This window comes from Pyrgilauda ruficollis, unplaced genomic scaffold, assembly GCF_017590135.1.
Source record: "Pyrgilauda ruficollis isolate IOZ18807 unplaced genomic scaffold, ASM1759013v1 scaffold11, whole genome shotgun sequence".
In the NCBI taxonomy this organism is placed as follows: domain Eukaryota; kingdom Metazoa; phylum Chordata; class Aves; order Passeriformes; family Passeridae; genus Pyrgilauda; species Pyrgilauda ruficollis.
This window is the reverse complement of record NW_024509210.1, coordinates 242,436-525,666: the sequence shown is the minus strand read 5'-3', so window position 1 is coordinate 525,666 and position 283,231 is coordinate 242,436. Positions and strand designations below refer to the sequence as shown.

Genomic DNA, 283,231 nt, shown 5'->3' with positions numbered 1-283,231 from the left:
AGGGTGCTGTGCCCAAATCCTGGCTCTCACTGGCATTCCCTGCCCAACCTGCAGCACACATGGGCAGCCAGGGGCAGGAGAGGCATTGAGAGGATGCAAAAACAAACCACAGATCCTTCTGGCAAACATTTGTGGCCAGTAGCTGATGAGCTGGATGGGAGAAGCTGCCATACCAGGAATTTGTGGCTTCTCTTTGGGCAGTGCTCTCACCCGCTGGCGCCAGGAAGAGAGGGAAGCTGATGGGATTGATCTTTCCAGAGCACAGGAAAGCAAAGAGATCACTGCCCTTGCTCTCATGCTCCTCCACCACCTCCCATCCCTGTATTTATGGGTGTCAAACCTTGCCCATGTTCCTGTATCCAGGAGGAGAATGAGCACCAAGCTGTGTCCTGAGGAAAAGCAGGATGGGGAAGCTGATGGGATTGATCTTTCCAGAGCACAGGAGAGCAGAAGGATCACTGCCCTTGTTCTCGTGCTCCTCCACCACCTCATATCCTTGTATTTATGACTGTCAAACCTTCTCCATGTTCCTGTATCCAGATGGATCTCAGCAACATCAGTGCCCACCCTCCTGGCAGAGATCCTGCTGTGCCCAGCTCTTTCTCCACCTTGAACCTTCCTTTTCCAGCCTTTTCTGGAGCAGACCCCTCTTCCCACTCTCAACCTCCTGGCACCTGCACTGGCCTGTCCTGGTTTCCCCCTCCACACCCAAACCTGGCTCTGCCTGTCCCCTAAAGACACCCTCAGTGCTCAGCTGAGGCCACAGAGGATGAGATCCACGAGTTCTGTGGGACTGGGGCAGCACAATGCCAGATTCCAGCTTTTACAGCCTCCCAGTTTGCTGTGCTCACCTCTCTGATGGGCACCAAGCAAAGAGGAGCCAGAGGGAGCTGGGAGGGAGAAGCAACAGCGCACCAGTGCCCAGGGCAGGGAATCACTGAGGTGGTGGGGACAAGACTGGGACAAGATTGTCCCTGGAAGTCACCCAAGGATCCAGCCCAGGAACACAAAGCTCACAGGCCAAGTGATGGCAGAGGAGCCCCAGCAGCCCTGGCTGCTCTCCCCAGACAGCAGAGGCTGAGGGATGGCTGTAGGTGGATCTTACCTGAGGTTTGGGGGGGAACACAGAGAAAATCTGGGATTCTGGCCATCAGCACCATGCCCTGACCCCGAGCCACGTCCCATCCCACCCAGCCAAGGCAGCACAAGCTCCACAGCCTGGACTGAGCCAATGCACAGCAGTTCTGTCCCAAACCCACCCTGGCCCCCCTCCTCCAGAGCCAGCAGCCCCCATTCCCAGGCTCCCTTCCCGAGGCAGCAGCAGGCCCTGCCCGAGCACAGATGGGACCGTGAGGAGCCAGAGCCATGCAGAAAGTCAGACACCACAAGGCAGGATTGAGCAGATTCCATTTAATGTCATGTGCATATATATCCATACATTTACTTATGTCAATGGTTCGGATGTGCGTGATGCCAGGTCTTGAAAAATCTACTCCTCGGGTTACGTCTGGGAGCGCCAACTCTCTCAAAAATCAGCTCAAAAACCAGCTGGGCTGGGCTTGGACTGTTGAAAAACCGACTTTTAGCCCCAAAAAGCCGTGAATTGAAGGCAGAGCTGGCAGAGCTGAGCCCTGAATTCCCACCCAGCTCTGCAAATGCTGTTGCAAAGGGCTTGGCCACGGAACCCCTCCCTCCTTCCCTCCCTCCCAGGGGGACAGAACTGATAAGGAATGAGCTGCCCCTGGTCAGCATCCCCAGGCAGAGCAGCAGAAGCAGCACCCCACCAGCTCTCCAGGGTTTTGGCCAAGGCTGAGGAACAGGGCAGAGAGGCAGAGATAAAACATCCCCAACAAAAAAAAAAAAAAGGAAATGAGGAAAAAAAAGTCATTTTCACCACCACGGACGCGCAGAAATTGGCTTCTCTTCTCTTTTTTTTTCTGGTGTCCAGGGGCCAGCACTGGCAGCTCCTGGGGGAAGGGATGCCCACCCTGCCCTGTGCTGCATCCCAGCAGTTGCAGGGTAGATTTTTCAAGGCCTGGAGATGGCTCCCAGGAAGGCTCCTCCCGCCCGCTCGGCATCGATTGCATAGCATTTATTTCACATAAGGCACTGTTTTGCCCAACAGCAATTCCACATCAATGCAGTTTCCATACAGGATGGCCTACAGTGCAATAACATCAACTTAAAGGCAAGGTTTGGAAGAATAAACCCAGCTTTAAATTGCAACTGAATATTAAGAAGATAAGGGAAACTACATTTTTCAAAAGCCTTTTTTATTTTCCTTCACCATTGTTGTTTTACAATACAAATATCACCTTGTGAATACACAAAAAACCTACAGAAGATAACTCTGCTTCACGTAAAATACAGAATGGATATATATATATATATATTTATATATATATTTTTCTCTTCTTCATTCTTCTTTTTATTTTTATAAAAACTATTTTTGTTCTGCACATTGGCAAGTTTAGGATAGGAGACTTCCCCAAACATACAGTATGTATGGTAGGAGTGGAAACTTAGAATTACATGCAGTTTCTGCACAAATATTTTAAAGAAATAGATTATCTTTGTTGTTTTTCAACAACACTCTGACAAGGGCATGGAGAAACCATTCATAGTTCACTCAGTGATCGTTTGTAAAATTCTTAAAAAACAGGAATTCATGGCTGTTTTGCTTTTTAAAACCCAGCTACCAAGTAGACAATAAAGTGATACTTTTTTAGCTTGACCTGCCCACAATGTGTGAGCAAGGTCGGACCCTTTTTTTTTTTGGTGGGGTGGGAGGTTTTTCCCTACACGTGGCAATTTCAACATTATAAGCAAATTTCCAGTTTAATTTAGCTATAAATGCAAAAAATTAGTAATTATACAGTATATATAATTCTGCTTTCATGGAATACTTTATTTTAAATAAAAACATTTAAGACTGCCTACTGACCATACAATCAAGACAAGAAAGGCACTAGAAACATAGACAAATCTCTCTCTCTCCCAAGAAGCATTTTCTTTAAATTTTTTTAACTCTCTACTCTCTGACATGTAAAAATCTTTTTAAATTTAATTTTTTTTTCATACACATTTTGAAAAATAAAGTTAGGAAATACTTAGAAAATCACTTTACATTTTTTCTCTCTTTTTTTTTTTTTGTTTTTTTTTCTTTTTTTTTTTTTTTTATTTTTGCACTTTTTTGACACAGTCACTGCAGAATCTACAAAATCAGGATTTACCAAACCTTTCTGTGTCTATCATCTTATTCGTAGCGCGGTGCAACAGGTAGAAAGATTTCTTGATTTCACCCAAGGCAGATATTTAGAAACCTTCATATAGTCATTTGCTAGAAAATGGCTTACAGCCCAATCTTTGGGGCAAGAGATATGAAAAGTATGTTTTCCCAAGAAAATAATATGCTTTGTTCCCAGACGTGACTGGAAAGACCAGAACTTATGATATAAAAGCTTTTCATCTATGTTGTCGCATCATATACAAAGGAACATGGTGATGGGCAAATGCAAATCCCAACTCTATCAACAAGAAATGTATAACAGTGCATGATCAGTTAAATTCTCTTTATTGTTGTCCAACGCAGATCCTTTGGAGAGAAAAAAAGATCACAGTGCTTACCAGGTAACTGAACAGGTCAGGTCCAGGGAGCTGCTAAAGAAAGGGTTAGGGAGCGGTGGATTTTTGTTTATGGCATCTTCTCTTGGAGTTGTGAGCACTTGGGACAGGTCCTTTCGGGGCTCTGGTGACACTGTTACGTGTCACTCACCAGGCGGCTGTACTTGACCTGCCGGCCCCGCGCCAGCGCCGGACACCGCAGGGGCCAGTGGTAGGAGCGAGGTACAATTCCTTGGACATTCTTCTCAAAGTACTGGAAGGGCTTGTACCACCAGACCCTTGCAAGGAGGTTCGTTTGGGAAGCTTCTTTTAGCACCTGCAGGGGGAGGAGGACAAAAAGAGGATTGCTGAAGGGCAGGTCCTTTATTCGCACCACTTCACTCGCCGCCGTTCCTCCGTGCTCTCCTGCTGCTCCCAAAATCTCACCTCCCCGACAGATCCCAACCTCCCTGCACACACCAAACCTGCTCAGCCCTGCCTACAGGACCCCAGTTGTTTGATGGGCCCACAGGAAAGGAATGAGTGGCCCAAGGATGGGTGTCTGCTCTCCTTTGGGGATGAAAACGCCATCCCAAAGCAGGATGTTCTGTAGGGATGTCCCAGGTGGCTCTGTAAGTGCCTCTGGAATTCCATGGGGATCAGGAATCACTTTGGGGCCTGGCTGTGTGCCTGTGGAGCTATGGGAATACATCACACAGGACTCCATTTTCTTCATGGAGGAAAAATCCCATTCTTTATTCACACAACTCCTTTTTATACAGTTTTACAGACCTCCTGTGTGACTCCAATTGGTCAGTAGCTCTCTCACTTTAGTAACAAGTTGTTATTCTGTGTTGATTGGTCACTCAAACTCTCAGTGTGTATGTGCAGGAAAAGTTGTTTGTGAGAGATAGTTTCCATTTTTCTATCTGACTGTGTAAAAACAGTTTATACAGGTGCTGGTTGTTTTTCACCCAGTGATAGATTGTTATGCTAACAAACTGCTCACCCCAGGATTGCTTTCACGTGGGAACTTGCAAAGGGCTAGCCTGACTTAGAAGAAATGACAGGCCAGCCAGAGCAGGCTTGATTTTATAAGGCTTTTCTTTATAATTTCTCTACCTTACTGCAACATGGAGCCATGAGCAGGGCACGTCCCAACCCATCTGTAGATCAGAACCCTGCCCTGCCCTCCACACGCTCCCAGACTGCTCCCACCTAGCTTTTGCTTCTCTCAGCCACGAGCAAGCCCCAGCCCACGGACACACAGAGCAGGCAGGCCCCAAGGGAATTATCCAACTCCCCCCCTGCTGCCCATTATCCATGCCAGAGCCAGGGATCCCTGTATCCACCCCCCAAAGGCAACACACGAGCACAGGGCTTGTACACTGAGCTTCATCTCCATGTCAAGCTCAGGTGTCAAATAAATCCACTGTTGCTTTTAATTTTAAGGCCAGGCACAAGCCCCAGCATGAGGAAGGAGAGAGCAGCACACCAATGTGTGCACAGGGAAGGAGCCAGGGACTGGCATTTCCCAACATCCTGGCAGCTCAGGGCAGCAGTGCTGAGCCACCTCCCCAGGCACATCAGGTGGCAGAACAGGAACATTTCCACACCAAAGCTCTGCTGAAGCAATTCCTCAGTAGGACTGGGGGCACTCCTGACTCCAGCACTTGCAGCTTGGAAGTACCACTGCTCTGAGAGCCCAGGAGCAGAGTGAAAGCGTGGAATCCTCTGGATTGTGTGTGGAATCCTCAGCTCTCGTGTGACAAGAGCTGCAGAGCATGGGCACAGAACACAGTGCCTCCCAAGCTGACTGAGCATCAAAGGGCACCTAATCTGCAGTCAGGCACTTGGCTAGAAGTGCACCACAAGGCCTGGCTGTGGTGTGTTGCTTCAGGCAGCACCAGAGCAGTGGAATAAGGAGGTGTGACCATGACCTTTAGGGCCCCTTCCAGCCCATGATGATTCTGTGATAGGATCTAAAAAACTGCACTGTCACAATATATATTCCTCTTCTACCATTGTAAGAGATCTTTATTACACATAATTAACAGCATGTGCCACAGATAAGCAAAAGATCTTTGACCATGAGCACAGAAAATATTTGGGCACCAATATGCTGCTACGGACCTAAAAATGTCTCTTAACTCCCTTGTCCACTATCCGTGGCAAAAAACTTGTGCATTTCCTCTCAGAGAATCATGGAACATGCAGAGCTGGAAGGGACCCACAGGGATCATGGATCCAGCCTCTGTTCCTGCCCAGACACCCCAACAATCCCACCCTGGGCATCCCTGGCAGCGCTGTCCAAGCTCTCCTAGCCTCTGTTCCTGCCCAGACACCCCACCAATCCCACCCTGGGCATCCCTGGAGCAGTGTCCAAGCTCTCCTGCAGCTCTGGCAGCCTCAGGGCTGTGCCCATTCCCTGGGGAGCCTGGGCAGTGCCCAGCACCCTCTGGGGGAAGAGCCTTTCCTGATCTCCAGCCTGACCCTGCCCTGGCACAGCAGAGGTTTCACTTTCCTCAGCAGTGTCAGCTCCTCCCTGATGTTCCAGTTCACCAGCCAGGAGAACTCTCCATGCCCTGGAAACACTATCAAAAACCAGTTTCTTTTTAGCTGAGGCCTCCTCCTGTACCTCCAGAGACCTGTGGCACAAGCCACAGAACACAGGAAAACCCCAGCTGGCCTCAACAACCAAACTAAACAAAACCAAGGCAAAATAATCTAAATGGTTTGTTGTTCTGTCACAAACGTGACCACCTGGCCCAAATTCAGAAGACTTCAAAAAACTGAGGTTACCCCAGGGTGGGAGAGTCCTGCCTGCCTTTGGGAAGCCCTTCCCATATTTTTGTGGTCAAGAACCCAAAGAATGATGCCTCTTTCTCCTCTGCAAACCCAACAGCTGGGAGGAAGAGAGGGACTCTCCACAGGACATGGGTGAGCCTGGATATTCTCACCCCACCAGGCTAGAGCAGGAGCATCCAGGGAGTGGGAGGAACTCACTTGCTGGTTGGCCATTGTGTGGTACCACCAGAATAGCCTTGTAGTGATGTAGTAAGCCACCACCACGTCCACAGTGTAGTGGTCATGAGCAAGGAGGATGCAGAACATCCCCACCATGCTGAGCGCCCAGCAGAGCCAGTGGTACCACCAGAGTCGCCGTGGGGAATCTGCAAAGAAGCACAAGCAGGGGTTACTCTCCCAAGTGGAAGCTTATCAGCACTATTGCTGTGATTAGCAGAGGTCATGGACTGCAATCCTGGCTGACACAGAGATGCCTGTGCTGAGATTAAGAGCAGGAATGCTGAGATCACAAAATAAGTATCACTCTCTTAAGGTGTAACTTAAAATTGTACTCAGGGGTAATTGAGAAAGATATAATATACCCTGGCCAGTCAAATCAACCTGCTTGTGTTTAGATTGGATTTTGGGAAGGAATTGTTCCCTGGGAGGGTGGGGAGGCACTGGTTCAGATTCCCAGAGCAGCTGTGGCTGCCCCTGGATCCCTGGCAGTGCCCAAGGCCAGGCTGGACAGGGCTTGGAGCAGCCTGGGGCAGTGGAAGGTGTCCCTGCCATGACAGGGGGTGGGATGAGATGGCTTTTAGGTCCCTCCCAACCCAAACCCTTACAATCCCTCTGGTGAAGAATTTTCCCCTAATACCCAGCGTGAGGCCGTTTCCTCTCACCATGGAACACGCAGATATTTTAACTGGAACTGTGCTCATGAGCACAACAGAAAGCCCTCAGTCAGGAAGGAAGCACCCAGCAGGAGGGCAGCAGGGCACTCACACTCTTTGATGAACAGGTAGGTGAGGGTTAGGATGACGGTGTGGCCGCTGTACAGGTAGTCCCCACACATGTTGTGGGAGCCCGTGATGGACAAGCCTCCGCCAGCAATCAACTTCATTATCCTTCGCAGGTGGGATTCCCAGTCTCCAAAGAGCTGGTGGGACAGCAAAACACAAAAGCACAGTAAAATATCACAGCTCAAGCAATGGTTTTAAGCAGCAATTTGGCCTTTCAGTTCTCTATTGTATTTGCAGGGATCCCCATGGCAGGGAGGAATGATGAATCTGACTCCATGTTCTCAGAAGGCCAATTTGTTACTTTATAATACTATATTATATTAAAGAATACTATACTAACTATACTAAAGAATACAAAAAGGATGCCTACTAAATGCTCAAAAGCTATTAATGAAAACTCATGACTCTTTCCAGAGTCTTGACACAGCTTGGCCCCAATTGGCCAGAGAGTCAAAACCATTCACAGCAGAACCCAATGAAACAATCACCTGTGGGTAAACAACCTCCAACCACATTCCACATGTGAGCACAACACAGGAGAAGCATTGAGATAAGAATTGTTTTCCTTTTTCTCTGAGGCTTCTCAGCTTCCCAGGAGAAAAATCCTGGGCGAAGGGATTTTTCAGAGAATGTGAATGCCACATTCTCCTCCCCTTCTGCTTTGATCCACAAGATCAATCAGCAGATAAATAAATCCTCAGCCTTTCCCAAAAGCTGACAGCACATTTCCAGCAGGAAAAAGACTGGAAATGAGACACGAGTGTTTTGATGCTTTGCACCTCTTGTAGCTGGTGCTCAGGTGAGATTTTCCTTCTGTTCAGAGGCAGCACACTCTAAAATAAATGAGGTTTAATTTAGTTCATGTTGTTGGTAACAGCACAGGCCCTACTGGTGATCCTCCAACAGAAACCAGGAGGAACTGCCCAGACTGAACAGCCAGCTGCCAAAGTCAGGATCTGATGGACACAAGAGCATCTCACTCCAAACCCCAAGGCCTTGGAAAAGTCTGTTAGATTATTTCTTCCTGCTTCCCACTCCAACAGAAACATGTGTGCTGTCTGTCAGAGCACGGGGCCAGACTTGTGCTTTGAATCCACAGCAGCACAAACAGGGATCTCCCTCCACAGCCAGATTTGCTCTGACCCACCCCCAGCCACTGGCTCACAGAGCATTCCTGGAAAAGCTTCTGTTTGCCCAAGGAAAGCCAAATCCCAGCAAACCAATTCCTTCCCAGAGGACACTCTGCTCCCTCTCCCGAGTGACCAAGGGCAGCTGGCACTGCCCAAGACTTTTGCTGCTCTCAGCTCTTAGCCAAGGCCAAATATTAAACAAATCCACAAAAAAAAGTATGCCATGGGACAACCAGGATGTGCGGAGAACCTCTGGCACCCATCAGGAAGCAGGGACTAATGGATCAATATACACCTGTGCTGCATCCTCACCTCATTTTATGGTGTTTGAAAATCCATGGAAACCACTACACTGTCAGAAGGAAACACAGACTCCCCCCAGGCTGGCCATTAAGTTTTTATTTTAAATCTTGGCCTTGCTTTAAGAAGTGGAAATTAATAATTTCTGACAGAGTGGAGCATGTTCTTTGCAGGAATTAAACACTTCCTGCTAACAGTTGCTCACAAACACTAAACTGCTCCCCAAAGCCCACTTTTCACAATCACACAGAACTCAATAAGGTGTTGAGAGGTTATTCTTTTCCCACCAGTACATTTAGGGCTTTCAAGAAAACTCCTTAATCTTATCAGGGCCCTCAGCTTGTCTCTACTTGAGTAATGAGAAGGATTTGCCAACACCATAAATTCCCCAAATTCCCCAAACAGGCAGATTTATTCACTTCAGCCCATAAATACCTGTGTTCTCTCTTTTTTAATTTCCTAGCAGCAGGCTGTTCAAGCACAGTGCTGAATCCTCTCCCACTCACTTCTCTTTCCAAAATCCCTCCAAAAACCACAAATGTTCTGCCTTGGCTGGACTTCCCTGAGGAACCAAAGCTTTGTTTGGATGTGCCAATCCTCACCAAAACAACGACAGCACATGGTTCAAGTCCAATCAGGATTTTACTACCTGTACCTCAGCATGTGGATCAAGTCCAATCAGGATTTTACTGCCTGGACCTCAGTGATTTTACAACCTGCCAGCTGATTTATGGCTGTGCTTCTGCCCTTTCTCCTGCTTCAACTGCGTCACTGCACAACCAGCCCCAGGAATTGCAGAAAGGACCAGGATTCCAGCAATGCTGGAGTGACCAGGGGTGGATGCAACACCAGCAGCTCTGTCCCATCTCCACCCTGAGCACGTGAATTACCCTTCCAGGCTGACCACAAGGGTCAACACCTCTGCCCCAGTAGCCTGGTTTCAGCCACGGCTTTCACAAGCCTAATTTATCTCTGGGAGTCAGGGCTGGACTGGGGAGGAGGTGAGAAGTCCTTGTGCTAACAGAATTGCAAAAATATGTGCAGCAGACAGCCTTAGGAAAGTCCCTCTGGGCCATTTTCAACCACGAATCATATTTGGATTTGACACACTGAGGTGTGTATTTATTTAGAAATCAGTGACTCACACATGGCAAAGGTTGCACGTTGCTTCAACAGCTTCAGTGGGGACAGGAACACGCTGATCATGCAAATTAGTTGAAAATGCCACAGAATTTGGGTAGCTCAGTGCTTTGAAAAGGGTGGGAATCCCTGCACTGCCCCAAGCACCTCCACTGAGAGGGCAGCCAGTGACATGCAGAAGGGAGTCCCTGTCACACCAAACCAGCGCTCTCAAATTAAAATTATAGAGTGGTTTGGGCTGGTTTGGGCTTGAAGTTCATCCCATCCCACCCCTGCCATGGGCAGGGACACCTTCCTCTACCCCAGGCTGCTCAAGCCCCAATGTCCAGCCTGGCCTTGGGCACTGCCAGGGATCCAGGGGCAGCCACAGCTGCTCTGGGCACCCTGTGCCAGGGCCTGCCCACCCTGCCAGGGAACAATTCCTAATTCCCAATATCCCATCCATCCCTGCACTCTGGCAGTCTGAACCCATTCCCTGTGTCCTGTCACTCCAGTTCCTGTTGCAGGGTCCCTCTCCAGCTCCCCTGTGTCCCTTCAGGCCCTGGAAGGAGCTGTGAGGTCTCCACACACCCTTCCCTTCTCCAGGCTGAGCATTCCCAGCTCTCCCAGCCTGGATCCACAGGGAAGATGCTCCAGACCCCTCAGCAGCTCCATGGCCTCCTCTGGACCTGCTCCAACAGTTCCATGCTCTCCTTATGCTGGGGGCACCAGAACTGTGCACAGAATTCTGAGGGGGCTCTCACCAGAGCAGGGCACAGGGGCAGAATCCCCTCCCTTAGTAACATTTACTGAGAAAGCAGTTTTGGGAAGAGGAGGATGAGGGGGAAACAGGCAGATAAGGAGGGATTTACCTTTGGAGAACACTTGAAATGCATTCCAGGTACTGGGAGTGTAGTCACGTACATGGTAATACACCGGTACAGGTATAGTGTGCCAACAATACAGAAAAATCTTCTGCTAATTATAGACCTGGCAGGGAGAAAAAAACAGGCACAAATAAGGAGGTGCTCAAGGCAAACAAAATCCACAAAGGTAAATAAAACAAAGCAGCAGCTGGTTTCTCCTGACGCTTTGGAAACTCGTGACACTATCGGCTTACACCTGGGAATGCTGAACCACTCCACAAATATTCCCACGCCTTCCAGGCCAGGAATACAGGAGCAACACAACTCACACTGCCTTTGAAGGTGAATATGGAAAATCTAAGGATTAGGAGGCCAAAGCCTGTGCAGATTGGGTGCTGAAGACATTAAAGGGGATTTCATGCCCCACACCCCTCCATTGGCTGCGGCCAGTCACTGATTTCCCATTCAAGGCAGGGGATAAAGTTACAGGATTTTCATTGTGAGATGAAAAGGACTTAGTTTATTTCAGCTGACACACAAGTTAGTGATTACAAAGGGTCTCCTATATAACCCAGAGGAGCGAGAGAACACATCTTTCCTGTGCAGCATTATAAAGGAAGCAGTTCACATCAGCAAGGAAAGCTCCCCAATAAAAATGCAGAGCTGCCCTGGCTGCAGGACAGGGTGTTTGCAGGGAAGCCACTCAGCAGCCACAGCTGCAGAGACACTGATTAGTGAGGGCTGATGCTCACAGAGAGGGCAGATGCAGATCTGGGGTATTGTGAGGTGCTTCTGCAAAACCAGCACGAGCACCCGGGGTACAGGGTGGGCTCAGGAGGGACAGCCAGCCCCAGAACTGCCCCCCTGGGGTAACACCTGAAAACACCTCCAAGAAAAACAAACCTCTCCTGGCACATCCACCAGAACAGGAGCAACCTCTGGAAAGATCCTTAGGAGAGATCACCGCCAGGGTTACAGAAACTGGGTGTGAATCCAATTACAGCAATCACCCTTTGTGTGCTACAGACCCTGTGGGTTTGGTTCATTTTAAATCACTGCTCTTTGCACTTATGGCCATTTCAAGCTGCAGGTTCTGGCATTCCCAGAATCCAAGAACAGTCTGGATTGGAAGAAACCTTCAAGATCATCTCATTCCACCCCCTGCCGTGGGCTGAACTTCTTTTTAAAATTAAAACTACCACTTGATTTTGCTGGATTTGGCATATTTTAACTTGGGAAAATCTGAGAAAGCTCTGCACTGTAATATAAAGTAAAAATAAATGCAAAAAGCCTCGTATTTCCCTTTCCCCCAGGAGGATTTGTGTGAGTGTGAGACTCAGAACCAGCCAGTAAGTACAACCTCCACACTTATTCCCGGCCCAGAGAACTCCATCCCAGCTCTGCAGACCTCAGCAGGGAGCACGCTGCTCCTTCAGCCCCATGAGCCAAACACATGGCCAATCTTGGCACTGTGCTTCTCCCACAGCATCTGGGAATGCTTCCCAGGGAAGTTCATCTCCCTCAGCAGCCTCCTTGAGCTCCAGAGTGGCCAGCCAGACCTGCTCCTGTCTTCTGGAGAGATACCAGCCCAATCCCATGCCATGGACTGCATTAGAATCATGGAATCACACAATGTTTGCCTTGGAAAGGACCTTAAAGCCCTTCCACCCCTGCCATGGGCAGGGACACCTTCCACTATCCCAGGTTGCTCCAAGCCCTGTCCAACCTGGCCCTGGATACCTCCAGGGATGAGGAAGCAGAAGTGAGGAAGGCCCATGTGGCCCAATGCCCTCCCTTTATTCCTGAATTAGGTTTCAGAGGGAGGTGATAACCCCACCACAAAAGGGATTCAGCTTTTCTGTAGCACTGAGTCACCACCCCTACGGTGTGCCCCATCCAAAACCACAAGAACAAGATCCTCCACATGAAGCCACCTCGCTGGGCTCCTGTTCCTGCCAGCACCTCTCCTGCTCTTCCCTTTCTCCTGCTCTTCTCTTTCTGCTGCTCAGCCACAGCTTGGGCCTCTGGGACCTTGATCCCTCCGCTCAGGGATAGAAAAGAGGGATTTTGGTCCTTGAAACATTCCATGATCAGTGCATAGACTGACCAAGCTCTGGGACTCCCTGGCATCTTCCCCTAACACCAGAAAAGGCCTTTCCAAAGGGGACTTCCATGGCAGGGGGTTGGAATGGGATGACCTTTAGGGTCCCTTCCAGCCCCTAACATTGTGTGATTCTGTAACATAAATAAAAACAAACACCCCAAAGCAAATGGGGACACGGTAGGGGGAAACCTTCACATCTACCAGTGACACCAATACACGTATGTTACCCTCAACCCACATCTCACTGCTTCAAAATCTCCAAGGATTCTGCTGTTCCTCAACTACAGGCTCTGCTCAGCTCCACCACAGGGTGTTTGATCCCTGCTATGGCCCTATTAACCCCACATCTCCTTCCTGAGGGCAACCCCACACCACCCTCCTCTAGCTGTTTCCCTTGGGTTTAAAATCATGGAATATGCTGAGCTGGAAGGGACCCACAAGAATCACTAATCCAGCTCCTGTCCCTGCACAGATACCTCAATAATCCCACCATGTGCACCCTGGGAGCATTGCACAAACTCTCCTGGAGCTCTGGCAGCCTCGGGGCTGTGCCCATTCCCTGGGAAGCCTGGGCAGTGCCCAGCACCCTCTGGGGGAAGAACCTTTCCCTAAAATCCAACATAAACCCTCCTGGCCCAGCTCCAGCCATTCCCTTGGGTCCAGGTTCACAAGAACATGAGTTGTGCTCCCTCAGAACAGTGAGTTCAGAACATCACTTCATCAATCCAGCTCCTGTCCCTGCACAGATACCTCAATAATCCCACCATGTGCACCCTGGGAGCATTGCACAAACTCTCCTGGAGCTCTGGCAGCCTCGGGGCTGTGCCCATTCCCTGGGAAGCCTGGGCAGTGCCCAGCACCCTCTGGGGGAAGAACCTTTCCCTAAAATCCAACCTAAACCCTCCTGGCCCAGCTCCAGCCATTCCCTTGGGTCCAGGTTCACAAGAACATGAATTGTGCTCCCTCAGAACAAACAGTGAGTTCAGAACATCACTTCATCCAATCCACAGCTTTTCACCCATGAAAAAGGTTTGAGTTAACCACGCAGGCAAACAAGAGCAGGGGCATTGCCCAGTTTCTCAGGGAACATGTGGAGCTCTGCCTTCTGCACAAGCAGCTCACACTGCGTGCTACCTCACCTTTCAAAACTGAGATAAGAAGATCACAAGAAGCATCATTTTGTTTGGGTGCAAACCAGCATCTGCCCTCCAAAAGCTGTCAGAAGCACACAAGTTTTGAAAAGGTTTTACTTACTTGTATTTTAAGAGCAGCCACTGAACAAACCACAGTCCTACAAGGATCATGCCGTTGATTTCACAAATAGAAAAAGCCCATTGCACCCGATCAAAGCGATCAAAAAATGCATCTGGGAGGGGAGGCTGCACCTCCTTGGGAGGCACTCGTTCATGAACCACCGAGATAGTCACCGTGGTGAAGACGAAACAAAAAAGTGCATAAATAAAAGCCAGGAAAGTCTTGCCCCACTCCATGGGATACTGCGAGCGCTCCGGCTCCGGCATGGGGATCTTGATCATCTCCTTCTTGAACCCGTTGGGGACCCCATTGAGCTTGAGCGCGGCGCCAAAGCCGTTCTGGCGCGCGGCGTCGCCGGCGCGCACGTGCCCGTTGGCGTGGCCGTTCTTGTGAGCCTCCATGTGGTGAGCCATCTTCAGCCCCTCGATCATGTTCAACAGCCGCTGCCCGCTGTCGGAAGACACCCGGCACAGAGGGGATTTCTTGAAATCCTCCTCCGTCAGGTTGATGAGGTCCCGCCCGGTGAAGTTCTTCAGGGGCTCACAGTACTCCGGCACGGCATTGTCCGTCAGCCAGCTGGTCACCTCCTCGGGTGACCACAGCACCACTTCTTTCATCTCGCCAGGGACGGTGGCACATGGGTTTTAAAAAAGTGGGCAGCAGTCACTGAGGCTCCAGCGTGGTGGGAAGCTCCTCCTTGGCTTCATCTTGTCCCTGGAATGGGTTTGGCCAGAGCGAGAGCCCGTCCCTGCCCAGCCGACACCAGCGTGCGGCCAGCATAGGAAACGCTCTACTTCATCTTCGTGCTGGCATTCTTCTTCCTGGGGAGGGGGACAAAAACACAGAACCAGGCATTAGCACGGCAATTAGCCTGCAGGTCATGGCCAAAGCCAAAATTCCTGCACCAAACCAGCTGTGCTTGGGATGGACAACAGACTCCGGAGGGAAAAGAGCAGCAGATTTGAGCTCCAGCCTTGTACACACAGCACTGTCCTTCCCAAGCTCGCTGTTGGTTTCTTAAAAGATTTAACACCACTTTGCAGCTGTAGGAAGCTTCCCTCCTGCTCTGTATTTGTTACATTTTCCATTTCAATGCTCTAGGCCATGAGCAGCACCCAAACTCCTCTTACAATCATCATACTCATGGATTTAAGGAGCTACAGAGCAAATGTTTGATGTTATTTGCAGTAGAAACCTCTTCTACCCCTTACAGACTGATACCTTAATGGAATGTGTAGCACCAGTGATTGAATACAAAACCTGTTTTTCTTTCTGCAAGGCAAAAATCATAAAGTCACAGAATCCCAGACTGGTTTGGGTTGGAAAGGACCTTAAAGCTCATCCCATTCCACCCCCTGCCATGGGCAGGGACACCTTCCACTAGACCAGCTTCCAAGCCCCATCCAACCCACCCTACAACTCCTCCAGGTGCCACATACAGTTATCAACACTAAAAAATTATGTAGGTAATCAAGGATCTACTCTCTGGGCCAAAAGAGCAGCAGGAAAATCAATAATCAAGCAGATTAGCCTGAAAATAAACTGAAGCATTTAGGTTTGCAAGTATATAGCAGCTGTGTGAGGTAAAGCAGTGTATACTGCTCCAATTCAAAGAAATGTTGTCTACCCGAGAAAGAAAAAAAGGAACCAGAAGGAATGGTTAATTAAAAAAAAAAAAAAAAAAAAAAAAAAAAAAAGAGGAACTAGGTAAGAAACTTCTATACTCAATGAATTGCAGAAATAGCTTAGAAAAGCTGATTGCTTCAAGTACAAAAGTTACAAGCACACACAAGTTACTTGCTTGGAATCTCCTCCTGAATTTTTGAGACATGTACAGCAAACAACGTAGTGATGGCAGGGACCACCACCAGCAAATTCTCATGTCTGAGATGTTTATTGAACCAAAAACCAAAACTGCTCCTTCCCAGAGCAAGGAGAGGAAAGCAGTGGAAGCCCCACCATCCCACAGACCACGTGCTCTGCTGCAGCTCATAAACATGAAGTGAGAAGGTAACAGCACAGGGAAAAAAAAACCACTTCATACTTTCAGAAGTCAAACCAAGCCTTTATCAGCTGTAAGAATATTTTTAGCCTCTTACTAGGTTCCCAAGTGTTTGTATTTCATCAAAGGGAGCAAAGTTGTGACTGAGGAAAACCAAAATAATTTACCCTACTGGCATGATTTGAGCTGAAGTGGCTCAGAACAGATACAGAGCTTTACTCCTATGCAAACACCACCACAATGCACATCAATTCATTTTCTGACCTGTTACCTCTAAGCTCAGCAAGAAACAAAAGGTGCAGTTTTTAACTTGTTTTTCCATGGAAGGAACTGTGATGGTACAGAAAAGAAAAAGCCTTGGATGGAAGGACTGGCAGTACTTTGGAAAGGCCACCTCTCACCTCCTGGACACACCAGGAATGTGCACACATTTAAATCCATGGAGGAAGCAGGGGTGAATATGACTCTTCCACTTTGTGCATATCTGTGTTGTTTTAAAGCAGAAGTGAGGATACAGCTCTATTTGCTTCCTTTTCTTTCAATACTGAGGAAGGCTTTAAAGCCACAGATTGCTTCATTATTCAAGTTGTGTTTAGCAAATCAGTATTTAGTTACAGAGCTCTGAACATGGAAAAAGGATGGCCTGAATTATGCATGGTAACCCACATTAGAAGCTCCTACAAGGCCAGGACTGAGCAGCAGCTCAGCTCCACCTGCTCATCTCCATGTGCTCATTTCAAATCCCAGCTCTGGCAGCACAAATTCCCAACAGACAATCCTAATAGACTTCTTGTTGTTTCCCAGGATGGTGCCTCACAACGACAAAGCCAAAGTTATTTATTTTTAATGCTGTTCCCCCTGCCTGCAGCAGCCATCCCGCCTGGCTTTGGGGCTCTCTGAGCAGTCTGTGGGCACACAAGGTGGGCCAGTATCAACTAAACCTTTTGAGTTTTCAACACTGGAGTGCCTAAATCCCAGTTTCCCCAATCCCTGAACTGACAGAAAAGCTTCCTGTCCGTCCTGACAACATTTTTAATTAAGGATTTGGAATCCCAAAGACACAGCTCAGGAGCCTGTAGCCAACCTCCAAACTACATCTCCACTGCCAGGGAAGGTCTAGATTGGATACTGGGAAAAACTTATCCATGGAAAAGGTTGTCCAGCCCTGGAATAGGCTGCCCAGGGCAGGGGCAGAGTCACCATCCCTGCCTGGAGTGATTTAAAACGTTTGTAGATGTGGCACTCGGGGACATGTGTTAGTGGTGGCCTTGGGAGTGCTGGGGGAATGGTTGGACTTGATGAGCTTAGAGGGCTTTTCCAACCTAAACCATTCACTGATTACATTCCAGCAAAGCTTCCAGCAGGTTCTACGATGAGTTCCAGATGGAAAAAAATCTGTTGCCAGCTGCAAATAGCACTTGGATACTGGTACAAGAGTCCCAACATGCTGGTGTGACCCCAGGATACCTGGCCTGGCAGCCTGACAAAAACCAACAAAAGTGTGTCCTGCAGGAAAACTGCAGGTTTGGGCAATATTGCTGGAAACTACCATCAGTTCCAAAATGTGCTCTCACACCACCAGTGTACATCTCTATCAAGCACCTTTTGTAAAAGTAGAGTAAATGATACAGGAGGAAAGGTAATCCTCTGCCAAGGACACAGGCCATGGAGATGAGTTGTTTTCACTGAGAGTTAAAATGAGGAAAACCAACTAAAATTTTTAACACCACTTCTTATTCAAGCCTGTTTTCACAGCCTGTCTAATGGGGGAGGAATAGGCAAAAAGCTTCTTTACTCACACCTTCCAGCTTGTCACATTAAAAATTCCTCATTCCCTATGGTGCATCCATGAAGGCTTGATGGGGTGTGGTTTGCAGAAACTATGGGGGACCACAAAAGGTCTGCTCTCCACACAAGCTGAAGACAGAAGGTGGGGACCAGGTCAGCTGCAGCCAGGCCACATGCCCACGAGGATGAGGCACATACAAATCGCCCCAGCTCTGACACAGGTTCTTTAGCCTGGCTGGCTAAAAATTCCCTCCATCTGCAGCAGAGCTGCCTCATTAAGGAGCCTGAACCTGACAAGGAATTATAAATAACAATGTGATTATCATAACAATACCAACTGCACCGTAATAATGATGCTGTGGAAAACCAGTACCTCAAAATACCCACACAAGAGTGAGCAGGATGAAACAACCTCATCAAGGGCTCAGGTGGAACCTCCTTGTGTTTACAGGACCTTTATTCCCCGTTGCCAGCAAACACTGAAGTGCTAACTCAAAACGTGGGGAGTAATTGCCACCACCACTTCCATCTACACCTTGGCCATGGCCACATCAGAGGGTTAAACAAGAATTTGGGGTGCACTGTAACAACCCTGCCTATCAAGACCTGTTCTTCTCAGATCAGCTGGGCATAAAGAGCAAACGTGGGAGCATCAACCTTTTTGGTTAAAGAGCAAGAAAATCAGCCATGAAATCATCAGCTGATTAGAATCTTAGAATCATGGAATGATCTGGCTTGGGAGGGACCTTAGAGCCCATCCAGTGTCTAACAGCTCCACATTTTTCCCATGCTGAGGACAAGGCCCAGGTCTGGGTCTCCTTGCAAGCAGAAATGGTTAATTCTCACAATTAACACTGATGAGACAAAACCACATCCACTTAAACCAGTAAAAAACCACCTCCCTTATCCGTTTGCTCATCTTGAAACTCCTCCTGAAGTACTTTGAAACCCAACCAAAGCAAAGAAAAGCTAAGCCTTCCGAAACCAAACTGTGCCCTGCTCGTGTTTGTGCTTTTACTCTCTAAGCTTTGCTGCCAGGGCAACAGTCACTATAGAAATCAGTCAAATAATAAGCTAATTCAGCAACTCGTCACCAGGAGCCAGGAAATCCTTTCAGAGGCAGTGGGGTACTCCACTTGCAACCCTCAGCATCCTTCCAGACAGCCCAGAAAAGTTGAGAGGATTTGACCCTCAGTGAAAAAATGAGGGTCTAAATGAGAGAGGCTCATAAGCACAGCTGGAAGGTACAATAATGGTGGTTTGGCCCTTGGAAACCAAACTCTGAGGTTCACTGGTAATGTGTGCACACAAACAAGCAGAAAAACCCAGCTGCTGTAAGGACTGAAGACTGAATACTTTATTACCCAGCCCACCAGTGAATTCCCCATGAATGATGAGCAGGAGTCACACAGACACCGAGTACCCCGAATAAAAGCTTGTCCTGTGTTTTTAGAGCACAAAACAAACTGCCTGAGTCACAGCTACAGTCACCTCCTCTCCAGGCATTTCATCATGGCCAACAATAACACTCTGACACCTCAATAACTGGACATCCTGTACTTGACAAGCACCTCTGAACACAATTTGCAAGGGAAGGGAGATGCCTGCCACAAATTATGTGCTGGATAGCCCTAACAAGCTCTCAAGGAGTGTTTCCCTCCCTCCAGGACAGGCTTGCCTCCAAACCTGCATCACCCCTTCTGCACCACTAACAAGCAAGAAACTGCTGGCAGTGTAAAACAGGCCAGTAAAGCTGGGTTTGTGCAGGAAATGCAAATATATGCAAATATAAAACAGCTGTAAGTATAACACTGAGGCACAGGTGGGCTCACAAGTTGCACAGAGAGGTTTCCAAGGTCAGCCTCAGATGGAAAACATTGGCCTGTGGACAGGAAGTCAGAGCAAGTAGAGCTACTACTATGAAAAGAGAGGCTGGAATGAAAATGCAAAGCAACGCCCACATCCCCTGAACAGCCACTTACACAGCTTCAGAGGGAGAAAAAGCCCTGCCTGAATACTACATCAATCCCTGAGCAGCCTGCTTTTTTCTAATTTACTTGATAGCAAGAAGAAAAAGAAACCCTCACCATAATTTTTCTATCCTAATTAGATTTAAAAAAACCACCCAGAAATGAAAATCCACTCATGGGTGTAACAGCTCGGAACACAAGCCCAGAGTTGAGCGTGGAGGATTTAAAACCCAAAGTACTTGCAGCACATTTGGATGACCAAACAGGTCCCACCTCCAGGTGGGAACACCACCAGGGAGTATTTCCCTCCATGAGACTCCACCAGAGCTTGGAGCAGCCTGGTCTTAGTGGAAGGTGTCTCTGTCCATGACAGAAACTGAAACTGGTCTTTAAGACCCCTTCCAACCCAAACAATTCCCTAATTCTGTGATTTATAGCCCTACACCTCAGCTTTCTTCCTCTCCCATCTTCCTGGTGCTTGGCAGTAGTAATGAAAACCAGCAAACACTCAGGAGGAGGCCTCACCTGACCAGCAGTCCCACCCCAGGAGCAGCTGCTAAGCAGGGCTTTTACTTTCCCAAGAGAGAAATCTTGCTTCCAGTGATCCTGGAATGGAAAGGATGGAGCAGGGAGGAGGGCAGGGGAGGTTTAAGTTGCAATTATTTCAGGCTGAGAAGTTGCCCCAAGTCAGGGAGGCAGAGGCAGAGCCAAGCACCAGGCCCAGAACCCTTCTGCCCATTCCAGGGGTAACCCAAGCACCCATCCCATTTTGTACTCCATTCCACAATCCTAATGTCTCAATCCTAAAAAAATGCAACGTCTGCAATGGAAGCGGGACCAATATTGGCTTAGTTTTGAACAGCTGCAATAGGAAATCCACGCTCCCCATCCAAAATGCAAAGGGGAGTGTGAAAATATTAACAGAACATCACAAATCTTTAAACATTAGTTTACACTGGATATTAGGAAAAAATTCTCCCCTGTGAGGATGGGCAGGCCCTGGCACAGGGTGCCCAGAGAAGCTGTGGCTGCCCCTGGATCCCTGGAAGTGTCCAAAGCCAGGATGGAAGGGGAGCACCTGTACAAGGTTATTGTAATTTTCAGGGTGCCCCGATGAAGGAAGGAAATGATGAATCAATGAGATAAGAATTGTTTTCCTTTTTCTCTGAGGCTTCTCAGCTTCCCAGGAGAAAAACTTGGGTGAAGGGACTTTTCAGAAAATGTGAATGCCACACAAGGTCCCTGCCCATGGCAGGAAGTGGAACAAGATGAGCTTTTAAGATCCTTCCAACCCAAACCAGTCTGTGATTTTATGAATAACCTGCTCAGACACCAGGATCTTCAATGTTTCAGCAGCTTCCTACAGCAGAACCCACCCAGCCAGCATCCCCCAAACCAACCCACGCCTCTCGGGCACCACACCACGCTCAAACCTCGCCCATGTGGGATGTGGACAGGAGCAGCCCTGAGCGGCTGTGGGCTCTGTGCTCAGCAGAGCAGGCTCTGGCTGCTGTCCCCAGCAGAGCTGAGCACTCATCCCTGGGATGCCTGGGGATCTGGGTCAGGCAGAGCTAGGGCAGGGCTGGAAATAGAGCCCCGCGTCCTCGTGTGACCCCGCAGACAATCCGGCACTGAGAGCGCTCAGCGATGCTCCTGAGACTACCCAGCCTCCCCAGACTGACACACAAACTACAAACACCTTCAAAGGAACACAGATGAAACACTGAAAAGGCAGAAAGAGTGGTTTTTTTTTCCCTACAAGGCAGGGCAAAAGGATGCAAGCAGGAAAATGAGGAGAGACTAAACATTTGTGACATGCTCCATGTTTTAATTCAATTAGTGCAGGTGTTTTGAGGTTTTTGTGAGGGTTTTTTACCTCTAGTGACTACCTAAAAGCCATTTATTATTAGAAAGTCAGATTTGTTGGAAACCTCTGGGAATCTAAGTGGCAGCATGAATTTAAAAATTAAAAAATCATGGGAACAGAAAGGGAAGTTGTGCCCAAGGAAACTGAGAGCAGTCTTATGACTGATAGTAACGTGGCTCTGAAATGCAGACTCCAGCATAATTTGCCAAACCAGCCATGCAGATTAGGAAAAGAAACCTGGCAGAAATCACAGAGAAAACAGATACTCTCTGAAGACTTAAATCAGTTACTTGACATATTTTTTTAATATTAGGGTTTGTTACTGGCCAGGTATGAGACAGTAGCCAGACCACAACAGTTGCTCCCTCCCAACTGCCCTTGCCAGGGTTGTAACTAAAGCAAAAGAAAACTAAATTTACACACTACGATTCCCAGCCTAGAATAATATTTCCATATTTCATTAGCAATATAAATATTTTATTTCAAACATCCTACTTTTGAAGTCCCAACACATCAGACCCACATCAAAGCCTCCAAGCCTCCAGAGTTGAAATGTGAATATCTTCATGCACAATGCTGTTCTCTGCACTTCAGCTGTTACTTTTCATAAACCCACCCAAAAAGACACACCACCAACATGATTCATTTTCAATGTCATTCCTCTTGGAAAACAAAACAATCCCTAGCTTTGTCTTTATTAATTTAGTTTCATGTAACACAAGTGCTCCTTGGTCTGAAAGACAAAACACCACATGTATTCAAGATTACTCCTGGTATAAACAGTCTGAATTTTTGAACAGAGAGTCCTCCTCTTTCCAGCAATACCTGCTCAGAGTTGCACCAAAAATCAAGTAAGTCTCTTCAAGACATGCATGTGCAGGAAGGAGAGGAAGGCTCTTATTGCATAGTTGGTCTAGAAAAATCATAAACACAGGAATGGGAAGGAAAACGAAAAAATCCCAAACCATCTTGACTGCCAACAAATTATGGGTGTACAGCCTGCATGGTGGGGATGTGTCTGACTAGAGCCAGATCTCCTGGCATTGCAGATGAACTGTCCTGGCATCTTCCTTTTTGTGGAAAGCAGGAAAAACCCTCTCAGATTTTTGCCAAATCCCAGAACCTTTCTTTACTCTCCATCACAGGAAGCCAAATCCTTCTGTTTGCAGCACAGATTTCCACTTGGACTTGATAGCAAACCCAGTGTGGCTGGGGACACACATCCTCCCCTTCCCAGCCCAGCCATCCAGCACCTCCTTCTTCAACAGCCACAGGGAGGGTGCCAAACAACTCAGAGCAGCTCTGGTCCCTGCTCCAAGGGTCTCTGGCTTTTGCCTTTTATAGGTAATCTCATCACTGCTGCTCAGTGTTTTGGGCAATGAATGTGACACTTTGATCATTCAACAAGCTCCAAATTTCATAATCTGGGCTCCAGAAACCCAAGCTATTCCTTGCCCAGTGCCTTGCCCACAACTTTATCTGTGTGTCAGACTATTCCTACTCATTCCATCCACTGCTCCTACTCAGCTGCTCCCAATCCATGTCATATGTGACACTGCTCCCATCGATGATCTGTGACACCAGCAAATCCTGCTCAAATCTTGCTGGGCACTGAACAAGTGGGCACTGAACCCAAAGAACAGGAATACACAAACATCCTCCCTGAAACATGAAGCACTCCTTACAATTTTAACTGACAGATGATTGAAGATCACAAAACAACACTGAAAACACGCTTCCTTCCACACTGACAGCAATGGTGACAGTACCACCAGGCACACGTCAAACAACTGCCCAGATCACAAGCAGAGTCACTTGAGGTCTTAACAGTGTGTTCAAAGGCTGCAAAATATGTTTTACATATTCCCCTCAGCTCAAAAGTTATGATCAATTAGGTTCACAAAGAAGGAGAAATAAAGGAAGATTAAAAACTCAGATCTCACCATCTAACTGTTCTGGAAATTATGAATATTTCAACAACCACCTGAAAGCCTCAGAAGTAAATGCCTCCTGCAGACACATCCAATTGCTTCTAAATTCCTTTTCTAGTGGCACAGTTGAGGCACAGCTGGTGACGTGCCTGTGTCATGCTGTCCTAACACCTTTACAGAGATGTCCATCAGCCACCTGGCTATGGACAATCCCAGGCAACATCTCTGGAGCTGTGGCTCTCAGAGATCCTTTCTTCTGCAGGCAGTCTCTCCACTACCTGGCACACTGAACAGGAAAGACTGGATGGCTGGGTAACAGACCCACAGGCTGAACTGGTAGGATTTGAACACATCAATTAAATCAGTTCCAAAGGTAACCCGTAATTCCAGCCAAACAAGGGAATCTCAGCCAGAGGTACCGGGTAAGTGCGAGCAGCTTGTGTTCCTGCCATGGAAATTAAGCTGTGTTTAAAAATAGAATCTCAGGATGGTTTGGGTTGGAAGGGACCTTAAAGCCCATCCAGTGCCACCCCTGCCATGGGCAGGGACACCTTCCACTGTCCCAGGCTGCTCCAAGCCCCAAAGTCCAGCCTGGCCTTGGGCACTGCCAGGGATCCAGGGCTCTGGGCACCCTGTGCCAGGGCCTGCCCACCCTGCCAGGGAACAATTTTTTCCTGATATCCAATCTAACCCTGCTCTCTGTCAGTTCGAAATTGAACAGTATTTCACCTTCCAAAGTCCCCCACCTGGGGAACGCTGTCATCCACCACTCACCCACAACCCATAAAACTGTTGCAAACAACCCAAAACTGAGTGCAAAGCTCAACCAGCACTCTGTCCACCCTTCACTGCCAAAAACAACTAAAAACACTTCCATCAGATGCCTCCTGAATGGGTGGGCATGTGATCCCTCTCCTCCTGCCACAGAAGGGATGAAGGGGTGTCCAGCTGCCAGCACAGCCTTGAGCAAACTTTCCTTACCAGTCTAAACATTTTCTTTTAACTAAAAGAAGGCAAGCCAAAACTTACAGTACAGACTGGAAGATGCCCTCCTGCAGATGTGTTTCCTCTTGTTATAAATAACAAATACAGTTATTGGCTTTCTCATTTATGTATTAACTTTTGTTTTGCAAATTACTATTGATCACAAGAATCCTGATGTAGAACAATTTGTAATTACTGCTTTTGATATAGTATAATCTGTCCGTTTATGCATGCACCATATAGCTTTTATAAGTAGCTGTGCCATATATACTATCTTAGACTGTAGCATAATGCTGAAATTATTTTTTTCATGTAACTAACTCAGAAAATGGTGTAAAATAATTAGGTGATTTCCCATATTCGGGGACTATCTTATCTGAAAGGCAAGATAATAGAAACAGAAACCAGAGCACCCAAAAAAGAGAAGAATTTATTGACCCTCGTTATCAGGGACTGAAAATACAACAGGATGAAACCACAAGAAAAAATAAACTATATTGGTTTCATCTACAAGATGGCATGAAGACAAGTCAAAGGTTAAAACTCCAAAGAATGTTTGAATATGTTTAAACCCTTATCAATATACATGTACCCCCTATAATGTAACAGTATACAGAGAACATGGTTTAAGTTGACTGTGTGCAAACAGCCAAGCATCCCAGCACTTGGATTTATCTCTTTTATCCCTTAATAGACTTTAATAAACATTTTCAATAGTGAGCTGTGTTTCTCACACTCTCACGAGGGTGTGCATGAGTGCAGCTCCCTGCAGGGCACCCGCCACACGCTGCTCCCAGCAAACACAGCAAACACAGCCCATTGCTTAGATAATCTCAGTTGGTTCAGGCACTCAAAAGCCACATCCACCCTTGGAAAAACAATTAATAAAAGTCAGCGTTCCGTCCTGGGAAGCGGACATGGGAATTAACCATTTAAGTAATGAAGGGATGCCTGTGGCTTCAGGAGGATCATTGCAAAACCAAGCCTGGCTTTCACAGCTGCTCTTACACAAACAGTTAAATGCAACAAGGACCAGCCCTGCATCTTACAGCAGCCAGAACTGCAGGAACCCATTGGCTCTGCTCTTCTTCCAGAAAGAGGAGCCCAAACAAATCAACCTCCATCCCTTCTGTGGCAAAGTATCGCATGACCAAGCAGCTCCAGAGGCATCTGGCTTAAGGATCTTTAATTATTTGTTGTTGTTAAGTGTGAACAGATGAGAGGGAGGGAGAGAAGCAAAGATTTCAATCTGCAGTCACGTGCATGTGTGCAAGCAGGTGGGTGAAGCTCAGATTAGCAAGATATTAAGGAGAGCAAGGCAAGGATGCCAAGGAGGTGCTGCCTGAAAACAGCCCCACTGTGACCTATCTCCTCTCCCAGATGGATCAGGAGACCCATGGCCACGGAGCCAGGGCTCTGTGACTGCTGGGGAAGGATGGGAGATTGCAAGAATATTGGAAAATGCTGCTGAGGCTGAAGAGAAAAGGGGAATGGCCAAGTAAATAATGAAGCAGCAGTCTGAATTTTTGAACAGAGCCCCCTCTTTCCAGCAATACCTGCTCAGAATTGCACCAAAAATCAAATAATTCTCTTCAAGACATGCATGTGCAGGAAGGAGAGGAAGGCTCTTATTGCATAGCTGGTCTAGAAGAATCAGGAGATGCAGGAGAGTGTGCTGCTCCTTTCCACCTCCCTGCAGCACAGCCATACAAGAGCTTGGTGGGAATGAGCCCTTCCCATAGGAAAATACTCAGGAGACACATTCCCTCGGGATGCCCAGCAGGATCCACTATCCCTGCTGCCTGTGAGTAAGCAAACAAAAAGGGGAATGACAATTCTGCTGCTGTTTCTGATGAGCAGGGGCTCCTCTGAGCAGGAGGGGTGAGCTAAGATGTGCTGGTACTGCAGGAATTCATCTGGGGGTTTAGACTGGATGCTGGCAAGGGATTGTTCCCTGTGAGAGTGGGGAGGCACAGGGTGCAGCAAGCTGGGATAGTGAAAGGTGTCCTTGCCCATGGCAGGGCTTGGATGAGAGCATTTCCAAGCAGAACCATGGTGGGATTGTGTGATCTGACAAGGAGCCCTTGGGAGCAGGACATTGGGAAAAGCCCATGGAGGCACCTCGTGACAGGCACACCTCTGTGACTCCCCAGAATTCCCTCCAGGCCTGGGAAATGCATATGGGCCTCCTGAATATCTCAGGAGTACAAAACAAATAAGGGCAACCTTGCCACAGCTGCTGTTTTACCCAGCCAGCCCACAACCAGACTTGCTCTACAGGACTGTCCTCAAACTGTGCTCTGACATGCAACTTTTAGTTTCATCTCCCAGACCTTCTAAACCTCATAAAATATGACATTTCAGTAAGAGGTTATTAAAAAGGAAAAAAAAATCTTCCTGCAAGCCACACAAGAGCTGTTGAAATTACTACAGGTGTGGAAAACACAAGCGGTATTCTGGAAACAAGATCAAGTACTATGAGTGTTCACACCAAAACATGCTAAACAGTCACAGAAGTTGAAGTTTGGAGGTTGTTCAGGTCTTTTTGGGTTTTTTTGTGTGCTTTTTGGAGGTAAGGCTGGGGCTACTAGATATAGCACAGGATATAAATACACACGAGATTCTCTTTTAAAAGTAAATATATCATTATCTGTCTTTGGGCATTGCAAAAGCTTTTCACTGGGTCTGAAAATAAGCTAAATCCACAAATATTTCATGGGGGTGAGGGGATAGAAGTACAGTGGCAGAGATCCTGCTGAAATATGCAGCTCACCCTGTGTGGCACCACAACAGCACTGACAACAAGGGTCTAATTCTAGGTTTGATTTCACATCAGCAGTGAAACAATGTGGGGTCTGGAACTCATCTGATCCTGAGACAAACTTGTGCTGGTCTCAATCAGTCTGAAATGTAAGACATGTCACAAATAGCACCATGTAAATTCAGATTTAATGGGGACACAGTTGAGCTCAGCCCAGAAAAGCCAGCAGCTCCTGGACTGCACAAGGAGACCACGTTCCTGGCTGGTTTTGGGATTTCTTGCCCTCCCCAAACACAATCTGCAGGAGACAGGTTGCCAGCAGCAAGGCTGCAGGCTCTCCTTCCTTTCTGGAGGAGCAAGGAGGAAGGATGAATATTCAGAAAGCTCTTGAGAAGCAGTGGAACAGCCCCTGGGGAGCAGAGCAGACACAGCGCCAGCCCAAAATTCAGGAAACCTGGAGCTCCTTAGCCCACTAAAAGCCACTTTTTGCCAAGTAACCAATTTCCTTACACTCTCCATTAAATAAAACATGAAGGGCAGGCAGAGACATAAAATATGAATGCACCCACGTCCGAAAGCAACAGGCCCTCTTATTGTAGACGCTGCATAAATCATTGAGGACAAGGGGACTTGTGTCCCCTAAGGGAGGGTACAGAATTTGGGGTCAGTCAGCAGGCAAGGGAGTTTAATATTTAGAAATGTTGCATCTATGCTCGCCTTTGTGCCTAAAAATAGCAGAACCCACTTTAGTTCATGTATTATTTAGTCAGGCCAGATGGGTGAAAGGCAGAATCAAGCCTCAAGACAAACATCAGATAATTTTGGTGTGGGCCTCTAGCAAACACAGCACTTGGAATGGGATGGCACAGCACAGAACCCCAGAATGGTGTGGAACTGATAGAACCCATCCTGCCATGGGCAGGGACACCTTCCACTGTCCCAGGATGCTGCAAATGTCCTACCTTGGGCACTTGCAGGGATCCAGGGGCAGCCACAGCTGCTCTGGGCACCCGGTGCCAGGGCCTGCCCACCCACAGGGAGTCTCTTTGGGAATTGAGCCAGAATGACCAAAATAGTCTTTTCTGTCTGATTTCCCTGCCTGGGGCCATGGCAGTAGTTATGAACAACTCACTGCTGCATCTGTTTTCCAGAGCTTTGCCACACAAACACAACATCTTTACAATTTCTAGTGTTAGCAGTTACAAGTGTTGCTCTGGCAAATTTCTCTAGGGAGGAGTAATAGCTACTTTATGGAAAATTTGCCCCCAATCACTGCCATCTCCTTTTTCTTGAGATTTTTTATTTCAGGCAGTTGACTGACAAATAACACTGCTGCTTACAACGCACAACACCTTGCCTTTTTTGTGTTTGCACAATTTGATTGAAAAGACACAGCAGCTTTCAGACAGCTGGTGGCAGACAACAACCTCCAAGTTCAGTCATGACAACACTGTAGGTAGCTGAAAACTACTTTCCACTGTGAAAATGTGACTCAAAGTATTTTTGGGCTACCTTTTTACTACTCTGTATTTACAAAGTGGACTTGAGGTGATCTTGCAGGCAGATGGGTGAGCTCAGGATGAAGACTGTTCTCAACTAAGTGAATTCTCTAGGACAGGACGTGCAAAGCTCCAAGCCAGTGGTGCTCAGGTCTTTCAGGGACTTCACTCTGCTCTTTCCTACCTTACAGGAGTACAAAGCTCAACAGGTTCCTCACTGAAGATCCAGAAATTGCCACGTCTGCCCTAACACTCAGCTTGTGAATGCCTCCTCCTCTGATTATTCAGAGGTTCAACAGAACTGAAAGTAATCTTTATGCCCAAAGTTATTTCTGAGTATAAATTCACAGAATCCCAGAACAGTTTGGGTTGGGAGGAACCTTAAAGCCCATGCAGTTCCACCCCCTGCAATGGGCAGGGACACCTCTCCCTATCCCAGGCTGCTCCAACCTGGCCTGGGACACTTCCAGGGATCCAGGGGCAGCCACAGCTTCTCTCTGCAGTTTCTGCTCACCTGTTTTCAAAGGTACTTTTTAGGCAGAACTCCCTCTCTGCTTCAAAACTTAGCATGGCAGAGCATGGAGGCAAACTGTATTATGCAGAAATCTCATAAAATCAGGGAAATCACAAAGAAAAATCAAGAGCATTCATCTCAAACTGAGAGCTAGACAAAAAGTAGCTGGAGTGCTTGCACTCTTTAGTTCTTTTCTTCCTTATTTTTCTTTCCATCTTGGTAAAGTCTGTTCTTCAGTCTCTCCTTTCCTCCATCCTTTGAGGCTCCTCCCAGCCCCACATGTCAGACCCTTTCCAGCCCAGTGGCACAATCCAGATGAAAAATCACCAGGATCAGGAGAAAGGAGAGAGGCTGCTAAAATTGGGGAAATGCCAAACCACTACCAGAAATAGAGGGCAGAGTACTTTAGATAACTTTGTGGTGTCTCCTCATCCTCCTCCCCGCCCAAAAGAAGGAGGATCAGTGTGAAAGGATCCCAAGAAGTGTAAATAAATGATGACCCTGTTCATCAGTGAGCTCAGGCTGCAATGAAACGAAAGCCACAGCAGGCTCTGTAATCACTCACAATAAACCCCTCCAACAGGATCACTCCTGCACTGATGGCTCAATTATGCCCGGGCAGAACGTTACACAACATTAAACATTAACAAAACTCTGAGCCTGGGTCACTTTTCTCCCAGATAAATCCAAGTAACTAACCCAATGCTCTTAGCTTAAGTAACCCAGAATTACCAGATCAATTCTTTTCCCACCTTTCCCTTCACATCTGACAAAAGCCAGGCTACCACACAGAGAGAAAAATGTTTGCAAATAGTCCCTGTGCTAAACAGTTATACTGTTACAATTTAAAATACATGTGGTTTGGGAGAGAGGTGCTGATGTAAATTTAGTAGCTCAGAAATTAAACCAAGGGCAAACTGTCCTGGGCTATGAGGCGTCACTCTCAGCTCCCCAGAAGGACTTCTTCCCTCCCCTAAAATCCTGCTCCCAGCAAACAGTTGCACCACTTCTGTTCCCAGAAGCTGCAAGGATATCCGTGAAGGCAAACACAGCAGAAAGCTGCTTTCATTTCTCATTTGGCTTTTGCAATAATACCACTTTTCGTAACACCACCAGAACTACAGGTCCCCTCACCACCTGAATCATCTGTCCTCTCTCTGTGTGCAACTGAATTAACACGAACTAAAGCTTCTCAAGGTTTGCCCAACAGATCACAGGATCCCGGGTGGCTGAGGCTGAGGGAGCGGAGTGGGCAGCTGGTGTCACCTCCCTGCTCCAGCAGGGCCATCCCAGAGCACAGGGCACAGCATTGTGTGCACACAGCTCTGCCACAGCCCCAGGGAGGAGAGCCCCCAGGCTGTGTGGGCAATGTGCTCAGGGCTGGGCACTGCCCAGGGAAGAAGTTGTGCCTCCTGTGCAGGGCAATGGCTGGGCTCAGGCCCTGCCCGTGGCTCTGGTGCCATGGCTGGGCCCCGGAGCAGAGCCTGGGCCCTGCTCTGCCCCTCCCTGCAGCCAGGGACAGCCAGGCCTGAGGGCCCCTCTCAGCTGGGGCTCCTCTCCAGCCTGAGCAGCCCCAGCTCCCTCAGCCTTCCCTGGGCACCCAGAGGCTCCAGGCCCTTGCTCAGCTCCAGCAGCTCCTGGCCCTGCTGTGCTCAGCACCCAGAGCTGGACACATCACTGCAGAGGTGCCTCCAGGGCTGCCCACAGGGCCACCATCCCTCCCTGCCCTGCTGCCAGTGCTCTGCTGCTGCCCAGGCTGCCATTGGCCTCCTTGGGCCCAGGACACTCTGCTGGCCCAGGACAGCTCGCTGTCCCCAGGACACTCTGCTGGCCCAGGACAGCTCGCTGTCCCCCAGGTCCTTCCCCACAGAGCTGCTGCAGCAGCTCCTCCCCAGCCTGTGCTGTTGGTGGGGTTGCTCTTTGTTCCTTTAACCTCAGTACAACATTCAAACACACTGAGAGAGCTGAACAATGCCAGGATTTAGGTGGGGTGTGACTGGTTTAGAACAGACAAACCAATGTCCCCAGAGCAAAGCAGGTGGCTGAGATGAAAAGGGAAAATTTCAAAACACCAAAGAAGTTAGAAATAATATGGAAAAACCCAGAAAGGTGGGAAGATGAAGAAACTGAAATCAAAGTTACACCAAAACTCGCTTGCTCGTGGTCTTCTAACTAAATTCTTCTCATCCTTGATGCTTAATACCCAACAGTCCCAAAGCATCAGCTTCTCCAATACAAATGAAGTCAAATGTGTTCAGCTGCCTTGTTTAAAAAAAAATAAAGTATTACAGCATCCATACTAATAGTGGTAAAAACCCTGCTTGACTGCTGAAGTGATCTTTTAAATCTACAAGAAAACAGTCTTATATCTATCACTAAGACAAATGAATTTTTACTCCTGGTTATGAAAAGCAGCCCAGTAATTCCTGAGAAACCATGCTGAAGTGTTACAAAACTTTACTGAGCAAAAATACTTGCCTGTCTTCCAGTTTCTTTTTCAGAGGTTGAAGTATAACTTCAATTCTTAAATTCACTTTTTTTAAAGGTAGAACAATTCCAGGTAAAGGTAAACTGATACCAAATTCCACCTTGTATTCACAGCTTCTCAAAAACAATAAATGCTGTTTGTCTTCAAAGTATTTTCCCAGGAAACGTGACAGGTTTCCTGAACTAAGTGTTAGATAAACATTCTTTAGCTATGATAAATAACTGCTGCAGTCTCTTCACCACATCCTTTGCAGGGAATGCTTGGTACAGGATGCATCCTGGGTTTTAGGATCTATCTAGGATATCTGAAATGCCCCTGGATATTTCTTTCTCAGCACTGTACAGGCTGGGTCACTGTGTATCAGTGTGTGGCTGGGAGTGCTACAACAACAGAGCTGAACCAAGGAGAACTCAAACTGTTCTAAAGGCTGATAAAGAGGTTAAAAAAATTAAAGAAAGGAAATAAAAATAAATAAAAAAAAGCAGCAGGAAACAAACTTTTCACAAAGAAAATAATGGTTTTCCTAACTGGATTTTAGGAATTCAGTTGTTTTAGGAAAGGCAACAGAAAATACATCAAAAGGACCAGTGATAACCACAAGGAACAGTGATAAACACTGAAGCCTGGTGACAAAACACTGTACAGTGAACACTTCCTAAATGCAACTTCAAAAGTCCATGGTTTCCAAAGCAGAAGTTATTTCTCCTTGGCTTGTCTGTTGACTCTTTCTCCTGACACTTCACACATTTATTGCAAAATAAAGTCTCTTCTGAGAGTGTCATATTACACATTCACATTCAGTGAAATCACACCCTCAGTATTTTTTTGGTTTTGCCTTTTTTTTTTCCCCAAGTAGAACTCTCCTCATAAAACAGTAGAATAAGTACAATTCAAAGAGCAGAGTAAATCTCCTTAAATCTTTGTCCTTAACTTGGGCAGACTAACCCAGATGAGCTCAAACCCAGCCTTTCCAGTGGGAGCCTTCACCTGAATTCCAGTGCCTGCACACCTGGGACTGTGTCACCTGTGCCAGCAGAGCTCACCAAGCTTTTCTCAGAGGCATCCCCCTCCTTCTCTCCTGTGCCTGGGTGATTCCACGGTGGAAAACCCGCTCTTTTGCTGGTTTTCTGCAGGAAAACCTACACTTTTCCTGGTTTTCTGCAGGCAAGGAGCATGAGCAAGTCCTTCCCCTTTCGGTGGCAGCAGCGAGTTGCGAGAGCAGCCCGGCTGGGTGCTGAAACCATACCTCACATTTCCTAATCCGCCTTTCTATTTTTAACCAGAGTCATTTCCCCCACCTCCTCTGCCATGCAGACAGCTGCAGAAAGCAGCTGGAGACAACAGGGTGCTCCATCAGGGCAGTTTTCCTGGCAAAAAGCCATCCTCAGGCCAGAGGAGAGTGCAAAAAGGGACATTTCCAAGGTGTGCTCCTTCTCCTTGTCCCTTGTGGTCACAACAGCTCTGAGTGCACGCAGAGTGTGGCAACCTGGTTACCCAAAGGACCGTGGCTCACCTGAACTGGCTGAGATCCCATCAGCACCTCTTGCCCCTAAAATCTCAAAGGAGAAAGGCTCCAGCAAGGATCCAGAGCATGGATCTGCTCCTGTACCGGGCTCTCCCAGGACGGGGAGGAGGGACCATGCTGCCCTCTGTAAGGCAGCATCACCACCTGACACAGCATTTGGGAATACTTGCTGGGGTGTCCCCAGCACAGAGACCTCCTTCCACATGCTCACACCTCCTGGGGAAAGGTCTGGAGTAACCTTCTCCTCCAGATTTGGATATCTCCTCCCCCAGGCACTTGGTGTCAAGTGTCAGACACACAGTAACCCCTGAATTCTCTCCTCACATGGGAGAGCAGCTTTAAAAAGCTCAGCTTTAAAAAGCTAATGTGCAGCCAGGCTGTAAAGTTAACCAAGCAAAAAGGGCACTTTCCTGAGCAGCAGGAGCAGTTTGGAGCTTTCCCAGGCAGCTGGAAAGCCAGGCACACAGAGCACAGGCTGTGCAGGGTGCTGAGCCATGCCAAACTTGGGCACACAGCATTTGGGGCATGGGCTGGCACTGAAAGTGAGGTCCAGCTTTCTGAGCTGTGCCCTCCAATTGGACCCATTTTCTCCCTGGAGTTGCCTGAAAATGCCCTGGTAGGATCAAGCAGACCTTTGGCAGAAGACAGCCAAGCTGAGAGTTTGGCACTTAAAACAAACCCGGCTTAGTGGGGGGAAAGGCACAACTCCAACACCGACTCAGGGAGCTTAGAGGAGTTTAGCTGGAAGTTTTGAGTCATGCTTTTGGACATGGGCAGCCAGAACAGCTTAAGCCCTCCCTGAACCCTTTTTCTTTTGTTCAAGCAACGGCTGCAAACATCACAAATGGAGCTACTTCTGCTGTTGTCCATGTGCTACAGATTTTCCATGCTTTAAGTTACTCACACAAAACAGACTCACTGCCAACACGATCGATCAAAATGTAAAGTGAATGCAGACAGGACTGTACAGACTCTAAGTATTAAATGTTTCAGAGAAGCCCATCACTTACATGCCTACAGAAACAAAAGTCAACCAAAACAGAAATCTGGTGTGGAATTAAGCACAGCAAGACCCACAGCAAATCTTCCCAGCTCAAACGGATTTGAATTACAGGGTGCCAGGAAACTAAGCTGCTGAGCAAAACACTCCACCAGCCATAAACCCACGTGAAATTACATTTCATTAATGAATGACAGTGTTTACAAGTAAGTAAATGCTGTGTTTCCCCTCTGCCTTAGCTGGAGCTGCTCTCTTAGGAAAAAGACCGCAGGGTGAGCAGGTCCTCTCCCATCATTATTCCACTGGACTTTGTTAACAGGCACAGAAACCACAGCAGCAGCAAACACCCACGTGTGAAACCAAGATCTGCAAGTAATTTAATTTCTTACTTTCTGGAAAAGGGGAGTTTCAGGGGTAGGAAACCTCTTTAGCATCTTTTACAGGCACCAGGCCCGTGGGTTAATGATTTACCTGACAGTGCCGTTAAGCAGATTAGATAAGAGTGGTTTTGTTATGGTCTGTTTTCCTGCCTTTGTCTGTATAACCAAATCAACTGGCAAATGAAGAAGGCAGGGTATTACCTGACAGAGCAGGAAGAAATTAATGCTCCTCTCAGCTTGCTCACACCATCTTGCCATAAAAACACATTTTTAATACAAACACACATGCCCATCTATACACACACAGCCTAAAAACCAACGCCTGGAGTAGCTCTTGTCTGTGTGTACACTTGTGTGTTCATATACACAAATATATGTATAAAAAACACACACAGATGAGCCACTGCAGGCAGCTTGGTTTAGTTTCTTCCCCATAAGTCAAGTTAAAAAAAAAAAACAGCCTTGACTCATCGCTCTAAATCTATTAGAAAGCTTCCAGATTAAAGCACTGAGTTCCAAAGAGGTTTAGGATGAGCAGAAAAGGCGGCTGTGCCCAAAACGCACAAACAGGATCACATCCCCTGGAAAGACTCCGCAGCGGATCCAGGGTGCAGCTCACAGATAAAGTTCTGCTCCCCCAGTGCCCTCCGAGAGGGTTTCTGTGCTCTCCCAGTGACTCACGGGCTGCCCACACCCAGGGCCACCCTGCTGTACACCCGCAGCTCAGCTCACGCTGCGGGGCAGCGGTGACACCGTGACACACGCGGAGCAGGCACAGGCACAGCTGCTCTACGACATCACAGAAAGTCTATAAAACACCTTCACGCTCCTGCTGCTTCACACAAACACCGCACACAACTGCCCTGGGGATACGCGGCAGCAGTCAAGGGGGAGGCCAGGCATGGCGAGAGCTGCCCGAGGTGCCAAAGGGGACAGCAGATTGTTCCTGGCTTTTAGTTTGTGCGGGCAACGCCGTTACCACGCTGTGTAACTCTGGTTATCTCCCGCAGGCGTGCTGCAAAACAAACGTACAAACCCAGAAACCAGGGGGAGATTCCGTGCCCCAGCAGGAGATGAAGCTGCCTGATGGAAACACAACCTCGAGGCAACCTGGGGGACAAGCCAAAGGCAGGTCACTGCTGTCCCACAGGCTGGCAGCTTGGCTGGTTTCTAGTAAAAAACACCCCAAGATAAACTAAAAACTAAGATTAAAACCAAGCAGCGAACAACAAAGTAACCACAAGCTTAAGCGCCACTTTCAAAAAAGTCGCCCAAGCAAAAAGACAGCCAGCACCCCAGGGCTGTGCTGCAGACCTGACTCTACCCAAGCCCCTCTGTGGTTCCCCAGCAGCACCAAACACCCCTTCACACTCAAACGGGACTGTCCGGAGAGGAAAGGTACTCACTGCTGGAAATGAGGCGGCAGAGAGCAGCAGAAAACGCGGCTTTTCCCCTTCCAGCCGCAGCCAGACGCGCCGCTCCCGGCAGCAGGACGGGGACACGGCGGCGGCGCGGCCACTCCCGGAGCGCGCCCGCGCCTCCTTCGCCAGCCCCGACTTCCTTCGCCTTCAAAGTTGCCTTTCAACTTCCCCCGGGCTGGGCTTCTTCAGTGCTCCTCTCCCAGCTGCTCGCTAGCCCCGCGGGAAGCGCCTGCGGAGGGAAATGGGGAGAGGTGAGCGGAGATCCAGAGGGGATGGAGCGACAGCGCTCCCGCCGCTCCTTCCGCGGGCGCGCCAGTGCGTCAGCACCGGGAGAGGAGGGGACGGAGCGCCCGCCACAGCAGGAACAGCGGCAGCGGGAGGAGGAGGTCGGGAGTGCCAGCACGGCCGCGGGTGGTGCAACAGCTCCCGGCAGTGCTGCTCTACCGGCAAACAGCACCTAAAACATGAGGAAATGGGTACATCACCCAAGTTCAGTCTGGTGATTCCTACTGTACGTGCAGAACGCTTTCATTAAGTGTCACTTTTGAAAGCTGAAAAAGTCACTGCAGGGAGGAAGTATTCCTTTTTCCAGTATATACGAGTACCAGATGTTAAGTCCTACCCTACAAATAAAAAAAAAAAACCCTCCACCAAATAGAAAAGTCGTGTTCCACCACACTAACACGAAGCAAAACAACCAATTCCCCAAGCTTTCCATGAATTTTTTGGCTCTGTCCCACTGCTGCCACCAGCAGCAGAGTCCCTGGCCAGGCAGCATCACCACCCCCCCCAGGGCTGGCATCCAGCCTCTATCCCAAAGGCCACAGCAAGGACTGGAAGCACACAGGACCTCCTGCCCGCGGATCCAGCGGGAAAGGCTGGTGAAAGCATCCCAGGTGAGAAGGAGCAGAGGATGCCTGCTGGCCGCTGCCTCGGGACAGCGGGGAGTTGCTGTAATTCCGTACAAAACCACAACACAGAGCAGGCTGAGTCATGTTGGGAAGACTGATGGGATGAGCAGCGCTGGCAGTGTTTTCCAGCAGAGCACGGACTCTCCCGAGCCTGCTGGCTGCTGGATCCAACAGAGACACTGTCCAGAAGTGAAGTCAGAAGCGTAGGAAGCAGCCTGCTTCCACTCCACAAATGAAATAATGTGGAAACTGAAAAATAGGCACCGGCAGTAACAAATAGCAGCATCAAGTTTTCTGAGCTCCATCCCGAGAGAGGGAGCCTGTTGCCAGGAATACTGAGGAATCTGCAGAGCCACATCGAAGAAGCACAGGGTGGAAAAAGAATTTTCAGAAGCTGAACACAGAAATCCTTCTACACTCATCCTAACATACAGAAAACAAGTATTTTAAAGGAGTAGCTGCTTTGGGGTTTTTTAATAGATCCACGCCCCTGAACATGGCCCAGCAGTGCTTTTTCCTAACACACAGAGGCAGCCAAGTATCCAGTGGAACAATGTGCTCATCATCAGCTCCTCCACAAAGTTTAGACACCTAAAAACGGCCCATGGTCAAGTCCAACTCAGCCCATTTTCTTGAAAATCTGAGGAGACATGGAATGAGGCACCAGTGAGCTCTGGTTTTTTGGGGTTTTTTTTTCAGCAGTCTTTTAGTAACTGGGCTCTGTAGCACTCAACAGATGTTATCTGCCCAACCTGGCCCCCTTTCCAGGAGGGATTCTGGAGTGAAAACAGTAATTGCTCATCACCTAAAGATTCCTTAGACTTAATTCGGTTGGTACCAATCCTGCAAATCCCTCCCAGTGAGAATATATATAAGGAATCTACAGCTTAATTAGCAGCTGCCACAGGCCAAGGACTCCTTGTTATGCTGACGACACTCATGTCTGCTTTGGGCCCTCACACCTCTCAAGACAGCAGAAGTGACCTGCTCCCTCCAGACAATAAATGCGTTCATATTTGACAGAAATGCCCTTGTGTTCCTCCAGCAGATCTTATCTTGGCGATATTTTTCCCCCCATGATCCAGGCCTGCGTGAGTTCAGTGACCTCGAGGCACGTAACAAAGGCAGCCCTGTGTTCCCACGAGTCAGGTGGGGCCAGAAGGGAGAAGAGAAGACAGCTGAACGAGTATTACAGGTAATTAAAAGTCAGCTTTGAGAACACCTTTTCAACCACGGTGCATTTAAATACTGCATGTGTCCAGACAGATACAACATAACACCCTGTAAAGCCCTAAACAAATAAAAAGAAACACAGTGAACTCTTCCACTGCATGTGCAAAGGAGGGTATTTTTTTCTCCTACACAGTCCAGCCAGGACATATTTAGCCTAAGGGCTGAAAGAGAGGACAGCCTGAGCTGATGACATAATTTTCTTTCTATAGGACTGAATATCTGGGACTACTGCCCTCAGTTCAGTGGCTGTTGCTGTTTCACCTCTACCTTCCCCCATCCTGCTTCAACAGGAGGGTGACAATCAGCCAGAAACGCCTGAAGAACAGAGATGGCCACAGAGATGTTGCTTCTTTCCCACCAGAACATGAGCAATGTGACAAAAACCAGATCTGAGGCTGACTGCTGGCACTGAGGAGAAAGGGCTGCTACCCCAGTGCTGCAGTGCTGATGTGTCTTGATCATTCAAGCACCACATGCATTTGGAATGCCCTTCCAAAGGCCTGGGGAAAGGCCTTCCTTGCCTTGACAGCTTAAATCTGCCTGAATATCAAAACCAGTCAGGTTATGTTGAGCTCCCTTTTTCCCTATCCATCAGAAAAGAATTGTGTATCAGCAAGTGAAATCCAGCACTGAGGGTGGCAATGAAAGTCTCGAGCAATTGAGAAGAAACTGCCCAGAATCCCAGGGTCCCTGAGGCTGGAAAATCCCTGCCACACTGTGACTGTGTGATGTGTTCAAAGGGCTTCACATCAGCAATGTAAATTTATACATACACCTCACGTATCCCAAAAAACCTTCAAAGCACTTTGTCTGTCCATTCAAGTAACTTGTCCTGGTCAGTGACACATCAGAAAAAATGTGCTACAGGAGAATTATAAAGCTACTCTGACCTTAAAAGTGTTTGCATTAAAACACTTACAGAAGTAATGTGAAACTTTATTATTACACGTGTAATTAAATAATAATAATTATTTCATCTCTTACAGCATTAAAAGCCATTACAACTTCTTATGTGGAAGGCAGTTAATGGACAGTTGCTTTTGAAACTAAAAATATTGACGTTAATGGGGTTCCGAGAGAAACTAAAAAATAAGAAACAGCTGAGTTTAAAATCTCTGAAGTGCTATCAGAACAACTTCCAGAAGCAGCAGGTAAAGTGCTTAGGTGTGTTTGCTATCACAAAGGGAGATTCCAGAGCGCTGATGTGCTCATCAGTTCCAGCAATGAAGTTTCCCGGGAGGAATGCTGTGTCATGTAACTGTGACTCACAGAGCAACGTCCGCAGGAAACCACTCTTCTCCCTCTCTCCCTATAAAAAGCTCAGCCTTGCCTGTAAGTTGAACTGAGTTCCCTGAGCAGAATTCCTCCAATTTCAGCATCATGTGCTCCAGCACGTATGCAAGAGCTAAGGTGTATTTTAAAGCCTGGCAGCAAACCAGAATCCTCTGGAAAACCAGCGGGAAGCTCCTCCTGCTCCTGGTTCAGCAGGGAGTTCAGAAACACCTCGTGCTGCTGTGTTTGGACACGTGGTTGTCCTTTGCCCTCAAAGCAGTTTGGCAACCAGTCTGGGACGCTCTGCCTGGCTGAGCTGATTCCAGGCACTCCCAGTCCACTCCAACCCTACAATGCCCACCCATGGGACTGCACTCATTGGGACAGCTCTGAGGCATCACACACCTTCCTTGTGCACACACTGTCACTCTAAATGGGATGGCAGGAGCAGCAGTGGCATCCCAACCCCCTGGAGCTCCACCAGGATATGGGAACTCACGGTGAGGTGTCTCCACTCCATGCCTCTCGTGGTTCAAGCAGCTCCTGGAGTTCTCACCTAATCTAAATGGATAAAATCCTCACTCTGCTCATTGTGTCTGTTTCCCAGATGCCCAGCCTTCTGCTCTTTTTGGTTCAAGGCTGTGGTTGACCTTTAGATCCTTGGAGAAACACATGGACCTTCCCAAGGGCGGCTCTGCAGGGCTGAACACCCAGCACCTCTCCAGGGAAAACACTCTGGAATGGCAATTCCATGCAAGTGCAATCACATACCCAGGTCAAAGCAAGAATTTAATACCACTGAAGTCCCTTTTGAGCCTGGAAGAGTGAAGCTTTCCATAAAAGAGAAAAATAGAAACGAGACACCCTTTTCAAACCCCCCACTCAATAATAAGGACATTTTCACAGGCAGGGTATCATTCCCACATGACTGCATCCCACATCCAGCACTTCCAGCTTGGGAAGTGCCACTCCTATTCCCTGATCCACTTATTCTGCCCTCCCAGAAGTCTCATTACCCAGGTGGGTTAAAAACCTCCAGTTAAAAAAGTCACCACCTCAAAATTCTCATTTACTTCTGTCTCTTCCAAACCCAAAATTTCAACCCAGAGGCCTCTGTTACAGAGAGTTTCCTCACCAAATAGTGTAATGGGACACAGAATGGTGTCCCACTGATTTTTCCATCAAAAGAGTTTGCTGTTTTTCCACACCTTGGGAAAAGGCTGCTGGTTTGTATACCGGCAGTTTGGAACTATCAAATTCTCTGGCTTCTTTAAGGCCACAGAGACCATCAAGCAAAATAAACATTTCAAAACAGCAAACCCCAAGCAACCAAAAATAAACCCAGCCACAACCCCAAAACAAAGCAAGAATTAATACAGGATGATGTTTGGTGCTAAAGTTCAACAGCAGGGCTTGTGGGTGTGGAGGGGGCTTTTTCCTGTTAAAGATAAATCAAGCCTGTCTCCACATCCTGAGCGTTTGCTTGCACGCCACACCGAGCACCAAGCAGTGAGAAATCCGCTCCTTGGGGCTCTTCAGCAAGATGTTTGTTATCCCAAACACCTAACCTACACCTGCTGCTCCTGCCAGGAGCATCTCTCTCCCAGCCAGGCAGCAGACCCAGAACTGGGACACTCCACTCCGAGTGTGAAGGTAAAACACCCGTCACCAATTCATCCCAGGCTCCGGTTCCCTTCTCCCTAGGGAGCTGGCAGCCAATATCCAAAGGTTAAACGGCCCTGACATCCCTACCTATCCAATACCTTTTTCATTAATAAGCATGATGTGGATTAATACTCAAATACACCCTTCCTCTGCCCCAAGGGCAAAGGGAACAAGTCATCAGGAGCGATAAGGAGCTGTTTGTGAGGGCTGCAGGGTGTTGTATTCCCAGTATCCTGTGTCAGGGCTCTACACACGGCTGAGCTGTGCAATTCCATCATTCCAGCTCTCATCCTCCTCCTTGTGACTTCCCCAGCCGCAAGTTCACCTGGGTTCTCAGAATGACCTTAATTAAGAGCTGGCAAGAACAGATTATGCTCAGGAAGCCGGAGCCATTAATCTCAAAGGCTTAAAAGGTTTACAGGGGAAGTGTGTTTATATGTCCCCTTATCTCATCCTACAAAAAAGGGAATAGGCAGCAATGCCACCACAAGCAAAGGCTGCTTTTGGTGTCACTTGGATAAAATCTAACTGTACTTTTATCTCCACCAGTGATCAAAATGCAATAAAAATTTGGCCTGCTAGACCTTATTTTTATAACCTTGACCTCCAGTCCAGTTTATTCTTAAAAGATGCTCAAGCATAAGCTCTGTGTAAGCATGAAAAATAACAGCCTGGTCCTTCTACCAGGACCTTTAAAATTCTGCTTTCTGGGATGTATGTCCTAAAAAAATCAGCATTCAATGAAATCTCAACTCACATTTCTTACAGGGACACTTTACTACAAGCACCTGGATTACGTGTCTCTCACTACAACTCCAAACAGAAACTTGGAACAGGGACCTGAAGGAACTTCATCCTACTCCCACCAAAGCCAAGTCTCAGCAGCTTTGACCACAAAAGGCATAAAATCATGGAATGGTTTGGATTGGAAGGGACATTAAGGCTCATCTCATTCCATCCCTGCCATGGCAGGGACACCTGCCACTGTCCCAGGCTGCTCCAAGCCCTGTCCAGCCTGGCCTTGGGCACTGCCAGGGATCCAGGGGCAGCCACAGCTGCTCTGGGCAACCTGCTCATGTCTGCATCATGTGTTGGAATTTGAAATGTAAGGAACTTTTGGTTTGTAAGTTAAAGTTTAGGATTAAATATAGGATTTTATTTGAGATCTTGGGAAAGGCTTTTGAACTTAAGTATTAGAAGTGAAAATGTAGATTTATAGTTTAAAGTAGAAACATGTTAAACTAAATTTTTAAAAAATGTAGAGTTTTAGAATTTGAAATATAAAAAAATAAAGCAGTTGCAAAAGTAAATAAAGATATTATAATATAGAACTGTAGGTTTCTGTGTTATAACATAATTAACTAAAAAAATTTACACTGTAACATAAATCCCTAAGACAAAACATTTAAAAATTAAGTCAAAAACATAAATATCCTTATTAGCAGTGTTTTATTAGTTTTTTAAGGAGTAAACTCCTTAAAAAGTCTTGCAACTAAGTCTTGTGACCTTCTAAACCATACTATAACAATATGAACCAAACACACCCTTCCTACCTATAAAAAAGATAAAAAAAGAAACCACATCATCAAAAACAACTCAAAAGTCTCATTCAAAACTCCTTCAAAAATCCCCATAATCACACACTAATTGAACTAAACTTCTATTCCCAACACAAACATATTATGCTGCAGCATACACAGAGCAGCTAAATCAAGCCATGGCCAAATACCTTTCCCCTGGCATTCATCATGCAAATTTTGGCTGGCATTTACTGTGCTGCCACTTGCATTTCTGTTCTTGACACCAGCCACAACACACAGATTATGTTCCTGTTTTCAAACCCCAGAACACCCAAAACCCCTCTCCGAGAGTACAGACAAGGGAGTTCACTCTGCTTGATACTGACAGCAGAAGGACCTGGAGCTGTTAGGGCAGGTCCAGAGGAGGACTTGGAGATGCTCCAAGGGCTGGAGCCCCTCTGGAGCCAGGCTGGGAGAGCTGGAGGTGCTCACCCAGAGAGGAGAAGGCTCCAGGGAGAGCTCAGAGCCCCTGCCAGGGCCTAAAGGGGCTCCAGGAGAGCTGGAGAGGGACTGGGGACAAGGGATGGAGGGACAGGACACAGGGAATGGCTCCCACTGCCAGAGGGCAGGGATGGATGGGAGATTGGGAATTAGGAATTGTTCCCTGGCAGGGTGGGCAGGCCCTGGCACAGGGTGCCCAGAGCAGCTGTGGCTGCCCCTGGATCCCTGGAAGTGCTCAATGTTGGACACTGGGACTTGGAGCACCTGGGATAGCGGAAGGTGTCCCTGCCATGGCACTGGATTAACTTTAAGGTCTCTTCCAACCCAAACCATTCCATGACTTCATGATTCTGCGATACCCTGCTGCCTCCTAGTTATTCCCAGTGGATTACCCAAGGTTATCACAGAGCTGATTCCACAGGAGTTACATGGGATAGGTGTGTGTCTCAAACTGGGGACACCACCATCCCTGCCACGCTCTCAGTCAAAGAAACCCCTGGTATTTTTTAAGGACCTGTAAGTACTCCCAAAGGCTGACCTCACTTGGGTACTATTGTGCTGCACCCACGATTTCCTAGAGCAAGAATAGCTCCATTTCTCCTCCATCCACACCAAAGAGCCCCAATCCAGAACATCTCCACAGAACTTCCACTGTCTGTTGTGTTTCCTAAAAATCACTGTCAGAGGTTTTACCCCTGCAATTACAGGTCACAAAAATGCAGTTTGGTTAGGAGTTAAAAATATCTAATAGGGAGTAAAACAGTGAAGGTAAATACTTCAACTTTCTAGAGAGGCAGACTCGCTTTCTTGGCTGTTTATTTATGCTGGACTGTTATATTTGCTGAGGAATTGGCACTTTGCAAAAAACAGGGCGCAAACATGCTCAGCTTCATACTGAGCACTTCAAAACCTTCGAGTGTTACTTTCTGTGTCTTCTACAGCTCACAAGCAGCAAGAAGTAGCAAATGCAGCTTCAGATGTCAGAAAACCTGGCCTTAAGAAAAAGTAAATGCTCTTATTTTGCAAATTACCCTACAAACACAATACAGACAATTCAGTTTATACCTTTATAAAACTATCACCTAAATTCCTTATTTTAGATTTAGACCAAGCACAATAATAACAGAAAGGCTTGGGAAGTTTCAGAGGCAGGGCTCTGAAGGGCTTAGAAAGCTACAGACAAGGCAAAATTCAGTTTCACTGTAAGGAAATCACTTCCACAGTGCAATCACAATATTTGGGGAGCAGGGGGGAGAAGGAAAAGCCCCTGTGCATCACCCGATGAGGGGGCACAGCAAGAGAGCTGTGATGCTGTGCATGTAAGCAGCTGATGTAGACAAGTCTTGCTGGATTATTAAAGAGCCATTGTCCTGAGCCTGGAGGCTTTCAACAACTCATTTCACAGCTCCTCTCTAAAAACCACCCCAGAGTTTCACGCCTCCGCCCCCCGGAATGAGAAGTTCACGGGTTTTGGGGGTGGATGTCACAGCATTAGTCAAACAGAAAAAGGCGTTTACCTTGCCAGGCTTCCTGTCCTTCCCAGGTGATCATTTCCTCTGGCTCTCCAGGCCTCCCTTCTCCCCAGCAGGAGAAGAAAGGAATGCTTTCTCCTGCAGCTTTGAACGCTTTCTCCTGCAGCTTTGCTTTCAGTTTGCCTCAGACAGACGGAGAGATTTCTTCCAAAGCAAACACTCCAGCAACGTCACCGCGAATATAAATAGGCAGAGGAGAAGGAGGGAGAAGCACAGCCCTTCTGGAAACACGCAAGTAGGGGAGAATATCAGACAGAAATAAAGCCTTTCTTTTCCTAAAGCTACACTCACAGCCTCGACTCGGACACCACAGCCGGGCTGAACGAGCCAAGAGAAATATTGCATGCATGCAGCCAGCCAGAGAGGGAGGTTCTCACATATCCCGGGTTTTGCCAGGAGCTGTGCTATTTCTGCTGCCACCCTGGAGCTCACACACACGGCTGCAGGTCCAAATAAACACCAGCAAAGCCACCTGCACCCACCCACCGAGGTGGGCACGCCGGAGAGCCTGCAGGGCTCCAGGGGCCATTGCCCCTGCATCCCTGGAAGTGTCCATGGCCAGGTTGGATGGGGCTTGGAACACCCTGGGATAGTGGATGTTATCCATCTCATCTCTCTCCCCTGGCCCTGGGAGTGGATCTCATCCCTACACAGAGGCAAGAACTGGTCAGGGATGTGAAGGTCTGGGCACCTCTGGCTGCACTGACCATGGAGTTCAGAGCCCTCAAAGGAAGGAGCTGAGGGACAAAGCTGCACCACAGCCCTGGACTTGAGAACAGGCTTTGGCATCATCTTCAGGGGTGTGCCTGAGAATCCCAGTGGCTTGGAAAGGGACCCAAAAGAGCTGGTTGATAAAAAGAAAAAGGGACCCAAAGGAGCTGGCTGATCACCTCCTCCAGGCTCAAGGACACATCACCCCAACAAGCAGCTGATCGAGCTGAGCAGGCAGGAGGCCCCCATGGAGGAGGACAGAGCTCCTGATCAGGGCCAAGCGCAAAAAGCAGGTCAGGGACAGATGATCCAGGAGGAATCTGGGAACACTGATCCTGCAGGTGATCCAGGAGGAATCTCAGGGACACTGATCCTTCAAGGGCAGGTGATCCAGGAGGAATCTGGGAACATTGATCCTGCAAGGGCAGGGGATACAGGAGGAATCTGGGAACACTGACCCTGCAGGGACAGGTGATCCAGGAGGAATCTGGGAACACTGATGGGGCAGAGGTGGGGCTAAGAGAGCCAAAACACATCTGGAACTGAATCTGGCAAGGGATGTGAAGGGTGCCAGTGAGGCCAACCTTTGGGAACTGCAGGCCCCCGAGGCCAAAGGGAAAATCCAGACAAGGAAGACTTATCCTTAATGGAAGAGGATCAGGTTAGGGGACAGCAGGCTGGACATATTCATCCCATGGGGCCTGATGGGATGGATGCACAAGTGCTGAGAGAGCTGGCTGCTGTCACTGTGAGGCCACACTTGATGAACTTTGGAAACCATCTCCAGTTACCTGAAGGACAAGAGGGTGATCAGGAGTAGTCAGCATGGACATATGAAGGGGAAAAAATCCTGCTTCACCAGCCTGACCTCCCCCTAGCATGAAACAATCTCAGTGGATGAAGGGAGTGCAGAGGATGCTGTCTGCTTGGCTTTGGCAAGACTTTCAACACTGGCTCTTCTCACACCCTCAGATGAGCTGGCAAAGTATGGAACAGCCAGGAGGGCAGGGAGGTGGGTGGAAAAGTGGCCAAATGGGCAGGCCCAGCAGGGAGAGGTCAGTGCCACAAAGTCCAATTGGAGAACAGACACTTCCCACAGGTTGATATGAGAGCCAAAATCATTTAACCTCTTGTTAAATGACCTGGAGGATGCACAGAGCGTGCCCTCAGCACTTTGCTGGTGACACGATAACTGGGGTGAGTGGCCAGTACACCAGAGGGTCACACTGCCACTTGGATCAACTCTAAAAGGCTGGAGCAAAGCGCAGGGAGCAGCCTCAGGGTGTTCAAACACAGGAAAGGCAGAGTCCTTCCATCACCGGGGGGGGAGTGACCCCAGGAGCCAGCACAGGCTGGGAACAGCTCTGCCAAGCAGGACCTGTGGGTCTGGATTACAACAAGCTCCCAGGAGCCAGCAAAACAGCCTCCCAGCAAAAAAAGCCACCAGCTGCATCACAAGAGTGACCCTTCCCCTCTACTCAGCACAGGTGACACCATTCCTGAAGTGCTGGGCCCAGTTCTGCACTCAACAGTGGGAAAGAGACATGGAGAGAGTCTGGCAAATGGCCCTGGACAAGCAGCTCTGGGTGATCCTGCCTGACAAGGTGACCTTCCAGAGGTCCATGCCAAGCTCAGCTGGGCTGTGATCCTGGGAGCCTTCAGCCAGTCCACTCTCACAGCCTGGATACCATCTGTGATACCCCCAGGAATTCAGAAGCAGCACCTCAGCCCTGTGTAAGGCACAGTGCCACAGCGCTGACAGGTCACACCCCAGCCCAGCAGAACACCTGACATGGGTCCCATCTCACTCCTGAGGTCGAGATTCAGTTCTCAGCCCTTGCTAACTCACCTTGGCCATGGTATGACTCCACTTCTGCTTTCTCAGTGTGACACAGTGGTCAGAGACTGGCAGTGTGAACAGACCAGGCAGGAGGTGTTTCATCACTCACATTTCATAAAGGTCCCTTACAGTCTCCATCTCCCTTGAGTTTTGCTTTCCTTTTGCCTTTTTTTTTTTCTCCCCTCAAACATCACCATTGGGATGAATGCTTAAAAAAAGCCCTCAGCCCCACAAATGTTCTGTTACACCTCTAAAATCCAGAGGAAGATTATCCTCTATTATAGCAAAGCAAGAAGAGTCAGACATGGATATCATTTAGGTTTACAAGCCAAAATCTTCATTAACTTAGCAGGTAACTACTTGTTGCTAGTGTAAAAGAACAGAAATACTGAAGTTTATTATTTGAGGGCCAAGAGATAAATTAAAGCTGTAATTTCTTTAAATCTCCAACATTTCCTGTTCCCACAGCTGGAGGTGGTCTGGTAAAAAGAGGCCAAGTGACAGCCATCAGCAATGGAGGGAAGTACAAAATTGATCTTACCTATCAATATTTCACCCTAAAACAGAGGGACAGGGAAGACCCCATGCAATATCCAGGTTTTTGTCCAAAGCTCCCAATAAAACATGTTTCTCTCTAACTGTCAGTTCACTTGCCTTGCCTGCTTCTCAGTTTAGCACACCTCCTCCTCCTCCTCCTTCTCCTCTCTTTGCAAATACACTGAGGGCTGAGCAGGGACAGGGAGAGCCCAGCTGGGCTCTGCTGTGGTGGCAGCTGGCACAGCTGGGGCCAGGACACTCGAGGTCTCTTCACACAGCAAAAAAAATAAAGGCACCAGTCAGTTTTAAACTGACTCCCTGCAAGCATTGGCTCACAGGGATTTAAGGCCATGCAGGGTTCTGGCTTCTTGCCATGGGTGTTGTCCCTGTGTTAGCCCGGTGTCACCAAACCCAGATGCCTCACATTACAAAGGACTGCTGGGGTCAGCTGGCCCAGTCCCTGCCCCAGGCAGGTGCATTTTCTGGAAGGGTCTATGGCCCTAGGCCACACCATGGTTCCATCCAGGAGCTTGGGAAGGTTTTTGTGGATTGTTCCATTCGTAGCTACCCAGCTGGATTGTACTGTAACATGAAAGGCTGGGCAGGGAAGTGTCTGAGAGCAGCCCTGGAGAAGGAGCTGGGGGTGCTGGGGGTGAGAGCTGGGAGCCAGAACCCCCCCGTGCCCTGGGCTGAGCCCCAGCGTGGGCAGCAGGGGAGGGGGGGATTCTGCCCCTCTGCCCCTGGGCTCAGCTGAGACCCCACCTGCAGAGCTGCCCCAGCCCTGGGGCCAGCACAGGAGGGACCTGGAGCTGCTGGAGAGACCCAGGGGAGGCACCAGGATGGGCAGAGGCATGGAGCAGCTCTGCTGGGAGGGAAGGCTGGGACAGCTGGGGCTGTGAGAAGGGTGTGTGGAGACCTCACAGCTCCTTCCAGGGTCTGAAGGGACACAGGGAAGCTGGAAAGGGACCCTGCAACAGGAACTGGAGGCACAGGACACAGGGAATGGCTTCCCACTGCCAGAGGGCAGGGATGGATGGGATATTGGGAATTAGGAATTGTTCCCTGGCAGGGTGGGCAGGCCCTGGCACAGGGTGCCCAGAGCAGCTGGGGCTGCCCCTGGATCCCTGGCAGTGCCCAAGGCCAGGTTGGACAGGGCTTGGAGCAGCCTGGGACAGTGGAAGGTGTCCCTGCCATGGCAGGGGTGGAATGAGATGAGCTTTAGGGTCCCTTCTAACTCTTCTGGAATTCCATGAGTAGGTGCACCAAGAGGCAACCCCAAAACAACAGACACTCCCTGCAAAGATCTGCACAGGGGCTCAGATTCTCAGCTCACAGTTTTGTCTTTAAAATTCCTGCAGCTGTGAACATAAAGACTAGACCAGCATCTCCAACCATCACAGCAGCTTCTCCTGGGGAGACTGAGAACTTGCCTTACACCTGTGGCACTCAGGGCACAAAGGAAATCCCATTTATACAGGACTTTTCTCTTGGGCAGCATGAGCTACTGTTTCATACTGAATTAACCCCCATAAAGGAGAACCAACTAAACACAGAAAGAACTACTCTGGACTTGCAAGGGAAAAGAGAGGCTGCTAATTACAGCCCAACTCAGCTCCTCACTGCCAGCAAGGCATCACCAGCCCTGTCTCTGTGTTACTCTGCTGGAGGAGAGTGGCTCCTCTACAAGAGTCCCAGCTGGAAGATACCAGGAGGTTGTAGCTGGCATTGAAACCCAGAACAAAGCAAACCAAGGGAGAATCAGGGATGCTGCATGTCCTGCACATTGCTGAGATCCACCCCAAGGATCTTGGCATGCTGCTGGTAGAGAAAGGAACAACTGGCCAAAGTTTCAGGGAACCAGAGAAATAAAAACAGAGGCACACACACATGAAAAGAAATAATTCTATATGGAAATTACACATCAATCCAGAGGCAGCCAGGATTCCATCCTGCCCCAAAGAAGCAGATCTGGAGCCTGGGTATCACCTGAGGCAGCTACATACCCAACAAGTATTTTTGGAGTGGTCCAGCAAGGAACTGAAGCACAGGGAACATCCCTACACCCACACTGAGAGCATGGATGGGGACCAACCATAAAACCAACACAGCACAGCCAGGTTTCCATCCTAGACTCACCCAACAGGAACCCCAGCAGAGCTTAGGATCATTCATCTGGTGACAAGAGGAACAGTGTTCCTTCCCCAAACACACCATGTAACAGGGCAGTGTGACAGAGATGGACACAGCAGCTCTCCCTCCTGCCTAGGAAATGCTGCAGGACTTTGTGTGGTCAATATGTTACAAATTCAGGAAGATTTTGGCACAAAAGACCTCCATTATTCATTAAACACTTGCAATCCCAAGATATTCCCCCTCTAAGTCACTGCACTTGCTTAGTTGCTCTTGCTGTTATGAATGTGACCCTTTGTTTATACAGCAAAAGGCTGGGTTTGGTACACTACTAAATAAAGGAAAATTCAAGCTTCCACATCCATCATGAAGCTCTAAAATAAAACAAAACAGGAAAAAACTCACTTTGTCCACAGCATCCCAAAACAGACCAGGCTTTACAGGGCTTTCAGTGCTAAATGAAAGCTGATCATAGAAAATTCCCTTGCAAATGTTTATTATTCTAATTTTAACCTCTGGACATTTTTAGGGCCAATAAAAAAACAAGATCAAAACCCAAGAGAGCAACTAATCCACACAGGGATTCTCTCCTGCCTGTGCTGGTTCAAAAGTCATTCTGAGATTTGGGGTACATTTTTATTTTTAAACCTCTGTTTAATTTCTGGTACTGGAAGCATTAAATCCCACTACAATGTCAGATCAAAACAAGTCTCTTAGAAAGGAAGGGACAAGGATTCCCATGGGAAACAACACTGTCCAATATAAATACCCCACAGAACCCACTGGGCAGCAGAAACTCCTTTTTAATTTGTCTTTTCAAGGTGAAAGGAACTCAAAGAACACAGAGATACCTTGTGCCAATATACTCTGGGTAAGCACTTCCCCAGGCTCTGTCGGATCCTGCAGAGCACTTTCATCCATCCAAACTCTCCAGAAGTGTTCAAAACATTTCTCTCAAGACTTAATTGCACTTTTATGCATCCAAACCAGATAAACAATCACGGTTCCACAATCATTTTCGTGCCCAGACCCACTCGTTTGGCTTCTACCAGGGGAACAGACCACAAAACCCTTGTGGATTTGGGACCAAGAGTGAGATTTTGGACAAGAGTGAGAGCAGCCAGACACTGTGTCACTTGCAGGGGCTCATCACAGTGGCACAGGGACCACAACTAGCCCAAAATCTCCTGGCACAAGCACAAATGCAGCTCTCCAGGACAGCAGCTCTGTTCTTCTTTATTCTCCTGCCCACAAAGGTGCAACCAGACACCCTGCAGTGTGTTTTGGAGAGTTACTAAGAGGAGAAAAACAAACAACCAAACAACAAAAGCCAAAATTGGGCTGCTGGGGTGAGCAGCTGCCTGCAGGGATAAACTTCACTTGCAGACAGCACCGTGCTGGTGCCAAAAGGCTTTCCCCAGTAATTCTGACCTTTATTCCTTGCCCAGCCTCATCCAAAAAAAGCAGTGAGAAGCACTATTCCTGTGTCTCACAATTCTGGCCCTCCTGGCTGTATTATAGCCTACAGTCTTCTTCCATTTTATCATCAATCCAAGTAACAAATCCATCATTTAGCTCTTTAGCTTCCCTGTCCACCCTACAAGCTCACCACACACTGATGGGACTGCCATAAGGTGAAAAATGCACCTTCCTATAGCTTTGGTGGCCAGTGGCCCCTCAGTTTGATCTGCTGCTTGTTTTGTTCCACCTGCTATGGGACCTGGCATTTCCTTGTCAAATACAAGCTGAATTCCCCTATTCCAAATTTACTCCAGAGTGCACATGAAGGCAAAGTGCCCTCGACCTACAGATGAGAAAAGGCACTGCTCTCTGGGGGTATCATCCCTCCTGCCTATCCAGAGACATCCTCTGGAGACCTCACTTTGTGCTGCCCTAAACCCTTGTCCTCCCTCTGCATCAGAGCTGCAATTTGATTCCTGAGCTCCCAGCTGGGCTTTGTTTCGAGGGTTCTCCCCCTCCTTGTTTATTTTAATCCATAAACCTACACACCCATAGCTCCAAAAATAAGAAGTCACAGCAGAAAAAGGCCTCCAACACAGCGCACATCATCAATACAAAGGCACTTCCAAACATAGAAATTCAAAACCTCAACAGCACCAAGCAAGAGCAATAATGAAACCTTAAAATGAGCCCAGGTCAATCAATAGACAGGACGCCAGTGAAGTGACCTGTGTGACAAGTTACAGCTGTTTGTTGGGGAAAAGAGTGTCACACAACTGCTCTCAACACTTCTGATTCAGCTCCTCCCTTTAGTTCCAGCCCCTAGATGAACTGAGCTAGCCACATATCACAGTTCTCCCCCATCTCCAGCTTTTCTGTCCCCACAACCTCTGTCTCACACCACAGCTCTAGGACTCCTCAGCAGTGTCACAGCAATACTTTGCATATGATAACATGGAGGAAATAGCTTCTTGTTAACCATTCCAAGGGTAAGAATCAGCAGGAAAAGGCCATTGCAGGCAGCTTATGAAACACTGACAAGCGAGCAGGCAATCCTGGAGGTGAAAGGCACCAGCCAGCCAGGCTTTTGTTGGGAAAAAGGAAGAAACCTGGCATCAAGACAGTTCAAAGTTTTTAAATCTTGCATACATGAAGGTAATTATCTCCTTATTAAATATTTCACACTTCTTTACAATGGTTAAAATGGCAAATCTCTGGATTCAGGGTAACCATCCTCTGACATGCACCCAAACTGTAGAATCATGGAATGGTTTGGTTTGGAGGAGACCTTAACCTCCCAACCCCCTGCCACACTCGCAATCAGTAACTAAATAACAGGCCAAGGACTTTTCCTAAGCAAATTATGCTGAAATCATCGCGGGCTGCGCAGAAGACACAGGGAAAAAAATTAAAAGTATGAGTTAATAGAGTCTTGCTGCTTCCTGCTGCACACAGGCTTGTTTTTTTCCTGCAATTACAGAAGAGGGATTTTTTTTTTTTTTTCCAGCACCACTTTCAGCTGCCACAAGCAGGCTATTGTTTGGATTTAGCCAGGCAGCAGCAGTCCCCATGCAAACCCAGGGCAGCAGAATGGACTGCCTGGAACTGAAAGGGAACAGAAGGGAATTCAGTCCTGTGAGGATGAGAAGAGAGATTTGTACTAAATACCTGCTTGGAGCAAAGCCAGAGGAAGCACATCAAAGAAGTCCTGGGATACTTCCCAACATCCAGGTGCCCTCAGGGATGTTGTGCATCAGGTGACAGCTCAGCAGCCTCTTCCCAGCACGCATCTCCCAGCTCGTGCCCCAAATCCAGGCAGCCCCAAACTGCTCAGACTACATCTCTGCCTCCTCCCCCGCACACCAAGGCATCCTCTCCCATTCAAGAAGTGATTCCCCAGCCCTTGGACACACCAGAATGAGTCATCTGGGTGCACTGGTGCCTTCACTCTGAAAACTCCTGCTCGTCCCTGGCAGAGCACTGAAATGCTGTGAGCTCACTTGTAGCTGTGGCAACAGAAATGCAAATCCTGCCACACTGAAAAACTTCACCACCGACTCCTCCACTACACGGGGACTATGTGTGAGCAAAGCCAGTTTTTTCTTCTCCCTCCCTGAGGATAAATTTGGTTTGTGAAAGCTGTGCCCTAAAACAAAAATCCAGTCAGCAGGGCAGAGTTAAACCAGACACACATTGCTTTAGCTGTGCTTCCGTGCACACAGAAAACAGGCACAGAAGAGTTTGGAAACAGGGTACAAAACCAGGTTTGAGGTCGCTCACTGCAAGGGCTCTACTCACTCTCTACACCTGGTGAGGAGCTACTCCATTTGCAGCCTCCAGTTTCAGGCAGAGCGAGTCATACCATGGGCTGGTTTAATACAACAAAGTTACAGAGAGAGAAGAGAAAATGGCTTTCAGTTAATTGTTCCCTGGCAGGGTGGGCAGGGCTGGCACAGGGTGCCCAGAGCAGCTGTGGCTGCCCCTGGATCCCTGGCAGTGCCCAAGGCCAGGCTGGACAGGGCTTGGAGCAGCCTGGGACAGTGGAAGGTGTCCCTGCCCATGGCAGGGGTGGATAAGATGGGCTTTAAGGTCCCTTCCAACCCAAGCCATTTTATGATTCTATAATTAAATGATCCATTTTTCAAAAGAAATCAGAAGTCTAAAAAATATCAACATATCTGGATGCAAAACCACGAGCTTTTCCTGGGGGATAAGTAGGATATTTCTAACAAAAATGCAGGCAGTAACTGCACACAGCAACCAGAGGTTAAAAACAACTGATGGGGGTGGTGAAGATAGAGAGAAAAAAAAAAAAAAAAAAAAAAAAAAGCCTCCCCTAACCAGAGGTCAAAAACAACTGATGGGGGTGGTGAAGAAAGAGGAAAAAAAAAACCAAAAAAAAAAAAAGCAAGCCTCACCTAATAAGTTTTCAGCAGCAAAACTTGTGTGAACTGCAAGACCCGAATTGCAAATTTAGCTTTGATGAGAATTGCACCTCACTCGCAGGATATCTACCTGTGGTTTGCAGAAACTTCTCAGACAAGCGTCAGTATCCCGAATGGCAAACAAAGAGTAAACTCCCACCGATGCTTCCCGCATGTTGAGAAGTTTGGGTGGGGAACTGGGAGATCTCTGGGCTTGGTGGGGGCTGGTGTTGGTTTGGAGCCTTGTGTTTTGTGGTGCTCTTTGTTCCCCTTTCAAATTGGGTTACCGAGTGCAAATGTTTGCAGGAGTGAAAACCCTGCAGCCTCAGCTTCACCTGTGAGTGAGCAGAGCCAGTGTAATCCCACAGGCAGGTTATTCTATCTGGGAGCAGAGCAAAGGAGCTAAAAGCAGAGGAAAAGCAGAGTTACCATGGGATACCGGGATGCGTCACTTCTCTTGGCTCTCCTGGCGCCACGTGACACCTCAGCCACCAGATGGGATAGGGAAAAAAAAATGGAAAAAGGTCCCTAGATTATAGCAAAGTTTAGGTTTTAAAATCTACTGCTTATGGCTACACAAATAGAGGCAACAATATTTATCTACAAACCAAACTATCTGTCTATAAATCTATTGCCACGGAGCAGTAAATACACGCTTTCCCTTCCAGCAGTTGTCACCATCTACACTTTTCAGTTCCCTACAGTAAATTTAGTCCAGGCACATGCAGAAATACCACCCTTGCCATCTCAGAGAGAACTATCAATTGCCTTTCAGAGGAGGCAAAGCAGGTCAGTAGTTTCCACCTCGCTCATAAATACAGAAGCAGCCACTTGACAGCAACAGACACGAGCAGTCAGAGTTCAAGAGAGATCAGAAGAGGGATGAATCACTTGGAATTTACTCTCCATGTTATCATACAGGTCAAGCCCGTGCCTTGGGCTGGAGCCCACTGAACCAAGAGTTTCTTTCCATTTTCTAGGTATGGCTGTAGAGCATGTGTGTGCAGCATGTCAGGGACCCCACACATGCTCACTCACACTTGGGCTTCTCCCCCACTCAAACCACGATCAATTCTCAAACAGCTCCTGCTCCAAGTCTTTCTTTTCTATACAAAATCCTAGAGCAGTCCAGTGTTTGAGGATTTCTCCCCTCCTTTTACAGCAGCCAGTTTCTAGCAGATCAAAACAGCTCTGATTCAAAGGACATTATTCCAACTCCATCCTCCTCCACCTCCCAAAGCCTCCTAACACCCACACGCTGCTGAACGTCAAAATCTCCAGGGAAATTCAGTCCTTGCAGATGGCAGCCAAGCATCCCCCTGGGGGTAATAAAAAGCTCTGTGCAGCGTGAGGAACCCTGGCCCTTCCTGGGTGAAGGTGCATTCCCAGCCTTCCAGCTCTACCCAAACATTTCATCGGGCTGGGAATGGAGTGTGCAGGGAGCTGCTGGGGCCCACCTGCCTCCAGTGCAGCAGGGTAACCTGAGCATCACCCCAGCACCAGCTGGCACGCAGCCACCCCAACCCACCTGCTCCCAGCACGCTCCAGACTGCAGAATTTTGGGAAAGGAACACAGCCCAGTCAGCCAAGACAGCTGCTGCTATCATCTGCTCCTAAACACCAGCTTTTATCACCTGAATCACTTGCTATTCCTGCTTGCCTGTTTCCCATTACCTACCAGAAGTAGGAAATAGTCTGGAAGCCAAGAAATCCCACATTTCGTCTGCTACTCCAGGTTGTAGCCCCTGTGTTACACAGCTACACAACAGCTGGGTGTTATTTCTGACCTGCTTACAAAAGGAAGTTTCAGGTTTCTACAAGAAGTTTAACACAGAGAGTGATACCTTTTACAACAAGGGGAATGCAGGTCGTGCACCTGGGCAGGAACAGCCCTGAGCACCAGCATAGGCTGGGGAGGGCCTGCCGGAGAAAAGCAATGGGAATATGGATTATTTAAACCTACAGGAATAGCACAAAGTTATAACAAATGTATTTTAATTTTTAGCATGAACAGCAGCTGGTTTTAAGGCTGTTTTATTGCACTAGTAGGAGGAGATTTTTAATGCTGTTTTAGTCTAAAAACCGCTGAGTTTGTTCACTTGCCCTGTGGGCTGTCCTGAAAAATAAGAAAGTTATTTGTTCTGTGGGGAAGGACTTGGGGGACACCGAGGAGAGTGTCCTGGGGACACCGAGCTGTCCTGGGCCAGCAGAGTGTCCTGGGGACACCGAGCTGTCCTGGGCCAGCAGAGTGTCCTGGGGACACCGAGCTGTCCTGGGCCAGCAGAGTGTCCTGGGGACACCGAGCTGTCCTGGGCCAGCAGAGTGTCCTGGGGACACCGAGCTGTCCTGGGCCAGCAGAGTGTCCTGGGGACAAGGAGGCCAATGGCAGCCTGGGCAGCAGCAGAGCACTGGCAGCAGGGCAGGGCGGGATGGTGGCCCTGTGGGCAGCCCTGGAGGCACCTCTGCAGTGCTGTGTCCAGCTCTGGGTGCTGAGCACAGCAGGGCCAGGAGCTGCTGGAGCTGAGCAAGGGCCTGGAGCCTCTGGGTGCCCAGGGAAGGCTGAGGGAGCTGGGGCTGCTCAGGCTGGAGAGGAGCCCCAGCTGAGAGGGGCCCTCAGGCCTGGCTGTCCCTGGCTGCAGGGAGGGGCAGAGCAGGGCCCAGGCTCTGCTCCGGGGCCCAGCCATGGCACCAGAGCCACGGGCAGGGCCTGAGCCCAGCCATTGCCCTGCACAGGAGGCACAACTTCTTCCCTGGGCAGTGCCCAGCCCTGAGCACATTGCCCACACAGCCTGGGGGCTCTCCTCCCTGGGGCTGTGGCAGAGCTGTGTGCACACAATGCTGTGCCCTGTGCTCTGGGATGGCCCTGCTGGAGCAGGGAGGTGACACCAGCTGCCCACTCAGCTCCTTCTGCCTCAGCCACTTTGGGATTCCTCCCATCTCTGCTTTAATAACTGTTCCCTGAGCCAGGAGACACTGTCTTTAATAGTTTATAACAGGATGGGTTTTATCCAGCCTCCTTTGAACCTCTCACCTTCCAGTAACATCCTGGCCACCAGGAATACCACAGCAGAACTGTGCACCAAAAGAAAAGCTTTCCCTTTTATAAACTTGTTCCTTCCTTCCCTGTTGTTTTGGTTTTTTGAGTGAGGAAGGCCTGGGTACAGTCATCTTCTTTGGAAGATGCAAAGCTCCCAATCTGCTTAGCATTCCTCTCCTCGCTTCTTCCCCTCACAATCATTTCTGCTCCATGCTAGAGACAATGTTTATTCATCTCCTTTTATACAACAGCTGTTCCATGCCTTCGATCACTTCATCATCCTTTGCTGAACCTTGTTCTTCTTGGAGATGGAGGATTCAGGACATGGAGAATCATGGAGAAAAAGGTGATTTCTAAACTTATTTTTACAGTAGCTTATTCTGTTATCTACTCCTTCCCTAATAATATTTATTCATTTACAACTTTGACTTTGCAGCTATTTGCAGTGAGAAAACCTCCAAATTCAGGAAAAAAGCCTCCCAAGAGAGAACAAAACCCAGAACTAATAACATTTTTGCATTCAGCCAGTGTTGCAGAAAACAAGCATTAGGCTTCAGAGAGAGGAAAGAGCCTGAACAATGCAGTAACCTCTCAATATCTTGAAACAGAGGCTTCCAAAACTTTTCTTAAACCAGAGCAGCAGAGCAAAGAATGAACCACATCCCTGGCTGTGCATGTGCCTTCCTCCCCTCAGCCGATGATGGTTTCTGGTAAGAAAACATCAAATAAATACATATACACAAACCTAGGTCACCTATATTTATTATTTCCTCATGCAGCACCAGCAAAGTGACCCCTAAGGAGGTGCACAGAAAATGACCTGGATTTTTATTAGTAACCAATTGCTGCTCTCCAGCCTCCCTGACCTTGTAGCACACACCTGATTCCTGCTCAGCACACCTGGGTTTCCTCTTTTCATGTGCACAGTCCCCACAGTTCTGTGTCATTAATATTCACAGTACACCCAGGGGCAGAGCTGTAGCCTCAAACTCCTGCTGGGACACAGATTTTTAATTTTTTTCCCCCTGTTTTCGGCATCTCAAACTCACAGGATGACAACACAGGATTGCTTTGAAGTATCCATTTTCACCCCACCTCAAATTACCACAGAGAAGCAGATCCTGGCTGAGTATCAGAATTCTCCAGATAAAACTAAATAATCAGTGCATCAACATGGAAACAATGAGTGGGTTTTTGTAAACAAACAGAGAAGAGCTTCAGATTTAGCATGACTTTTAAAAGGATGGTGGTGCCTCTTGCACAAGCAAGAAGCAAATGGATTCTAAACAAAAACCTGCTGTTTTATTAAGCTCACTTATCTAAGTTTTTAAGACTTGCTTTTTGCAAGGCTGTGGTGTAAAAATAAAGGTGCTCCTTGGGGCAATTTGTCAGGCACTCCTACTGCACAGTTTTGGATGCTGTAACAGAAAGGAAGGATCAGAACAGGGATTTCACTGAAATGACCATCTAGAACCCCTCCTTGAGAAGAAAGAGAATAAACAAGTCCACAAAAAACAGACTCTCTTAGAAATTCTGATGCCTCAGGTTTTAGCTTTTATATTTTTCAGATTCTGTGCTGCTTTAGCGTGCACTTTTGAGTTTCACATTAAGGGATGGCGAGCTCTCTGCACAGAGCAGGGAGACAAAACAATTCCTGCTCCAGCTGGGGACCAAGGACAAATGATCCAAATTTCAGGCCCAAGAGCACAAACAACGTGGGCTGAAGAGAGAAAAACAAGCAGGATGGGACTGCATAGGCTAAAGTTGTAATTGGAGAATCAACTCCAATGTGCAAATGGAGCAGAACTGATCACAGTGACAGACCCCGTGAGCGGGTGTCCATTTTGTGACCATTTTGGTTCACCTTGGGTACAGCCCTGGCTGGGCTCTTGTGCTGCCCAAGGTGCATCCATGGAGGAGATCCTTTTAAAAAAACCCTGCTTTATTCTTTAACTCTGTCCAACCTCTGTGCTAAGTCAGCCTTCTCAAGGTCTCAATTCCACCTGGAATTTCAGCAGGAATTTCTGCATGGAAAGGGTGCTCAGGCCTTGGCAGGGGCTGCCCAGGGAGCTTTGCAGTGCCCATCCCTGGAGGTGTCCCAGGAAGGGCTGGAGGTGGCACTCAGTGCTCTGGGCTGGGGACAAGGTGGTCTCTGGGCACAGCTGGGACTGGATGATCCTAGAGGTCTTTCCAACCCTAATGATTTTATGAGTCTACGAATTTCATGTTTCAAAAGAGCTCTCTCTTGCAAAATTCAAACCATGTATCTGTGGGCTGTGAAACAGCATTCCTCTGCTGGGGGCCACTCTTCAGGCAGTCAGGTTGTTGCATTCTGTGTCCCACTGTTCTTTCACCATGTCACCTCTCTCCATCCCATTTCCCCTCTGTACAGGGGCACCTTCCTGCCCTGCCCATGTCCTCAGGGGTTCTGAGCACAGAACTTGTGTGCTGGCTTTGAGCAATCCTCACAAAGCACCAACACAACCTTGTGCTGAGTATTATTGGAGTGTAAGAAAAATCATTTACAGAAACAGCAGCTACAAGAGAGCTCCTTGCTTTATCTCCTCTGTAAACAGCTTTTAAACTGCCAGCTGCAGCTAGGAGCTGGAGACAGAAGAGACATCCCTGCAGTTGCTGACAGGTAAGTTTATTGGAGCTTCAGCACAAGCATTTAAAGATGAAAGAGCACAACCAGGGTGCTGAAAGACAACTGACAGCTTGAGGAGTACGCACTGGTTTTCAAATTGTTTCTGTGATGTAGGGTAATGCTTGTGATCACAGCATTCACCGGGAATTAGATCATCCATTTAGCAGCAAGTTTGCCTGATCAACTGTCTGGGGACTTCAAACAGATCAGCAAAACTGCAGAGCTGGAGAGACACTGTCTTGGTATTCAGCTGCCTTCCCTGAGAAGCTTCACAGAGACCAAAACACAGGCAGGGAAATCACAACAAAACATTGACAGCAAGTTGAGTGCTGCCCCTGAATTTGGGAAGCAGCACCAGGGCAGGGCACTCCTGCTGGCAGCGAGCACCAGGGCCTGGGGCAGGGACAGCCAAGGAGCTGCCTCAGCTCATCCGGATCAGCCCCAGCACGCACAAAACACCTGGAGCCACCCCGTTAACATATCCTAATAATGACACAGCCTTTGTGCAAAGCCTGTCCCTCACCTTTCTGCCCTTCTGCATGTGCTGCACACAGCTCAGGGAGCTCCACAGGCTGCAGCAGCTTTCCAAGAAACTCATAGCAAAGCTTGGGGAATTCAGTGATGTGTCAGTGCCTGGAGATGGCTGTGAGGATGCTCCAAAATGCAGGGAAGGGCAGGGAGGAACCTGGAGATGGGAGCAAGCTCTGGACAAGAGGATATTTAAACCTGCCTGGATGTAGCAGGGATGCACACATCATCTGAACAGCTGGGACAGTTACACAGGACTCTGGTGACAGAGCAGACATCCTGTGCTGGCACTACAAGTCCCTCAGTATGTTCATATCATATATTTCACCCACCCTTTGCTGTGTATTTATCCATGCACAGCAAAATATGTGAGATGTAACTTTTTGTTTTCTCAAGTAGTACACGGAAATCTGTCAAAACAGCTGCTGACAGCCTTGCAACTGCTCCCTGGGAATGGGGACAGCAGAGGCAGGGCAGCACAGGCCAGGACAAAAACCCTTCCATTTTCATGCATCTTGCAAACACAGATAAAAACATTTAAGGAGTGAACTGAAACAAAGCATCTTGTGCAAGAATCCCAATGACTGTATTATCTGCTAAACAATTAAACTGCAAAAATGTGGAGTCATTTTAAACAAGTGCATCTGTCATTAAGATAATGACCAAATGAGTCAGTGCTTATCCAGTAAGAGATATTTAAAAGAATCACAGAAAGGTTTGGCTTGGAAAGGACCTTAAAGCTCATCTCATTCCCCCCCTGCCATGGCAGGGACACTTTCCACTGTCCCAGGGTGCTCCAAGCCCCAGTGTCCAGCCTGGCCTTGGGCACTGCCAGGGATCCAGGGGCAGCCCCAGCTGCTCTGGGCACCCTGTGCCAGGGCCTGCCCACCCTGCCAGGGAACAATTCCTAATTCCCAATATCCCATCCATCCCTGCCTCTGGCAGTGGGAAGCCATTCCCCCTTGTCACTTCATCCCTTGTACAGAGTCTCTCTCTGTGTTTCCTGTAGCTCCTTCAGGCCCTGCAAGGCCACAATTTGGTCACCCCAGAGCTTCTCCTCTCCAAGTGAACACCCCCAGCTGTCCCAGCCTTCCCTCCCAGCAGAGCTGCTCCATGCCTCTGCCCATCCTGGTGCCTCCCCTGGGCTCTCTCCAGCAGCTCCAGGTCCCTCCTGTGCTGGCCCCAGGGCTGGGGCAACTCTGCAGGTGGGGTCTCAGCTGAGCCCAGGGGCAGAGGGTTTAATTCAACACAGGAGCAGAGCCTGTTCCATCCGTCCAAAAACTGAGGGAAAACAACTGATTAACACCCCAGCGTTCCCAAAAGGCACAAACCCGGGGTGCTGTCTTCAGCCTGTGGCTCCTGGGGGGCAGAGCAAGAGGCACCTTAAATCTCTCAGCGTGGTTTGAATACAGCTCTGCTGATTGCAAAGAAAGCAGAGACCAAAACAAGATTAGAGCTCAGCGAGACAGCGTGCCCCTCGTGAATCCAAATAAACAAGACATTTTGAACTATTTCCAGCATGACTTCAGCACAAAATAACATTTGCACATCAGTGTAATAGCTGATGTTTTAACTGCTTGCTAAGGGAGCAGTCACGCACTGCAGCCCTGAGTTCAGTGGTGGCTGCTCAGCCTTCAAAGGAAGCAAAAAGAGCTGCAAAAGAGCAGTGCTGCACTTGAAAGCCTTTCAGAAAGCACTAAATGTATTTGTGTTCACTTGAACCCAAGGAGAACACGGCCTGCCCTGTCCCCACATGCCTTGGGTGGATGATGGGGCTCTTGAAAGGAGCTGGGATGGCAGCAGCCACCAAATCCCAGCTGAAACCTCGTGGGGTCCAGAGCCAGGGAGCAAAGGGAGCCAAAGCCAAGGGGCACAAGTCCAGAGGATGCAACGCAGGAGGGAAAACCCATTTTCCCTTTGAACCTGTGCAAGGACTGGTGACACACCCTCACAGGAAATCCTATTACTGGGGGCCCTAAGCCATGAATCAATCCTGGAGTCATTCAGAGGCAGCCCCAGGACAAAGGAACAGTCAGATGCTAATTCAGGCCACAAAACTGAAGAGGGAACGTTCCCTCTTTGGATTAAGGATTAATCATCAGCAAGTACAACCTATTTTCATTAACTGCAGCCATTTCCTGCTAACACATCCTTTCCATTTTCCTGGAAACACGGGAGTAACTACATGTCTGAAGGCAAATAAATTAGGAGACAAGAAGGAAATTATCCACAGCACCCAGAACAAGCCACTCTTGAATATTCCCATTGAATAAAGCAGCTAAAAAATCTTCCAAAACCCAACTTGATTGATCCAACAAATTGAACACAAGGTATATAAAATCTCTGCTCCAAAATTCCATTAAACCTTTAGTTTTGCAAGTGCCAAAGATGTCATTGCTTGGAGAGGCTGTGGATGCCCCGTGCCTGGAAGTGTCCAAGGCCAGGTTGGATGGGGCCTGGAGCAACCTGGGATGGTGGAAGCTGTCCCTGTTTGTACCAAAACCACCCAGGCACATCCTGCAGCATCCTCTTAACATCCCCACTTCTCTGGGATAGTTCTGATGAATGCATCTCAAGCTGTGTCAGGGAAAATATAGGCTGGATATTAGGAAGAAGTTTTTCACAGAAATAGTGATAAAATATTGGAATGGCCTGCCTGGGGAGGTGGTGGAGTCACCATCCCTGGATGTGTTCAAAAACAGACTGGATGTGGCACCATGGTTTAGTTAAGGTGTGTAGGGCATGGGTTGGAATGTATGATCTTGAAGATCTCTTCCAATCCAGTGATTCTGTGAAAAGCTGGGAAGAATCATCAAACCATTTAGGTTGGAAAAGACCTCCAAGACCACTGAGTCCAACCTCCTCAGTCAGCAGCAGCTTCAAGCTGAGGCTTGCAGCAAAACAAACCAAAGGTGTCACTTAAAAAAAAAAAAAAAACCAAAAAAAAAACCCAAAAAACAAACCAATGTCACAATCAAAGTGTGGCCTAAAGAGGACACAGAAAAACTCCACATGATTCATAAATTCCCCGCAAGGAGCTTTTACATGCACAGGACAACACCCAGGAAACAGCCAGCACTTCTAACAAAGATTATTTGAACTTCACAGGGTGGTGAGTTTTTGTGGATGATGGATTTTTGAGTTCGTGGGATTTTTTTCTGGTGATGGTGTTTTGTTCATTTTCTGTTTAAACATCTGCTCTAGTCACCTGTTGCCCACTTAAGTGGGAGATCTCACCTCTGAGTGTTCTGCACTGGAATTTGCTGTTAACCATTACAAGCCCTTGCTGCATTTACACAGAGTTCTATTCCTGAGCAAACTAGTTAAGCAGGAATATTTTCAAAAGACTGCACATATGCACATATGCTCTCTTCCCATGGAGCTAAATTTGGTAGGTATGAGCATACCTGGCTGTAACAAGCTGAAACAAAAATCCCTGAGACACAGAAACCGAGTTCCAGGCATAAACCCCTGCTTTCCACTGCTCTAAATAGTCCCTGTTACACTGTGATTACACAGCAAGCAGTGTTTGCTTTGCTCTCTGAGCCCAGGGCTTCTCCTTCATAGCCACTGAAATTCAAGTTTAAAACAGAATTCAGCAAGCAGCTCTGTCAAGCACATTCCATGCCAAGCTGGAGGATGAGTATATTTATATAACAAAAGGCTTCCTGGATTATTTTAAGGCTCAAGTTCTGCAAAGGGAACAATTGATGAAAGGGATGTTTTTCCTTTGTTTAAAAAAATAATACTCATACCAAGAAGGAAAAAAAAAAAAGCCATTGAAGAGACAGCAGTGCCTTGATATTCCACTGTGAGATCCCTGGATCACAGCAGAGTCATGCACATGCTCTCTGACCCTATGAGTACAGAACCTGTGCTGTCACAGAGTGAGATAAATACAGCAAAAACCAGAGGTCACAGACATCAAGGCAGCTTCAAGTGAATATCTGCACATAAATGATGAGCTGTGCCACAGAATTACAGAATTATTTTAGGTTGGAAAATCCCTCCCAGCCCAGGAATCCACCCTGTGCCCAGTGCCCACCTTGTCCCCAGCCCAGAGCACTGAGTGCCACCTCCAGCCCTTCCTGGGACACCTCCAGGGATGGGCACTGCAAAGCTCCCTGGGCAGCCCCTGCCAAGGCCTGAAATTGAATTCCAAAAAGGAATGATAGAACTGGGATTATGAGTGTGTACTTTGGTTAGAAGTATGTAATATCATGTGGTGGGAAACTTAAGAGTTTAAGGTTTTAGGATACAGTAATATATATAAACAAGATGCAGGTTTTGGGGCAGAGGCTGGTCCTTCTTCTTCACCTTCCTTTCCATGGGTTTGGGTGGTTTTGTGTAATTGCATAAAAAAGTCCACTTTGCAGGCCACAAGTCGCTGGTTATTGAGTTAAAATTAAAAATAATTTAGGTGTCATTTCTTAATTGGATAGTTTATCCTTAAAAGGCCTTGTAGAGAGAGAGATGGAGCTCCATTTTTAGTTTGTTAGAGTGAAGTGCTGTGGAACTCACAGTTTGTGAGACTGTAACATAGATAAGAACTAAATCACCCTTTCCATGCAGAAATTCCTGCTGCTGTCCAAGCTGAGCCTCCCCTGGCCCAGCCTGAGGCCCTTTCCCCTTGTCCTGTCCCTGTTCCCTGGCAGCACAGCCCGACCCCCCCTGGCTGTCCCCTCCTGGCAGGGAGTTGTGCAGAGCCACAAGGTCCCCCCTGAGCCTCCTTTTCTCCAGGCTGAGCCCCTTTCCAGCTCCCTCAGCCCCTCCTGGGGCTCCAGCCCCTTCCCCAGCTCCGTTCCCTGCCCTGGCCACGCTCCAGCCCCTCCATGTCCTTCCTGGACTGGGGACCCAGGACTGGGCACAGCCCTGGAGTTCCATCAGCAATGCCAGCCCAGGGGACAGGCCCTGCCCTGGGCAAAGGAACAACCCACCAACACAGAGCCAGCCACACCTGGTTTGAATCCTTTCCCTTCAGCACAGAGCAGAGCAGCCTCCTCTGCACCTCTCGATGTTCAACCCCGATTAAAGCTGCATTAAACTTTAAGTAATAGATGCCTGCATTATTCATGACTGCTCTGTATTGGATGCAGAGCAAACAGAAGCTGAATCAATGCAGTGACAGGAGCTTCGGGTGTCTGCTCGAAGTGTCTCCTGCTCCCAACACTGATGTACTTGAAGAAGGGTGGGGAAAGTAGGAATTTTTCACTACTGCTGTAAACAAGCCTTGGTATTACAGTTCATCCAGAACAGTGACACAGAGGCAGCTTTCAGAGAGCAACAACTGCAAAAATCCTGCTCATCATCATCTGACCTGTGACACGCAAAAATGTAATTTCCCTCTATTTCAGCAGCCTCGGTGTTTAGTCACAGCATTTTTTTCAGGATTTCTGGTGGTATTTGTTACAGATTCTGTAAGAAATACCACCAGAACATCTTACTTATACAGCCTTTGAGATCCAGAGAGAGGCAGTATTGGGACAGCCACAGGAGAGGGGCTAAACCCAAACTTGTCAAAGACAAACGTGCTCAGGGCATTAGCAGGGATGAGGAATAATCACAACTGAAAGGTGCTTCTCTGCTCTGTCTCCCACAACAGCCTCTCACAATCAGCCAGTTAAGGCTCTCTAATATTTCAGAACATTTTCAGGAAAAAGGCAAAAGGTTTCCCAACTAGGAATGGGAGGCATAAGAGACTTGGTTCACTCAAGGTGCTGGACACTGGGGCTGCACACAAACAAATCACAGCTTTTAGAACACTCTTCCTCAGAATCTTTACACCCAAAACTCCACTTTTATTTTCTGATTCTCACTACACCTCCCCTCTACCTCTTCAATCAGTCATGGAGCTTTCCAGCACAGATCAAACCCCACAAAACCATGACAAATCCTATGAGATGCCTTTCAGCAAATCCTCACACAGCTTCAAAGGATTACTGAAAGACAAAAACACAACTACAAGCAGCAATAAAGGGCACAGACCCGGTTTATTCTCTCTGCAGGTCATTTATCTATGCCAAAGCTAGAGCTGGGAACAGAACACAGGTATTCCAGCCCCATTCTGGCTGTCTACACAATATATCACCAGTTTCCACAGCCAAAAGGGCAAAGATTTCCTTACAAGCAGAGTTTTGGGAGCATTTATCCACAATCTACATCTTCAAGTTCTGCTCTCAGTCATCCTTCCCTGGAAGCAGGCAGAAGGAACTGATCTAAGGGATCTTTCAGTTGTCTTTCCCTAAGATTTTACAATTTAATAATACTGGAGTCAGACAGTTTGTGAAATATCCAAAAACAAGAACTTGCCCCAATTCAGATCACAGTAAACAAGGTACAGAATGAACACTTCACTCCAAAACACACATGTTTGAAAATGCAAAATGCAAGATGCACTGACCTACCTGAAACTGCTTTTCTAGCCAGAGCACTCGATGCATCAGGTTAGGAACTCATTTGGAAGAGGAGAGTGGAAGCTCAGACCTGCTGCTGGCAGCTTCTCACGTAGTCATGAGAGTCACTGTTAACAAAACAGCAAACAAATAAAAGATAAGGACATTTAAGAGGTGGAGCTAACAGGAAGCCTTCATTAAAGCATCAGGAGTTGTTTCAGTGTGAAGACGACCTCAAGGTCTAACAAGAGCTTGGATATACAGGGAAGGCCATCCTAACATAAAGTCATGGAATGGTTTGGGTTGGAAGGGACCTCAAAGCCCATCTCATTCCACCCCTGCCATGGCAGGGACACCTTCCACTATCCCAGGGTGCTCCAAACTCCATCCAGCCTGGCCTTGAACACTTCCAGGGATCCAGGAGCAGCTGCACTTTAAAAATAGTATTTCCCACAGGACACAGAAAGAGAGAATATCCTTGTGTGCACACAGGCCTAGATGAGTTTTGGAGGATATCACTGAAGGGGTATTGGGGACAGCCAAAGGTGATACAGAGACTCCATCCTCAGAAGGCATGAAAAGACACTTAATTATTAGAAATCTACAGTTCTTGTAGAAATAATGGTGGACCTAAGACCTGACTGGCCTTTAGGAATCTTCTCTCACACTATTGGTGAACTCCACACTCTGGAGAACCATATCTATAAACAATGGTTACAGAAGGAGAGATAACAATGGTTTGAATTCTTTCCTCTAAGTTTCCCACAGCTTCTACACAGCTTGCCAGGATTTTCCTAGGACAACCATATGAAATTACTACAGGAGGAGACCACCACCCCCAGAACAACGTGGGTTTCCCACTGCCACAAACAGGCTGCGGACCACCCTGCTACACCCTTTTTAAGAGCACCTTTTCTTAACTACAAGAGCAATCCAGGAAACTCATGGGATACACACTGCCATGTGGAACCCCAAGTAAAGAAATTAACCTCAATGTTTCCTCTGAAGGGAGCTGCTGAAGCGACACTGGCTCTGAACTCTGCATCACACAAGGTATGATGAGGGGGAGCAAAGGAGGAAGGCTGGAAGCCTTTTCTGATAGTCTCCAAGATAAGCAGGATCATTTAGGAGAGAGAGGAAGAAGCAAAGAGAAGCAAACCCAAAATGCTCGTGGCCAAAATCCTCAGGTGGAGCATGCAGGGACCAGGTTTCTCCCCATCCCTGTGCCCACCTCTGCCAGCAGCAGCACACAAACTGCCCTGGGAAGCAAACCCACTCTTCACCCCATCCCTCCAGCCTCCAAGGGAGGCAAAATCAGGGTGGGGATTTGGAATAGAACATCCCTGTGCTGCACAGGGCACTTCCAACTCAGCTTTCAGATAAAGGAAAGGCAGAGGTTTCCCTGCTCCATTCACATTAGTTAGTGCAATTCATACATTTCCACTCAAATACAAGTTGGGGAGGAAGGGGGGATAAATAAATCCAATTCTGCTTGTTGCAGCAGCACCAAACCCAAGGAATTGTCTGCCAGGAAACAAGCAGATGGAAGCCTGGTAACTAATTTCTTGAGACTCCTTTTTAGCTACATTTAGGATTGCTTGGAAATTTGCTTTTGAGTTTTCACACTGCCTCACCTTCAATGAGTGCTGTGGGGAGGGGGACACCAGGCACCTCCACCTGCAGGCCAGAAGATTCTCCTGTGCCACAGGCTGGAAGAGGCTCTTTCCAGATGGATAGAGCCATGGAAAAGCCAGGGAAAGCCTTGTCAGCCTCCTGTAGGATCACTAGAGGTGTCACCCATCCCAGAAGATTCTTCCGTGCCACAGGCTGGAAATCAAACAGCTTTTGTCCATCTGGACAGAGCCACGGAAAAACCAGGGAAAGCCTTGCCAGCCTCCTGCCCTGCCTGCTGCAGGATCATGAGAGGTGTCACCCAGCCAGGAAGGCCCTGTTTCCATGAGTAACTGGCCATTATCTCATGAGAGCAGCCCTCCCAAACTTAGCACACTCGCTTATCTGCGGAGTTTGCTGAGCCCCCAAAAGCCAGCCCAGGAGGAAGCCAGCCAGGGACAGCTCCACACCCTGCGTGCCCCTCTTCCAGCCATGATAGCTCTCATGGATCCCAGAGCCCAGCGTGGTGCTCAGACACAAACACGCGTTTTTCATGAGCAAGCTGTGAATCAGCAGCATTTGCTGTGAGAATCCCGAGCTGCTCCCTCGCAGCTGCAGCCTCTCCCTCTGCTCTCCATGGAGCCTGCAAGGACACGTTCCTGCCACATCCGGGATTATTTCTGGGCTGGTGAAAGGACAGGAGGAGCAATCCACAGCGAGAGTTTGGGAACTAGCAGCTCTGCTGGCAGCAGGACTGCGTGGCAAGGTTTGATTAGAGCTCTGTGCTGTCTGTCCTGTGGCACACACAGCACTGCCCAGCTCTAACATTGCTAATACACTTTTCAGAAAACACAAGGTCTGTCTTCCCCAAATCAACAAGCCTGTATGCCAAACTCCTCCCTCCCCTGAGGGACACCCTTCTGCTGGCAGAGCACTGGCTGCTGCTCTGCTGAGGGATGAGCTGCTGGTTCAGGGCCCTGTTTCCCTAAACTCAGTATCCCTGTGGAAATGGTGCAGCTCCTGGAGTTGCTAAGTGATGCTGAGCTGGGAAATATCTGCACATAAACGACAAGCCGTGCCACAGAATCACAGAATTATTTAGGCTGGAAAAGCATCCTGCCCGATGCTATTTACAGAAAAGGTGATCAAGTTCTGGAATGGCCTGCCCAGAGAGATGGTGGAGTCACCATCCCTGGATGTGGCACTCAGTGCCAGGGTTTAGCTGAGGTGTTGGGGCTGGGATGGACTTGATGGTCTTTAAGGTCTCTTCCAACCCAGAGATTCTGTGAATTTCAGCATCTAACCTGACCATGCTCAGCTCTGGCTGTGCCACCCCTTGCTCTGACAGCCACAATGTTTCCTTCATGCAGGATTGTCACATTCGTATTTTCTGAAAAATTCCTTTGCCCAGGATTTCTCTCCTGGGAAGCTGAGAAGCCTCAGAGAAAAGGAAAACAATTCTTATCTCATTTGCTTCTCCTGTGTTTTGCTCCTGTGAAATGTGTTTGGAGATTGTTTACCCACAGGTGATTGTTTCATTGGGTTCTGCTGTGAGTTGTTTTGACTCAATGGCCAATCAATGCCAAGCTGTGTTGGGACTCTGGCCAGAGTCACGAGTTTCATTATTATCTTTTTGGCCTTCTGTCTGTATCCTTTCTGATTCTTTAGTATAGTTTAGTTTAGTATTCTTTAATATAATATAGTATCATGAAATAATAAATTAGCCTTCTAAGAACATGGAGTCAGATCCATCATTCCTCCCTGCCATGGGGGTCCCTGCAAATACAATACAGGAGCACCAGCTGAGAAGAAATTTGGGAGGTTTTGATGCTGTGAAGATCAATGAGTGAAGTTAGCACCAGCCTTGTTCTCCGTGTCACAGCACAGCTCAGAACCACCAGGCAACAGGACCCAAACCTCTGCAGAGCTCTGCTGGCTCATTCCCAGAAGATTCCCCATTTTCCAGCACAGTGTCCCAGCACAGCCTGCTGCAGGCTCACAGTGGTAGCTCCATCTCTGACTGATGCATCTGGAGATGTCACAGCCAGTGGAGAGCTGCAGGATTCCCAGAGAGAGCACGTGATTCCTCTTACTAATATTCAGATGTTTCCCAGGTGAATGCTACCATCCTTATTATCCATGTGGAATTACAAGCAAACCAGGATTTAGGAGAGTTAAGTGGCCACATCTGAGTGCTGAGGGCCACGTTTGCAGACTTTGTAGAACTCCTTGTGCTGTTCATCAGCAAAGCTTTGGAGTTGAGGATTCTCCTGTGTCTTTTCCTTCCCACTTCTCACATCCACACAAGCAGCACCGTGGCAAAAAGAGCAATAGCAGGCTCTTGTCTTATTTTCTTATTCCATTTAACCAGTAGGGATCAGGAATGTCTGTGAGGGCTGGATTACCAGCTGAAGAATGCTGCTTGGAGAAGGCACCCCCATGACTAGAGCAGCATCTTCATTTCACACCCTGGCACAGGATATTTCCATATTTCACTGCCTTTTTTTTTTTTTTTTTTGCACCATTTCAGCAGTACTGAAGTACTCTTTAAAATACTCCGGAGAAATTCAGCCTAAATAGATCACTGACACAAGTTCACCAACCCAGTTGTGGATTGAGGAAATCAAATTAATTGATTTAGAGACAACGTAAGGGATTTTGAGAGGATGTTTAGCTGATGTCTAAGATGTCATTTTAATCCTCCTCACAGTTAATTCTTTGAGTGTAGGGAGCCAGTAAAATTTGTGGTGCAGCCCTTACACAGAAAAACATCTCCACAGGCGTGCTAATCAGGGAACTATTTTGCAAATTGTTCCTAATCTACAGTTGCTTGTCTCTGCTCTCTTCCTGCAGAGACAATAAAATCATCCAGCTAATAGCAATGTGAAAGGGAAGGAATGATCCTCATTTGGTTTAAGTAGACAGATCTGCACTAGGGAACCACTAAATAGTGCAGTGATGAACTCAGGGAGGCAGCCCAGAAACATCCCTTCCATCTTTTGGGCATGGAAAGCTGCCAGGAGACCTGCCAGCACCATGCAAACTCATTCCCAGTGTCCCAAAAAGTGAAAAAAAAATTGGTCCTGCAATCGACAACAACATAATTATGTGAATTAGTAGGATTTGTTGATGGAATTTCTTTTTTCTTAGTTCTTGCAGTATCATGGTGACCTGAATACACCTGACCTCTGCAGCAGGAGACTCTTTCTCTGTTTCCAAAATAATCAGTCCTGTTCCCAGATTCCCTTCCCCACCTTATTGTTGTTCATCCTTCCAAAAAACACCTTCCAAGGCACATTCCTCTCCACAAACCTGGCCCCAGTGCTGCTATGACCCTTCTCACTCCTTAGGGAGCCAAGTGTCCCAAGGAAATCTCAGCTCTGCATGAATGCCTGGACACTGAGAAGTGACTTGGTACACACACTGATATATATTTTCAACTGTCCTTAAAGGGTGAGATGCTCAGATTCACCCAAAAAATACTTTGAAAAGGAAAGATTGGTTAATTCTAAGAAAGCAAGTTACGGCTAGGTCAGAAACATTAATAACATGAAACACAGTGTAACTACTCACTGTTGAAGCCTTGTCAGGGTGTTCACAGCCAGACTCATCAAGATAAAAAATCCAGGGTCTGATCATTTAGACCTGCTAGGGATAAGGAATTCAGGGAATGACCAGAATTATGGACTGCATGACATCAGAGAAGTTTCCTGTTGTCCACCACCGACAGAAACCACTTCATATTGCTTATTATACAGCTTTGTTTTCCCAATCAAACTGGTGTTTGGCATCTCATTAACCATTTTCCAGTGACTGGTACCTCTTCTGGTTTTGCAGGAGGATGGGATGAAAGCTGAGGACTCCATGACAGGCCTGGTTTATATGCTCCTGCTAAAGTGATGGAGACAGAAATGGCTTACCTTCGCCTGTAGATAATGTCAGAATTCCCACTGTACTTAAATCCATGACTTCACAGCCAAAAGCCTCCCTGTCAAGCTATCCACTGATTCAAAAATGAGCCACAGCAGTTTCAACTTAGCTCTTCCCATTTTGCAAGTGCCTTGAAACAACAGCACCTCAGACATATCCCACCTTCTAACAGGTAATAGCTGAGACTCAGCCATTGCAAAGACAGGAATCACAATAATTCCTTCAGAAAGAGAGGTCCTCAAGGATCAGATTTCCAAGATTTCCAATTTTTTGACACCAGAACAATTCCTAGGAGGATGAGACTAAGTGGAACATGACTCCAGCAGAGCAGTGGGGTGATGGCCTGGGAAGGAGGAGAGAGACCAGGCTGGCTGCTGGTGCTTCCCTGCAGGTCCCAAAGGGAGCACGGGCAGAGCAGAGAGCCAGAGTCATTTACAGCCTGCAGAGACCACAGGGAAGGAGCAGGGCAGCAGCCCAGATCTGCTGGCTGTTCTTCCAGCCCCAGCAGGGTTAAGAGCATTAGTGCACACTCAGGGGGACAGGAGCCTGAGCTGGTGACTGCCTGAATGTCTCCTTTGTGAGCCACCCCAGGCACAGAGCTCACTCCAAGGACATGTGGAACACGGCCAATTCCACAATTCCACAAGGATGCTGTGGCTCTCCTGGGCAGGGAGGCCAGGGGATACTTCTCAAGACAGCTAAAAACAACCTGCTCCATGAAGAACCCCGAGAGCTCCACTGAAGTGGGAAAAAACACATTCTGCTCAAGTGGCAAACACCTCACAATGAGCCCAAGCAGCTTTCCCCAAGTTACAGAAGCAATTAAAAGATCTTCTGAGGATAAAAAACGTACTTCTGGCACTTAAATTTATAAAGGAGGCTTCTTTGAGCTCTTAAAATATCATTCCATATGTGGGTCTCATGTAAAGTGAGGATCTGCACGATAATTGTATTGATATCAGCCCAGCAAACTTCCAGGCATGCAGCACATGGGCAGCTGTCCCTTGTTAACCTTTGCAATTCACCTTCCTGCCCAGGAAAGGCTGAAAAATGGGAAAAGGGAAAGTATGGCCCCCATGGCACCTCTGGGAAGGAGCCAGCACACCCAAGACCAGGGATGACTTTTTGCAGATTCCCTTTGGTGCTGCAAACTCAATGAAAAGTCAGGGTTTTGCCTCCACTGTTACAGCCCTCAAAGTCAGTCACCCCAAGCTTTAGGGGTTTTTATTTCCTTTACAGCCTCATGCAACAGAAATACCACAAACAAGCAAAAGCACAGAGAAGAAGCAAAAAAAGCCACAACCCTAACCCTCGAAGTTGCTGAGCCATAGCAGTTAAACCAACATTGAAGAGCAGCTAAACTGCCCCAACCAGACAAGGCTCTGCCTGAGGCTTTGGCTACTTTCAGCTCCAGGAGCTTCCTGAGCATGGATTTAGGAACCTTTTGGGAAATTTCTCATCCTAAGAGCTGCTCAGCTTCCCTCCACTCCCTGCAACTTGATCCCAATGAAACTCTTTGTATCCACAACACTTTCTGGCAAGGAGTCTGACGTGTCCCTAAGAGAGGAATCTATGTGCCACTGCCCACTCCTTGGGATTCCAGTCCCTGCCTCATCCCACCTTTCCCACTCACAGGAGTGCAAAGAAATCCTTTTTTTCTGGCTCCCAGGCCATGCAGCTACGTTTAAATTACTGCCTAACAAGCCTGGAGTGTTTGCTCTCTCACAGACACCAGGTTGGGAAAAACTCTTCCCCTCTGCAAGTAGGAGAGACTTTGGAAGTTCTTTACTGTAAAACAGCAAATACCAGAAATGTGCTGCTCCTCTTTATCCCAGACTTTATCCCAGTAGGTTCCTAAGATGCCACACTATGATTTTCCAGCACTGCTCCTTATTTACCCAGCAATATCCAGTGGAAATTTGGGGGAGAAAAGCTGACTGCAGACTGTTCCGTAAAGAAAAAATAATCTGGTTATGGACACCAGTAATTTTTCATACAAGAAATGGTTTGGAATGTGATATGCCAATCAAAATTAACATTTAAATGTGACATGTTTCCCCACTCCATCCCACTCCTGGCCATCAACTCTGTTAGAGGTCCTTGTTCCCACTGCACTTTTCCCCATGGCTGCATTCCACTCCGGGGGTAAAGGTTGCCTGTAAGCACTTTAAACAGTATGTGAAAAGCTTTGTTTATCCAAAAATATTTTAGCCCTGAGAAGCATTAAAGCAAGACGTAGACTTCAGCATTTGCATAGCAAAGAACTGCAACTCCTACAGATATTGCCAGAAACTTTATTCCTTAAGGCTTTCCAGCTATGAAGGACTATTTTGCTAAAGCAAAACTACAAACAAAAAGTGTCATCCCTTAGTAATGGGCTGCAAAGGGTTGTCACAGCAAGGCTGAGGATGAAGCAAGGCTGTCATTTCTGTCTTGCTCACTTTTTCAGAGCAGATAATTGATCAAACAGTAGGAAAAACCTGAAGGTGCAGCAGGGAAACCCAAAACTTATGGGGTCTTCCCCATTAAGCAGCTGTAGAAAACCACTACCAAAATAAAGGGAATTTCCCTGCAGCCTGGCCCACAATTTCCCTTACAGGAGTGAAATCCAGCCAGCCTGCAGATCACCTGCTGTCCTCCAGCCCTAAAACACTCATACCCACCTTAAAACACAGCTTTGCCCCAAGCACTCAGCAAGGCTGTGGTTTAAAACAAGAGGAATCAAGCACAGTGGTCACCAGAGGCAAAAGCAGCACAGTCAAACAACAATCACAATTCAGCTGATCCCAGTTATCCCAGGGGAACAGGACTGCAGGACAGGAATATTTAGAATGTTATTGCCTAAAAGCAGCTCGTTTTCCAGCTCAAAGCTCTTCTCATTTAAAGGCTGCTGTAGACATGATCCCTGCTCCAGCAGAGGAAATAAAATGTGCTGGACCCTGCTGCCAAGGCCAGGCTACGGAGCCTGGGGAATTCCTTGGGAGAGGGCAGGGGACAGTTATCTCCCACTCCACTGGTTCTGGAGTAGTTATCAATTAGTGCATTTTCCTGGGCTGAATCCTTATCTATCTCTGCAGGCTCACCATCCCAGAGCTCCAGGTCCATGTTTTTCTTGGGATATGGTTTGGTTGTTGTCCCCCTGCCAGGGAATTCCCAACCAGCAGCTGGTTCTGCACCAGTTGCTTACATCCATGAACTGCCTAATTAATCAATGGACTTACCTCTTGCTGCTGCAAAAGTAGAATTAACCAAGTATAAACAGAAAAAAAAATACCCACACACACCTTCACTTACTCCTACTGTCTTCCAAGCTGGAATTTGCCTGGTGTGATTCTTACCCAGACTTTATTTCTTTTTTTTTTCCTTACTCCTGGGAGAAAAGTAGTTACACCAGGCATGCAAAGTGCCAAAATTAGCTGGCTTGCCTAAATGCAACACACCAACCCAGCTGCAGCACTTCCTGAGGTACAGACTACACTATCAGCAAGTGACACAAGATCCTCAATGCTTAGTTTAAGAGAAAAAAGGAGGGGAAAGAACTGTTTTACACCTCTGAGAGCACTGGAGGGGCAGAAAGGCAGGTTTTCAAACACCAAAAGGCTCACTCAGCACCACCATCACCTTTATAAAGGAGATCCCTCTCCCTCTTTGTCCAAAGACACTTTCCAAACCTGTGGGGAGAGGATTCCTAATTCTGAACCACACACAAGTCATCATGCAAGAGGCACCAGAGCTGGGGCCAGCTGCCAGCTCAAACAGAGATTTCAGTCCTTGCTGCCAAAGCACGAAGAGCAACAGGCAAAGCTGGCCTGTGCCCATGAATTCAATGTCAACACTAAAGCAGACAAAGAGGTTGGAATACCAAAGTGACCTTCAGGCCTCACTGTCCACTCCATTTCTTCTCCAGACACCTGTGAAATGACACAACTGTCCCAGTCAGCCCAGGGAAGCCATCAGTGTGGCACAGGCAGAGCAAACCCCACCACAGTGCCCTTTCTGTGGTTTCAGCTGGTGCCAGAGCAGTTTGTGGCCACCTCACCCCAGACCTTCCAAGCCACTGCAGAGCACAGCAGCACAGCAAATAAATCTGTTCCCTTCCCTTTCAGAGATCTGCAAGGGTTATCCTCACCTCAGGGAAACCCTAACAACATCTGTGCCTTCTCCAAATCCTGTTTTTTTCAATTTGGGCTCTGGATTAACAGCTGGCCAGAGAGCAGAGCTCAGTCCCAGTTGGGTGGTGACAGCCTGCACTGCCCAGCCCCAGCTGGAGCTCCCTGAACAGCAGAAAGTCCTTCAGCACAGGGCACACACAGAGCAATAAAACCTGAAATCAGTGATGCTGTCTCATTTCCCATCCTTTGCACAACACAATTTATTTTTAGGTCATAACTCCTGATGCAGGACGGAAAGAAAGGATGGGCACAGGCACAACAGCTGCAAGCAAACTTGGAAACACCAAGAATAAGACATTTCCACTTTGTGTTTTGTTAAAACAGCTACACCTTCACCTCACACTGAGTATTTCTGGAGCCAAGATTTGTACTGGCACATGGATGTCACCTTCTCACGTGGCTTCCCAGCAGGCTCAAGCTGCTTACAGAACCTGTCACCATCCTGAAACCTGTGCCAGGGGAGGGTCAGGTTGGACATCAGGAGGAATTTCTTCCTGGAAAGGGCGGGCAGGGAGGTCACTCAGTGCTCTGGGCTGGGGACAAGGTGGGGATGGGGCACAGCTGGGACTCCATGGGCTGGGAGGTGTTTTCCAACCTAAATGCACCTGGGAACCTTGTGAACTACAGCAAAAGCTGCTCTTTTGTCTCTTGCTTCACAGGGAAAGAACAGGATTGAACAAGCTGGGTCAGGTGTGGGGGAGGAATATTGAGCAGGTGACTCCTGAGTGGTGGCTGAGCAAGGAAATGTCTGCTATGAGAAGCCAGAAGTCAGTGAAACTCCTTTGCAAGTCACCTGAACCAAAGGCAGTAACCAAACCCAGTACACCACATCAGAGCAAGAGTTCCACAGGGAAACCTGGGCAGCAAGTCCTGCACAAAGCTGGAAAGCAGAGCTAAGGAAGAATCAGCAAACTGGCCATCACCAAGCACACCTCCTCCTGAAGCAGCTCTCTTGCTGGAGAGCCCATTCTCACCTCAGCCAGCCAGCAAGGAAGGGATGCACACCTAGAAATGCCTTCACCAGCCTGAAGCTCTGCTGCAGCTCCTTCCTCCCCTCTCTCACAGCGAGGCTTTTTATTTCTTAAACGTATCAAGCACGTCTCACAAACCTCTCATAGCCACTTAAAGCCAGGGGTTAAGTGCAGCTCAAGTGAGGCAGCATTTCTGCTGTTACACTGAAATTGTCTTACATGCTGCTTTTTCTGTTGGTGCCACAGGCATCAGAGGGAAGCAGGAGGGAGCTGGAAGGCAGCAAGTGCAGGTACAGGCACAGGAAACCAACTCCAGGGTGGCTCTGCACAGGTGACTTGGCTGGGGTGCTTTATTCTCCCAAATCCCACAGACAGAGCCTGTTCCCTGGCCGTCCAGAGGCAGGGAATGTGCTCTCCAGGTGCTGGGAGTGCTTTATTCTCCCAAATCCCACAAACAGAGTCTGTTCCCTGGCTGTCCAGAGGCAGGGGACGTGCTCTCCAGGTGCTGGGAGTGCTTTATTCCCTCGTGGAAGGTGAACAGCAAAGCTCCAGCCAGGGCATCGTGCTCAGGGAGGGACCACAGACCTCAAACTCCCAGGGAAGCTTTGCCCTCAGCTGCCCCACACACCAAATTCAGCAGGAACATTTCTCTCCTGACACTGACTCGAGTCTCCTGGGAAAAGAGATTCTTCTGGTCACTGCAAAGAAAGAATAAATGAGCCGCCTGCACACAAGGAATTCAAGCTGGGTTTGCACTCCATTCATTTGCTGCAGGTAAAGTTACAAGATGACACCTGTGACAATCAGCTGTGTGTTTAATTAGTCTAGAAAGCAGCTATCAGAGTAGCAATTGCTCTGTGCTAACCATCCATACATCCCCAGACTGATGCAAAAGACCTCTAAACCTCAGGAAGATTCTAAACAGGCTTAACACCAACATTAACAAGTGGCAGATGACTTGCTGGAGTTGAGAGGTCATCCCTGTGGGAGAACAGCACAATGTGTCCATAAATAAACTAACTCGACAAAACAAGTACAGCTGAGCCCTAAGGAAGCAAAATAAATTAAACAAATTGAAACTTCCAGCTACAGAAGTTATGTCAACTTTCAGAGGTTCCCATGGTTTGCAGCAGAAATTTGTTTCACGTCCTCAATGTTTTTTACCCTGTCTTGGCCTCAAAGCTATCAACTTGGAGAAGGAATTGAACTTGGAAGAGGTATTTTCTGGACAACACACCCCTGCTAGGCTACAGTAATTGATTTTTAATCTTGCTTCTTCCAGATATTGCTGCAACAATCCTCCTGTGCAGGTAAACAAATGGTAAGGGATGGTCATTTCCCAGGATTTGATGGGTATACAGGTAGAAATTCCATATTAAAAAGTATATATTCTTTCAGAGTTAGCTTTGGAGAGAACTCTGTTACCTGAGGCTCTGCTTTCCTCATGGAAAAAGCCCTTTGGGACAGGGAAACCTGGCCATGCACTCTCAGCATGAGATCTGGCACCTGGCAAAGTCCTACTGCCTATTCTTGCAGGGGCATTTGGCTGGAATTCCATGGCTTTTCCTGGAATTCCACAGCTTTCCTGGAATTCCCCCCCACTCCCCAGCACACACACTTTCACTTTGAGCAGAACCAGATTGTGATTTACCTCTGACCCCTTCAGTCCCATCCATTCCCCCTCAGCATCCTCCCATTCCCACCAACCCACCCCAAAGTTTTCACACTTGTTTTTGCAGTGGTTTTGGTATTTCTGCAGGAGCTGCCTTCCCCTTTTTCTCCTGAAAATTTCTGTGGTAAACTTTGACACCCAGTTACCAAACTGTGGCTTTTGAAAGACACACAAGTTCCCTGAAGAAACCAAAATACTGGTTTGGAACAGGGGGCAGGGAATTCCCTGCTGTGGTTTGCTTCTGTTAAAAATATCCAGCTGGGAGTCTGAAGGCTGCACCTGCACAGATGTGAGGGATTAATAATATCTTCCAAACAAGTTTGTGAACAAGGAAAATATAACTGGCTTTTGCAGTACTTCCCTTTTTGAGAGGCCATTTCCTGCAAAGCATCCTTTACTCAAGTTTTCCATCAGCTTTGTAAATGCCAAACAGCCTCTTCCAGCTTCAGCAGTTCATCAGATGATTTATGAAAGGTGCAAAAGCACTACATTGGCAGGAAAGAGAAAAACTGAGCTCCACAAGTGTATCTGCAAATTTGACCTGAACAAAGCAACATATTTTCACTAAAAATTAACAGAAAATCGTTTTTCTGGGTGGAAAATTGAGCTAAATCTTCCATAAAATGGGGAAGTGCTGCTGGGGCTGCAGACAAATCCTGTGCTCAGAAGCAAGGAGTCACTATCAGTAGGAAAGACCTTCCCTGGGATGCACAGATGCCTTGTTCAAAAGGGATAACAGGAACATAACACCAAGAGGAGCACTGCATAAAACCACCAAAGTCATGACAATAAACAAACCCATTTGAAATTGGTTGTTTGTCCCCATTTCTGTGCAACAGCCCAAACCAGGGATTGATTGTCTGCCTTCAGTTCCCAATGTAAGCAAGAAATTTAAGCCCTCCCGTTCTCAGAAATATCAGCAGTACACGATATCCCATTTCTCAGCTAAAGAAACTTTTCTATTGCAGATTTGACGAGCCAGCTGGCCTCATGTCTGGCAAAAATGCAGTTTCTGGATCCACCTCTCCAAAACTGGACACACCTCAGCATCAGGAATCTGTTCCATCCCTCTAAGAGCCATCTGCAATGTATCGGGGCTCTGGCCAAGCAATTAATTCCTCCTAATTGCTGGAATGGGACCATCCCCAGCTGGAACTGCAGCCAGCTCTCCCTCCCTGCCCTGCCCTTGGCGGGATGCTGATCCCTGACTCCAGCTTCAGGCACTCTGCAGGGAAAAGCAGGCCTTGGAAATGGGATCCTGGCTGCACTTCTGGAGGTGAACATGCAGGGGGATGTCCTGCAGGACGAACAGGACCTGGCACAGTGACACCTGGGAGGGAGCAGCACTGGGATGTGTCCAGTTCCATCGTGGCTCACCACAGGCAGCGTGGGGAGAAGCCAGACCTGTCCCCTGGCAGCCTGCAGGATGGATCCTCCCTCCTCCCCCGTGCAGCTCTGCTCAGCGCTTTGGTTCTTAAACGAAGGGGAAGGAAATGGGCAAAGCATCCTCCCAGTCCCCACAGCCCACACTGGGAGGGGTCCAATCCGCACCATCCCACACCTGGAGGGGTGTCCCAGTCCCCACAATCCTAAACTTTGAGCAGTGTCCCAATCCCCCCAACCCACACTTGGAGGGGTGTCCCAATTCCCACAAACCCACACTTGGAGTGGTGTCCTGATTCCCACAAACCCACACTTGGAGGGGTGTCCCAGTCCCCAGCATCCTACATTTTGAGGGGTGTCCCAGTCCCCACAATTCCACACCTGAAGAGGTGTCCCAGTCCCCACAATCCAACACTTACAGGGCGTCCCTGTACCACAGAACCCACACTTGGAGGGGTGTCCCAGTCCCCACAACCCACTTGGAAGGGGTGTCCCTGTCCCCCACAATCCTAAACTTTGAGGGTGTCCCTGTCCCCCACAACCCACACTTGAAGGGGTGTCCCAGTCCCCAGAATCCTAAACTTTGAGGGGTGTTCCAATTCCCACAATCCCACACTTGGAAGGGTGTCCCAGTCTCCAGAATCCTAAACTTTGAGGCATGTCCCTGTCCCCCAGAACCCACACTTGGAGGGGTGTCCCAGTTTCCCTGGAAGAGTGTCCTCATCCCCATAATCCTGCACTTGGAAGGATGTCCCAATCTCCACAATCCTGCATTTTGAGGGGTGTCCCAATGCCCACACTCCTGCACTTGGAAGTTTGCTCAACAAACTGACAGGGGAAAGGATTAAAAACAACCTGGATGACACAATCCAGCTGCAAAAAGGGGAGCTGAAGTCCCAGAGGCAGCAGAAGGTTCTGCCCTCATCAAATACAGCCACAGATCTTCCTACACAGGATTTAAGATGGACTGACACACGTTGCAAAAGCAGTTTAATTAAGGAAAAAATAAAATGTCCTCCATAAACTGTAATACAAAAGAAAAATCAACACGGCCCCTAAATTTCTGATGCTGACCTTACCAAGCCAAGCTTTGTTTTCTTCTTCAGCACATTAAAAATCCAGTTTATGCTTCAATGACTGAATCACCAGTTGTTACAAACTATCTACATCACTTTCATCCCCTCCCTGAAGTTTCTAGGAAATTCATTGCATCTGCACATGACAGCAGAGTCCAAGTTTGAACAATATTCCTGCATTCTGAGCACAGGGAACAGCACACACAAACAGGGGGCTGACCTGGCAAAGGCAGCTGCTGCTGGAATGCCAAATTCCCCTCCCCTCTCCCCAAAAACCCCAAATGCAGCGCAGGGGTCCCAAAGCAAGGCAGGACTCGGGACTCACAAGACAGGACAGGGTCTGTGGAGATGGGAATGGATGGGGAAGGTGGCAGTGGACACAAGGACATGGGAATGGACACCAGGACATGGGAGTGGACACAGTGAGGTGACAGTGGACACAATGAGGTGGCAGGGGACACCAGCAGGTGGGAGTGGACACCAGGACATGGGAGTGGACACCAAGATGTGGAAATGGACACCAGGTTGTGGGAATGGACACCAGGACAGGGGAATGGACACTAGGAGGTGGGAGTGGACACCAGGTTGTGGGAATGGACACGAGGAGGTGACAGTGGACACCAGGACATGGCAGTGGAAACCAGGACATGGGAATGGACACGAGGAGGTGGCAGCAGACACGGAGGAACAGCGAGCAGACCGGTCCAGGAAAGGCACAAGGACTGCTCCCAGAGGTGATTTCCAAGTGTGAGATATTATCTGCATTTCTGAGCCTTGCACAAACCTCCCTCACTCCGGTGCCAAGAGGCAGCAGCGGAGGTGTTAAGTCAAACTTGGGAATATTTGCAAAGTCACGCTGAGAACACTTGTACTAAACGTTGTGTGTGGCTTTGCTGCACATCCATACTTCCATGGAGGAATTATTTAAGTACACAGCTCTGTAAGCACCTAAGAAAGTGTCCAGATAAGGAATAGCTCTGCTCCTTCTCCTTCTCTTCCCACTTGTCTGAGGCACTGCAGGAACGGTGCTGCCCTCACCCTGCCACTGTAAATCATAGCAATAAAAACCCCAATTAAAACCAAAAAGGTACTTTGCTCAAGACAATCGGGCAGGACAATCTGTCTTCTAAGGGCCTGACTTGAACACTTCATTTTTAAAAAGTCCAGCCCAAATAAAATAAGTAGGTTATTAAGCACTCAGCAGTCCCTTCACATAAATGTCCATGGAATAATTCACTGTTTTTATGAAAAAGGGAATGTTTTTAAAGCAGACCAGGAAAGGAAACAAATCCTCAGAACCAGAAGATAATACTGCCTCCAGAGAAGCCACTACAGAAACCATTCCTCTTTTTATTTATTTTAATTCTTCACCCACTTTTAAGGCTATCAAGACAGCAGCATCAGCATGTTCAGCTCTCCAAATTTTTCTCCTGTCACTTTGCAGTGTCTGTGGAAACACATGGACTTTTCCTCCCTTCCAGCTGACGTTTGTGGGGCCTCTTCCATGACCACCAACAACCACAAAGACAAAAGGATGCAAAACTACCATTCTGCACTCAAGCATTGCTCCAGCACCCCCAAATCCAGCAATCCCAGGCAAAGCGACTCCACAACAGCTGAGTACTTCTTCCCCACAGTGAGCAGCACTAACTGAACAGGGAACAGTCTGGTGTGCAAATGTTACACTGCAATACACCCCACAAGCTGCACTGGGCTCTATCCCAGCTCTCCTAATTTAGGACAGTACTGGGAAGCAAGCAAGTGTGAGCATTTCCAGCTGTCTGCACACATCCTGTCACTGCACTGCCTGTTCACCACCAGCAAGTGTCCTCCAGTTATTTCCAAAAGCAAGACCCACTTCAGCTCAGTCTACTGCAGACCCTCCGCTGCCCCTTGTTTTTAAATAAAAATAAAACTCAACAATAGCTCAGTCCCAAACACAAAGTTTGTTGGCACAGCTGACAGTCACTGCAGAAGTTACTCCAGTTTAGGGGTGCAGAAAATGTCATTAATGCTTTGCACGACCCAGACCTGAAAGAAGCCCGTTACTGATATTCCCTGTGCTGTTTCCCTCAGTGCTGTTATCTCCCTCTTGATAAGGCCCCACCTGCCAGGCAAACCACAGAGCCTGTCTCCAAAACCTCGTGGAACACCCTTTAACACTGGAAACTGGGAAGAAAAGGAGGGAAGAAAAGACTGCTCTTTAACAGTCATTAATTAAATCAGCCCAGAAAGCTCACTTGGAACAGATGCACCCCAGCCTTGGGTTTCTCTGGGAATGAAAGGTGAACCTGAAGGCAGAGGTTCAGTGATAGGAATCAGAGGTTACAGCTCTGAGGTGTGCCCTCCTTCCCTGGGTGCCAGGGTGGGAAGCCTCTGCCTGCCACAAGCCACCCTGCCACCACAACCACTCCTCACAGGGGAACACACCAGTGTTCCAGGCTGGGAAACTCAACAGGCTCCTCTCCAGTGAGCACAGAACCATGGAATGGCTCCATCCTGCCTTAGAAAGACCTTCAAGCTCAACTCTGATGAGTTCTGCACATGCAGTGAGCCCAGAGTTTGTAACCTGCGCCTTGCAAAGGTTGGGATCTCAGTGTCCCCACAGCTGCCTGTGTCAGAACACACATCCAAGCCCCTCTGCAAGGTGGCAGGGTGTCTCTGCATCAATACAAGGCTCCCACCCACCCATAATACTCATGGTGAAAAGCGCAGCAAGACAGAGGCAGGCAAAGCTTTATCCACATCACCATTTCTGGGAAGCTCAGAGCAGAAGGGCCAAGAGCTCCCTGGGTTATTATCCCATGGCTGGGTGATTATCCAATCTTCAAATAAACACAAGTCATTAATTTATGAGCATGACATCACATCCTGCAGGCTGAATTGCAACACACACTCACAACAGTGGAACCACGTGAAGAAATATAGCATTCCCTAGGATTTCTAATCTGCTTTCCAAACTTTTACCTTGGAAAGACCTAAATGGATGTCCTGGACATGGAAACAACATCCCCAGGGAGTTAATAAACAGAAGTCAAGTGAAGTCAATCAACATTTTGTAGAGTGGACAATTATTTTAAATATTTGCTCATATCCAGCTACAAATGGGCAGCATTAAAGCACAATTACAGTGCGAGGGTGATTACAAAGTTATGAGGTTAAAGGAGATTGTTTGTATTAAGTACAAGAAGTCTAACAGGAAGAATCATAAAAGGATTTCAGACTGGCAGCCACTCAATAAAGTGACCAAGGAGAGTTCCCTGCAGACAGTTATAAATGATGCTGCTCAATTCACTTGTGCCCTGATGGACCATGAGTTAAGGAGCAGCAGTCAGAAATTAAGATAGCTAAGGAGTAGTTCATTAAGAACATCAACTCAGCTGGCCAGGCACATAGGAGAAGACAGCTAATGGCCTTTAGTGCATCAATCTGGTGCACCTGGATCCAATATCAGCTGGTCTCAGGTTCCTCCCTCTCCTCCCCTGGCACTGAGTCAAGCTGGCAGGGTATCTCCCCACACCAGCTGGGAATCCCTGTCCCCAAAGCAGCCCATCTCCTTCTCTGGACGTTTTCAAACCCCAGTAGGACCCTGAGAAACCTGACATTTCTTTGGGGTTAGGCGGGCTCAGAGGAGGAAGTAATATAGATTTGCCTGTGGTTTGTGATTGTCATGTCCACAAGCATCCTCCCAGCCACTTACACTTCCTGAACCCGTGCCTGAACTCCGGCATTCCCTCTCAAAACCATTATAATTCTTGGATACAAGACACGTGGCTGCATGGGTCTGTGTCTTCTCAGCACAGACACTCATTTTCTTGCAAGCAAAGGAATTCTGAATAAACCATCAGAACTCAAATAATCCCCTTCTGATAAATGTGCTTAGGGCCCTGGTTTTGTTTTTAAAATGGCCTTTGATAACCCATCTATTTATGTTTTGAAAGGGAGAAAAAATGAATTAGGAAATTGCACAGGCACAAAAGCAAAGGCAATATCTGAAAAACAGTTTTGTTAATTTGTGGGTAATTGCTCATTACTGCAAAATAAGGTTTTTGCAGTGTTTCATGGAGAGTAGATAAGAACCCCCAGCCCATTACTGAGTATTGCTTTTGGCAAAGGCCAGCTTCTCCCAGGGTGCAGAGCCTCCATAAAACCACAATTCCATTAAATATGGATCCTGACATCCCAAAAGCACCCGGGGAAAGGGAACAACATGTTCTGTCGAGTCATTCAGCAGGGATCTTCACGTGCTTGCACTCACCCTTCCCCATCCACTCCTGCCTTGTTCACAGCTCTGCTTGGGGCATCACCTCACCCCACTGCCTCTGCTGAGCACCCCAAACTCCAGCACTTTGGAGCACGGGTGTTCCTCTCCCTTCCTCTAAGGCTGGTTTACTTTCTTATTCCACTAAAAATGTATTGCCCGGACACTCAACATCCCACAGGCCACTGGCACCCCCTGCAAGGGACAAAGCTCCCCCACAAGTGCTGGATTTTCCCTCCCAGTTACAGCAAGTGGGGTTTGAGCCCTGGTGCGTCACAGAATCCCAGACTGGATTGGGTTGGAAGGAACCTTAAAACCCAACCCATTCCACCCCCTGCCACGGCAGGGACACCTTCCACTCTCCCAGGCTGCTCCAGGCTCTGGCCTTGGACACTTCCAGGGATGGGGCAGCCACGGTTTTTGTGGCTGCCAGCACTGAAGGAGGACACCCTGGAGTGTTCCCTCTGGGAGCAGCTCACCACTCACATGGCCAAGCAGGTACTCCAGCAGCAATCGCTCTCAAGGCACTTTCAAGGTCTTTTTCATCACCCTAATAGCAGAACCATTTTTAAGCCTTTCAAATAGCTTTAAATTAACTTCCCTGAGAAACTTTTCCAGAGCAATATAACCTGGCTATGCAAAACTCCAGGCAGGGACACACAGAAGACAAAGAGCAGAGCTGAGAGAGGAGGAGACACTCGATTTTGATGGAGCTGTTTCATTACTATGTAGATTCAAAGCCATTCCTGCAGTTACTGAAGCACTACCCCAAGCCCTCCTAGCAAGCAAAAATCCATTTTGTGTACAAATAGGGCTTTTACAGCTTTGGCACAGTGCTTGACTGCAGAGTCAAACTTTTCCAATGCCTGATAAGATTTTACTTGAAAGTGGCAGGAGAGCTCATGCCAGGAGCCCGTATGAAATGCCAGCTCAATGGCAGAAGGTCAAAGCCTGGTATCAGGAGATTTAATGGAAGTGTTTCCAGACAAACTTCTTAAAAGCACTGTGCTATCTAGGGAGGCACAGATTTACACACTTGGAAAGCCAAGGACCAATCTTTATGGGTCTTTTCCAATGCAGGGTTATTTCTTTAACACTTTACCTCACAAAAAGCACAGCAGTAGAGTCTCCTTTTCTGTGCCTATCCAATCCTTGGGTATTAGGCTGAAGTTAAGAATAAACAAGTGTTTAATGCCACAGTTTTTGTTTTACAGGAAAAAAAAAAGAAAAAAACAACCCATAGAAAACATCAACCAAACAAAAAACACCCCAGCCCCTCCCAGAACAAGAAACTCTCAGGTGAAGAAGTTGGTAATGTCCTGAATAAAAACCCCAGAAGACAGACAATTGAGTTTAAAGACCGACAGCCCAAACAATTAACCTTTCTCCAGCACTGCCTGAAACTATGGCTGGAGAAGCAGAAATTTAAATTGCACTGAAAGACTCCATAATCTTTACCATTTTTACAGAAGCATTTAAGGTTAAGTTGCTGTCAACAATGACCCTGAGCAGACGTCAAGCATTAAGACTTTCAACATAGTGGATTTTGCCAGCTGTCACCAGGCTGTGATGTTCAAAGGGACACTAAAACCCCATCAAACCCTGATCTGTCTGCTCAGGGTGTCCCCTTCCATCTACACAAATGCACTGTTGGATTCACTCACTCTTAAGAGCAGATTTGCAAGTGCTCCTCCACTCTCCCATTAAAGCATTTCAATTGTCTGCCTCTGCCATTTTAACAAATTCAAGTATAAGACTTTAAATTCAATTAGAACAAATCTCAGTGCTCCCAACATTAAATTTGCAAGTGACATTTAGTGGCATTCAACACACACGGAGCTAAGCTAATACACTAATGGACCAGCAAGGGAAATTGTAAAACACTCCCAATTGCAATGCTCTTTTTTGTAAAGGAAATTAAAGGAGTAGGCTGCAGTGGACAGGAGGAGATGGCAGCTATGAAAAATCCTTCTTAAGCCAAGGCTGCAAAAGCTCACCTCTCCAGATCCACCTGTTCAGAAAGGGGCACTTTTAAGGCTCTTTCAGTCCTTCAGACAGGATTTACCCTGGTTTTACTTCTGTTTCTTCCTACTTTTTCTGATGAAGGCTTAGACACCACAGCCCCACTGTGTATTGTTCCCCAGACACAGAGAGCGGGGATAAAATTCCCAAGCCTTGTCCCACAAGCTGATAAGGATGTGACAGTGCCCACAGCACCCCAAAAAGCCAGTCCAGCAAAGCCACCTGAGGAATTCTGCCACCACACCTGTGCCTCACCCAGCTTGCTAAGGAAGCTGCAGGTTTTCCTGCACTAGAAAAACACAAAGCTATTGGACTTTAGAAATTCCTTTTTTATTTCCCAACTGGTAATATGCTTTGCTTAGTTCTATTTAAACAGAAAAAGCTACCTTCAAGCGGTTTCAAAATCAGGGAAACAGAAGGCAGACTAGGCTGGGAAGTGAGAGAGAAAAAAAGTCTTGGAGTCATGGCTCTAAGCAGAGGGAGATTTATTCCGTTGTGCATTTAAATCTAAGCAAATTAGCAAATCAGGCAAAACCTAGGGAAGATGCTTTCCCAATCAGGATTTATTAGTGGCTTTCTTTGATTATGGATGTGTAATTGGACAGCAGAGCAGGACTGCAGCAGCACACGAAGGAAACATCAACAGGACATCTGTCCCACTCTAGATTTGCTCCCTGATTTGGATGAGTCAACTGTAGAGCCCAGCAACAGCAGTAACTGCATTTCTTTAAGAAACACGGTACAGTCGCCAAAATTAAGTTTTCTCTTTCTAGCTCTTGATCAAGGACTATCAGAACAAAGCTCATGGGTTACTTTCAAGAATTTGGGTTTTTTTTTCCTCCCCTCAACTACAAGAACACCATGTTTGATAAGACCAGAAACAATACAGACAAATATTTCAGAGATGTTTAAATCCAGAATCCCAGAATGGTTGGGGCTGGAAGGCATCTCAAAGACCCTCTCTTCCCACCCACACTGCCATGACAAGGACACCTTCCACCAAGCCCTACTACACAGTTACACCTGGCAGCTTATTAGGATGGATGTTCTTACAATCCATGAAAAGGCAAAGCAACCTGCACCAAACACTGACTCTGCTAAGCAGATTTTCAAAATAATAAAATACGATTGGGATGAAATCATCTCAAAAAGCTGGTAGGTTTCACACATTCCTCAGTCTTCTGCATTTCCCCCAGTATTTTGGGGAAGGAGGAGAACAGGATTTAATAATTAACTTAATGATGTCACAGCACACACTTTGGGAACTCAAGCTGTATTAAATGCTGGAGATTCCATGCAGAACACCAGCCCTTCCAGACGGCTCCTCCCCTCTTTGTGTGCTGATGCCCTGGGCCCAAAAAGCCTCCAATGACACCAAAAATCCTTTGGAAAGCACTGCCAGTACCTGGGAGCTCAGTTCGTGACCATCAAATCCAAGAAACCTCTAAAAACCTCAGCTTTTTGAGCTCCTTTTAAGCTCACCTCCACTTCAGAGCCGTACAGTTGGGTTTGATGTGCTGCACTTGAATCACGACCGAAATAGCATCAGGTGCTCTGCCCACTTCAGCAAAGAACAGCCTGCACCCACCTGGCTGGGCAGCCTCAGAAATCCTTCCTGCCCTGCAGACCACCCCAGGAAACAGGGACCTCGTGCCACGTCCAGCAAAAGCAGCCTTCAGGCCCGTGTGCAACACTCCTTCACTTTTTGATGATGCTATATGGATTTATTCTGTTACTCAAACAGGCCCTTTCCCCAACAAGGGTCTGGATTATTTCTGAGCAATTTTTTTTTCCTCTCACAGGATGTCCTGCTGCCCCAATTAAAAAGCCTTTAATTCCGCAACCATTCCTTACGGCCAGGCTGAAATTGCTTTTAAATCCGAGTAAGTCCCAGGCCACCCATATTTAGTGCACCAATTAACCAACGTTGAGAGATGCACAGAGGCAGCAACCAGAAGAAGGAAGAACTTTTAAGTCACCATCACCCACAGTGCACAGGTCCAGTTCAAGGGAACTCAAGAATTTATCTAATTAAAAGTAGCACCTATTCAATCTTGATGAGTGTTGAGTGAAACAATGAGATCCATGGAAAACAACAAATCACTGCCTTTTAACCATTAACTCTGAGCAGTCAAATAACATCCATAACACCTCCAAGTCCTGAAAATCATCCACCCACTTGGATTTATTAAATTTGTGTCACATTAAAAGCTAATTAACATGAGAGACGCTGTTCCCAGGTTGGTAGTGTGGAAGGAGAAAGAAGCGTAATAATTTGGAAATCACCATTTGTTGCAGAGATCACAAACACAGTCTAAAGGCATCTGAGCTGAATTTAGTTCTGCTCCACATGCCCAAAAACTCAGAAAAATCGTGGCAATCTCTCTGGATTTAGAGGGGGTTTATTATCCATGTTGTAAAAGCAGCCTTTACCTTTTGTCTGCCACCAACCAGGGCGACTGCCCTCTCTTTCCAAACTCCACACAACTTCACAAAGCTGGAGCAATTTTAACACCCACAAAATACTACACAAAACAAACCAGAATGCAACTCCAATACAGCATCCACTCCCTAAAAAAAACCACAGCCAAGCCCAAACCCACCAAGATCCACGGCACCACCTCCACTGACTTCAGCCAGCTGTTTTACACTGGTTCTGTGCTTTGCACTGCTTCACAGCTGGGCATGGAAGCCAACAAAAAAGCATTTTCGGCCATGTGGACCTGGGAGAAGGGAGTCTGAAGGCATCACTACAAATCCTGCTGTCACACCAGGCTGCACCATCAGCCAAAGTGACACGAGGACGTTCATCGACATCCCGGTGCTGCTCTGCTAGGAGAGGCTGCCTGCATCAGCAAGCTTCAGCAGCACCGTGTCAATATGGCAGAGCTCCCATTTTTTACAAATAATAATCTTTTTCTCCCTCTTCCCATCCTCTCTCCGTGTATTTATGGTGCCTTGAAGGCACCGAGGCACTCTTTAATGAGGTTTTCACACAAGACAGAATAAATTAGAAACCTTGATCAAAACAGGGCCTCCAGCAGGAACACAGTACAAAGACAGCCCCATGCTTTATACACCGTGAAAAATCCAAATACTGCAGCCGGGCAATCAGCAAGCCATTCCACGAGCAAACAGGGAGCACACCCGGCTGCCAGGATGGACAGGTCTCTCCTTTTCACCCCCGTTCGTCCCCAAGAGAGGGACAAAGCCATCACCCCACAAACCTCAGCCCCAGCGAGGCAGCACAGCCCCAATGTCACCACGATGGGATGGGATGGGATGGGATGGGATGGGATGGGATGGGATGGGATGGGATGGGATGGGATGGGATGCTCCCACTCACAGCAGATGCCTCCAGTTTCCCCTGGAGCAGGGAGCATCCTGCCTCTGCATCCCAGCAAGCAGAGGGTCTGGAGCCCCCAGGCTGAGGGGAGCGGGCTCACCCCACACTGCCACCTGAGCTGAACGGACCAGATGTCCCCGCAGAGCCTCTGGGGCAGGGAGGACCAGACCCGCCACTCCAACACCGCGGGGAGGAGGGACAGAGCCGACCAGGCTGAGTGGAACAGAGCCGCTCCTGGCTCCTGGGCTGAGGGGGCTGCAGCCCCTCGAGCTGGGGGTGCAGCGCTGCCCCAGCACCACCCGCAACCGCCCCAGCTCGGGCTCCCGCAGCTCCCCGGGACCGGCCGCAGCCCCACGAGCTCGGGGACCCGCAGCTCCCGGCACCCCGGGGCTGCGGCCCCGAAGCGGGCGTGCAGAGCTCCCCCGGGCAGAGCACCGAGCTGCCGAGGGCTGCCACGGCCGCAGCCCCGAGCTGCGCTCCCAGAGCTGCCCTGGGCTCCCGCGGCCGCAGCCCCGAGCTGCGCTCCCAGCCTCCCCAGGTTGAGCAGACCGCACCTTGCCGGTGCGCCCGGGGGCCGAGGGGCCCAGACCCGCCCGCGCTGCGGGGCCGGAGCTCTGTCACACCCCCGGGCTGAGCAGCCCGAAGCCCCCCCGGAGCCTCCGGTGCTGCGGGGGCCGGAGCTCTCCTCGCATCCCCCGGGGCTGCGGGGGCCGCCGGCGGGACGAGGAGCCGGAGCCCCGCGCGGCACGTCCCTGCTGGAGCGGCGGCGGCCGCGTCCCCGCTGTCACCGCCGGTGTCCCGTCCCGCCGCCACCCCCGGGCCTGCGCTGAGCCGGAGGCCGCTGGTTCGCCGCTCACTCACCGTGCGGAGCCGCGGCTCGCTGCGGGCCGGGTGGGTGCGGCCGGCGGGCGGTCCCCGGGCGGCGCGGCGGCTCCAGCCCGCTCCCCGTGTCCCGTTTCCAGTACCCCGTTCCCGTGTCCCGTGCGGCGGCCGCGGGCGGGGCGGGGGCACCGCGCGCCACGTGACCGCCGTGTCATCCCGGCCGCCATCTTGTGCCCGTCCCTCCCTGCCGGGGGGCGCTGCGCCTGGACATCCCCAACCTCATCCCCATCCCATTGCCATCCCGTTCCCGGAGGGATTCACAGCCCCCCCTGCCCAGCACAGCTTGGGGTGCACAGGACCGGCCCGCTGCTCGCTGTGTTTTGATCCCAGGATCATTGAGGCTGGAAAAGCCCTCCAAGTCCCAGCCGTGCCCAATGCCCACCTTGTCCCCAGCCCAGAGCACTGAGTGCCACCTCCAGCCCTTCCTGGGACACCTCCAGGGATGGGCACTGCAAAGCTCCCTGGGCAGCCCCTGCCAAGGCCTGAGCACCCTTTCCATGCAGAAATTCCTGCTGCTGTCCAAGCTGAGCCTCCCCTGGCCCAGCCTGAGGCCCTTTCCCCTTGTCCTGTCCCTGTTCCCTGGCAGCACAGCCCGACCCCCCCTGGCTGTCCCCTCCTGGCAGGGAGTTGTGCAGAGCCACAAGGTCCCCCCTGAGCCTCCTTTTCTCCAGGCTCAGCCCCTTTCCAGCTCCCTCAGCCCCTCCTGGGGCTCCAGCCCCTTCCCAGCTCCGTTCCCTTCCCTGGCCACGCTCCAGCCCCTCCAGGGCTCTCTGGCCAGGAGCGCCCAGGACTGGACACAGCCCTGGAGGTGTGGTCTCAAAGAAGCCACCCTGAACCCTTCTGAGCATATGTAGTGCCCCCCAAATATTAAGTTCTGCCGTCAGTGTAGCTTGCTCGGATCAGCTGAGGTGTAGCAGGGTGTGAGTTCTCCTAAATCCATCTGGCAGCTTTCCAGTAGCTGAAGGAAACCTACAGGAAAGATGGAGAGGAACCGTTTTAGAAGAGCAGGTAGTGCCAGGAAAAGGGGAATGGCTTCCCACTGCCACAGGGCAGAGTTAGATGGGATATTGGGGAGAATTCCCTTGTGGTTCTGGAGCGGGATGAACACATCTTGTCCCAGCATCCCCAAAAGCAGAGTGCAAAGTTGGAGCAAACTCTGCTATCTGCCTTTATTTCCCTCTACAGGAGCTCTACTGGCCATTGGACTTCAGTTCTGTCAGCTCTGGAGATGTGAGAAGTCAGCTGTTACTAATAAAATCTCAGGATTTTAAAATAAACTCACGGGACAATTTAGCTTAGGAGCAAACCCTGGGTGTCACCATCCCCAGGTAGAAAGAGGCTCAAATTTTGTTCCGTGAGCATTAACACCCATTTCAAACCTTGTGCTTCATGAATTGTGACTTCTAACACAAAACTGGTGTTTTACCCTTGCCAAAAGGTCACAATCCTTTCCTGGTGCCCACAGAGGGGTTCCTGCGTGTGGTTCCCTGCAGGGCTGTTCCCCAGCGTGGGAAGATCTGCAAGGTCTGATTAAAACTTTTCCTGTATTTCAGGCGTTTTTCCAGCCAGGAGATTGTGGAGATAGCAGAGCCACACATCCAGCTCCCCCTGTCCCAGGCATGGGAGGATGACAACACACATGGGAGGGACTGGATGTACCGGTGTGTTTCAGTAACACCGAGCAAGAGACATGTTTTGCTGATCTTGGCACGTAAACAAAATCTGAAAGAAACTCTGTGACTTATCCCAATCAACAAGCGATTGCAGACACTACCCAAGCAAAATTCAGAATTAGGCTTGAATAAATAGTAATTTATGCACTGGGACAGGTGAATAACAATGGCGTCCTAGGCCTCTGTAAAGAGCTGCCAGATCCTGCACTTTCTAAAAATGGAGTTGAGCCATTCTGAGAAAAAAATTCTTTGTGTAATAAAATGCAAATGTAGAGTCAGTTTGGAAGTTATTTAAAGTCTGCTGTGACCTGCAGCTCCTCACAAATTTTCATCAGTGCCAGCGAAGAGTGAACAAGTTTTGTGTGACCTCAGGATCCAGGCAAAGCTTTCACCCTGTGCAAACTGTTTGGTAGTTAGGAGGGGAAACACAGATGGAAGAGAATGGCTTTGGAGAAGGGTTCTGGAGAAATCCAGGAGAGTGGTGCTGGGGACACCAGATGCCAAGAGCTTTGATTCTCACCCCGGAGGATGGATTTATTTGTGAGTAGATCTAATACTGGCAGCTCTGTTCTGGTTTTTGCCAGGTTGATCAGGCTGGCTTGCATGAGGAAGAGGAAACCAGGAAGAGTTTAGGAATAGAGAAGGCTTTTGGGGGTGCTGGTGCATCTCCCTTGGGACAGTGGAGCCTTTGGAGGGCCTGGCAATCCCAATTCCAATTTACCTTTCCATTTGCTCCCCTTGTGCAATGCCATCAAGGCTGGAGGGGTTAAGGGCTTTCCTGCTTTTCAGCAGGGCGCTGTTTCCTTCCTGACTATGGTTTCTTGCCATCCCATCTCACAATGCTCTAATAGGATTAATGTTGTTGACACTTCCCTGTACAATAAATCCCCCCTTTCCGGGGTTGTTCCCCCAGGATGGGAGTTTTCCGGCAGATAATACCAACCTGAAGCCTGTGCAAATTGGTTCCCTGGGAGCCTGACCTCCCTGTTGGGAATGACAAAGGGCCATCCAAGAGGCTTAGGAATAGCTGTCCTGAGCTGCTGCCTGGGCTTAATCCTGCTGAGCCACTGAAAACAGCATTTCCTGCCTGGCTACAAGCAACCCCCAAGTGTGGGGGACATTCCAAGAGTGTGCCAGCACCAAGGGCAGGTTGGATGGGGCTTGGAGCCCTGGAAGGTGTCTCTGCCCATGGATGAGCTCAGCTGCGGGGTTTCTTCTGCTGCAGCTTTGAATAAATTGATTAATCAGAATCAGTGTGAATGGATCAACAGTGAAATGCTAATAGCTCACAATCATTAGGCATTGATCAATAGTCCATAAATCAATGATGTTCCAATGGAAGAGATAGTTTTATTTAGAAAGGTATGTTGATTATTAGCACGCTAACACTTTATTAATGAACTAATATTAAACTAACTTAAGTAAAATTTCAATTACCTTCATCTTACTTCACTCACCATGGGTCCTTCTTTGAGGCCAGCAACGACCTCATCATTTATGCCACCAATTGATGACATCATTTCCCCATTGATGGTGTTTATGACATCATTTCTGTGGGTTGCATCATTCATTTAGTGTCGCCTTTATCCATGACACCATTTACACCAAACAGCACAGTGTCTTTGAGATGTCTTTTTGGGATCATTTTGACCCCATATGACATCATTAACTCAGCGTCTTTACACCAAACCCTGATGTTTGATGGGGTTGTACTGACTGTGATGGTTTTAAAAGCCTTAGAAATAGAAACAGCCAGAGAGGTCGTTGCTCCAAATGTGTAGAGTCCCACAGGGCTTTGTCCCTGTCCCCTGATGGTAGCAAGGGCTGTTCAGAATAAGGCAGCAGAACAAAAAATCAGAATTAAATACATGGTGAATGGAGTCGAGCAAAGAGCTCAGTGAATCCACATGCTGTGGCTTTAAGGAACTGCAGGGCAGGGCTGTTAGCTGCAGTATAAATGGGAAAAGAGACCAAAATCCCTGTGTTCCAAAGGATGCAGGAGATTCCGATTCAGCTACTTTGTTATTCAAGCAGTGATTAATGGCGGGGTGGCGTCATCCTCTCTGATCAGGGATATTAAGCAGTGATGGGTTGCAGACAAACAGCATTATAAATGCAAGATTGTTTCAGATCATTAGGAAAATACGTAAACTCATTTCTTTAATTAATCTGGCTTTAATGGCTGATTGCTTCTGATTAAAATAGCACATGTCTGGGGGAAATGCGTCAAAATTGGAAGTCAAAGGAGAAACTCTTAACGGAGGGAGGGCACAAACATTTCCCCATTTAAAGAGAAGAGAGAAAAACGAAGTGTGGAAGATGGTAAAAGAAGGAAAACAAGACAATTCCAAGGGGAAAGCAAGCCAGCAGCTCTCCAGATGGGACTGGTGGGTTTCCCAGAGTCACAGGCTGTCACTGCCTTGCCAGAGCATCCCTCTGGAGGTGGAGTGTCCTGGCTGGGCTGGGCACTGCTCTCCCCAGGGTCCTGGGGACTGGATGTGCCCCTGGGCTTCAGGACTAGAAGCAGGACAGCCCAGGGCAGCACCATTCCGTGCCTTCGGTGGATCCATACAGAATTTCCTTTAGCGCCACACCAGGCATTTCCCGTGGGATAATGAAAGGGTGACAGAGGCTCCCGAAAAACGGCTCTGGGATAAAAGCTGCAGCTCCCACTGAGCTGGAGATGATGAGTAGCCGTGGGGCTGGCAGCGGGATGGAGCTGACGATTCCAGGTGTCCTGCTGCAGGACAGCTGACTTGATGTCAAGTTGACAAACAGGATGCTGCAGATATCACCACTCCAGGCCCCTTCAGCGAGCGACGCTTCTCCAGCATCCCGGGAAGTTACTCTGCTCCCTCTTTCCCTTGTTGCTAACAGCCTTGGCTTCTCCTCTTAGGGGAAAAAGGCAGTTTCCAGAAAGTGCTGTATTTCCTGAGAATGGTGGCTCCCAGGCTCATCACATCCCTCACCCCGTTTCCTCCCCCGACTCTGGCTCCGGCGGTGCCTCCTCTCCTCTCCTCTCAAGGAGCGAGCGCCTGCTCCCGACCAGGCTTGTCAAAACCCGCCAGGCGTTCCCGGGCTGGCAGCGCTCCTCAGCAGCCGGTCATGGAGCAGGGTGTTTCTGACAGCCCCCGGCAACACCAGCATGTGCTTTGCAGCCCTGCTGCTGAGTCAACAAGGAGGGCACGGTGCCACCCTCTCCGTGTCGGAGGGTCACAGGTGGTACAGGTGACAGGGACAGCAGCAGCTCCACGGGGCCATTATCTCTGTGCTCCTGCTGTGGCAGGAGTTTGGATCTGATTTGCTTTGAAATTCCTACCGAAACAATGCCTCACGTGCTGCAGCCCTTTGGTTTTTCCCACGATGCCAGTGCTGCTCGTCCCAAAAGCTTTCACCCCTCCTTTACATGAACTGTGAATAAATAAACGTGGAAGTGGATGTGGATCGTTGCTGTGCTGCTTGTCTCGGCGTGCCTGTTTCCTTGGAAAACCTGTGCTTATCCCCAAAAGGGTTTTCCAGACACACCAGCAGGGCTCAGCTGAGCCTGGACCGGAGCCGGCACTGCTGCATCCTCCTCCCTGCAGACGGAGCCTGCGTGCTCGGGCAGGTCCGGCAGCCCAAAAGGCATTAATTATGGAGTCATTAAAACTCAGTTACCTCTCCAGGCAGGAGCTGGGAGAGAAAACCTTGCTCTGGGAAATCAGCAGCGCCAAGGTGGGATTTTAGCAGTGCTGTGGCTCTGCAGTGACTCAGGGAAGCCTCCAGGCTTTCAAGAGAGATTACCTTGCGGATGCTCCCTGTATTCATTCTGCCTGCAGGTTTATTCTGCAAGCAACATGCTGAAATCCTGGAAAAACGGGAGGGAATGGCTCTGCCAGCACTCAGGGCTGAGCTTACAGCACGGCAGAGGCTGGGAAGAGGCAGATTTCTTGAGGCAAGGGGCTAACAGTGAACTTGTAAGAATAAGAACTGTTTCCTTGGGACTGGCTGGGGCTTCCCGTGATGCAGCTATGCCCCACCGAGCAGAGCCCATCCCAAATGTCCCCAAGATGTCTGTGAGGAGAAGGAGAGGCCTTTGGATCCCCCTTTGCCTCTTCCTGCTGTGGGAGCTGGAATAAGCTCCCACAGCCTCTCCGTGCTTTCCCTGGCTGCCACCCACCCCTGCCTGGCTGTCCCCAGGCTTGCTTTGCTTTGGAGATGCCTTGGACCCCAAACTGGTCCCAGTGTCCAGCCATGGCCTCCCCAGTGCAGAACAGGAGGAAATGCCCGCCCTTAACCTGATGTCAAGTTGACAAACAGGATGATGCCTCCAGATCATCTTCAAGGCACCTTCTTTGGAGACCCAGGAAAACCTGGCTGTCCCCCTGTGCCAGGCCACTGAGCTCCAGACCGTGTCACCTCCATGGTGCCCAAGGGGCAGGAGCAAAAGGTACCTGGAGGCTCCCAGTGAAGCTCTGTGTGGTTTTCTGCTGAGCCCAGAGATGTTGCAGTCACCAGTGCAGCTCTCCTTCCTGCTCAGTCCCAGGATCCCATCTTGGAGGCTTTTTCATATCACACTCTCTATTTGTTCTTCTCCTCATGTGATTTTGGGAGCTGCCATTGCCAAAAAAAAAGGTTTGGGTATTCTGTGCTCCTCTTGTGCTGGCACCCGGGGAGGGCACGAGTTTCATTCCCAGGCTGGATTTTCTTGGTTTTCCCTGTAGGGGCAGCAGTTGCCTTTGAAGCCAGCCCAAAGGAAGAAAAAGATCTGTATTTTAAAAACGAACTCCTGTTCCCAGCGACTGCAGCTCTGATAACAGGACTAATGCTGGAATGAGTCTCTGCTAAGTGGGTTTAGCAGTTACCATGTTGAACTCAGTGCCTAAAGCTGCCTAATGATTTGTGCCCTGTGTCCCCAAGCCAGCTCCATTCATCAAATTAGCATAAGGTCTATAAATCAAGCTTCTTTTGATGATGATGATGATAACAACAACAATAATAATAATAAAATATCTTTTCATTGTCCTGATTGATTGCAGGCAATAGTCTTGCCCTGGAGTGGAGATCTCCAGAGCTCCCTTTCCAACAGTGCTGCTGTCATGCCTCAGGTGAGGGAAATTAAGGATATGTTACTGGGGAAAGGTGCTTTCCCCAGAGGGTGCTGGGGCACTGACCAGGCTCCCCAGGGAATGGGCACAGCCCCAAGGCTGCCCGAGCTCCAGAAGTGTTTGCACAGCCCTCCCAGGCACAGGGTAAGACTATTTTGGGGTGTCTGTGAGGGTCAGAAGCTGGGCTTGATGATCCCTGGGGGTCACTTCCAACTCTGGGTATTCTATTATTTTGTCCTTAAAACAGAATAAATTTCTGTCTGGATCCTTGTATCCTTTCAAGGAAACATCAGATAAAACAGGTGGATAACCTCTTATCAGCTTGATAAATATACAGACTCAAATAAACCTTGAGGGCATCAGGTTCTCCATGTGAGGATGAGCATCAAACGTTTTCCCAGCTTTGGGGCTTCTACAGTTTTCCCTGCAACAGCCTCTGGATACAATAACCTGGTGCTGCTTTTGGGAAGAAAGGAAACAAGGGGAGAAGCTGATGATAAGGTTCTCATTTTGATGGCAAATGTTGGTAACTTGAAGATTTAAAACCCAAGTCCAAGTGGAGCTAGAGTACAGTATCTGAGTGGGATTGCAAAGCAGTATAAGCCATAGAAAACTCAGAATGGCACAACCTCCTCACTCCTGCTGAGCCTGGACCCCTTCAGCATGGCCAAGAAATTTATAACTGCAAAAAAAAGTCATTTCCACCTCTGCTAAAGACAGAAAAGGCAGCTCAAAGCAACTTGGTGGCTCAGGCATTGCTGGGGCTCAGCCCTCCCTCTCCCGGGCCGCGGGTGCCTTTCGGAGAAGGGGATGGCAGAGGGGCTGCGGGAAGGAGGCGGGAGGTGGAGCGGCTCCCATCACATCCAGCGGGAGTTTTGTGCGGAGCACAATCCCATTAGCGGTGTTATTCACGGGTCACGGCCCGAGGGCTGAGGGTTGAATGTGTTTGTTCTGCAAACTGGGCTAATATTGTGAGGAGCATAAAAGAGGATGTGTAACGTGTGTTTGGCCTCTGTTTGGAGATCACAGCAGAGAATGTTTCCTTGAAATTATATTAGCTGGGATCCAATCTTAGGGTAACTTACAGCCAGGGAAGGCTTCCATGCCATTGGTAACAACCAGCATCTTTTTAATGTTTAATACATCAGAAATCAGAGCAAACAAAGTTTTGCTCTGATTTCTGCTTTTCTCCTCAGTTATCAATCTATAAAATTATTCAATAAATGAGAGTCATGCTGAACACTTAATTGCTTAGCAGTGGGTATTGCAAATAGATTTTACCTTAACTTTAGCTTATCTGGGCTGAAAACTTCTGTTGTTCTGCTCTTTCCCTGGAACTCATCAGATACTTTTGAAGCAAGTTCAGGAGTTGTATTAAAAAATAAATTTTTATCTAAGAATAACTGCAAAAAATACTATATTATGTGTTTATTGATGCCTCCAGAGCTTCCCCATGCTTGTGCTATTAACTTAATCTTTTCTGCTTTGGGAAACCATCAGTGGGAGCCCAGAAGGATCTAATGTGTTCTGTTTGCAGGATCCACTTCTTAGGCTGTAAGTACTTCTAGATGGAAGAAAAGAATACTAATTTGCACTCAGCTGTTCCTGGAATTTTGCTCTTGCATGAGAATGGTAACCATTATTGTATTTATCCACTGAAATCCTATTTGCACTTTCTTCTTCTTCCAGATCATAATGTGATTTTACTTTCATGCCAAAGAATGATTGTTAGCTGGTATTTTGCTGGGTACTTTTTAGATTGATTTTATCTATTATGCTTTGTCTCCCCATATTCTAATGACAGAACCATACAAAATCAAGTTGATTTCAATTGGGTACCTGAAGTTATACAAGAGGAACAGTGGAACAGGGGCCTGAATAATGAAGCTCCAGAACCTAGGGGCATGAACAAGGTGTAAGATTCATATCACCAAACACTGTTGTTTGTGCAAAGTAGATGTCAATAGGTTCACAACATAAATTTGTCAATCTTTTGATTGATAATAATACAATTCTAAATATTAGTTTTGCTCTTGGTTTGGAATGAGACAGCTGGAACAAAATGAAATCTGAAGCCCCTCGAGCCAGCCAAGGCTTGGGCTTTGTCCTGGAGGGTGCTGTGACACCCAGTGACCTGGCAGCCAGCAAAGGGAGAGGCTGCCCTGAGTTTTTTGGATAAAAATGCAGATTGTGGAGATGGCATCGTGAGAGGTCACCCAAAGCTCAGGTTAACACAGCAGCCTCACCCTAAAACAAGCTGTAAGTGGCTGAAACGCCTCTTGTTGGATGGACTGTGCTGGAGTCCAGATTTGGGGCTGGGGATTGTCACAGGGCTGTATCAAATGCCACTGCCAGTGTGGTGGCTTCACTGTCAGACCTCCTGGCCATCATTCCCTTTGTTGCTCTCGCTTTTCTGGTGGCACTGCCATTGTCTGTTGCCTCCATCCTGGCTGGAAGCTATTCTTTCTGCAGCAGCAATTTGACTTCCATGCCCAACCATCACTGGGTGTGATTATCACCGCTGTAGGAGCACCCTTGGTGTAAAGAGGATTTATTAGACATGATTAATAATAATTTATCTGGTGTCACCCAGTACTCTATGTCCCTCAGAGCTCAGCTTTGTGCACCAAAAGGTGTAAATGTCCTTCAATGCCTGTTTAATACACAGCAGAATAACCCAGGGCTGATAATAATAGTCCTGAAGCAAGCACTAAACCAGGGGAAAGCTGGTTCCAGCTGTGGTGTGGTATTTTTGATGCAGGAAGGGAGAATAATTCCTGTTGGGTACGTACATGAATGCAGATGTGATTTGGATGGCACAAACAGGACGTTTAGAAATGGAAAAAATGGAAATCTCATTATCCTGACAGTAATTCAGGACTATTACAGGGAAGCTCAGGAGCTCTAATCAGTAACACTGTATTAGCATGACAGAGTTAATGGTGATAAAGTAAAAGATACTGATTAAAGAACATTTTTCTCCACCTAAGATCTGCCACCTACTGTATCCAAACACATCAGTGGGCCAACATAGGTGGGTTTGCCTCCTGCCTTGATCTGCTTGGCAGCAGCAAAGAAATTCACACATACATATATATATGATGTCTGTTACCTTAGAAAGATTATTCTCTGGCTCCTTCCAAACCCCACTTTATTATCTCCATGCCATGGGGGCTGTTGTGCAGGTGCAGTCCCCATAGGAATGGGCATGGGGAGTCAGATGTGGAGGCCCATATGGAGCACAGAGCTGCTGCAGCAGGGCTCTTCCTGTGCCACAGGGCTTCTAGCAGCTTCTCTGGGTGTTTAACAGCCCATGGTTATCTCCAGCTAAAAATAAGGCCTTGGAAGAATTAGCTGGCTTCCCTGAGCAGGGAGAAGTGCTGACTTTCTGTGTCAGTTCAAAGTTATTCCTGGGAATGAATTAGCCCTTGTTCTGACCACATGTGCTGGAATGGGTTCCCTGACTCTGCAGCTGCCTCAGCAGCCAAATGCCAGTGTGCATCAGGAGTCAGAGCCTCCAGGAGGAGATCTCTGACCCTGACTGTTGGGATGAAGCTTTTGTACTTTTGTAAAGTGTGTTTTCCTTGGGCAAAATACCTGGGGGTTTAAAATCATAATGGTGAGATAGTTTCAATGCAACCAGCATTTCTCCTGGTTAAATAAATTCTGAGGAACAGCCTTGTTCATTAGCAGGAAGATTTATAATGACTGCAAAAGGATATTCAGGCTGCCAGTTTCTTAATAGCTGATCTACACCTACTCCCCCTTGTCCTGTCACTCCACAGTTTGTAGTCAGAGGGTCTGCTTCAACCCTGCAGTTTTTCTCAGGCTGAAATTATAGAGCGGCTGAACCAGAGGCTTTATGAAAGGAACAAGTAGCAACTTCTAAGTGGAAAAGGGAATATTTTACAGTTAGTTAGAGGAGCCAAGTGTCACCTCTTTTTTATTTTAATCTTATTCCAACCCCGTGATTTCCCAAAAATAGACTCACTCACCAAGAACGTCACATTCATCTTGGTTCTGCTAATGATATTTATACTTTTATATTGGATGGGATTAATTTTCCTATCCTGTTAATGCAGCATGTGATCATTAAATACCTTTACTGCACGCATAGACATATATTTTCTGTGTCAGAAAGGAAAGCAACTGGCATTTTAAATTACTGAGTGATAATTGTAGGTGGCTGTTTTCCATAGTGCTTAAGGAATTCCTTTCATTGTGATAAATGAGTATAAGACTCCCTTTTTACACAGAATCAGTTCACAAGTGAATTTATTCGACAGTCACAGATTGTGGGTCTACTGAAGACCATTTTCCACAAAGGTGCCTGTGTTCATGTACTGAACCTGTGTAACAGCACCTTATGGAGGAGAGGCACTGAAACTTCCCAAATGATGGGTTTGGGTACTAACACCTCGTACAACTAATGCTGCAGCTCACATCCTGCCAAATTTCACTGAGGCTTATTTCACATCCACAGCTCAAGAAGTGCAGGGAGTGCCTAAGCAGAAAGAGATCCAATGACAAGCAGAGTAAATTATTATCCTGGCATTTTAAGTAAAATGTTTTACAAAATCGATTTGCAGCCATGCACCAATAATGTATCAACTGCAAAAGTGAATTCCAGCACGGGGAATCTGCCAAAAAGAAGAGATTTTATCCTGACAGGAGTGAAACAAACAGACATTCAATCAGGGTAGATGTCAGGAAAGCCAAGAGAAATAAGAACTCCATTCTGCACTGTTTCCCAAGACATAAAAACAGTGATTAAAAAAGAGACCCTGCTGCTTGTGAAACTCTAAAGCTTGAGTTCATGGCTCCTGAATGGACCTGTGCCTTCAACAAAACCACCACAGCTCCTGCAACCTCCCACAGAAAGCAAGAAGAAAACTGCTGGGGTTTGACCATGTTATCAGGCAGCACCTCCCACATGGAGCTTGTTTCTGTGCACAGAGGTTTGTTTCCTCAGCCACAACAACACAGAAAACTTGAAACCAGAAAAACACTATTTTTCCTGTCAAACATGAATTTGAGTTTACCTGTCAAACATGAATTTGAGTTACCTTCAAAGGAAGGTGTTTGAGTTCTGCTTCACAGGAAGCTTTCCCATCTCTTCCATTCAGTGTTGCACTGGTCCCTCATTCATGGGCTCCTTTCAGGGAGGTTCCTAAACCCTCCTGGTGTCTGTCCTGGGGCTGCTGGCTTATTGGGCATGGTGGTGTTCCACCAAAGGCTGGAGACCCTGGAGGCCTTCTCCAACCATAATGATTGTGTGAGTCCATGGAAGGAGTGCTAGCTCACACCCACCCTGAACCTCTCAGCTGCAGTCCGGGGTCAGGGGCCATCAGTCCCTCCCTGTTGCTACCAGGAAAATTTGGCTTTGGCTGCTCTGTAACCAAAGACCTGCAAACACCAAGGATCCTGAAGAGGGGTAAAACATCCCATTCATTGTCTAATTTTGAGTTTGGGTGGATTCTCCATGAGCACATAAAGAAAATAAGATGTTTTTCATAGCTTTCTGCTTTCAGCACAGGACTCAAAGTCACTCCCAAAGCAGGACATGGCAGCACCATTCCTCTACCCCTGCTGTGTCCAGATCCATGCCCCAAGCACTGTTGCACTGGGCAGCCCTTTTCAAGTCTGTGTAAAGAAGAGTAAATGACTTTACCTTAATTAAGGGTAAAGCCAGCCCACAACTCCCTTTTCCTTTATCCATGCTCACAGTGTTACTGACATGCGCTGATTCAGAGGGGCAAGCAGACAAAAGTTTTTAATTTGTTACTCCAGTCCTCAATGGGGATGTTAAGGATTTTCCAGACAAAAGACTAAGACTCAGCTAGCCCCAGCTGAATGCCTCTTCTGTTCATTTGCCTTTTGTGGTGTAACTGCTAACAGTGCTAAAAGAAAGAGCCTGATGACTGATGTGCTGCTTCATTCCCGTTATTGGAATCTGCTCTGAAACACAGGATCAGCTGAGCCCTGGGCAGAGCTGGGAGCACAACAACGTATTTCCTCTGCAAAGCTCTGTTTGCCACCAGCCTCAGCCTGGCTTTGGGTGGGGCAAAACCTTTTCAAAAGTATAAATGGGTGATATGCTTTGTTTGCAACCCACACAGTCTGGGCAGCATAAAAACTGCACAATATGTAAGAGCCAAAACCAGAATGTGAGTACAGGGAACAGATTTGAGTGTGAGTTACCAAGGGTGCCCTCAATAACTTCACAGACAGCATCAGGCTGGCTGGAGTGTGGCTGTGCTGGAGGGCAGGGAGCTCTGCAGAGGGATCAGGACTTCTATGATTGTATGACAGCTGGTAGGGACTGCCCTTGCTTCCATAACCATGAGGTACCTTTGGCATGGCTGCAGATATTGGGGAGGACTGAACAAGCACCTCTCTTCACTGTAACACTGAAGAGACTGGGAGCTCACTCTCAATATTTGCTTCTCCTCTTCTAAGAGTGTATTGACAAGTACAGTAATTCCCTTGGCTTCCTAATACATAACTTTCTCTCAAGTCTAGAGGAGACGAAAGCTAAACTTCATAAAACAAGGCAGTGAAGATCCTGTAGAGAAGCAAAATGAGCAGCAGTGAGTTGTTTTTTCCTGAGGAAAAAATAAAGTGACAAAAGTTAACTCCTCCAGATCAGAAAAAATTTTGAACCATACTTAAATTGCCTCCAAACTTCTTGAAATAATTCACAATAAACCAGCCTTTTACAGCCATTGGCAGATAGAAGTTAACATGGCCTTAGCTCTTCTAAGGGTAAATGAGGGTGATCAGTATTTTTAAAAAGAAAATAAAAATTCTGAACTGCAATAGAAAACAGAGAAGGTATTGAAAAGCACTATCACAAAGATAATTTACTGCCTTAGAATTAGGAGAAATGTTACCAGACAACATTTTGTTTCCTGAATCTATTAAAAACCTGCCTTGGTCATGAAGAAAATCTGTCTTAGATGACTGTGGTAATTTTAGAAAGCTGCTGACCAGCTGTGACTGTACATCTGCTGAATAATTTGGCAAACTGCCCCTGTTTCCAGTCCTTTGTCCTGCATGATTTAATAAGATGTGGCTTTGAATGCAGCGTGATACAGTTGGATTCATTTCATGCCAACTCCTGACACTGAATTTTTCTGAAGCTCTTTCAGAGCTTTTCCAGCCCTGTTTTCCTGCAGGGATGGATGGCACTGGTCAGGGGAAGTCACACTATTGTTGTTACCATAACATCCCTTTTGTCTTAGGCAAGAGCTGGCTTGTAAAAGAGCACTGCAGGCTGGAACCTCTGGTTGGAAGCAGAGTAGAACAGGGAACAGGATGGAAATATCCCATCTCACCAAGCACATCCTTCCTCTCACTGAGATTGCTGAATTCATCTGAGCTCAGCTGGGTCATTTATTGCTGGGAGACTGCTCCCAAAGTCTCCCTCTCCAGCTGAGAAACTTCCTGATGTCCCATCCATGTTCACTCATGTCTGGTTCGCAGCCACCTGAGCGCCCTCTCAGAAGCTGTGCACCATCAGCAGTGCTTCCCTGCAGCCCTGCCCGTGGGTGGCTGTGGCTGTGGCCACCCACAGTGGGGAGTGTTAATCTCTCCCTGCGTCCTGATAATGTCACTTCTGACCTGCCCCAAACTCCTGTTTGCCGTTATGTGGTTGTGCCACACCGAGGGCTCCCAGCTGCCTGGAGATCTGCTGGTCTGTTCAAGTCTTTCTCTCCCTTTGTCCTTCTGAGCTTTGGAGTTTGCAGCAGAAATCCCTGCTTGCTGCAAGAATTTCTCACTGTTAAACTGCATCCTGTCTCTGACTTGTTCTCTGTACTGGGGCAATGTCAAGCTTTCTGCTGTCAGCAATCTTCCTTACCATGGTATTCTTTGGGCCATCCAAGCCCAAACCCTGTCTGACAGAACCATACTAAAAATAACTGGAATAATTAATCAATTAACTCCTCTTGCTGGTTCATGGAATTCCAGAATCACTGGGGCTGGAAAATCCCTGCCAGCCCAAGGAGTCCCAGCTGTGCCTGATGTCCACCTTGTCCCCAGCCCAGAGCACTGAGTGCCACCTCCAGCCCTTCCTGGGACACCTCCAGGGATGGGCACTGCAAAGCTCCCTGGGCAGCCCCTGCCAAGGCCTGAGCACCCTTTCCATGCAGAAATTCCTGCTGCTGTCCAAGCTGAGCCTCCCCTGGCCCAGCCTGAGGCCCTTTCCCCTTGTCCTGTCCAGTTCTTACATGACTGACTATTCTGAATAGTCCCTTGCCTTTAGCATGCCTGAATCTTTGAGCTTTCTTTGTGCCTGTATTTTGGTGAAAATACAATCAAGAAATTTACCTTTCCATATATAGAGCACAGGTCCACATAGTTTCTGTAGTTTCTGTCCTCCTCTTACTTATGTGGAAAAGGAAACTCTTATTTAAATTTACTTTTACCCTTGGAAAACCCAGTTTGGCTGGGTTTTGAGGCTTTCTGAATTTATCTCTGGGTTTTTGAATTTCCAAGCCATTCCACAGCCTGACTGTTTTGCTGCATGGGGTCATGCTGCTCTAGAACTGGAAGGGCCTGCCATGTTCCAGAAAGGCAACCACATAATTATGGGGTGGCCATGCTAATGATGTTGCCCACACAGGGTGAAGCCACACTGCAAGACCAGAAACTCTGCTTGCAAAGAGGTCAAACCACTCAGGATCCCCAGAGGTTTGTGTGTTTTCTGGAAGAACAGGCTGTGTCACACACATTTAAACGGTGCCGTGCCAGAGGGGAGAGCATGTGGAGCACTCTCTCTCCATCAGGACAGCATGGATAAGATCTGAATTCAGCCCTTTCTGCAGAAAGCAGCAATTATGTGTGTCATTCCTTTTCCAGCTCTCCCATTGCCAACCAAAATGTGGCATCAGCTATGGAAAAACCCATTGTTTCCCTTGTGAGAATAAACTGTCCCTACTCACATGCACAGAAGGCAAAGGACTGCCCAGAAGAGCAGAAAGTGCCTCTGAAGAGCCCACACCTCAAAAGGAGCAGCAGGGACCTGGCAGTGCCTCCACATTAAAGAGGTTTGGCACCCAGGGTACAAAAGTGTGTCTCTGAGTCAAGCATCACTCTGCTGACAATGGCTTTGCACTGGTGAGCTGAGATGTGATGCCAGCTGACGGAAGAATCAAGAGCCTGGGTTTCTGGATGCCTCCATCCCATCCAGCAGCAGAAACAACGCAGCATTGCCTGCCCAGCAAAAGCACCAGCTGCTGCATGTGAGCCAGGGAAGTTCAGGGGGAAGAGGAACACCCTCCTTGTGGGAGGCAAGGTGCACAAGGAACTCCCAGAGGTAAGGTCTGCCATATCACCTCCCAGTGTGAAGGTGTGACCCAAAAGCAGGCTGAGTTGCTCCAAGCCCGCACCCTCCACCTCCTCTGAGCCTCCACCACACCCCTCCTCCTTCCTGCCTCTCTCTAGGCCAGATCAGACTCCCATCAGCTCATGTCTGCCTGGCCCCACTCCTTGTGCCCAGGGCCAGGACAGGGACACCCTCAGGGAGATCTGCTCACCTGGGCTGCTGGGTGTGCTTTGGCTGAGCTGAGCCAGTGCCAGCCTGTTCTGTGTCTGCAGGGATCATCCGCTTGAGAATGATAAAGTTGGGGTGTCTGGAGGATGCAGTGCCTTCAGATCTTGTTGGCTTTGCTTTCTGCCCTCACGTTGGAATTCACTTTTTTAGGGAGAATAACTAAAAGTGAACAAATTGAGGACATTCAGCTCTGGGCCACCTGGGTCAATGCAGACCTTGGATGGGAGGTGACACCCAGGGTGTCCCCACAGCACTCCCATGTGTCTGACTTCCCTGCCACCTCGGCTCTGTGAGACTCAAAGGCTGACAACAACTAACAACAAGAAGTGCTGGTGCTGCCCCTGGGTCAGGGCAACTCCCAGGATCAATCCAGGGGATGAGCAGCTGGAGCAGCCCTGGAGAAGGAGCTGGGGGTGCTGGGGGTGAGAGCTGGGAGCCAGAACCCCCCCGTGCCCTGGGCTGAGCCCCAGCGTGGGCAGCAGGGGAGGGGGGGATTCTGCCCCTCTGCCCCTGGGCTCAGCTGAGACCCCACCTGCAGAGCTGCCCCAGCCCTGGGGCCAGCACAGGAGGGACCTGGAGCTGCTGGAGAGACCCAGGGGAGGCACCAGGATGGGCAGAGGCATGGAGCAGCTCTGCTGGGAGGACTGGGGGTGTTCACTGGAGAGGAGAAGCTCTGGGGTGACCAAATTGTGGCCTTGCAGCACCTGAAGGGGCTACAGGAAACATGGAGAGAGACTCTGTACAAGGGATGGAGTGACAAGGGGGAATGGCTTCCCAGTGCCAGAGGGCAGAGTTAGATGGGATATTGGGAAGGAATTGTTCCCTGGCAGGGTGGGCAGGCCCTGGCACAGGGTGCCCAGAGCAGCTGTGGCTGCCCCTGCATCCCTGGCAGTGCCCAAGGCCAGGCTGGATAGGGCTTGGAGCACCCTGGCATAGTGGAAGGTGTCCCTGCCTGTAGCAGGGGTTTGGAACTGGAAGATCTTTAAGGTCCCTTCCAACCCAAATAATTCTGTGATTCCATGGCAATTTCCTCTCCTAAAATCATGGCCACTCATCAGATAATAAGGAATGGCTGCCAGCCAGCAGGAAGAGATCCTTGCTTAGAGATCTGTTCCTTGACAGTGAAGGAATGAGTTGCATGAGAAAGAAAGCAGAACACAGAATTAGGGGCTGACACCTTTCCTCCCTGGACCATGTAATTAATATCTTTGTGTTTAAAAGCATTACACAGAGAGCTGAAACCATGCCTCACTTGTGCAGGTGAGGCAGTGAGTTCTGTGCTATGGGAATTACCCCAATGCCCAGACTGGCAATGGGAGCATTTTCTTCATTCCTAGAAAGACCAGCTAACGGCATACACTCAGCTGGGGACACAGGAAAATTTGTGTTCTCTCTCCTTTCACTGCTAAAGAAATACACTTCCATTAATGGCAATTACAGGCCAGCAAAGCAGTGAGGAGCAGAAGGGTTTATAAGAAAAAAAGTGTTTTCAAAGAGCTTGGTACATTACCTTTCTCAGTTGCATTTTGAATAGAGCTTGGTTTGGAAATGGATGCACCTCTACAGAAAATCCATAGATGAAGCAGAAACAAGGAAATTATTCAGGACAGGACTATTTGATTGCACTGCAAGAGAACAAAAAAAAAATGCTGCTGTGGAAATGTGAGTCATGAATTAACCACCCTCAGCATCACCAGAACTGAAGTTAGAAAGAAAAAAAAAACCAATAAAGGCAAACAGAAGAGACAACAATCTGATAATGTTGCATTTGGAACAGGAATGTCTGTAAATGGTTTTTGCCTCTAACTTAGATGTAAAGAAGACACAAGGACCAAAAAAAGAACATCACAACACTTGTGGAGGGTGAAAATGGCAATGTGGCTGTTGTGTAAATGCTTTGTCCGGAGTTTTGGGATATGAACTACAGGTGCTGTGACTCCTCATGGAATGATATCTTATTGATAAGATTTTCCCTGTCCTAGTAGAAATATCCTGTGAAACCATTCAAAATACATATCTGAACAATTTCATGGGATACAATAGGCTGTGATGATTTAATGTGACATGAGAGGAGCAGGAAAGGGATCCCATGTTGGGTAACTGCCCTTGACAACTCAGAACACAGAAATCCCTTTGTGCAATGGCAACTGGGATCACAAACCAGTTTTTATTTAATTACCTTTTAACTTCACATTTACAGTCTCTGACAGAAAACTCTTTGAGTTCTCTTTTTCTCCCTCACAGCAGCTCACAGGCACACTATAATATCCAAAAATTAAATTATATGTAATATGCAAAATCCTTTCTCTACTAAAACCAACTACAGATTCCTTACAGTGATTAATTATGCAGAAAATAGAATGGGTCTTTTTCTCAGTATATACAAAATACCCTCAATAGTTTTCAAAGCAACACTGTATGTAGTCTCATGCTGGTTTTGTTAGAAAAGATGATATGCTAGCAGTGATTTGTGGGAGATATGTCTAATATAAACTAAATGAGCCACAGGAAAGGTGCCAAATAGCCCTGCACAGAGTCACTGGGAGACAGCTGAGTCACACAGCCCTGCTCCAACAGAGAGCCCATAACTTTGTCCAGAAGCTTTAAACCACTTACTTACTCCCATATTTTCTTTTCTCTTTCACCATTACAGGCTTTCCCTACCCTGTGTGAGCCTTAGCACACTCTTGCACTAACACTTTCTTTTGGATGTTGAGGACGTGGGAGACAGGTGAAGTACACACTTTCCAACAGAATTTCACTAGTGGACTAAATAGATCATAAAAAATGTATTTATTCATTGAAAATTCTCAGCTGCAGAGGCAATAGCCTAAATATGCAGGCAGGGAGTAAAGTCTGACTCTGAATAATACACAGGTCTCCCCAGGATGTGCTGTGGGCCAAAAGCTCAGATAATTCTGTTTCCTTAGCTACAAGCTGGTATCTATTCAGTAGTGAGGGTTTAGCTGAAAATGGGTATAATCAGCATGGGGATGTTTTGCTTATGCTTTTGCCCAAACTGTTTTATAACCTGATGTGTCACCACTGCGCTGCTCAGGCTTTTCCACGGGATGCTTCTTTTTATTCTTTGCTTTTCTAAGCCCCTCTAAGCTTTTCTGGATAGGTCATTACAATGCCATCATTCCATGCTGCCAGCAGTGCCAGCGGGATGTGACTGAGTGTCTGCAGGGAGGGCTCTGAGCAGGGCCCAGCCATGGCACCAGAGCCACGGGCAGGGCCTGAGCCCAGCCATTGCCCTGCACAGGAGGCACAACTTCTTCCCTGGGCAATGCCCAGCCCTGAGCACATTGCCCACACAGCCTGGGGGCTCTCCTCCCTGGGGCTGTGGCAGAGCTGTGTGCACACAATGCTGTGCCCTGTGCTCTGGGATGGCCCTGCTGGAGCAGGGAGGTGACACCAGCTGCCCACTCAGCTCCTTCTGCCTCAGCCACACTGGCATCCTGTGTTTATAACCAATACTGGTGGCTCTCTGGACACAGCTCCCAGCTGGAAGCATCCCTGGCTGCAAACTCTGTGCTCCCACTTGTTTTTCCACAGCTGCTTATTCCTACCTGCTCTTGCTGGGAACAAAAAAAAAGTGAGTTAAAAGGAGCTGGACTCCTCTGACTCAGGGGTGTTTTTATCACACCATAACTCCCTGACAGGAGGGTGCAGCCCAGGGGGCATCAGGGTCTGGTTGCAGGGAACAGGGACAGGACAAGGGGAAAGGGCCTCAGGCTGGGCCAGGGGAGGCTCAGCTTGGACAGCAGCAGGAATTTCTGCATGGAAAGGCTGCTCAGGCCTTGGCAGGGGCTGCCCAGGGAGCTTTGCAGTGCCCATCCCTGGAGGTGTCCCAGGAAGGGCTGGAGGTGGCACTCAGTGCTCTGGGCTGGGGACAAGGTGGGCATTGGCACAGCTGGGACTCCATGGGAATACTTTTATAACCCTGGAATTCTGTGGTGATCTGTGTGTGTACCCTCCAACTCAAGAGATTCTATGATTCTGTGCAAAACCCACATGCCCCATGCTGCTGACCCCTGCAGCAGCCACCTCCAATCCCCTCACAGCATCACTACCTTACCTTGAGTGCCATCCAGCTGGTTTTTTTAGCAAAAAAAAAAAAAAAAAAAAGAGCAAAAAACACCTGTGAAAGATCCTTCTTGGCTTTGGTTGCTCATGTTGGAGAACAAAGCAAATTCTGAGGGGAGCTGCAGTCCCCAGCAGCATTCCTGGTTTGGGATAAATTCCTGCCATGAAGAAGCAACAAAGAGAAGATTGTACTAACTTTTTAAAAATCTATCTGTGCCAGAGCTTCTCTAATGATGGACATATTCACATCACAGCTGAAGTTTTCTCAGAGCTCTGAGAAACAGAGATCGCTTTAAAATTTACTTCCACATCCTCACTTGCCTCATTCCCAGCACAGCCTAGGCCCAGGGTTTTGACTGATCTTAACATTTAGCTAATTTAAATGCTAATTCAGCTAATGTGAAGAATAAAACAAGGTAGGGATTTGTTAGCAAGTTTCTGCTGTTGCTTTATGTCAACAGATAGACTATCTAAAACAGGATTCCAAGGGACAGCAGCACATTGTGTTACCGGTTGAACAAGGTGCATTTTTGGTAATAGCAAACCTTGGACTTGATAATACATTACACAACGGCAGAGAAGAAAGAGGAACATTTTAAATTTTTCAGAACTAGTACATCTTGGTCACTGACCACCAAGAAGGTTAGGCTGTCCTGAGCCCATCTGCTTCACGGGGTTTGCTCTGATTTTTGCACACAGAGAAAGACAGCGTACCTCCTCTCTGTTTCACTACTGCAGTCGATCCCGTTGTTCTGCCTGTACAGAGGAATTAAACCATTCCCCTCGTGTCTGACTGTATGTCGACTTTTTTGTTTTTACTGAGCTCCGTGAAGTCAGTGAAGCTCCACAGAGGCAAAGCAGATGCAAAAGTAGGTCAGACGGCTCATGGCTCCCCTCAGGGCTGGGTACGCTCCCGCCTGGGTACGAGTGCCCCGGGCTGGGACGGACGAAGCCGAGAGGGGTGGGCTGAAGCTGGGATGAGCGGGTGATGCCATGAGGAACCACGAGGAGCTGTAGCGAACGGCGTGAAGCCGTGAACAGACGGACGAAGTTGCGAGGGGCGGGCGGAGCCGTGAGGGGACGGGCGGAGCGGAGCTGGGGCGGTCCCTGGGGCTGCCGGAGCGCTGAAGAGGCGGCTCCGCTCCGCCTCTTCCTGCGGCAGCCGCGCACTCGCAGCCATGGCGCCTCGCCGGGAAGCCTGTCTGCTGCTGCTCCTCCTCGTCCTGCCGCCGGCGAGCGCGGGGCTGAGCGCCTACTTCGGCACCAAGTCCCGCTACGAGGAGGTGAACCCGCACCTGGTGAGCGACCCGCTGTCGCTGGGTCCCGGGGCGGGCGGGTCGCTGCCCGCCTCCTGCACTCCGCTGCAGCTCCGCGCCGTGCTCCGCCACGGCACCCGCTACCCCACGGCCGGCCAGATCCGCCGGCTGGGCGAGCTGCACGCCCGGCTGCTCCGCCGGGCCGCGGGAGCCGCCGCCTGCCCCGCCGCCGCAGCCCTGGCCGAGTGGCCCATGTGGTACGAGGAGAGCCTGGACGGGCGGCTGGCGCCGCAGGGCCGGCGCGACATGGAGCAGCTGGCCCGGCGCATGGCCGCCCGCTTCCCCGCGCTCTTCGCCGCCCGCCGCCGCCTGGCGCTGGCCAGCAGCTCCAAGCACCGCTGCCTGCAGAGCGGGGCGGCCTTCCGCCGCGGGCTCGGGCCCACCCTCGACTTCGGCGGCGATGGTGAGTGCGCGACACACACCCCCTTCCCTTGGCTTTTCCTGAAGGGCTGAGGGATTCCCAGCTGTCCCAAGGGGATGGGGGACTCCCGTGCCTTCCTGGGGGCGCTCCAGGTGCTGCTCCCTGAGGGGGTGAGGAGACCCATGCCCTGAGTGAATGGTTCCCGCGTCCTCCCTGAGGGACTGGGGCACCCCCTGGCATTCCCATCTCTCCAGAGGGAATGGGGGTGCCTCACACCCTCTTTGCGGAGCTCCATCTTTCTCCTGAGGGAACCCTGTGCTTTCGCTGAGCCCTGGGGGAGCCTCGATCCACCCCTGAGGGAACACCATGACCTCCCTGAGGGTCTGGGGGACTCCTGATGGCTTCCTGGGTGGCTGGAAGAATCCCTCCCTGAGGGATCTCTCAGAGGCATTGGGGATGTACCCTGTTCTCCCTGTGGTTGAGGGGGACCCTGCACCCCTCCATGGGGACACAGCTGTGGTGAGTGGCATGTCCCTTGGAGGGTGTTATGGTGGCCATGTGTTGGTACTTTTGGGGATGGTGATCCCCCTCACGCCCACGTTTGCTTTCAGAGGTGGAGGTTGAAGTTAACGACTCCCTGATGCGGTTCTTTGATCACTGCGCCAAGTTTGTAGTGCTGGTGGAGGAGAATGACACGGCCATGTGCCAGGTGAACGCCTTCAAAGAGGGGCCTGAGATGAAGAAGGTCCTGGAGAAGGTGGCCAGTGCCTTGTGTTTGCCGGTGGAGGAGCTAAATGCAGGTAAGGAATTCCTGTTGCAGGTGGCTTTGGCTCCAAGGCTGGCCAAGAATGACTTCCAAGATGTGTAGTTATGCAGAGTAGGTAATTTGAAGTGGCTGTGACTTGGAGATGCAGTCTCTAATTAAGTGCATGAGACTGTAAGTCTGTGTTGGTGTTGCAGTAAGAGTGATTGTTGGATAGTGGTCAGAAGAAAAAGATGTTTGAAAACATCTTTCCTGTAGCTCAAATCAGCTTTTCCTGGTTTTGGAGGGATTTGAATGTTTTAACTTTGCTTTTGTGAAACCTGTTACAACTCCAGCACATAAGTGACCTGAGGAAAAGCAGCCCTGTGTGTTAACTCACCTGTCCAGAGCAGAAGTGCTGGGTTTGCCTGTGTGGTCAAGTGGTGGGAAAAGCACCCCAAAATAAGTGTTGTTGTTGGGATTGCAGCATCAGACACATGCTGGGGACAAAGTTCAGCCTGGTGCTGCTTGTACACAACTGCTGATGTGGAGGGGGAGATGTCCAAGACCTCACATCTTCCCTTTATTGACTCTTCTGACCTGTGTGGCTGCACTGGCAGCTGACACCTATTTCACATCAGCAGATGGACAGCATTTAATGTGGAATGCTCTTGTTTTCCTCTTATGATGATGTAATGTCAAGGACTTGCAGTCCAACATTTGGATTTTGCACAATAATTCTGTTAAAACTGTGTATTTTTGGTGCTTGGTCTTTGTCCTGCCAAATATTTATTGGATTTCATTGTTTGTATTGCCAAACAGTAATTGCAATTCTTTTTAGAGGTAAACTGAGGAGAGGAAGTTGCTACTTGTGTAGCAGTGGTTTATCTCTTGCTTGTTTGTTGGATTTATTGCAGACCTTGTTCAAGTGGCTTTTCTCACCTGCTCATATGAGCTGGCCATCAAAAACGTGACCTCTCCGTGGTGTTCACTCTTCAGTGAAGAAGATGCCAAGGTATGTGGGGCTTGGAGCAACCTGCTCCAGAGGAAAGTGTCCCTGCCTGTGGCAGGGGGTTTGGAATGAGGTGATCTTAAATGGCCTTCCATCCCAAACCATTCTATAACGTGTTTTTCACATGGTAGAGTCACGTGAGAAATTCACTCTAGGGCACGTCAAATCAGGTCTTCCAGAGGCTCTAAGATTCTGCTTGGTTTTGGGGATTGTCAGCTCTCTAAACCAGGACAGAACCCAGATAAATGAGACAAATGTTTGTTCCTCTTCTTTCAGAATTGTTTGATGTAACTTTTGATGTTCAGTAAGGCTTTTAAGGGAATTTGCACCCCTGGGAAAAGAGGAGACCTTTGCACAGTTAGGTGTTTGGCTGGAGGGTGGGCAGTTAGGAATAAGTGATCTCCTGTCTAAGAGGATCAGGGCCACAATGGGCTTCTGCTGAGACCTGCCCCGTTCAGTCTGGTTATAAATAACTCAGCAGGGAGGTGGGAAATGACTTGGATGCCAGGAATTGTCAGGAAAGGAACAGAGAACGAGGAGAGCACTGTGTGCTCTTGAATAATTCCAAGGCACAGTTCTGTCTGCTTGATGTGTGCACGTCTCTGGAACGTGAAAACAGACGCAAAACAAGCTGGGCTGAAGGTGTGGGATGGGTTCTGTGAGAAGAATGACAGGCCAAAGGCAAAAACAAGTGCTAAAAAAGCAGTGGATAGTGGTTGTCTCGTGATGTGCAGTACCTCAGTGAGGTGTTTACACGCCCTCTGAACAGAGAGAAGCTGTGAGAGGGGCAGAGAAAAGAATGATGCACAAAACTCCATGATATCAGAAGGCTAATTAATTACTTTATGATACTGTATTGTACTATAACTATATTACAGTATATTACACTAATAAGAACTATCACTATCTAGAACTCGTGACTGTCTGTAGCCTGACAGTCCACACAGCTTGGACTTGATAGGCTAATTAACATAAATAATCTCTACTAGAATCCAGTTACTAAATTCCTTCAGATAAACTATCTTCTAACACATTCTACATGAGCACAAACACAGGAGTAGTAAATGGGATAATAATTGTTTCAGCTTCTCTCAGTTCAGAGGGCATGTGAATATCACACCTTAGGGGTTTTTTTGTGATTGTTACCAGTTCCTGAATTTGGTCACTCTTTGGTCTGATCTGTTGTCTGGTTTTATGCTGAAGTGGTTTGAACTGGAGCCCTGATATTTGTGGTTGTTTCTGTGTCACTGCTCCAGGCTGTGAGCTTTTTGCTTTCCCTTGGTGCAGCAATAAAAACCTGTGAGCTCTAACTTTAGGTGCTGGAATACCTGAACGACCTGAAGCAATACTGGAAGAGAGGCTATGGCTATGACATCAACAGTCGCTCCAGCTGCATTTTGTTCCAGGATATCTTCCAGCACTTGGACAAAGCAGTGGAGGAGAGCAAAAGGTAAATCAAGAGGCTGCTCACTTTGGGGGTGAGCTTTTTGTGCGCAGTCCTGAGCTGGATTTCATTGAAAGGAAGTTCAGTACTTAACTTCTGAACACAGCAACCATAGGAGAGCTGGATTTAGGAAAATTTTAATAGTGACAATACAGTTTTTACTGCAGCAGTATTACTTTGAAGAGTATAATTTTTGCTTTCATTGATGCTTTTGTGCTCAGCTAAAGTGTTTCCATCTTTCAACTTGCTGATCCACACAGGCCTTCAGGGGACTGCTGCCTGATAGTGGTGTTTTCTTCCTGCAGTTTGAGAGGAGACAATGAGTTAAAATAATACAGCTTTTATAATATAGCTTTCTTGTTAAAAATGAATAATTTGTTGCTTAAATGTTCATTTACAGTCTGTGCTCATGTTCTTATGTAAACTGAGCAATTAGAAATTCATGGCTAATAATCAGTCACGTGAATTAATACCTTAGCAGATTAGTATGGAAATTTTATAGAAGTACAGGATGTCAAGGAGAGGGCCATAAGATTGTATAATGGAAGGAAAGTTATCAATTTTGTTCCCTTTTAGTGTAATTTCCTCTTTAAACAGTGAGAGCCTTCCAATCCTTGCATTACATACACTAGTTGCAGCTGTGTGTCTCGCCTGTATGTAAAACATACCTGGAAGTTTAATAATCAATTTTTAAAAATCCCAGAGCTGTAGTTGGAAGAAAGAGGTACAGATGGAGCTTTCTGGGATTTACTGGGAGGTGGGAAGAGCAGGTGCTGAGGCAGAGCTCCCAAGCACAGTGGGAACTTTGTCTTTCAGCATTGGCTGTGGAAGCTCATTTGCAGCACCTGGGGCTCTCATGTCTTGCTATCACAGAGGGAAGCGGGCAGTTGAGTGTAAAGGATCTCAGGACCCTAAATCTTGTGGAATTCCAAGCTGGGTGAGCAGTCTTCAGGATGAGCCTCATCCTGAGCAGGAGTAGGAAGCCGAGGTAGCCGAGTGCCGCAGGAATGTGTTACTCCCTTCCACAACGGAAGGTGGCAGTCGCAAAGCACTGGAGACCTGGGAATAAACTGGGTTGGGTAACCCTGGAGAGCATGTGGGAATCTACCAGGGCCGGCTTGTCTCTCTTGGAATCTAGGGAGCAGAGGTGCAGCTCATCCTGTTTCATTTACAGAGAGAGATTTATCTCTTTTTCATCTATGAGAGAGACATCGTGTGGCAGTGTGAGAGTACAATGAAAATGAGAAAACATACAAGTAAAAAGATATATAAAAGTCTTTCTTTTTATGGTGATGGTCAACTTCAAGGCAGCAGGTTAAACATTTTTGCAGCATTTTCAGAAAATGAACTTCTGTGATGATGAAATGTCTTTTAGTGGAATGTTGTTTCAAATCAATGGTGTTTAACAGTGATTTGAAACTGCTTGCTCTCAAAATTTAAAAACAAGAAATGAGTCTAAAAATTTAAGAAAAAGAAATTTACTTCCAGGGCATTATCTTTGCCCCAAAATCTCTTTTCTTTTTGGAAAGCTTAGATTGGCCTATCCAGAAGTAAAAAAGGGAAGCATTTCTGTTCTGGGAAGAAGCTGAGGGATCTGGATTATCTGTGCTGCTCCAGACTTGACAGTGGAGAGCAGTGTTGGCAAGGCTGTGTTTTTGTAGCATACTTTATGCCTTTATGTTCAATAGCTTTGTTCTGTTCTCATTCCCAGTTACAGTGAAATTAAAAAGAGAACCTATTTCTTCCATGACGTGATTGTTGCCCTTGCAATCTTATCACCAAACTTAGTTGCCTTATCAAAGCTTGCTTTTATTTCCTTGGTGGAAAACCCTTCCTTCTAGTTAGTCTGTCCTTAAGAGCATGATGGTGGTGGTAATAAATACCAATTGCTAATCAGTCCCACTTTCAGTTTGCAGTGCAACAGTTTCAGATGTTTTTAGGCTCTTCCCTCATGTGAATTCCAGTACAACTCTGGGGTTAAACTAGCAATAGTTGCTTCTGTGCAGGTCTTGCTGTTAATTACAGAGAGAGATTTATCTCTTTTTCATCTATGAGAGAGACATCGTGTGGCAGTGTGAGGGTACAATGAAAATGAGAAAACATACAAGTAAAAAGATATATAAAAGTCTTTCTTTTTATGGTGATGGTCAACTTCAAGGCAGCAGGTTAAACATTTTTGCAGCATTTTCAGAAAATGAACTTCTGTGATGATGAAATGTGTTTTAGTGGAATGTTGTTTCAAATCAATGGTGTTTAACAGTGATTTGAAACTGCTTGCTCTCAAAATTTAAAAACAAGAAATGAGTCTAAAAATTAAGAAAAAGAAATTTACTTTGCCCCAAAATCTCTTTTCTTTTTGGAAAGCTTAGATTGGCCTATCCAGAAGTAAAAAGGGAAGCATTTCTGTTCTGGGAAGAAGCTGAGGGATCTGGATTATCTGTGCTGCTCCAGACTTGACAGTGGAGAGCAGTGTTGGCAAGGCTGTGTTTTTGTAGCATACTTTATGCCTTTATGTTCAATAGCTTTGTTCTGTTCTCATTCCCAGTTACAGTGAAATTAAAAAGAGAACCTATTTCTTCCATGACGTGATTGTTGCCCTTGCAATCTTATCACCAAACTTAGTTGCCTTATCAAAGCTTGCTTTTATTTCCTTGGTGGAAAACCCTTCCTTCTAGTTAGTCTGTCCTTAAGAGCATGATGGTGGTGGTAATAAATACCAATTGCTAATCAGTCCCACTTTCAGTTTGCAGTGCAACAGTTTCAGATGTTTTTAGGCTCTTCCCTCATGTGAATTCCAGTACAACTCTGGGGTTAAACTAGCAATAGTTGCTTCTGTGCAGGTCTTGCTGTTAAAAGCTGTGAAAGGGAAAGGTTGGGGGCCAGGAATCTCTTTCTTCCATACAAATTTTCTTAGTTACAAAAACATAATGAGGTGTATCTAAAATGAAACTATTTCTGCTTAAGAAGTAGACTTTGGTTAAAAGTTTATCTTGTTCCATATCAAACCCATGTGATTTGCTGTACTGAAATGCCATAGCTGGGTAGTTGTCTCATGTCTTCACATTTATAAAGAATTGTGGTTTTTCCCAAGTCATCCTGCTAGGGATTGAAAATAGCCAGAGAAGCTGGTGAAGAATTACTTTTCACTGCTGGTTTTCCCAGCAGGTTAATGGACAGTATTTTGCCCACAGGAAGTCTGTGTATGTTGATGAGAAATTCAGGTATTTTGGTGCTTAATGTAATATGAAGCTGCTCATCTGATTTTAAAAATCTCTGCAGCTGCACACTTGGGCAGAGGTGGATTTGCAAATCAGTTGTGGCACACTTTAAAGCACTTCAGCTATTCACTAAAACTGTTTTAGATTTTCCTTCTTTTTTCCTTCTGGCTTCAAATAGTTAACATTGCTATTTCCTGCTGGTGAAATAATATGAGGTATTACTTGTGCTGTCCAAATGGGTTACCATAAGGCTCTGGAAATGGGGAGGATGCTTTGTGCAGCCATCTCAGTATTTACAGTGTGTATTGATAATACCAGCCTAGCTGCACATATGCATTGCAAAATATTTGGTGATGGTTTCCTCTGAGAGAGTAAAAGGGGTCAAGGTATCAAAAAAAACCCCAGAAAGTTATTTGAATTTGAATATGGTTCAAGATCAATTGAAGGTGATCTTTGTGAGTTATGGTAAACAGACCAATTTGGCAATTTATTGATAGCTTTTATTGTTGCATGTAATTTGCCTTCCTCTTTGCAGGTCACTTCCCAACACAATTGGTAACCTTTCAGTAGTCATTTACTGCTGTGCCCTAATTGTTCTTTCCAAACCTATGACTCAGTACAAAGGAGTGTAATGGATGATCTAAAACCACTTCACAGTTCAAAACTCTACAAAGGGAAGTGAACAAAAAGCTTCTACATATGCAGCAGCAATGAGATAATTAGATTGAAAATCCCCTTTTGCTCAGGTTCCAAATGTTCAATCAGGTTTTTCATGAAAACCCCTTCACTGCTGCTGGGATGGCTTTCATTAAAAACAGACCGTGTCTCAGTCAGCAGCTCTGTATCATAGTGTGTGGTTGGCTTTGATTGCTCCATCTTTCAAAGGTGGGACTTCTGACATGACTAAAGGGAGTTTCTGGGGAAGCCAGAGGTGTGAAATTCACCACAGATCCTTGTGGCACACTCAGCAGCATCCCTGTGTCTGCACTTCTGATGTGTGTGTGTTTGCTGACTTCTTTCAGGGAGCTGGGCAGCCCGGGGTCTCTTCCCTGGGAGTGTGGCTGTTCATCTGTCTACCCAGAACTAGAGATTTCAAGTTTCTTGGGCCTTTCAGACTCCCCAGCATGTCCTCAATCTCACATTAATTAGTTAATGGATGCTTACTCAGGATTGATCTGAAAAAGTATCTGAGCAGTTTTGATAGAGTCATACCCTTTTATGTACAAATGAAAAACCCAAACTAAACAGTCCCTAGGCAAGAAACAGACAAATGAACTGGTCTGACCAGTGTCCACCTTGGGCAGAAAGAGTTTGCCAAGTGCCAGCATCCTCTTGGTTTGGTTTTGGCTCATGATGGATCAACATTGAGCATTGTTTCGGTGCTGCTGCAGGAATGCATTTCACCTCTGAGGTTTGAAACAATGGGAGAGGTGCCATCAGCCAGGAAAGAGCCTTTGAAAGTGCAGCAGCTCTGCAGTGAAACACAAGGAGGCCTAGCCTAATTAGCTCCAACTGATAAAGTGTTGCAGGACTAGATAAGAGCCTTTTAATCAGGGTTTTTAATGAGTTTTGCATAGTCCTGTCAGCTTGTCAAGTTTGCTTTTGTCATGAGTGAGCTTGTTCCTTGTTGCAACAGAAGAAAAATTTTCCTCCTGTCAGTATTAGTGGTGGTATTTTCTTGTGTTGGTGCTGATTCTGGGAATGATTGGCTGTCTTCTATTTATGGTGGAAGTTTTGACCTATGAGGACTTTACTATTTGACAGATTTTTAAAAAAAAAAAATTTAATTCTTCTTCCCACTGGTGAAAACCCTCTGAGCTTTAACATTGTTAAATATTTCTGCTGCCCTCTGAGTGCTACCGCTGCCTTCCGTGATCTCTGCTACTTCCTGCTATGTTTAGGGTTTGTCCAGCTCTTTTTTTTCCATGAAATAAATCACAGGGGGAAGTGAGAAGAATGAAGAATTCATCCCATAGTTGAAAGCAGATTTTGGAGTCCTTTGACCTGGCTTTTTTATTAAGGAGAAAAGGGACAACATGTAGTCTAAGTTTGCTTGTTAAGCAGATGATAAATCTTACCTTCTGTGCAGTTGTTGGAGGGATTTTTACATGAAGTTTGAAGGTTGGCTGGTTGAGCTCTGCTGCAGGAAATGTTTCATCTTGTCCTACTATTTCCTGGGGTTTGAGTTATTTCTGGCTGAAAATCCACTCAGTGCTTAGGAAATAAACTTTGATTGAAAGTTAGTTCACTTTTTCCATATGGAAAATGAACTATCAATAGTCCTGGGAAGAGTAGGAATGATCTGCTCTGGAGGATGGCTGAGCTGATGCAGAAGATTCAGAATTAAACCCAAATCTGCTGAGATCCAGGAGAGCTAGAATTTACCTGGATGATAAATCCCACATCTGTGCTTTTCCCTGAGGCTTTTTTTCACCCCATGGTGAGACTTAGCTTTTGGGGTTGTGCTGCTGAATTGTTCAGTACTTTCTTCATCTCCATCAGTGGTCAGATTTACTTAAAAGGTAAAAAAACAGGCATAAAACCCCAGTGTGGGCAGTTCAGGAGCTGGCACATCTCTCCAGTGGAACCTGCTTGTGCTCTGCCTACTGAGAGCCCCTTCTGCTCACTTGGAAGTGCCCCATGAAATGAATATGAAACCAATCACTTTCAGACAAGCTCCTAATATTTTTTGGCAGTTTTATGCACAATCCCTTCATCTCCCTTCAAAGGTGGGAGTGAGATTTCCTCAGTGGGCTTTTCCAAGCCATGTACTAGTAAATAAAAGGGAGGGGAAAGGTGGATTGAAATGCCATTAGTAATTGCCAGAGTACAACGTTGAGAACTTTGATGCTTCCAGCAAGACGCTGAGTCATTGATAGATTGTGAGGCAAATAGAGCATGGAAACATCTGGCCTGCCATTTAATATTTTATTAACCTGTGCTACTGTTTATCACTGTTTTGTTGCTTGTTCTGCCTTTATCAGAAATGCAGGGACAGTGGCAACCTTTGCCTGTGAGTATTTTCTGAAGACATAATGTGTCATCGTTCTCCCTACAATTAAAAATGTTGCAGTTTAACCTTGACGGCTGTTTGATTGTCATTGCTGGATGATAAGAAAGCACATCTGAGCTGGAGTCCTGCCCCTGTCCCTGAACAGGGAGTGCTGGAGTCTGGGAAGTCATCAGTACTGCTGAAAGACCAGCCATGCTGGGCTCAAGAGGCTGTGGAGAGCTCAGGGTTGTGTCGCATCAGAAACACTTTTAATCCTCATTACACTAATCCAGTGGGATAGTGCTGAGTGGGAGAGGTTTGTTTTGCCTCCCAAGGCTCTTTGGCCTGTTGGCATGAGGATTTCATGAGGCTAAAGCAAGTGGAAGAAAAACTCAAGCTACACTGAGAGTGAGCACCTTGTTTAGTCCTTCTTTTCCCACTTCTTCCCTTGTTCTTAAAAACTTGTCTGTGCTATAATTTGTTTCCTGCTTTGCAAACATATGCCTTGTTCGTTTTTTTATGATTTATTTTTTACTCTATTTTTTTTTGTGATTTACTTCCATTTCCACCTTCCTGCTTAGCATCACCTGGAAGGTAAAGCTGAACTTTGCTTGAAGCCAGCACTGATTGCTAGAATGTTAATTTTTTTTTGTCTTAGCATTTCTGAAGCCTTTTTGAGTGGTGAGATGTGAAATCCATTCCCTGTGGTGTCAGTGATGCCTGTGTAAGGTTGTTTTGGAGATTCTTGCAGCATATTTGCATTCCCTCTTAGTTAACAAAACAAAGACCACTGTGCAGCTGGGAAGACATGAAAATACAAATAAGGGAAAAATTTAAAAAACAGCTCCAGGAGATAATCAGAATTCCAGGACTGTCTTGTAGAAATAATGCTCCAGAGCTGTACTGCTGAGTACCTTGATGAATCTGATACATCTGAGAAGTGTTAGGATGGCTCTTCAACAGGAAAACATTCCTCTTGGAGCTCTTGGGAGGGATCAGCAAATATAAAATAGGATAATCTGGTAGCTATAGTCATGATTTCTGAACAGGTTTCTTTATCTAAAGAAATCTAGCAGCTGGGGTTAAGGGGAAAGGTCCTTACACAGGGACAAAATTGATAAAATTACAAGAAATGAGGGTAGGGACAGCTGATTGATTTTTTCCTAGCAGAGATAGAGCCGGAAACATCTGACCTGCTTGGAATGTCGAGAAGAGCTGACAAGTTCAATGGCATTGCAAATGTGGCAGTTTTATTCAAGATAACTAAGATGAAGTGTTTCTACTAGGAAGATTGTGAAAGGACCTGGCGAGACTAACTGGGCTGGAAAACTGCAGAGCTGTCAAGTAATCCACCTGGGAAAAAATGATCTTCTTATCACCTGTTGGATAGAATCTGGGAGAGCCTATTGCTCAGGAGCTGTTATGAGGTTGCTGTAGCTGTCTGAGATACCTCACATTTCAGGCATGTGGGGTTTGGAGCAGCCTGGCCTATGGTGGGTGTCCCTGACAAGGACAGGGAGTTGGAATGTGATGATCTTTAGGGTCCCTTCTCATCCAAATCATTCCATGATTCCATGTTGGATTTCAGGAGTTAAGCAGAGAGTTCATAGGTGTAGCATCGATTTCTGTGTAGCTTATGGCTCTTGAGTATTGTGCATTCTGATATTCTGATCTAAAAGGATAGATCTCATGTAGAAAACTGTGGAAGGACTGAGGTAGGATTTCTCAGCTTGGAAAGAACACTTCTGCAAAGCTGTGAGTAGCATGGGTTAAATGGGACATGGCATCTGCACACAGAAAAAGTTAAGAGCAGTCTGTGAAGCTGTGCAACTCCTTGCCACAGGACATTGTGTGTGCTAGAAATGCATGTGGATTGAAGGAGAGATTTGGCAAAGCAGGGATTCATTACCTAGAAGCCACCTCTGGACCCTGGCGACTTCTGAGCTGGAAGTTGCAGGAGATTAAAGAAATTGCCTTCTGTTTCCTTCCATAGACATCTGTGTCTTGCTGCTGTGACAGGAGGGATGTGAATGTGTCCTAAAACTAAAAATACTACCCTGCAGGTGTGTGTGGATGGGAAGAATACATGTGAACTGGTCAAGTGGATGAGAGAGGGAAGAGAAGTGAAAGGGGTTCAAGGATCCAAAAGCTTTATAATTTTAAAGTGAGTGAAGGGCTCATAAATAGCAAGGGGAGAACGAACATGAGCAGGAACACTGATTTGGGAGGAGCTTGAAGAGTGTGGTGAATATCAAGATCTTGGTGCAGTGAAGGCATAGGTGGGAAAGAATACAATGTCCTCCACAGAGAACCTTTGTGGTTTGAAGGCTGCTTCTTTTGAACAGAAAACAGAGACAGGGTTTGGATATATTTTTTAAGGGATGTTTTAGGAGAGAGTCTGAGGAGTAGAGTCAGAAGGGCTCAGGTTCACCAGGAGTGTGGTACAAGGTGTGTGTTAGACACAAACACCATGGCTGCCCTGAGCTGACAGGGCCCATTCTGGCCCAGCACTGAATTCCTGCTGAGCTGATCAAAGTTCCAATCCACAGGCAAGTCTCCCACTTAACCATTTCTCCACTGCTTTGGGTTGGAGCTGAGGAAACGCCTCCTTTTCAGGCCAGTCAAGATGTCTCCTGAAAGCTAAACCTGTATTTACCTGTGCAAGATTGATGTGGGCCACTTGGAAATGCTCCCCAAAAGCCATCATCCTTCTCTGGAGCAAGGGTCAGATTTTCCTCTTGGCTGTGTTTCCTGGCACAGCAAGCCAGCTCTTATCTCCTCTTGGGCTCAGACATGTGTAACCTTTTGTTACATAAACTGTCCTCGGTCATGGTACGAGTCAGTGCCTTGATTTGCTGACCTGTTCCTGAGGGAGCTTCATCTCCTGGACTGCTTGGTGCCATCAGGAATTGGTAATAGCATATTCCTGCTGGTCCTTTGGACTCCTAAACTGGGGAGGGACAGCTATTGCCCTACATCACTGGATCTCTGTCTTCAGACTAAATTTGGTAAATGCTGATGATGATTTGGAGGAGACTCTCATCTAATGAAGGGCTTGAGTGTGTGAGCTGCAGCCCCTTCCCTGGCCACGCTCCAGCCCCTCCAGGGCTCTCTGGCCAGGAGGGCCCAGGACTGGACACAGCCTGGAGGTCCCTCAGCAGGGCCAGCCCAGGGGACAGGCCCTGCCCTGGGCCTGTGGCCGCCCCATGGCTGGCACAGCCCAGGGGCCCTTGGCCTCGTGCCCCCCTGGGCTCCTGTCCAGCCCTGGCACAGCCCCCAGGGCCTTTCCCCACGGGCCCTTTCCAGCCCCTCTGCCCAGCCTGGAGCTGCAGGGCCTGGGCTGACCCCAGGGCAGGACCTGGCTCTTGGCCTTGCTGAACCTCACTGCGTTGGCCTTGATCAAAACTTGGACAGAGTTTAGGAAGCTGCTTTTAAAATGTCTGTACCAGCCTGAAATTCCCAAAGAGTTTTTTCTCAGGGGCAACACAGGCTCAAGGTGTCCTTCAGCCATGGTCCCTGGCTGCTGTGTCATGCGTTGGTGCTTTGTTTTAAAGCACAGCCTCTTGCTCATCCCTTCCACTTCTTTTCTTTTGTAGCTCCAAACCCATTTCTTCACCTTTGATTGTCCAAGTTGGGCACGCAGAGACCCTCCAGCCCCTGCTTGCCCTGATGGGTTACTTCAAAGACGACGAGCCTCTCCTGGCCAACAACTACGCGCGGCAGGCGCAGCGGAAATTCCGCAGCGGCCGCATCGTGCCTTATGCCGCCAACCTGGTGTTCGTGCTCTACCACTGCGACCACGTGAACGCCTCCCAGGAGGAGTACCAGGTGCAGCTGCTGCTCAACGAGAAGCTGCTGCCCTTCCTTCACTCCAACGAGACCACTTCCACCTACACGGACCTCAAGGACTACTACAAGGACCTCCTGGAGAACTGCCACTTCAAAGAGGAGTGCGAATTGCCCCAAGTCAATGTCACTGCTGTCGATGAGCTGTGAGGGAATGAAGTGGAGCAGGTGTTCTTCAGATTGGTCTGGGTTCATTTCCACAGGTGTTGGGAACAAGCACTTTGGATGATTTGCTGCTGCTGTGTTGACTTTCTGACTTTGCAGATTTGGGGGGTTGTCTCAGCTCAGTGCCCTGGTTCTTTGTTGCATAAGCACAACTGCATAAACAACTGCTGTCACAGGGAAGTTGTAACAAATGCGTGATGCAAGACACAACTACCTGTGTGTTTATATGTGCAAATAAGCAGATTTCATTGGTCACTGCTGTTATGAATGGGCTATAGATGGATTTAAGAGCTGGGGCAGCTTCTGTTTTATTGCATCTGAAGGTGGTTGGACTGATTCAATGTTGCTTTCTGCTGCCTGTGTTTCTAGCTGCTGTTTTCCTGTGCCACGCATGAAATATTTCAAACCTTTTTTTGATCCTTTTCTCAAGCTTCTAGAAGGGAGAAGGTACATAGTTCTTCTCCACAGCTGAAGAACTTCTGCCTGGACAGCACCACTTCTATTTTGGGCATTTGAAAGCAGGAGGAGTTCCTGCATGCATCACCTGCTTGAAAAGGGGCAAGGAATTAAAAGTCTTAAGGTCATCATTGACCCACCCTGCATAGCAAGTTAGTCTCCAGGGTAAGTAAATTATCTTTAAAAAGAAGTAGGAAAAAAAAGCAATAAAAGTGAGGGAGTGGAAGGTAGCCACTCTTCCTTTTATGTGCTCTGGGAAATGCAGCAGTTATTGTCTAAATACTCTGGAGTGTCCTTTCACTAACACCATCAATTTCTGGTGTTATTTGGGCCAGGCATTCAGGTTAGGCTGTGTCATGGCTCTCAATCTCTTGGTCCTGGCCAGGTGCTGACAGTTTCCCTAGGAGCTTTGGCTGGAAAGCACCTCTGATGTCTCCAGCCTCCTGCTTGAACTGGAATTGCTGCTAACTCTAAACCCCGTTTTTTGAACTATATAAAGATTGGGCTGACTTGACTGAGGCTTGACTTCTGCTAACTTTAAAGCACCAAACAAGCAGCCAATTATGTAGGCCTTACACATTTGATGTGTCACCTTGCTTTTGAAATGCAGCTGGTTTTAGAGAGGTGAATGGCGTAGAAGGACTGGTGATATTTTAAAGGAAGTGCACTTTAAGTATTTTAGAGCTCTGCAGTGTGACATTAAAAGGAAAACTGAAGATAGCTGATGAGAAATGTCTGAATGAAGTCAGAAAAAGATTCCTTCATCCCCTGCAAGGGAATAGCTGACCAACTTGGCCCAAAGCAAGTGAGGGTGTGCATTTATGATGCTGGTAGCTCTTGAAGTGTGCATTCTCACCATCTAACAAGCATTCAGAGCTCACCCTGTAAAGTGGGGTTTATTTTGCTGTGTTTCCTGGGTAGGAGGTGAAGTGATTACCACAGCATAGCCTGCAGCAGTTGAGGGTATAAGTGTCTATAGTGCACCTGATAAGTCCTTTTTGTAGGGTCACCCTCAGAACTGGGAACTTAACTGCTGCAAAAACAAACAGAAAAAAGCCAAACTTCAAGTTGAGAAGTTGCACTAGTGTAACTAGTGTGGGTTTTTAAAACTGTGTTCCTGAAGACTCATCCTTTGGTCACTCTTTTCTTCTTAATATACCTTCTATAATAGCACTTCATGTTTACATGCTGTAAGTTAAGGAGCAATTGAACACCTGGTTTTTGCTGCTCTGAGTTAAGGGCATTTCCCTACCTGTGGTTGTAGGGCCCTGTTTGATTAGTGCACCACTTGCTGCAGAGACCACTGAAGATACTGATTCAAATATTTCAGCACTTGCCTGTGTCAAATCCACAGCTCTTTCTGAAGTTGGGGAAATGGTTAGGGAGGAGTTCAGTGCTGCAACAACCAGAGGAATATAGGTCAGGATAATTGTCAGCCCCTGCATATGACTACTGCTCAATCACCTTTGCATGTCTCCTTTTTCACATGATCCTACCTGGAGACTAAGTCAACTGATGGAAATGGTTGTGACAGATCCCAGTTAAGCACTTTATTGCAACATTTGAGTCAGGCTATAAAGAAATGAGCCTTTGTTTAAAGGCGGTTAAGTTTGGAAAGAGCAGATATGAGAGTGAGAAAATCCACCTTTGAATAAATATTTTTTTTCTGTGAGTCAGTGATGATTCATGAACAGAAGGGATGAAAGCCTGACTATGTGAGATGAATGGAGGATTCTGTTGTCAGTTCAGCAAGACTGATTTTAAGACATCACATTTGTTAAAAGATACATCCTTCTTCCTTATGGAGGGAGGAATACCTTGCACTTGACTGTTTTTCTGATTGTGGGCCAGGTGAGGTGCAGGAACCAAAAAACTCCTGTTGTGAAGTAGCCTTTGTGCATTAGCAGGTTGATGGTATGTTTAAATTCTGTGGGTGATGCCTCAGAAGCTGTTCCCTATTTCACCTTGGAGCCTGGGTCCCTCATACGCCCTGTAACAGATCTCTCTTCAGGGGCTGTCAGCAATTAACTGGAGAGGAAAATGTGCTGTTTTCGCTCTGATCTTTGTTTAGAGAATGCTCTGACTCACTCCTTCGGCAGAATTAGAAGCTCAGTGTGGAAATTTTACACCATTGTGGCACTATAGAAGTGTTGGGACATGTAAATACTCCAGGCACTTACTCTGGTTCTTAGCGCTGGGGAGGTGACTTCACTCTGCTCCTTTTGTCTGATAAACAAAGACATTTGTTTAGATATTTTAAAGAAACTAAAATGGATCAAAATACTTTCCCAAAGTTGTGCACTAGCTCAGTATGCAGTGTTTGATCAGGCTGCCACATCTCCTGGCAGTGCACATTCCCACATCCTGCAAAAGTCCTGCAAGACAAATAATGCTTTCTCCTCCTTCCTGTGGCTCTGGAGGCCTCATCTCAGACATCTGTCAAGGACTCTCTCTGCAGCCTTTCTGCAACTGGAAGCTTTCACTGATGGGAAATACCAACAGTGTTCTGGTATGCTGGCCTGCAGTGTGTGTGAAGTACATTTTAATTTGTGAAATGGTTAATCTTTCTGGCAAGTGATTTTTTTCTGTCTAGTAAGAGCTGCTGTTGTTCTGGTTAGTGTGGAGCTGTCAAATGCAGATTTGTAATGATCTGGTACTAACTGGATGAATTTGGAGAACTTGAAATGTGGATTTTTAGTGCTGTGAAATAAAACTGCACACTTTCTTTATCTGTTTTCTGAGCAGCAATAATGACATGATCTTTGGAATCATGGTTTTGTTTGTCTTAAAAATATATTTGGGAGGTTGCTGTTACCTGTGTTGGTGTCTCTGATTATTTTAAGTCATCTGATTTCTTGGTGGTTAATAGAAAATGCCTTAATTAGACAAAAACCTAACCTTAATTAGGTTTTTATGCTCACTTTTTGAGGGGACTAAAGATTTACTCTTGTTTCCAGAATCTCTGGATTAAAAAGCAGCAATAATTTCCTGACAAGGTTTTTGCAGATGCAAAAAGGGTGCAGTGGCTGGGATGGCATCATCTTCAATTGAGAGCTGTTTCTGCATTTTCTGTGAAGGATTATTGGTCTGTAAGACAGCTGGGAATGGAAAACAACAGAGGATGTTTTGTTTAAAGCAGGGAAAAGCCCCCCAAACTGCAGTCACAGGCAAAGAGGGAAATGCCTCTCGAATGAAGACACCACATAGAACCCTGGGGGAAGGAACGCAGTCACCACCATCCATCTCCCCTCTCCCTGTTTTCTGGGTCTTTAATACATTAAAGAGTTATTTATTGTCTAACTCTTCAAAGGAAGAGGTAGTATTATCAGGTGCTGCTGAGGCAGGAGTAATGGCTTATCTTTAAAGTGTTACATTCTTGCTTTCCTGGGCTTCAAATTATAGATTTTCTCCTGACCTGACTGGCCTGGAGTGAAGGTCAGGACTGAGGAGGTTGAGGCTAACAGCGTGTGGTGTTCATGGTGGTAGACTCATTCATTTATTTAATTTAACAATTCCTTTGACTTTCAGGGGACCATTGTTTCTCTGACATTCTGCTGAAAGGTTGGAGCACGCCTGTTACTGTGTTCAGTTAACAGAAACAAATCCTTTATCTTTAAGGAAAGGATTATTGTGGAAGAAATAGTATGGAGGGAGCAAGGTGAATTTTGCATTATTTATTTAGGGGTCAGAAAAGCTCTGCAGGCTTGTCCACATTAGTGACCTGTAGCTCTCAAATGCTTCCCTGGCTGTGATAAGAAATCCTGAACCTCTTACAGAAACAGAAGGTGCCCAGGTGATCTGGGAACCACTCCAGAAAGAGGATCCAGGTGGGATCAGGCTCAAGGTCCTTTGGCCTGGTGTCCTCTGGCTTTTGGTGGGACGTGGTGCCTTAAGCGTAGGGACAGAGCAAACATTCCCCATCCACTCCTGATTGTGGCTACAGGGGTTTTGAGCTAAGGACAGTGGATTTGTGTTTAGGTTTATGTATTTCTCTTAAGGAATTTATCTTCTACACAGCTCTCCTGGCTTTCCTAACCCAAAGGCAGGATTCTGCCCCTCTGCCTTGCTCAGATGAAAACCCACTTGCAGAGCTGGCCCAGCACAGGAGGGACCTGGAGCTGTTGGAGAGAGTCCAGAGGAGACACCAGGATGGGCAGAGGCATGGAGCAGCTCTGCTGGGAGGGAAGGCTGGGACAGCTGGGGGTGTTCAGCCTGGGGATGAGAAGCTTTGGGGTGACCTCACTATGGCCTTCCAGTGCCTGAAGGGTCTGCAGAAACTTCGAGAGAGATTTTGGACAAGAGCCTGGAGTGGCAGGATGAGGGGGAATGGCTTCCCACTGCCAGAGGGCAGGGATGGATGGGATATTGGGAATTAGGAATTGTTCCCTGGCAGGGTGGGCAGGCCCTGGCACAGGCTGCCCAGAGCAGCTGTGGCTGCCCCTGGATCCCTGGCAGTGCCCAAGGCCAGGTTGGACATTGGGACTTGGAGCACCTGGGACAGTGGAAGGTGTCCCTGCCATGGCAGGGGTGGAATGGGATGGGCTTTAAGGTCCTTTCCAACACAAACCTTTCTGTCATTCCATGCCTTGCTTTGCAGCGGGATGAGGTGGATGCTGGAGCTTTGGGAAGGTCCAGCTCCTCTGATCTGAGTCTCCTGCTAGACTGGAATTTCAGCCACGTTTCCAAGAGCTGTGATTTGAAAACAGCAAGCTGAGAGCTTCCAGCATTCTCAGTTAGCAGAGTTAGTTACCATATGCAAATGGTGAGGCTTGGCATGTGTTCTGGAGCAGCTCTTGTGATACTGATCTTGTTTCAGTGCTGTTTTCCTCAACACCAGCAATTCATCTCATTCCTTGGAGCGCTTTTATTGGGAGAGGAGTTAAACACTTGACCTCTTTGCATCATACTTGTGCTGCTTGTGACTTTGATTTTCTTTTCCCCACACGGGAGGGGCTCATCTTGCTTCTTTATTCCTTGTGCTGAAGTTATTCTTTTCTCCTCTTTGCTACTTTGATTTTTGGCTTGGTTTTACCCTGTGCCTATAAATATATTTCCTGGGCCACACTTGCACACACTGTTCAAGGTGAGGCTGAGCTGTTGACTTGAAAAGGAGTGAAATGATAATTCTTGTGAACTTTTCTAGGTTTTTATTTCACACTTCCCCCACATAAAATAACATCCCAAAGATGTCCTCTGTGTATGATGTATTGCTCCTTCTTGCTATTAATGCTATTTCCTGCTCTCTGTGGATTTTGGTTGCCTAAAAATACTTCTGAAAATTGGAGCAACTTTCTAATATTTATGAATGTGCAACATCCTGTATTTTTTAATTATGCTTGTTTGAAATGAATCATTGGTTTGTTAGAATAATATACAAAGGATGAGGTAGAGGGAATATTTTCAAACAATCAGATAGTTCTGCCCTAAGCACAGGGAGGTGGCTCTTGATCCTCTGTGATCCCACCTTTGTGCTGGATCAGCCAGGACAGAGTTGGCTTTCTGGGCTACCAGGTCATGTCCAGCCCCTCATTCACCTATCAAACTAAAAAACCCAATCCCCTGAGCTCCAGTTCCTGGTTCATGTGCCAGAAGGGAGATGTGAAGCCCTCAGGGGTTTGGTTTGCAGCCTGTAATGTTATACTCACCCTTTGTCTCCCTGTTGTGTCCTGACAGTCATTGACCTGATCGCTCTGGAGATGCCACTTGCATCTCATCTCAGTCTTGGCTTTGCCAGATCTGATAAGTTGGTCCCTCTCCATCTCTCCTCCTCACCTGACTTATTTCATGTGTGTGCTGGCTTGTTTCACTTCAGTTCTTTTGAACTTAATGACCACCATTGTACTTGGTTTTCCAGATGAGGTCCAACAAACAGCTCGCTGCTGGCAGGGAGATCTCCCTACCTTTTTTTCTCAGGAAGGTTAATCATTAGGCCAGTGAGGTTTTTATATTTATTTGGTTGGTCAGGGGCTCTTTTCTGTGGCCCTGTAGAGGTTTATGCTCTGGTTCCCATCTTCTGCTAGAGAACTTTCTCACCAGATGCCACAGGTCATGTCTTGCACATGGATTTGTGTAGAGCAAATTGCATTTTTTGCAATATAAAGAGTGTTGCTAACTCCATCCTGCATTTCTCTGTTTGCCTGCATGCCTGCTGCTTTTATTATCCAGGACCTGCTTCCCCAGGGCCTCCTGCTCCCGGCCCTCTCAAGCATGAAGCATATGCAAAATCCTGCTGGGTCTTGGCCTTGCAGGAAAGCCTTTGGGGTTCAGATTTTATCTCCCATAACCCAGAATTACCAGGCTGTTCTTCAGCCCTTGTGGGCCTTGGTGTGGCAAAGAACAGCACATCTTTCCTCTGTAGGGAATGCAGCTCTGCCCTGAGCCTACCAGGAGGATGTTTGGGTTTCCAGGGGTTGATTATCCCTGGGGATAATCAGGAGGATTCCCCTTTGCCTTTCTTCTCCTGGGTTTGAAGTCATGTGAGATGGATCCTCCAGTGTTCCCATGGAGCAGATCTCCCCTGTCTCCATCCGCTTCTTTTCCAGGCAGAACTGGGAGCAAATGCCACTCCCAGCATGCCAAGGCCTGACTGCCCTGTGCTCTGTGTCTCTGCTCGGGCAGGAAAGAGCTGGTGACTCAAGGGGCTTCTTGATAGGCTCAGGTTCTTTCTTTTCTTTTCCTTTCCCCCCAGGAGGTGCTGCATGTGTTGATCAGCCCAGTTTTGGGCACAGGGCTGGAGTTGGGTGTCAAAGCCAAATCTGGGGGCGTGCTTGGAGCTTCCAGCTGGATGAGGCAAGACAAGGAGCAGCAGAGGTTCATGTGACCTACTTGTTCATCTCTCACACAGCCTGCAGAGCAGAGATCTGGGAAATGAGAAGTTATTTCCATCCTGCACAGAAATGGAGAGCTTTCAGGAGCTTTGAACTCTGTCATGGTTATTGGGCCACTTTGCCCAGAGAAGCTGTGGCTGCCCCTGGATCCCTGGAGGTGTTCAAGGCCAGGTTGGACAGGGCTTGGAGCAGCCTGGGACAATGAAAGGTGTCCCTGCCCATGGCAGGGTTGGCTTTAAGGTCCCTTCCAAATCAGTGCTTGAATAAAGCACCCAACACCTGTCACAAACAGTAAATATCACCCTGATTTTTTTAAAGCTTATCACCTCTACCTAAGACTGGCTTTTCTATGAGAGTGGTAAAAAGGCTTCTCTGGATTATTCTAAAAATAGCAAAATTGAGATTGAGTTTAGCAAAGCAGAAGAAGTTTCCCTTCACATGGTTTTCCTGTGAGAAACCATGAGAAACCTTTTTTTAGTTGGTGGCAGCACACATCTGTCATGGTTGACAGCTTGTCTGGAAATCTGTGTGACAAATCCCACTAGGGAATGGCACAGGGGGAAAAGTGCTACAATCCAATAGTCTGTTGCAGATCCTAAATCTGCTTCTGCACAAGAGTGAAAACAGGTGAGGACCATGGGTTTTTCCCTGTGCTGCCTGGAAAAGTGCTTGGTGCTGCTGCTCACAAGTGCCTGGAGATGGAGGGAGTGACAGGTAGGAGCTGCTGTCACAGCTGGCTGCTTTGTAAAAGGATTAGGATGAAATTAGACTTCAAAATGTGATAGGAGCTGACTTCTCTACCTGTCTGGGCTTGTTCAGCTCCAACACTGCCTGGCCCTGGAGAGGCTGGGTTTTAAATTGGCCGTTCCTTAACTGATTCTGCTTCAATCACCACTGTCCTGGTGGCAGTTTTAGCCTGCCTAGTATCTCTGTAGATATCTTTGGCCTTTTTTTCTGCCAGCCTGCTTTTGGAAGAAGACGTACATGGTTTCTAATCTGACTTCCTGAGTTCCCAGGTTACTGTAGGAAAAGTGAGTCTGAAAAAAATTTCAGGAGCTGGGATTTTTATTCTGGTATTGTAAAAGGAATGAGGTAGAGATATGGGTCAAAGTCTGTGATAGGGATAAGAAATTGCACAGGGCAAAGGCAACAGGCCTGTAGTAGATAATTACACTCAATAAATAAATACCTTTACTGCAATATGACACACCACAAAAGGATAAGAATCCTTGTTTTGCTTCCAAGCGAAGATACCTGTAAAATCAATATTCCCTTCCTTGTAGAGTGTTGTCCAGGCCCTAGTAGGGATATATATTTTATATCTTGGAGCTGTGGTGTGCAATCAGAGAGCATGAGATCTGTCTGCAAGTGGGAGCTGGGATTGCTCTGGGTTCTGTGGAACTGGCAAGGAAACCTTGAAGGCACTACAGCTTTGTAGACAGGCAAAGGGAAAATAGAAATATGAATACAAAAAAAAAAAAAAAAAGAGAAAAAAGAAATAACTAAAAATAGGTTTCTGAGAAAAATCAAGGACCCCTGTCAGAACTTAGTCTACAGATCTGTTGGGCAGAAGCTGATGCCCAGCCATTGCCCTGCACAGGAGGCACAACTTCTTCCCTGGGCAGTGCCCAGCCCTGAGCACATTGCCCACACAGCCTGGGGGCTCTCCTCCCTGGGGCTGTGGCAGAGCTGTGTGCACACAATGCTGTGCCCTGTGCTCTGGGATGGCCCTGCTGCAGCAGGGAGGTGACACCAGCTCCCACTCAGCTCCTTCTGCTTCAGCCACCTGGGATCCTGTACTGAGCAGTGCTTGGAGAACAGGACACGTTTGTAGCCACCCTAAAAATATAAGTGACAGAAGCAGCTGTGGGATTGATTATTTTGCATTTTTACCGTTTTCCTCATGATTATGGGGATTTGGTCTGTGTGGGATGCCATCCCAAGGCTGGACCAGTTGCACTGGGATCCTTCAGAACTGTCAGTGCAGCCCAGAGGGTGTGTGGGGAAGCAAGATCCTGCTGGGGAGCAGGAGTGCTTGTGTCACTGGGGCATTAAAAACCTGGCCTGGGTTGTTTAAAGGGAGCTCTGCAGCACTATGAGAAGACCCAGGTAGATGCAGAGCTTGTTCCTGCCTTGGGCTCCTCTCTCCCATTGTGAAATCCTGGCAAACTGGTTTGGAACTCAGTTTCTGGCTGTAGCAGTCCCCAACAGCCATGGGTGTTGCCAGTGCTGGAGGCTTCAGTGGCTGATTTCTTGTCACTTCTGGAGCTCTTGTTCTCTCAACCAGCTTTCTGAAAGTTGGGGATGATCCCAGCTGTGTGTTTGAATTATGGAACAAGGAAAGGGAAAACGTTTCCTGTTCTCATTAAGGTCCTGATTGCTGACTCCAGGAGGTAATGCCCTTAGCTGGGATCTCTGGTGCTTCCAGCAATCTGTACTTGGCTTTCATGGCTTATTTCTGATTTGACATTTCACAAGTGAAGCTCTAGGGCTGCAGATCCACCCTTGACTTAAACACAGAATTCAGCCCTCTTTGTGCAAAGGGTGAAAGGTGAGGTGGATAAGCTGGAAGTGCTTGTTGGGGCAGTTCAGTATCTGTGGTATCTCTGCAGGCTGATGCCAGAGGAGTTACATGTGTTCAGGTGGGGAATATTCAGATTTCAAAGGTAGCTAATGCACCAGGGACAGGATGAGCAGAGTTTGTCCCACTCCCAGTGACTGCAGGCTGCTTCGTTAACTGGGTGACAGCTTCCCCTGGCACTTTAAAAAACAAAGCCAGAGAATCTGAGAAGAAATGGTGCTGAAGGCAACAACCGTGTCTCCATCACTTGAAAAACTAAGCAAGGCACTGAACCTTGATCTGCAGGTTCCCTGGTGCTAGGAAAGCAAATTAACAAGAGCAGAGGCAGCAGCAGTGGAGTAGTTTGAGTGCAGGGAGTAGTGGAGTGCTTTTCCACCTAGCAGTCGTCAAATCAGGGAATTCCTGCAAGCATTTCAGAGCATAGTTGTGCACCTTCAGTGACCTTCCCCCTGTGTCTTCCCTGTGGGAGAGCTCTGCCAGGCACAGCCCTCTCCTCCCAGGGCATTGCCCTGAGGCTGCAGCACTTCTGGGGCTGACACCTCAGAGCAGAAGGGATGTGGTCTCTTCATTTCCACCTTGTAGGTGGCAGAAGGTGCTGGTGAAGCTATCCCACTGGTCGTGGCCAGCTTGGGAACCTTGACATGAGTGTTGGTGCTTTGAGGCAATTTCTTGGCTAATGCTGGGACAGGAATTTGGGCTAAGAAGGTGATTTGGAATGGGGAAGATGGATGGAGCAAATGCTTCACAAGCAGCTGCTTGCTGGGCCTATTTGGGGGAGTTATGTATGGATTCTGCTCTCTGTTAGTGTAGCAGCTTGCACAATGGGCTCCTGAGAGAGTTTTCTCCAGGGATTTATTGTTTCTTTGAGATCAGGGTGTCAGGGCAGTACAGACCTTGTAGGAAAATGCTGAATCCCAGTGCACAAGGGCAGGTCACAGGGGCATGACTTTCTTTTGTCCTTCCCAGTAAGGAGAGGGATCCCAGTTTTCTCCTGTAAACAGAGCGAGAATCCCCACAAATAAAAATATTCCCTGTAATCATAAAATCACTGAATGGTTTGAGTTGAAAGAGATCTTAAAGCTCATCCAATTCCACTCTGTGCCATGGGCAGGGACACCTTCCACTGTCCCAGGTGGCTCCAAGCCCCATCCAACCCAGCCTTGGGCACTGCCAGGGATCCAGGGGCAGTTCCTGCCTGCTTTGCTGGGATGCTGCTGCATGAGCAGCCTCATGGCTGCATGAGGCTGAACCTCTTGTTCAATAGCCCAAGAAGTTCTTTGATGAAAATTGTCACTAATTTGTGTGTCTCTTGAGGTAAGCTAGATTATTTTTCTTCCTTCTAATTGTTTCATCAGTTACTTCCTCGAAAAGCCCCACACAAATTAAAATTTGTGACACTATCCAAATATATTTGGTTATTATAACTTAATGTAATAAAAGTTCACGCCATTCTCTCCATTGTGCTTGGGAAAAATAGGTGAAAAATAGATGAAAAACCCTTGGAACTCTTATACACAAAATATTATTTGCTCCAATTCTCAGGAAGGTTATCAGCAGTCAGTTTAATTCCTAGAAGGGAAATAACTTTGATGAAGTTAGAAGTGAAGAATGATGCAACAAATGGAGATAATGTTGACTAATTTTCTGTCTCACTGATAGGTATCTAGGGGAAACATGGAGGTGTTACATGCTCTGGATGCTAATTTTTCAGTTACATTGTAACATTTGTTTTCTGTCTTTCCCCTTCCCTTTCTATAGCTCACTTTTAATGAAAAAAAAATATTTTCCTTCAAAAATGCCCTCTCTAGAACCAGTTGTGTGTCAGGCCAAGGTGGTTTAGAGTGGTCTGTTGTTACAGAAGACCTTCTTTGTGCCTCTTCTTCTTCACAGTCCCCTTGGTGCTGCTCCTTGTTCTTCAGTGAATGTGTTTCCCTGCTCGCCTTGGTCTGTTGGGCACCTTTTCCACCCTTCTGCTTTCCTGAAGGTTCAGAAAGGCAAGGTAATTCACAAAGATGTGAATTTAAGTGTACCAGAATGGACTTTTCCAGTGGATATTGTTTTCAGCCTTCTTTCCCTGTTCTTCCAATCTTGCTGTGTTGTTTCTATGGCAGAAATTTAATCTGCCCTTAATTGAGGAAAACAATATGAGGAAAAGCAAGGAATGAGTGATGCTCAAAAGCAAGCCCGGTACTATTTAGCTGAGTTAATCCCAAATGTAATGCCATGGGTTTAACTGGAATTACACTGGGGATTAGTTCAGCTGATAGCTGATCACACTCTAATAGCTGCCTGGCTTTGGGAATTGGTTGAGCAGGTGCTGCTGCCTCCTTCCAGCCCCATTCCTTCACGTCCATGTTTTCCCACAGTGGACCCTGTTCTTCCTGCAGTGAGACCTCATTTGAGGAACCCCATTTATCTCTTCACTGCTCCCTTGGGGTTTTCCGTTTTCTGTTTTAAGAATTCATCAGAAGAATGAACTTTAGGGAGCATTGCAAAATCCCAGCACCTTTTTCCTTTTCCTTCAAGGGGCTTCATTCAGGACTCAGGGCATCAATGACTTTAAACTCTGCTGGAATGAAGGACAGAGATGAAACAGGAATATTTTATGGACTGCTGGTGATCATGTGCTGAAGAGTTAAAGTAGGCTCAGCATATTGGACCTGGAGGGAGCCTTTGCTCTTGCAGGCACGATGAGAAGTGAGGTATCTCCTCCTAGAGGAGAGGCAGCACAGTTGGCACAGCCATCCTTGTGGCCCTGGGATGGATCCATGGATGGGTATGGAGCAGGAGGCAGTGGTCCAGGAGGACAAGTGCCATGCTGGATGGCACCGTTCACCCTCAGATGCAGAATTACCCACCCACCCACCAGGATCTTCCTTTCTCTGTCCCTGGCTCACGGGCCATCCCAGGGTTGTGCTGTGGTTTCTCTTCACCAGGGCATTGCCTCTCCTTTCCTCTGTTTCAGCAGAGTTCAGGGAGCTGAGCTTTTCCAGCAGTAGAAAACGGAGGATTTGGGGCAAAGCTGTCAGTCACAGGATTCTCTTCCCCTCACCTTCTGCACTTGGTTTGCTGGGAGGCTCCTAGTGTTTCCTTTCATCTTTTTTTTGTATTTTGGCCAAACCCTCAGGGACCAGCCTCCAGCACTGTTTGTTTTAAATATCATTTTTATCATCATCATCCTCCTCGGGAGGTGCTTTTTCCTTCAGTAGCGTTGTGTGGGCTGCTGTTCCTCCTCCCTCTCCTCTCCCTGGCCGTGGCAGCAGAGTCCCAAGCGCTTCATTTCGGGCACTTTTCCCGGGCGGCTCTGTCGGAGCTCACCGTGCGCTCCCTGCCCGCTCCTGCGGGGGGTGAGGGCCGCTCCCCCCGGCCCGGAGCGCCCTGCCCGCTTCCCCCGGGGGCCGGGCCGGAGGAGGCGGCGGCGGGGGCGGGCGCAGGGCGAGAGGGGCCGGCCCAGGGCCGCGCTACGTGTCCCGCAGCCCTTATAGCCGCGGCCCGCCGGGCCCGCCGCAGCAGCACCATGTCGAGCCGCGAGCGCACGGTAGGGACGCGCCGGGGCGCGGGCGGCGGGCGGTCCCCCCGGATCCCTGCGGATCCCTGCCCCTCTCCCGCGCTGGGATCCGCGGCGTTCCGGCAGCGCTCGGGAGTTGGCCAGCCCATCCATCACTCGGGGCGGCGGGGATGGACGGGCGCGCTGAGCATCCTCCGCACCCCGCACCTGTCCCGCTGTGCCCCGCGGGTCCCCTCCAGGCACGGCCGGAGGTCCGGGCGGCGCTTGCCTCTCCCGTGGCTTTTTGGGTGTCCCCTGCCGCGGTCCCAGGCGGGAGAAGGAGTTGGCGAGGCGCTCACCGCCACCGTCAGGCTCTCAGCATCGCTGCGCAGCCAGCGCTTCAGAACGCGCGCGGCAAAGCAAAGGAATCATAAGTTCTGTTAGAAATTAAAATCGCAAATCGCAGCCGCAGCCAGACATCGCGTTCCGCTTGCCAGCTGCCCTCCCCTCCTCCTTGGGTCTGGGATGGGAGCTCTGGGTCCCTCTGGCTGCGCGTAGGTTTTCCAGGTTTTAAATCAGAACCAGAAGAAGTCTTGACGTAAGTTTTTCGGGTTGCTTTCTGCTGGTTGATTTGATGTTTTTCCCTAAGTTTGCCATAAACTTTTCCGATGGATTTGATGCATTTTGGACACAGTGGTAATCTGTCCGGGGAGGAATGCACCCAAACCCACACGGAACAAAGCGCGCCTGTGCAGCGGGGCGTTCTTGGAAACGCAAAAACCTGTGGTTTAGGGATTATTTCAGGCAGGGGAGGTGCGAGCCGTGAGCTGTGTATGGGAGTTCTGTTTATTGCTGTGACAGGAGAGAGGTATTGCTGAACTTCCAGAATAATCCCTCTCCTTTGCCTCCACCCTGGGCTGGAAAAATGACCTTTATAAGCGAGTTTGTGGCTGACCTTTGTGCCGTGGCTGTCAAAGCAGATGCTATCAGCTTGACAGCTGTAGGCGGGTTTTTGTGTGCTTATCTGCCAGGTATCCGATGGAGTGAGAAAAGGCGTGATTTCGCTAATTCCAAGAGGTTTGCGGAGTGATGGTGAAACGGTGATGTCCCATTAGTGATCTTCCCGTCCCTTGCCAGGAAGATGTGGTTGCACAGAGTGTAAAGGAACTTCTCTCTCCAAACTGCAACCTCAGCATCTTCTTGGTTTCAACCGTCTCCAGTTTATATCAAAGGCCAGGATAAGGAATTTCACTTTGTTCAGGATCCTTTGACCTTTTTTTGTGCCCACAGACCATTTGTCGTGACACTTTTTGTAGCTGCAACAGCCAGAGGTGTTCCATTTTAAAATGAAGAAACAGTAGTTTCTCCTGTTGAGATCCCTATTGATACAGCAGTAGGATCATCCTTCTGTTGCCCCTTCTTATTCCCCATTCTTCGTTCTCCCAGTAACACGAATCCTTGTTATTCCTAAAAATCCTTGTTGCTACTAAAACCTCAGTTTTATCACAGTTTCTTTGTCGCACAGGCCAGGTTTTGTGAGGCTGGATGGTGCCAGCTTTATTCTGAGGGGACATCAGATCTGGGTTTTGCAGGTGATGTTGATCAGCTGTCAGTTTTGGAAAAGCACAGCAGTGCTAGCTGTTGTGAGCTGGACCGCTGTGTTAATTGACAGTGCTCCTCATTTTACACATTGAATAACTAGAAGTCCAGGATTTAAATCCTAAATTCAGCCTGAGTGCTCTGTGGAGTTTGAATCTGGATTGAGGATGCTTTAATTGCACACCTATTTATTAATTGTTAATATGGTAAGGTGTAAAGAAGAAAACTTTTTTTTTTTTTGCTTTTGCATGTGTTGTCCTTAAAAATATGAGGACCAGAGTCTTGGTGTGCAGGAATCTCTCTTTGGCTGGCTAATATGGAAACACTTTGTGCTCTCTTCATTTCTGCTCACGACACTGCAAGAGGCATGAAGTCCTCTACGTGCCAGGCAGTGCCCTCCTGTTCCCAGCCCTCACTGACAGAAAGCATTTATTCCTGGCCAGTTTCAGGACTGACTTTTTGGGCAGTTCTGTAATGATGACCTTAGAGCCTCAACGTCCCTCACACAGCCCTCCTGTGTGCCTCAGTGGCAAACCCTGCTCTCAGGAGCAAGCACACGCTGAAGGGAGTGCAGTGAGGGAGGTTCAGCTGTGGGCCTGCCCTTGTTCATTGTGTGGGCTCTTGCACAGCGTGGCTTTCAGGGCTGAGGGCTTCTTTGAGCTCTGTGGAAAGAGCAGCTCCTTCTCCCCACGCACACCTGCGGTGCCGCCGGTATTTCCGCAGCTCGCTCCCCGTGCCCGCCGAGTGAGCGGAGTTTTCCTGACGGCCAGGAGGACACAGATGGTGCACTGTGCTCCAGGGAAGCTTGCCACGGAGCCTAGAGCCACAGCCCTGCCCTGGCAGGGTCACTGCCTGCGTGGCTTTGTGTCCCCAGGGCTGTGTGGAAAGTGCAGCTCAGCGCATCTCATGGGATGGAGGCATTGGGAGCCTTGCCCCCGGCCAGTGAAGTTTCTCTTCGGGTGCCCTTGCAGGTGCTTAGGGAGACTGAGATCCCAGTGCTGAAACTGCCTTTTTCAGAAGTGTTTCAGCTTCGTCACCTGCCTGGTCTGGCAGCAGCATCTCCAGGACTCTGGCTGGTGTGGCATCCCTGGCTCGCAGTGGGATGTGCTTCTGCAGCCCGGCGGGTCACAGAGCTGGAACTTCTGCTAGCTCACTTGTGTTTGTGTAGGGCTTATGTGCAAACGATGTGGGTTTATTTAAATTTATTTAAAGACAAGCAACAAACCCACAAGATCAAATCAACCCTGAGGAAAGAGGTTTAGTTTCTTTGCCTAAAAACTATTCTCGTGTTGAAAAAAACAGAGCTGCAGGGCAGAGTTCAGATGGACTCAGTGATACCCCAGGCAGAGCAGGAACATATGTACATCCCCATCGATTTAATTGCCAAGCAACAAGAAAGAAAAAGCTTATTAAAACACCCAAACCGTGCATTCATCACTCTTACTCTTAACTGTTGCCTTGAACATAAAGAGCAAAACAACTTGCAAGATGTTTATTTTCAAAGCAGTTCTGAGTAGCTCATCGCAGTGACACTGCCTGGGGGACAGGGCAGCAAAGCCCTGATGTCAGGGAGTTAGCGTGGCTTGCTCTGCGCTGAGTCACTCCATAAACTGAGTTTTCTCAAACTCATGTTTTCTCCAGCGAGTCACAAGCTGCTTGTTCTTACAGCATGATTTATTCTGTGGAACACAGTGCCCAGCTCATTGCACCATGACATCCAAAGGTGATTGTTTCCCAGCTGCTCATTGCATGCTTGGGATTTCTTGGTTTATTTTCTATTACTTTGTTTGCTTTATATCTCTTTTCTTCAAAGACCATGGAAAGGTGAGGTGATTAACTTCTGTTGCTTTGTTAATTATAACTTTCCCCCTTTTCTTCCAATTGCTTCACTCTTAGAAAGCTCCCTTTCCAGTCTCTTGCTGTTTCATTCACTCGGGCTGCCAGTGTGCCAGACCAGTGGTTAATAACCACACTCTGCTCCGTAAGAGCAGACAGGTTCAATTTGGGGGATTTCAGGGACGAAAAGCCAGGAAAAGTTGCAGGTTCTTAAAAATTAATACCTTCTCCTTTCCATGCCTGAGCCCTCCAGGGGCTGAGGAATTAAATAACCATCTTGGTGTGGTCTGAGCTCCTCTGCTGGTGGTGGCTGGAGTGGTGCTGCCATCCCACACTACCCAGACACGTGCACTGCAGCTGCAGCTTAGATTTAGGCCACGGAGATTTGGTTTTTCTGGAGGGTTTTCAAGACAAACGCTGGCATATTTGCCTTTTTTTTTTTTTAATTATTATTCTTTTAACTGGGCTGATGTTGATCCTGGAGGGTGCCTTTAGAAATGAAAAGCCCTTGCCTATCTGAAACCAGGTGTTTTAGATAAACTCACAGCTGTACGTGCCCCCAAAAGATAAGTGGCATGTAGGGCCTGTGTGAATGCTTGAACCCGTACTTTGGTCACACTGCTGGTACACTTTGCTTCTCAAAAATCCATTAAGAAAAAGGCTGTGTAATTCAGGTTGCCATTTATGAATTTGCTGTTATCGTGAGCGGGGTGTCACAGCTGAAGGGAGTGAGAAATAGCTCTTTAATGGGTTCACAGCTTAATCATTTCCAAGTGAAAATTTACACAGAGTGTATCATTAACAAAAGGAGGGATGCAAAAAAGCCCTGGCTGTGCGTCATGCCACAGGATGCTGGGAAGGTGGGATTTGCCTGTGGGGCTGGTAGTTCCTTGCTAGCACTGCCTCCTGTCCCTCCCAGAGTGGTCTTTGCTCCTTTGCTCACAGCTTGGCTCAGTTACAGCTCCATGTGTCAAAAGCTTTGTCTGCTGAGTGGGTGCCAAAATGTGTTTGGAGAGCAGAGCTTGAGGAAGGAGTTGTTTTACACAGATTTGATTTGATTTTCTGTTAGCTGCAGCACTTTGTGGGTTGTTGAGATGAGCTTTTTCTGTGCATTGCCAGAAAACAACCATCTGCACCTACATTTCCAAGACTTTCTGACCTGGAGGTCTTCGTGGCTTCTCTGGCAGAACAAAATGTTTTCTTCGATATCAAACTGTATTTTAGCTTCCCATTGTGGTGCAAAATGCGTGCTTGGGTGGGAGGTCATTTTTCAGGCCAGCCCTGCCCTTCTGATGGGAAGATCATTAGGCTGTGTTGCCAGTGAGCGTGGGAAGAGGGGGGAAAAGTCATTTTAGAGGAGGGGTTTTTTACAGGGCTGCTGTGTGGGTCTGAGCTGGGCATCTGCCTCTGGGCATGATGAGCAACCCCAGCCATGGCTGGGGCAGCTCACTGCATCTCTGGAAATGTTCATTGCATCTCTGGAAATGCTCATTGCATCTCTGGAAAGCTGATCTGAGACCCTGGGGATAGATGTGAAGGGTGTGGAGCTCTCAGAGGTGCAGCCTGAAGTCCAGGGGAGCTGCTCCTCAAACAAATGTCATTTTTATGTCTTAAATATTGTGGGAGCTGAAGTCTTCATCTGCTGCTGGTCTTATTCACCACTGCCCTTCTGTGGCTGTAAAACTGGGGGTGATGCCACCCTCTGAGAGATGCTGAGAGTCTGCATGAACTTTTGAGGGACCAATTAACAATAATCTCCAAGGAAAATCTGGATCTGTCCTTGGACCAGCCTTTGAGCAGTGTGGAATGACCAAGGGCTGTGCCTACACCTGTTTTAGGGAGGGGTAGGGGAATGCTGAGCAGCCACTCCTTCAGGAAGAGTCCAACATCCTTGGTGCTGGCTTAGGCCAGGGTCTAGGTAACCCTGTGTGCACTCACACATTAAAAACCCATCTTGCAGCTTGTAGGGCTCAGATACACAGGGAGATGGGGCAGGAAAACTTCATCCTCCTGAAGTCCTCAACTTGCACTTGTCTACTGCAGCTGGTTTTGTAGAGCAGCACATTCAGTGGTACAGCAGTGAAAACTGCCCTGTCTTCATCCAGCAGGAATTCTGAGGGGACTGAGGAGGTGCTGAGTGAGGGGAAAATCTGGCTCTGTCTGTCATTCCCAGTGGCAGCCAGGAAAGAGTTTATGGCTGGGACACCAGTGCATTGCCCCCCTTTCCACCGATTTACAACCTGAGATATCAGAGGCTGTGCCTTTCCTCCTGATAGTCCTTGATGAACTTTCCTTCCATGAATTCATCATAATGTTTTTTTCCAGCCTAGTGAACTTTTGGCCCGCCAGGCAAAGTTCCCCCATTTAACCATGTCCTGTGTGGTGCTTCTGGCTGAGTTCCCCATAGCTCGTTCCTGCCGCTGCTTTTGCACTTTGAAAACCCTAAAAAAGGTGCTGAGGTGGACAGAGGTGTCCTGTGGCCTGCTGGTGACCATTGACCACTGCAAAGTCAGGCACATGGGGCACAAGAGACCGGGTTCAAGGCTGGACATCCAGCCTGAGGCAGGGAGAGGCACCGTGTGGCCACACACCGAGAGCCCACCAGCCTGGTCTGGAGTCCAGCTTTTCCCTTTCTTCAGGCTGCCACCAGGTCCTGCAGAGGAAAAGCCTCACAGAAGAATGAGTTATTTTACAGAATCCCAGGATCCCTGAGGCTGGAGCATTTTAAAACCTGATGAAGCTGCTTGGAACAGATCCTCTGTAGCTCCTGCTGCTTGTGAAACCACTGGAACTTCTCTAAGGACTGAGGATTTTCTTTCCTGAGAGGGAAAAGGGTCATGGTAAAATGGGTTATCTTATCCCCATATCATTGTGACCTGTTCTGAGGTTTAGGGTGCCTGTCCTGCCACGGCAGGAGGTGGGACAAGTACATTTACCATAGAGAACCACAACCCACAAATTAAATTCCTGAATCTCATATTCAGGGGGAAAAAAAATTATTTGCATGTGGATACAATTCCTACCTGGAAATCTTTTGATACTGAAGTTAATGTGTAGTCAGAATCTGTACCTTTGCCCTCTTTTCCTCTTGTTCCTGCTATCTGAGGGACTGATACTCAGTTTCCCATTTCTGTAGCCAGATCTTTTTCTCCAGGAGAAGGTAGAGAAGCAGGACCGTGTGCTCTGGGTGCTTTTCCTGGCAGGCATCAAACCAAGGCAAGTTCTTCTGCAGTGTCAAACCCATTGTTTGCAAAAGGAGCAGGGGCCCAGCTGCTCAGGTGGGTTCAGCTGGGGGAGATAATTTAGCAGAACTGTTCTGAATATTAAACTTTGGGTCACCATGGAGGGGTTTTGTGTTTAAATTGTTCTTTTTGTCAGTGCCTGACAAAATGCTTTGTTTGTTAAATATTTGTTGTCCCTGCAGCTGTCCCTTGAGATTTCAGGAATGAAAACAGGGAGATTGTTTTTGGAACATCTGTCCTGGCCTTACAAGTTCATCCCAAAAATGTGGGAGCACAGGATGAGTCAGTAGCTTTTCTGCATCGAGGAAATGAGAGTAGTGACATCACTTCATTCCAAGATAAGGGAACGCCTGAGCTGGGAGCCCTCAGAGAGGCAGATTTCAGTCCCAACTGCTGATTTGGACTCACAGTGTAGAAATCAGCATCTGATTTGGGAAGTTACTGGAACATGAGCCTGATTTTGTTGATTTTCTTCTCTTTTTTTGCGTGCCAGTGTTGTATAAGACTTGATTGTGACAACCCAAGCTGTGTGAATTTATGCCAAGAGGAAAATATTTGAGCTGCCATCAGCAAATAAGGTCTTGCTAAGAGCTCAGAAATTCTTGTGGCTTAAGAAAACACGGCTTCAGCTTAACAGCAGCTTGAAAATCTTGTGTTAGTGAGGTTTGGCATCTGCAGCTGTCTGTCTCCAGGCTGAAAGGCTGCTTGTTTTGGGGCACTGGGATGGCTCTGCTGCTCTCCTTAAGGTTTTGTTTCCTGGCAGGGCCCCGGGGGCGATGCCAAAGGAACAGGCAGAGAGTGCCAAGGAGAGGCTGAGCTGCTGGGCTTCATTCAGAGCACGGGCTGGAGAGAGGGATCCCAGCCCAGCATCCTGCCTGGAACTGGGAGTGCTGGCAGCCCCTCAGCCTTGGCAGGGCCTGGGTGACATGGCAGTGTCACTGCCCAGCTCAGTCTGGAGAGAAAGCACAGCTCCTGCTCACCTCCAGGTGCTGGGAAAGAGACTCAGCCCGTGGGCAGGGAACAGGGGAACACCAGCACAGGAGCAGGGAGGTGGTGGCACAGAGGGGACAGCAGGAAGGCAGTGGCACAGCAGGGACAGTAGAATGGGAGCAGGAAGGTGGTGGCACAGCGGGGACAGCAGAAAGGCCATGGCACAGCAAGGACAGCAGCACGGGAGCAAGAAGGTGGTGGCAGTGGGGACACCAGTATGGGAGCAGGAAGGTGGTGGCACAGCAGGGACAATAGCATGGGAGCAGGGAGATGGGCAGTACAAAAGGTGCTTGCAAGGTCCCACTTCCCCATCTGGGCCTGCATCCTGAGGGGTTAAACAGGGTGAAAAAAATGTCCAGGGAAACTCGTCCTTGCTGGGGTTTTCCCTCGGGAAAGAATGGGGCTGGGTTTGAAGCATTTTCTGCCTGAGTGCAGTAAATGAATATCTGGGGAAAGTCCATAGGTTTTGGGTTACAAGAGCTAAGCCGGAGTGTAAGAGATGCCAAGGTTTCTCCATTGTTCTTCAATATGATTGTAATCAAATCTCTGCTTCCACAAACAAAACCCCCATTTTTCCTCTCTTCTTCCTTTTCTTTGGAGTATTAGTTTTGCTCTTCTTCAGCAAATGACTTTTACAGGAGGTTTTTTCCCCTGGTTGCTCATGGATACAGTGTCACCCTTTTGACATAGCAGCCCTGGTAAAAAAAAATATTTTCTTAAGGAAAAATTTGAAAAATGTAATTTTTATACATCAAATGCAACTGGTAGGAACAAATATTTAATTTTTTTTTTTTTTTTCAGAATGCTGGCAGGAGTTGAGAGGGGTTTTTTAATGATGGGATAGCTCACTCTCCTGAGGCTTAGGGAAGTATTTGACTTCAAACTCAGAATCACAGAATCTCCTGGTCTGGAAGAGACCCACCAGGATCAAGTCAAATTCCTGGCCCTGCACAGGACACCCCAATAATCCCTCCATGTGCTTGATCCCACTGCTTGTCTGTGAAAGTGAAGTCTTGCTTGATCATTCTATCATTTTAAAAGCCCTTTCTACCATTTGCAAATAGGATCAGCTGAAAACATTTCAAAAGCCTCTATTTTTATTTAGCTCTAGTTCTTCCTTCCCGCAGACGTGTCCAGGCTGCGGTACCGAAATAGGGTGTGTGTGAAACGCTTGACTGGAAAAAAATGAATCATATTCCTGGTGCTGTGAGCTTGCCCTATAAATAAAAAGGCAGCTGGGGGAGTCCTGACCCTGCCCTGGCTGTTGGGTCAGGGTTTCCCCGGGGCCCTGAGCGCTGCCAGCTGGATGCTGGTGCTGAGTGAGCGTGGTGCTGCTCAGCCTCGCCGCCAGCCGTGATTTCGGGAGCGAGTCCCTCTCAGAGCAGGATGCTGCTGCTGCCTGCCGTGAGCTGCAGCTCCTGGACAGCTTCCAGACCCGTGTCTGTGCCAGCTGCAGCAGGCAGGGGTGAATTGAGGGCACCATAAGGACACGGGTTTGGATCTGATGGGCCAGCGTGGCTTTCTGGTGCCTCATGTCCTTCTGCAGCATCACAGAGCTCTGCCTTCTCTGGGTGGCTGAGCAAGGGTGTTGTGTGCACTCAGGGGATCTCTCAAATGTCCTGCTCGGCTCCCATCTGTCCTTCATTTCCACCCCTCAGCTGGAACATGGCACTTGCAGTTGGTTCTTGCCACGCTCCCACTTGTGATGCAGCCATGGAGGTGCTGGTTGAAGAACTGGGGATGTGGAGGCAGGAGGAGGTGCTGCCCTAAGGACCAGAGTTTATACTTGAAATCCTAGTGAGAGATGGTAAAACATCCATGCAATTTGTTGGGACAGCCCTAAACCCAAAAGAGCAACAGAGCTGATGAGGAGCAGCTGAGGGAGCTGGAAAGGGGCTCAGCCTGGAGAAAAGGAGGCTCAGGGGGGACCTTGTGGCTCTGCACAACTCCCTGCCAGGAGGGGGAAGAGCAGGGCTCAGGCTGTGCTCCCAGGGAACAGGGACAGGATGAGAAAAAACAGCCCCAAGTTGTGCCAGGGAGGCTTAGATTGGATATTAGGAAACTTTTTTGGTGGAAATGGGCTGCTCAGGGAAGTGGTGAAATCACCATCCCTGGAAGTGTTCAAAAAACATGTGGATATGGCCCTTGAGGACATGGTTTAGTGGTGAACACAGTGGTGGTGCTGGGCTGATTGTTGCAGTTGATGATCTTAAAGGTCTTTCCCAGCCTTAACACCTCCATGAGTCTATGATTACAAATGTTTCTTGTCTGGTGCATTTTCTATTAAATGTACAGTGGTTCTGCTCCCAACAAGCATCAGTCTGGGAGAGGCCCCACAGACCTCGTGCTTTTAATGTCAGATGAGAAGATGCTCCCTGATAAGATCTCCTTAAGTAGTCACACATAATTTCTGTGGGCAAGCACAGCTACTCCCTTGCAGGGCCAATTACTTCAGGAAGAGCTGAGGTCCCTTTTTGGGATGCTATGAATTGAGCAATGGTGGGTCTCAGAGCAGAGGACACTGATGGTTCCTGATTTCCAGCAAGACTCTCCTCTATCAGAGGCCACATCTTAGGAAAAACCTCGTGCCCCTGGCTGCAACGTGCTTTCACACAACATCTTGTGGAAAGCTTCTTCCCTTTGGAAACTAAGCCTTGATAGACCCTGGACAGGCAGCTCAGTCAAGCCTGATCCTAAAGACAGCCAAGATCTTGGTGTCCCCCTGTTTGCCAACCTCATGGAAGAGCTCAGTAGGAGGAGAGGCCAAAAGCAGAGTTAGGGTTTGGTTTCTTGGTCTGCTGCAGCCTCAGCTCAAGGTTTGGAGTGATGTGTTTGTTTTTTTCTCGTTTCCTGGATGAGGTAAGGCAGGGTGGGCTGAGCACTGAGCTCATCCAGACAGGGCCAACCAGCAGATTTCCAAGGAGTGGGGAGAGCGTGGCAGTGTCATCTTCAGCCATCTGTCTGGCAGGGGATGCACGGCCCTTCTTTGGAGATGCTGCTGGGACATTTATTGCCTTGTTTGGAGTCAAATTATAAGTCAGAAGTTCCTCTCCCAAACCTCTTTTCCTTGACCCAAACTATTCCAAGACATGCTTACCGGTGCCCTAAATTGTCCCTTTATTTAGGGACACCAATTTAGGGCCCACCATCCAGGTGTTGATGTTGTGATGACGATTGGATTATCTATTAAACATGTTTGATTTGCATGACAGGGTTAAAACCCCGAGAATCAAATCAGCAGGACAGACCTGCATCTGATTAGACCCCATCCACTGCTTCTCTCTGCCTCCCAGCCATCTTGCTCTTCCTAGGCAAAATCTCTCCAGGATTTGCTCTCAGGCCATCAGTGATCAGTTTTCCTGGTGCTTTAACTCCTTTCCACCACACTTCAGCTCTGGCTTCCCAAACCATTTCTAGCTGGTGGATGATGAGGTGGGAAGGTGGTCTTTCCCATTCCCATCTAAGCAAGCTCCCAGCCCAGCCATCCAGTTGCTCAGGGTTGGGAAGAGTTTCCTGGGAAGTTTATGAAGAGAGCAGAAAAATCTGAGGGATTTGGTACCATCTGGAGCTCCCAGCAGGTGGGAGAGGTGTGACAGTGTTGCTGAATTGCAAAAATGCCCTCAGTGGTGCTTTCCCAAGCTCCCAAAGGTGCCAGTGTGCAAAATAACAGCTCTGAGATGCTCACACAGCGCAGATTTATGGCACAGCACCCTGTACTTAGAACAATTTCCTTACATCAGCCGTGTAGGAATGTGCCAGATCCTGCATCTTCCCGAGGCACGGACGTTATCATGGCTCATCTCCTGTGGGACACAGCCTGAACTCCTGGGGATGGGAGAAGATGAATCCATGGTGGTGCTGTCTCACCTTTGAGAGCTCAAAATGGTCAAACTTTTGACAACCCCCCACAAAAAAAAAGCCCATAAAAAGAAACAAAACAGAACAAACCACAGAAACCAAGTCTTGAGCTATTTATCTTTTTTTCTGTGAGACACAGGATGTGTAGTGTTCACTCACCTTTTCAGGGGTAGGTCTAGAAAAGTTTTGGGTTTTTTATAGAAGCACAGACTTGTTTGTGTTGGAAGGGACCTTAAAGCCATCCAGTTCCACTCCCTGCCATGGGCAGGGACACCTTCCACTATCCCAGGCTGCTCCAAGTCCTGTCCAAGCTGGCCTTGGACACTTCCAGGGATGCAGGGGCAGCCACAGCTTCTCTAGGCACCACTCCCCAACCTCACAGGGAGGGATTTCTTCTGTATAACTGACCTGAATTTCCCCTCTTTCAGTCTGAACCCATTTCCCTTGTCGTGTCACTCTGATGAACAGTCCCTTTCCAGCTTCCCTGTGGGCACCCTCAGATACTGGGAAGTTCTGTGAGGTCTCCATGCAACCTTCTCTCCTCTGGATATGTATCCAGGATATATTTATATCCTTGTTCCTTCTCTTGCATGCCTCAGTTGGGAACATCATCCTCACAATGAACAATGGATATTTCATGTGGAGCATTCCTTGTGGAGGTGCTGTTGCTGGAGCTGCAGGGCACAGCCAGGCTGTTTCACCTGCAGCTCTGCAGAGACTCTGGGGTCAGCAAGGTTAGGAACCACCAGAATTAGGAAGCACCAAAATTCAGGCGTCTGGCTCAGCACTGTGCAGGGAATGCACATGGACACTTCAGGGGATGTTTCCTCTGCCTCCCATCCCATGTGTGCCCAGCTTGGGCTGCTCCTGCTTCAGCTGCAGTTCTCATGTTACACAGCCAGTAAATTAGCAACTGAAGTCACTCTTGTTTTGCAAGCCTGATTAAAATAATAATTGAGGCTGTCTGTGTTTGAAACTGTCGAGAGGGCAGGGACGGTGTCTCTGCCCAGGCTCTGTGTCCTGCCTGCCCGCAGGGGGATCACTCACCTGGCAGTGCAGCAAAGACAGTCACCTTCTTCCTTCTCCCTGCTGGCACGAAGGCATCACCACCAGAAACACCCTGGGCAGAGGCAGAGAGCCTCCAAAAAATGAGTCTGTGCTGCTGAGACAGAAATCCAACTCACACCAAAGCACCAGAGTTCACCGTGTGAAACCACCACACCGTGCTACCTCAATAATGGATTTGCATTTCTCTCCCATCTGTTTGTCCCAGCAGAGATTTCCTTTTTCCCTGAGAGCAGCAAAGGTAACAGAAGTGCTTTGTTCTGCTCTGTTTTCTCAGGGATCCACCAACGTGGTTTACCAAGCCCACCATGTCAGCAGGAGTAAGAGAGGACAAGTTGTCGGCACCAGGGGAGGATTCCGAGGCTGCACGGTTTGGCTCACAGGTATTTTTGTCAGGGTGTGAAAGCGTGGCCTCACCTCTGAAACTCCATGAGTATGGCTGGCAGGTGGGGATTTGGGATCTGCAGGAAACGTCAGCGTTCCCTGCGAGCCAGGAATTGCAAAACATCCCCACGTGGGAAACACAGACACGCGATGCTGGCGCAGCAAGATGTTCTCCCTGGCAGCTGCTGCCCATAACTAATGTTTTTATGGATTTCCCAGCTGCTCTCAGGCTCCTTTGAACATGTCAGAGGCCCTCTGGGTAGCACTTGTTGTTCCCAAGTGTGTAGCTGAGGAAGCCTTGGCTCCAATCCAGCCAGTCTTTGGCAGTGGAACGTACCCAGCGTTGTCCAAAACGCGGATGTTTTCATTCAGGAGCGGTGGGAAGTTTACTGGGACCTGTAGGTCTGCTGTGTTTGAGGCAGCACGAGGCAGTCACCTTGTCTGGAGAATAAACACTCCCAGCCACAGAGTCACGCTGGAAGCAATCCTTTGCATTTGTTTTATTGCCTTCTTTTCTGTCTTGAAGTATAAACTCATTGTTTGGGGATTAGGGGCTGTCAAAAATTACAATTGCTTTTCTCATTTCTAATATTTAGACAAGTCTGTCTTTTGCCAGTTGTCCAGTTGTTCCTTTGCTTGTTAAATATTGGCATTTTCTTTGGCTGCTGGAGGATGTTGAAGGATGTGCTTGGAAGGATTTGTAAAGCCATTCTAATATGCCTTCCTGTCACCTTAGGTTGTAGCTGCTGGATTAAAGCATGTTTCTGTTCTGTTCTCCTCCTCAATTTTGAAGTGCCCAATCTGCTTTTATATAGTTTCTGAAGCCAAAAGCCCAACCCCAGGCAACTTCCTTCCTTTTCTGAGTGTTACTCAAAAATCTTGTGTCTGAAAGGTTCAAGCTTGCCTGGCTGATGATTATTCTTTGGAATACACTCCTAGAGAAGGAGGTGATGGGGGCCCTTTGCTGCTGGAGTCTGTCCCACTCCACATGGTTGCAGCAAGAGCCTCTCCTTGGGTTCAGAATGGTAGAGCAGCTGGCTCTTGACAGTGGGAGCAGGGGGAGGAAGAGGAAGATGAGGAGAGACCTCGAAGAAGCAGCATCCTTTCAAACCTCCCCTGCTTCCTGGAACCCAGCACGACCCAGCAAGACTCACTGCTGGGTTTGACCCCTCCAGAGGTTGGGCTGTAGATGCTTTTCTCAGGCCATTAATGCCACCCTTTCAATAATAAGGGCTGAAAAGGTGAAGGTTCATCCTTCATCTGTGAAGGACGAATCCAACTTCCTGTAGGAAGGAATGAGGTAGGGAACCTCAGACAGAAGGAGTTTGGCTGCCGGTGTCACTCGTTTTCACTCTCTTGACCTCAAACCTGACCCCTCACTCTTCTGCCTCCCCCAGGCCTTTCTGGAGCTGGCAAGACAACCATTGGCTTTGCTCTGGAAGAGTACCTGGTGGCTCATGGCATCCCCTGCTACTCCCTGGATGGCGACAACGTCCGGCATGGCTTGAACAAGAACCTGGGCTTCTCGGCCCAGGACCGCGAGGAGAACATCCGGCGCATCGCCGAGGTGGCGCGGCTCTTCGCCGACGCGGGGCTCGTCTGCATCACCAGCTTCATCTCCCCCTTCACCAAGGTAAGTGTGTGAAGGTCCCAGGGAATCCTGCTCTCTTCTCTGCTTCACCTCAGATGATGAAGATGGTTTGTGGAGAGGGTTTGCTAAAGGCACCGTCGGTTGCCGCTGACACGCAACCGCGCGCGGTCAGCGTTTGGAGGGCTGTGGCCTCGCTGGATAAATTCAGTGCTGCACATTGATAAAAAGCTAAGAGGAGTTTAAGATCTCCCTGCTGTTAACTCCTCAGAGGCAGAAAAGAGTCACAGAAGCAGAGCCTGTCCTAGACCTCTCACTGGTCTTTTGGAAGAAGATTTGACTGCGATTTTCACTTCCGTAGCTGCTGTTATCAGGCCAATGCAAGCAGTTCCTTTTTTCGTAGAATCAAGGAATCACTGAGGTTGGAAAAGACCTCTGAGATCATCGGATCTGACCGTTTTCACATAAGGCAGATAATTATTCACAATCTAAAGTTCTGCTGTCCTGCCTAACGAAAAGATCTTGAGGTTTCGCATGGGAAAAGCTGAAAACAGATTGAAGTTGTAGATTTTTACAATTTTTTTTTTTTTAAGTGTCTTTAAAGAAAAGGAGGGAAGTGAGATGAAAAACCATTATTAGAATTAGTGTGTGCTGAATAAATCTGTAAGAGAGATTAATTTACATGTGTCAAAATCCAGGGAGGTCTTTTTGCTGCAATTCAGATTTTTCCCGTCTTTCTTCTAACAGGATCGTCTAAACGCACGGAAAATTCACGAGGCAGCTGGACTTCCTTTCTTTGAAATCTTTGTAGACGCTCCTCTAAATATCTGTGAAAGCAGAGATGTGAAGGGCCTGTACAAAAAGGCAAGAGCTGGAGAGATCAAAGGTATGGAGGAATGAGATCTTATTTTGCCTTTTGCTTTCCAAAGCTTTGGATGCCTTGTCCTGGCAGTGCCACAATAGGGGTGGGTGTCTAAAGGCCCTTTGTAGTGCACAAGAGGATCCTGTTCCCCTAATCTTACACCTGTCACAAGTGTCACTTGTACCCAGCATGGTTGAATGCCCTCTGGTTGTTTGTATAGTGTTCTTGTCTCCAAGGCACTGATTATTCTATTAAATAAATTTAATTTGGGGGTTAATTGTCCGTAGGATTCACGGGGATTGACTCAGAGTACGAGAAACCCGAAGCTCCTGAGCTGGTGCTGAAAACAAACATTGCATCGGTGTCTGAGTGCATCCAGCAGGTTGTGGAGCTCCTCCAGGCACAGGTGGGTCACTTTGATGTCACCATCACTGGCAGCTTTGGAACCCTGCTTTGGGACACTGCCTTTTTGGTGTGCCTGTAACAAACAGCATGTTACATGTGCTGCCTGTCTCTGTCTTTCAGAACATCGTGCCCCAAGGCTCAGTCAAGGATGTTCTGGAGCTCTTTGTGCCTGAGGATAAACTCAGCAGTGTCCGGGCTGAGGCAGAGAAGCTGCCAGCACTGGAGATCACCAAGGTACTGTCACACACAGCTTCTGACACTACTTAGCTGCTCCAAGGGTGGAAGCTTCCAGGAGGATTGCCAGAGGGGCCTGTGTTCTTCTGATGGCCCTGACCTTTTCTGGCTGTGGTTTATGGCGAGCTGAGGTGGGACCCTGATCCTCAGCCATTTTCTGCCATGCCTCCCCACTGTGTGCTGCAGGGTGTCAGTCTCCTCTGCTGTGTTCATACAGCCCCACAGTTCAAGCTGCCAGAGGGCAGGGTTTGGTGGGATATTGGGAGTCCCTGGCACAGGGTGCCCAGAGCAGCTGTGGCTGCCCCTGGATCCCTGGCAGTGCCCAAGGCCAGGCTGGACACTGGGGCTTGGAGCAGCCTGGGACGGTGGAAGGTGTCCCTGCCCATGGCAGGGATGGGATTGGATGGGCTTTAAGGTCCCTCCCAACCCAAACCATTCTGGGATTCTAAGCTGTGCTGTGAAAGTGTGTGAGTCTGGCTTAAAAAGCCCCAGCCTACATCCCCCATATCTTTCTCCTGGTTATGAATGTCCTGTATTTGAAGCAAAACAAAACAAAAATGCTGTTTCAGCAGAAGGGAAGGAAAAGCAACCTCTGAGCGTGACATGGTGACAGGAGTGTGACCCCTTTGGGTTTGTTTTGCAGCTGGATCTGCAGTGGGTGCAGGTGCTGAGCGAAGGCTGGGCCACTCCTCTGACGGGATTCATGCGGGAGGCAGAGTACCTGCAAGTGCTGCACTTTGGCACCCTGCTCAACGGTATGGATCCCCTGTGTCCTCCTGTCCTGCCTTGTGGCACACACCAGGGCTCCTGAAGGTGGCCAGGGTCACCCTGCTGTGGCCACAGCCCTGGCTCACAGCCCTGACATCTCTCGTGGTGCTGCTCAAACTTTCCGGGAGTTGTTGTGTGGCTCTTGTCGAGCTTGGTTGTACCAGGGTGAAAACAGAGATGCAAACCTAAGGCTGGGGAAGCAGGGAGGCTGCCAGGCTCAGCTGGAGGTGGGAGGAGAAGGCAGCTGCTTCTTGGAAACCTGGTTTTGCCCCCCACCCCATTTCCCTGCTTCTTCAGCACGTTAGCTTGAAGTAAATCTGATTTATCTATGCATTAGCAGCCTGCCAGAGGTGCTTCATCCCTGGAAGAGGCAAAGAGGGCTCAGGTGATGCCATCCACAGCTGAGACTGGGGCACAGATGTTTCCACCCCGTTTCTCAGCTGTGGATGCTGTTGCTGTGACTTCACCTGCACATGGGGTGCTCACGTTGGGGTTTGTAGACCTGGCAGTGATCTCTGCCTTCAGGGATCTGGGTGAGCAAGTCCCTTTGAGCCTTGCATGCCTTCTAGATGATCCTGTGGTCCCACAGGGCAGGGATTTGCTGCTGTTGCTCAGATTTGGGCACAGTGCAGCAGAGGCAAAGCTCAGCACTGCTCACTTTGCACTGTAGGAGTGTCTGTGTGTGGGGGCCCTGCTCCCAGACGTGCCATAGCCTTTCACCTCCTGCCCAGTGTGCAAACAGCATTCAGAAGCACATGTCCCTGTTATCAGAGCCTCCTCTGTGGTCTTTGAGCTGCCTGTTGTGCCTGGGGAGGTCGCAGAGCGCCCTGGGATGGCCACGTTGCTCCAGAGCCCCGTACTTTGTGCTGGAGGCTCATCCCAGAGCATACCTGGGTTTGGGGTGCCCCCCAAACCTGCCAGCATCCCTGAGCACATCTCCTCTGAGCTCTGTGGGCAGATGCTCAAGGTTTGTAGAGCTCTGTGGGGAGCAGGGACAAAGGCCAGGAGAGAGAGCAGCTTTGCAGGGGGATGAGCTCTCCAGAGTGAGGTCTGCGTAGCAGAGGGCAGCAGCATCTGGAGATCCTGTCTCCATGGAGGTCTCCAAACTCACCACCGGTGTGGTCAGGCCCTCAGGGTGACATCTGAGTGGGAAAGAGAACACCAGCTGTTCCTGGAGAAGCTCTGGGAAGTGGTGGAGGGTTCCATCTCACGGTGCTGAGGCCAGGGGTGGCACTGCCAAGGAGAGGCTTGAGCCTGCTCTTCCCAGAGCCTTGTGCCCTGGGCTGGCTGATGGTTTGGGCAGCTCCCGTGGCTTTTTGGGGACACTTGTTCAAACAGCAAATCCCCCCTGGATGCCCCAGCAGGTGGGTGATGTGCTTTGTGTGCAGGAAGGGGGTGGACCTGCAGCAATGCACCAGCAGCCCGTGACTCTGCCAGAGGGGTGACAGTGACAGCAGAGGTGTTGGATCACACTCACTGTGAGGCTGTGGTAGGACCATGGCCACACCAGCAGGAGCTTTTCAGTGCTTTGAGTCTTGAAATGATTTCTGTGACGTGCCCCTGAGCATTAATTATCTTAATTATGTTTGTGTTCTCCCAGGAAAGAGACGCTTGGTAGCTGGTATGTATGGAACTATGGAGCTGTGCTCAGGCTCTGTACAAATTACCTCAATTGAGATTCTTTTTGGCTATAATTTTTTTTGAGATTTAAAAAAAAAAAGTTGAAATTATTAATTATTATGAAATTCTTACAGCCACGGCCCGTTTATGATCCAGGCAGTTATGACGTGGCCCGACACACCCCGTGTCCTAGGGACCAGTCTGCACAAAGATCCCAGTTGTGTAATTTTGTAATTAGCTGCACTGGAGTGATCTTTTGTCACCTCTCCATCCTGCATTTGGAAATGGAGCCTGAAGATGCTCGCTTTCAGCAGCATTTGTTGGTTTCATAATGCAGCTTTTTTTATTTCCTCTGCTGGCTTCATTGACTGATCATTATTAATATGATTTAAATGTATGAAGTTGATATTGATTGGATCCCATGTGAATGTAATTATGATTATTCATGAAAATTGCTGCCTGGCAGATGAATGATACCCAGTCGTGAATTTAAAGTAAATGCAAATATTTTAATAAAAATTAAAGTAAAAATCCATATCATAGTTAAAATCCTCAAATTAAGACTCTCAAGGGTCCAAACTGATTTCAGTCAGATCAGAATGAATTGAATCAGTGATTTGTTTTTGACTGGAAACCTATCAAAGAGACTGATTCTCCTGTATTAACATTGGAATATTGTTAATATCCAAATATCCAAGGAGAAATGGGAGGACCTCAGTGGAACACTGGGAAAATTGGGAGAGTTGGGTTAAAACCAACATGATTTCAAGCTATTTAGGGACAACACTGAAGTTAGAAACTAAGTGTGCACTTACAGACTCGCACAGAAAACAGATTAAAAATGGGCAGTGCAGAGATGTAAAGGAGGAGGAGTAGCAATATAGAGATAGTCAGGAAAAAACCCCAAATTAAACCCCAAAAAAACCCCAAATTAAAACTGAGTGTGGTGGAAGAGGCAGCCCAGGTGGTGTGCAGGGAATGGGGTGCTCCAGGGAACACCAGCCTAGAGCTATCCCCACAGAGGTGGTTCTCCTGGAGGAGAAGGCATTTTCCAAGCACGTTGAAATTCTTCAGTTATCCAGTGTTGCAATTTGGAAGCACATTTAAATTTGTCTCCTTCACAAGCAGCTAACAAAGAAGAACCAGGGGAAGGGAGAGTGCAGGAACTAAAGAGATGCTCCAGGTGTCTTGGAGACACCTCTGGCCCTTAGATAAAGAGCTTTTATATTCTGCTAACATCACCATTTATTAGCAGTGCAGAGAAAACTGCTGCAATGACTGAATTTCCATGAAAACCTCTGTTTCCTGTGCTCCCTGGGCTGGTTAAAATTCTTGTCCACACAGAAGGGTGTTCACCCCCTTCCCTTCAAGGGCTGTGAGCATCCCCCCGGTGCTGCTGGTGTCCCTGTGTCCTGGCTTAGGGCAGATTTGTGAGCAAACCTCCAAAAGGGCTCCTCTAGAAAGCAAATTCAAGCAGCCCCTCCCCCAGCTGGTTCAGGAAAATATTTCCTTGGAGAAAAGTGGGGGAAAAAACCCGTTTATTTAGCAGTCAAAGCATTGAGCAACACAAAAAATGAACACTATTAAACAAGAGAACCTCTCGCTGTTCTGAAGTGATTGCAAAGTCAGAAAGTCCCCTCTGCGGGCTGTAGCTGGGCTCACTCAGTCCCTTTTCGGTCCCTTATCAGTCCCTTATCAGTCTCTGATCAGTCCCTTTGGTGCTGGAAATGCCGCGGCCCAAGCCCAGCCCCGTGGGCCAGGTGGAGCTGCCGGTGCTCTGCTGGTGTTCAGTCCAGAGCAGGTCCAGACAGTTCCAAGAAAAAGATAAACCACGGTCCAGGGAAATTTTCTGCCTCAGCTAGCTAAAACTAACTAAAAGCGAAGGAGAGCTCTGTCCTGCTGTCTGTCTGTCGGTCTGTCTGCAGACAGCACAGCCCAGGAGAGGATGCGGGGAGCGAGCGCAGCTTGCAGTAACAAACTCCGCGCTCCTTACGTGAACCAGCCCTAAAGGCGCAAAACTCATTCTGGGCTGGGCAGTGATACAGTTCAGCAGCACAAAGCCCCGCCGGGACACCGCGCTGAGCCCCTCTCTGTCTGTGTGTGTGTGTGTGTCTCGGCAGACGGCGTGGTGAACCTGAGCGTGCCCATCGTGCTGCCGCTGTCGGCCGAGGACAAGCAGCGGCTGGAGGGCAGCGCGGCGCTGGCGCTCAGCTTCCAGGGCCGCCGGCTGGCCGTGCTGCGCCGCCCCGAGTTCTTCGCGCACAGGAAGGAGGAGCGCTGCGCCCGCGTCTGGGGCACCGCCTGCCCCCGCCACCCGCACATCCAGGTGCGACTGAGCCCCTGACTCCGGGGAGGAGCGCGGCCGGGGGTGGAGAGTCACAGAGTCACGGATAATGAGGCTGGAAGAGACCCCTAAGATCATCCAGTCCGACCCATGCCCCAGCACCTCAACTGGACTACAGCACCAAGTGCCATGTCCAGTCTTTTTTTAAACACGTCCAGAGATGGTGATTATACTGCCTCCCTGGGAAGAGCATTCCAGTACTTCATTATTCTTTCGGTGAAAAAATTTCTCCTAATATTGTGGTTGTGTTCACGAGTCCCAGGACGAGGGAAGAGATGAATCTGACCCCATATTTCTTAGAAGGCTGATTTATATAAATAATATATAATATCTATATAATACTATATATTTTATTATCTATATTTATATAATATTTATATATTGTATAATAGATATATTATATATATTATATAATATATTAAAGCTATACTAAAAAAATAGAAAAAAGGATTTCATCAAAAGCCTAGGAAAGGAAAGAAGGGAATGATTAATAACTTGTGACAGAGAGTCTGACACAGCTGGACCATGGTTGGTCATTAAGTCAAAACAACTCACATGAGACCAATCAAAGATGCACCTGTTGGTGAACAACCTCCAGACCACACTCCACAGCCATCGGGTAGTTATTGTTTACATTTCTTTTCTGAGGCTTCTCAGGAGAAAAAATCCTGGCAGAGGATTTTTCATAAAAACATCATGGTGACACTAATATCCAACTTATACTTCCCTTGTCACAGCTTAAGACTGTGTCCTCTGGTTCTGTCAGGGCTGCCTGGAGAAGAGCCCAGCCCCAGCTGAGCACAGGCACCTTTCAGAGCTGTGCAGAGTGCTAACGTCACCCCTGAGTCTCCTTTTCTCCAGGCTGAGCACCCCCAGCTCCCTCAGTGCTTCCTCTCAGGGTTTGTGTTCCCAGCCCCTCTCCAGCCCCGTTGCCTCCTCTGGACGCGCTCCAGCGTCTCAACGTCCTTCCCAAACTGAGGGGCCAGAGCTGGACACAGCACTCCAGGTGTGGCCTCACCAGTGCCAGGCACAGGGGCAGAATGAGCTCCCTGCTCCTGCTGGCCACACCATTCCTGATCCAGGCCAGGAGCCCTTGGCCTTCTTGGCCACCAAGTGAACTTTGCCCAGGTTTTGGGTGCCAGCTGTAAGAATCCATGCCTGGCAGGCTGTTTGGATCCAATCCAGCCAGCTATGGACCCCAGCCCACACCATCTTACACAGGATAAAAGGCAAAAAATGAGAGGTGCTCTTCTCCACATGGGGACTAAGTCCTATTTTATTTCCTAGACAGGAGAACACCAGGTCAGCCAGATGACTCCCCAGGTGGAAAAAGAGGGAGTGGTCTTCTTCCAGGGGGATTTTGAGCTGAGAGATAGGGGGTGGAGGAAGGGGGCAACAGCCAATGTGATAAGAGTGAGGAGGGGCAAGGGAAGGGGGAAACCAGGCAGAGACCACCAACACTGAGGCTTAGGGGGCAAAGGGGAATACCATGTGATGACAGAATACAAATCATGTGAACAGTGCAAATTACCAAACACCTACTGCAAATAACTAAATAACCATTTAGTGCAATACAACACAGGTGGATCCGGCCCCTCCCTGCCACGGGAAGCACGGCCTTGGGGGCAAAACCTGGCCAGGGGGTGGAGAAGTGAATTTTGACAAGGTTTTGAGGGTGATGGGTTTCATGTCTGTGCTTCAAGTCCAGCTCTTTCCTGGGAACTAGCCCATCCCGAGCAGGCAGGACTGATTTTTTGGCCACCAGCCCATCCTGAGCAGGCAGGACTGATTTTTTTTGGCCACCAGCCCATCCCAAGCAGGCAGTACTGAATTTTTTGGCCACCAGCCCACCCCAAGGAGGCAGGACTGAATTTTTTGGCTTTTCCCTACAGGCAGCCAGCAGGGTTGGTATATTTTTGCAGCTTCTCTCTTCCCATTTAGTCTGTGGCAGTACAAGGAGCATTGTCCCTCAGAAAGGGAGAGCTCTGCGTTCCACACAGCTTTCTGCTTAAAAGGGCTACAGCTGTGGTAGTTCTTTCTTCTCCCTCAAAATGCCTCGTTTAATTAATCAGCAGCAGGTGTGTGCTTTGCAACAGGCTCATTCCTCCTGTTTATTCCAGGAGGAAAGCAAAGAGGGAGGTGGAGGAAGGTCTTGTGCCTTCCTGTAGACTGCTGGCTGCCAGAAGGGAGGCCAGCACCCAGCTGGGTGGGGACTGGGTGGCTGCTGGTCCACTTGGTGAGGTTTTGCTGCCCATGACATTCATTCACGTGGTCACTGCAATGATGTTTTCCACCTGAGAGAAAGGAAGGTCATCCTGCAATGTGTTTGAGCCTCACACTTTTCAAAGGAGACTGGGAGAAGGAAGAGTGTGCTGTCCCCTTTGCACTGAAGGTGTGTGTAATTCCCAGATGGTGATGGAGAGTGGAGACTGGCTGGTTGGTGGAGACCTGCAGGTCCTGGAGAAGATCAAATGGAATGATGGGCTGGACCAGTACCGCCTGACCCCGCTGGCTCTCAAGAAGAAGTTCAGGGAAATGAACGCTGGTGAGTGCCCTGGGTTACACCAGTGACAGGGCTCCTCCTGCCCCACCAGGCCTTGGTGTGATCCATGACTTGCTCTCAAGCTCACAGCACTTCCAGGTGGCTTCGGGATGCTCCCAAAATGGGTCTGCTTGGGAGGGTGGGCACTAAAGGAGACTCAGGGCACGGGTCTCTTGGTGGCACAGGGTCTCCTTGGTTAGGGCAGTGCTTGTGATGGGCTGTGTCCCCCGTGGGCTGCTCTGGAGGTTGGGAAGTGCTGAGCATCCTGCTCACATCCCCCCTGGCAGGTCAGATCCTCTCTGCACTGACATTCTTGGCCTTCACGCCTGGGGCACAGCTCAGGTGTCTTCTCCCAGCTCTCTGTCTCATACAGTCCCAGAATGGTTTGGGTTGGAGGGACCTTAAAGCTCATCCCATCCCACCCCCTGCCATGGGCAGGGACACCTTCCACGTTCCCAGGTTGCTCCAAGCCCCATTCAACGTGGTCCTAGCAGGATGGCAAGGGTCAGACACCCACCCTCACTTTGGGGAGAGAGCATTGGCCCTCCTGCAGGTACCACTGAGCCTGGGGAGGTGACAGATCACGTAAGACATCAGTGCAGGTGCCCTGTACTGTGCACAAACATTGTAGGAGAGCTGATAGGGCTGAAATCAACCCCAAAGGAAGGGAGTGCAGGGAAAATAACCGTGGCAGGGCGATGTGTGTGTGTGAAACACTCAGGGCCTTGTTCTTGTGGAGACAGGGCACACACAGGTCTGTCATGGCTGACACAGGGCACACACAGGTCTCTCATGACTCCGTGGCAGCTCAGAGTGTGGGAATGGCCCCAGTGACCCCCCGACCTTTCCCTTTCCCTTGCAGACGCCGTCTTCGCCTTCCAGCTGCGCAACCCCGTGCACAACGGGCACGCGCTGCTGATGCAGGACACGCGGCGCCAGCTCCTGGAGAGGGGCTACAAGAACCCCGTGCTGCTGCTGCACCCCCTGGGGGGCTGGACCAAGGATGACGATGTCCCTCTGGAGTGGCGCATGAAGCAGCACGCGGCCGTGCTGGAGGAGCAAGTCCTGGACCCCAAGTCCACCATCGTGGCCATCTTCCCCTCTCCCATGCTCTATGCCGGCCCCACGGAGGTAACACAGCCCTTGGCTGCTCAGCAGGGCAAGGAGGCAGCCTGTCCGTGGGGGTTGTGCTCCCAGCCTGCCTGGAAAACCCAGGAAGGGGGCTGGAGCTGTGTGCTCACTTTGGCTCCCTGTGTGGTTTGCCTGTGCTTGCTGCTGCAACATCTTCGCAGAGAACTCTGCTCCCATCCTCTCCTGGGCTGCGGAGTGCTGGGGAGAAGGGTTACAAACAGGCTTCACCTTTTTCTGGCGGGCAGGGATGTTCATTTGAAACCCCAGGGGTTTCCCTTGTGTCCCTAAATGAGTGGGATGAAAGGCGCAGACGCCGAACCTCCCCTTCCGTGTGCTGGGGGGCACCACCTTGGCACGCCCAAAATTCCAACTACCGCCAGATCAGACCCAGCCCAGTTCCCTCCCCAGGGCCTCCCTCTCCCCCAGCCCTCAGTCCCATGTCCCTCCCTGCAGGTGCAGTGGCACTGCCGAGCGCGGATGGTGGCGGGGGCCAACTTCTACATCGTGGGGCGCGACCCGGCGGGCATGCCGCACCCCGACACCAAGCAGGACCTGTACGAGCCCACGCACGGCGGCAAGGTGCTGGGCATGGCCCCCGGCCTCACCTCCGTGGAGATCATCCCCTTCCGCGTGGCCGCCTACAACAAGGTCAAGAGGGCCATGGATTTCTACGACCCCAGCAGGTAACGCGGCAGCCGCGCCGTGGTTTCTTCGCCGCGTGGTCTTGTGTTTCCTGGGAGTCCCAACGAAGGCGAGTGTCACAGATGTATTTTTTGAAAAATCTTTTTGTTAGGGTTTTTTCTCCTAAGAAGCTGGGAAGCTTCAGCTTCTCCGTGTTTTGTTGCTTTAGAATGTGATTTAGAAAATTATTTACTCAGTATTTAGATTGTTTTTCTTTGATGACCAATGACAGCTACCTGTATCGAGGCTGTGAGTAGTCACAAGATTTTATTATTATTCCTCTCTATTCCTTTTGAGCTTTCTAATGAATCCTTTCCCTCTATTCTTTGTAGTATAGTTTTAGTATAACATTTTAATATAATATAATATCATACTATAATAAATCAACCTTCTGAGACATGGAGTCAAGATTCTCATCTCTTCCCTCGTCCTGAGACCCTCAAACACAACCACAGGTGAGGAAAGGAAGGAATCTGACTTCATGTTCTTAGAAGGGTAATTTATTATTTTACAATCTATATAATATTAAAGACTGCAATACTAAACTATACTAAAGAATAGAGAAAGGATACAGACAGAAGGATAAAAAATGATAATGAAAAACTCGTGACTCTCTCCAGAGCCTTGATACAGCTCGGCTGTGATTGGCCATTAAGTAAAAACAATTCACATAATGTTGGATAAACAATCTCCAAACCACATTCTAAAGCAGCAAAACACAGGAGAAGGAAATGAGATGATATTGTTTTCCTTTTTCTCTGAGGCTTCTCAGCTTCCCAGGAGAGAAATCCTGGCAAAGGGATTTTTCCAGAAAATGTGACGGTGACAACGTGGGGTTTGTGGGCACCTCAGGCTCACAGGTTTTTGGGGGACAGGGAAAAGCCATGTTCCTCCCAAGGAGAGGAATGGGGGCAGAACTTGGGAAAGCCACCCATGTGTTCCTCCAAGAGCTGTTCCCAGGTGTCACATGAAACTAAAGGTGCCACCAGGGAAGAAAAGCAGCACAGGCTGGGGGCTGAGAGGCTGTAGGAAGGCAGCCTCCCACAGCTGGGAAGTGTTATGGACACTGCAGCTCCTCTGGGATGAGGAGCTCTGGGGGGTGACTCGGGCCAGCTGTGCTGATGTCACCTGTCCCTGTTTCACACAGGCACGATGACTTTGACTTCATCTCGGGAACACGCATGAGGAAGCTTGCTCGGGAAGGGGAAAACCCCCCAGATGGCTTCATGGCCCCCAAAGCCTGGAAAGTCCTCACCACCTACTACCAGTCACTGGAAAAAAAGAATTAACTCCTCCTCCTCCTCCTCCTCGTCCCTAGAAATACCTGTATTAAGAGTGAGCAATGATCCATTGATTCCCTGTGACACAGATCACTTGGCATGACCCTGGGATTTTCCTACCTGGGTCAGTGTTTTTCACCAATCAGAAATACTTTGAGCCTGAGATCCTTCTCCCCCTGAAGCTGCTGGGAGTGTCCCCATGGAGCTGGAAGGGATGGGGAGCGGGCCCTTTGTTCCCAGCTGGCAGCAGGACGTGCCACCGGGATCGCCGCGGTGCTGCCAGGGCCACACAGCAGCTGCCAGTGCAGAGGGGACCAGGATAAATCCTGCCTGTGCCCTGCCTGGAGCAGAAATGAAGAAGTGCCTTTCCTCATTGTGCCTTAGACAGTTTTTGCTAATTAGCAGCAGAATCTTTTTAATGCCCCTTTTATAAAAAGGACTTTTTAAGATCAGCTGTGACCACCTCCAGTTCCTTGTGGCTGAGCCAACTCCTCACTGCTTCCTTCCTTCCTCCTGCTTGACCTCTTTAATCAAACAAATCCTGAGCTGAGCATTACTGTTGCTCCAAGTTCAGCTGCCTGTGAGGTTGTGCACTCACAGCCTGGCTGGGGAGCCTCTCCTGGGAGGCACCATAAAGCCCTGAGATCCCTAAGAAAGCTCTGGACAGCAAGGAAAAGTCAGGGATGCTGGCACTGTTCTTTCAGGTGTCCTCCCACGTGGCGGGACGGGATCCCCCTTCCCTCTGCCCACACTCCTGCCACCCCAAAAGCATATCCGAGGTGAAACAGCAAAGACAGCACGAGGTGGGTCTGGAGAAGCAGCTGAGAGGAAGCTGAAGCTCCTGCCCTCATCCACACCTGTGTGGGTGCAGGTGACCTGATTTATTCTGTGTCTGCGGCATGGGGCCGCTGGGGACCCCAGAGGATGGCAGGAAAGCCTTGGCCCCCCAGCGCTGTGGGGTGCTGCTGCTGAGCCGAGAGCCCGGTGCTGCTCCCAGCCCCGGCTGTGGAAAGTTACCGCGGACATTATCGCCTTCCCCACCCTCACCCCGACACGGACTTTGGCAATGCCCCGCCTGAGGCTTTTCCGCTGACTCGCAGGAGCCTCCGAGGTGACAGAGCAGTGCCACAACAGCCACACGACAGCCGGGCTTCCCTGGGCCCTGCCCGGAGCCCAGGGCCAGCCGCGGGGGCTGCCAGGGACGGGGCTGGTCCCGCCTCGCCGCCCCAGCTCTGCCATGGCAGCAGAGAGCATCCGGCACTTGGTCCTTACAGCGAGGCCTCACTCCGGGATTGCAGCACCTGGCCTTGTGTAGCAGCTGCCCCAGGAGCCGTGGGGATGTTCCCAAGGAACAGGAATGAGCTTTCCTCTCTTCTTGTGCTCCAGTTTGAATTCCGGGTGGATCGACGCTCAGCAAAAGCAACCCGCTCCTGCTCGGTGCTGTGAGCTACGACCTGCCCTGCTGTGGCCAGGGCACAGGGTCCAAGCCTTTGTCTATGACTGGAAAACTTCCTTGCAAAAGGGCTTTTTTGGGTGTTTTTAAGTCTTTTAAAAAAGTATTTGGAGGAAATCTGTGTTTTACCCCAAGGCTCCTCTGTGGGAGCTGACAGTGCACCACCCCAGCCTCATCCAGCCAGGCCCTCCGGCAGCTAGCCAAAAGGGATATTCCCATTTAGGGTTTTTAAGGAGTGAAACAGCCCTGTTGCTGTTCATCATCAAATAATCCAGTGTTGAAACCTGCCCCCCCAGTTAGTCCAGGTGGTCACAGCAAAACACAGATGTTGTGTTATCATTTTAAAGCAGTGTAGTGTCCTAATTACCTCTGATTAAAACACGTGGACTGGGGGGGTTTATAGTCTATTTATTAAACACATGAGACTGGAATTTGTACCTCAGCTGATGCATCTCATGATTTAATATATTCTGAACTCAATACTCTATGAAACACTCACTTTTAGTACAAATAAATATTTATATGTGTAAGTAGCTCTCACTTGGTGGTTTTTGGGTGGAACTTTGCTGGAGGCTTGCTCAGCTGTCCCTGGAGATGTGGGAGAGGGATCCGGCTCTTCCCCCCCTTGAGAGGGGCAGGATCAGGTGCTGAGGCTTGGACCAAGCCCCCGGAGCCATGGAATTAAAGCAGCCACGTTCCAAACCACGCTGCTTCCTCAGCCTTTTGAGGAAGCTGCCAGAGGCTTTGTGCTTTGACAAGGACTCCCACTGCAGCAGCAAGAGTGGACAAGCATGGGAGAGCTCCTGGAGAAGTGGGAATTGCACTCCAGCTGCAGAAACTGCCCCCAGGAGCCATCAGAAATGACTCCTTGTGCCTCTTCAGCCAGCCCGCGATGAGTTTTGGGCAGAAGGGAAAGGCAGCTCCAGGCAGCAGTGCCCAGAGCCGGGCTTTTGGAGACACCGGCAGGAGATCAGGTCAGGCAGTGCCCAGGGACTGTCCCCGGCTTTGTCCTGCTGCCGAGCCCTCCCTCGGGGGGACATTAACACCCCCGAGGACACGCTTCACACTCAATTAAAGGCAATTAAGAGCTGCCTCCGCTGGGGTTTTACCAAGCAGGAAACAGCCTGAAAATAAAGTACAAACCAGCCCTCCAGCACTTGGTGCACTGTCAAGCTGAAGAGCCAGCAACCTGTACTACTGCCCTTTTATCCAGATTTTTCCTGGAGAAAATGAAATACGGGTGATATGGGGCAGCCACTGGAGGAGATGAGAAGGGAAGCTCCCAGCCAAAAAGGCAGGAGGTGCAGGAGGAGCTTCCCAGGCTGGCTTTTCCCAGGTGTAACAACCCCTGAGCAGGGTGGGAGCAGGGCCTGAGCTCACGGGCAGCTGAGAACTTCCCGGGCACAGGGGCCATGCCAGCCTGCCCAGGGATTCCAGGAGGGAGCACTAATGGCAGGGTTAAGGTTACTCATGGAATCCCACAATGGTTTGGATGGGAAGGGCCTCAAAGCCCATCCAATCCCATCCCTGCCATGGCAGGGACACCTTCCACTATCCCAGGCTGCTCCAAGCCCCAGTGTCCAACCTGGCCTTGGGCACTGCCAGGGATCCAGGGGCAGCCCCAGCTGCTCTGGGCACCCTGTGCCAGGGCCTGCCCACCCTGCCAGGGAACAATTCCTAATTCCCAATATCCCATCCATCCCTGCCCTCTGGCACTGGGAAGCCATTCTGTGTCCTGTCCCTCCATCCCTTGTCTAAAATCTCTCTCCATGTTTCCTGTAGCCCCTTTAGGCCCTGCACAGCCACAATTTGGTCACCCCAGAGCTTCTCCTCTCCAGCTCTCCCAGCAGAGCTGCTCCATCCCTCTGCTCATCCTGGTGCCTCCTCTGGGCTCATTCCTGGATCCCAGGCTCACCCAGCCCCAGCACTAAAGTGCCCTGTGGGATTGACATCCTGGATCCCAGACTCTTCCCATTTCCATATCCCAGCAGTTCTGCTGTGCCTAAATCCCTGTGTTAGACCACTGTGCATCTCCCATTGCTTTGAATACAGGGAAGAAATCTAAGCAATGATTCAATTACTTTTATCCTACCCCTCCCATTTGGTTTTAAGATTAAATTGGGAAAAACTCAGCCCTGCAGCATCACCCAGCCAGCATTCCAGAGGGCAGGACAGCAGGGAGCAGGCTGAGCTTGAGGGACACTGTCACCAGCCCCTGACACGGTGTCATGGCAGGGCTCCAGCCCTCCTTATTTCACTTTATTTTCCTTTGCAGTGCATTTGGTTTTACATCATTCTGTGCCTCCAATGTCTCCGTCCCCTCACAGGCAGCAGAGCTGTGACACAGTGTCTCACCCCTGGGCTTTGAACATTTAATTCCCTTTACAGATTTGGGGTCAATTAGTGCACAGTTCATAGCATTATATGAAAAAACCTCAAGTTCTTGACTATCTCTGACAATAACTTCACCAAAAAAGAAAAACATTTTTGCCATTCACATTTGTAACCCTTGGCCTTTATCAACAGAACGTTACAAGAATTCACCAGAACTGGTACCAGCAAGGACAGCACGTCGCTAAACCACATCAATAAGCCCAAAACTCATTTCCTCCTCTTTAAATTCACAGATCTGAGCATGGGACAGAGTCAAACATCACACAGTGTCCCCCCTGTGCCTCAGGGCTGTGACACTTCAGGGCATGGTGCCACGGTGGGGCTTGCAGAGCCGAGGGAGAAGCAAGTCCTTGGGACAGTGCACAGGAGCTCAGAGAGCTCAGAGGACGTGGGGCTTTAGGAAAGAGCAAGTGGGATTCTACTCTAACTGCTCGCAGCAAGGGAAAACCAAAAATAAAACCAGCCTTCATTTAAAAAGCCTTCAAAAGCAGAATTCATAAAAAAAATTAAAAGTATTCAAACATTCTTACAGAGTAGTTTACTATCTTGACTAAATGGCACCAGATTTCAAGTGGTCATGTGGAAGAAAAATCAGTAGCATTTCAAATGTTGCTTTGTTCTAGGAGCAGTTTCTATCCTGGCATTTGCTGCTAAAAGGTAGAAGTGAACTGAGTATTGAGGAATCTTTCCCCTACACAGCTTCTGATTTGGTTTGCTTCAGGAAGTAGAAAAGATTTTCCATACTCAAGTTATCTACAGATTATGTCTATATATAAAAAAAAGTGTGGCTATGTACAGGTCCTGCACTCACACACCCATCTGTACACACACAGCCCGTGCCAGGTCCTGCCCCTGGCCCTGGGACCACCCACTCCTGCTGGAAGGCTCCAAGGGATCCCTGGGACAACACGCAGGCACTCGCTCTTGGTCTGGGCTGAATTGTTCCACTCATGATCTGTGCTTCCACTTCCACTTGGAATTGCAATAACTTAAGAGGTTGTTGTATAAAAACGATTCCAGGAACAGAACTCCCTTTGCCACCCCTGCTCCCACCCCCTGACACTGGTTTTGCTAACTGATTACAGAAGTCAAACTAAATCACATCAGGAACTGCAAACACACTGTTTTCTCTTAGTCAAACACGATCTCCATGGCCAGGTTCTGCATGGAGACATCCTTGGATTTCCTCATCTTCTCGATGGCCCTGTGGAGATCCTGCTGCTGCACGGGCCGGATCTCATCTTCATCGTGGCTGGGGAGGAGAGAGAACAGCCAGGTGAGGGGCCAGGGGCTGTGACAGCTGTGCCAACGCTCAGCAGCCATCCCTGCAAACAGCAGCTCTGATGTGGATCCAGCGTCACGCCGGAATCACAGAACCCCTGAGGCTGGAAAATCCCTGCCAGCCCGTGGAGTCCCAGCTGTGCCCAGTGCCCACCTTGTCCCCAGCCCAGCCACATGCAGCCCTTCCTTGGACACCTCCAAAGCTCCCTGGGCAGCCCCTGCCAAGGCCTGAGCAGCCTTTCCATGCAGAAATTCCTGCTGCTGTCCAAGCTGAGCCTCCCCTGGCCCAGCCTGAGGCCCTTTCCCCTTGTCCTGTCCCTGTTCCCTGGCAGCACAGCCCGACCCCCCCGGCTGTCCCCTCCTGGCAGGGAGTTGTGCAGAGCCACAAGGTCCCCCCTGAGCCTCCTTTTCTCCAGGCTGAGCCCCTTTCCAGCTCCCTCAGCCCCTCCTGGGGCTCCAGCCCCTTCCCAGCTCCGTTCCCTTCCCTGGCCACGCTCCAGCCCCTCCATGCACCCAGGATTGCTGCAGACATGGCAAATACCAGAGGGAAGTCCCAGCTGTGTCAGCAGCACTAACCAGTGCAGCAGCAGGATTTGGTGGCTCAGTCACCTCCAGCTTGGGCACCATGGAACAACCAAGGCGCTGAGCTTACTGTGAGAGCCAAAATCAATAACAGCAACTGAGCTCTGGGGGGTGTGTATAGTGGCAATGGGCATGAAAGCAGGACACTGCTGCTGTGTGTGACCCTGCAGGCAAGGCCAGCTCCAGCAGGGAGCACAAGGAACAGCAGTGAGAGTGCAGCAGGCCCCACGTACACGTCCTCCTCGCAGGCGTTGTTGACGTACTCCCGCACGCAGAGCAGCGCCGCGTCCCGGCACATCTCCTTCAGGTCGCTGCCCGAGAAGCCGTCCGTCTCCTTGGCCACCTGCAGCAGGTCCACGTGGCTGTCCACCTGTGGGGAGCTCCAGCTCAGGCCTGGGACACTCCAAAGCCACTGGCTCTGCTCTACAACAGTCATCTCTGAGATCACCTTCATTTGGCATTTTTGGGAGCTAAATGATTCCCTTACTCCTGGAACCTCCACGTGGCTCACACCGTTACAGGGAACTGGTGTGTCAGCTCATCACACTCTGCCATTGGCTCCCAACCCCACCAGAACCCCACAGAAACCACAACCAGCCTGTCCTAACCTTGGCATGTCCTTGGTGATACACCCTTGGTACCCCTGAACATTGGTATATCCTAACTAACCATGCTCCTGCCTGGCAAAAACTGGGTCCCAGGAACAGTGACCCCTTTTCCCAGGAGCCCACAGGAGTTTCCCAGAACTCTGTTGTCTGCACACCTGTTCATGCTTTACACAGTTCCAAATTTGGGGATTTAGAGGCAAAATTTTGTGTCTAACTCAGCGCACTGGGTCAAGCTGAACTCTTGCCAGGCAAAGACCTCAGGTTTATTCCATCTTTTTATGGAATTTCTGATTCCTTTCCCACCACGTGCATCAGTATTTCCTTTTCAAAAAGTTTAAGCCAAGGCAGTCTAATAAAAGGCTGAAATTCTGGGATGACTTCTTTCAAGAGGGAAACTATTCCCTAAAATTATGCTTTAAGTCAGGCAAGGAAAAGGGAGGGCAGGACTCCCCTTGCCATGTGAAGTCTGGGCTTGAGAGATCCAATTCCTCCTCCTGTGGGATAACTGACACAGGCTGGTTTTTTATCTCCCTGAAAAACTAATTTGTGTGGTTCCATGCTGGTGAGCTGCCATTTTTAGGCCTCTTCAAAACATTTAAGTTGGTTTTACTAATAAAAGATATTTATTAGGGTGGAGCTCAGCCTACAGACACTTTGCAACATAACTTAAAGGCAGTTAGTGCTGCTGACTAAATTTGGGAGGAAGCTCTGAGGACAGGCATTGCCTATCCTGCCACAGACACTTCACACCTCATCTTTCCTCTCTCCTCTGAAGGAAATTTGAATTATGGATCAAAAGCAGCACTGTCAAAAAAAGCCATTCCTCCTTGCTTGACCTGAGCTAAGAAAGAGTTAACGAGTCAGCATCTTCTTGATTTCCTTGAAATTTCCTTCCCTGATCTAAACATGATTCACCTTCACCTTTCTTAGAGAGAGAAATCTCTTCTCTTGTAACAGAACAAAGAAATGGAGTCATTCTGCTCACATAGGGTGATTCACCACACAAGCCAAGGCTCCTGCTCACAAAGGAGCCAACTGCAGGGCTTTAATGTAAGGCCACACCTAAACCCACAAGAGATTCCCAAGTTCTCACCAGAAATGCCCTGGCAGATCATCTCAGCCTCACTGCAAGGCAGGCAATTACAAACCACACGTTCTGCAAGGCCAGAGCTGCACTGGTGGCAGTAATGCAGCCATGAGCCACTATCAGGAGGCTACTCACATTTTCATTCTTCAAAATCAGCTTCAGGATCGCCTCTCTTTGCTTCAGAGCCTGGAACAGAAGAGACTGAAGTTACCAGAGGACAAAAATGAACACTTGTGACATCCCAGGGCTTTCAGTCCCTTCAGCTCCCTCGCCCAGGACATGTGACACACACTGAGGAAACCTCTCTGATGGCAAATTCACTTCCACAGGTGATGCTTGGGAAATTCTAAACCAGATAAATCCCACACCGTGTGATGCAAACTGCACCAAAACCCCACAGAAACCCCAGCCATCCCATTGGTATATCCTGTACTAACCATGCTCCTGCCTGGCAAAAACTGGGTCCCAGGAACAGTGACCCCTTTTCCCAGGAGCCCACAGGAGTTTCCCAGAACTCTGTTGTCTGCACACCTGTTCCTGCTTTACACAGCCCCAAACTGGGGGGTTTAGAGGCAAAATTTTGTGTCTAACTCAGTGCTGGAGGTTACTGAAGAATCAGCTGAGGCCTGAGCAGATCCTTCCTAGGGAGGTCAAACACAGGCAACAAAGACTGGCTTTTGTGCCTGCCAAACCTCACTTCCACCATCAAAAAGGGGGAAAATCCCCCCACAGACAATCTGGCAGCTGAACAGTTGTTACTCTGTCCCAAAACCCACTTCTGCCATTTCCCTCTGCTTTGCAGGCAATTTTTGATGAGTAATTTGGGGCCTTTTCATCTCAAACTCCGTTATAGAATCTGCAAGGCTTTCCCTGCTGCTCGTGCCTGTTCCCAATCCACAGCACATCAATTATTCCACCTTCAGTAAGAGTCAGGGCCAGTCTGGGCTGATCACAAAGCAAGAGAGGAGCAGGGAGCAGTAAGTTCATGGCAGGGCTCTAGTGGGGTGAGGAAAATCTGTTCCCTAAGTGACACCTCCTGTGGTAACCCTGATCCTGGGAGAGGGAGCCAATCCCTGTAATATCCCATTATCACATAATTCATCCTTCTAAAGATGGGGCTCCACAGAATGACACCACAAAGTACTCAAATCCACATCCTTGCCCCCTGCTAGCTCAAGGAACAGCTGGAGGTCAGGAAGGTGTGTGGAACAGGTATGGAAGCACTGCAGTTCCCAGGTTATAATTGCTGTTCCCAAAGGGATCCCCTCCCATGGAGTGAAAGTCAGTTCCAACAACACAGGCGTGGGAACACAACTCCTCTCTTGCACAATCAATAAGAAGTGTACTCCTCCAGTTTGGTCTCTGGGTTTCAGCAAAAATGGATAATGATTTCTGTAGCCAGAAGGGAATTCAACCACAACTGAACTCCTGATAACACTGACACAAAAATGTCTGCTCACATCACTATGCATTGAAAGGTGACTGAAATACCTGGAAAAGGATGGCAAGAGCAACCTTTGGAGTAAGAACAACCTTGTGACAGCTGCCTAATTGATAAAGAACTTAATAACTAGGGCATAAATCATAGAATCATGGAATGCTTTGGGTCTTTAAAGACCATCTCATTCCAAGCCCATCACAGGCAGAACAAACCAGGTTTTCCACCTTGTCTGCTGTGGAGAGGCCTGAGCAGAACTCAGTTACAAACCAGCCCTTCCCAGTTTGCAGCATCCAAACAGCTCCATTCCCAGAGGAGAGCAGGGGTGGGAAGCTCATGGTGCTGTTTGTTTCAGATAAAAGACTCAAGAGATCAAAACTCCACCTTAAAAAGCCAAGTTATGGACGTGCTTCAAAAACCCCTACACCCAGCTCAGCAGAAGGCAGCATTTCCTGGAGGAAAAGCCCCAGAGCTGTGGATCTGCTGGTGCTGGGGCAGGGCAGGCAGGACTCACGGGCTGGTTGATGTGGAAGCGGGTGGGCATCCTCCTCATGATGGCAGAGTCCAGGTCCTGGGGCCTGTTGGTGGCTCCCATCACAATCACCTGTGTGACACCAAGAGACACCACTGAAACCAGAGCTGGGAAACATCCACAGGCTGGGAATATCAACACCAGCCAGGGATCTCCCCCACTTTAACAACAGCATCAGCATTTACAGAATTACATAAAGCTTTCCTGGCAATGATCTCAGCAAGGCCTGGTCCCACAAATACCATCTGGGGGGAGATTTCAATGAGTCCAACTTGAAATTTCAAACCCCAGTGAGGAACTTAAAACTTCTGCTTGTGATGTCACTTTTAGTTCCTGGTGGAATTCAAAAGGAGATATTTCGGGAAGGTGCTTAAAAATGGGGTGGTTTTGTGCTGTGCTGGAAAAAGAATCACAGAGGGGTTGGGTTGGAGAAGACCTTCAAGGTCATCTTGTTGTAAACCCTCCATGAGCAGGGACACCTGGGTTCACCTGGTACCCACATGGTGTCTCTTTTCTTTTAAACAGTCAAAAAAGCATTCCAGGACCTACAGGTCAGCAGTGGGTTAAAGGTGTCCAAGGCAAGCCCAACACCAGGACAGTGTTTACCTCCCTGGAGCACTCCAGCTCTTAACTCCAGAACAAATTTACTCCCCATTCAGAGCAGCCTTGTTTTCCCATTTCTTACTCTAAGCTGTGTACATGGTAAACACCCAGCCAGGAGAGTGACAAACGGCAGGGTGATTAATCTGGCCTCCAGGAGAGTGACAAACGGCAGGGTGATTAATCTGGCCTCCAGGGGGTTTCCTGCCTTTGGGCCAGGCCCAGCAGCTCCAGGAAGGAGGGCCAGCAGGGCTGGTGGCCGGGCAGAGTCACCCTGCCACCTAGAGGCACTGGGATTGCTGGCTCGGGGATGATCCACATTTCTCTAGGCAGTATTTTCAGCCAAAGGGAACATTCTTCACCTGCCACACTCCAGATCCATCCTCAGCAGGTTTAGCTCACAGCTGAGTGTTGTCTCCAAGCATTTGGGATTCTGGTTTTTCTTACAAAAGGCAAACGCTGCTGAGCTTGAGAGACCCCAGATTGTCTCACTGCAGGGAATGAATAATTTCACTTGCTCCAAGGAATTGTCAGTGCTTTGGGTAAAAAAGGTAATACACTGTGCTTAGAAAATTATATCAGTTTCCAGTGAAGGGTTTGTACCACTGGCTTTTTACTAACGGGAAGCATTAACCCTCCTCAGTACACATACATCACTGGTTTTTACTCATTTGGGGAAAAAAAATCAGCTGAAAAACATCTTTAGCACATGCTTGGGAGAGGAGGAAAAGCCATTTATGGAAAAATATACATTAAAAAGGCTGAAAATTTTCAGCTTGGAGAATAAACATCCTGTTCAAGGGTTTAAGAAGATTATCCCAGGTGACACCATGGCATGCTGGCTTTCTGCTATATTCAAGTTTTTAGACTCCCAGAATGGTTTGGGATGGGAGGCACCTTAAAGCCCATCCCACCTCATCTGGAAACACCACTTCTTGATTAAAACCAACCTTTAATCTGGCCTCCAGGAGAGTGACAAACGGCAGGGTGATTAATCTGGCCTCCAGGGGGTTTCCTGCCTTTGGGCCAGGCCCAGCAGCTCCAGGAAGGAGGGCCAGCAGGGCTGGTGGCCGGGCAGAGTCACCCTGCCACCTAGAGGCACTGGGATTGCTGGCTCGGGGATGATCCACATTTCTCTAGGCAGTATTTTCAGCCAAAGGGAACATTCTTCACCTGCCACACTCCAGATCCATCCTCAGCAGGTTTAGCTCACAGCTGAGTGTTGTCTCCAAGCATTTGGGATTCTGGTTTTTCTTACAAAAGGCAAACGCTGCTGAGCTTGAGAGACCCCAGATTGTCTCACTGCAGGGAATGAATAATTTCACTTGCTCCAAGGAATTGTCAGTGCTTTGGGTAAAAAAGGTAATACACTGTGCTTAGAAAATTATATCAGTTTCCAGTGAAGGGTTTGTACCACTGGCTTTTTACTAACGGGAAGCATTAACCCTCCTCAGTACACATACATCACTGGTTTTTACTCATTTGGGGAAAAAAAATCAGCTGAAAAACATCTTTAGCACATGCTTGGGAGAGGAGGAAAAGCCATTTATGGAAAAATATACATTAAAAAGGCTGAAAATTTTCAGCTTGGAGAATAAACATCCTGTTCAAGGGTTTAAGAAGATTATCCCAGGTGACACCATGGCATGCTGGCTTTCTGCTATATTCAAGTTTTTAGACTCCCAGAATGGTTTGGGATGGGAGGCACCTTAAAGCCCATCCCACCTCATCTGGAAACACCACTTCTTGATTAAAACCAACCTAAGCACAAAGCCAATCTTCTCAGGAAGAACAATGACCTGCAGATACAACCCCCCTCATTCCTATAAAGCGCTGGGAATCACCGACAGGTGAAGAACCCTTTGGCAATCCCTGTTCCCAGGCAGCTCCACCCCCAATATTCCAGCTGAGGGAACGCCATCCCTCCTCCCAGCACCCTGAGGACTCACCTGGCAGTTGTAGTCAGTGTCCAGCCCATCCCACAGGCTCATGAACTGGGCTTTCATCATGGCTGTGGCCTCGTGGTCGGTGCTGGATCGGTTCCGCAGGAAGGAATCTGTGCCAAAGCAGGGAAGCAGTCACTGCCAATCCAGTTCCCCACAGGAATGCACACCTGGGCTGCTCTCTGATCTCATAAATGCATTTTTAATCACCACTGCCAGCAGACAAGTGCTGCTAAGGGTGAAAGTGGACTCTCCCCCATTTCTAAGCCACCCTTCAAAGGGCACCACACAAGCGTGCACCCGCCACAGGAGATTGCCCCGCATCCTGTACTCCAAATTTTCACCTTCCTGAATTCATGGAAAGCAGGCTCCCTGTTGGTTTCTCTGGGTCTGGAGTGAAGGCACTCCAGACAGTAGTTCATGTCCAGACTCAGGTGTTTGTTATTTCTTACCAGTAAAACAGTCTCACTGCTGTGAGTTCAGCAGCTTTTCATTGGAAGGCACAAAATGGCCACAATCCCTTGGTACAAGTCTTTTAAGGCTAAACAATCCAACTGAGAACTGACACCTGGATTATTTTCCCTTTTAACCCAATAACTGATCCCAAAGAGCCCCAATGAGGACTTTTCTGCCCAGTTACAAAATGCCACCCAAACACAAGAAGAAGGCAGAAGCATGAAGAAGAAACCCAGAACAACACCCTGTGCCCTCCATCCAGCTTCCATCCACAACATACTAAAAATCCCAAAACCTAAATTTCTCACCAAGTGACACACCTACACTGCTCTCTATAATCTATTTCACACTTTTGTGGATTCTAGTCTATCTTGAAGTCTAGGAAACTTTCTCCATGAATGGGGGCCAAAGTCAGAGCTCCCCTGGGGGTCAGGGCACCCCAGAGCAGACAGAGAAATATTCCTGGTGTTCTGGGCTTCCCTCCTATTCTTCAGCCCTATGAAGCCAGCATTCCAGAGATCTCCTAAAACCATATTTTACTTCCCAGTATGTGCCCTGAGAGCAGAAGCACTGAAGTGTATTTGTTGCTGCGTTTCCTCGTGAACCAAAAATAAGCAGGAATCTCTTTTACTTGTGAAATCCTCCACTACTACCAGGAAAAAAACCCCATTGTTTTTCCTAATGTGCCACCATCCCTTCACAATTCTATTTCTCTTCCTGAGCCTTTGCTCTTTTGAAGGAAAAGATGACAGCAGATCCATACATCACTGAGCCTACGGTTCAATGTCACTCTGCTATGGCTACTGATAAAAAAATAATAGATTTTTACCTATTTCATCAATAAAAATGATGGATGGCTGGAGCTTTATGGCCAGGGAGAAGACAGCAGCAGCCAGCTTTTGGGATTCTCCATACCATTTATCTGTCAGCGTGGAGGGCTGGAGGTTGATGAACCTACAGCCGGCTTCCTTGGCAGTAGCTTTGGCAATCAGGGTTTTCCCACATCCAGGGGGGCCATACAGAAGAACTCCTGGAAAATTCACAGTGTTAATGCTTTGCTAGGACAAGCCTGGGGGTGTCCAGGCTCGAGTTTAGTCCAGGTAAGGAACCAAACCAAGGAAACACTACTCCATCAATCAGAGGTTTTAAGGTAATTCCCATTAAATTCCAGCTCAGAAGAGCCAGAGAGAGGAAGGGGGAAGCTGAGAGAAGACATCTGAGAGATGATGACTGGTTTATCTTTAAGGTCCCTTCCAACCCAAACCACTCCATGATTCCATTTCATTCCATTCCCATGTCTATAAAGGTTACACAAAATTAACCCCTATTTCTGTCCTGGCAGCCTCTGTTTGCAGCTCCTTTCAGCCCTGCTAAGCACTGAGGAGTGAGGAAAGGAAAAATCCATCACACAACAGACCCACAGACAGTTTAAACAAATTACCCACAATTAAACATGACATCTTGTATTATTTTTAAACTTGTCACACTGCAAGAATTCACAGGAGTGTTTTTCTAAACAGAGTTATAAAGAAAATAATTTCAAGAGCAACATTCAGTTAAAAGCACCCAAAACACAGGGAATTATTAAGGTTTTTTCTCTGTTTATGTGAGTGATGCCCACAAAACATCATTACTCTGGAGCAGTGACTTCCTATTAACACCCAGCACAAGCCACTCATAAAACTGGGGAGCAGCCTGAGCTGGAAAGTCTGCTTTAAAAAGATAAATAAAAAAAAAATCATTTTTTCCTTCAGCTTATTAGATCATGGCATTCATGTAGTTTTCCAGACAGCTTCAGTTTGTGACTTACACAGAAAGCAGCCTGGAAAAACTAAACCAGCTACTAAAGTGCTGCATTTTCCATTCCCTGTGAGCACCCTTGAGGTGCTCACAGATCCAGGCAGTAATTAAGAGTTCCAGAAATCAATATTCCAGGGAACAAAGCTATAAACTTGGGTATTTTGTCCAAGATTTTAGGTTAAAATTCTGCTTTTTTTTTTTTTCCTCTCTTTTTCTTCAGTAACATACAATAAATATGGCTGATGGGATTTCAGCAGAGTCCAGCTTCTGTTTTACTGTGGAAAATGAATCTGCCACCTGCCTTAACACTCTGTAACCCAACTCCAGAGAGAATCAAGGGATCTCCAGAGGAAAAATGGGATGTCTGGCCTGCAGAATGATGGCAATTTCTAGGAGTGCCAAAGCTGTAGAGCAGAGTTAGAGCTCAACTCTGCCAAAGGACAACACGGGATGTAAAGACAATGAAAATGACAATTTAGGCAATTAAAAATGCAGGATAAATGGATTATAATGGCCTGGAGTGACAGGACCAGGGGAATGGCTTCATGCTGACAGAGAGGAGGTTTGCATGGGATATTGGGAAGGAATTGTTCCCTGGCAGGGTGGGCAGGCCCTGGCACAGGGTGCCCAGAGCAGCTGTGGCTGCCCCTGGATCCCTGGCAGTGCCCAAGGCCAGGCTGGACAGGGCTTGGAGCAGCCTGGGACGGTGGAAGGTGTCCCTGCTATGACACTGGATGGGATTTAAGGTCCCTCCCAGGCCAAATAATTTCATGATTCTGTGATTGGTGCACAAAAATAGACCATCAGAACCAAAATCCAGCTACTGCTTCATTATTAAGATGAAACTTCTTCAACAAAGCAGAGGAAGAGGGAAAATCTGAGGGTTTTCCCTGGCATTGGTCCTGATGTTTGCACTTTGACCTAACAACCCACTTCCTCTTCCCTTTCTGGAAAACTGCACCTTTCATATTTCAAATACCAAGCTACAAATCCATCACATTCCCTTCTTACCTTTCGGGGGCTGCAAGAGCCTGGAATTCTCAAACAAATATTTCTTCTTGATGGGCAAAATGACAGTGTCTTTCAAATCTGTGATGACATCATCTAAGCCTGCAATATCACTCCAGGTGACCTGCAAGGGAAAAACAGTGTTGGGAATGATCAGCATTGATCCTGCCAAGGAAAATCACCCACCAGCTTCAAAGAGTGCCTTCAAAATAAAAGAGAGAAGGGATTAAAACCCTCTGCTCTCTGTGATGCAGTTTCACATCACAGGAATACTTCCTGTGTATTTCCAGAGAGGTGCAAATAATGTAACCCAGGGACAAAGGGGAATTCTGCAGGCCTGGGGAGCAGGGAACTTGCTCACATGCATGCTGAGTGGGTCCACCAGGTGGGCAGCAATGCTCATCTCATACTCAGTCAGCTTGACATTCTTCACTCCTATCTGCTTCATCAGCTTTTCAGCCTGGGGGGAAACCAAACACCAGGAAAATCAAAGGAAAGAAACTGAATGCTTCACTGAAAAATCAGCTTTCTTGAAGAACTGCTGGTTGTGGTTTGAAATGCTTCTCCCTAAGAGGTGAAATCTTGTTTTAAGCAGAAGGTTCTGCTGTTTCCTAATGACTCTGCTGTCACTTGAGTGAAACCAAGTCAGATGTCTGAGTTCCCATCAAACAAATGCTTGGACCCTCACATGCCCAAACCCACAATTCCTCTGTTACGAGCTAAGAAACAACCAAAACAAACCTTAAAACACAGAGTGTGACCCCCCCAAGCTCCCAGAGCACTTGGAGAGATTCATGTATTTTCACATGAATCAAGGAGAGATTAATGTATTTTTAAATTCCCAGTCAATTTCTAATAAGTGGTCAGTGTGTTTTCCCTAATTCACAAGGAAAAGTCATTGTGCCAACACACTTGCACAATTCAGTTTCTTTTCTACTCAAACATGCAGTAAAGCCACCAAGGTTTTGGGGCAGTGCAGCCTCCTGGATAACAGCTGGCACTGAACCCATGGGCAAAGCTGGTTTTCAACTAAAAAGCTCATTACAGAAGGAAAACCACCCAACACAGACTTAGGTTGCTCAAAACCTGTGAAATTCTTGTCAGTCAGAAACCAAACCAAAAAAGCTGCCACATTTCCAAAGAAACTTTTAACTTTTGGTTCTGAAGGGCCCCTAAAGATTTTCCAGAGCACAAATTGTTCCAGTTCAAGGTAAGGAACGAGGTTTTCATTTTTTCTCTCCCCTTTCCAAGGCATTTTGACTGCTGGTGAAGGTCTCTGTCACTAAGTTGCCAGAAATGCAGAGCTTTTAAGTTCTCTTTTAAGTTAAGAATTAAGCTCTCTGCTCAAGGTTTCCAAAAGCAGCGAAGAGATTGATGATTTAGGGCCACTGCTGCTCAGCAAAGTTGTCAGAAGCAGAGAAGGCACCAGGCCCACAGACTTGCTGAAAGTCAGAGCCAACAGCTCTCATTTTCAGCAACAGTTTTGCTCTGATTTTCAGCAACAGATCATACCAATAGTTTTGCCACCACTTCAAGCTAGAAATTGTAGTTTGTTATAAAGCTGCCATTTGTTCTATACTAAAATTTGTTACAAAACCCGAACAGGCCAACAACCTAAACCACGAGACTGACTATAAAACTCCAGCACATTCCTCAACATCCCAAGGAAACAGTGCAGAATGCAATCCTACCTGCTTCTGAGCTTCCACCTTCTGCTTCCTGGTGGGGTCGATGGCGTCCACCATCCACTTGATGGTGAAGTAGGTGACAGCCCCGAAGATGGTGAGGCGGAAGATCAGCCCCACCACCTCGTTGCGGCTCAGGGGCCGCGAGAAGGCCTCGGCGTGCACCATCCTCCTTCCTGCTCTGAGGGGAGAAGGGAAGCACAGGGAGGGGAGGAAAGGAGAGTCAGAGCTGGAAAAAACACCTGCGTGGTGGTGGGATGTTGTGTGATAAAAGGTGGTTGGTAGGGAGTTGGGATGAGTGAATGGAGGGATGGGATACAGGGCATGGCTTCCCACTGGCAGAGGGGAGGGCTGGATGGGATTTGGGGGAGGAATTGTTCCCTGGCAGGGTGGGCAGGCCCTGGCACAGGGGTGGCTGCCCCTGGATCCCTGGCAGTGCCCAAGGCCAGGCTGGTGCAAGCTGGGACAGTGAGAGATGTCCCTGCCATGGCAGGGTTGGCACTGGATGGGCTTCCAGGTCCCTTCCAAACCAAACCACTCTGGGATTCTGTGCTGACAGTGGGCACAAAGTTGACATTCCCACTGAGACTGACATTTCGGGACTGCTGCTGACCCTGAATCCTAGAGCCAGGGAACTCCATGATTTAAGCTGAGAGGTCTTTTCCCCGAGAGGAAGTTGACAGGAAAGGCACCCGGCTGCCACATTAAGGAGCAATCAGTGACTCACATTTGATTAAAAGGAGGTTAGGAGCTGGAGCCTGCACCTGGCAGGATGTATGGGGAGTTATTAATATCCCTGGAAACCTGAAAATGCTGGATGTGGCACACAGCTATCCAGGGAAAAGCCTGACTGCTGCAGGAGCCAAGCCCAGAGAGCACAGCACCCTCAATCCTGGGAACAAAGAGCACAGAGGAAAGAACTTTGCAGAAACACTGGGAAAATTACTCCTAAAATCAGGGCTCCCTTCTTCCTCAGCTGCTGGGGAGGATCTGCTTGAGCCTCCCCAAATCACTCCTTGAGCACTGCCCCATTTTCCTTCTGCAAGGGCAAAACCAGCAGCAATTCCTTTGGCAGCTCCTGCCACTCCCTGGCCACTCTCCAAACCAAGCTGGCAGCCAGGGCAACCCTGCAGCACCCACAGCCAAACTATCCCTGGATCCCCCTCCCAGGGCAGCACCCACAGCCAAATTATCCCTGGATCCCCCTCCCAGGGCAACCCTGCAGCACCCACAGCCAAACTATCCCTGGATCCCCCTTCCAGGGCAGCACCCACAGCCAAATGATCCCTGGATCCCTGCTAAAGGATCTGAGCAAGTACTCCGGAGCTGGAGGATTCTGCATGTGCTCGTCAGTCTGATTTACTAAAATAAAAGGGCTCTGTAGTCCCTGACCAAGGACAAAACCTCCCCAAAAACACCGTGCAGGAACCTCCTTCTTATGCAACCCTGCCCTGAGCGCCAACCGAAAGGGAAAGCTTGACCACGAGAGAAACTGAAGCACAAGCTCGCTGAGCAAAGCCCTAACGTCACACAAACGCTGAAACCCGTAGGGACTCAGCGTTTGTTCCCCTGGGGCGAGCACTCCTCACTGCGGGCCCGCACGGCTCCGCTCTCTCCGTTCAGGCGCAAAAGGGAAACCAAAAGCGGCAGCGGCGCTGGTTTCCGTTCCGCTCCGAGGGCAAACTGAGGCACTGCCGGGAAACCCCGGCCTGCCCGGGCCCGGGGAGCCCCGCAGGGCCCGCTGCAGCGCGGGGATCCCCGCCGGTGGCGGGCAGCCCCGTCACGGCTGCCCCGGGCAGGGCCGGGCCGCGCCGCCCGTGACCTTCCCGCCGCCCGGCAGGTGCGGCGCGGCCGCTCCGCCGCTGTCCCGCCGGGTCACTCACCGTGCGGCGGCTCTCCGGGACACGGGGAGGGACCCGCGGCAGGAGGAGGAGGAGGAAGGCGAGGAGGAGGAAGAGCGGGAGGGAGAAGCGGAGCAAGAGCCGGCGGCAGCACCTCGGGCCCGGCAGCGGCGCGGCGCGTCCGGCGCTTCCTCCGTCCGTGCGGCGCTCGCTGCCCCGCCCAAAGGTTCCGGCCGGCGGCGGCCCGCGCGAAGGTTCCGCCCACCGGATGCGGGGCAGCCCCGGCTGGGAAGGGCCGGGAGCGGCCGGGAGCGGCCGGGAGCAGCGGCACAGGGACGGAGCGGCTCCACCGGCACCCCCCGGGCCACCGCTCCCGGCTACAACAGCGGGAACCCCGCTCGATCCCCACTAACACATACACTTCGTGTTCGTAAGGTATACAACGTGGTAAGAGAAGTACAGAATTACACATATAAAAAACCCCAAAATAATACATATAATATATAAAACATGCATATACACACATATTTTATATAGGTAGAGATGTAATTTATCCATTCATATGGATACATAACCGATATAAATCGTATCTCACGTGTTTCCAACATACACAGAGTGAAAGAAGAATGCCCAGGAAAAAGGTGGAAACGGCAAGATTTCTCTAACAGCCGTAATTAACCCAGAGTTTTGGCAATTTCTCTCCAGCCCAGGTTTTCCAGCGGCAGGACAAGAGGAAATGGCCTCAGGCTGTGCCAGGGGAGGTTCAGGTGGGACATCAGCAGGAATTTCTTCAGGCAGTGCTTCCCTTTCATGCTGCTCCTGCAGGCTCTGATGGTAAAAAGAAGAAGATCATCATCTGCTGGAGGTTTTTGTTTTTCAGCTCATGTGCACCACTGTGCTCATTCATTCCTGGAGGAAAATATTTAGGACCCTTCTGGTTTTCTTCCCACTCCTGGGAAAAAAAGTGACATCTGTTTTGGTGCAATTAAGGAGAAATGCAAACACACACACACACACACACGCACAGGAGGAAAAGCAGCTCGAAACCGACGTTTTGTCACTGCTGTGGCGGCAACCTCTGGAAGAAATCCCATCAAAAACACTTGTAAAAGATGTGGGGAAGTGCAGTTTTTCAGGGTGGTGGCCAGGGTTGGATTGGGCTCCAGTTTATCCAGATATTGAGGGATTGTGCTCAGGGTTGGGACTGATTTCCTTCCCGTGGGTTTTCCATTCGCAGCTCCAGTGCAACGGGCTGTCTGGAGAAGGGATGGACTGGGAGCCATGGCGTTACACTGGGGGGAAAAGTGTGGGTGGCAGCTCTGTCCCCAAAGCCCTTGGCACGTTGGAACACTTCCCAGCTAAAAACAGATCCAGGAGGGGGGAACACAAGTTAAAACTCAGACACAGAACGAGCTGGGATGGCTGGGAGCCTCAATCCAGCTCGTTCCACCCGTGCCACGGGCAGGGACACCTTCCACTCTATCCCACACTGCTCCAGTCTGGCCCTGGACACTTCCATGTTACCAGTTTGGGGTTTGCAGCTGGAGGAAAGAGGGAGTGTGGAAATCGAGGGGGTGACAGGGATCTCTGCGCCCACAAAGTGCTCCTTGAGGCCAGTGTCGGATAAATGGATGCAGACCAGTCCCAAATATATTTAGCCTGAAAAGCAGGAGGAGGTTCTGGGAACAGCTTTGCAGTGGGAATAATGGTGGTGAAACATCTCAGGGTGCAACTTGATATGTGTTTGAAAGGAATTCTAGAGAATTTGCAAAGGCTGGAGGCTGCAGCAGCCTGGGAAATCCCTCCACCTGATGTTCCACTTTACTTTGAACCCTTAAAGGTAATTTCCTGCAAAACATTAAATTCCCAAATTTCTCAGCTCAGAGTGCAAAGAGCCTTCTACAATGGGGTTTATCCCCCAAGGTTTTAAAGAGTCATAAAGTATTTAGAGATTTTTAGACAGGGCTTTCTCCGTGCCAGGATAATTGTGATCAGCGTGGGAAGGAGAACGGACAGAAAGCTCCACGGTATTTCCACGGGCTGCTGGGCCAGCCGGCCTGACCTGCGGGCCTGGCATGTCCCTGTCCCCAGGCTAGGCTACCCCGAGGACAGCAGCAGGAATTTCTGCATGGAAAGGCTGCTCAGGCCTTGGCAGGGGCTGCCCAGGGAGCTTTGCAGTGCCCATCCCTGGAGGTGTCCCAGGAAGGGCTGGAGGTGGCACTCAGTGCTCTGGGCTGGGGACAAGGTGGGCATTGGCACAGCTGGGACTCCATGGGCTGGCAGGGATTTTCCAGCCTCGATGATTCTGCCATTCCGAGGGCAGCAGGTGGCCCAGAGCCCCTTCCCTCGGTGCCCCGGTGGCTGCAGGGGGCGACAGGCGCTCGCTCACCGCGGCCTCTCCGCTGCACGCCAACCCCGGGGGGCGTGAGGGGAGAACGACGAGCCCCCTCACGACGCCGGGCTGACCCCCCCCCGTTGCCTTTCCCCGCGGGGTCGCCCGAGCCCGTCCTTCCCCTTGCCTCGTTCGGGCCCAGCCGGGCTGCGGGAGGCGCAGAGGGGAGCGGGCGGCGCTCCCGGGGCTCCGAGGGGCTGCGGGCCCCTCACGGCCACTTCCGCCCGCGGGGGAGGCGCCGCCGCCAGCGCCCACGTGACCTAACGCAGCACCGCGCCGCCTCGCTTTACCGCCCGTATCCCTCCGCTCGCCGCTTCCCCCCCTCCCCCGCCCCCTCCGTGGGGCGAGGGGGGCCGGCGGGCAGAGGGGTACGGACGGCGCGCGCAGCGCGATCCGTCCCCCCGGTCCTCGCGGTGCGCCGCTTCTCCGCTCCTCCGGTGGCGGGGTGGGAGGGACTACTTTGTGTGTTGGCGGATGCGTCGCGTGGGCGTGGCGGCGCCGCCCGCCGTCCCTCTCGGAAGCCGCGGCCATGATGGGCGCCCCGCGCCGGCGAGCGCTGCGGGCCGGGGGATGAGCGCGGCCGTGCCGCCCTGAGGAGCCGCCGCCGGGAAGAGCCGAGGGAGCGACCGCCCGGCCCCCGGGGCGGGGAGCGGAGCGGGGCCGGGCCGGGGGCGCGCCCCGCGCCGCTGTCACCATTGCCGGGGCCCGGAGCGCCGCAGAGCTGCTCCCCCCGCCGCCGCCGCGCTCGCCCCAAACACGGCGGCGGCGGCGGCACCGCCCGCAGGGGCTCGGCGCGGCTCCCGACGCGCTCGGAGGAGGAGGAGGAGAAGGAGGAGGAGGAGGGAGCAGCAGCCGGTGCCGCCGCCGGGAGCCGGGCCCGCCCGGGGCTGAGCCGCCGGAGCATCAGCGCCCGGGGCCGCCCGGTGGTGCCTCGCGGCCGCCGCCCGGGCCCTGCGCGCTGCCCCGGAGCGGCCCCCGGCTGCCAGACATGACCGCCATCATCAAAGAGATCGTCAGCAGGAACAAAAGGCGATACCAGGAGGATGGCTTCGACCTGGACCTGACCTGTATCCTCCTCCCGCTCCTGCTCCCGCACGTCCCGCGATTGCATCAGACCCGCGCGGCGTTACCTAACGCGCTGCCCCCGGCCGCTCCGCCGCCGGGGCTCGCCCGGGCCGCCGCGCCCTCCCCCGCCGCCGCCTCGGCCGCCTTTTGTCCGGGCCCGGCAGATTAACGGGAGCTCCAGGATTAACGCCAGCGCTCCTTGCCGGCCGGCCCGCGGCCCCCCCCGAGCCGCCGAGGGGCCGTGCCCCCCTTCCCCCCGGCCCCGGAGCCCCTGGCCGCTCCGGAGCAGCCACTTATCTCCGGCTCTGCTGGCTTTTGGGCTCACGCAGCAAATGCGCCCGACCCGCCGTGATTTGCGTGCACAGCGCTTTATAGATATATATTTTTTTTAAATTTAGTAACTCGTGTTGCGATTATAATCGCGGCAGGCCTGTGGCTTTCCTCGGGTTGCTTCAGTGGAAGCCTGTGTCCTCTGCCCTGATTTCCAGCCCTCCGCTAAGGCAGAGCTGTACCTTAGGATGCAGCAAGGCTCTCCATGACAAGAGGTGGCAATCGCTCCTTCCAAATTTAAAACCAAAAAAAACCAAAACAGCCAAAACCCACCATTTTTTTCCCGGTGAACTGCACGAGGATGTGTCACAAACGGGTCTCATCGAGGAGGATTGTATAGAATACTTATTCTGGAATAAGTAATTAGCGTGCAATTACGGCTAATGAGGCAAAACCCGGTGTGTAGTTTTGGTGGCCTTTGGAACAGATGTGTTGGAGCGGCGTCGGGCAGATGTTTAGCTTGGAATGCCCTGCGGGGTTCATGGTGGGTACGGGCTCTGCTGTCGGCAGGGTCTTGCTCCGTGGTGGGGAAAGACTGGTGCTGTGGGAAAGATTTTGGGGCAAGAACTTTGCTTAGAAGTTGGAAAAATGAATACTGACAGTAGTGCTCAGAGCTGGTCTCCCTGTGGAGAGATGTTTCTGTTCTGCAAGGCGATTAGGTGGAAATGTATTGGGTTTTGGAGCAATTACATTGAGGTCTGAGCAAGTGCTCCAAATAAATCCAGTTTTTGAGCAGGATCAAAGCTGATGAAAGCTGTAGCTAGTACAGAGCTCTTGCTTTTGCATTGAGCCTTGGCCTAAAATTTTGGTGGCTTTAAAACAGCCTGAAATGTTCTGGACTTCAGCAAGTGGCTGCTTAGCTTTTAGTTAAAAACCCAAGAGCTCTGGTTCGTTATTCCTGCATTATGTTTGTAGTAAAAATACTTTTAGGCCTGGATTTTTAGGTGTTTGCACTTGGTGATTTTGTTGGCTTTGTGTAAAGAGTTAAGTGGTGGCAAAACCAAAAGGTTTTGCCATCACAGTTGAAGAGTTTGGTGTTTCAGGCATCTTTGCCCAGATGTGCCCTTGGTAGGGAGAGATATTTTGACCAAACACATCTTTTTAACTGGTCATATGCTCCCAGCAAGAAAATTAGTGAGTGCTGAACCTCGACTTTCTTGCTCAAGATTTCCTAATGATGTGTCAAATGATGGTTGCTTATTTTTAATTTTTATTCTTAGAATTTTATGTTAAAAGAGGCTGTTACACTGTGCTTAGGCTGGTGTTTCTAAAAGGAGCAGCTGGCTACAGTTCTGCCATGAAATTTGTGGAAAAGATGGTATGGTTTCTTTAATGATAAAAAAAATCAGAGGAAGAATTGGGTTTTTTTTTTGTAGCTGCACATTTTGAACAGATAATTAATGAATGAAGACTTCTGCCTGTGCAGTGGCTTTGCTTGAAGGCTGATGTTGCTGCAGAAGTGAAAGTTGAATTTTTTTCATCACTTTTTGCAGGCTTCTTTTTGCAGAGCTCCCATGGAATTGTTCCTCACCATTCCTGGTAGCTGGGAATAACCTGTTTATTCCTTACACACATGGCCATGGATATTAAGGGGATACAATTATGTGATATTAAGGGGAAAAAAGAGAAAACCTGAAGCCCAGGTGAGGCATGGTAGGAGGACCAGATGTTAGAGATGCCTGCTTAGTTCAGGGTAGCTGCCTCTGTCCAGCTGAAAGGAAAGGCAGCCAGGAGTTGGGCATTTGGCTGGGCTCTGGGAAATGGAGGTGTGGGTTCCTCCTGCAGCTCCAGAACGCTCAGCAGCTGCTGCTCACCTGGGCTTTGGGAGCTGGAGAGTGAAGGGAACTGCAGTGAGCTGCCTGTGTTCTGTGCTCTGCCCTTTCCCCTGCCCCTCTGTCTTAATGTCCCCTGTGATCAGAGATTTTTGGGCATGGATATTATCCAGAGGCCTTGCAGGAACTCCTGGGTGCCAGAGGCAGGCTGGGCGAGGTGCTGGAGTGCCAAAATCCTTGGTTGGGCTGTGTCAGATCCTTCTAAAAGTGATCTTGATGTATGTGCAGTACAGGACGTTGTGCTTGGAGCCCTCAGTTCCCGAGGAGCTGGTTAAGAATCCTTGTGTGTGTAATGTGGGATTTCAGCAAAGGGAGACAGCATCTTCCCAAAATCAGTGCAGGGTATGAAAATGGGCCTGTGTGTCTTTAAAAACCACACTGCTGCTGCTTGTCATCTAATCAGATGGTCTCTCTGAGCACTCTTTATGCACATCTTGGACAAAAATGTTCTGAACTTACAAGAAGAAAGGGTTTTAAAGGTGGGGACATTAAATCAGCTGTTTAATGCTTCAGATGTTTCTTTCTGCTTTATTTGGGTTTTAATTAATTTCTGCAGTACTGGATACTTTTTGGTGCCCATGGGTACGAAGCAAAGTTTGGATTCATGTCTTTCTTCTCTGATGGTTGCATTTCTTGATGCTGCAAGCACCAGAATGTTTTCTGAGGTACTCTGTGTGTTATTTCTGAAATTGTGCAGCTTGGTGATGCCCCCTTCACTGCAGGGAACAGCAGAGAGAAAACATTTCCATGCAGCAGTGCATGGATTGCCTGTATCTTAAGAGCTCTTGAGTGTGAGTTTAGCAAGTGGGGAAAAAACCATGTAACTGCTTCTTGTGCCAGTCCTAGCTCGGGTTAAACTTTGTCTCGTGTCCCCAGGCCTTCTGACAGGGGTGCAAACGGGCAGCTAGGCTGAGCCTAGGGCTTGACTGAAGCATGTGGAGCTCGTGACCTACATAGTGCTACAAACTGCAGCAACGTTCAGGCAGAGGAGATGTTGGGAGCAGTTTACACGTCTCACACGTCCTTTGTCTCGTGGAATGAAAGGCAGGGAATGCTGAAATTGCTGGAGGAAGCTCCTTAGAATCTCTTACTGCTTTATGCTGTTTGCAGTCCTAAAGCTCTTTGCATTTTTAATGAAATTTTAAATTATGGGACTTGACTCAAAATGGCTCAGCTTCCAGGAAAAAAAAAATAAAAGTGAATTAGTGGCATGAGGTCTATACTGTGTTTAAAAATAGAGCCCGAGCTGGAAATGCCATTTGTTTAAAAGACTTGGTCTCGTTTTAAAATTGAAGTTTGTTAGAGGTTTTGTAACGAGTTTGTCTTGCACACAAGCACAGGGAGGGTTTAGAAGAAACTAGAAGAGACCAACTGGCAATGCATTTTATTGGTGGGAAAGTATTTCTTTGTTCTGAAGTAAACCATGTTCCTTAACAAGTGTTTAGAGCCCAGTAGACTCATTTTGCTTCTGGAGCCTGGGATGATGTTGGGTTTTGGACAAGATTAGTGCCAGTTTTGCTCTGAATTAATCTCAGAAGTCTGTTTGCATAGAGAGCGCTGCAGCAGCCCTGCTGGCTGGGGACTCAGCAGAGTTTCAGTTCCCTGCTTGGTACAGGTTGTGTTTGATCCCAGGAAGATTGCTCTTTCTGCACTTAGCAAGGATGAAAGGGTTTGACCTGTCCAGATGGAGAAAGCGAGGTGGTGGTTGCTGCAAATGTGTTCCTGCATTTTCTCTTCTGGGATTTGACATGGGCTAGGTGGTTCACTGCTCCTCACAACCCAGAACACCCCAAGCCCTGTGCCCCAGTTGTGTGGATAGGGGTGTTGGACAGCTAAAGCCTTCAAACCCCACACTCCAGCAGGTGCTGTGGGGTGCAATCCCCTCCAGAGTCACCGAGCCCCTTCCTGCCCTGCTTTTCCACTGCTTTTGTTCAGAAAGGGACTTAGGAAAAGCCCTCACAAATTACAGCTTGTCCCTTTGCATTTGTTTAAATGTAATGCAGGATTCTTAGGGAAAGGCTTCAGCTTGGATCATCAGAAATTTTCAGTGTGTGTGGACACTGTTTGCACAAGCTAAACTCCAAATTAACAAATACCTGCCTGTGCACACTCTGAAGTAGGCAGAAGGAGCTGAAGTGGTGGCTGTGTGTTCTTCTCAAGGTGGGCAGAGAAATGAGTTGGGCCTGCATATTTCTTATATGGTGACCTCTTAGAAAATGCCCAGCCAAAGTGATTAATGATTGGAGCCTGGTTTTAAGCTCAGTGGAGTGTGTGAAGTCTTCAGAACATCCAGAGCTTTGCTGTTAAATATGAAGAGGGTAATGTTGAATCAAATGCCAGCTTTGCTAGGACCAGCACTGGGTCTGAGTGTTTTTTAAGGGAAAATCCAAGTTTTCTCTTGCTTGCACTATGACTGATGAGGTGTTGGCACTCAAGGAGTTACTTTGTGGGGCTTGCTCGCTGAGGACAGTTCTGTCACTGTTGAGGACTTGTGGAAATCCCACCCCACACTCTTGTGTGGTTGACTGGCCAGCCCCAACACTGGGTCCAGCTGGAGTCTTGGAGGGTGGTGAATTTTGGAAATGCATCTTTCTAGGAATCTGCGCTGCTCAGGAAAGAGCCTTTCTGTCCACAGGATCATTCCATCTGCCTTCCCCTGACCTGGGAGAGGATGGAGCCTTGTGTGTGGAGCTTATGCAACACTGGAGCTGCTGTTGCTGCTGCAGTAGAATACATGCACAGAGATTAGCTGGCTCTAGATAACTGCTAGGCTGGGGCTCGCAGATTTCTCTGGGACAAAATTCCTGTTGCTGCCTACTCAGTGCTGCACTTAAGACACCAAGAAGAGCTTGCTTGTCTTACCAAAGTGTTCTGGAGCACAGTGACTGCTGTAGAGACAGTGAGTATTGATGTCTTAAAACACTGTGTAGAGGAATACAGAATTATCTTCATTTTCTCCCGTAAGAGAGGTGGCTGTACTCTCCATTCTCTTCCTTGTAGGTTGGTTTGGACACCTCTTTGTTGTGGAAGCAATTGATATAATTTATTCAGTAATAATACGCCTGAAATGATGTTGTGTTAAAACCCCCCTGTGCTAAAAAGCATAAAGCCAAAACTAAACTTCAGGGAGTACAAATACCAAGTTGAAATATTATATGTAAAGCTTCTGTCCACCAAGTTTTTGCAGGTTGTGAATCGCTGAATAGTTCCTTAAATGAAATTATATTTATAATGGATTAATGTTGTTGCCATATTAATGCTGCATAAGCTGACAAATTATACCCTGGTACCTTAGCCAGAATCTTCCCCTACAACAGGTTTAAACATGAAAATGGTTGTTGTATAATGATTTAAAGGACAATTGCTGTGTTCTGACAAACTGGAAGAGAAGGGAGGGAATAGGCAGCTGAGCTGTCAAATCCCTTAATTACATTAGAGACCAAAGATACTGTCATTACTCATAACTAACTCCCAGAGCCCAGCTCCTTTCTAGTTTGGAGCAACTCAGAGCTCTGTGTGATTTTTATTCATTTACTGTGCCTGATACAGGGTGGATGTTGGGAGGTTAATTTATTGCATGGCTTTTTCAGGCAGGAAAATAGGATATATAGCCTGGAGTTGTGTATAGTAATTCCTGGATATGCCCTGTGCCTCATCTTAAATCCTAGGGGAAGTGTGGGCTCCTTTGATTTGGCACTTGGGTGAAGATTTTTTGGGATTAAAGCTGTGTGAGTTTGTGCTTTCCTGTGAGTTACTGGAATGGCAATTTGTGGGCTGTAAGAAGGGAATTTATTTGGAAATGTGGCCCTGTAGAGCAGGATGTCTCCTGAAACATGGATTATTTGTGGGTGGTTGACTCTCCTTTGGGTTCTTTTAGTTTTTGGATGTGTCTTAGGCCCAGGTTGATATTTCAGATGTAAACAAATCCTTGTTCCAGTTTCTAATTCAAGCCAGCATCCTCTTTGCTTCTGTCGTCATCTGCCTCGTTTGCTGTCTTGCCTGTGAGGCCCTGGAAAAAAAAAAAAAAAGGCATTTTTGTAGAATGGAAGTAAATAATTGTGCAATTAGGCCCTGTATCATGCTGCATAAATCTAGGTTATCTTAATAACGATTCTTAGGCAATGTAGCTCAAGTGGTGGCTCTGTGATTCAAATGGTAATTGACTGTGCAGCTAAAAAAATTAAACTCAACTGCTCTGTGTTTGGGATGATGACTATTGCAAAAGCTGGCATTGTTCCCTTTAAAGATGAACTCCCAGCTCCACAGCCCCAGCGTGCAGCAGTGCAGAAAAACTGCTTAATATCCAGTTTTTTGTAGTGAAGTGCTTAAGAAATGTCTTTATAAACTTAATTCTGCCTTTGTGGAGCTGTAGTATAATAGCTTTTAATTGCATGATTAATTTTCTTAGAGGCCTCTGCTTAATTCATTGCATTGCCTGGGTATATATTGGGCTACAACTGAAGAGTTGTGTATTTTCTGTTCTTTCATTTCTTGTGTGGGTGAGTTAGAGAAGTAATGTCCTTTTTTTATGCTAACATTTAGAGGAGGGAAACACCAGATCTCATTTGGATAAAATTATCTACTTGGGGCTTATTGTTTGAGTAGTGGCTTATTAGAATGTCCTTGTGTCTTGTTTTGCCACTCACCTTTATTTTCTTTTGACCCACCCCACACACATTAAGGTTTGATAAATCCATACAAAGCCTACTTTTTGTAGTTTCTGTTCTGTGAAGGTTTTTAGTGTGCTGTATTTGTCCTGCAACCCCGGAGCTATTTTAAATTCCCTTGTCTCTGAAAGTTTTTGGATGTTCTTTCAGGCTTGCAAAAAGTTGAGTCTGAGCCATTTTTCACTTCCTGTCAGTAAATATCAAAGTAGTGACTCTTCTGTGCTGGCTTCTCTTTGGTGAATAAAATTCCTGTGTTTTTCTGGGGGTGTTTGAGGTTAGGACATGCTTAAGTACACAGTGGTGGTTCAGGGAGATCCTGCAAAGTGGGGTGGTGCACTGGGAACACACGGTGACATCTCACAGCTCTGCTTGAAAGAGCTCATGCTGCGTTGGGTGGTTAAAACAGGTCAGTTTGGCACTTAAAAACTCAATTTGAGATGTGGTAGTCCAGCTTCTCACAGCATTGGCTCCTCTCGAGGGGATCTGCTCAGTCCCTCCTGTCTTGCCTCATGTGCACAGCTGGATGTGGCACCCGATGCTCTGGTTTGGGTGACAGGGTGGGGGTCAGTCACAGGGTGGATTTGATGATCCCAGAACATTTTCCAACCTCAGTGATCCTGGGATTCTGCACCATCATCCTTGGGCCACCATGTGTTGTTGCAGCTTGTTGGGATGCCAGGCTGGCTATGGAAAGATGGGATGTGGCCTTTCCAAAATGTCAGCAGAAACAAAAGAACTTTCTTCCCTGGACCTCTGCATGTTTCCCTCTGGAAATCTGTTGGGATTGTAGGTCTGGATTTGGGGTTGAGTTAGGGAGTTCAGGCCCAGTCTCTGCCTTCACAGCTGCAGGGTTCTGTCAAACTTTGGATCCAGAACACAGAGTCTGATGCATCATTTGTTAGGCTCCTGTTTGCTCTTAGCTCTTTCTGAATGGGAAGGGCAGCTTTTCTGTGTCCTTTAGTATGGTCAGCTATTTTAGAGGGGTTTCATGGGCTGGGAGGGATTCACAAGGACCATCAGAGTCCAGCTCTGGGCCTTGCACAGGACACCCCAGCAATCCCACCCTGTGCCTAAGAACATTGTCCAGGCATTTCTTGCAGCTCTACACAAGAGCTCTTGTTTCCTTTCCTCGCTGCATGCTTTTGTATCTTTATTTGTGATTCCAGACCACTTTGAAATGGAAGTTTCAGGTGCCTTTTTCTCAGCCTTTGTCACTACAAACTGTTCTCTAGAGCAGCCATCATCTCTCATGCCTTTGTTACCATTTTTGCTATTTATGCTGTGAGGTCTGTGGGTTTTTTTCCCCCAATCTTAACGTGACCCCATTAACTCTTCATCAAAGCCTCCATATGGCTGAGAGTTCCTGGACACATTTCCTACACCCCACAGATGAAGGGAGAGACTCTTGCTCTGGGATGGCTCCCAAATGCAATATAATGAGCAGGTCCAGAAGTGAGTTGTGGATGTAGACAACTTGGCATATCCTCCTGGGGCATCTTGTGATTTATTTCTTTGTGCTGTGAGAATTTGAGTTCCCCTCCAGACCTTTGTCAGCCCCATGACCTCGTGTGGGCAGGTTTGCCTCCTGGATATGAAGGAGTTGCAGTTACTCCTTATCTGGGTTGTTGCATTTAAATTGCAGCTGGAAGCTTAAAAAACCCCTAAAAAATTGGGGGGAAAAGAGTCATTGTTGGAATATAGAGCATCAAGGGGTTAAATGCATTTCTTCTAAATGATAAAATGTTTCAGCCACATCTGAGTTGGTCCCTTTGCTTGTTGTTTAAGGCACAGATGGTAGAGTTGACAAGTGCAGCTGGCTGGCTACAAGGAATCCTCCTTTGCTCTGAAGAACTTTCTTCCTGTTCATTTCCTCTATACTTCCTGATGATCTAGGCTCCTAGAAAAATACTAAACTTATTTAACGTTTCATGCTGGCTAGTGGAAATGCTGCCTGTTAAATAAAGAAGGCACTCATGGGTACAGCTTAAACAGCATGTATGTCAGGAAAGTCTTCTAGATTTGCCTGGGTATATTTTCCTATGTCATTTTCTTTTTTGTTGTTGGGATGCTGTCAAGCAAATGGCACTAATAAGAGCTTGGCCATTTGTCAGGGCTCTTAAATCTGTTTGAGGATGGAGTGTGGACACTTCTTGTAACACTCCCCCTGTAGCTCCAGGCTGTCAAGCTGTTGAACAGTTAGAGCAGTGCTGATTTTTTTTCTCCCTTGCTGTTGCTCTGTGGACTTGTTTAAGCTGGAGTTAAAGAGCTGGAAGTCACCAGGGGAACGTTTCAGCCTAGCTGTGCTGCCAGACCACCTCACACAGCTCCTGCAGCCGGAGTTCTGAAACCTGCAGGCTAATTCAGACAGCAAAGCAACTTTGGGAGCCTTCAAAGCCATGCTGTCCTCTGCTCCTGGGCTTTGCTGTCAAACAGGACGTGGCAGTGACAGCTTGGCCACCCCGTGCTGGTGGCTGGGTCCCCTCGCAGGCAGGAGGGTGAGGGTGACACGGAGCAGAGCTGGCAGCAGATGAGGAGTGGGCTGGTGGGGAGCAGATTAAAGCAGGGCCAAACCTCCCCTAGCCTGAACTGGAAGTGAAAATTAGCATTCCTGGCAGTTGTGAAGCTTTTTTCAGGCTGTAGATTCCTCGATTTAAGGCTGTTCTTTGTTAAATGAAATTCCAATTTGGGAGCCGGGAGCTCAGGGTTGGGAGAAATGGACTGTTGTTGTTTTATTTGCAGGTGTCAGGTTCAGGGTGTGCAGAAAGGTTTTTAGCTCCAGAGCACAACTTGAATAGCTCCATCATTCACAGCTTTGGGAATATTCATCTTCTTGGAAATTTCCTTTCTACAGAAAGATGAAATCTGATGCTTGCTAGATCTTCCTGAAGCCCTTGATTCACAGAATCCCAAAATGGTTTGGGCTGGAAGGAACCTGAAAGCTCATCCAGTTCCACCCCCTGCCATGGGCTGGGCCACCTTCCATGGTGCCAGGTGGCTCCAAGCCCTGTCCATCTTCACCTTGGACATGCCAGGGATCCAGGGGCAGCCACAGCTTCTGTGGGCACCCTGTGCCAGGGTCTGCCCACCCTCTCAGGAAAGAATTTCTTCCCAATATCCAATATAAACCTTCTGTCTGTCAGTGGGAAGCCGTTCCCCCTTTTCCTTTTGTTCCAGGCCCTTGTAAATAATAAATATTTGTAAAATTGCAAAGGGCTGTGAGTTTTAAAGTTGTTTTTCGTTTGTGTTTTGATGTAAAACCTGTCTCAGTGTTGGGTTTAAAAAGCTGTGTGTAAATTCTGAAGCACTGAATGCTCTGGCCTGCCTGTAAAATAGGAGATGAGGTAATTTGCTCTCTGTTTTCCTGTTATAGCCACCTTAAGAGTGGAGTGAGGATCAGGGGTTAAATACTTGGAAATATGGGACTTCATAAAATCACTCAGACATTCTAATGATGTTACAGTTACTAGCTGACAATGTTGATCACTGCAGGAAGAGCTGCAGCTGTTGGTTTTTGCAGCTTCCTTGTGACTCTTTAAGAATTAAGAATTGGTAAATGTTTTGCTATGCTTTTTTGGCCACTTTCCATTATTAGGAAAAAGTCTGAATTTGTGAGCAAAATCAGTTACAGGACCAACATGAGTAATTTACTTTTATATCTCTATGTATGTAAAAAATTGCAAGTGTATACTGCATATTCTTTAATTTGGTCTTGGCATAATGTGAATATATAGACAGCTATTTTTGAAAGTGATTATAACAGCTGATTTGCATAATGATCCAGGATTTTTCTCATAGCAACTGGAAAGACTGTCATCTTCAGCAATGTGGGAATGATTTCAGGCTTTAAGGAGAGTGTTTTGTTCAGTCTGTGAGCAGCATTAGAGCAAAGGCGTTTCTGCAGTGGCACATGGATTATTTGCAATGGTCTGGTTTCAGTATTGACAAATCATCATTGTGGCATTGGGTGATTTAGCAGATAATTGGATGTTGATTTTAAGGTTCCTTGGGCACAGCACGGTGTTGTCTTGGCTCCTTTGGAAGTGGAGTTGTGTAGTTGGTGATAAGACTTGAGTGGAGGACGGTGTTCTAGTGTTCTGCCTTGTGTGTCATGGGGCACCAGAGTACAGAAAAGGAGTAAAGCTGCCAGAGAGTGACCAAAGGAGGGACACAGGGATGGGGAAGGGTCTGCAGGGGCTGCATGAGGAGCAGCTGGGGACACTGGGATTGTTCACTGGAGGAGACTGAGGGCAGAGCTCACCAGGGGCTGCAGCTCCCATCTCTGCTCTCTGGGACAGGGACAGCACCCAGGGAATGGCTGGAGCTGGGCCAGGGCAGGTTTAGGTTGGATTTTAGGGAAAGGTTGTTCCCCCAGAAGTGCTGGGCACTGCCCAGACTCCCCAGGGAATGGGCACAGCCCCGAGGCTGCCAGAGCTGCAGGAAGGTTTAGACACTGCTCCAGGGATGCTCAGGGTGGGGTTGTTGGGGTGTCTGGGCAGGGACAGGAGCTGGCTCAGTGGTCCCTGTGAATCCCTTCCAGCTTAGGATATTTATGGTTCTGTGATCATGGGTCTGTCCATGGTAATTTTTTTTTTTTTTATTATCAGCACTAAAATCCCAGCTTCCATGTTTACAATACTGAGAAAGGAATGAGTACTTTAAAAACTGTTAAAGCCATTTTTTGGGAATGAGTATCTTAGGAAAGAGCTACTTTGGCAAAACGTGGTGGGATTTATTTCATGCTTTTTAAGAAGTCCATTTCAAATCCTTGTGGATCCTTGTGGCTTCCTTCCAACTCAGCATATCCTATGATCCTATGAAATTTTGGTAGTTACACCACTTTGGTTGACTTTGTTTTTACATGTGTTGAACAGACTCAGTAAATGACTGAGGCTTTTTCCATTTTTGTTTTCCTGTCTTAAAAAAAAAAAAAAAGCTTGGAATTGATAATGAGCTTGTTGCACGTTTTAAATGATCAGTTCTCCCAGATTTCTAAAATTAGCAGTATGGTTACCAATTTCATGATGACTCAGAGTTCTTCCTTTGAATGGAAGCCCAGCTTCCCAAGCTCCTGTGTAAGAAATCTCATCTTGGTAGTGAATATCTTAATTTCAGCTTTGGAAATCGATGTTAAATGAAGAGAGGTGTGAAAAGGGGTGTCTGGGAGCTGTTGTGTGTGGCTGGTGAGAGCAGAGCCTGCTGAAGGTGATGCTCAGTGGATGGTTGCTCTTGAACTGGTCCTTGCAGTGATCAGGGGCTGTCCCTGTCCCTGAAGAGGAGTTTCATTCCCCAGCATGGGGATACAAACAGGCTGGGAGGGGTGCAGGAACAATCATGCCCTCCACTTGCTGCAGATCTTGGGGTATCTTTTCACAGGATGAGTGGAAGAAGTTTGCTTTATGACAGCTTCTCCGTTTAAGTGACGAAACTTCAATTTCTGCTCAGAGATTTAATTCATCTGTGCAAACATCAGCACCACTTCCATTCTGTTCTTCCATCTTAGTGCTCCCTAAAGCAAAGGCATTCTTTGGTTGTTTTGAACCACCACAAGAGTTTCAAAGCAGCACATCAAGGCTGCCAGAACCCCAGGAGCACTTGGACAATGCTCTCAGGGATGCACAGGATGGGATTGTTGGGGTGTGTGTGCAGGACCAGGGTTGGGCAGGATCCCTGTGGGTCCCTTCCAGCTCGGGATATTTGATGGTTCTGCATTCTCTTCACCGTGCTGTCAGGAGTGTTTATGTCAGCATGTATTGAAAAGCCCCAAAATTCTCTTCCTCAGCAGTAAGAATGGGTTTGTGATTGCTGCTCGTGCTTCCCTTGGGAGCAGATGCAGCCTGGTGCCTGGAAGGGCGTCGCTGGGGCCGTGTCCTTTGGCACCAGCCCTGTGCAGACACCAGGGTGAGTCAGCAGTGGCTGTGAGCTGCATTCCAGTCTAATGCTTTGAGATAATCACTGAGGTGCTTCAGGACGATTATATTTAGGTGGGGGAGACATTGGCTTGCGTGTTTAAAAAAATTATCAGGTTTTTCTAAAAACAGCCCTTCCTCCCCATGAGGCTCACTGTTGGATATTTCGTTTTGAGCCAAGTTGAGTTGGGTTTTTGTGCTGTCAGGTTGCAAAGACCCAGATCACACAAAATAATTTTAGTGAATCAGCATCACAGGCTCACAGAATAGTTGGGATTGGAAGAGACCTCTGGAGATCATCCAGTCCAGCTCCCTCTCGAGGCAGAGTCACCTGGAGCAGCTGACACACGAGCACTTCCAGGTGGGCTTGGAATGTGTCCAGAGAGTGAGAAACTCAACACCCTCCCTGGGCAGTGCTCTGTTACCCTCCAGGGAAGTTTTCTTCCTCCTGTCAAGGTGGCCTCAGTAAATAGATTCATATTTCCCCCCCTCCACTCTATTTGAAGTATTTTTTCATTGTCCTTGCTGGAATATTGGGGAACACCTTTTGCAATTCCCACTTTTGGTTTAAAATGTAAAAATGATTCTAATGGTCACAGAATCATGGAATGGTTTAAGGGACCTTAAATCTCATGGTTTAAGGAACCTTAAAGTGCCACCCTCTGCCATGGGCAGGGACACCTTCCACTATCCCAGGCTGCTCCAAACCCTGTCCAGCCTGGCCTGGGGCACTGCCAGGATCAGCTGAAGCATTCCCAGTGCCTCCTGGTTGCCCAGGTGCTGATCAGTCAGTCCAAGGCTGCACTCCTGATCCTGGAGAGCTTTCCCAGCCTGCTGGCTGCTGTGGGGCAGTCGTGCAGCAGTTTGGGAGCAGGAATGGCTGGGAGCTGTGCCCTTGAGCCAGGGAGGGGAGCAGGGAGAGCTGGGAGCTTCCAGCAGCCTGGGAGCGCCCCGGTTATTTTGGAATTTTTTATCTGCCTGTGCCTGCGTGTTTGGAGGCTTTGGTGTTTGGAGCAGTGTGTGAGCAGGCTGGGAACGCTGCTGTTAAGATGTTCTGTTCCTTTGGCTCAGGGGGTGTGTCTGCCTCTCTTGCACCAGCTGGGAATCCTGGAAAGTATCTCCTGTCTCAGCCCCTGGGAGAGGAGAAGCATCTGAGCGTCAGCTATGGGCTGCAGTGCCTGAACAAATGTAGGAAAGCTCATGATTGCAAATAGAAGTGTGAGCAAGTCACTCACAATTCAGTGAAGTTTGGGCATCTGTCCCATGGGTGATGCTGCAGCTGAAACTGAGTTTTGTTTTGATGTGTCAAAATGAAATTGTTTTCCCCCTGTTGCCAGCATGAGGGTTTGTCTTCTACGAGAGGTGCTGTGGAAAGCAGACTGATATACTGGATTATTTTGCTGTGGTAATTTATGGTTTGTGTAGCCCTGCTGCTGAGAGCAGGATGCATGAGGATGGGCTTTGCAGGAGAAATGCTGGAATGGAACTGGGAGTAGGGAGGAATCGGGCTGAAATTGGGAAGGAGGAGGGAGTGATGGGGTGTATTAGCCAGGTAATTCAGTTAATATAGTATAAAACCAATTTCTTCTGCTTATGGCAGGGAATAACTGATAAAACAGTGAAGACATTGCTAATTATATTGCACCTTTTGTTAATTAAAGAGGTGTGAACTGTTTGCTGAGTAAAATAGATCAGAGGGAAATTCAAAGTTCGTGATTTGAGTTTATCCTAAGCTCTATAAGTTAAGCACTTTAATGTTTGGTTGGGGTTTTTTCCCAATATGTGTTTTTTTTTAGTGTTTGGGCAAGTACAGAATAAACTGGAAACCAGACACAAACCTGTTTCAGTGTCTGTATTTAAAGCAGTCACAAATATTTATTTGGCTTACTCCAAAGCTTTTTCATAGTTTTCTCTTTGTCTGTACAAATGATCTGTTCAATGGCCCAAGCAGACCAATGTCTATTAATACTTGGATTACAACACAGTAAATGCTAATTTCTTTTTTTTTTTTCCAAGAGTACAAAACTTTATTTCCGTGTATTCAGTTCCTAATGTTGTTCTGAAGCCTTGCAGTTAATGGTGTCAATGCAGAACTTGGTCTGTGCTGCTCTGCTCTTGAGGACTTGTGGGAATTTTGCAAGGGTGGAGTAGAGTAGTTTGTGTCCTACTTCAGGCTTTTCTTTGTGCACAAGTAACTGGAATTTTAGTATCTTGGAAGCCAATACAGTATCTCCCATTCTGATGTGATTATTCTTTGGAGCTTTGGTATATTTTGACCATGAAAATAAAAACAAATCTTAAAAGGGTAGGATAATTCAGGTTGAGAGGGCCCTCTGGAAATCACCTCCTCCAGCCCCCCTTTTTAAAGCAGGGCCAACTTCAAACATATCAAGCTTTGTTCTTGCTCCTGCTAAAATTAGTTTGAGGAGGAGTATGTTAATGTGGCAGGGTATGGGTTGTTTCGAGCTGCTGCTTTCATTTCTGGTTCACTCTTCAGCTGAGCTTTTTCACTACATTATCATTTCTAATAATGCTTTAAACTTGGGAGGACTTTCTTTTCTAGAACTCTGTTAAAAAAAAATCCATATATAATTTCACCATGGGGAAAATAAATACCAGTAATTTTCTAGCAGTTCTTTACTACATCAACTCTAAGTGTAAACTTAAAATTTTCTTATTTGCCCTTTTTCCTTAGCATTGATTTGTTTGGCTAAGAGGTACTTTTCTTAAATTCTTTTATCCTGGGTTGCCTTTGGCAAGTGAATTGCAGGTAGTTCAGAATAAGAAATGAGAATATTTGTTCAGAAGTGGGTGATTGTTGGTTTTTTTTTTTTTTATAAGGTATATAATCCTTTTCAGATCTGCACATTCCCACCTATTGCATGCAATCTGTTGAGTTGTTGCTCTGATTTGGGTACAGTTACACATTTGATTAATATCCATTTAATGCTTTTGTAGGCATTTCACATGCTTTATAAATATTTCCATGACTTGCATATTCAGATATTTATCCAAACATAATTGCTATGGGCTTTCCTGCGGAGAGGCTTGAAGGAGTGTACCGGAACAACATTGATGATGTAGTAAGGTAAGGCTTTCTTTTTCTTTTCCTTAACTTATAAAACTTGGAATAATCTTTTCTACACTCATTTATGTCCTGCTGAGGAAAGGCTGTGTTCCTGACTTGTAGAAATGCTGAGATATTTTTTACATCTTGTAGATATTGCCTTAATAGCTATCCTGAAAAGTGCTGGAAACAACAAAAAATGGGCAGGCTGCTGTTCTGGGTTGATCTCAAATGCATATAATCTGCTTTTTTAATGGGAAAATTTGACTACAGTAACTTGTGTTGGAGTAAAAAGAGGTTATTTACTTATAGAAAGACATCAATCCAATGGCTCTCTTCAGTGTCAAGAGTTTCCTCAGGTAACTTAAGGTATTTCAGGATAAGTTTGCCCTTATCCTTTCTTCAGTTGATAAACGAAGTGCTTGATTAGTAAATTCTGATTTCAAACAGCAAATATAGTAAACATTTGTTTCAAATAGTAAATTTGAAACGTATTTCAAATAGTAAATATAAAAGTAAATTACTTTAAATAAAGGCTTTTATATTTGGTTGTGTTGAATAATTATGGACTAGGAGAAAGATGACCTAAAATCTGTTAATGCTGGTAAAAAACCCCTATAGGTTCAGAAAAAGTCATTGCTCTGAATTGCTGGCTGCAGTTGAGGAAGAGGTGGGGAGTATTGTAGGAACACTGTTGTAATTCACTTAGTTAAAACCCTACCTGGAGAGTGTGAGAAGTTGCATTAAAAACCAAACACTTGGTAGAAGCTGCCTAAAAAGTTTGTGGCTTTAGGGTTCAAAGTTGTGATTTTTTTGAAAAGTGGTGCTTTTAGAGAGAGAGATCATTTGAGAGAGAGAGAGAGATCATTTGAAGTCCTGAGCTCAGTAGCTCTGTGAGAGACTCAGTCTTTGCGCTGAGGGATCATGCAGGAAGGTTTTTAGGGAAGGTGTTGGGTGTGTCTGGGCAAGGAGGTGCTTCTCCCAGCTGGGAGGTGTCACAGGGAGTGTCTCATAATTGTGCAGAGTGTTCCCACACAGCATCCTTGTGTCTGAACCAGAGAGACCCGGGTTGGATGGATGGAGCACTCAGTGGATGCAGGACTGGCTGGATGGCTGCAGGCAAAGTGGTGTGGGCAGCAGCTCGTGGTCCCTGTGGAGGCCAGGGACAGCTGGGGTCTCTGAGGGGCTGGTGCTGCTCAGCAGCTCTGTGGGTGACACTGACAGAGGGATTGAGGCACCCTCAGCACGTCCAGTGGTGACACTGAGCTGTGGCTGTCAGTCACACGCTGGAGGGAAGGGATGGATCCAGAGGCACCTGGACAGGCTGGAGGGCTGAGCCTGCACCAACCTCAGTGAAGTGCTGGTGCTGCCCCTGGGTCAGGGCAACTCCCAGGATCAATCCAGGGGATGAGCAGCTGGAGCAGCCCTGGAGAAGGAGCTGGGGGTGCTGGGGGTGAGAGCTGGGAGCCAGAACCCCCCCGTGCCCTGGGCTGAGCCCCAGCGTGGGCAGCAGGGGAGGGGGGGATTCTGCCCCTGGGCTCAGCTGAGACCCCACCTGGTACTTCCAACATAAGAAGGATGTGGAACTCTTGGAGCAAGTCCAGAGGGGGCCACTGAGTTGCTGATGGGGCTGGAGCCAGGCAGGGGTGGCACTGCATGGACTTTAAGGTCTTTCACCACCCAAACTATTCTGAGATTCCATGATTCTGCAGTTGTTGGCAGACAAAACTAGAGCTGCAGGAATTTCCATGGGGATTGCAGCCAGGCTGGGACAGAAGAGAGCTGAACTCCTCCATTCCCACCCTGGGAGGACTCCTCAGCCTCACCTGACAGTCAGTGCTCTGGAGGCAGTGGCTCCCTGCACAGCTGCACTCAGCTGGGCTCCAGGGGCTTGGTTTTGCATGTTCCACTGTCATGACGAAAATCACCATCCACAAATAGCACTGAGAGTGTCAGAGCCTGGAGCTGAGCTGGCTGGGGGAGGTGCAGTGCCTGCATTCTCTGCTGCCCTGGTGAGCAGGGGCATTATTCCCATGTTAGATTAGATATTGGGAAGAAATTCTTGGCTGGGAGGGTGGGCAGGCCCTGGCACAGGGTGCCCAGAGCAGCTGTGGCTGCCCCTGGATCCCTGGCAGTGCCCAAGGCCAGGCTGGATGGAGCTTGGAGCAGCCTGGGACAGTGGAAGGTGTCCCTGCTCATGGCAGGGCTGGAAGGAAATGAGCTTTAAATACCTTCCAACCTAAACCATTCTGTGATTTATCCAATGTCCAGCCTTTGCCCCTGTCCCACAATTTTCAAAGGTGGAGTTATCAGGGACTGGATATTCCATCAGCTTTATAAAAAGATGCCTCTGACTGCTGGGAAAGAAAGCTGGCTGGAAATGTGGAGTTTGTAGCTTGGGAGGGACCTTAAATCCCATCCAGTGCCCCCCCTGCCATGTCAGGGACACCTTCCACTGTCCCAGGCTGCTCCAAGCCCCAAATCCAGCCTGGCCTTGGGCACTGCCAGGGATCCAGGGGCAGCCCCAGCTGCTCTGGGCACCCTGTGCCAGGGCCTGCCCACCCTCCCAGCCAAGAATTTCTTCCTAATCTAACATGAGAATAATGTAAATAAATATTGATAGGCAGGAGTCTTTGAAGGCCCTCTATCCATTCACAGCCTTGATTTCAGTAGCTTCTGGATGAAGGAAAATACATTTTAGTGGTTGAGTAGGTAGATATGTGTAAATTAGATTTTAGTACTGGAATGCCTATATAATTATTAAGCTGTCCATAAACACTGATCAAAAGGAGCAGTGATCACCTAAAAGCATCATCAACCAAATTAAGATAAGCAGAGATGTAAATTAAGTGGCTGCAGGGAACTGGATGCTCAAGTATTATTACATTTGTTGCCTTCTCTTTTTAAACAAGAATAAAATGTGATCATGCAGCATTCAGCATGTTGCAGTCCTCATCTGCTCCAGTCATCTTTTTATTGGGGAGTTTTTTTCCAAGTGTTTTTTATGCAGAAATCCAAGGTGCTCAAGCTCCTGAGCAGTTGGTATTGAGCCAGGATCCAGCAGTGGGCTTTTTCTCAATAGCTGGTACCCTGACAAATTCCAGGCTGATGCTGGATGAGAAGTATAACCTGCACTGCTGGCTGTCTTCTGTGACTGACACTTGGAGAGGTTTTGGATGGAATTTTGTCCTTAAAAACATCCTTGCCTAGAAGCTTATACTCCACTCTGGGGATATTCCTGGAAAAGCAGAGCCAGCTCTCCTCACTCTCTGGTGTGTGTTAACAAACAGGAATATCTCCTGAAACAAATCCTCTTATCCACCATCTTCCTGAGGCTCTCCAAGGCTGCCAACAGGGGCACCAGTGGCACTCATGGATTCTTTTTCCTGCTGCTCTTGGAGTTTCACACTCACATCTGTTCCCATTCTAGTGCAGGCCTTTAACCACAGAGCTGTTCTAGGTTCTTCTGGAATATTATGACTGATAACCAGAGCTTGTTTTTGCTTGAGCTTTCCAGGATTTTAGCAGCTAGTGTTTCTTTTCAATTTGAACAGCATGTTCTGTCATGGCTAATTAAATTCCTTCTGGCTGATGTGCAGATACACACTGTTGATGATGTTAAGTGTAAACATTTGCATGTTATTTCTTCTTGCACATTGCCAGGTGACACATCATATATAATCACAGCAGTTCTGATGAATCATGCTTGCAGTTTGGCTCGCCGAGGCTTGTAGGGGAAGTTTGTGTTCCAAAGTGAGCATGGAAATGAAATGAGTGTGAAAAAGTGGAGTGGTCCTCCTTCCAAAACCCACAATATCACTGGGACAGACTTCAGTGGCAAATAATAAAAAATCTGGGGTTGAAGTGAATGATTCTGGCTGGAACTGGAACACAAGAGTTACTTTACCTGCTTTTCTTCCTTGTGGCAAAATGTTTGGCACAGGTGATTAAATAGGAAGTGTTTCCAGATACCTGGTGTGATCAATGCTTTCTGTTTGAAAATAACCAAGCCTTCCTCAGCTTCTTACAGTGACCTGCAGGTGGTTTAGGAATCAGAAAATCAGTCCATGTACAGTAAATATTTCAGTTTCAGGTCAGACCTTGCTTCCCTTAGTTGCATTAGTGTTATCCATGCTGTTGGATTATTTGGAGGAGTGAAGTTTCCAACACTCTTCCTCCTTGATTTTTGGGCTTGGGAATGCAGAACTGCACATGCTGGGTGCTGCTTTAAGGATGCTGCAAATTAAGGTCAATATTATTTAATGTATATTCATGCATACTTTTTTTTTTTTTTTTTCTTGAAGGTTTTTGGATTCAAAGCATAAAAACCATTACAAGATATACAATCTGTAAGTATGCTCTTAAATATACATTCTCCAAAATAATGACTTCTAAAAATAGCTGAGGAGTGCAAGTGGCTTGTTGCTGTCCTGAAGCAGAGCTGGAGATGTTTTGCACATTTCTTAAAACAATTAAGCCTGATTGAGAGCACTGGTACTTCATTTAGTGGAGCTGAGTGAGGTTAAATGAAATGCTGGTGTGTATTCATGTTACTTGAACGCTTTTAAATGACTTGGCATCCAGCCCATCTGGAGCTTGGGCCATGTGATTAAAAAGTGAAAAGTAATTCACAGCAGGCTTTCTGTTCATGTATTAATGTCCAGTTGCCAAATGAATATTCTCCTGGATTTTTCTCTATTTTTTTAAATGAAACTGCATTGGTACCAAGGCTCTGTTTGCCTCCTCCCTCTTCTTGTGTGTCCCTGTTTATTACTTAAAAAAAGCTGTTGGAGCAATTGGTGGTGGTTTGACTTCTCTGAAAATTTAGTTTCTGCAGAAAGCTGGTACTGTTACAGGAGCTTTCTGGTTTTGGCTTTATTTTTTTAGGTTTTTGTTGCTGTTCCTTCATCTAATTTATTCATTAGCTTCGACTAATTTCATTTGTATAAATGACTTAGTGATGTCGAAGAGTCATGGTTTTTCTACCCCTCATTTTTTTCCTAAAAATCCAAGTTGAAGATTGACTCTCTGAACTGTTACAACTTTATTATTTTCTTTAATGAATGTTTTTAAATATATAGTTTTAATATAGTTTTAATAGAAAAACTACTGTAGTACTGAAATACATGACATTGTAATCTGTCAGTCATTAAAGCAAATATTTAAAAATAAGGATTTAAATCTGCCTCTAGGTTAGCTAAGGGATTGTGCATCTGTTTTGTCTGATGTTGGAGAGAAGTGACAGTAGAAGCTGAGGAACCTCCCAGTGGTCACTGAAGTTGTTGTGGGGCAGAAAAAGATACATAAAAAGAAGAGACACTGGTCACCTTTCATAGAGTTCAGTAGCAAAATTAGATTTTCCAGCTTAGGAAAATCAGAGTGTCATCCTTTTAATAACTGGATAAAATTTCTGGGTGGAAAGGCCAGTGCTTCCCAGAAGAGCTGATGGCTCCTTGGCATGGAGGTGCAGGTAGAGGAGGTAACTCCTGGCTCTCTGCCTTTGGAATCTTCTGGAGCTCAGCAGATCTGGATCATTTAAACTCAAACTCCCCTGGTTCATCACTTCCCCCCCCAAGCCTCCTGGCAGCCCCTGCTTGTTTTGAGCAGCAGAGCAGAGCAAGGGCAGCTAAAGCCACTCTCCTGCTGCTGCCTGGGGCCAGTGCAGCTGTCACCTGCTGGGGAAGGTGGCTTTGGTGTCCCTGACAGGGCCTGGTGCTCAGCCCCTTGTTCCAGTGTGGCTCCAGAGGGGCCAGGTAACAACCAAAAAGGTTTTGTGTCAGAAAGGAGGATTTTAGGAAAACTGATGAGCATCTTTTCAAGTACCACCTGCCTGAGGAGCTCCTTGCTAAGCTTCCACTTTGCTGTCTGCCAGCTGCCTCATTTTACTGTAAAAAGGCACAACTCAGTCCCCCAGCCCTGCACAGGAACAGCTTTTTAAAGTTTGTAAGGGAGAAGAGCAGTGATGAGACAAATGCATTTGACATTTCTGTTGCTGCTGTGTTTGTTTTCAGCTGTGGAAAAAACTTGCCCAGGTGTGCCAAAGGTTTTGTCTTCAGGTTCCTTATATAAAAATCTCTTTCCTTCTTGTTAACTACAAAACAATCACAAATGAATCTTGCTAGAATTACTTTATTCATCCTCAGATGAAAAGTTTCAGAGGATAAAACTGTCTGGAAGATATCTTAATGCTTATGCAGGCAAAATTTATACACGTGAAATGCCAATCAGGTGAATTGTGGCAAGGTTTGGTCAGGAGATGGGAAGGAGTTGCATCCATCAGGTGTTCCAGAGAACTCCATTTCTTCAGATTAAGCTGATCCTTTGTAAATAATGATCTATTGTCTGTGTTTCAAAGGAGGAGGTGGGAGTTCAGAGGAGTTACATTATTATAGTCAGAATTATTTCAAAATCTGTCATGGGATTTGAGTTCCCTTAAGGTAGCTGTTCCATGAAGTTGATAATAATGTGTGTGTTGAGCAGTTTTATCTAAAAGGATTTACAGATTTTTCTGAAACTATGTCACTTATGCCCCATCCTCACATCTTGACTTTTAACTTCCCAGCAGTTTGAGCAGTTTAATTTTCCTTCTTGTGTTGCTTCTCTCTTGTTTGCCTTTTCTATTTCTTCAGTATTCTCCTTAAATCTGTTTTAAATCTCTTTAAATCTCCTTTAAATCTGTTCTTCCACTTGGATCTCCTAACTTCCCATGCTGACACATTGTCACCTGCCCTGGTGTAATCATCTCCATCTTCTCCAGTGGGTTTCCTTGAGCTGTCCTGCAGGCAGGTGGTTAAAGGAAGGAGCTGTGATGAAAATGGGGATTTTCTGTGCTTGCTGTGTCCCTGGGGCTGAGCTCTGGCAGAGGAAGCCCCAGGTCCTGTCAGCAGTGGCACCATGACTGATCAGCAGGGTGCCTGCCTGGCAGCACTTTGCTTCTGGGTTGCTTTAAACTCACTTTAATCCTAAGGAGGATCCTAAGAACATCCAAACCCCTCCTTAACCCCAAAAATTAAAAAAAATTCAGGTTTCATCTGGAGATCTGATGCTGTTTGAGTTATAATAGTGTTTAAGACCCCACCCCAGATGCACTGGAAGCATTAAGCCCCACCAGTATCCCCAGAGTGTGTGTTGGTGGGGTTTCTGCTGCAAATACCCACAAATGTAGTGCAGCTGAGCCAGGAGCTCTGCACTGCTTGTGTTCAACCATTGCTTGTGTATCCTTGGTATCAACAAAACTATTTTTTAATCCCTCATGGTATTCTACTCACTGATACTCTCTCAAAGTTCCAAATTTGATGGTTTTTCTGCCCATGTGTGGTTTTTTTAAAATGTTTTAAAGACTTTCATCTCTTAGTGCCCATTTGAGCTGGGTGTTTCTTTAGAAGGAAGCAGGAAACTTTCCTGGATAAGATGCTTTGTGGTAATTGCTTTGCTTCCCAGCAGCTTCCCAAGATCCTGTGCTGCTGGCTGCTCCATCCCCCTTGGATGGACATCCTGCATCCAGCCTCTCTTCTCAAAGGCATCCAGCCTCTCTTCTCTGCCAGCTTAACCTGGTCACTTCTGACCCAGAGCAAGTGTCAGCAATGTGATTGGAGCTGTGAGAGCTGCCAGGCTTTTCCCTAGCAGAGGATAGAGCTGAGAAGGCTCTGGAATTCAGGGAAAGGGAAGCCCTGAGAGCATGTGCAGCCCCAGCAGAGCTGCCTGTGGCTGTGTCATGGGCAGAGCTCAGGGCAGCACTGGGAGGCTCCAGTTACAGTCACACAAGGAGCAGCCCAAAGGTTTGTGTGTCTGAAAGTGTCAGCTAAGCTCTGCATGGCTCCAGAGGCTGCAGTCATAACATACCTGGGAAGCAGAGATGAGTTCATAGCACTCCTGAAACTGGTGTGGGAATTGAAATCCTGTGAAGAGCACAGGCTGTAATCAGAACTGAAGGTCTAGGTGTGATTTGTCTGCTGAAATGACTGCAGCAGTTGTGTTTCAGCCTGGTGTCCTCTTTCATAGAATCCCAGAATGGTTTGGGTTGGAAGGACCTTAAACACCATCATGTTCCACCCCCCTGCTGTGGGCAGGGATGCCATTCTCTAGGTCAGGCTGCTCAGGTCCCCATCCAAGCTGGTCTTGGCAGGATTTGAGGCAGGATTGTTCTCAGTTTTCCTTTCTGAACTGCACTCTACTCACATCATCTTCCCTGCAGGGAGCAGCTCCAAGAAAAATTCTGGAGGGTATCCACTCTTGCCTTCTTTCCCCTTAGCCCAAGATCTGATCTGGTTGTTCCTTAGGGTGCTGGTTTAGAGCCCAGCTGAGGAGTGGTTTGTGTCTCATCACTGCTGTTTATCCCTGGGCAAGGCAAATCCAGTGTGGTTTGCTGTATTTTTGTCTAGCTGGAGAGGGTCTCTGTGGGTGGGGAGAGACTGCTGCAGCTCCAGAGCCTTCAGAAATGGGCTGCAAATACCCACAATTTAGTGCAGCTGAGCCAGGATTGTGTTCAACCATTGATTTTGTATCCTTGGTGTCAACAAAACTATTTTTTAATCCCTCATGGTGTTCTACTCAGTGTGCCATTTCCCAGGTCTGAGGGGGAACGTGGCTGCCTGGCCTTCAGGGGTCACTTAAATCCAGGAATCAATGCCAAGTGACAGAGCAGTGCCACAATCTCTGCTTGGTACAAGTGATCTGTGATAATGTTAGTGGGGTTTGTGCTGGATGTCCTTGTGATCCCCATTGCTCTGAGCACCCACAGTGCTGCTGAGGCACCCTGAGCTGTGTCCTGGGTTCAGCATCCCTGCGTGAAGGTCACAGCTGTCTGCTCTCCAGGTGTTTGGCAGCACAAAGCTGCTCCAGTGCTGGAGCTGCTCGTGCTCGGGGTTAGAAGGTGAATACTCAACTCATACTTGCATAAATTGAGTCACACTGACTAAAACATAGCCGTGGACTACAATTACCAGAGAGTAAGTATTTGCCTTCAGTAAAATAATTCACTTTTTAGTGAGCAGTCTGCTGCAAAACAGTTTTTTTTTTCCTGTGTGTAACCTCTACTTTTAAATCATAAAGGTGATGGGCATGCATGATTTCCCAGGGTGTGACAGATGCTGGGAGTGCCTCAGAGACTTGCCTTGAACTCTTGTCTATTTTTCTTTTTCAGATGTGCTGAAAGACATTATGACACCGCCAAATTTAACTGCAGAGGTAGGTTTTTACTGCCTGATGTGTGTTCTCTTTAAACCTCAGTGAATGAAGGCCTAAAGGAGGAGCTGATGAATAGTCATGTAGGAGATTTGGGCACAAGGAATGATGTCAGATTGCTTTGAGTCACTGGAAAAACTTGCTATATTCTTGGTGCTTTCAAAAAAGTGTGTTCCTGACAGTTAAAGATCAAGATCTAATAAAAAGTCTACAGTTGCAAAAAAAATTGCTGCAGAATGGGTTACACAGAAGTTTCAGTTCAGTTCAATACAAATTCCTTGTACAATTTACATGTGAGGCTCAGAGGAGTCTGGTTTTTATGAAGGATGGAAATGGAGAATGTTTAAACCATTATCACTGTGTGTATAAAGCAACTTTGGGAAGATAAAAAAAAAATTAATTTCCATGTGATGTCTCTTAGAAATGAGCTGGGTCTTAGACACTGCAGAGCTGCTAAAAGCAGTGGGGAGTCTTTCAGGGTGTCTTTTGACCTTGTGAGTGGATACTGATGTAGCTTTGTGTCAGAATTACCTCTCCAGATGATAAATAAATGCAGATTTACCTTTGTTCTTTGGGCAGAGGTGCATTTCTTGCTCAGAAGTTGTAGTTCCTGTGCTTCAGATGAGGGTAGATGAGGAGCCCTTGTGCCTAGGGAATCGCAGGAGATGAACAAATTTTGGGCTTCTTCTGCATCATAGCAATGGCTCAAATTCTATTTTCCATTATTATTATTTTAAACCATCCATCTAGTTATGGAAGAGGGTTTAGAACGTGACCAAAATGTAATTGGCTGCTTTAATGTCTGAATATAGAAGGGCTGAAATTGTCTTGCTGAAGTCGTCAGCGCTTCTGATTTGCTCTTAGGATGTTGAATGACAGTGCCCTGAAACCTCACTCCATACTCACCAGCAAGGAAAAAGTATTTTAGGATCTGCTTGAGCAGAGCTTTGGGGAAGAAGAGAAGAGGACATGTTCTAATAGGGCCACAACATATGTTTGCTTGAGTTTCTGCTTTCTGATACGGGGGTGCTCAGCTCCCTTCGCTGTCAATCCCACCCCAAACGCTGTTTGTGACAGCACCTTTCACAGCTCCTCTGCACAAGACATGCTGCATCCCCGAATTAGTTAACCTCAGATAACCAAATTGGTGACTCAGGACTTCCCTAAGCACGGGAACAAAAGTTGTACTTGAAAATCCTGAAGTGAACTGACTGCAAAGGGAACTTCTGATTGTACTGAGCATGAAGCACCAGAATAGTTCATTATTCACCCAGGATGATCTTGCATCACATTAAACCCCAAACACTGAAAGCTCTTCTTTGGGAAGTAGCTTTGTGTCCATGGTTTTTCCAGTTTCTAAAATCCTTCCATGCTGGAATTGCCTTCTGCTTTGCCACAGATTTTCTTTTTTTAAACTCTTATGTGCTATGGGATTCTTCTTGCAATGTGTAGGGGCTGGAAAAGAGAGCAAGCAGGATTATTCTCCATTGTAAGGAATCAAAATCCATGGAGGAGCTGCACCTTCTCAAGACTGTGCAGCTTAATGTTTCTTTCCTCTTAATCCCTGCATACCATCCCAGGGCACCCATTTCATCTTCTCACTCCAGCTTTGAAGAAAGTATCACAAGTTTTGTCTTTGATTCCAAATCTTTGAGAGCATCTTCAGCATCCTGTGACTACTTGGGAGTTTTCAGGCTGTTCTTTCAGGACTCTTTCACTCCCCCTTTCATGGAAATCTTGCTGGCTGTGGTTTTGATAAACTCAAAGCTGTACAGACAAATTTGCAGCATTTTTGCAGCTTCTTCTCTTAGAGATTTCTAAATAAATTCCATCTTTAGGTTCACATAAAATGTTTAAGGATCATTTGGGGAGCCTTTGGATCTTCCATGTGGAAGAGTTCATGTGTTCATGTTTGTGAACATGTGTTGCCTCTTTAGCAAAGATTATTCACTTTATCAGCCTCCCCATTTTTTTCTGGGAGATGAAGGGGGGGCAGTTTGTCCTGTGAGTGAATAAAGTTGGTGATCCCTCCAAAAGGCTGTGGACTTGTCCTGCAGCCCTTCAGCAGTTCCATAGCTTCATCCCTCGCTTGTGCTCTTGGAGTCCTTGGGGATTCATCAAAAGGAGCCTTGCATGTGTGACTGCGGAATGGTGCTTACAAAACCAGTACAGACACTTGCCAGAAAAATGAAATGTATTCATTTTTAGCCCAGAAAAGGAAATGGTGTCTCTAGCTGAGAATTTTGAAGTGAACCAGAGTTGTGTTTGTAAGATCCCAAGGCTGTGGGTGGGGAATTGGGGTGCACTTCATTAAGTGCTGTTGTGCTGAAACCAGAACATTGTGTGTAGTTCTGCTGGTCAGGGTGATACTGTCCCTCATCTGATCTCAGGTGGGAGAAGTTTGGGTGCTTCTCTCTGCTTAGTGCTTATTTTTAGCTCTCCTGAGTTTTCTTGCATTTCCTGCATCACTTGAAATTCTTTTCATCCCTAGATGGAAAAGTGTGTGTGGGTACACCCATTATCAGAAAGGACAGCATTGTTCAGTGCTTTGACTCTAAACCCCATAAGCATTGCCAGTGCCTTACCTGAGATTTCTCTCCCAATTACCATTTTTGAAATCTGGAAATGGCAGGTTTTTGTTTCACAAGGCCTTTGAGCAGATTCTGAGACTTTGTTCCCAATGCAGACCCAGCCATGTTCAGTAATTTTTCAGCAAAGTTCCTGTTGTCTGCTCAGTGACTGAGGTCCGGCCTTGTTCTCTCTCAGCAGGTAGTTTAATTATTGCTGGAGTAATGGCTTTTCACAAGGTTATTCTGTGTGCCAGCAAGCTCTTAAATTCTGGAAAATTCATGTTACAGAGCCTGTGCAGCTCAGCTCAATAGAGGTGTGAAATAGTTGCTCCATGGAGCAGGATGCCTGCTTACAGATTAATAGAGAAATATCTGCAGTGCTTATGATACACTGAATAATACTGGAATTAAAAATACATATCAGTATGTGAGATGGGGTGGTGAATAACTTAATTTTTACTTGTCACAAAGGTGACCTGAGCTTGCTTTGCCTTTTGAGGTTCTGATGAACTCCTCCTTCTCCCTGCAGTTGCACAGTACCCTTTTGAAGACCATAACCCACCACAGCTGGAGCTCATCAAACCTTTTTGTGAAGATCTTGACCAGTGGCTAAGTGAAGATGACAATCATGTGGCAGCAATCCACTGTAAAGCTGGAAAGGGACGAACTGGTGTAATGATTTGTGCATATTTGTTGCATCGAGGCAAGTTTTTAAGGGCCCAAGAAGCCCTAGATTTCTATGGGGAAGTAAGGACCAGAGACAAGAAGGTGAGCTGTTGCTGTTCTTCTGTCCCTCTACCTAAAACTTGCTGCTTTTCCTCCTTGAGATCCATTTGATGCTCAAACCCTTTAAGTTGTGTTGTCTGATTTAGCTCCAATAGGATTAGATCACTGCAGTTGGAAAAGGAAAAGCTTTAGTCACAACATCAAACCTGGTTTTAACATGTCCTCTCCAAGAAGACCTGGCCAGTTGATTTTAAATGGCTTTTTCAGCACTGTTCTGCTGCCTGGTGCATCAGAGGGGCAGTGAACTTTCTCATTCAGCATTTTCAGCCCAAATGAGAGGATTGTTCCAGCTGATTTTGCCTGAATGGATGAGTTGTTCATCTCCTCAGGTTCCCTTAACCACTGTGGTGGGGTTTGGAGGTGCATAGGGGAATATCCCAACTGGAAGGCCCTTATTGTTGGATGCCCCTTGTCTGTAAAGGGTAGTTAAGGACCTTTCTGGCAGGGTTAGCCTCATTAATGAGAATTTAACTTCCTTATTTGAAATTTTCTCCTAAGATGATAAGATGTGAATTTTAAGGTCATTTTAGCAAGGTTCCCTGCTCATCTTCCATTATTTCCCTGAGTGTGTTGGTTGAGCATCCCAGGGGGATCACCCTGCAAGCCAGTTTCAACCTCCTGAAGTACAGAGCTCTCCCTGTTCCTGGAGTATTTACACAAAGTATTAATTTCAGTGTGTTGGTCTCCAATAAGAAGAGCTTCATGTCTGAAGGCTCTTAAGAGTATAAATGTCCCATAAAGAATTTTAGAATTTGGCTGTTAATTCATTGGAAGGAGTAAGAAACTCCTCAGTCTGCTCTGCTGACAAGGTGGAGCTGTTATTCCATATACTGCTGAGTTGGTTGTGGTGTCATGCTGGAGTGGAGACGAGATCAAGATTTCCCATCAAAACTTGTGGCTTTTGGTAAAAGTGCATGAGAGAGGCTAGGAATGAGCAGTGTGCTGAATAAACAGAGCAGATTACTCCTGCTGATAAAGGTTATCTCCAGAGCTGGATAAAGCAGCATGAAAGCTACAGAACTGAGCAAATACACAGTGAAATGCTGTGCCTCAGTTTCCCTTTGTGAAAAGAAGGTTGTATTTTTGCAAGTTGGGGGTAAGGCCAGTTGGGGTTTATCAGTACCCCAGGGGTACCTTGGGCATCTTGGAGGGGAGGGAGAACTGAGTAAACAGGAGTAGGGAGAGCCTTGTTTACCTGACTGTAAATACTGTCTGTAACCAGCAGCTTGTTTTGGTTTCAGTGTCTCTACTGCAAGAGTTGACTTTTTTCCCTTCCCAGCTCCACTTGAGCCTGGTTATCTTGATGTGGCCAGTGGGCAGCATGTGATTCACATAATCCTTCAGTAGTGTTTATAAACAGGTATTCCAGTGCAGGTTTCTGGAGCCTTTTCTTCCCTTGTGGCCCATATTTCAGTGTTATATGTCAAGTGCTGCTCTCTGATTTGATATTTCACCACACCTTTGTATAACTGACTTCCTCAATTCAAAGTCAATGAGGCATCAAAAGAGCTGTTTGCACAAAGGGACAAGCAAATGCCTTTTTTCTTTCTTTTTGGGCCAACATAGATATGATAAAGGAAAACTGGCTTTAATAAGGACCAGATTTTCTTGGTGTAAAGCAAGGACAACTTTTCACCTGTAGCTGCTGAGAGCAGCCCAGCTACAATCACTGGTGCCATTAATGCTCACAGCAGAGCGCTGCTGCGAGGGCTCAGGCTGTGCTGGCAGGAAGTGTGAGTCTAATTGCAAGAGGAAGTATGACTAATTGGTCAAGAGCACAGCCCTGAGTACTTCTGGAGCCAGCTTTTCCCAAGTGCCTGCTGGGAGAAGCAGCTCCAGGGAGGCCTTTGCACCATCAAGTGAGAGTTGTTGGAGGTGAGGCTCGGAGTTGCTGCACAGGCTGTTCTTGTGCTGGGTAACAAGACATGGCAGAGCCCGGGCTGTCTCTGAGCAAACCCTCTCCTGGGGTATTTTATTTCCTCTACAAGCTGCCTCTTCTGGCTTCTGAAACTCTTTGTAGTGGGGGGAGCTTAGTCAGAAGAAGGGAGTGGTGAAGATTAGGAAGTGTGGGCTGCATGGTTGTGTCTGTCTGACTCCAGCACTGTAGAACATGAGTGACTTTTGTTTTCCTTTTGAACCAAAGGAGACAAAGGGTTTTCTGAAATGGGATAAAGAACTGTACTTGTCTGTTGTCAGAGCTGGGGAAGAAGTAACCCCCCAAGAAGTCTTCTAAAGAAGCTGCTGCTTCCACTGTTTGAAGTGATTAGTTTATCCCACTTTTCCCTTATGGTAGATACTGACACACTACTCTAGTGACAAAGACTGGCAGCTTACCTTCCCACAGCTGGAGAAGGTCTTGATTTATTCCTGCTTCTGCATTGGAGGGTTTTGTGTTGAGAATTAGGCTTGGAAAGCATCTCAGTGGGTAGGGATCAGCTGTTCAAGTGCTGGAGATGATCCACTCAGGAGCATTCTTTGAGCACCATAGAGTTTTATTTTCAAGGATGGCTCCTAAGACTTCTCATATGGGGAAAGGCTGAGAGAGTTGGAGTTGTTCAGCCTGGAGAAGAGAAGCCTTGGGGTGACCTCATTGTGGCCTTCAGTACCTGAAGGAGCTGACAAGTGTGGAGAGAGACTCTGTATGAGGGCCTGGAGGAACAGGACAAGGGGAATGCTGACAGAGTAGGGTTAGATGGGATATTGGGAAGGAATTCTACCCTGGGAGGGTTGGGAGTGCCCAGAGAAGCTGGATCTCTGCAGGTGTCCAAGGCCAGGCTGGATATTGGAGTTTGAAGCTACCTGGGATGGTGGAAGGTGTCCCTGCCCATGGCAGGAGGTGACACTGGAAGGGCTTTAAGTCCCAGCCCAGACCATGGTGTGTTTCTGTGGTGTTGCTGTAACAGAAGAGGAAGTGAAACCCAATTACTTTGTGTGAGGAAGCCTCAGAATGACCCTGTGAGCAGGGCAGAGTTCCCATGTCTGATGTCAGAGCTCATCAGTCGTGGTGTCTGTTGGGTGGACGTGCTCGGGTGCCAGCCTCTGCCAAACCTGGTGCTCTGAGGCTGCAGCTTCACTCTCACAGGGGGGTGTGTTCTGAAGGGAGTGTGGGAATATTGTTCCCAAAATATTTGTTCTTCATAGTCCTGCCTGTGCTACGTTGAGAGGAGAACCTGCCAGTGTTTGGGATGCCCTGGGAAGCTCTGGCTTAGGGACCAGAGGAGCTTATCTCACACCCATTTAAAAATTGTGGTGGTGGTAGATGGGAAATACAAGCTTCAACTACTCCCTGTCCTTATTCTTCTGGAGTAAAAGTGAGTGCTGGTTGATTGCACCCCTTGGAATATTGTTAATTTGTTAGGAAAGTGTTCTGCTTGGAATCCAGATGTTTGGAAATGGAGAACTCAGAGTTCTGCTTCAGTGGGACTGGTTTTAGGATCTAAGGGCTGTGTCTCCAGGAAGTCAGACTGTGGCTGCAGGGCTAAAACTGCCCTGTTGGACAAGAACTGGCTTTGCTGTGGTTTTGACTATCAGTGTGAATGTGTTCCCTTGGTTCTGCTCCCAGCCTTGCTTGTCCTGGCCAGGTGTCCTGGGGTTTTTCCTTAGGACACATCCATTATGGCCTGAGGAAGCTCTGGGCAGGGAAGGATGTGTTCTCCTGTTCTCCTCACCTCTGTGCTTTCCTCCTGCCTGACAGCCCTGGCAAGCCTCGCTGGGGCTGGGATTTGCTCAGTCCTGAAGCTCAGATCCCAGGAAGGAGAATCTGCTCAGTCCTGAAGCTCAGATCCCAGGAAGGAGAATCTGCTCAGTCCTGAAGCTCAGATCCCAGGAAGGAGAATTTCAGAGCTCCCTTAAGGAGTGGGTGTGATAAGCACTGAGGACATGTGAGCCAAAACCAGGGCCAGTGTACAAGGCTGCTTGGGAAGGTCATTGTGCAAGTGCTCAAGGGAAAGGGCTTTTGTGTAGTTTAGAAGCAGCTCAAGTGATAAGGAGACATAATAATCAACATTTTAAAAAAAATGGCAGGAAGTGACTATTTTCATGTGAGCATAATAGAGATTTACTAAATTAAAAGCACTCTGGCTACTCTTAGCTCCTGGCTGTTGTGAGGTGAAACTAAACGTTTATAGAAATATGAGGCCTAGGTTTTGTTACCAAATGCTCACAGACTTGTGTATGAAAAATCTTTGTTTATCTCCAGTTTATTCCAATTCCACATTCAGTTTTAATCAGATTTCTTACTGATGCTCTTGCAAGTCTGCACTAACAGATTGTTCTAGACCATGTAATGCATTTTCTGGGAAATGAAACAATTTTTCATCTCTATCAATTTTACTTGAAAGTATTGGCTCTAAAAGCTTTAAAACTTTTCCCTTATTTGAAGCTTTGAGCTGATTTAAAATCAGTAATAAAAACATTCTTAGGTTTTATGCTCTCAAAGCAAATGTTTACCTCAGAGTTTGAACACTTTGGGCTGTTGGGCCTGTTTTAATGAAACTTTCCACATTTTTGGGAAAATATTCCAGGATGTTTGGTAAAGAGAAGGCAGCATCAGTCTTGAGTACAGTGATATTAGCAAACTTTAGTCTTTTGATTTAAAGTGCTGTCAGAATGTAATTGCTGTAGTGGTAGATTTTAGAATTCCTAAATTTAGTGGTTCTTTAAAGTTAGAGTATGTTCAAGACACCTCTTGTTAAACATTTTTTGCTCTCCATCCCCAAAAAAGCAGCAGCATGAGACTATTTTTGACATGACCCTCAGGGTGTCTGTGGTGTTTGTTCTTAACAAATGAGAAAAATCTGCATTCTTTGCTTCATTGCTGGACATGGATGTTTGGAGAGCACAGAATCACAGAAGGGTTGGAAGAGTCCTTAGAGGGCTGTTCGAGCCTTCCTGCCATGGCCAAGGACACCTTCCACTGTCCCAGGCTGCTCCAAGCCCCTCCAACCTGGCCTTGGACACATCCAGGGGTAGCCACAGCTTCTCTGGGCACCTGTGCCAGAACCTCACCACCTTCCATGGAAGGATTTCTTCCCAATATCCCCTCTGGCAGTGGGAAGCCATTCCTCCTTGTCCTTGTCACTCCAGGTTTCCTCTCCATGTTTCCTGTAGCCCCTTCAGGCACTGCAGAGCCAAAATTTGGTCACCCCAGAGCTTCTCCTCTCCAGGCTGAAGGATCCCAGTTCCCTCAGCCTTTCCTGGTGGTAGAGGTGCTCCATCCCCTGAGTGCCTGGCAGAGCAGTGCCCTGCTGTGTGTGCCGCTCAGCACTGACTGAGCTGTCCTTTGGGCTGGAGGTGATGGGCAGGAGCCCTTCAGTGATGCTGATCCAAGGTTTTTGACCCTTGTTTTCCCTCTGTTTAGGGAGTGACAATTCCCAGTCAGAGACGCTACGTGTACTACTATAGCTACCTGTTAAAGAATCACCTGGATTACAGACCAGTGGCACTGCTGTTCCACAAGATGATGTTTGAAACAATTCCCATGTTCAGCAGCGGAACTTGCAGTAAGTACCAGCAGCCCTTCACCTCTGCTAGGGACCCTGTTGGCATTTGGGATGGGGTGATGGCACCGAGAGCTGCACATCCTGGAAGAAGTCACATGGAAACACCTCACAGTCCAAAATCTGCTGGCTTTGTGGGCTCTGGCCACTGGGATCTCCCAGGTGTAGGCTGTGAAGCACTCATGACTGTTTTACTACATGCAAGTGTTTTAATGGTTTGAAGATCAGGGATTCCATCTGGAAAAGACCTCTAAGAGTGAGTCCAGCCTGTGCCTAGTCCCCACCTTGTCACCCAAAGCACAGCACTGAGTGCCATATCCACCCCTTCAGGGATGGGGACTTCACCATTTCATGTATATTTGGGTATTTGCTCCTTACTTTTATAAAAAGCCTCCTTTTTTTTTTTTAACACAGCAACTCTTGGTAAACATGAATTGCTGAAAAACATTTGCCTAATGGCATGTTGGCTTCCAGTTCAGCAGCATCATTCTTCCCATGATGTTCAAAAAATAAAACTAAATGAATCAGTTCAACTGGGTAAATACCTAATTAACTTTGGAATAAACTTTTCTTTATGTGGAGGTTTCTAAAGCATTAATACACCTGTAAATGATTAATCTCATCTGCTGATACACTGTGTTAGTGAGGAACAGCAGATTTTGTGAAGTTTTGAAATACAAAAACAAATTCTACTCTGTCCTGTGGGCTGTGTTACAGGGCAGTGACTGCTTGTGTTGCGTGCTTGGTTTTTGTTGGTGGAAAAAATCTGCTGGTTTTGCTTTGGGGATTACAGCAATGTGTAATTAATTCCAGTGCCTCCTGTGGCTTTGATTAAAATTGCCCTGTTAATATTGTTCTGAGACAGTACCTGAGCATGTAACACACACAAGAAACAATGGAGCAGCTTGTCAGGCTGTACAGGAGGAGGGAGGGAGGAGCCTCTGCCAAAATCCCTCTGCCTTAGGGAAGAGGTGTGGAGGTTACAGATTTTTGCAATTACCACTCATTTCATGTTTTGGATGAACTGGGCTGGATTTTTGAGGCTGAACTGCTCAAGTGAGTGCTGACTTGTGTGTCCATGGGGGATGTTGGGGTAGACAACAGATTGCCCAAGCACCTGAGAAGATAAAGTAACTATCAAGCTCAGCAATTGTATGCTGCAATATTTTAAGTTTCTGTGGGGTTCTCAGTGACTTTTCAGAATGCCAAGTCGACAGTGTTGTGTCTTTAGTTGTGTTGTCAGCTTTGCTGGCAGTATTTTACCAACCTGGTAACTTTCAATCTGCCTTCCTTGGTATCACTCTGCTGCTCTAAAGGCACTGACAGGGCAGAGAGCAGCCTCTGGGGCTGAATGAGGACATGACAGAGTTTCACACTCTGAGGGTTCAAGGAGATAAGGGCAGGATGAGAAGGGTGTGTGGAGCCCTCACAGCACCTTCCAGGGTCTGAAGGGTTTACAGGGAAGCTGGAGAGGGACCTGCAACAGGAGCTGTGGTGATAGGACAGGGAGGAATGGCCTGGCATTGCCAGAGGGGAAATTCAGGTGAGATACACAGAAGGAATTGTTCCCTGGCAGGGTGGGCAGGCCCTGGCACAGGGTGCCCAGAGCAGCTGTGGCTGCCCCTGCATCCCTGGCAGTGCCCAAGGCCAGGCTGGACAGGGTTTGGAGCAGCCTGGGACAGTGGGAGGTACCCCTGCCATGGCAGGGGTGGCACTGGATGGGCTTTAAGGTCCCTTCCAACCCAAACCATCCTGGGGATTCTCTGAGCCTGCCAGTCAAGGTTTCACCAGTGGGCCCTTCAGCAGGACAGTGTGGGTGAGTTCAGCAGGGACTTGCACAGCTCTGCAGGGCTGTCTGACCTGACCGTTTCCAAAGCACCTCTTCCTAAACTGGACCAAAATCCCCTTTTCATTTCAGTGTTACCCCTGCAGATTTAATTGGGGAAGTGATGCCATGGCTGGCACTTCTCTGATGATGGTGATTTACAGGACCAGCTTTTAGGCTCTTCTGGTTGGTTTTCAGTATTAATGTTCAGTTTTGTCCTTGTTTTCGCTTGTTTGTGTAAAAGTAGAGTTGCTTTGTGCTGACATGATCAGCCACTCTACAACAGGAAGAAGAGGGGAGAGAGAATAAAACCTCTCACTTTGGTCTGTGCAGTAAGAGAGGAGGGGGAAAATGCAAGGAGCAGTCAAGTAAATTCACGTTTTACAGTCATTATATTAAAAAGAAATAATATTTTAGGAACTCCCTGGTGGCCTGAAAGTACTGCCATGAAGGACAGAAGTCTCCAAGGTTGTTTCCAGTAGCATCTGGCAAAGTTTGATCTCTTGTGGTGTTAAACCCTTAATAGAAATTTAGCTAACTTTGAAAATATCGTAGCTCACGATTTTGTTTCTGCTACCAATGTTGTGCTCTTTTTTCCACTTTGGAGGCTTTTCTCACTAATGACACTCTGGTTTGTCCCACAGATCCTCAGTTTGTGGTGTACCAGCTAAAGGTAAAGATATTCACCTCCCCTTCAGGACCCTCACGACGTGAAGACAAGTACATGTACTTTGAATTCCCTCAACCTTTGCCGGTATGCGGTGATATCAAAGTGGAATTTTTCCACAAACAGAACAAGATGTTGAAAAAGGTTGGTTTCCTTGCTTTTTCTGGAAAATGTTGTCAAGCCAGCCCCTGATGCTGGGGGTTGGGATGTTGGTTATTTTTCAGGGATGTGTAATCATGGCATTTAATTCTTTGATGTCTGGTTTTCCCAAGGAGCCAATCAACCACAAAATGAAAGTTGGATGTTTGGGGAGTTGTGAGATTAAGTACAAAGGTTGGGTAAAAATGATCCTGGCTCTGTATTGCAGTCGTTTGGGTAGTAGTGAGTAATCTAATTGAGGAAGAAACATTCACCTTCTAAAAATAGACTTGCATACTGAGCAAGTTAACTCCAGCTGTTTTCTTCACTAAATTTTCCTGAGGTTTGAGCAGGCACAGAAGATCCTGTCTGTGCTGTTGGCTGATTTGTACCCATCTGTCAAATTTAGCTGAATTTCTGAGATAATTGAGTTCCCACGCACTTTGTACAAGTATCTCTGCAATCTCTTCCACCACCTCTCTGTTCCCAGCTGCAGTGCCTTGACATGAGAGGTTTAGAGAATTCCCTCAGAGCTCAGGATTTTATTAGGGTTTCAGTTATGGAAAAAAAAAAAATTAACCTACTACTTACTTTGAAACCAAAGTCAGCCAGTTCTTAAAGCTGAATCCTTGAGTTTCTTTAGTTCTGGTGCTTGTGGAGCCACTCTGGATCTACCAGAGGCAAAGGTGAGGATGACACTGTGCTGATTAAAGGCTACCTTGGTATTTGCTACTTAAAACTCCTCATCAGTAGTTACTCACTGTTGAATGGAGGTTAGAAAACTTAAAAGCATTCAGTGAGTGAATTCCTAAAAGGAAGAAATGCTCAAGTGGATCAGGAGACAAAGAAGTGGTGAGGTGACATCACTTAGAGCTGTGCACACAGGTTGTACCTGCCAGCTGTGTGTGAACACACATGCACAGTGTTGTGTGGGCTTGCTTGTGTGGACAAGTTTCATTCAGGTGCTGGTGTCTGCAGAAGTTTCTGGACAGTTCCTTAGTGGCCTTGTTTTCCTTCTCTGCCTGTTTGAGGAGATATTTTAGTTGGTCAGTGCAGTTATGTGCAGTACAGAGGCTGTAAAAGCATTTTAAAAGTAGAAATTCTGTTTCAAAGCTGAGATTATTGACATGCAAGCAGCCAGTTCTGCTTCTAAAGGAGCACCCAGGTGAGTCCTGTGGGCTGAACATGAGGGATGCAGGGAGGAGCTGATGCAAAGCCCCAACATTTTTCTACCCTTTCCTGTCTGGACTGTGAGTTTGTTGCTCCTCTGCCATCTCCAGTAACACATGGATTGCAGACAGACCTGATGGGAGGTGCAGTGCTGCCCTGGCCATCCCTGACACACCAGTGTGCAGGTCAGGATCTTGGCTCTGCAGCCCCAGGAACAAACTGCTCTATTTGTTTTACCCCTGGAGAGAGCACTGAGCTGCAGAGACAGTGTCGTGAGAGCCCCTCATGAGCACCCAAGTTCCTGCAGTATGAATTGGGTCCTCAGGAGTGTGTAGGGGTGCAGAACCACAGCAGGAGGATTACTGTGCTGGAGTTTCATTTCAGTGTGTCAGATTGTGGTTTCAATTCTTAAGAATCTTTGTACTTTCGGAGTAGCTGGCTGATTTTTTTTGGTGTTGTTTTCTTTTCCTTTTTGTCTGTTCTTATCAAATACCCAAACTGTCTGGGTTCTGTGGATTACAGATAGTGCAGAGGTGCTCAGTTTCTCAGTATTTTTGTCCTGGCAGAGCCAAAGAAATGGTGAAGGTGGTTCTTTTCACATCTGCAAACTTTTCTGAGATGGAAACTGCCCTTTCATCACCTAGTTTAAAAACACCTTGATAATCTCTCTGAAATATCTGTTGAATCAAGTGTCTTATTGGCTCAGCTTTCAGTATGAATGGAGGACAGAGGAAAATAGTGTGAGATGTTCCACAGCTGTGGTAAGATCCTCTCTTAGCTCTGCTGCAAACTCAGGAGCTGATCCTTCCACATGGTCCTTGCACAGGTTGTTGCATAAAGTGAATAAGGTGAGAGCAGGGCAAAGGGGAGCATTGGTGCCAGAAGAACTTACCTTGGCTCAAACTGAGCACATTTCTCTGTCCACATGTGGAGCAGCTGGTCCTGTTCCTTTGCTGCATCAACTACCTACACAACTTTTACCCAAAACTGAAGGCCCTCCACTGGGGAGACTGGTATTTTAAAGATCCCTTTATGCAATGATCACCTAATTAATGAGGAGCAGCATAATTAGGAGTATCAGCATCTTACCTTTCAGAGATTCTGCTTTATTAACCAGGTTTATGAAAAGTGGAATTATAAGTCTGTTGTCAGTGGTTCTTGTTCTTCCCAGGTTTTCTGTTAGCAGATTACAGGTAGCTAAAGAAGTCTTTAAGACCTCACATATTGACCAGTCTGAATTTTAACTTTAGCATGATAACAAACCTAATAATATCAACTAAAAATGTAATTCCTGATCCATTCTGAGCCTCAGGCTCAGAATTCTGAGTCTCATCTCTGGAGATGAAGAAAACTTCTTTGCCCTGGCTCTGGTTTGGTGATCTCAGCTGAAATGCCCCAGATTCCCTCACCTGTATTTGCTTCCAAATTTCCCAGTCCTTTGAAGGACAACATTATCTGCAGAGCTCTCTGTAGGGAGGGCCCTCCTCAATTTTGGATAAAATTATTATCCATAAACCAGACCAAACCTGAATGATAAAATTACTTCAAACACCTAACCCTGCAGAATCAGTGTGAGATTTAAAGCAGCCACATGTCCTTTCTTTTAATGGCAAAAGTTAATTTAGGCAAATTCAGTGGCTTTTGGGAGCTGACATCAGCCACAGGAGTATTGGTGCCACTGGGGTATTGGTACAGGGCTGACAGCCTTGGAAAAGTTTCATCCCTTCCATAGTTTCTGCCACCTAGCATCAGTTATGAAGTCCCCAGCTCTTGGTCTTTTCTTGTCTAATCAAGTTGTTTACTTTATCCTCAGACTATTTCTTCAGTGAGCTGTAGCTACTTCCTTTCAAGAATGAAATGCATGCCCACATGAGAACAAAATGGCTTGAGGCTCACGTGCTGTGACTGTGGATGAATTTCTGATGGGTTGAAGTTTGTAATTTGGGGAATGTTTTATTGAATATGGCTTTTTCTTGTAGCTTGACTGTTCTTCCATCTCAGACTGCTGCTGTAGTTTTGCTGTTTTTTTTTTTTTTTTGTAGTTTTTCCTCTAGTTTTGCTTCCATGGATCTCTGCAAAGCCTTTTTCTTCCAGTTATTGATGTTGACATGATAATCTAAAAGTATTTCAGAGTATCCTTAGATCACTCGGTTCAATGGGAGCCTGTTTAAAAATAATACAGAAATCTCCTCATCTTCCTGCCTCCAGAGCCTGGGGCTGAAGGAGACCTTTTTTTGGGAGTCCTCCCAGTACAAATGAGAGGGAAATGTTGATGTGGGTTTAATTTGTGAGAGTCAGTGGTGTTTTATGCCCGGACTCCAGCGTAGGAGGGCTGACAGCATTGTTTGAGCAGTTGCATTTCATCTCTCAAGCCTAGAGATAAGTTCTGCTGCAGAGTTCAACAAGACTTTGGGCAGTTGCTGTTAAGCAAACGCTGAGGAATGAACTCTGAAAATGTCAGAAGACTCAGTGTTGATCTGCAAATGGTACAGGAAGTTCCATCAGGCAGGCCTAGGGAACAGGCTGAACCAAGATCCTCATTCTTGGAGAGCATCTCCAGACCCTCAGCGGGTGCTGCAGAGTGACTCTGAGTGCCTGGGGATCTCTCTGCAAAAGTTAAGCTCTCAGGAGGGCATGGGAACTCCTGATTGATGCCTTAAATCTTGGATTTGGATCCCAATCTGCAGCTAGAGACCAGCTCTAGAGTGGAGAATGTTTTTCTGTCAGTCTGAGACACTGCACGAGGTGGGGACAAGCACTGTGTGTCAGAATTGTGGGATTAAATCAGCCTCTGTCTCATCTGATACTGCACTGGAGATTTATGGCACAGATTTGGTTATGGGAAGAAGTACATCTGTGGTTTGTTTTATTTTTTTTTTAAGACAGATGTCTGTGATGTAACTGGAAGTGAAGCAAAACACATTGAAAAACAGTCTCTAATACTTTTTTTTTTTTTTCCAGAAGTCTGTTCATTAACTTGTGTTATGTGAGCACTTGGTCTGCTATTTTGATTTGCTATATAAAGCCTGAGTTCAGTTCATGCCTTGATTTTTAAAATTCCTATCTTTGGCCCATATTACATCATCTTTCTTTCTTGTCTCCCATGAAATATCTTGGGTTCTGATGCTTCAGCTGAATCCTCACTTGAATAATGGATTTGCTCTTCTGTGAAAAACAGTGACACAGTTATCAGCCTTAAGAGCTAATTCCAAAAAACATGGCCAAGTCTTCCCTCAATTTGAGTGGCCATGCCATGTTCCAAGACCCATGAACTCAGTTTATTAGGCTAATTAAGTTGTGTAGTGGGAAGGAAAATAACTTGATGCTTTAAAAAGCTGGAGGGAGATAAAAGGAGAAATGATCAGCTCAGCTGAGTTGCAATGTTTAGTTTGAGTCCCTGAAGGCCTCTCCAAATTTGTCCCAAGGAACACAGATTAAAAGCTGTCTGGGGAGAGGTTTGTTGTCTGTCAGTCCCTGTCAGTGAAGCTGAGTCCCCCCAGCCTTTGAAATGCCAACTAAATCCCCCCTGGTCCTGCACTCATGGAGCTGAAGGTGAGGCACAGCAAAACTCTGCCTTGTGCTTCTGCTGGCATTGATTCCCATCCAGGGGCCTCTTTTCCTCTGGCACTGGGGACCAGCACCAGAGGGGGTTTCAGCAGGAAAGCTGCTGCTTGGCTCTGTTTTGACCTGAGCAGGTCCTTTGCTTTGAGCAGGAGTAAACCTCTCACCTCCTTGGAGTTCTTTCTGAGAGACTCACTGTGTGTGGGTGAGGAGGAGCCTGGGTTGGGCTACCCTGAGCTTGTCTCCACAGGGATTTGTCTGCTGCCTCTTCCTCTGGGGCAGACACATCAGCAGAGTGAACCCAGGATATTTATCCTCAACTTCCAGACCCAGGCAGGGCATTTTTGAGGCTTTTCTTGGGGAAAGAGGAGGGTGTGAAATGTATAAGCAGGGCCTGGCAAGAACCTGCTAACTGCTGCCTCCCCTGGGTGGGCTCCAGCAAGGCTTCTCCAGAGATGGGATGGCTTGAAGGGACTCAGTGGCAGTGGGACACATCTCTTAGACTCCCCAGACAACTCCTTTGCTAGATGAACTTGGTTCCCAAAGTGCTGGAGAGAGGCACGTGGTGGAGTGGGGAACTCAACTACCAGAAGTATTCCTGGCTGGATTTTTAATTTCTGTGCTGGGGTCTCTCAGGTACTTAGAAAAATGCAGACAAGCTGGAAGTGGTTTTGTAGGCTTTACATAAAATACTGAAAATCAGTCTGCTGACCTTTGGCAGAGAGGGACACTTGTGAATTCCCAGTATCCTGTTTAAATAAATTTTTGAGGAGGATGAGTGTGAGTTAAGTAATCCAGCTCTTCCCTGCCCTCTTTCATTGGCTCAGGAAAATGCTGTGGTATTTTGCTGGTGCCAAACTGCCTTCAGCAGGAGGCCTGCTCGTGTCACACACGCTGGAACCACTTCTGTTCCACCTCTGATTTCCCCCCTGCTTCCTTACCAGCAGAGATGAATAGGAAGATAGGGCAGGACGTGGATTTTCCAGTAAGAAATTGGAATTAGAGCTCCTTGGTAAACCAAAATATGTAAGCTAGCTCAGAAGGAGTGAGTTTGTGTTCTGGTGCTGTGTAATACCAAGGAATGTTAGGTTCTGCAATGGCTTCCTTTCCCTGCAGCTTTAGCAGCAATACTGACCATTGTGGGAGGATCTGGCTGTTTGCATCTTGGATCTTGAGCCTGAAAAGGCACATCAAAGTCCAAGAGAAGATTTGGTGTATAAAGAGCAAGTGGATGTAGCTCAGTGTCAGAGGGAGAGGGGTTTGCTGTGCCATCAGGACTGAGCTGACCTTGGAAGCAGCAGCTCTGGGCTGGCAGAAAGCTGGCTCTCCTTCAGAGAGCCTTCAGGATCTCTGGTACAGGGGTGTCCTGCCCCTTGGTGCAGCAGGGGCTGTGGCAGACTGGGGAATCAGACTGCTGAAGTTCTGCTTGAGCTGAACATCCTTCAGCTGCCACTGCCTTGGCTTCTCCCTAAAAACTTCCTGCTGGACAGCAGGCACTGGCTCTGCCTTCCTCTCAGTGCTGCTCAGCAAAGCTCTGACTGCAAGGAAGCACCTCAGCAAAGCCCGTGAATCCTTTATGATTTGTGGTTTTGCTCAATTGTAGCTATTTCTGTATAAAAATAAGAAAAGCTTTCTGTTACAGGGGAGATTCAATATTACTCACCTCAGCTGGCTCACACAGATTGTCTGTTTGGTTTGGGGATTGCTTGGCAAGGTGTGAGCAAAAAAAAAGTATTTATGCCTTGTGATTGCAAGTTTTAGTTTATTGAATTTATTATCATCTGCTTTTATTGAAGGTATGATAGTTTTAAGCCCTGCTCTTTATGAGTGACTTCTAAAAGCTTAATTGGTTAAAATTGAGCTTGATGAATGCAGATTTTTGTGTGTTGTCCAGGAGATGTGGTAAAAACATCTTTGCATGCAATGTAACAAATGACATAGTGTTGTCCTACCAAGTTTTGCCTGATATTACAAATCTGTTTTTGACCAGATGCTGATAGCAGTCTAATTAACGTGCCATTAGTGAATACTAAAGCAAGCTTGTTTTCTGTGTTCTTCCTCCCCCAGGACAAAATGTTTCACTTTTGGGTAAATACATTCTTCATAGGACTGGATGAAAATTCAGACAAAGTAGAAAATGGAAGTCTAGTTGCAGATCAGGAACTTGATGGTATTTTCAGTACAGAGCGCTCAGATAATGATAAGGAATATTTAATCCTTACATTAACAAAAAACGATCTAGACAAAGCAAACAAAGACAAAGCCAACAGATATTTCTCTCCAAACTTCAAGGTCAGTATATTTTATGTGTGAACAAAGCTGAAAAGCTGCATGATTTGTTTGTCTTGCCTTTGGAGGGACCACGTGAAATCGCTGTGTAGAAGCTGAGTTTATGTGCTGGTGTTGCCATCACTTAGCAAAGCTTTGAGCTTTGTGCTTTTATTTGCTTTTTGGGGAGCTGATGCATGTTGAGAGGCTGGGATTGAGGTCTTCAGGTTGTTCCAGGTGTTGATCAAAGCCATCAGAGGTTGGGACAGCTGGTGACCAGGTGCCATCTTCCCTGCCTGCGTTGTGGGCTGGGCACACTGAGCTCCTGAGCTGGTTTGTAGCTGTGCCTGTTCCATGGGAAGCAGAGGGAGCCACAAGGATGATTTGGGATCTGGAGCATCCCTCTGATGAGGAGAGGAGCCGGGCCTGATCAGTCTGGAGATGGGAAGGCTGCAGGGGGATCCCATCAATCCACACAGACATCTCCAGGGGCTGGCACAGGAGGTGCCAGGCTCTGCTCTGTCACTGTTCCAGTGACAGGATGAGAAGCAAAGGCCATAAACTGAAACACAAGTTCCACCTCAACATGAGGAAGAACTTCTTTCCATGAGTGTGGCAGAGCCCTGGATCAGCTGCCTGGGGCGGGTGTGGAGTCTCCCTCTCTGGATTCATCCCAAGCTCACCTGGAAGTGCTTCTGTGCCTGGGCAGGGGCTTGGACTGGATCATCTCCAGAGGTCTCTCCAAGGCCAGCTTTCCTGTGATTCTGGGAATACCTTACCCTGGCACTTTAGCTTTGGGGAGTATGAGCCATTGGCATCAGTGTTTTAAACATGCAAAAGGCATTTGTAAGAATTCCAGCATTTTCTGATTTCCTCATAAAAGATCAGCCAGAGCTCATGTGAAGGTAATGGTCATAGCTGCTTGGAGTATTGCTTGGATCAGACTTCCCACACAAGAGTCACCCCTTAGAGAGTGTTTTGTTCATTCCTTGCACTCTTGCTGCAATCTCCTGGTGCTCTGGGAGTTGGGGAATGCAGGAGGATGTGCTGGGATGTCCTGCTGCTGCAGCTCAGGAGCACCTGAGCACTCAGCTGGGCACAATTCCTGCAGCTGGGGTGGAAAATCCTGCTGCTTTGCCAGGGGTGGTATTGAGAGGCTGGCAAACCTCTCTCTGGGGAGAGGAGCACGGGTGTGACTCAGGGTAGCCAGGACTGTGCTGTTAAAAATGGCTTTGTTGCCTGTGCTCGGTTGAAGTCCAGGTTCCCTTTTTAAATGTTGTTTTTTCCTTCCCCAGGTGAAGCTATTTTTCACAAAAACAGTAGAAGAGCCATCAAATCCAGAGGCTAGCAGTTCAACTTCTGTAACACCAGATGTTAGTGACAATGAACCTGATCATTATAGATACTCTGACACCACTGACTCTGATCCAGAGAATGAACCTTTTGATGAAGATCAGCATACGCAGATTACAAAAGTCTGAATATTTTTTTTATCAGAGATAAAAAAGAACCATACAAAAAAAAACAAACCATGAAGACAGACAAACTTGAATAAACTGAAAAAAAAAAGGACCTTTCTAAATGGCAAAAGGACATAGTGTGAGATTACCAGTTATAGGAACAATTCTTTCCTGACCAATCTCGTTTTGCCCTACAAATCTACAGGGTTTGACACTTGTCCAGTCGGGGGGGTAAAAGAAAGGTTACGTAGCTCTTATGTATATACCTTTTTGTGTCAAAGGACATTAAAACTTCAATTAGGAACTATAAACATGGCACTTTCCCATTTTATTCCAGTTTTATAAAAGTGGAGACAGACCTAATGTGTATGCGTAGGAATTTTTCCTTTTGTGTTCTGTCACCAAACGAAGTTTCAAAAACCGAAAAGAAAAAAAAAAATATTTACAGGTTCACATCCTGCCCCTTTTTTTTGCACTTGTGTGGCAACAGAAAAGTCTGCAGTTGGCTAAGAGATGTTTCTAGAAGGTTTTTCCTACATTCTAATGCATGTTTTTTGGATGGGGGCTGGAAGGTGATGCTCGGAAAGGAGCGTGGCCTGTGTACCATAGCCGGCTGTTCCATGCACCTTTCCTCAGCATGCTGCCCTAATTCATCCGGGACAATGGGTGAGGAGTCGCCGCTGTCACTGCTTGTTGTTTGTGCATTTTTCATTTTTTTTAAGTGTAATGGTGCTAGAAAAGGCAGCTAGAGGGAGTGATTCTGTCTAGGGGTACAGGAATGAACCTTCACGACACCCACGAGACCCACGCTATGAAGGGAGACAAGGAATTGGGGTCACGAAAAACAAAAAGAAAATAAACAAAAGGAAACACAGCAACAATGACTTAACCATACAAATGTGGAGGCTATCAACTAAAGTAAGAGCTTGAAACAAATGGTTACAAAATTTGACAATGATTTATTGGGATTTTTTTCTGAATTGTAATGGCTGCTCCATCTCCTGTGTAATCAAGGCCAGTGCTAAAAGTCAGATGCTCTTAGTGCAAAAACATCAGTCAACATCTTACATTTATATTAGTAGTTTTTCAATCATATTCCTGCTGTGAATACTTCATGTGCTGCCTTGCAAGCTTTTTTTTTTCCCCCTCATGAATATAAAAAGATTTTGTAATGGTGCACAGGAAATGTCATTGGAGATTCTCCAGGTTAGTGTTTGTTTGGAAGATTTCTGATGCATTTATTCAATCAAACCTCTGTCAGCCGTTCCACCCCTTTGACCTTACACATTCTATTACAATGAGTTTTGCAGTTTTGCACACTTTCTTTTAAAAAAAAAAAAGTCATTAACTGTTAGGGAATTTTACTTGAATACTCATTACCTGCAATGTTTAAAAAACGGACAGTACACACCAGAGACAGGAAACAAGTGTTGCAGTAAATTCTCAACGCTGTAAATGAAGATTAAAAAGCAGAACTTGTCCCAAATACATTACTATCAAAACCAACCCTTCAAACCACCCAACAAATTGTTTTTCTAAACCAAGTGGCAGCGTTGGATTGATTATTTGTTCCTAGGGTAGGGCTCAGAGTTGGCTTCTGGTGGGCGATTGTCGTGCCCAGCCCGAGGTGGCTGCAGAGTCCAGCTGCTGGCACATCCAGGTGTGAAGTCACAGGCCCCTCTAGGGGGGCCACGAACAGCTGACCCCAAACTGATGCTTTTTTTAGGGTGCAGTACACACATCCCCCCCGCTTAATTAACTTCTTGGTGCTGACATGGAAGTTCATGAGCTGTGTTCTCAGCCAGAATTACGAATGGGATCTGTCAGAGCCCTGCACAGCAGCATTAATGGTTGGAATTGGAACCACACAAGGCAGGACTTCCACTAATTACAGTTGGTAAACCAAGGTGTAAAGGGCTTTTAAAGAATTTTTTTTTTCTTACCTGGTTTCTGTTGGTCAATTCTGCTCCTCAGATTCATGATTCTAACTTCTAACAAAGCTGGTAATACGTTCTGACTTACAGGTTTAATTGGACTTTAATGGATCAAGGTTCAGTGCTCCTTGTGACGAGCAGGAGGTGGTTTTCCCTTGGGAACAGGAATTTTAACTCTTCCCTTTCCAATCGTGTTTTCACCCTGTCTGGTTGATAACAGTTGAAAGTTGTGTTGTGCTCAATAAAGCAAACTGCTCCTGCTTGGATAGCATTGGGATCTTGGCAGTGCTGCGTGTCCCTCTGTGGATAATCAGGATTGGATGGTGCAGCTCCAGCCGGTGACGCCGGATCGGGAATCAGGACGCAAGGATGGGCTTTTGCACTGTTATTTTTCCTTTGGAATGTGAAGGTTGGAATGAGGGTTTTGATTTTGTTTTAATTTTTTTTTTTTTTAATGTTTCGACGTCTTTGAGAAGCCTTGCTTACATTTTATGGTGTAGTCATTGGAAATGGAAAAATGGCATTATATATATATATATTATATATATAAATATATATTATACATACTCTCCTATACTTTATTTCAGTTACCACCCCCATAGAAGTTGACAAGAATTGCTATGACTGAAAGGTTTTTGAGTCCTTATTAAAACTTTATTTATGACAGTATTCATAATTAGCTTGAGCTGCATTCTGTAGGTAATCTTTCCTTGAGTTTCCAGACTGTACGCTTCAGCCTGTTGGGATGTGCAAGAGCTTACATGTCTGAAACTACTTGAAGGCATCACTTTGGTAAGAGCTTAACTGCAAGGCCCTGAAGCATCCCCTGGGCTTGGGCAGCCCCAGTGGAAATCTTTGCCACAGCTCCTCCAGGGCAGCTGTGCAAATCAGCCTCCAGATTACTCCCCGGGCCACACATTGTAAACTGAAGTGGAGTTTACATGCAGCATCAAAATTAGCTTTCCAAATTAAAAAAAAAACAAAATAAAACCACCTTCAAATAATGCAAAAAGAGGATGCTGGTGTGCAAGTTCCATGTTTAGTCCTAGCAGATGTGTGCAATATGTTAACGATGCCTGTGGTTGCCACGAAGTGCCTCGTTTACCTTCTCAATACTGTTGGAAAGTGTCGTGCATGCAGATGGATGGGGTGGGACTGTGCACTAAAAGGGGCTCCAACTGCAGCGTTTTGGCAGAGCTGCCTTTCTCTGCCACTTCAAATTTCCAGTCTGTTTTCATATAGCATATATATATATAGATACTAAAAGAAAAAAAAAAAATCAGTCTGTTAAGCAGCCTTACTCTGATTCAGCCTCTTCAAATACTATTGTGCTGTGCAACAGTGGCTCTGTGTGTAACTGAGAATACACAAAAACCAAGTATGACATGTACAGGATAATGCCTCATACAAATCAGATGTCCGTTTGTTATTGTGTTTAACAACCCTTTATCTCTTAGTGTTAAAACTCCACTTAAAACTGATTAAAGTCTCATTCTTGTCACTGTGTGGGTGTTTTATTGCAGTGTTCTGAGCTTGGCAAACAGCTGAGACGTGCTTGTAAAGCTGTGGAATTTGGAGCGTGCCGCTTGGAGCCAAGGGTGCTCCTTGTGCATGCAGGGATTGGAAGGGAGCTGCAGCTCCAAAGGCTGCTGTGTTCCAGAGGTTTGACCAGTGCAGCAGTGGAGGTCCAGATGTGTGCAGGGATATCAAGCCCTCTCTTTGGTGTCCTGGTGAGGGGCAGAGGCACCTCCTCAGGCATCAAACCGCACAGGCAGGTGCCTGGCCCCAGCGCCTGAGGAGCTGCAGGAAAGATGCAGACTAATGACAAGGAAAAGGGAAATGGTTTCCCACTGCCAGTGGGATACTGGGAAGAAATCCTTCCCTGGCAGGGTGGGCAGGCCCTGGCACAGGGTGCCCAGAGCCCTGGATCCCTGGCAGTGCCCAAGGCCAGGCTGGACTTTGAACTTTGGAGCAGCCTGGGACAGTGGAAGGTGTTCCTGCCATGGCACCGGATGGGCTTTGAGGTCCCTGCCACCCAAGCCATTCTGGGCTTCTCTATTTAGTCTCCAACAGAACTGATTTCAAAATTCACCCTGTAAATAAGGAAACGTTATCTGCTGCATAATGAGACCTCAGTCCCACCTGAGAATCCTTTTCCTGAAGTAGCTTTACACTGACAAGGAGATGCATTTTTCCCTATAGAATCATAGCATTGTTGAGGTTGGAAAGGCTCTTTGAGATCACCAAGTCCACTCTCAGGACAGGTCAAGTAGGTGTTTCTGGGGTTCTTCTGGTTGTTTGGCTGTTTCCAAGCCAGATTTTAAAGTGGCACTTCAATCCTAGGTGGTGCTCCCTGTTCCCAGGGTTACCCTGGGCCTGCAGGAATGTGAGAGGGATGGGGAGGAGCCAGGGTGCTCTGCTGCACCCCAAATCCGGTGACTCCAGGTGCCTCTTGTCACCCCTCCTTCCTTCCCACTGCTGCTAACGCCAGCCCTGGCCCACATTTGGCTGAGCATCTCCAAAAAACTCCAGTTCTGCTGGGACAGGGAAGGTCGGGGTGCTCAGTGGGGTGCAGTGTTGGCCAGGTGGGGCTGACCCCACAGGTGAGGGTTTACACCTCAGCACGTGTCAGTGCATGTTCCTCTTGCTCTGGTGAGCTTGGCTTGCATCCAAAAAAATGAAAGCAGGGTGGGAAGATGCAGAGGAAGGGCAGGAAGCTCAAAGGAGAGTGGTCAGAACAGGGTTCAGTGTGATGAGGAGTTTTTACAAATGCAGAGATCTCTACGAAAGGATTCTGCTCTGGAGACAGGAGAGAAGTGCCATGCACGGGATTATATTTGACTTTTCTTGGCCTGTTGACTGAAAGTCCCATGGCCCAGCCTCCAGCAGCTAAATGTGGTTTCTAGGCAAAAAATGCTCATTTTTTCCACTCTGGTGATCCATGTGGTGACAGAGCTTCCCAGGGAGGTGCCGGGTGCCAGCCCAGAGGACAATCCCTGTGCTCCATCCCCACTGCTGTGCTTTCCATGTCCTCTGAGCCTCTCCAGCTCCAGGGCCTGGCTCAGCTTTCCCAGCTCCAGGGAGGAGCAGCTCAGTTCATTCAGGTCCCTTTCCAGGCAGCCACCAAGGGGAGGTTAATAATTAATTGTGTCTTCTTTTAAAGCTGCAGCAGAGCTATAAATTGCACTCATTTTAAGAAGGAAAGGCATCAGTAAGAGAATTTCTAAGTGTTTTTTCTGCAGTTGGTTGGTTCTGCAATGGGTGATGGCACCTGCCAGCGATGCTGTTGGTGTCAGTCTGACCTGATTCCCTGGGGTGACCTGGGAGCAGTGGGAGCTGGACTGAAAAAAAAATCCCAACAATCCATCCCTATAGATGGAGATTGCTCAGTGTCCTCTCAAAACCAGAACTTGAATTGCTTCTTTAGCTTCTTGTCACCCTCATTCTTTGGTGTCTTCTCAAACCCCATCTTTCCACATCTGTCCCTGGTAATTCTGCTACTTTTTTTTGGTTTTTTCAATTTTTCCTACACAGTCCTGTGCTAGGCAGATGAGAAAATCCCTTTATTTTGAACTGATAGGCCCACTAAAATAAAAACCATTACTTGTTTCTTTGCCTTTTCTCCCTGTTCTTTGAGACTTTCCCTAGTTGGGTTTTTTATGGCAATTCATTGTTTTCGCATTTTTCCATGTGTTTCTTCTCATTTTCCACTTACCTTCTGTGCTTTCAAACTTCTCAGCCACTGCTCTGTGTTACCATATAGGACAGGTAATTATTATTTTCTGCCTGGGTTTTTTTAGGGCTTTTTTTTTTTTAAATTTATTTGTTTGGTTGTTTTTCTTTGGTTGTGTTTTGTTGGTTTTTTTTTTTCTTTTTTATCTACCAATCTTTATTCTGAAGGCATAGCAAGGAGAAACACTTTTAGGTTGCTTTTTTTAAAAAAAAAAAAGAAAAAAGAACAGCTCTGAGAAACATCAGCGTTGCGCAGGTTCAGCAGATTGTTTGCCTTGGTGAGCTCCTGGTGCTCTGCACAAACCTGGATGTGTTTATCTGGCCTAATGGGGAAATTGGGACTTGTGATGAGCAGCCTGAATTAAAAAACTTGCTAATGAACTGCTGGGCTACACTTTCCAGCAGCAAATGTTGCTGTATGGGCTGTGCTGGCTGCAGAAATATTTTTAAAAAATGGGCTTAGTGTGGTTTATTTTTACTTTTTGAGGGTTCCTGTGCTTGGTAATTTACTTTGTCTCCCATGGCTGAGCCCTGAGATAGATTCATGATTTTTCATCATGATTTCCTGTTCATGGAGGGGTTTTAAGCTGATAAAAGGTGATATTTCAGAGGCTGAGCTTTGTGCTCTCAATTACCCTTTGTGTAATTCAGGCCGCTTCAGGCCCTACTGGTGTTTTTTTGGCCTTTGACAAAATAATTGTAGCATGAAGGTTATGTGGGGTCTGAAGAGGCTGAGAGCAGCTGGGAAATGCTGGATTGAGGAATTCCAGCAGCCTGCACAGAGGGATCAGGGCTGCCCCATCCTCCTGTGGGCAGCAGGAAAATGGGAGGGATTCTGTCATGGAAATCTGTGCAGGAATGAGCCTTGTAAAGGGAAATTAATGAGCTCGGAGGAGAAGGCAGCAAAGGCTTTAATGTAAAGCAGGGTTTGGTAATGGGAGAGTGAAACCTCGTGGGTGGAGGCATGGAACTTGTGAGGAAAGGGCTGATGGCACATGTTTATAGAGATTTGCTGGGCTTCTGCAAGGATGGGATGGAGCAGCTGATGAGAGGTGTCTGAGAGGCAGCTGGAGGGCGGGAGATGCCTTGGAGAGGTTGGCTTGGGGATCCTTTGCTTTAAAAAGTGTTTGAAACTATGGAAACAGGAGGGCTGACAGCTCCAGACTGGAGTTGGGACTGCAAGCAGCTTAGGAAAACGTTGGGATTTGCGTTGGAGGATGGTAAAGATCACGCAGCAGTGAGGGGAGACTGATAACATCCACTCACCACGCAAAAGGGAGTCATTCCCTTCCCTGGATATCAGCTCTAGGGAAGGATTTGGCTTTCTCTGAATTCGGAACGTGCAGAAAAGCAGCTCTGCTCCATGGTTTTTTGGGTGTCTGAAGGTTCAGTGGCTCTCAGGCCTCACTCCCAGGTGGGCACCCTCCAAACCAGCCTGGGGAGGGCGAGGGGCTTGGAGGCTTCCTGGAGAAAGGGAAGGGCTGGAAGTTCCACTGAGCTGAGGAGCACAGAGCTGTGATAAAAAGCCAAATAGGAAGGTTGGAATTATTTTCACCCCAGCTAGTCCATCCTCTTGGATTGTAATTTGTCTCTTTTGTGTCAGAAGGAAGGAGAAGCTCTGCACAAGAGCTCCCAGCTGATGTGTTTGTGCCTTGAAGCAGGAGAAGGGATGGCCCCCAACGTGTCTGTGTCCTTTTCTGGGGGTGGGGGCTGTGCTGCAGCACTCCAGGGAATGCTCTGGCTTCCCCTGAAGGCTGAAGCGTAGAAAAAAGATCCTGCAAGGAGCACAGTTTGTCACCTTCGTCTCTTTGTCAGCTCCCCCTGACAGACTTAATTCCCCAAGAGTAGGATCTGGAGAGTTTATTGAAGAGGAGCACGAGCAGAGCTGCCAAACTTTGACATTCACACAGGATAGAGCTCTACCTGTTGGACAAAAAACTGAGCTTTGGCAAAGCATCTCCTGACCAATATCTGGCAGGCAGCTGGATGCTGGAGGTGGGAGTATGAATGCCCCTAAGCCAGCCCAGTGTTCATGTTGTGTCCTTTGTGTCCTTGCTGAAGGTCCAGCCTGTGATCAGGCGCTTGCTCAGATTTGCAGAGGTTTCCCCTCCCCATCCATCCTCATCCCTCTTCTCCCCTGTCCTCACAGCAAAAAAAAAAAACACTTGGCAGTGGGAAGCTTTGATCCCTTTGGTCCAGAGCAGAGCAAGGGCAGCACTCCAGCCCCTCTGGGGAGCTGGGGTTTGGTTTTTAGGGATTTGACAACACGCTGACAGCAGCAGGAGGTGGATGGGTGGGCACAGCCTCCAGCAGCCCCCGAGGTGGCTCTGGGCAGGGAGAGGGAAGATGCAGCACGAGGAGGTGGATCTGCCCTGGAGTCGCTCCCAGCAGCCAGACAGGGGCTGAGTTGAGGGGCTGGGAAAGGAAATAATTTGGGGGGTGGTCTGTGAAGTGCAAGGCAGTCCTCTGAGAGCAGCTGGGGGCCCTGGGGCAGCACCTACAGCCTCACCCAGCTGCTGTGGCACGAGCTGGCCAGGAACTGCTGCCCAAAGCCCCCATCACCCCCATTTCCTTAGTTCAGATGTTTTTTCTTTTCTCTAAAAATTACACAGTGCAGCCAAGGTGGTCAAAAAGGTACAATCTGGAGTGAAAAAAAAGACTCATGCACATATTTCACTATGCTGTAGAGTGTGTTCTGAGATGGTAAACAAATATCTGAGTTGTCTACAGCAGCAGTTGTCATTGCTCTCACTAGTATCAAGACTGTCCAGTAAACACCCTACATGCATGGCCGGGGTGCTCAAGGTGTGCTGTTGACCCAGGTTAGTGACCATGACCTGCTGTCCTCTCCTCAACACTTGAAAGGTGCATTTTCCTGACAAAGCTCACGGCCCTTTTGGGATGGAAGGCAGTGCCCAGCTGGTCTGCAGCTCAGCTTCTCAGCAAGCAGCCCCCTTCCTGCAGCAGCTGCATGGAAGCTGGGCTGCTCCTGCGTGCTCTCAGCCCCAGAGCAGTGCTCAGGGCTCATTCTCCTCTGTGCTCTGTCCCTGCAGCTCTGCGTGGCTCCTCTCCATCACCCTGCCTGCCAGGCGACTCAGAGGTGGCCCTGCTGCTGGTGTCCCTTCCTTCTGACAGAGCCTTCCTGGGTGCTGGGCTCCCCTGCACATCTGCTGGTGGGGGATGCAGGGATTCACTCCCAGCCTGTGAAGTGCTGCCCAAGTCCTCTCTCGCCTCTTTCCACGTGGGGCACGGAATTCCTCATTTCTTAATGAGGAATTAAGAGACCTCAGGGAGCAGACGCAGCTCAGCGATGGAAATAGTTGCACAACAGAGCGTTTGATTAATACCTTCTGACTTCTCCAAGAGTCAAAGTCCTCCAGACAAAGCAAGGCTGGCTTGACTGCAGGCAAGAGGAGAGGGGAGAAGTCTGGGCAAGGAGGTGTGAGGGGGTAAAAGGAGCTGAATGTCCACATAACAACACCTGAAGGGAACCTGAGAGGTGTTGGATGGCCCACTGCCGACTGCTTGCTTTGGGTGGTTGGTTTTGTGGTTTTATTTAGCTCAGTGTCTTGCTGTAAAGCCTTAGAATGTAAAAGTAGCAGTTTTGAATGTACAACTGTGTAACTGCACAACTGTCTGGGCTTCTGGCTCACCGAAATGGGTGTCCTGCCCTGTGGCTGGAGCTGACTCTTCAGGGGATGCACATCAATTCCAGCCCTTCAGCAGAACCAGCTGCTGGCCAGGGACCTCCTGACCCAGGAGTGCTCTGTGTGTTCAGCAAGCTCCAACACGTTCAGCTGCCAGGCTCCACGTCCCCTCAGACTGCTGCAGAAACTCTTGGCCTCCTCTGCCTCTTGGGACAAGGGGTTTCTCAGGTGCTGGGGGAAGTGAGGGAACACCTGAATTCAGCCAGCTGCTCCCAGTCCTTGTGCTGCAGGAGGCAGTGGAAGGACAGCCCTTCCTCCTCCTCCTCCTCTTGGAGATCTCTGGCAAAGCCACTCCAGGCTGAAGTCTCTGAGCTGAATGCAATACTTCAGACATCTCCAGGTTTTCTGCCCTGGCAGGATGCCCCTTCCAGCAGCCAGGCTGGTTTTCCCCTGGTCCCTTGTGGCACAGCTGTGGCTGCTGGACCCGTGCATCCCCAAGAGGTCACTCAGCTTGTCACCACCCTTGTGACACGAGTTTGGTGGTGACACAGGCCAGGATGGCTCTCCCAGGGGTTTTGTCCCCCGTGGCACAAACCCTGTGTGGGCCATGGCCAGGGGTGTCCCTGAGAGGAACCTCTGAGGGAGCTGGGGGTGCTCACCTGGAGAAAAGGAGACTCAGGGGCCCTGGCCCTCACTGCTGGAGCGCTTTCCCTCTCTGCCCTGCGTGTTGGATTTCAAATCACGAGATCAAAGTCAGCATTTTCTATCTCCAGCATCTCCAGCACGTGTTTCCTTTTTTTGAAGCCCGTTGAGTAGTTTAATTGGGAGACAGGAGCTCTTGAATGAGCATTTGGAATTAATGAGCTGCTTTAGCCGTGCTGATGCCTCACAAGGATATTTTACCTCCCGCTCCTCACCTGTTTGCTGCATTTGGGAGGTGACCCAGGCTTTCATTCCTTTTGTGTGGCTGTGGCACTGTGCAGGTGGCTGGGAAAGGTAAATCCCCCCTTCAGGGTGTCTTAAACAGGGGTGATGTTTGTGCTCTGCTCTCAGCTGTCAGCCAAGCCCCAGAGAGGATTTTTCTCTCTGTCCTCAGTTGCAAACAGGCTGTGCACAGGCTACAACCTCTGGACACTCTGGTCTCACCAGGGCTGCAGCTTTTCTGCTCTTCTCTTCCAGCTGCTGCCAAAAGCTGACTTTTTATCTGATCTGTGGTCTTTCACCACGAGCTGATGTGGTCCCCGCTCTGATTTGTGCCCGTGCTCGATGCAGCTCGGGCTGTGGTCTCCAGAGCCCGTTCTCCTTCAGCCTTTGTAGCACCAAGAAACAAAAGCAGAGCCACTCAGTGGCTGCTCTCACTCTCCTCACCTCGGTGTTTATCCCTTTGGGCTTGTCATCAGCTGCACCCCTGGGATCTGACCTCCTCAGCCTCCCCCAGCTGGAGCTGCATCCTCAGGTTGAGCTCCAGCATATTTTTCAAGGTTTTTTTTCCCCTCTCTTCTCCCAAATAGGCAAAATATGCTGATATTGGGCCATTTCAGCCCGGAGGTAGCAGACACCTGGCTTCCATCCAAGGGCTTTCATGGCAGGAGCCAAAGCCTGAGGTTGAATCCAGTGCCTGTGGACATCAAACCTGTGCAGATCCACAGCAAATCCTAAATCCACAGGGAATGCCCACAGCCTGGCTCTCTCCTCCATGGACAGGCCTCTTGATCACAGAGTTTGTCCTTCTTGATGTGGCAGCAAAGGCCCAAAAACGAAGCCACTTCCCACTCCTGCTGATCTCCCACCACAGGGTGGGTGCTCCCGAGGGCTGGCGTCCTTCCCATCTTCCCCTTTGCTGCTTTTCCTGCTTTTCTGATTTAGCTGGATTCCTGGTAGCTCATCATCATTAATAATTTAATGAGTTAGACCCTAAATAAGTGGCCTGAGATGAGTTTTTTTTCTCCTCTCCCTCCTGCCCTCCTCTCCCTGCAACACGCTGTCAATGACCCTGCTGCTTGCACAAAAAATCCCTGCTCAAATGGATGTTTTCCCATGAGAAACTGTTGCCAAATCAGTGATTTTTCCTCCCCCTCCCATCAAAAGAAAAATAAATCCTGAGCTGGAAAGATTCCTCACCTGTTCAGCTCAACAGCAGTGAGCTCCCAGGCTGTGCTGTAAGATCTGCCCACAAGTCTATTGAATAGAATAAGAATTTTTTTTTCTCCTCCAGTAAATGGAGATACTTTCAGGAGGCATTTGGAGGCATTTTCTAGTCCACTTTTTATTCCAAATTCAGCTCAGATGAGGAGGAACCAGAGTGTGCAGAGCACTGTCTCCAGCCTGGGAGCTGATGCAGCAGGAGATTATTTGGGAATTAAATCCAACAGAGTGGCCTGAGGGGACCTGGTGCTGCTGGAAATCACAGGAGCTTATCCAGGCACATCTGCTCGAGCCACTCTGAGGTCTCCTGGTCAGCTTTCCAAGCCTGCTCCTGCTCTGGGGAGGTGGGAGCTGTCCCCCACACCTGGCCTGGCTGCCAGGGGAAGATTTTGCTCTTTCAAAAGGTGACAAATTTGTGCCATGTGCTTGTGAGGCTCTGCCCAAGGAGTGTAAATTGTGCCAGAGGTTTTCCTGGCTCATTCCATTGATGAAGTCTCCAGTACAGGTCCTGAGAACCCAATCTGCCTGGAGGGATTTCAATGTAGCTGAGGGTCGATGAAATTTGGGATTTGCCCTTCTTCTCCCTCTCAGAAAAGAGCCCAAAGTCTCCCAAAAAACTGCAGATGTCTTTGAAAAACAAAGCTCCCCGTTTGCCTTGATGTAACCCAAGCTCATGTTGCTAAAGAAATTCAATTAAACTGAGAGCAACTCCATGTGAAATTCAAGTGATCTGTGACTGACTGGAACTGAGTATGTTCACTTGGAAGGGACCTACAATGATCAAATTGAGTGTTTGAAGCTCTCTGAAAATTCCCCTGAAAATTTCCTCTCCACAAACCATTGGTTGCATAATTATATACAATTTTATTCCCTATTATATATAGAATCACTATTATAGGTAACCTGCACTGCATACAGTCAGGGGAAATACTGTACGAAATATTCTAACAGGAAATCAAAAATGGTGCTTTTACCTTGGTGAAAATATCAGTGCTGCTGCTTGTGCTTAGTGAAGGCTTGTGCTCTAAACAGCATCACATTTTAGCCAGGAGGCATTTTCTCTTTAAAATAAAAAAAATAAATAAATTGGGAAGTCCCTGTGGAGAGCAGCCACCCTTTCTCATGGAGCACGAGCAGAAACAGGCTCGTCACTTCTGATTTCACCCCGCAGAGTGGGAGGCAGAGGGATCCCAAACACTTTCCTGCTTCACAGGACACTGGAGCAGCTCTGGGATGTCACTGGTGTCTGTGAGACATCTCCTGACCAATGCTATTTGTCTGAATTCCCAGGAATGCTGCTGCTTGTTCTTCAGAGCGGAAAAATGTTCTATTTTTGACCGTGACAACTTTTTTTTTCTTTTTTTCTTTTTTTTTTCTGGGAATCAAATGATTCAAACAAAGCATGGCAAGGGTTTGTATAGGTCTGAGTGGTGTGGGATGGGGCTGGAGCAAGGCAGAGCTTCAGGCAGGGACAGGAGGAATCTATTACTGCTCTCCTCACAGTTTAAGTGGATGGTGATGGAGATCTTGGCGTGCCAGAGTGGAGGCAGACGTGGATATGTGGGAAAATGTCTCTTGGAGCAGAAAAAAAAAAAAAAAGATCAAAACAAACGGGTAAATAAACACAGGAGCATATGTCTCAAGACTGGGGTGGGGGGTGAGAAGAAAAAAAATGAGATTGGATCAAAACTCAGCATCATTCCAGAGCTTGAGGTGGCCCTGGGTGAGCAAAGGAATTGTGGCTGCCCCTGGATCCCTGGAGATGCCCAAGGCCAGGCTGGACAGGGCTGGCAGCACCCTGGGATAGTGGAAGGTGCAGGGGTGGAATTTTGGGTCTTCAGGGTGCATTCCAACCCCGACTATCCTGGGATTCTGTGACTCTAATTGGTCTAAAATTGCTTTAGGCTTTGCAGGTAAAACGGAGTTGGAATCTCGAGGGAAGGCCCAGCCTGGATCATTCTTTGGCAGCTGCTGGCCTAGGGAAGGATTTGGCTGATTTGGTGTTTTGCTGGTTTCCTCCCCGGTGATCAATGATGCCCTGTGTTAAAGTGCTTTAGAGGTGAAGCCTTTTTCTGCCCACTTTTTAAACAAAACCAGCAACTGGAGAACCTCAGGCGCGTTCGGCGCCGGCGGTGAACGAGCCCCGAAAATCCACCCTCCTCCAGAAACTGCCCCGTGCCAGCTCTGCTTTGAGAACTCTCAGAAATACTTTGAAGTAGGGCTGAAGCAGGAAGTTAATTAGAGCTGCTTTGATATCTTCCAGCGTGTTTTAACAGCTGCTTTTGAGGCAGCTCGAGCAGCAAGAGCGTGGTTTGGTTTGTGCTCCTGAAAGTCCACGCTGCCCCTGCTGAAATTCCTCTGTGTGTCATGGCGTGGCTGCTTTTTTCTTTCCTGAGAGCTCAAACTCACTTTTACAGAGATTTGGGAAGATTAAATGGCCAAACCTTCTTGATTGTGGCTTGTAAAATTCTTTTTTAAGTAGTAATAATAATAATAATATATTTTTTTAAATCCCTTGATGCTGGGGTGTTGCAGCCACAGTCTGAAATTTCCCCGTTTTTCACTTCTGTTTTCAGTTGTCTTTCTCCCAAATCCTCCAGCAGGCTAACATTTTCCACGGCTTGCTCACATCTAAATGACTTCCCAGGATATTTTAAAATGAAATCATTGCAGTGAAGAGGTTCAAGCTGTCTCTTCGTGGTGAGGAACCTCTAAAAAGCCCAAAAGCAGAGCTTTTGACCCTGTTGGTCCACCCTCTTGGGGGAGAATCCTCAACTGAACTCTTGCTGTGCTGATTAATGGTTGATTGGCAATGTGCTGCTCTGTCATGGAAAATAAACATCCCTTCCAAAGGTTTTCCTCACTGCAGCTGTAACCTTTATCTTCCTTTCTTGTCTTTTGGTTGGTCTTCATTCTTGTGACTTGGTTTTTGTTATGTTTGTTACCAATTTTTTTTTTTAAATCGTAAAATCGTGTAATCACAGAATGGTTTAGGTTGGAAGGGACCTTAAAGCTCATCCCATTCCACCCCCTGCCATGGGCAGGGACACCTTCCCCTATCCCAGATTGCTTCTCTCAGTCATAGCCCACATTGGGTTTATCTTAAGCAAGGCCAATGTCTGGGTGTGGATTTTAAAAGAAAAATGAAATTATTTGGGTGGCTGTAGAAAGCAAAACAAATAAAGGAAAATAAAACAAGGGGATTCCCATCTTCCCACCTCTTTTAGCTCAAAGCATTCTACCTAGAATTGGGGAATACACATCTGTGGGTCACAAATTGGGAACCAAAATTGGGGAATACACATCTGTGGGTCACAAATTGGGAATTAAATTGGGGAATACACATTTGTGGGTCACACAGTGGGAACCAGAATTGGGGAATACACATCTGTAGGTCACACAGTGGGACCTGAAATTGGGGAATGCACACCTGTGGGTCACACAGAGAGACCTAATATTCGGGAATGCACATCTGTGGGTCACAAATTTGGATCTAAAATTAGGGAATGCACATCTGTGGGTCACACTGGGACCTGAAATTGGGGAATGCACATCTGTGGGTCACAAAAGTCACGAAAGCCATGACTTGCTCCATCATGGAAGAGTGGGAGATATCCAGGCTTTCCCATTGCTCCTTGCTCTTCCTCTTTGGGCTCTGTGGGAGCTGTTAGGAGAATGCCTGGCCCAGGCTGAGCTGTAGACACGGGGCAAGCCAGCGGAGGCTGTGGATTTTTGGGTCTGTGCTGGAGTTTTCCCAGTTAGCAGTGGCAGGAGGCCCTGGGCTCACAGGGATTCACAGGACCAAGGCGTGTCCCCATCCCTGGGGAGCACGAGCAGCCTCGGCACCTTTCTCCTGGAAGTGCCTCCTGGGGTGAGGCTAGAGGACAAATCCCACCCTGTGGCACCTCTGGAGCCTCTCTGTTTCCCTCTTGGATCCCTTCTGCAGCCACGGCAGCAACATCTGCTCTGCCCATCAGTGCCTCTCCTCCGCTGGCCCCAGCCCACACCATGGCTGCCATGGATTAAGGACAATTTCCTTCCCTGACCTGGAAGCACAGGCTGGATGGGGCTGTGGTGGAGGAGCACGGAGTGTGTGTGTGTGTGAATGCACGGCACGGAATCCTAGCCCTGGCAGGAGTCCTTGCTCCCTCTGGATTTGGGATCACCTTCTGAGAAGAACTTCTTTAGTGCCCCTGCACCTCTGACTCCCCCCAAATCCAGTTCTCTCCACACTTTCTTCCCATTTTGCTCCTGCAGCTGACCTGAAGTCACTTAGCAGTGACTTAACGTGCCTGGAGCCACTTCAGTGAGACACAAATCCTCCCTGGAAGAGCCAGGATCTCCTGTCTGGCTGCTTCATGCAGAGCCCAACTATTCCTGGAGCCATAAATCCTCCCACCTCGTTCGTCACGGGCCAGAGCCGGGCCATGGGACTGGTGTTAATTACTTTGGGGAAATTAAGGGATCCCCAGCCATCTCCTGGGCTGGTGCAGTAACCAAAGGCATGATCAGGCAGAGAGTTTGGGGAGGAATGCGATGTCTCTCTGTGCTGCCTGGTGAAGGGTTGCTCTTGGAACAGATGCTTCTTTTGGGGGGTTAAAATCGATGCTGCTCTTCCAAGTGTCCCTGGAACCTGCTGTGGATGGCTCTGGATGGGCTCCAGCCAAGGCACTGCAGGGTGTGGGGGGAAAAAGACAGGAAGATGAAACCCCTTGGAGCTGATCACCTCACAGAAGTCACCCCTGCTGCTTCTGCTTCTTCAAACCTGCTCTTTATTACCATTAATTATGAGCTCTCTTTGTTGTGCTATTTATATTTTGCAGGAATCTTCGCTGGTTTGTCCTGCCACAGAAAACCGGTATCTGTCAGAATTTGTGAAACACTGTCTTCCTGGAAAGAGAAAGAAGTTATTAAAGTCTAACTTGTTTTTTACATAAACAATCTCTGGCACCGTCAAAAATATTTTTTCACCCAGTGCCACAGTACTGTGACCCCTTAAATCTCTAGAAAACCGGCTATGTTCAGATGGTTTTTAAATTATTGAGGATTTTTGGCACATCCCCCATGAGGGGAGAGAACGAGAAGGAGTAATCTGGTGAAGTGTCCAGTGCAGGAGAGGATTGGGCTCAGAATCAGGGAATAATTTAGGTCAGAAGAGCCTGCTGGAGGTCTCTAGTCCAACTTTACCCAATGCCATGCCAGCTGTGAAGCTTCATGGTGCCAGTGCTGCAAGGATGTGCTTTCCTGGGATTACTGGGGTCAGGAGGCATGGCTTTCCTGGGATTTTTGGGGTGAGGTGGGATGGTTTCCTTGGGATTATTTGGGTCAGGTGGGATGGCTTTCCTGGGATTATTGGGGTCAAGACGGATGGTTTTCCTGGGATTATTTGGATTGGGAGGGATGGCTTTCCTGGGATTATTGGGGTCAGGAGGGATGGCTTTCCTGGGATTATTGGGGTCAAGAGGGATGGTTTTCCTGGGATTATTTGGATTGGGAGGGATGGCTTTCCTGGGATTATTGGGGTCAGGAGGGATGGCTTTCCTGGGATGTCCCACTGCCAAATTCAAAGCCCTGCCTAGAAAGGCACTTGGCCTTTCAGGATTCTGCTTCTTGCAAGTAGCGTCTGTCACTAAACCACTGGAAATGTGGAGAGGGAAGGTAGAAAACCCTCTCCAATGCCTGCAGGTCAATGTCCTTCCAGGAAAAAAAAAAAAAAAAAAAAAAAAAAGGAATAATGGAATTTGGCTCAGGCTTGAGAACAAACATGAAACCTCCCCTAAATTGCCATCTGCAGGAGAGGGACAGGGGAGAGCATGTTTACCATGGCAGGCTCCAGGGTGATGCAGGCTGTCAGAATTATAAAATATTCTTGGAATTGCTAAATGTTATAGACAGTAATTCCACCTCGGAAAGCCTCCCAGTGCAAATGAAATCCATGAAAGGAGGGCTCGGCACCAAATGAATCTGGGCACTGCTGTAGGAATTAGCTGCTCTTTGGTCCCAGCTCCTGGGGAACTGCTCAAGGACATTCCAGTGGAAGGTCCAAGGCCTGCTCAGGAAGGCTGTGCTGGCAGAAAGGGCTGGGCTGGTGTGGAGGGGAAGACAAGAGGGTTTGACTTGCCTTCAGAGTGGAAACCACAGCAGGCCGTGAAACAGCCTGCAGGAGATGGAAATAGAAACAGGGAGCGCTGGATGGCAGCGGGGAGAGAGAAACCTCAGGAGAGAAACTGCTTTGAGATACTGGAAATCAGGAATTCCTCCCTGGCAGGGTGGCTTTGAGATATTGGGAATCAGGAATTGTTCCCTGGCAGGGTGGGCAGGCCCTGGCACAGGGTGCCCAGAGCAGCTGTGGCTGCCCCTGCATCCCTGGCAGTGCCCAAGGCCAGGCTGGATTTGGGGTTTGGAGCAGCCTGGGACAGTGGAAGGTGTCCCTGCCATGGCAGGGGTGACACTGGATGGGCTTTACGTTCCCTTCCAGCTTAAACACTGTGTGGGATAAATTGACCAGAAAGGTGTTGGAGGCCCTTGAAGTGAGAAAAATCTCCTTTGGGACGCCGCGGGGGAGAGGCCTGGTGGGCAAACGCTGCAATGGCCTCCCGTGTCAGTGCTTGAATGGAAGCCAGCCAAAATAACACCTCCGGCTTCTGGACAAGGAGCTGCTGGCAGCTTTGGAGAAGGCTGAGGAGCTTTTGGAGAGGGATGGTGGCAGCTCCAGAGAGGCTGCAAGCTCAAGATGGAGGCCGAGCTAAGGCCCGGCAGCACCGAGGGGAAGCTTTAATCCAGGAAAACACCTAGTCCAGCCCTTTCTGCTCAGGACTGGCAGGTCTAAAACACTGAATCTCGTGCAGATGAGATGTTTGACACCTCTCAAGGTCCTATTTCTGTCCTTCAAGAACGTGACACATCTAGAAGTGTGCGAGGCACTCGTCAACAGGCTGGGAATTGGCTGCTGGGTCTGGCCATCCCTCCGATTGAAAACTGTCCCAGGATGTGATTCCCACAGCCAGGGTCTGCTCTGCATTGTCTTGTGCTCTTTTTTATTAAAAAAAAAAATTAAAAATTTTAAAAATTAAAATTTTTGGTGGTACCAGCTGCTCTAGAGAGGAAAAGCCATGGTTGTCACGTTTTCATGGACTTTCTTTGTGCTGCTGAGCTTTTCCCAGACCCTGGGGGTTTCCTGGTCCCAGCCCCATGGCAGAAGTGCTGGCCTTGTGTCCAGCCCTCACAGGTTCTTGGCCATCCTGTTGTACAACTGGTGGTGCTTCTGTTTTACATCACCATGGCAAAAAGTCCTCTGGAAATCGAGAAGGAAAGAAAAAAACCCAAAAGCTTGATGGATGTGGTCATGTAAATAAGAGGTTGCCCAATAAAATAAAGATATTTTTAAATTAAGTGCTCAGAATTGATTTAATATTAATTTATATAATATTTTAAATATTTATAGCTATAAAATATTTACATTAATATCAATAACAGTATATTATATTAATTATATTATGTAATATTTATATAATATAATTTACACTAAACTTACAAATATTTATATTCATTATAATTTATTAAATATTTAATTAATTAAGCAGGGAAAAGGGAAGAGCCCCTGTGGTGGGATGGGTGCCCTCAGCTGAACTTCCACCTGGGCTTTGTTTAAGCCCCATCTCACAGCAGCTTTAAATGGACACTGAATGAGCCTTTTTGGGTTGGCCAATGTGGAGCAACATAAAAAACATTAAATTTTTTTTTTAAAAATTGTCCATCATTATAAACAAAACTATAATAACATTTTCAAACCCTAAAGCACTACAAAACAAGTTACATCAAATTTATTTCTATCTCAACTTACCTCAAACCTAACATTAAAACAATTAAACCAATTAAAATATTAACTAAATAAAAAAATCAATACTACTTCCATTACAATTAAGAACATAATAACAAATGTTAATACTATCAAACATTCAAACAAAACTATCAGAAAACTAAGCTATCAAACTGAACTAACAAACAAAAACTATCAAAACAAAACCACCATCAATTTTCTTTTACCAACACATAACTATAAAAACTGAAAAAATTTATATTACATTAAAATTACATATAATATATAAAATTATATAAAATTATATTATATATATTATATTATCTAACTATTCAGAATCCATCCACAAACAACTCAAAAATTAAAAAATCTACCAAATCAAATTAAAGCAGACAATAGATCATAATTAAACAACTTATTTAAACAATAAAATTTCACACCTTAACTAAAAATCTTTACAAAATAAATTTATATACATTAATTATTACAGCAATATTAATAATAATACCTTATAAACTTCACTATGCACAACAATCAATAAACAAATCCATCAAAAATGTTTTTTCCATTCAAAAAAAAAAAGCAGATTGGGCAGGGAGGCTCCCTAGGACGTCCCTAATAATGCTGACCTGGCACCTCCAGCAGGTGAGTCCTGAGGATGGAGATCCCCCACTGCTTGGAAACCCACCCAAGGGAGAAATCCCTCTTTTCCAGACCCAGGTAATAACAAATCAAGTGTCAGCACTTCAATTTGTGGCTTGTATCCCACAAAGAGATTAAAATTCCCGCTTGAATCTGTTCTCCATTTGTGAAATCAAATCCAGCTCATGGAGTGACAGAGCACGACCTTGCTGAACTGGGATTCCCTACGAGCAACCAAACCACTAATGATGGACATGTGGTTATTTTTGGATGGGGAGTTCCTGTTACTTGGTTTGTTGTCACTTTTTCTTGAGTGGATTTGGCCATGGAGATATGTTTTTTACTGAATTTGATAACAGGGGCCAAATTGAGGCGCTCAGAGCTTCAGTGTTGAACCAACACACTGAAATATTTTCTCTCAGAGGGAATTTGGGGCAAAGTAAGGGCTTGCCTTTCAAACATAGTGGTGATAGGGGATGGAAAATCATGGAGAGCTACAGGCACACACACAAAATCACAAAATATTCGGAAATTTATAGTAAATCATGGGCTGGCTGCAGAATTATTTCCCTGCTTGCTAAAATCTAAAGGGGCTCGTCCCTCTGGTTTGGTTTTGGCACTAAGGGTGCAGACTGGACTTGCTCTGCAGGAAGCTAGCAGGTCTGAATTCCACTGAGATGCTCCCAAAAAGAGTTTGTCTTCGGAGGGAAAGCTGATATCATTTCTTACAGGGGACCCACATGGGAAATACTGACAGGAAAAAAAGGGATGGGGAGCTGGTAGGAGGAGGGTGGTGCTGGAGGGGGTCTGGGGTCCCAGGGGGGAATCACAGAGCCATGAAATTCCAGACTGGTTTAGACCTTAAAGACCATTTCACTCCATCTCCCTGGCATGGGCAGGGATGCCATGCCCTAGGCCAGGTTGCTCAGATAATTCTCTCTGCTCATCACAGGGATCCACATCTGGATACTGGGAACATTTTAGTGCCCCCAGTGCCACAGAGGCAAACTGCAAATTGGAGCCAGTCCAGTGTGGGGTCCTGTGGAGAATGGGGAGCAGGGAGAGCAGCCCAGGCTTTTCTTTCAAGGGAAGAGCAAATGTTTGGGGGTTTAAATTTTCAGGTAACAGGAACAGTGTTTTGAAAGGGACATAAGGAACACCCTCCCTGCAACACCAATTTCTCCTCCACAAAATCCAAGGAACCTGTAAATGTCTTTTTTATCCCCCTTTACCATGCCTTGCAGAGGTGCTTGCAAGGATCTGTGCACAGCTGTGGAGTCGAGATGCCTCGTGGGCTGGCTGCAAGCACAGAGCTTTGAATGACTGATTTTATTTAGAAAGTTTCAAATCCACTTACTTTCCAACTGTGCTGGTTGTGCTCATTTATTAACTTCCTTCTCCACCTCATTTACTGCCTGTCAGATGTTCACACCCAGGAAATGTGTGCTTGCATAACTGAAACTTTTGCAACCTCAGTGTTCAGTGGTAGCTTAAGCTTCTAGTTATCTTTTTTTTTTCTTCTTTTTTCAAAAAAGGTGTGTTTTGCAGCCTCAGCCTTGTGTGCAAACCTGTAGTAATAGTATGCTGTTAATTCCTAGGCTGAGTAAAACAGACCCACTCTCTTCCTCCAACTGGCTCTAAAAAACAGCTCTGTATGGCACAGAAACTTTCTGTTTTTTTTTTTTTTTTTTTTTTTGGGGGGGGGGCAAGTCAAACAAAACCTTTGATCAAAAATATGAAGCAATGACAGGGTTTGTTTTGATGCAGGTTTGTTTCTTGCACTCACTTCTTTTGTTTGTCTAAACACCATCGGGAAGTACCTGTAGCAGGCAAGTGCTCCTTTCAAGATCATCTACTGAGGAAAAAAACCCCAAAAACCAAAAAAAAACAAAACCCAAACACATAAACCAACCAAGCCAAACAAACAAAAAGAAATAGTTCAATGTTTTTAACAATTCTCAGGGAATAACCGTGCCCATCATTCCACTGTGAGGGTTTGGAGGGTGCAAGTACAGGCTGTGCTTGGCTTTCTGTGAAAGAAACCCCAGCTTTGCCTGTGCAGACATCAGGATGTGGGGAGTTTCATCTGAGCAGGCTGAGACAAGCCTCCCTCACTGGGAAGACCCTAATTTGGAGGCATTTTTTAATGTGAGTCCCACAGGGTCAGGGAGCTCCACTTCCACCTCTTGGTGAACACGGAGAAAAAACACAGAGACCTCGAGCTGTCCATGGAGGAAAGGTGGGCACAGACCCCAGGTCGTGCAGAGACCGAGGGGATCTTTGTCCCCCCTTGCTGCTTAGGTGGAAAATGCCCCAGCTGCTCTGGTTCTGTGCCAGGAGCAGACTCTGATGATGGGGAGGTTGCCCAAGTCCATGTTGGTGCTCCTGGGCTGACATTTGCTGTTGCCTGGCCAGGCTGGATTAAGGAGTTGTAGGAGAAGGTGTCATTTGCTTGTGGATTTAGAGAAAGAAGGGAAGGCTGCTGTCACAGGATGAGCATGCTGTGGGAGCTCCAGAGAGCCAGCAGGCAGGACAACTTCAGCTCCAGGCTGAGCATGGGGAGAATCTTCTAATGGAAACCTGATGTTGCCTTGCCTGGTGCAGCACATGGAGAGAGAGAGGGGCTGCTTGATGCTGTCACCAGCTGCTCCAAGGCTGACACTGTGGTCTTCTACTGAATCCTCCCTAGCCCAGAGAGCAGAGCAGATGCTCCCCCATGGACCTCGCTTGTTTTTGGGACAGTTACAGTTCTTGCACGCTGTAAGAACAAAATGATTTTCCAGATTAAACACGCATTAGTTAGAGCACGCAATTCTTTCTTTTTGCTTGGTTGCAATCTCAAAAGAAGAGATGGCCACAAAGATACAGGGTAAGATTGTGATCTAGCAGGGTGTTGAAGTGTGTGCACTGATGAGAGAGTTACATGGACTGCACTGCCTTCTGTGTGTAACAGTTGTACTGAATTTGCAGTAATTTATCACAGATGTGGAGGGTGGGCAGGCCCTGGCACAGGGTGCCCAGAGCAGCTGTGGCTGCCCCTGCATCCCTGGCAGTGCCCAAGGCCAGGCTGGACTTTGGACCTTGGAGCAGCCTGGGACAGTGGAAGGTGTCCCTGCCATGGCAGGGGTGGCACTGGATGAGTTTAAATTCCCTCCCAACCCAAACCATCCTGGGATTTCTGTGGTTCAGCACCAGTACTTTGCTTGGAGAGCAGTGTGGGTGTTGCCTGCTCACATCACATGCTGGAGACCTAATCTGAAACCACAAACCAGAATTTGTGCCCCAGCCAAAAGAATGTGGAAAGAAGAGCTCGTCAAACCTTCGCTTCGATGCTCAGGGTGCAGCGCTGCCGCGTTTGACGCACGATGGGCAAATGCCACAGCGAGAAAAACCACAAAGGTTCAGGGCTGGGATCAGAAACACGATTTATAACCTGGGCTGGGTGAAAAGGAATTAATTACTAGTACTAGTGATGCCTTGAGAAGGCTGACCTAGAGCAGAGGCCAGACAGAGCTAAAGAATAAAGCAGGGATTTATTAAAAGGATCTCCTCCATGGATCCACCTTGGGCAGCACAAGAGCCCAGCCAGGGCTGCACCCAAGGTGAACCAAAATGGTCACAAAATGGACAACTTGTCACAGGGTCTGTCACTGTGATCAGTTCTGGAGTTAATTGTCCAGTTACAGCTCCAGCCCATGCAGTCCCATCCTTCTTCCTGTTTTTCTCTCTTCATCCCACGTTGTTTGTACTCTTGGGCTGAGATTTGGATCATTTGTCCCCAGCTAGAGAAGGAATTGTTTTTGTGCTCTGTGCACAGAGCTCACCACCCCCTAATATGAAGCTCAGAACTACACACTAAAGCAGCACAGAATCTGAAAAATATAAAAGCTAAACCCTGAGGCATCAGCAGGTCAAGGAAAAGTGTGCTCCAAGCTTTCCAGGTGAGCAGTGACAAAACAATTCAGTGTAAGTGGTTTCCCAAGGAGAAGGTCCAGAGCCTGGTGGGAATGATGGCACTCTGCAGATGACAGCAAGCCTAAGGGAGTGTGAAGTGGGGCCACAAGCTTGGAAGTGAAACTGGAAGTAGGATCACCAGCCAAAAGGTTTTGGGATCTTTCCCCGTGGTGATCAAAGGCCTCACAATGTGAAAATCCTGCAAAGGGAAATGTCTCTACCACCAGGTCATTTCACCTTGCCAAGCCAAATAATTTAAATGCAACCACAGGCTTTAAGAGGGGGGATCTCAGTGTGCGAAGAAGAGAAGAGATCCCAGAGAGAAGATATCCCAGATCAGGCACTAAACTGAAGGCGGAAAATCTGGGTTCAGATCCAGGGGCTGAATAATAGGGGGAATTTAAGTGTCATCCCAGAAGGCTTCCAAGCATCAGGTTTTTTCTATAGGCTTCTGTGAAAAGCTTCAGTTTTAATACATATAAATTTTTCCAGGAACAACTTTTTGGTGTGAAAAAAATCCTCAAAAATATCTGAAATCATAAACTTGTTAAGGAAAAGCGGATTATTTCCAGAAGGGAGAGACTTCTTAGTAGAATGCAGTGTTTTGCAGTTGTTTTGGTGTGAGAGTTTGTTAGCCTGGGGCCATTCTCAGTCCTCACAGGTCTCCTGGGCACTTATTTTGCTGTTGGGTTGGTCTGCTGGTCTGCGGCCTTCTCTGGAGATTTATTAACTGCTCTTATTCTCCTCATCAGGAGTGTCCCACAAATAACCTTTTTTGAGTTTTTTTCTTGTTTTGTTGGGGTTTTTTTTTGTTTGGTTTTTTTTTTTTGGGTTTGTTTTTTTTTTTTTTTGGGTTTGTTTTTTTTTTTTTTTGGGTTTGTTTTTTTTTTTTTTTGGGTTTGTTTTTTTTTTTTTTTGGGTTTGTTTTTTTTTTTTTTTGGGTTTGTTTTTTTTTTTTTTTGGGTTTGTTTTTTTTTTTTTTTGGGTTTGTTTTTTTTTTTTTTTGGGTTTTTTTTTTGTTTTGTTTTGTTTTTTGGTTTTGTTTGTTTGGGATTTTTTTTGTTAATTTGTTTGTTAGGTTTGGTTTTTTTTTGGTGAGTAGAGAAAAAGCTGTTCCCTCCAGAGAAATCACAACTCTGGCTGACGTTACCTGGCATTTCCCCCCTTGTAGTTCCTTGTGCTCATTTTGTGGTCCTGTCAGGGCATCTGGACTCTGGTAGAGCACACACATCCCCTGCTTCTGAGCTGAGCTAACATAGAACCATGGAATGCCAGGAAGGTTTGGGATGGAAGGGACCTTAAATATCATCAAGTTCCACCCCCTGCCACAGGCAGGGGCATCTTCCACTGTCCCAGGCTGCTCCAAGCAGCCAATGCCCAATGTCCAACCTGGCCTTGGGCACTGCCAGGGATCCAGGGGCAGCCACAGCTGCTCTGGGCACCCTGTGCCAGGGCCTGCCCACCCTGCCAGGGAACAATTCCTAATTCCCAATATCCCATCCATCCCTGCTCAAGCTGGAGGGATTGGAGCACAGGTGTGATGAGGAGCATCTGGGGGAGCTGGAAAGGGGCTGAGCCTGGAGAAAAGGAGGCTCAGGGGGGACCTTGTGGCTCTGCACAACTCCCTGCCAGGAGGGGACAGCCAGGGGGGGTCGGGCTGTGCTGCCAGGGAACAGGGACAGGACAAGGGGAAAGGGCCTCAGGCTGGGCCAGGGGAGGCTCAGCTTGGACAGCAGCAGGAATTTCTGCATGGAAAGGGTGCTCAGGCCTTGGCAGGGGCTGCCCAGGGAGCTTTGCAGTGCCCATCCCTGGAGGTGTCCCAGGAAGGGCTGGAGGTGGCACTCAGTGCTCTGGGCTGGGGACAAGGTGGGCACTGGGCACAGGGTGGGCTCCATGGGCTGGCAGGGACTTTCCAGCCTCAGTGATTCTGGGATTTATATTTATTTGGTACACTTGTTAATTTTTACCTTCTCCCCTCCCTCCTTTTCCTTTTGCTGGTGGAAGTTGGGGCTGGTTCTTTTCTCAGTGCTCTCTGGTGTCCATGGCAGAGGGAACAGCCGCCAAGGGAGGGAGATGTGCAGCCCAGGGAACACGGTGTCCCCCCTGCAGCACAAAGCCTGGCTCTGCTGGAGCTTGCTCCAGGTGGCTACATGTGTGTTGGTGCCACGAGTGACTCACAGATGACTGCAGAGCTAAAGACTCCTTGCACGGGGTTGATCTGAGGTGAGGAGAGAGGGAGGAAGGAGAAATCTTGCATGACTCTCTCAGCTGGTTCTTCGAGGGTGCTGGAGAAGTCACTTGCCTGTGGAATTCTCTCTCTGGCAAAGCAGCTTGCAGCAGATTATTCCCAGAAGTTCTTCAGTTCTCAACAATCACGGTCAGGAGCCAGGGAATGGCTGGAACTGTCCAAGGAGGGTTTAGGGTAGGTATCAGGGCAAGGTTCTTCCCCCAAAGGGTGCTGGGCACTGCCCAGGCTCCCCAGGGAATGGGCACAGCCCTGAGGCTGCCAGAGCTCCAGGAGGGTTCGTACACCTCTCCAGGGATGCCTAGGGTGGGGTTGTTGGGATCAGGAGTGGGATCAATGATCCCTGTGAATCCCTTCCAGCTCAGGATATTCTGTGGTTCTAAAGCTGGGAAAGCCAAGATGACCAACACACCCAGCAAAAGGAACACTTCCTGATGTGTGTTTGAATGCAACCAAAGATTTTACTTAATGAGCCAAACTGCTGTGAGAACCACTCCAAAACAAGAATTAAGCTTGTGCATCCAGGCCATCTTACAGGAACTTATTTACGTCTGTGGGAGCTCTGTCTCCAAGCTTGCCCTGTTGTCTTCTGCTCACATCTCTTTTGGAGGACCCAAAGAGTTTTGGAACAGCTGGATGTGGTTCCTGTAGTTTTTAGAATCAAAGAATCCCAGAATGGTTTGGTTGGAAGAGACCTCAAAGCCCATCCCATTCCACCCCTGCCATGGGCAGGGACACCTTCCACTGTCCCAGGCTGCTCCAAGCCCCAAAGTCCAACCTGGCCTTGGGCACTGCCAGGGATCCAGGGGCAGCCACAGCTGCTCTGGGCACCCTGTGCCAGGGCCTGTCCACCCTGCCAGGGAACAATTCCTAATTCCCAATATCCCATCCATCCCTGCCTCTGGCAGCGTAAAGCCATCCCCCTTGGCCTGGCACTCCAGGCCCCTGTAAGGAATCTCTCTCCAAGTTTTCTGTAGCTCCTTCAGGCACTGGAAGGCCACAATGAGGTAACCTCAAAGCTTCTCCTCTCCCGGCAGAACAATCTCCACTCTCCCAGCTTTTCCATGAAAAATGTGAGTGAAGAAAAGAAAGCTTAAGATTCCCCTGTGTCCTGTGGGACAATCTTCAGAAATTCCACCTGTTCTTGCAGGCCTGCATTTCCCAGGGTCTAAAATTCCCATTTTCCTGCAGTGGCTTGGATCTAACCTGGACAGCAGCTCTGCTTTGGCAGGCCAGGCTCTCGGGATGGTGTTGCAACGTCCTTTGGGCTGTGGGAGCAGAGAGCTCTGGAAGTCTGCGTGTTTGAGCAAGTTCAATGCAGTTGCCTCTGCCGGAGCCTGACTTCCTTCCTTGGACCAAGCCCGAGGTTTGTGGGCTCCAATAACGTGGCAAGTCACCAACTTGGCATCTATAGGAACCAGGAGGGCGCGGCCCCGCTCCCGTTGCACAGAAAATGTCAGAGACTCTGGAGAGGAGACGAAGGTGGAAGCAAGACCTGGTTTATTTTCTTTCCTCCCAAAGCCTGTTGTGTTTCTGGTTGCTGAGAGCCATTCCATAAGTGCCAGTACACAGGGAAAATTTTGAGGTTCTGGTAAAGGCTTGGGGTCTGAAGCTGTGGCGTTCAGGGTGGGGGATTCCTCTTGTGACAAAGCTTCTTGGTATTTTAACACTGGGGACAGAGAGAAGAGAGGTTGGTTGTGGTGGTTGGCATTGATTTCTTGGTTGAAGGAGGTGTCTGTCTGTGGTCACCTCTGCTCATGAGGTCATGGGCCACAGAGCTGGCCTGAGATGTGTCTTCATCCCTGCCAGCCACAGGGTGACCAGGGTGATCTCCAAGAACAAAACTAGTCCAGCATGGGCTGTGCTTTGTTTTCCAGCTTCTTGGCACGCTCACAGCCGTGTTTCTGAGCCATCCCCAGTGGTCACGTGGATGTTTCCTTCTGACAGCAAGAATGGAGACTGGTGCAACTTCTGGTTTCCTTTAAAGGAGCTTTAAAACAAATCATCAGAAGTTTGCAGAACTTGTTGTAAAGTGGAGGCTTCATGTTCTACTCTTTACTGTGGCTCCAAACGTCAAAGCAGCGAGCACTTCCAACATCATTGTCACAGTGCTCTTCCCTGGGAGGAGAAAATGCCGTGGGTCTGCTGGGAATGACAAACAATGCTGGCACAGGGAGAGGCAACAAGACTGAAATCAAAATGCTTGTGTTCATAATTGCTTTTACCACGGTCCCTGGAAGGCTCCCATCACAGGGTCCTGTAGGGTGAGGGGCTGTGCAGGAATAGAACAGGGCATAAACCCAGTCCCCAAAGGGTTTGAGGGCTGTCAGAATCCTCCACCAGCCAGACTGACACCACCACGCTTGGAGACCGTGTCACAGACACACTGATTTTAATTGGGAAAACAAAAAAGAAATTTATAGCCTTCTTTTTCAGCTGCAAATTAAATTTCTTCTGTCTTGTCAACGGCTTTTGGATGGCCACTGCGGAAGGATCCTTCTGGTGAGACAAAAAGGCTGCAGAATTAATAGAAATGAACGTCTGCAGCTGAAGAGCTTGACTGAGACTTGAAAAGTTTGCTTTGGGTGGGAGCCAGGTCCTGCTGAGGTCTGCAGGAGTTTTGCTCTTGGCCTCGGTGGGGCCAAGCTTTCACCCTCGGAGATCATGTCCTGAGGAAGAATTTAGTCTAAAATAATTCTCAAAACTTGTATTGTTTGACTCCCATCCAGGGGTTTTTTTGGAGGCTGAGAGGCTTTGTGTTTCTAATTGATTCGGATTGCTCCCCATGGCATCTCCCAAGGATGAGCTCTCAACGGAGGGCCAGGAGGCACAAGGAGGGTCAGGCCTCAATCTGCATTCCCAAACCGACAGATTCTTTAGTTTGGGGGGTTTAGGACTTGTTGGGTATGTGCTGAAGCCACATATTTTTGGAGGAAGCCATAGCACGTGAGAGTCACACCACACTGACAGCCAGGACCTGGTGGCATCACTGGGGGAGGGATATCCTTCCCTCCCCTCTGCTGATTTCCCATCAAGCAGGCTTTGGAAAGAGGTAAGAAGCAGTTGGATTCCTACTGTATGTGCTTGCTGTTCTTGGTGATTTTCCCCTCCTTTTTTTCAGGACAGGGTGGCAGGAAAAGCAACTTGTTCAATTCACAGCCCTGAGGCTCCCAGAGATGCAAGGCTGGGTTTTCCCCAACCTGCTATAGTATCCCTCTTACACGGTACATAATTATCAAGATATAAGGTTTGCTTCCTGAATTCAATTGGTTCCACAGCAGACCCTGAGAAATTAAATAATTAATTTCTTTTTTTTTTTTTTTTAACTGAAAGGGGGTGTGAAATCATTTTAGCAGGTTCCTTTTGGAAAACCTTGAAAACTGTCTAATAAATAGATCTATAGTGTACAGGCTTTCTTTGGTTGCACTTGAAGTTGTCCAGAGTAGAGTGCATGACTTAGACTCGAAAAAGAAATTAATCTGTGAATCAGTGACTGCAATACAGGGACTATCAACCACCAAGAGGCTCCTTGAAATCTCTGCTGAGCTGGGCTCTCTGAAAACTGTGGCCTTGCATGGGGAAGAATAACAAGAATAAAAGGAAATCTGAGAATTATTTGTCTTGTAATTATTTTTAGAAAAATAATTTCTTTTTGCTGGAAGAGCTTTCATTTTTTTCCCTGCTCTCAAATAAGGCAGTGATATGGTCCTGCTGTGCCTCAGGCTGTCCGCTTAAAATAAAGGAAGGGCTAAAAAGATGGACCATCTGGAAGCCTGTGCAGAAGGAGCGTGCCAGAGCAGGCTGACGTGCAAGAGCATCCTTTGGATGTATTTTTGAACACTGGTCAATCCACTGAGGGCTTTTTTTATCGTTGTTTTCTTGTGATGAGTTGATGGCAACTTCTCAGAGGCTTTTGCTGCATGTTGCAGTGCTGGTGGTTATTCCATGAGAGGCTGAAAGGGAATTTTGGGACAGGCTGTTTCTCCCTGGAAGCAGCGTATGACTGGCACCAAAACCTCCCCCAGCTGAGTTTTGGGCTGAAATTCCAGCTGGGACTGGCTATTCCTCCAGGTCAGTGGTCTCCAAACTTTTTTTTATTATGCTCCCCTCTGTGCAAAACCCATTTTTAAGCGTGCACCTCAGTTGTGTGTGTGTTTATAAATTCCATAATGTGCTACTGCCATCCAGGTATTTCCTCCTGCTGCACTTCGGATCATCTCATGCATCCCCCTTTGAAATCACTGCTCCAAGGGATGATGGCACAAGGAGAGCCAGGGGGTGATGGCACAACCTTCACCCCATCTCCTCTTTATTGAGACCTTCCTCCTCCTCCCATTTTGTTTTGTTTTTTTTTGTTTTTATTTTTCTTGAGAGGCCTGGTTCCTGTGACTCCAAAGCCTGGAGTGGGAAGTTTTCCATTCTGCTGGACTTTGCAGGACTGATGCATTAATCAGCAGGCTTTGCTTCATTTCTGCCCCCCAGATATAGGCAGAAATTTGCCCACATTCCTGGGAAAAGGGATTAATCTCCAGCACAGGCAGCATTCTTCTTCTTAGGTTATATCCTCAGGTGCTCAAGTCCCAGCCCTGGACTCGATGCATCCTTAGGGAAACAAGGCAGTTTTTTGGGGTTTTTTTTGTTAGGAAATTTTTGGGAAATCTTGTTTTTTGCAATGCTGCTTCTTCTGGGTTGATGGTTTGCCTGGATAATCTTAAAGCTCTTTTCCAACCTTAATGTTTCTATGGTTTTTGGTGGAAATTTTCATGCCACAAGCCCAACCAGCTCCACCTCCTCAAAGGCTCTCGGTGTTCCAAGCAGCCTCCACGAGGAGATGATTCCTGGTCCTTTGGAGAGTGGTGGAGAGGGACATTTGAAGGCTGGTAATTTTTTACAAGGACAAGTGATGGCACTTTCCCTCCTCTCATTGTGGCCTGTGTAGAAAGTGCTGAAAGACTAAAGGGCATCACAGTGTGGGGGCATTTGTGCTGTTTGTTTCTCCAGCCATATGTACAGCTCAGTCCTTTTTATAGTGCTGCATATGGCAGAACCAGAATTGAATTTTTCGTCGTAATTGATCTGACCTGTATCATCCTGTTGGCTTTAGCAGAACTAATTCCAACAGTCTGAGATTAGGACTGAAAATATGGCCCAGTTAGAGGAGGAGCCATGACTTTCCAGCCATGAGGAGGTGCAGATTCTTTGCTTCTTTTTTGCCAGGGTCAGGATTAAATGTGTGAGATGGTATTTCTTGTTTGGACTCAGATGTTTATTAGTTCTTATCTATGTTACACTCTCACAAACCCTGAGCTCTGCAGCACTTCACTCTAACAAACTAAAATTGGAGCTCCATCCCTCTCTCTGCAAGGCTTTTTAAGGATAAACTGTCCAATTAAGAAATGACACCTGAATTATTTTTACTTTTAACCCAATAACCAACCACCCATGGCTACAATGTGGACTTTTTTATCCAGTTACACAAAACACCCAAACCCATGGAGAAGAAGGTAGAAAAGAAGGAACAGCCTCCCCCCCAAACCCCCCATCTTGTTTATATATATTACTGTATTTTAAAACCTTAGACTCTAAGTTTCCCACCCTGTGATATCACACACCTCTAGTCAAACTCCACACCTACAATCCCAGATTATGGCAGGAATTGAATTCTACCATTCATTCAGAATTGAATTATAGAATTGAATTATATAATTTAATTTTGGAAGCCTTCTCCATGGCCTCAGGTCAAATGCAGTGTTCTCCTGGGAGTCAGTGCCTGTCAGCACAGAAAGTCTGAAATTCTCAGCATCCAGAATTCCAAGAACTTTTCCCGCTTTGTGCTATTCATACGCGGCACGTGCAGGCTTGGATTGCTTTTGTCTTCCCTGGGATGTGATGCAGGGGGAGCAGGTGGCTGCCTCTGCCCACAGCAGGTCTGCAGTGCTGGGGCTGGTGGCTCTGGCTGTGTTTTATGGAAAACAGGAGGCTGAGGGTGCTGCAGTGTCCCACCCCTGGGCAGTGGGATGCTGAAGGCTCCTGTGTCACTCTGGAGCTTCACACAGCAAACTGGGGCAACAGCCGTGCCAAAAACACTGCAACTGGTGAGCTGAGCCTGACCTTGTGTTTAGAGGGGGAAAAAACCCTTTGGTGGTCTCTAAATCTCCCCTCACTACAGCCAGAGCTTCTCTCTTCAGCTTGGACTCTCAAAGGAAGAAACAGCTCTGATGGGCTGCTGACAATTTGAGAAGATTAGAAACTGTCCTACAAGATTAGGAAGCTGCAAAAATGGGCTGTAGCTACTTTCTTTCCCAGTGCTCTCAGCTGCAGCTGAGAATCTAGACCAGACTTTATTTTTGGCAAGGGGGAAAAAATAAATCTCCTTTGATACTGTGCAAAAAAAAAAAAAAAAAAAAGGCAAGTAAATGTTAAGCCTTGTGCCTTGAGCAAGGATCTCTTCTGCTGTACAGCAGCAGCATTTTAGAGCTGAAATCCACTTGCTTTGATCGCTGATGGGAGAAAAAAAAAAAAGACATAAAAGGGATTTATTGTGAAATAATGGATTTGATCCCTGGTAATCCTTTCTTTGGGATTAGACTTGGAATATTATTTTTGTGATCTCTGGAATTAGACTACGCTGGCGTAACAAACCAGAGCATGTGAGTTGCTCTGCAGGATGAGGGTGAGCTGTGAATAGAGAATTACTTGCACAGAACAAAGCAGATGATGAATTTACAGTTCTATTTTTGATTACTCAAGGCCTACAGGCAAGTCTAAAACCCAGCATAAAACCAACCCCAATCCAAGGCAGGAAAGACCCCAGATCTTCTCTTCTTTGTGGCTGAGCGGTTGTAACCTCCAAGGACTGTTGGTTAGAGCTCCTTTTTTTTGGGATTTTTCCATTTACAGGAATTTAGGAGCTTGTACCCACTCCTGTTGGTGTGGCTGTGGACATGAGATTTAAAATGTCACTGGAAACCCCCTTGGTGCAGGTTCTGGTGTATGGTCACAGTGAAATTAGGCAAACCTGGCTTTCTCTGCCCAAAGGGTGAGAAACACCCACAAACCTCAGGTCTCCCAGCATGGGTAATGTGCTAAGAAGTCTCCCTGGGCAGGTCGTTTATGGGGCTCTTAAAACAAAATATGTGCAAAATGTGCTGTGCAACCTTGATGTGGAACTTTGAACTCCCAAATCTTTCAAAGGAAGCTGTTCCAAGGAACTTCTCTCAGTTTTCCTGCCAAATTTCAGCTTTCTGCACTCAGGGGTAGCTTTTAAACTGAGGAGAAATTCTTCAGTGTTGGGCTTTGAAACAGCTGATATTTAAAAAAAAAACACTAAAACCACCAAAAGAAGCTGTGGGCAGATAGGAAGCTATGGAAAGGGAAAAATATTCACTGCCTGCCCCATTGTTGGGTGTGCTGCTGGAATTGCAAAGGTCATTTTGTCACTGAACTTTGACCAGGCTCCAAACCTCACCCTCACCTGGGCACCTGTGATCCCAGAGTGGCACAAAGGCATGGCTCAAGGAGGATTAAGGAAATGAGCTCTGGGGACCCCTCTGGCATCAGGGGCTGCTGCTGTGGTGCCCTGTGCCAGCTGCTTCTCCAGGGCCTTGGCTGTGAGCAGCTCCTCTTTTGGGAGTTGTGGAGAGCCCAGGACAAGTTATCAGCTTCCCCAGCACTGTGTTTCCTGGCAAAATGTCACCTCCTGAAAGTGCAGGGAGTAGGATTGCTGTGCTGGCTCTCTGCATTTGGGGAATTATTCATGGAGTGCTCGGATGGGGATCCCTCCCAAAAACCACTTGCGAGGACTTCTGGGCAATGTGATCCCCTAGGAAGCAGTCAGTGACTACAACCCATTTTCCAGAGGTAAAACAGTCTCCTGTTTCCTCTGGAGGATGAAAAATGTGCTAATCCTTTCCGATTTTGGCTCAGGGAGGGTGAGCTACCTTTCCCAGCGTTGAAGGGTTATGGATGAGGAGCTTGGAGCCCATCCTGCTTGGCTGATGCTCAGGAGCTTTGCTGGAGCACTCCATGTCTGGAGGTGGTGCTGACAGCCCTGTGCACAGCCTGCAGCTGGCACCACGCCCCTGGATCTGGCAGTGCCACCTGGATTCCCCAGATCCAAGTTATGGCATCACAGCATCTCCCCTTGGAATGCTCAGGGAAGGATGATTCAGGTCCATGAGGGAGTGTGGTGGTGCCTGTTTTGCCTGCTGGCACAGAGCTGGGGGTTTGCTGGGGATGGTGCTGCTGATGGGGAGTGCCCAGCAGAGCCCCCACCCTCGTTACAAACCCTGGTGGTGATGCCTCAGTGTGGCATTCACATTCTCTGGAAAAATCCCTTTGCCCAGGATTTTTCTCCTGGGAAGCTGAGAAGCCTCAGAGAAAAAGGAAAACAATTCTTATCTCATTTGCTTCTCCTGTGCTGTGCTCATGTGAAATGTGTTTGGAGATTGTTTCCCCACAGGTGATTGTTCCATTGGGTTCCGCTGTGAATTGTTTTCACTCATTGGCCAATCAGTGCCAAGCTGTGTTGGACTCTGGAAAGAGTCACAAATATTATCTTTTTAGCCTTCTGTAAGTATTCTTTCTGTATTCTTTACTATAGTTTAGTATTCTTTAATATAATATAGTGTTATAAAATAATAAATTAGCCTTCTAATAACATGGAGTCAGATTCATCATTCCTTCCTTTGTCGTGGCACCCCGCAAATACAATACCTCAGGTTTGAGCTTTTCTATTTTTCAGATTCTGTGCTGCTTTAGTGTGTGGGTCTGAGCTTCGTATTAGGGGATGGTGAGCTCTGTACACAGAGCAGGGAGACAAAACAATTCCTGCTCTAGTTGGGGACAAATGATCCAGATCTCAGGCCCAAGATCACAAACGTGGTGAGGAGAGAAAAACAAGCAGGATGGGACTGCATGGGCTAAAGCTGGAATTGGACAATGAACTCCAATCTGCAAATGGAGCAGAACTGATCACAGTGACAGACCCCGTGACCAGGTGTCCATTTTGTGACCATTTTGGTTCATCTTGGGTGCAGCCCTGGCTGGGCTCTTGTGCTGCCCAAGGTGGATCCATGGAGGAGATTATTTTAATAAATCCCTGCTCTATTCTTTAACTCTGTCTGGCCTCTGTTCTAGCTCAGCCTTCTCAAGGCATCAGTGGTGCTCCAGGTCTGCCTGTCCCCCCTCGTGCCTCTGGCTGCTTCCTTCCCTTGCATGGAAAACCACAATTATGGTGATATCAGCTCTAACTCAGTGAAGGATCTGAGCTCCAACCTTCATTTTCTTTCTAGATTTGGACTCCTTGATCCTAAATTCCCTAGCAGCAGAGTGGTGATGCTAGGGAATTTTCTTGGAGCTGATGGCAGAGTAGCCTGCCTGCACCAGGGGTTTGTGCCAATGCAAGTCACAGCTGAAGGATCAGCAGCTCCTGGTTTGGGGGGTCTGGAGTAGAGACCACACAACTATTTACAAGAATGTGCAGTAATAGGACAAGGGGGTGCAGCTTTACTCTGAAAGCTGTGGAGGTTTAGAGTTGAAATTAGAAAAAAAATCCTTCCCTGTGGGGGTGCTGAGGCCCTGGCACAGGGTGGCCAGAGAAGCTGTGGCTGCCCCTGGATCCCTGGCAGAGTCCAAGGCCAGGTTGGACAGTTTATTGGAAGGGGTTCCAGTTCACAGCAGGGGTTTAGAACGAGATGATCTTTTACTGATCTTCTTTACTTTCAGGGAGGTGTGTGTTTGGGCTATTTGTGACACAGCCTTGCAGAAAACAACCTGTCTCTTGTGCTTTGAGCTCTGGCAAATTTCTGAGATCTGAAATCTAGAGAGCTTTCTTTGGTTTCCAAAGAAACCTTCACCTCTGGCTTTTATTTCTACCTTCAGTTGTTGGCTTTCGGAGCTCCTCCCAACAGTGGTTTGAACCAAAACCACAGACTCCTGCTTGCTGAAAAGGAGGAACAGAAAAATCCAAGGAGAAATAACACTTCAGCATCACTATTAGATCTCTATTGTCTTCAGTCTCAAAGTTCTCTTTCCCTTTCACTGGATCCAGGAGAAATAAAATACTGTGAGCAGTTGCTTTGTGTTCTTCCCATTCCTTTTTTCCCCCTCCTCCCCTTCAGGGTGAGTCAGGGTGCTGAGGTTCTCAGAGAGGCTGGGAAGAGGAGAGTGCCTGATTTCCAGGGGCACACAGAGATGTGTGACAGATGCCAGCATCTAGTCACAGTTACAACAAGCAAAAATTATAGATGGTGTTTATGGTCAGGAAGAATCTCCATTTATTTGCCATATGAGGCATTCATGGATACCGTAAGAGAGAAAAAAAGGCTCAAAAGTTTTGGGGTTTTTTTATTAAAAGTGCTCGATAGAAGAATAAACCCAGACTTCTCCCTGGGGAAGGACACTTGTTTTCCAAAATCAGGCCCAGTTCCAGCCAGGGATGGAGATTTATGGCACAAACTGAGGTTGTCTTGATCCTGTGATCTGAGGGTTGCCAACCTTTGCCATGTCTCAGAATATCCATTAGTTTATTTTTTAATAATATTTTATTTATCATTATATTTCATTTATCATAATATTTTTTATTTCCTTTTTAAAAAATTTAATGATATTTTATTTATCTTTTTTTAAAATTTATCTTATTTTTTAATAATATTTTATTTATCATTATATTTCATTTATCATGATATTTTTATTTCCTTTTTAAATTTAATGATATTTAATTTTTTTTTTAATTTAATGATATTTTATTTAACTTTTTTTTTTTAAATTTATAATTATATTTATTTATCACACTGCTTATCTGGGTTGGTGAATTGTTGAGTATTATCCCATTATAAGTCAAGGTAGGACTGGTTTCTACTCTGGAAACACCCAAAACTAATTGCTTTTAATTAAAAATGACCTAATAGAGAATGAGTGTAGACACTGTCCCACCTGCCTGTCCTGGTCCTGTGAATGCCTCAGAGCACAGGATAAAGAGGATACAGTGAAGACTGAAAAATCCAGTCAGGAAGACTTCATGGCCATAAATCCATTGATTTAGAGTCAGAATCCTCTTTAGCGTCAGCTGAAGAAAACCCAGGTGAAGGAAACAAGTACAGACTGCAGAGCAAACTGGTGGTCCAAACTCTAAGATCCACCTATAAATTATAAAAAGCCTCCCTTGGCTGATGATGCCAGGCTGAAAAATGGCATCAGCTTCTGCAGGGGCAGGGAACATCTGGGGGCAGATCTCCTCCAAGCCCCTCAGGCTCCTGGGCAAGCTGCACCTGCCCCTGCAGGGCGTGTTTCAATAACTGATATTGAAAATCCTCCATGGCAAGCAGAAGCTGATGGGAAGCATTTCTTCATTCTCACAAACCATTACCCCCCCAGATACATTTTATGAAGTGTGGGAACCCAAAAAGCTGAAGTTTAGTTTCCATTGCTCGTTGGTTGTTTTGCAGAGTCATTTTTCTCGCCTAAAAGTGGAGCAGTTTTCTGCCCAAAGCTGTGCTACAGACCTGATTCCTCTCTGTGGCCCACTCACCTTGCAGGCAAGGTCAGAGCCTGCTGATCTAGCAAGCCCTGATTGTTGCTTTTCCCCACCCCATCACTTGAAAAGGTTTCTCAGACACACTTGTGTCATGATCTCGATTTTGATAATCAGTCTCATGAGGAGGTTTTCACAGAGAGGAGGAGGGGAGGTTCTGCTCCTCTCAGCCCCAGCCACAGGCTGCAGAGCACCCCCAGGCCTGCTGAGGAACCCTCAGCTGGTGGAATGTCAGAATAATGGCACAATGGAAGTAAAATTACTGATTTCTGAGTCAGTCCTTTCCTTTGGGCTGCAGTGGGAGTAACACCGCCCTGCCAGGGGAAAGCTTGGGGTTAAAACAGGGGATGTTTCATGAGGTCTCAGGTGCTGGTGCTGCCCCTGGGCCAGGGCACCCCCTGGGATGGATCCAGGCTGGGGATGAGCAGCTGGAGCAGCCCTGGAGAAGGAGCTGGGGGTGCTGGGGGTGAGAGCTGGGAGCCAGAACCCCCCCGTGCCCTGGGCTGAGCCCCAGCGTGGGCAGCAGGGGAGGGGGGGATTCTGCCCCTCTGCCCCTGGGCTCAGCTGAGACCCCACCTGCAGAGCTGCCCCAGCCCTGGGACCAGCACAGGAGGGACCTGGAGCTGCTGGAGAGAGCCCAGGGGAGGCACCAGGATGGGCAAAGGCATGGAGCAGCTCTGCTGGGAGGAAAGGCTGGGACAGCTGGGGGTGTTCACTGGAGAGGAGAAGCTCTGGGGTGACCAAATTGTGGCCTGAAGGAGCTGATGGGAAAGATGGAGAGAGACTCTTTACAAAGGCCTGGAGGGGCAGGACAAGAGGGAATGGCTTCCCACTGCCAGAGGGCAGGGATGGATGGGATATTGGGAATTAGGAATTGTTCCCTGGCAGGGTGGGCAGGCCCTGGCACAGGGTGCCCAGAGCAGCTGTGGCTGCCCCTGGATCCCTGGCAGTGCCCAAGGCCAGGCTGGACTTTGGGGCTTGGAGCAGCCTGGGATAGTGGAAGGTGTCCCTTGGCAGAGGTGGCACTGGATGATCTCTAAGTTCCCTTCCCACCCAAACCATCCTGGGATTCCGTGATTATGTCCCATTTGCAAATCCTCTAGAAACTTTCTCCAAGGGACAAACAGCACCACCCAGATTTGGGCTATCAACTGCCCTCCTGCTGCTCAGTAAAGGTGCATTGCAGTGAGAACTTCAACTTGTGTCTGTGGAGACCCAGGTGGAAACCAGCTCAAGCAAAGGATGGCACAAGAAAGTTGATAATTTCCATTTGCTTCCCTCGTCCTTCCTGGGGCTGGTCACTCCACCAAGAGCTTAATTCCCAGTGCCAAATTCACATCCATGGGGCCTGCCAGAGGGGCAGGAGAATCTCTGGCGATGCCACTGGAGATGTCAGGACCTCTTGAGACCTCAAAAATGTTAAGCAGAGCTCAAGCTGAGCAGGTGTTTAGCAGATATTTTGTGTAAGGAAATATTCTGTGTAACTGTGCATGAGAAAAGAATTTGCTTTTTCTGGGGTTTTCCAAAGTGTCCCTGCAAAAACACCTCTCCTTGAGCGCAGAGCAGTGGCTAATACAGGAAAAGGTGCTGGGATTTCAATTTCCAGCTGCTGAATTCCAGCTTCTTCCCAGGCATGCTCCTAGAAGAGTGCAGGAATAGGGTGATTAAACCCACGAGTGTCCCACTGTCCAGTATTGGATACCAGGACACACCACTGGCTACAAAATAAAATATAAAATCCTCATCTCCTTGGATTGATGTTCCCTCTGTTATTTTAGCCTTAACAGGTTTATAGCCCACTGAGGGACTGAAACCAAACTGTCCCTGATGTAAAATAGAAGGAATCCTGCAAAATTGCAGGATATTTGCAGGAATCCTGCAAATGAGGATATTTACTTTATTTGCGTTTTACCTCATTAACCAGGGCAAGCCCCTGGCTCACTCCCCCTGTGTGAGGCACAGCCATGTGATTTCCTTGTCAATGCAGATTTTTGGAGTTCCAGGATCATCCTCAGGACTTAGGCAATGTTCAAAACACAGCTGCAGGTGCCACCATCCCCATTTCCATCTCCATTTCCAGGTGTGTCCCTGCACACCCTGGGGACACCAGGAGCCCCTGGTGCCAGTGTGGATGAAGCTCAGTGGGGATGTAGGTAAATCTAGCGGATTTGGGGTCTGGACTCTGCTCAGAAGGGCACAGCCAGAGCCTCAGATTCACCAGCACAAGCTGCAGCAGGGAACACCCACATTGTTGAAATCCAGGCTTTTCAGCCCATTCCTTGGCTACCTGGGGAAAAAGGGATGTGCAGGATGGTAAAGCTGAGGGACAACGTGAAAGAATCCATTCGTTAACTGGGGGCAGAGTGACTCACAAAGGCAAAATAACCCAAATGCCAGCAGTGAGGTGATTGGCTCTGACTGCTATCAGCACTCCAGAATGATATCCCCACATGCTGATGGACGGTGTCTTAGCTTGCAATATGTGGCTGGGGTTGTGCATTTTGTTGCAATCTGTCAGAGCTGGGGCAGTTCTCTTGTCTTTCAAACCAAGACAGATGGTCTCTGGAAAGAACTAGTCCATTGCTCAGGACCATCCAAAAAAAGCCAGAATGTTGTGAGGAATTACCTCACAGTAGAGGAAGGGAGAGCACCAGGATGCTGCAGCACAAATCCACCACGCCCTGGGAATAGTTTTAGTCTCCCCAGCTCAGAAGGGAGGTAACAGAGCTGGGAAAGCTTGGGGAAGGATGGAAGAACTGGAATGGCTTCTGTGGGAGGAGCTATTTAAGCCAGGTTGCCTATGACAAGTCCTGCTGTAAGAAATTAGAGTGGGGCAGATGGCACCAGCTTCAGCTGGAGACAGGTTCAGGTTGGGCAGGAGAAGGGTGCTGCTCTCACGACACATATTTCCCCTGGTTTTGGGGATGTAGGGAGTTTCTGTGAGTTTAAAAGGTTGATGAATGAGTTAATGAATGAGGAAGATGCTGGTGGCTTCCAAAATGACCCACTTCATAAAATCCCTGAGCAGCAAAGTACCAGAAGATGAGAGAGCCCTCAGGTGAAATTTCCCTGCATGTTTTCCTTGTTCCTACATCTCTCCCTGGGTTTTTGGGCAGAGTTCAAGGCCGGGTTCTGGCCTTAGGGGATTTGCAACAATGCAGACATTGTCACGCTCTCCCAACACAGGAAGTCAAAGAGACCTTGCCTTGTGAAGACAGATGTGATGAGCAAGTGATTTCTGCTTTACATCCTCATTCAAGCTGAGCACCTGATGATGAAGCCCAGAGCTGAGACTGAGGGATGGAAAAATTCAACTGCCCCAAACCATTCTGTTTCAGAACATCTGTGCCACCAGGTTTCTGAGTCAAAGAAATACTTACAGGATGCCTCAGGATCCGACCACAGAGCAATATTGGCAGGATAAAAACCAAGTCAACCAAAATGCTGAATAAGCAGAGAAACCTGTGCCACTTGCAACGTGTTCTCAGCTGCTTTTGCCAGCAGAAAAGGGTCCTGGGCTTGTGGGTGATTCGCTTTATGTCACTTGGCTCCACCTCAGAGGTGAGGGTTTCGGAATTACTCATAGCCCCGTGCTAACGGAGCGGGTCGTGTGATGCTACTGAAGTTTTGCACCCTTTGAACCCAAAGAGGTTCTGAGCAGGTGACTTCAAAATGCTCCTTTTTCCCCCAGATTGAGGCAGGTTTCATTCCAGTGAGTCCTTATTTCAGACCGGGTGGCTGGTATTGATTGAGCCTCGGCAAAACAATCTCAGTTCTTCACTGGGAAGGGATAAGTGGGCTTCAATTATGGATGGCACAGAGCTCTTAACCATCACCCAGGCATCACAAATCCATTTCCAAAATCCCAGAGCCTGTCTTTTCTCATCCAACTCATACAAGGAAGGAAAAGGCTTTGGTGCAGACTGCTTGAGGGCCTGGGCATGGTCTGGCAGAGATGGAATAAGGTGGAGTGAGAGGGCTCAAGCACCTAAAAAGTACAACCTTCTTTTGACTCCATAGATGCTTTTTCCTCCCCAAGGAAACTAGAATCTCACACACAAGAACAAAAGAGAAAAATTCCCAAGCCTTGCTTAAGCCATATATCCAAAACTCTTGTAAATGGAAAGTTTGGAAGCCAGAGAAAATTGTTTGTTGTGCCAGATAGGGCTACTTTCAAAGTCCCCAAGTGTATTCCTTTGCCCTTCTCTCATTAAAAAGCTACAATGGACCCTGCACAGGTGTGTTTTTAAAGGTGTAAAGAGTTGCCCAAGAAGCTGGAGGGATCACAGATACTGCTGTGAGGACTGTGGTGCCTCAGCCTGGCTGGGATGCAGCTGTAGGGAAAATTACCCAGCTTGATCAGTGTACATGGATTTAGGAGGTGACTGTAATTTGGAATTCTCCCTCAGCTTGTGCTTTCTACTGAGTGGAGGCTTTGGCTTATTTTCCCCCACTTCTCAACTACATGGCCACCTTTGTTTCAGTCATGAAGCCGCCTTGGCCAAACAAATATTTTTATTAATACTCATCAGCAAAACTATAAACAGATACTGAGTTAGAACGACGGGCTCAGCTCTGATTGTTTGACCTTTAGTTTCTATTGACAACAGCTAAGTAAACAATTTCTGTGGGGACTCAGAGCTGATTTCTGCCACAAATAAATAAGACCATGAGATGAGCACAGTGAGTTTTAAGTTATTAAACAGAGACCTGAAGCCATCAAAACTGGGAGCTGCCCTGGAAGAATTGATACCTGTGGAGCAACGAGTGTCCCTGGCAAAATGCTGCTCTTTGCTCATCTTGCCGGAAGGGACAGGTTGGATTAGGATGGATCTGCCCAGTGGTGTGGACTTGACCTGAAGGGGCTTGAGAAGGGTGTCTGCCCTCCTGTGCAGTGCTCAGCGTGGGTTTTCAGAGCCAGCAGCTCTTGAGGAGCGTGACTGGGCAGGGAAGATCCTGTGCACAGTTCTGGTGTTCCAAGAAGGATGTGGAACTGTTGGAGCAGGTCCAGAGAAGGCACCGAGATGCTGAGGGAGCTGGAGCACCTCCCCTGTGGAGACAAGCTGGAAGAGCTGGGGCTGGAGAAGGGTGTGTGGAGACCTCAGAGCTCCTTCAGGGCCTGAAGGGACACAGCCTGAAGCTGGAGAGGGACCCTGCAACAGGAGTGACAGGACATGGGAATGGGCTCCAAAGGCAGGGATGGATGGGATATTGGGCAGGAATTGTTGCCTGGCAGGGTGGGCAGGCCCTGGCTCAGGGTGCCCAGAGCAGCTGTGGCTGCCCCTGGATCCCTGGCAGTGCCCAAGGCCAGGGTGGACACTGGGGCTTGGAGCAGCCTGGGACAGTGGAAGGTGTCCCTGCCATGGCAGGGGTGGAATGGGATGGTCTTTAAGTTCCCTTCCAACCCAAACCATTCTCTTCATCTGTAATTTCACAATTCAAGCTGAGCATGGAAGTAAAACCCCAGATCCCATTGCTTTATAACCGGATAGGAAAACACTGAAACCTCAAACACAGACGAACCTGCAGTGAAAGTAAAAGGTAAAAAGCCCTGGTTTTAGCATAGCTGCTGCCCTCAGCAGAGACCAGGAGGCACATGGAATGCTGTCCAGGCTGTGAGGAAGATGGCCGGCCCAGCGGGCCTGCTGTACTCGGAGGGTTACGGTAGCCCCACGAGCCGCGCTGACCTTTCGGGAGCTGCGAACCCGCCGTCCCTCCCATCCCTCCCCCACAGCCTGGGACAGCTGTAAACATCCCCATCATAAAGACACAATTGTGAGATCCTATTTATTTGCCATTAGGAACCGGCCTGGCACGGGGCTCGGGTTGCCCGAGGGGCTGGGCAGGCCGGGCCTGTCCCTGCCCTCCTGCCACGGCCCGGCCGGGGACCATGGCGTGCAACAAACGCCTCTGGGCTGTCCCCCAGCCCCTCCTGGCGCCAGCACCCCGGGACAGCTCCTGGCAGATGAAAACAACCCAATTCCCTCCTCGCCTCTCACCAGCTCTTCCCATCCCTGCTGCTCCCCCGGGTGCAGGGGCCGAGGGTGGGGAGGAGGGCAGGAAGTTGCTGACGCGGTGGTTGGATTTGGGTTTGAACACCATCCAGAAAGGAGCACCAAATATTAGTAAACAGAGCAGGAAACGTTTCCGTGTTTGGCAATAACTCTGCTTTTCCACTGCAGCCACCTCCAGTGGTTTTTCCACCAGGGAGAAAGACCCCACTTGGTTGCTTTGCTCATACTGGAGCAGCTCAGCTCTTGGAGCCCCTTCAGATCCTGCCCTTCAAAGGCAGGTGCTGCAGCAGGTTTCTGATTTGGGCATGGGTCCGAGCCCTGCAGAGCATAAGGTGCACACTTTTGGACGTCCCACTGGGTTCCAGGATCCTGCAGCCATGTCCAGCATCTCCACCATGATCCAGGCTGAAAAGGAAAGGATCAAGATGCTTGGCCTATATTGCTTTGGAAAAGAAGATTATGAAGCAGTTTCCTCGCCGTGTGGTGAAGAGGGAATTACTGAGTTCTGTGGGCTCCTTGGGGCAGGGACAAAAGGCCTGTCAAGTCCTGCTGCTTCAAGCTGCTGTCAGTCCCATTAGGGAAAAAGACACAGAAATGAATCAAGCGCTGCATGAAATCCTGATTTTACTATTTCTCAGCATCCTGGGATGAACCCAAGCTGCTCCTCTTGTGAGGGAAATATAGCAGTCCCTGATTCTGGAGGACTGAACTGCCCCAAATCTGCATTTCTGTGCCCTTCACCATGACTTCCACTCAACAAGTTCCACTTTAGGGGCTTGGATAAAAAGCCTGTGGTCATGGGCTGGTTTTGGAGAGAAAACCTCATTTTTGGGCACAGCACCTCCCACTGCAGGTGCAGAGGGATATTGATGTGGGATGGAGATGCCACCAACATGAAGAAGAGGAGCTGAGAGGATGAGGGTCAAAAGTGAGGCTTGTAAGGGGAAAATAATTTCAAATGAGACAATCCTGACCCAGAGCCAACAGTAACCCTAAAAGCAAAGGAGGAAAAAGCAAAGAATTTGTCTTTTTTCATGTTGAACTCCAAGAGATGGTGTGAGAAACCATCTGATCTAACATCTCGTGTGACCAAGTCACTGTGACTGCATGAATCATCCCACACAGGCACCTGGTGATGCTAAAGGTGACAGTGTGACACCCACAGCTTGCCACTTATTTTGCCACTGGTGGTTTTCACTGATACCATCAGTGCTGCCTGCAATAACTAACAAATGGCATGTCCATTTGAGAACCAGGGTCTCCAGGGAGATGCCACCACACCTTGTGGTCTCACCATTTCACTCTCCTTCCTACACCTTTGCCCTGCTTTTTCTGGTTTACAAAGATAAGGGGCCTGTCTCACTCCAACCCATGGCATAGGCAGGGATACCTTCCACTGTCCCAGGCTGCTCCAAGCCCTGGCCTTGGGCACTGCCAGGGATCCAGGGGCAGCCACAGCTGCTCTGGGCAGCCTGTGCCAGGGCCTGCCCACCCTCGCTGCCCATCCTGGGCATCCCTCAGCCCCAGCAGCAGGGATGGCAAAGGGAGCAGGAAAAGTGAAACCAGCTTTGCAATAAAGCTGAAGCAGCTGAGGGAGCTGGAAAGGGGCTGAGCCTGGAGAAAAGGAGGCTCAGGGGGGACCTTGTGGCTCTGCACAACTCCCTGCCAGGAGGGGACAGCCAGGGGGGGTCGGGCTGTGCTGCCAGGGAACAGGGACAGGACAAGGGGAAAGGGCCTCAGGCTGGGCCAGGGGAGGCTCAGCTTGGACAGCAGCAGGAATTTCTGCATGGAAAGGCTGCTCAGGCCTTGGCAGGGGCTGCCCAGGGAGCTTTGCAGTGCCCATCCCTGGAGGTGTCCCAGGAAGGGCTGGAGGTGGCACTCAGTGCTCTGGGCTGGGGACAAGGTGGGCACTGGGCACAGCTGGGACTCCATGGGCTGGCAGGGATTTTCCAGCCTCAGGGACCCTGGGATTCTTTAAACACCAACCAAAAGCACCCCGAGGGGAATTGCTGGTGCAGCCTCCCGGCCCAGCTGGGAAGTTAATGCCGGGTTTAAGGGGCTTTGCTGGGGCTGGGCTGGAGCTCAGTCGCGTGCTCAGCTCCTGCAGGGCTCATCTCCAGCTCTCCTGGCCCAGGGATAGCGCTGAACGTGCCGGGGCGTTCTGACGAGGTTTCCAAATGGTTCCTACCCCTGTGCTCCCAGGCCAGGCTTGCATGGAGCAAACAGAGCTGTGCCGAGGCGTGGATGGAGCCGGAATCCTTTCCTAGCCATGGCCAACTGGGAATAAGAGTTACTTCTTTATAGCAGATGTGTAGCTCAAAGTTCACCATAAGGGCACTCACATCGAGAGCACAGCGTGTATTGTTCTGCAAGAAGGCTCAGCTCAGCCCTTCAAAGGACTCTGGAACAACTAATTTCATTATTCAAAGAATAAAGTGAGGCAGAGGGAGCCAAAATTAACCCTCTGGCCGCTCCCTGGAAGCAGGGATTTCTTTAGCACCCTGTGCTCACAGTTGCAGGCAGAAAATCTGCCTCATGGTGTCCCAGCTCTGTTTTTCTCACTAGTTTAGGAGCTGGATATCTTATTCCTCTCAAAATGACTACCTGGAGCCAGGCCAGGCTGAGCACCCCCACATGAAGCCCTCTGTGTGCACACTGCATCAGCAAATATGGCTCGGGGTTTTCACCTCCACTTATGACCTCCAGGGAAAATCAGAAGCAAAAAATATATATATTTTTTTAATTATCCGTACAAAAAAAAAAAAAAAAGTTCTCTTACTGACCAAATTCAAAAATAATACTTGCAGACAAGAAGGACAAAAGAAGACAAGTTCCACAAAAGAAAAATTCACCTATTTTTAGGCAGATTTGAGCAAAGAAAAACGCACTCCTGTAAATCACGTCCCCTCCTTGGCCAAGGATCTCTTGACTGTGTGGCTGGGGTGTGAACTGTTCCTGAAATTCTCCCTGCACGACCAAATTCCTCTCTCTGGAGCTGAGCTGCTCTCTCAGCAGCAATCCTACCTGTGAGTTAAGTTCTAAGGGAAAATCCCAGGACACCTAAATGAAATCCACCCAGAGCAGCAGGTTGATAAAGGGTCAGTCAAGGACCAGGACCATGAGCAGATGTGTCCCTTCCATTTGCTGTTTCACTTCCCACTTCCAGCACATGGTGCAGGGAGTGGAATTGAGATGAGCTCTGGTGAAACAGCCAGGAACCATCTCCAGCCGCATTTGGGGCAGAAACCCTGGGTTTCTCCCCAACCCAGAGCTGCTCAAAAATCCTTTGGTGAGGGCCAGGGGCCGGCAGGAGCTGTGATGTGTGACAGGGATTATTCACACTTGCTCCCGTCCTGCTGTGCTTGCAGCTTGCATTCCCAAGCTGGCCCCAGGACTGCCTTTTAAATCCAAGGAAAGTGGGATTTGCACTACACAGGTGCGCTGAGGGAGGCAGCAAACCCCAGATGACGGGATGAGGGGTGCTGATGGTCTGATTTGGACCAGACTCGCTCCAGCTCTCCCTGGACAGAGCAACACCCGCGCACAGCCCGTGCCTATTGCAGCATCACATCTGGGAGCAGCTCGAGAACAAAAATCCCTTTGTCCCGGCGTGTTCCCGAGGCTCCATCCCTCCCGTGCCGGGGAATGTGTAAATGGTTTGCTGCAAACGGGAACTGCGGCCGTGCCTCGCTAAATTCGAGGTGCTCAGCCGGGATTTTCTGCACTGGAGAAGGTGGAGAAGTGTGGGAAATGGATTTATAGAAAATTTTAAAAACAGAAGGCTTATATAGTGTGTATTTGTGTGTAAACTTTGAGATAAGAAATGTTGACTTAGAAATAGTATAGAATAAGACAGATATTGTTAAGAGAATAATAGATCTAGAAACAAGTTTTAAAAGGTAGTTTTATAAATAAGATTAGATACTTTAGAGAAGTAGAATTGTGAAAGTTACTTTGTAGCAAGATTTACAAGGGGTAATTTTAGATTATTAGTTTCAAGGTATTTACAGCATAGTGACAGGCTAAGAAACACTTATCCCGAATTGTAATTAAGAAATCGTTTCTGATTGGAATAGTGTGGATTACAACGTCTGTATCATCTCACTCTTCTCATAAGACTAAAAATAGAATGAGAGTTTAATAGAAAAATAGAATAAAAAATAAAACTAAAAATAAAATTATATTAATAGAAGAATAGTTATAATAATAGTTTAATATATATAATATATTAAAATTATATTAATAGAAGAATATAATAAAAAATAAAAGAATAAACGCCTCTGGGTCGGAAAAGAACATAATCCGACAGCGAAGGAGAGCGGCCGAGCCCCTCCTCTCCCGCCAGCTCATCCCTTTTCCCTGCGCTCTGGCTCGGGAAGCAGCTGCCGGGACAGAGGCTGACCTATATTCCAGCTCTGATTGCCCAGCACGTTTTTGGTTTATTTTTTAAATAATTTCCCCCCAGATCTGGGCTGAAAAAGGCCGGTCCCAGCCTCGCCCGGGGCGCTCTCACCCCTGCAGCGCCCGCAGGAGCGCTCGGTGCGCGGGGCAGATGCGAGCGGCCGATAGCGCTGGGAAAGGAAGGATGTCGGGCACAGGTGAGGGAGGAGGTGGCTGCAGCCCTGTGCTCAGCCGACGGTGTCACGCTGAGCTGCGGGTGACCGCAGCGGCCCCGTGACCGGCTGGCAGGGGCACAGCGGAACCGGCTCG

General features: G+C 47.9%; 5 protein-coding genes across 14 annotated transcripts; 3 read left to right on the top strand and 2 right to left on the bottom strand.

Annotated features, from left to right (window-relative positions):
- Positions 1-1,395: 1,395 nt before the first annotated feature.
- On the bottom strand, positions 1,396-92,592 carry SGMS1 (sphingomyelin synthase 1). 7 transcript variants are annotated; one of them, XM_041473992.1, is made up of 9 exons: positions 75,361-75,627; positions 67,169-67,284; positions 44,935-45,170; positions 36,301-36,544; positions 14,186-15,006; positions 10,834-10,951; positions 7,396-7,549; positions 6,610-6,776; positions 1,396-3,940 (listed from the first exon to the last, which is right to left on the bottom strand). In XM_041473992.1, exons 5-9 carry the CDS (start codon positions 14,800-14,802, stop codon positions 3,761-3,763), a joined length of 1,236 nt encoding a protein of 411 aa, XP_041329926.1. In that variant the 5' UTR covers positions 14,803-15,006; positions 36,301-36,544; positions 44,935-45,170; positions 67,169-67,284; positions 75,361-75,627; the 3' UTR covers positions 1,396-3,760. The 7 variants fall into 7 exon arrangements, with proteins under 7 accessions (XP_041329926.1, XP_041329900.1, XP_041329935.1 ...); XM_041473966.1 differs by lacking the exons at positions 44,935-45,170; positions 75,361-75,627 and adding an exon at positions 92,462-92,592; XM_041474001.1 differs by lacking the exon at positions 44,935-45,170 and having other exon boundaries at positions 67,165-67,284.
- Positions 92,593-114,048: 21,456 nt separating this feature from the next.
- On the top strand, positions 114,049-154,300 carry MINPP1 (multiple inositol-polyphosphate phosphatase 1). 2 transcript variants are annotated; one of them, XR_005955611.1, is made up of 6 exons: positions 114,053-114,606; positions 115,176-115,364; positions 116,224-116,321; positions 117,635-117,768; positions 127,569-128,604; positions 154,202-154,300. XR_005955611.1 is itself a non-coding variant. In XM_041473373.1 (5 exons), exons 1-5 carry the CDS (start codon positions 114,066-114,068, stop codon positions 127,966-127,968), a joined length of 1,362 nt encoding a protein of 453 aa, XP_041329307.1. In that variant the 5' UTR covers positions 114,049-114,065; the 3' UTR covers positions 127,969-131,253. The 2 variants fall into 2 exon arrangements, 1 of the variants encoding a protein (XP_041329307.1); XM_041473373.1 differs by lacking the exon at positions 154,202-154,300 and having other exon boundaries at positions 114,049-114,606; positions 127,569-131,253.
- On the top strand, positions 141,283-169,746 carry PAPSS2 (3'-phosphoadenosine 5'-phosphosulfate synthase 2). Of its 2 annotated transcripts, none has more exons than XM_041473354.1 (12): positions 141,283-141,385; positions 154,202-154,307; positions 155,706-155,941; positions 156,644-156,782; positions 157,046-157,164; positions 157,284-157,397; positions 158,041-158,152; positions 161,906-162,111; positions 164,539-164,674; positions 165,534-165,802; positions 166,256-166,485; positions 167,631-169,746. In XM_041473354.1, exons 1-12 carry the CDS (start codon positions 141,365-141,367, stop codon positions 167,770-167,772), a joined length of 1,830 nt encoding a protein of 609 aa, XP_041329288.1. In that variant the 5' UTR covers positions 141,283-141,364; the 3' UTR covers positions 167,773-169,746. The 2 variants fall into 2 exon arrangements, with proteins under 2 accessions (XP_041329288.1, XP_041329296.1); XM_041473362.1 differs by lacking the exon at positions 141,283-141,385 and adding an exon at positions 150,790-150,808.
- Positions 169,747-171,442: 1,696 nt separating this feature from the next.
- Positions 171,443-186,684, bottom strand: ATAD1 (ATPase family AAA domain containing 1). 2 transcript variants are annotated; one of them, XM_041474764.1, is made up of 10 exons: positions 186,514-186,684; positions 184,637-184,811; positions 183,307-183,405; positions 182,949-183,069; positions 180,967-181,167; positions 179,688-179,794; positions 177,121-177,210; positions 175,304-175,354; positions 173,737-173,843; positions 171,443-172,862 (listed from the first exon to the last, which is right to left on the bottom strand). In XM_041474764.1, the coding sequence occupies exons 2-10, from the start codon at positions 184,796-184,798 to the stop codon at positions 172,742-172,744; spliced, it is 1,059 nt and encodes a 352-aa protein (XP_041330698.1). In that variant the 5' UTR covers positions 184,799-184,811; positions 186,514-186,684; the 3' UTR covers positions 171,443-172,741. The 2 variants fall into 2 exon arrangements, with proteins under 2 accessions (XP_041330698.1, XP_041330689.1); XM_041474755.1 differs by having other exon boundaries at positions 173,707-173,843; positions 186,514-186,683.
- Positions 186,685-189,692: 3,008 nt separating this feature from the next.
- Positions 189,693-238,291, top strand: PTEN (phosphatase and tensin homolog). The gene is made up of 9 exons (XM_041473086.1): positions 189,693-189,930; positions 205,667-205,751; positions 210,035-210,079; positions 214,873-214,916; positions 218,013-218,251; positions 223,629-223,770; positions 226,237-226,403; positions 233,196-233,420; positions 234,692-238,291. The coding sequence occupies exons 1-9, from the start codon at positions 189,852-189,854 to the stop codon at positions 234,875-234,877; spliced, it is 1,212 nt and encodes a 403-aa protein (XP_041329020.1). The 5' UTR covers positions 189,693-189,851; the 3' UTR covers positions 234,878-238,291.
- The last annotated feature ends 44,940 nt before the right edge of the window (positions 238,292-283,231 follow it).

Coding starts and splice junctions, on each gene's coding strand:
- SGMS1 (XM_041473966.1), bottom strand. CDS start 14,802: ATGAAAGAAGTGGTGCTGTGGTCACCCGAGGAGGTGACCAGCTGGCTG. Junction 10,952..14,185: donor TGGCTGCTCTTAAAATACAA/GTAAGTAAAACC, acceptor TCTCCCTGCCAG/GTCTATAATTAGCAGAAGAT. Junction 6,777..7,395: donor CTACCTGTTCATCAAAGAGT/GTGAGTGCCCTG, acceptor GCTTCTTTGCAG/ATTCCCCACGGCGACTCTGG.
- MINPP1 (XM_041473373.1), top strand. CDS start 114,066: ATGGCGCCTCGCCGGGAAGCCTGTCTGCTGCTGCTCCTCCTCGTCCTG. Junction 115,365..116,223: donor GGTGGAGGAGCTAAATGCAG/GTAAGGAATTCC, acceptor GATTTATTGCAG/ACCTTGTTCAAGTGGCTTTT. Junction 117,769..127,568: donor GCAGTGGAGGAGAGCAAAAG/GTAAATCAAGAG, acceptor TTTCTTTTGTAG/CTCCAAACCCATTTCTTCAC.
- PAPSS2 (XM_041473354.1), top strand. CDS start 141,365: ATGTCGAGCCGCGAGCGCACG. Junction 154,308..155,705: donor CTGCACGGTTTGGCTCACAG/GTATTTTTGTCA, acceptor TGCCTCCCCCAG/GCCTTTCTGGAGCTGGCAAG. Junction 155,942..156,643: donor TCATCTCCCCCTTCACCAAG/GTAAGTGTGTGA, acceptor TTCTTCTAACAG/GATCGTCTAAACGCACGGAA.
- ATAD1 (XM_041474755.1), bottom strand. CDS start 184,798: ATGGTGCACGCCGAGGCCTTCTCGCGGCCCCTGAGCCGCAACGAGGTG. Junction 181,168..182,948: donor GCTCTTGCAGCCCCCGAAAG/GTAAGAAGGGAA, acceptor TGAATTTTCCAG/GAGTTCTTCTGTATGGCCCC. Junction 172,863..173,706: donor AACGCCTGCGAGGAGGACGT/GTACGTGGGGCC, acceptor TCTCCTCCCCAG/CCACGATGAAGATGAGATCC.
- PTEN (XM_041473086.1), top strand. CDS start 189,852: ATGACCGCCATCATCAAAGAGATCGTCAGCAGGAACAAAAGGCGATAC. Junction 226,404..233,195: donor AGAACAAGATGTTGAAAAAG/GTTGGTTTCCTT, acceptor TTCCTCCCCCAG/GACAAAATGTTTCACTTTTG. Junction 233,421..234,691: donor ATTTCTCTCCAAACTTCAAG/GTCAGTATATTT, acceptor TTCCTTCCCCAG/GTGAAGCTATTTTTCACAAA.